The 288,358-nt window shown below is 46.7% G+C and overlaps 1 protein-coding gene, 1 long non-coding RNA gene and 1 pseudogene across 8 annotated transcripts; all 3 read right to left on the reverse strand.

Annotated features, from left to right (window-relative positions):
- Positions 1-2,978: 2,978 nt before the first annotated feature.
- LOC146175137 (uncharacterized) lies at positions 2,979-34,240 on the reverse strand. 7 transcript variants are annotated; one of them, XR_014701853.1, is made up of 7 exons: positions 34,111-34,235; positions 23,282-23,346; positions 22,382-22,465; positions 18,522-18,579; positions 13,849-13,924; positions 12,969-13,068; positions 2,979-3,225 (listed from the first exon to the last, which is right to left on the reverse strand). XR_014701853.1 is itself a non-coding variant. In XM_084583603.1 (7 exons), the coding sequence occupies exons 2-7, from the start codon at positions 18,522-18,524 to the stop codon at positions 3,208-3,210; spliced, it is 345 nt and encodes a 114-aa protein (XP_084439729.1). In that variant the 5' UTR covers positions 18,525-18,579; positions 34,111-34,240; the 3' UTR covers positions 2,979-3,207. The 7 variants fall into 7 exon arrangements, 1 of the variants encoding a protein (XP_084439729.1); XM_084583603.1 differs by lacking the exons at positions 22,382-22,465; positions 23,282-23,346 and adding exons at positions 4,399-4,490; positions 4,612-4,667 and having other exon boundaries at positions 34,111-34,240; XR_014701855.1 differs by lacking the exons at positions 22,382-22,465; positions 23,282-23,346 and adding an exon at positions 4,612-4,667 and having other exon boundaries at positions 34,111-34,239.
- A 72,248-nt stretch (positions 34,241-106,488) lies between these two features.
- LOC146175138 (uncharacterized) lies at positions 106,489-107,322 on the reverse strand (annotated as a pseudogene).
- Positions 107,323-110,934: 3,612 nt separating this feature from the next.
- LOC146175139 (uncharacterized) lies at positions 110,935-230,459 on the reverse strand. The gene is made up of 5 exons (XR_014701857.1): positions 230,414-230,459; positions 223,552-223,656; positions 169,522-169,610; positions 165,257-165,365; positions 110,935-111,065 (listed from the first exon to the last, which is right to left on the reverse strand). It is a non-coding gene; the product is annotated as an uncharacterized LOC146175139 (long non-coding RNA).
- Between the last annotated feature and the right edge of the window lie 57,899 nt (positions 230,460-288,358).

Consider the following 288,358-nt stretch of genomic DNA (forward strand, 5'->3'; position numbering starts at 1 on the left):
ATGGGGTAGAGTGTGCCATTGACCGTTTGCCTTCGAACTCTAGTCGCGGACCCGATGGAATTTCCACAAAACTGTTAAAACTAACCAAACATATCTCCGGACCACCGCTGTGCAGGCTGTTCCAGTACTCCCTTGACACAGGCAAATTGCCTAAGGATTGGAAAATTGCTCATGTTATCCCTGTCTTTAAGTCTGGAAACAAAAATTCACTTCACAATTACAGGCCTATTTCGCTCACTTGCGTTTCATGTAAACTCCTTGAGCACATTATACATCTCAAATCATGCAGTACCTTGTAAATTCTAAGCTCATCTTCTCTAATCAGCACGGGTTTCAACGTGGACGTTCCTGCGAATCGCAGCAGTTTGAGTTGGTCACTGATATTCACCATTCTGTTCATTCGACTCATCCCATTAATGTCATCTTTATTGATTTCGCTAAAGCCTTCGATCGCGTTCCTCACTTCCGCCTAATCCATAAACTTAATGCAATTAATTTATCCCCTGGGGTCATTGACTGGATCAAGGATTTTTTTAACTGATCGCTCTCAATCTGTCATCATTAACAAAAATGCCTCTGCTCCTGTCTCAGTGAAATCGGGTGTACCTCAGGGTTCTGTCTTAGGACCGATTCTTTTTCTCATGTACATAAATGACCTACATTATCACATTGCCTCTAGTATTCGTTTGTTTGCAGACGATTGTGTCATTTACCGTCCCATTAAAAGCCCTCGTCACCACATTATCTTACAGGATGACTTAAACGTTATTTCTGACTGGTGTACAACGTGGCTAATGCAAGTAAATACTAATAAACGTTTACTAAAAGGCGACGCGTTGTCATTCATACCTATTTCATTGGTAACGATGCCATTGAACATGTATCATCCATTAAATACCTAGGAGTACATTTATCTTCTTATCTTACTTGGCATACTCACATTGAAAACATCATCAACAAGGCCGCTAGAACATTAGGCTTTCTAAAACGCACTCTCTATCAAGCTAATGAAAAAACGAAACTCCTAGCCTATACAACACTGTCAGGTCTCAGCTTGAATATGCATCCATCATTTGGCACCCTCATCAAGTTTACTTAGCAAACTCCATTGAATCCCTACAGAGTAAAGCAGCCAGGTTTATTGCCCACGATTATTCCTACCCAACTAGCGTAAACAGTATCAAGCAACGATTAAATTTATTGCCCCTTGAGACTAGACGACGAAATGCCCGCCTATCTTTCATGCACAAACTATATTATGGTTCATCGGACTTTCGAAAAACGTTCCTTCGCCCTGCCCTCCACATATCTGCTCGAGTAGACCATCCATTCAAAATCAACCCCATACATGCGCGCACAAATCGGTTTAAATATTCACCACTGCTACTTGCTATTTCACAATGGAACAGTTGCCAGCAGATGTCGCTACCCTACCTGACCATAGTTCATTCCTGAAGGTTTTGGAGGGAATTGAATGTTAAACTGATTTAATAATATTTTGCAATGCTCATTACTTTTTTTCCTTGATGTGTAGTGCTGTGTTATTTCTTGTTCATTTCAGCCTACTGCTTGGTATTAAGCGCACGCATACCTCGTTTCTTCAGAGCATGTAAAATTGCTTAGGCAATATAACTACTGTATAAAAAAAAAGGAAAAATAGCGACCTGAATGATTGTTTTTTTTCCTCCTCTCTGATCCTTAAGTGCAATTGTTACTTATGTGCCTGTTATAAACAACTTTGTTCATGTGACTCCTCCCCCCCCCCCCCTATGTAATGCCTGAAAGGGCCTTTAGGGTATATAAATAAATAAATAAATAAAAATTTCAGCATTGTACTTTAGCCTATTCTATTAAAATTAACAATAAATGGCCACATTTTATTTCTCACCTGTATCTCTTTACTCTTAAATGTTTGTTAGGCTTCTGCTATGGATTTCTTTTAGAGGTCATTCAAATAATAAATGGGTCATGTTCTTATTCCCCCATTAGGGCGAAGGAAAACATTTCTTTCTAAGAAAACATTTAACGATGGTAGCCACAGTAAGGAGATGTTGCAGCATATAGCATTCTAAGACCCGTTTATCGTGCTCTATGCCTTTGCTCAATATTGCCAGTCTTCGTAAGACAAGGTACCAGCGACAGAAATTATCTCCATATAGAATATACAGCAGCAAAAATTGTAAAGCTAAAGAGGATCATCCAGGCGTTTTCTTCTATTATATCTGTAAATCATTATAACATCACTTTAGCCATTTAGAGGCACCCATTTCTCACAGTCATTCACTTCATTATTGCGGCCCAAGACAAGATATTTGTTGTCGGAAATATAAGTTGGAGTCAGAAAGCTCAGCTATTTACTCCTTTGTAATGTCCCTTACTCTCTCATGATCATTTTGATGCGAGCTTTTAACACCATTCACTCCAATGTCTGCCGATGACACTGGCGAAGACTTGGCCGGGCACAAAAGAGGCCACGCTAACAGTAATGATGGCGGGTGGCGCTGACCTTTCTTACTGCTGACCGAAAGCTGTGTCAATAATCGACGGTGGTCTCTGGATTAATCAACTTTCCTCATTCATCCTGACCGCCCATAAAAAAAGTGATATTGGATGAACCTTCATGATACTCGCGATGATCCACAATGTGAAATATGGTCTGCCTTCCTTGGCATGATTTAAAATTTTGCTTTAAATTCCTTCCTTGAATATAAAATAAGAAAACAAGCCTCAACTGAAACTAATGCACCTCCATTTAAAATATCATAATCGAGTAGCTAGTTTTTAGAGGGCGATTTATTAAAACAAAATTTTTCAGCAAAGGCATGATGGGTTGTGGAGACATGAAATGCACAAAGTGAAATGCACTTTTGTGCGAGCCCACTTCCACCGGTGCCGCTTTTGAATGATAAAGAGTACGGCGCACAAACGCCGCAGACAGGGCTTGGATTTAAGGCAGCACAACAGCATCCAAGGTCATATAGCTGTGACGCCAATTTTGCCTTTATAGGTACGGCTTTTAATCCGCGTATGTATGTACATACCACTGATTGTTTTCGTTTTTTTCTTAAATTACTTTATTTGGTGTCTCTTTCGCGGACACTTATAAAAATAATTGCAATAGAGATACTTTGGTATTAACTGCAGAACACTGGGCCATCACAGCAGGCAGGGAATGGACCGTTCCCAGGCTGGATTGTACAGAGTGGGTCATCGTGTTTCGGGCATCTGCAGAAATAAATATTGGGCATGGCATGTTAAATAAGTATGCAGTATTCGCTTATAAAAATTTTCAATTATTATAATAATGTGCATGCATAATTTACGAAACAAAGATTTTGCCCATGTCCGCGATATTTGTTGTGTGATGATAAAATCTTAAGGGACCAAATGGGGCAACGCCTAATTTTGAGTCGCCAGTTTCTGTAGACGCATCAATACTGCTGACTGTTTGCCCATAACATCCGCGTCAGTAACGCTATTGGGGACATTAGCATGCATAAGTAAAATCAGGAACCCTTTTTATGCATGCGTACCACAGCATACGCAAAGGTGGGCGGAAACGGGCTGGTGGTTTCTAGTTATTGACGGCATCAATTGGAAAACGCTAAGAGACGGCATTGAACAGAAGGCGCCAGTGTCGTCTATTCTCAAGTTCCGCGTGAGAGCGTTCTCCGGTCACTTCCAGTTATTGCACCTTCCGTAGGTCACATGATTTCATTTGTATACGGTGCGCTTGAAATGCTATATATAGTGCCCGTCTGTTGCTCTTGGATACCGACCCGCAAATCTGCTGACTCCCTGTAATACACGGAAAAACATGTGCTGGCCGCGTTTGACCCAAACATATATAAATTTCTACTGTAAGCATTTTATTAATTGCTGTGGAAAAATAATGTCATCTTTCAAATATTCTTGGTAGAGATTCATGAAATAAAAATCACAAGCGCTCATGTTTTTTTCAGCAGCATTTTTTGATGCGCAGTTTATGTGCTGATGCATTTGCAAAGCGCCATTTTTGATGCTCTGCGTTGAAGGTTATACGAACACAATAATTGAATTTCGTTCAATACAACATTATGCGAAATATATTAGATTTTTTAAAAATTATACTATACGTTACTTATTCTGTCTAAGGAAACATTAGGTACATTAGGTTCATATTACACGTAAATATTGCACCAAAATTATACCCTTCACTTAATCAAAAGTACGCAGCACTTGTTAAAATATCAAAAAACCTCTGAGATTATTTAAGAAATTACTGATCTTAAGTACAAGACATTTTAAAATATGCATCGCGGTCTGTTTGGTTTACAGCCGTATGTTCAAAACCAAGGCATCATGTGTAAAACACGAGGGTTTTAACACGAGGGAGGCCTTAGTTCATGCGGTATGTACCTTATTTAGTTTGTTGAGGCTTGCGCCGCAGCAAAACCTTGCTCTTGCTAATGGCTCGATTTTCACTGCCATGGAAGAAACAAGGTGTCCAACTAAAGAAAAACGATGCAATAAACTGAACAAGTAACCTACTTCAGTTGGTGGCAACTACTAAGTCAGTCACATCAAGATGTGGCGTCACGAGAAATATCACAGCCCCCTCTGGGCACCTACCAGAATCATATTTATTTTCCCTGGAGGCTGGGAGGCTCCATCCGGCGACAATGCCGCTGAAATAGTTTTGGACATTGTGGTATCATCGATGACGTGTTAATATACAAAGAAGGCTCGTGGAGACTAAAAGCTTTTGAAGTTACTCCTCGGCAGCTACCAGGGTAGAAATAGATTAAAATGTTATGGCAGCATATTCGGCACAAAACTTTCTTTATAGAGTGGTCCTTTGATTGCGAGCTGGCCAATAAAATGACCAGTACCACCTGGTCGCGCATTTCTGTCGCAGAGGCGTCGCCACATATTTGATGCAACTGAAGCAGGGCCTCCCTGTGCGGCGGGCACCTCACGTTCATTTATGAATCGGGGAGATAATAACTTTCGCTTTCCTGTGTGCAATGAAGGTGTGCGAAATCACAGAATAAAAAAGATCGACCAGTGCTAGTCATGCTACAAGCGATTGCCGAGTATTGCTTTATAGCTTGTCATCGGCCACGAAGCGATATACTGCGAGCTCTATGATAGAAAAAAGTTTACCAAACACAGCGTTCTTCGAGTTCTTAAGATAACTGGCTAAGTACTCCACTCCACATTAAAAAGAAGCATTCTCGATGAAAGTACAGTCTCCGACAAATAAAAAAAAATATTTCCTTACGTCTTTAGGCTCAGGGACATTATTAAAACATGCTTCAGATACGATTCCTGCTGTGCATACTGCACAAGCCAGTGTTCTAAAGGGGAGCACACTATTAAATACTTCCTCAAGTTTTAAGATGACGGCATTTTATTTCATTTATAAAGGTGGGCCCGGCAGCACACCAGCTATGGCATGCCTTTACCTCGTCGTTTCCGTGCACATCCTTTTTCTGACCCCTGTAACAGCCGGTGAACGCCCGGCCATCCTGCGCCGCCAGCTATTTGAGTGGCGTGGAAGCTGGCCTGCCACAGCCGAGTGAAACGTTCCCCGACATGTTCTACCAGGTGACGAGCGGATCAAGCTTCATCAAGGATTCGCACATGCTTCAACGCCAGTCTCCGTGCCTTCGGAGCCCGGCTGCCCTCTAATGCACGCATTCTCCAGAACGGCTTTTCGTTGTCTCCTCACTAACAGTTCTTTATGCGCTGCAAAAAAAAAAAACTGCTCACCACAAGCGGACCCTTCGAAGGGGATCGGCAGTACCCCAGCTATTGCATGTCTTCGCTGGGATCCCATCTTTTCCGTGTAGGTGACATTGCACCCTATTTGTATGGCCGATGAGCCACCGTGGTTTGCTAGTGCTGCCGAGCACACATAGTTGTTGTGTGATTCCTTTGGACTGTGGTCGCATTCTTTTCAATTTACTCATGCCATATGGCAATATTGAAGGCAACCCCGGAACAAATATCCGATTTAGTACAGCTAATGAGGCATCTACTGCACAATCATCTATTTCTGAAGGGTGTAGCCAACTGATCTAGCCCATGATAAGCTAAAGTTGGGTACACTTGCAGAGAACGATAAAAATGTCACAGATATGCAAGAAACTTTAACAAATTTTTAAGAAGAATGTAGCGTATTCAATCAATTCAAGGAAAGTTTCAACGTTGTCGAGCAGTTCTGTGCTAGCAACGCAGAACATATCGGAGCAGAGACAAGCCGCCTTGACCACGCCGCTGAAGATAGGGCGCGATGACAAAATCTGTTTTTTGGACTGACCGACGCTGAAGGCGACACAAGGACTCAGTCGGAAAAAATGTCATCGAGTTTTCCTCCACGCCGTTTAAAATCACCATCCAACCACGCGATATCGAAAGTGCACAGAGGCTAGAACAGCATCAAGATGACAGCAAAAGGCCTGTAATTGTCAAGTTTTCCAACTTTAAAGGTAAAGAAACGATTCTTGAGGTAGCCAAAAACTGGTAGGGATCTGATATTAGCATCATTAAATATTTCTGCCCTCGAACTTTCCTCGACCCAAAAACATCTTTTAAACTTTCAAAAGTCAGAAAATGCTACCAACAAACTCCGGCACTAAGTCATAAAATTAAGGACAAAGTCTATAAATTTGATTACGAAAACTAAAAATTGTTACAACATTAGCCATAGCATTCCGTATCACCTCAATTTCTGAACAGCAACCGCAATTATAGCTCATTCCTTTTTACTTACGTCAGAAGCCTCCTGTCGATGAGTGGTGCACTAACTGCCTTACTAACACATTCGACGGAAACTTAATAGTACTGACCGAGCCTGGTTGAACGCATCTAATAACTGTGATGTTGAATCCTGCTTGCTTGATTTCGACATTTTTCGATGCGACCGCTTGGACCGGATAGGCGATGGCGTCTTCATAGATGCTCATCTCACTCTGATATGCACTCATGTCCTAATTAATCCTCCCTACAAATCTTTTTTATTTATTTATTTGAAATACCTTACAGGCCCATTAGGCATTGTGTAAGGGGGACGGAGAAATCTATACAGTGCTGTAGTATGTATATATATATATATATATATATATATATATATATATATATATATATATATATATATATATATATATATATATATATATATATATATATATATATATATATATTGAAAGAAGGCTAGGTCGAAACGGCAAGGTCAGCGATGCCTTGTATAGCGTTTTATTCTTATTACGCACCCAGGCGCGTGCCTGAGCCGGCGCCGCGGGTCGAAGATGATGCTATGTGCAAATGAACAAGGAGATCATGGCATGTACAAATGAAAGAAGACCCACTGAAGGCTCGCCCATATTGCCCGGGGAGCCGGAAGCGGCCAGCCTGGCCGCTCCTAACTAACCGATGCACCGCGTCGCACAAACGGTTTCAAGCGAGATAAATAAAGAATTTCAGTTCCACGGTGGCGTCGATCGGCTGGGGGATCAACAGGCGTTACTTTGTAGTTAACTAGAGAAGTTTGGCGGATGACCTCGTAGGAACCTAGGTAGCGATGGTGGAATTTGTCACTAATACCAGGACGAAAAGAGACCACGCGATGCGTAAAATCGTAGCGACTCTTGCGGTTTTCCGGGCATGCTGCTGTGTTGAGGCGGGTAAGATGATGGCATCTGGCAACACGAGATAAAAACTAAGTAGGTACTGATGTGGAGTAGTCGGGCGTAGAGAAGAAGGAAGTGTCGAGAATTGTAGTGGGAGGACGGTCATAAACGAGGAAAATTGGGAACTAACCAGTCGTCCGCTGTACTGCTGTATGATAGGCAAATGTGACGAATGGTAGCATAGTTTCCTGATTTCAGTGATCAGGTGCGATGTACATGGAGATCATATCCTCTAAAGTGCGATGAAATCGCTCAGTCAGCCCGTTAGTCTGGGATGGTAGCTTGAGGTTGTCTTATGAAGGGTGGATGACGCGTGAAGGACTTCGGCAACGACTATCAATAAAAAAGCCGTCCCGCGGTCACGTAGGAAGACCCGAGGAGCGCCATAACGCAATACAATCGATCGCAAAAAGAAATTTGCTACTTCTTAAGCGGAACCAGTCGGTACAGGTGCTGTCACATCGTAGCGTATAAGTTGGTCGACAGCTCTTATAATCCAATGGTTACCTCCATCAGAGAGAGGTAGGGGAACATATAAGTCGATGCCGACTACGTAAGGGAAGAGGTTGTAGAAGGCCAGCGGGCGAAGAAGTCGGCCGTTTGCGACGTTGGCACAGAGGGCAGGATACGACGTATTTGGCGACGCTGAAAGATAGCGGAGGCCAAAAGTATCGTTTTTTCACGCATCCGTAGGTTTTGTCAAAACCAAGGTGACCTGCAGTAGCGTCATTGTGGTGAGCCGCCAGTATACGTGGGCGAAGCACATGCGGCACGACTGAGATCTAGCGAGTTTCACCAAGGCAATACGCGTAGCGGAATAGGATGCCATCTACGAGCTTGAAATTGTGAAGCTGTCGGCGAAGCCGAGCACTGGATGGGTCCGAAGCGCCGATAAGGCGGGTGATGGGACGGCAGTAGGCATCGGGTAATTGCTGTGAGCGGAGAGCGTGTTTGATTTCAGAGTCGTCCAAAAAAAAAACTGCTGTGATATACGTCGGGGAAAGAGACGGTCGGCTGTGGTCATGGGAGGAAATGCATTGAAGAAGAACAGCAAGCTGATTCCGAAAGTGGACAGCGAGACAAAGCGTCGGCGTCTTTGTGTTGGCGACCCGATTTATAAACGACGTCGAAATGGTATTCTTGCAGGCGTAGAATCCAACGGCCAAGTCAGCCTGTCTAATTTTTGAGCGAAGACAACCAGCAAAGGGCATGGTGATCGGTCAAAACTGTGAAGTGCCGACCGTATAGGTAGGGGCGATTTTTTTGGACAGCCCAGACGACGGCAAGACACTTCTGCTCGGTAATGGTGTAGTTTTTATCTGCTGGAGTCATAGTCCGACTGGCGAAGGCAATCACTTTCTCACGTGAAGTTGCATCGCGCTGCAGAAGTAAAGCGCTAAGACCATGACGACTGGCATCAGTGTGTAGGATGGTTCGAGCGCTGTCGCTGAAGTGGCCAACAACAGGATCTGATGTGAGGGCATGCTTTAGGTTGTTAAAAGCAGTTTCGCACTGTTCAGTCCACACGAAAGGGCGGCGTGCTTTAAGTAGTTCATGAAATGGAGCAGCAATAGTTGCAAAATGCCTTATAAAACGCCGGAAATAATACGCCAGGCCGAGACAACTGTGCAATTCTGTAGTTCGTTGCGGACGAGGAAAGTTAAAGACCGCGATGATTTGTTCAGGGTCTGGACGAATGCCGTCATGGCTGACCATGTGTCCCAATATTTTAATTTCCTTCTGTGCAAAGTGGTACTTCTTGGTGTTGAACTGACGGCCCGCTGAACCGAGACACGTGAGGACTTCATTCAGGCGCGTGAGATGGTCGTTAAACATTGACGAAAAGACACCAATGTCGTCCAAGTAACATAAAGAGGTTCTCCATTTTAGGCCACAAATTACAGTATCGATCATTCTTTTAAATGTCGCTGGTGCATTAAAAAGTTCGCGAGGTATGACAATAAATTCGTATATATATATATATATATATATAACAGACATGTTAGTTAAATCTAAAACGACCTAACCCCTGGTGTAAACTGTGCGGAAAACCACGCTGTAAAGTTTGCAATCATGTGCAGGCGACAAATATTGTAAAAGGCAACTTCTCTGATTTCACCTTTAAGGACAAAGAATCCTTGTACTGCGACCGTGCCAATGTGGTTACGTGCTAAGCTGCGGTGTGTGCGGCATGGAATACGTCGGCCAAACCGAAACACCATTCAGGTTTCGTTTCAATAACCACAAGGTCCACGTCCACACACTGCCAAATCTCCCTTTTTCTAAGCACCTGTGCTTTCCAAACTACACTTTCGAAAACATTCGGGTCATTCTCCTTCAATCAGGCTTCCAAACAAGTCGACAAAAGGGACAAAGAGAATCGTACTTCATACACAAATTTCAGACCCTAACGCATGGAATTAATGAAACATTGGGCAACTTTGCCTTTCTGAAAAGCCTACATAACTAATAGACGAGGCCTTTATCTCCATTTGCCCGCTCCTAAGAATTTCCTCCTTCTCACGCAAACTATACTGTTCGTTATTTATCTCCTTGGCCTCCCTCCTCTGGTCGGTTTTCTATCCCGCAACAAACGTCTTCACTTAGGACACGCTTGCGGGAACGACTTGGCGCGAATTCCCGGCTGCGGCATCGGGTTTCGGGTTTCGGGAGAGCGCGTCTGGCCGACGGCTCTTTCGTCGCCGCAGCAGCGCGCTGCCCTGGCTCCGATCGCTAGCGCGTCGCGGGGTGGAACAACTCCGTCTAGAACACATAACTCTTATCCCAACGGTTTTTTGAACACCGGCACCGATGGGGAACGGGCCGCCCTGGTTTGCATGCTCACGTTGTCTGTTTTCACTCTTTCACTTTTTCGTTTTTTTCCTTTTTTTATTATTCTGAACCTTTGCTCAATTTCTGGCTTCCTTCGAGGGAGACTTGTCTTGCTTTTAGTGTGGTCTTCGTGGAAGCACGGAGCGTATGTAACATTCGTCTGCTCTCCACTTTCTCTTTTTGCCCCTCTCCCCCCCCCTTTTGTTTTGTTTTGTTTCCTTCTCTCTCCCTCTTTGTTGCATTACCAGCCAATAATCAACTGGAGCTTTTCGCCCTTTCTATCTATTCAGTAATGTTTGCTTCTCCAAAGACGGAGAGCGAGAATTCCTTCTCCCTCTCCTAACAGTGGCGTAATGTGCGGACTTATTCTCCATTCTCAATTCTACCTTGAAGAAGGACGGTGCACCGTCCGAAACTGTTGGAATAAAATAGAAAATCGGGAAAGTTGTGTGACATCCTGTTAGAATTTACCTCAGGCCCATTTGTAGCAAACCATGTCTATATATATATATATATATATATATATATTGTGAGCCTTCTGTTTACCTTCTTTCATTTGTATATACCATCATCATCGTCCCGCGGCGCCGGCTCCGGCGCGCGCCTGGGTTCGTGATCGGATTAAAACGCTAGACAAGGCTTGGCTGTCCTTGCCGTCACGACCTCGCCGTCTCGACCTAGCCTTCTTTTACAATATATATATATATATATATATATATATATATATATATATATATATATATATATATATATATATATATATATATATATATATAATGTGAGTAAATAGGCAAAAATTAATATATGAACAAACAAAACATTACAGCAGAGCACATGAAACAACACGGAAATCTGCATCCACATTTAATGTTCGGTGTTTGCACCTCCATCCCCCCCCCCCCCCTTTGAAACAACTAATACTTTTGTTTCCGAGTTTCATGACACCCTCCATGATGTAACTTCTCAGTTTCCAAACCCAGCCATCCTCATGTTTGAAGACTTCAATTTCAGAAAGGCTGAGATCACACATTTCGCCACATTTCTCTCACAAACGTGTGTTCAAGAGCCATGCAAGACGTTATTTACTCTTATGTTGTCAGGTAGTTAAAATCAATCAAAGAACGGTTTTCAGAAAGGCCATTTATGTGACACCTAACTTGCATTGTTTCTAAACGTCAATAATTCTTGCTTAGACCTAGATATTCCTATTCATGCACTCTTGTTAGATTTCCAGAAGCTTTTGATAAGGTTTCCCGCAAGCGGCTATTATTAAAGCTTTCAAGAATTAACCTAAATTTTCTTACTACCCGCTGTCAGTTTGTTATCGCTAACGATTACACTTCCAGTTTCACCCCTTTTTTCCCCGGTGTACCCCAAGGTACCGTACTGGGCCCTCTTCTGTTCCTTGTATATATTGATGACCTACTCAGCTGCATTTCTTCTAATGTCCATCTTTCTGCCCATGATTGCGTTATTTACCGTCTCGTGCATAACACTAATGATATTTATTTCTTCAGGTCGATATGGAAAACGACGAGGAGTGCTGTCAAAATTTAATAATGGCCCTTATTGCTAACAAAACAAAACAGCACTAATTATCTTCTACAGAGAACAGCTTTATTCTTCTCACAAATACTTGCTAAACGGAACTAGTATCTCCTCAGTATTGTCTTTGAAATATTTGGGTGTTATAATTTCCAGAGATGATGGTATTCTCACATTACAACCGTTAATAACGACGGTAACCACACCCTTGGCTTTCTTCGAATTAACCTGGCTTTGTCACCTTCTTTCGTTAAGCATCTAGCTTATATAACTCTTGTAAGACCCAAATTGTAGTAGATTGGCGCATTTTGGGGCCCGTATCTTCAGACAATAATATCCACCATTGAATGAACCCAAAAACGTGCAGCTGCGCTTGTCCTCTCTTAGTAGTCTCGCGATTAACTCTACTAATCTTAAGGCTAATACCGGTCTCCGAAGCTTACAAGCGCGTCGTAAGATATCTAGGCTTTGTTTATTTCAAATATTTTCTCATGCCTTAGCACCTAGCACAGCATCACCACGTCATTCACCGGATATCCAGTCGCATCAGTGACGCCTTCGCCGTTTACCCGCCACATGCACCTCCCCTCTCCCGAACGACAACTCACCTCAATTCATTTTTTTGTAAGAACAGCCATCGACAGGATCATGCTTCCCGCTGAAATCGTCGTTCTTTCTAATCCAAGCCACTTCAAAACCGCCAATAAACAATTGTTCTGGTAAACGCGATAATCCTGTCAAGTTTACCCTCATTCAAAACTCTGAACTCCAGGGGCCTCTTAGGTATTGGAAATAAAATAAAAAATAAATAGGAAATAAATAAATTGAAGTAATTTGAAACACTGTGTTAATTTCATCAGAATAATGTTTCGTGTTTTTACGTCTGCTTCAAAGTTAAGAGCCTAAAAAGTCTCTTACTCCTCCACCGTCATGTTTCCTCCATAACAAGTGTACTTGACACAGGGTCCCGTAGAGTTTCTCGCCTCTGCCTCCTGTAGGACAGTTTCGTTGCATACACCTGCAAGCAGCGAACAGCAAAAAAATTGAAATCCACTATTTGGCGAAAAGCAACTGAGCCTGAGTCACGTCTTCACTCTGTAAACGCAGAAACCAGGACAATATTTATGTATTGAAGAACTACAAATGTTTATCTTCGAAAAGTCAGATAATCGGAACATAAATGTAAGCTAAAGAGTCGTAACGAAAATATATCTAACCCCTTAATTTCAAGACATATTCACTCTGACTTTCTTCTGAAGGAGGTTTCTACACTTCGTTTGAAAACCGGCAACTTTCTATATTTAACACAGCGAAATCATTGCTAGTTCCATCACGTTAAACCAGCCCGGTGTTGCTGGCTCTAGCTTCTGTACTCATGAAGATGGGTTGATGAAATTAAGATGAACATGCCGTTTGGCAGTTTGAGAGGAAACAAGACAGCTTTCAGCATCTCTCACCTCTTTGCTGTGGAAACACCCGAATATTGCCGGCCTATCACATTAGCGTGCGTAGATACATTTGCAGGTAACGATATATCCACATAGCCGAACGCTGGCGTACTTCCAGACATGACCATTCTTAAATGCTTCTACCGATTTTTCTGAATGTACAAGATTACTCCAACACAACACAATAATCGCAGAAGAATATTCTCAATAACATCGCAACACGCCGTCCCCTCAGGCTTTTCTTAGATCGATTTCATCTAAATAAAATGAGATTGAAATCTATTTTAGTCTTAACAACAACAAGGGGCCGAGGTGTTACAAATTTAGAACAATTTTAAGATGATGCTTACTTTCACTGCAGCAAAGAGTTGTGCAAATTGTTGCGACTGTAATGATGATCCACAGCATTTTCGTGCTTCGATGTTCCTGAAAAGCAGATATTCTTGATGATTAATGCTATTTGCGCTTTAGGCACCAGAAAAACGAAGAGTCGCAAAAACTTCAAATGTAAGCTTGTTTACACAATTTAGTTATTTATTTATTGTACCCTCAGGGCCAAAGGTATTACAGAGGGGAGTGGATTACATAGAATACAAAGGTAATAAAATACAGTGGATGTTATAAGAATGCGAAGTCAGTTTTCTTCAGAATAAACAAAATCAGCTAGTGCATCGCGAAAACTTTTATCTTCAACGGTTGCAATGTCGGAGGGAAGGCGGTTCCACTCGAAAGATTTCCGGGGAAGGTATGACTGAAAAAAGCTTTGGTGCGGCATTTAACGGCTTCGACCTTGTGACGATGGTCGATGCGTCGGGAAATGTATTCTGGTAGTGAGATGAAGTCATCGTGTAGTGTGTCGTGATAATATATCATGTGGAATAGAGTTAAGCGATTGATTTTCCTGCGAGATTGTAAGAATGGAAGGGAAAGATAGGCTTTCATGGCTGTGATGCTGGCAGTACGAATATAATTTGAGAGAATGAAGCGTACGGAATTATTTTGGACAAGTTCAAGACAATATGCTAAGTTATCATGCGTAGGGTCCTATAGTGATGTTGCATATTCAAGTTTTGGACGCATTAGTCTTTTATAAAGTAGAAGTTTTAGGGAGGATGGAGCAGCGAAAAAGTTGCGACGTAAATACGCTAACATGCGATTAGTGCTATTAACCACGTATTCGATATGGGTACGCCATGATATGTTTCGTGTGATATGGATACCTAGATACTTATATGAGTTAACTGAATCAAGAGGAATGACATTCAGGTAATATGAAGGAGAAGGATTTGAGGTGAGGGAAACGCGCATTAGCTTGCATTCACAAACGTTTAATTTCATTTTACACGTTCTGGGGGCACCAGTTGGAGACAAGATTGGACTTGGATGTGTTGTCGATTAGAAAAAGCAGACGCAAAATAAACGCCAACAAGTATAGCAAATGACATCATAAAATAACTGCTGGTACCTCTACCTGATTTTTTCGTCTATTAAGCATTCCAAAAATGTATTGATATAATGCATTTCTAATTTTCAATAAAGAAATCAAGCGTTGTGGAGAATTCCAGTTTCAATTGAAAGTTGTGTTGTTGTTTTATTTTTGTGACGATATTTATTGCTTCAGGGCATCAGTAGTGTACTAGATGAGGAATTAATAAATGAAAGGAAAAGGTTGGCTGATTTTCAGAAGGTAGAGGTGAGCGTAGAAGATGTAGAAGAAGATGTAGAATCGGCAATGCGAAAAGGAACGACGCAGTATACTGTACTAATGGGCGACTTCAATGCCAAGGTAAGGAAAAAACAGGCAGGAGACAAGGCAGTAGGTGACTATGGCATTGGCTCTAGAAATAGCAGGGGCGAGTTACTAGTTGAGTTTGCAGAGCGCAGTAACTTAGGAATCATGAATACCTTCTTCAGCAAACTCAAGAACCGGAAATGGACATGGAAAAGTCCAAACGGGGAGACTAAAAATGATATTGGCTTCATAATGTGTTCAACCCCCGCCCTTATACAAGATGTAGAGGTAACCGGAAAAGTGCGATGCAGTGACCACAGGATGGTGAGGTCCCGAATTAGCCTAAATCTGAAGAAGGAACGCTACAGATTAGTATAAAAGAAACCCATCGTTGAATTAGCGGCGAGGACGAGGGCAGAAGAGTTCAGGATCTCGCTACAGAATAGATATTCAGCTCTAACTGAGGATGGCGACATTACCCTAGAGGCAAGGAACAATAATTTTAGTGATATCGTTACTGAGTGCGCGGTAGAATTAGGCGGTAGGATAGTTAGAGAGGATACCGGTCCGCTGTCTAAGGAGACGAAAGATTTGATTAAGAAACGCCAGAGTATGAAAGCTTCCAATCCAACAGACTAGATCGAATTGGCCGAGATATCAAAGCTAATCAATAAGCGCTAGGTGGCCGATATAAGGAAGTATGACATGGAGAAAATTGAGCAAGCTGTAAAGAACGGGGGAAGCTTTCAAGCGGTAAAGAAGAAATTGGGCATAGGCAAAAGCCAGATGTATGCGATAAGGGACAAGGCGGGCAACGTCATCACCAATATGGACAAGATATATATATAGTCAAAGTAGCCGAGGAGTTCTATACAGATCTCTACAGTAGCCAAAGTAGTCAGGACCGTAATGATATTGGCGGTAGGGAAAAACAGTCAGAAGTTCCACCAGTGCCGAAGGACGAGGTCAAGAAAGCACTAGAAACTATGAAAAGGAGGAAATCAGCTGGAGAGGATCAGATAAGTACAGATTTGCATAAGGACGGGGTGGATATCGTGCTAGAAAAACTGGCGACCCTGTATACGCAGTGCCTGGTGTCATCGACGGTACTGGAACCATGGAAGAATGCAAACATTATCCTCATTCACAAGAAAGGGGACTCTAAGGACATTAAAAATTACAGACCAATCAGCTTACTGTCTCTTACGTATAAGGTATTTACTAAGCTAATGGCTAATAGAATCAGGACTACCTTAGACTGCAATCAAGCAAAGGATCAAGCAGGGTTTCGGAAAGGGTACTCTACTGTCGATCATATCCATACCAAAAACCTGGTGATAGAAAAATGCTCGGAATATAACCAGCACTTATACATAACATTCATTGATTACGAAAAAGCATTTGATTCGGTTGAAACCTCGGCGGTGATGCAGGCATTGCGAAATCAGGGGGTAGACGAGCCGTACGTGAAAGTGCTGGAAGATATATATAGTGGCTGCACAGTAACCATAGTTTTGGATAAAGAAAGTAACAAAATTCCCATCAAGAAATTTGTCAGGCAAGGAGACACAATCTCCCCAGTTCTATTCACAGCTTGTTTAGAGGAAGTATTCAGAGACTTGGAATGGGAGCTGTTAGGGATAAGGGTAGATGGAGAATACCTCAGTAATCTGCGATTTGCTGATGACATTGCCTTGCTAAGCAACTCGAGGGATGAACTGCAAATAATGATTGATGACCTAGACAGGAAAAGTAGAAAGGTAGACTTGAAAATCAATATGCAGAAGACTAAGGTAATGTTCAACAGCCTCGCGAAGGAACAGCAATTTACATTAGGCTGCGAAATACTGGAAGTATTAGGCGAATATGTCTACTTAGGACAGGTAGTAACCACAGATCAGGACCATGAAAAGTAAATAACAAGAAGAATAAGATTGGGTTGGAGCGCATTTGGCAAGCACTCGCAGATTATGACTAGCACCTTACCGGTAACGCTCAAGAGGAAATTATACAACAGTTGCATCTTGCCTGTACTCACCTATGGGGCTGAAACGTGAAGGCTAACCAAGAGAGTTCTATTTAAGTTGAGGACTACCCAGAGGGCTATGGAACGAAAAATGGTAGGGGTAACATTAAGAGAGAGAAAGCGTGCAGAGTGGGTCAGAGAAATAACTCAAGGTACCGACATTCTAGTGGAAATTAAGAAGAAGAAATGGACATGGGCAGGACATGTAGCACGAAGAGAGGATAACCGATGGTCGCTGAGGGTAACAAACTGGATTCCAAGGAAGGAAAGCGTAGCAGGGGCCGGCAGAAAGTTAGGTGGGCGGATAAGATTAAGAAGTTCGCAGGGGTCAAGTGGATGCAGCTAGTACACAACCGGATTAAGTGGAGAAACATGGGAGAGGCCTTCGCCCTGCGGAGGGTATAATCAGGCTAATGATGATGATGAGAGGTGAGCGATGATGTGGTTCCTCCGTCCAGGCAAGATACGAGGCAGGATTGCTTGCTGAAATGCCAGCTATGTTAAGTGCTAGAATCTTGTCGGTTTCAGTGCTGGCAGTCCCACAGCAAGTAGTCCGCTTCAACATGTTCGATTTTACACGTCAGACACACTGGGAGGGGATATACGTGTCTTAAGTGAGACCACGTTCTAATGACAGCTGGTTTGAGGGCAACAGCTACCCGGATAATCCTAAGCGCAACGTCTTATGCACGGGTGAGGCCGTGAGGGAGGGATACCGCCACGGAGGGATCAAAGCACTTGTGTGGCGCCGGAGATGTTCCTTTCATCATAATAGGAGGGAAGCTTCGTCCACTTCAAGGAGCCTTGGTATTGGTGAGACTTAGGTCACGAGATGGATCGCTAAATCTGCTTGACTTTGGGAAGCCAGAATGTCCTGTGGGACCCACTCAATATGTACTAACTGCGCGATGCGCCCCGCAAGTTGGTGGATGTTTCGACATATTTTGGGGCAACGGTTGAAACGTCCGAGCAAACGAACTGCTTGAAGTGTGTCAGTGCGGATGAAAACTTGGGCCGCAGGGAGCGTGGTTATGGTAGCCACGGAGCAAAGTCCCTCCTTAACTGAAGTTGTGTTTATTCAGTTCTAAATTAAGGTAGTGACTGTGCGGCAAAAAGCCCCAAAAATATCGGCTGCACGAAAACCGCGCTTTTGCTAAAATATTCAGTGGTGGCAGCAACGATACAGAATATCGTAGAACTGAAAACAAGATTAGTAATTGGAAAGAATAAGTTAATCACACACATAAAAATTGAAAGGGGCTCACCATATGGTAGGTTGCGATCACCTTTTACACGCTCGTTACTTGATGAAGGCTTTCCCTTCTGCCATACAGGGATCATGAAACATACAAAAAGACGCAAGGCACTAAAATGCAAGATAATTGAAATTGAAAGTTATCTGAGAAGACATTTTTGAAAAGGGTTGCAGCTTGGATTTTTCGGTTATAAGAGATTGATCATGAACATTTCGGGAATGTGGTTTCCTCGGCATGTAGGGTAGGTACTGGGAAGCCCTTTGCTTTTAACGATTGGAACAAGGCGGGATGCTCTACGAGCAGCCTCCTTTTTGCTATCAGTCTGAAGTTCGCAATGTCTTCTAAGCACATAGACACATGTGTTCACGAATGTAGACACCTCTATTTTGAAGGGTTTCTTTACAAAACGAGCGACACAAAATCAAATAGATCCAATAGATCCACTAGCTGGCACATTTCCTGGGTGGAAATGGAGGTCATGTACTTGTCACGTTTTTGCCATAAGCGGTGTATATAAACCGAAGATATCAAACCATGTTTCGGGTGATCTACGGTTAATATAGGCGGAACGGATGATGACTTCAACAGTTTCTCAAAGCGATGATCGACATACTTCACTTCTTCAAGACAAACAATATCATTACCATTACTTACAAGAGCGCAGCCAAACACGGACAGAGAGAGAAATAAATGAACCCAATTAGCGCTCACTTCAACGTTTACGGACACCAGGAAGAACACCGTATACATATAAGACCAGGAAAAAAGTAACATTACAAGTCAAGCATGTGGCGTAAAAATTACAGCATTCAAAATACAAAACTAAAATAAATAAAAGAACAAAAGACGACACCCCAAATTCACACACTCCTGTCCGCGCCTATTCCCATCGACAGCCCAAGTTCTAATTGAAGATAAAGTTCTTGATGTCGATGTAGAGAACCAGCAATAGCGGGCTATATATAGCGGGCCCGTCGATATCCCGCTATTCATGGTTTCACAATTCAAATTTTCCCTCTTCAAAGCATTCCTTGACAAGTGGCGTCAACCATTGGTAATTAAAGGAACCCATCTTTCACTTTTGCTCTTGGTTTTATTTTTTCCGCCGTGCAGCACCCGTCCAGGTGGTTTCTGGATTCAGGTGATCGGTGCTCCTTATTTACTTCATGCGTCAACGTCGCGCGTTCCTGCTCCGCGGAAAAAGCGCGGTTCCCCGGAAGTTGACGAATTGGAGACCTCGTTTTTGGATGCGAGCAGCAACAGTGACGACCCGGAAGACGAATTAAGCTCTTCAGACTTCAGCGCTGACAACGAAATTACGTTAAACAGACCCAGAACATCAACTGCCATGCCTCGATGAGTTTCGCCCGCTAGCGATGGTTCGCTATTCGAATTTTTGCGCTTTCGAAGAGCTTCTTGGCAAGTGGTGTCAAGTGGGAAATAGAGGAAGCGTTCTTTCAGTTTTGCTTTTGGTTTAATTTCTTTCTGAATTTTATTTATGGCAATTTATAACAAGGACGTGTTGCGATGACACGTTGATGACATATAAAGCGGACGTTACCGTAAAAAACGTTACAAAGAAGTGAAATTAAAGCGGCATGTTTTGGCAATTGAGCAACAATCGCATACTTCGTAATAGTGTTTCGGGCGTACTAGTAAGTGCGAAATGCGCACTGAGCTGACTTAATTGCCAGCAATTGGGGTCATCATGTAGCTAAGATGCGCGCGAATTGAAAAGGATAGTACTTTTGGACGAGAAGCCAAATTTATGTTAAGACCCAAAACTAATATGTTTGTTCTCGGTTCTTGTGAACTCATTGTTTTAGTTATTCCTCAATGCCAACTACAGTCGCCCATTTAAGAATTGAGCCGCTAGTCCTACAACAATTTATACATTGGCTGCCCAGAATATTTCGCGATAATTTCATAAAAGTTTGCAACAAATATTTAGGCCGGCACATGCACAATATACAGCTTTATGACCGTACTCGTATAAGAGGCTCCTGGCTTTCCATTGAGTATAAACTGGCTAGCGGAAATATGAATTACAAACGTTTATTGACATCATATTAATGATATGTTCTGTTTTTGTACGGCACAAGTTGGGGAAATTCGCCATTACGAATTCAAATTACCAAACACAGGTAATTTAGCAGGCACGTACTCAAAAAAATACCTGCAGCTATTCCACACACAGTAAGTCTTGCAATTGTCGGAGCTATTACGACGAAGGACATGCTCTGACAGAGTGGAGGTTCGAACTGAGACTTTTTATTGGGGCGGCTTGCGCGGCCGCCCATCGTGCCAACTTCTTCCTTGTCCGGCGCAGTGCCGTGGCTTGTGACTTTGCGGGGCGCGATGGTCGCTAGAGGACTCCTGCAATGCCCCCGCCCCTCCCCAATAGGGCGAGAGCCGCGCAGATCAGTAGCGAGCGTGCATAGTGTACATCCCAAAAGTGTCTAATACAAGGGCAAGGTCGGTGATTTAGTGGCGTGGCTGCCTGTGAGAGGGTCAATATTCTGGCGGCATATTAAGGCTGAAGTGCGGTAGCAGACGTGGAGGAACCTCAGAGAATGGAAAAAGGCATGATGAGGGTGTATTCTGTAAGCGCGTTGACTCTGAGGTAGTAGGTCCATCTATTGTGGGTCTGGTTGGTGACTTTGACCATGTTCGCGTCAGGGAGGATCGCCTGTTTTCTCAGAGCACTCCGCCCAAAGAGCGCCATAAGCAGGGGGCGCAGGCGTTTAGGGAACTGGTGGAGGAACTAGATCTAGTTGACCCCTAGAGCGTGCTCCGCTAGGGACAGTCAGTCCTGGCTTGAGCAGGGTGACACATATCGGGCAGGCTAGACTGCTTCTATGTCTCTCCGGCATTAGCTTCTGGCATCCACTCCGTGTGGTCTGTGCTCTGGTCTCTCGCGACAAGGGGACTTCGCGCCTCACCTCGCGGCTTCTAGAGGACCAGGAATTCGTTAAGGAAGTCTCCGGTATTCTCAGAAACATACTGAGTTCCAATTCGAATTTATTCGGTGCTGGATGGGAACGAATTAAGCTTAAGTGCGTGGCTTTTTCAGAGTGGCGGAAGTGAGGCGGACACGGAACGAGCGCCAGGAGTTTACAACAGTCTCTGACGTCATCCTCCTGCTTTAGAAGCCTCTTTCTGCTTGCCGAGAGGTCACTGAAGCACTTTCTTCGAAGCGCATCCGGCTCTGAAAATTGCTTCTACGTCGCTGGGATAGCCTTAGGGATATGGGGCGCGCTGAGCGGTGGAAAGGGAACATTAGTGCAGCAGGCGCCTCTTTCGACGCTTTATAGCGCGCACGGAACTTTCCTTAATAACTTGGTAGATCTAGTCACGGCCGCTCGATGGAAGCTTCCATTGAGCGGCCGTGATCTAGTTATGGGTTTCATCACAAACAAGCCGGATGATGTTCTTGAAGCACATGGAAGTTATTTTCCACTCTCTATCAGGCTCCAGCTTCAACCAGAGTTATTTTCCTTTCGAGAGAGAGATTTGAAACACTCCCCAATCTAGTCCCCCTAGCAGGAGCTACTATAGATGAGACTGAACTTTAATGGTAGCAGCGGTGGTGTAGATGTAGAACATACGCCTCTCATGCAAGAGGACCGTGGTTCAAATGCAAGTGTAACGCAATTATCCACCGATAAAAAAATATAAAAAAACGCGTGTCCATGGAATTGCATAAACAGGTTTGGAGTGCTACCTGATGCCGGTGAACACCTCCGGAAAACGCAGTCCCTCACCAGGAGAGGAATAGACCACCATTGTGCAGACAATGGCCGCAACCTCCCATCATTAGTCCTATAAAACCCCAGCCCTCAGTCACCAGCGGCTGCGGAGAAACTCACCACGGTTGCAGTCAGACCTGTGATGCAGCGGAGAGTGCTAGGAGTCTCTGGCTCCGCTTGTCAAGCCATCACTGGAAACTGGCACTGGAAACGTGTAACGCTAAACTAGTTACTGAAGCACAGTTTAGCAATGTTGTTAGATGGTCACGAGGGTATTAAATTAAATGTCATAGGGCTTAGTGAGGTTAGGAGGCCAAATGAGGCATATACTGTACTGAAGGATGGGCATGTACTGTGTTATCGAGGCTTACCAGGCTTATCAGAATGCCTGCATTACCTCGGCGGTGATGCAGGCATTGCGAAATCAGGGGGTAGACGAGCCGTACGTGAAAGCGCTGGAAGATATATATATAGTGGCTGCACAGCAACCATAGTTCTCCATAAAGAAAGCAACAAAATTCCCATAAAGAGAGGTGTTAGGCAAGGAGACACAATCTTCCCAGTACTATTCAAAGCTTGTTTAGAGGAAGTATTCAGAGACTTGGAATGGGAGCAGTTAGGGATAAGGGTAGATGGAGAATACCTCAGTAATCTGCGATTTGCTGATGACATTGCCTTGCTAAGCAACTCGGGGGATGAACTGCAAATAATGATTGATGATCTAGACAGAAAAAGTAGAAAGGTAGGCTTGAAAATCAATATGCAGAAGACTAAGGTAATGTTCAACAGCCTCGGGAAGGAACAGCAGTTTACATTAGGTAGCGAATTACTGGAAGTAGTAGGCGAATATGTCTACTTAGGGCAGGTAGTAACCGCAGATCCGGACCATGAAAAGGAAATAACAAGAAGAATAAGATTGGGATGGAGCGCATTTGGCAAGCACTCGCAGATTATGACTAGCAGCTTACTGGTATCACTCAAGGGGAAAGTATACAACAGTTGCATCTTGCCTGTACTCACCTGTGGGGCTGAAACGTGGAGGCTAACCAAGAGAGTTCTACTTAAGTTGAGGACAACCCAGAGGGCTATGGAAAGAAAAAAGGTAGGGGTAACATTAAGAGAGAGAAAGCGTGCAGAGTGGGTCAGAGAAATAACTCAAGGTACCGACATTCTAGTGGAAATTAAGAAGAAGAAATGGACATGGGCAGGACATGTAGCACGAAGAGAGGATAACCGATGGTCGCTGAGGGTAACAAACTGGATTCCAAGGAAGGAAAGCGTAGCAGGGGCCGGCAGAAAGTTAGGTGGGCGGATGAGATTAAGAAGTTCGCAGGGGTCAAGTGGATGCAGCTAGCACAGAACCGGTTAAGTGGAGAAATATGGAAGAGGCCTTCGCCCTGCAGTGGGTATAATCAGGCTGATGATGATGATGATGATGACCAGAGAGGCGAGAACTAGTAGTAGATTTATTTGTCAATAAGTATATAGCTGGTTTTATAGATGAATACTATAGCATTATTGGGAGAGTGTAAGGCCTTGTAATTAAGCTTAATAAGCAGTATAAACTAAAGGTTGTACAAGCCTACGCACACACATATAGTAATGATGACCAGGTGTCACGAAATGGGCGCACATTTTTATTAAGCCGGCGAGGCGCGATGCCGCATCGATGGTTCTACGACATTCCAGAAGTCTTCTTCAACACGCGAGAGAGCGAGTAGCGTTGTACGCGTCGCAGTTGTCATCTTTCCAATCACCCGGCGATGACAGTGATTCATCAGTCAGGAAGATGCCAGCCGTCTCCAGGACGTTCGACGGCATCTGACCAATGACGACGCGCGGCTCGACGGGAGGAAAAGGGAGCGCTTCAACCAGCGAAGCTAAGTGTGTGTGCGCGCTAGCCTTGGCGCGTCTTAACAGACAGACGCGGTGCGCCCTATTTATCGAGGCCACGACGCTTGTGTAGTCAGTCAGTCAGTCAGTCAGTCAGTCAGTCAGTCAGTCAGTCAGTCAGTCAGTCAGTCAGTCAGTCAGTCAGTCAGTCAGTCAGTCAGTCAGTCAGTCAGTCAGTCAGTCAGTCAGTCAGTCAGTCAGTCAGTGATTTCGGCGTGTTTGCAAGTGCGACAACTGGACTTCCGGGGATCACCCGCTGCTGGCAAGCCCACAAACTGCGAGGGAGCGGCGCACCTCTTGCATGGCGGCCAAATCGCAAATTTCGAGGCGTCGGACTGCAACAGTGCCCAGTGAACAATTTGGTGTTTGTTTACTTGAATCTCTCGTGTGTTGATCTGTATTGTAAACCTCTGTGTTATTGAATACTTCTTTAGTTGTATGCTTAGCGTTTGTTTTCTGTGAACCTTTCGTCTGTACATTTTAGTGTACTTGTGTGTTGCTCTGTATTGTCTTTTGCTGTGTATAAAGTGTGCTTAGTTTCTTACTTCTGACTCCAAACCTTACTCTGGCTTGAACCGGCAAAAGCTGGGCTACAAATGGCCACACCTTCTGTCACTACAAGGTAGTTGAATTCCGGCTGAGCTTCTCACGCAAGTCGAGGACATCTCCTTTGCGACCGGAACAGCTACCCCCACTCACTCTAAGGGTGTCTGGGAATGTGCGCACTGTTATGGGCGCATCCTTAATAATCCTCATAATTATTAACGGGTGACACCAGGCAGTTGGCAGTTTCTATGAAGCTGTTGAAATGGCATTTCGGAACGAAAAGACGCGGTATACTGTTGTAATGGGCGACTTCATTTCCCAGGTAGGGAAAAAGCAGCTAGGAGACCAGGCAGTGGGTAAATATGGCTTTCGTTCTAAGAATAGCATGGCGAGTCCCTAGCTGCGTTTGCAGAGCACAATAACGTAAGAATAATTACACCTACAGCAAACGGAAGAATCGGAAGTGGACATGGAAAACTATTAACGGGGAGACTGAAATTGAAATTGACTCCATAATGTGTTCTATCCCCACCAAAATGCACGATGCAGAGCTAATCGGAAAGAGCGATGCAGAGACCACAGGATGGTAAGGTCTCAAATCAGAATAATTCTGAAGAAGGAACAAAAAATGTTGTAAAAAAGAAGTTCATCGACAAATTGGCGGTGAGGAGGAAGGCCGAAGAGTTCAGGATCTCGCAACCGAATATATATTTAGCTCCGACCGAGGATGACGACATTAACCTAGAAGCAATGAACAATAATTTCAGAGATATCGTTGTTGAGTGCGCTGTAGAAGTAGGCGGTAGGATAGTTAGAGAGTATACCGGTAAGCTGTCTAAGGAGACGAATGGTTTGACTAAGAAACGCCAAAGCATAAAAGCTTCTGGTCCAACAGACGAGATAGAATTGGCAGAGATATCAAAGGTAATCAAAAAGCGCAAAGTGGCCGATATAAGGAAGTATAACAATGAGAAAATTGCGCATGTTGTAAAGAATCGGGGAAGCCTTAAAGAGGTGAAGAATAGATTGGACATAGGCGATAATAAGATATATGTGCTAAGATACAACACGGGCAATGTATCGCGGATATCGACAAGATAGTCAAAGTAGCCGAGGAGTTCTATACTTTCTACAGCAGCGCAAAAAAAAGTCAGGACAATAGTGAGATTGGAGGTAAGGAAAAGACGTTCCGCCAGTGACTTAAAGACGAAGTTAAGAAAGCAGTAGAAACTATGAAAAGGGGGAAAGTAGCTAGAGAGGATCAGGTAAATAGATATTTGTTGAAGGACGGTGGGATATCGTGCAAAAAAAATTGCCCACCTTGTATACGCAGTGCCTGGTGTCATCGATGGTACCGGAACCTTCGACGAACACAAATATTATCTTAATCCATAAGAAAGGGGACGCTATAGACTATAAACATTCAAGAGCAATCAGCTTACTGTCGGTTGCGTATCAGGTATTTACCAGCGTATTCGCTAATATAATCAGGACAACTTTAACTGCAACCAAGCAAACGACCAAACATGTTTTCGGTAAGGGTATACTCTACAATCGATCACGTCCATACCATCAACCATATGATAGAAAATGCTGAGAATATAACCAGCCCTCATACATATCATTCATTGATTACGAAAAAGCGTTGTACTCAGTAGAAACCCCGGCGGCCATGCAGGCATTGCGAAATTAGGGTGTAGGCGACCATACGTGAAAGGACTGGAAGATACATATAGGGGCTGCACAGAAACCATACTTCTGCAAAAGGAAAGCAACGAAATTGTTGTAAAGAGGTGTTAGGCAAGGAGACACGATCTCCTGAGTACTATTCAAAGCTTGCTGAGAAGAGGTATTCAGAGACTTTGAATGGGAGAAGTTAGGGATAAGGGTAGATAGAGAACACCTATGTAATCTACTGTTTGCTGAAGACATTGCCTTGTTAAGCAGCTCAGGTGATGAACTGCAAAGAACGATTGATGACTTAGAAATGAAAAGTGGAAAGGTGGGCTTTAAAATCCATATGCAGAAGACTAAGGTAATGGTCCACAGCCTCGGGAAGGAACAGCAGTTTAATATAGATAGGCAATCACTGGAAATAGTTGGCGAATATGTCTACTTGGGACAGGTAGTCTTCGCAGATCCGGACCATGAAAAAATAATAACTAGAAAAATAAGGTTGGAATGAACCTAATTTGGGAAGCAGTCCCAGACGATGACTAGTGGCTTACCGGTATCGCTCATGAGGAAAGCCTACAACACTTGCATCTTATCTGCACGCAACTACGGAGCTGAAACGTGTAGCCTAACAGAGGGTTTTACATAAGTTGAGAACAACGCAGATGGCAGCGAAATATGATAGGGGTAATATTAATAGATAGGATACGTGCAGAGTAGGTCAGAGAAATAGTTCAAGTTACTGACATTCTAGGGGAAATCAAGGAGAGGAAATGGACGTGGGCAGGACATGTATTACGAAGACAGGATAACCGATGGTCGTCTAGGGTAACAAACTGGATTCCACGGGAAGGAAAGCGTAGCAGAGGGTGGCAGAAAGGTATATGGCGGATGAGGTTAAGAAGTTTTTTTTTCCGTATCAAATTTTTTATTTATTTGAAGTGAATTTCATTTTTACACTTCAGGAAGGAGGCCAAAAGGCACGACGCCTGACGTGGGCCTTCCTCCCTGGGGGAAGGAAATTGCATTTGGCACTTGTATACAAAACAAGCAAGTACGATATGTGTAGCGGTCATCATGACATCAGTTTCCACAAGCACATGAAACGAAATCCATTACAAAAATAACTATACCTGAACCTAAGGTGTTCTGAATAAGTAAGAAAAAAAAAAACAACTACAACATGAAACCATCACAAGCCATGACTGCTGGTACAGCAATCTACGAGCAATCTACAGAGTATGTTACAGTAAATTACGATTTCTTGAAAAGAAGCAATGATGAAATACACGAAGTTATGAAAGGAAAGAAAGAAAAAGAATCATGTTCACTGATATGAATACACAGTATATCACAACATGTACCGAAACGTCATGCAGTCAGCAGTGCAATCACCTTTCTCTTGTAAATTTTCTTACTTTTACATTGGTACAAGATGTCATGGATATTTCTGTTTTCCCTTAAAAGGGCAGTCATTTGATATCTAATCGTTTACAACCCGTAATTCGTTCTTGCTTTTGGTGTTCTTATTTCCATATTCCAAAGATGATATGGATTTTGAGGTAGTTCTGGCGTTACAAAAAACTGAGGTTCAGAATGAATTGTAGTATAATTTTCAAGCGCTAGCCTAAGAGTTTTTAACTGAAAAATTGTTAATAGCCCTAAGCTGTTCCACCACTGGTCCGTGCTTTCGAAGTAAGCTAGGCTAGCAGTTGCTCTAATGGCCTTTTTCTGTAGCAGAAACAAAGCATTTAAATTAGCCTGTGTTGTATCGCTCCATACCAGCAGACAATAGTGAAAATGCGATTGAATTAACCTAAATAAAGTTGTTTTTTAGCCATATTGGTAATTGAAGCCTACATTTGTTTACAAGGCCCACAGATCGTGAAATCTTTTTTCTTACTTGATTAATATGGTCAGTCCACAGCAGGTATTCATTAAAAATAAGTCCAAGAAATTTTATTGACTTTACACGCTGTATAACGTTCGAATTGTATAGTATAGTTGGCTCATCTCCTATGACTTTATTTTAGCTCTGAATATTAAATACTTCGTCTTCGTGATGTTTAATTCTAACCTATTGGCCCGCAACCATAATGAGAGATTTTCTAACCACATATTTGCTTTAGTCTCTATAGTTTGTAAACTCGCGTCAGTAAAGAAAATATTTCTGTCGTCGGCGTATAAAACTGTTTCGGAGCGAGAAGGGATATTAATAATATCATTTATTTGAACTAGGAATAGAATGGAACCCACTATTGAGCCCTGTGGCACACCAGTGCGTATAAGGCCGTAACTGGAAGGTATGTCGTTGATCATTGTAAACTTCACTCTGGATGACAAGTAGCTCTCAAGAAGACTGAGGGCTGAGCCTCATATCCCGTAGAATTCTAGTTTGCGTAGTAAAATTTTGTGACAGACTAAGTCGAAGTCTTTTCTAAAGTCTAAAAATAGCCCAAGTGTAAACATTCTGTTTTCGATGATATAGATTATTTGGTCTTTTATGAGAAGTAAAGCTTTTTCCGTAGATTTGTCCTTCTGAAATTCAAACTGTTCTTTAGCAATAGCTCCGGTCTTAGCGAGGTGCGAAATAAGGCGGGTGTTGATAACTTGTTCGGCAATTTTCGCGAAGACAGGCAGAACGGTGATTGGGCGATAATTATTAGGATCGTTATAGCTTCCTGTCTTATGTATCACGCACTCTCGCAATCTTTAATTTCTCTGGAAACTTGCCTTCTTTGAGCATTTGGGTGCATATATGTGACTGCAAAGGTGCGATAATATCGGATACAGCTTTCACTACCTCACCCTTAATGTTATCAGCACCAACGGAACAATTATTTTTTAGACACATCATATACCTAGAAATTTTGGCTGTTGTTGTTGGGGAGAGAAACATTGAATATTTTGGACTGACTTGAAGAAATGACATTGGATCAGTGCACGTCGTTCGTGCGGCTGATTTTCACCAACCGTCAAGAAGTGTTTGTTGAACATGTCTGATAAGGGACGACCTCTGAGGTGGACGCCATCTACCACAATTTCTACTGGAGTTGGTTGAGATCGTTTAGATAATAAATTGTTGTATGACCTCCATATTTGATTTGGGGCATGTTTATTAGCAAACGCTTTTGCGTAATATTCCTGTTTTGCGGTTTTCAAATTGGTGTTGAGTTTATTCCTTACGGTTTTATACAGTTTAAGTATATTCATGTCCCTACACTTTAAAAAATCAGCAAAGAGATTGTGCTTGTGCCTTATTCTTTTGTACAGCTCTTTTTTGACCCACGGCTTTTTAGACTTTTTGTATTTAGAGCTGCGAACAAGGGGAAAGGCGGCATTATAGGCATTTTGAAAATTTTCTTCAAAGACATCGTAGGAGTGACTAGGATCCATTTCATTAAAAACATTTGACCAGTCCACTTCTGAGATCATGCGTCGAAAACAATTTATTGTTTCGCCATTAATTTTTCGTAAGTTTGTATTCTCAAGCGGATGCAGCTTGTACAGGACCGGGTTAATGGGAGGAATATGTGAGAGGCCTTCGCCCTGCGGTGGGTATAGTCAGGATGATGATGATCAACTTGAAGCGGCCCTTAGGTCCTTTCATAGACATCGCAGACAGGGTTCGGATGGCTTGACTACTGAGCTTAATGTCGAGTTTTTGGAGCAGCTCGGGAAGCCTTTTAACGCCCATTTCAACAGCATCTTGGGTTAGGGGACGTTTTCAGCTATTCAAAGAAAGAGCTGATTATTGTACTTTGTAAGAATCAGTCGAGATGCACTGACTAGCAAGCCTGAAGTCCCATCACGCTCCTGAATGTTGATTACAAGCTCCTAGCCAAATGCCTGCCCTCTCAACTAACTTCTTTCCATCAAGACATTATAGGTCCTTAAGAGGCTTGTTGGGTTCCAGGTCATCCTCCCCAACTCCACAGGTTTTCCTTTATAGATCTCTTCCTCTGGGCTCAGTAGAGAAATCTTTTGGTATTCTCTGCTCCTTTGATCAGAAAAGGCATTCTATTTTGTTAGTCATCCACAATTATTCAGGTCCTCGAAATTTTTTAGCTTCTTCTGATTTCTTCTGAGTTTAGCTTCTGATTTCTAGCGCATGGCCTGGGCTGTATATTCCAGGCAGGTTTGAACCTTCATTGTGTGATGTCGTGCGCAAGAGGCTTTAAGAATTGTGCTGTGGAGTCCGGCAGGGATGCCCCTATCCCCTGCTCTCTACGTGCTCGCGTTCGAATCAGTTTACAGTGGCTGTCTCGGAACAACACAATAACCCTATTTCCCTTCGAAACGGTTTTTCATCAGCCCCCATCATTGCCTATGTAGGCGGCCCAAACATTGTCGTCGCGAGTGAGGCTCTTATCGGCTCCGTTTCAGGCGTCATGGAGGTGTACTGTAAGGCGAGTGAGGCTAAGGTTAATGGGTTGAAGACCGGCATCCTCTGATTTGATTGCGCTCCATATATTCTGCAGTCTGGTCACGGTCTTCCTGTGAAGGCTGATGTCCACTTGCGATTACTATTTCAATTGGAAAAGTCTCTCAGGTCGAAATTGTTTCTTTTTCTCGATAGAAAATCTAATCTAGAACAAGAGATTACGAGAAGCTTTTGTGTCCGCTCAAGAATCGGGCTAATTCGGAAGTCTTCAGGCTAACTTCCGCCAGTATGATGTTGTTAATATTAGGTGCAGCTGGCGGTGCATCATGATGGACATTTCTGGAGCAAGCAGAGCATCCTTCATGTATCGCCTTGCTTTGGGAGTTCTCCCCCATTAAGGCTCCGGGCCAGCTTGCGACCAACTTGACATTTTTTATGGCGGTAGAGAGACCACTGCGCACATGTTTTCATGGTGTCTTCTTCCTGAAGTACTTATCGGTCCTGCAGCAGACCTCTTCCAGCTTCTGAGTAAACCGTATCAACGTCTGCGATACCTGGATCCTTTTCTAGGCGAAGACATTAACCAGTTCGTCCTCCTGCTCATGGAGTACACGTACAAAGTATATAGCTTGCTGTGTGTCCGCGTACTGTTACCGGGTTCCGGGCCTCAATGAAGTAACTGAAAAGTTATGGAAAGAGGTCTGGTTCCCCTTGCAGCGGGAACTTCGCATTCTCGGTGAGCGGAGGTGCTCCGAGATTTGGTGTTGACTGTGATTTTTCTATTTACTGCTGAAACAGTTTCTGTTTCGATATGATTCCATCTCAGGAAGCTGTCGTCCATAGTAGCACCTGTTGTGTGGGCATGAAGGTTCAATGCCTCTTTGGTTCGGCTCCTCGATGGCGCACTAGTCTTCTTTGCCTTTGATGCACCCCATTCCTATGCTGGCATTGCGCGGCGAAGCCCTTGTGCGGATAGAGCTCTCACCTCGAACCCAAAACGCTCCTCCAGACCTGGGGAGTGCTTCCGGAAGTGTTTTACGAGTAATGATGGGCTGAGGAGTTTTCTGAGACTACGGGTTATGACACTTTCGGCGTCAAGCCCCTCCTTTCACATGACAACGGTAGCGGGAGAGAGAGGACGGGCGTCTTAAATGGAACCCGATGATGGAGGAAAGCACAGCTACTGCGTGTCTATGGCTTCTGACAGTTGTTTCATCTGCCTCTGTTCTGTTTAGATGCTTGCAAAAGATCAGGGCAGGCGTGTCTACAATCCCAAGGAGCAGTAGAGACTTGTCAGGGTTGTCTCCGGTGTCGAGAAAGTTTGTATGTTCAGCATGCGAATTGGGCTCGGAACGCTAGGAAAATAATGAAGGGAGGTTGCAGGATGATGTGGTAGGGTGAACATATGGTGAGGCGGGGAGACAGCTGACCCAGTGTGAACGTTCGTTGTAGGCACGGCTTGGCAACTGAATGACGGCAGCAGTACCGCATGCGCTTGCTGTTGTGATGACGCGGCTCAATGCGGTGAAGTAGAGCGCCGTGGGTTGACTTTGGAACGTTCGGCACGGGCGTCCGTCCGATAACCTTTCAAGCTGTATATGCCTCAAGGACAGATGACAATAGCGTGGAAAGAGTGGTATTCAATATGAGGGCTGCTTGAAGTATGGGGGCCTGTATATTCAGGTTCCAGCATAAGTCGCAGGGAACGTACGGTCCATGGTTCAAGCGATGGAAAGGGAGTGTGAGGAGGACTAGGGGGTGTTGTCGTGGATTAAGCCTCTGTACTAGAACGTGGGTGATAGCTGATCCTATATTGGTTCAAGACGGCTGCCCGTAGGTCGTTGCACGGTGTCCAACTTGAGGAGGCTACGAAAAGTTATTCATGTAACTAGAGGGCAAGGGCGCCAAGTGGCAAGTCCCGCTGGACGGTTTGCTTGCTTATGCCGTGCTGGAACAAGGAACCCTCGAAATGTCACAACCGAGTGCCGACACTTGCGCGGAAGGAGGGTGATAGTGGTTTCGATGGAGGCTCCGGCCACTGTCGCAGCTACGGCAAGGAAGGACTAGCTCTTAAAGCGAACAGATTCGAAGTGACACGTTTATATTTCCGCCTCTCGCGCTGCCGCGCCTCGCGCCAACTTCTTCCTTGTCCAGCACCGTGTCGTGGCTTGTGACCAAGCATGGCGCCAGGGTAACTATGCAATATTATTGACTTGAGTTGAGTGGAGTTAAATTGTTGTATGCTACAGGTAGGATTAGCCTTGCATATTCTGCCGGTAATTGCTCCACCGTAGCTTCTCTTATGCGTTAAAAAATTCTAATATCTGTGCAATTTGCCCAGTGAATGCGTGCGTATATGGTGACTTCAGAAGTGGACTATGTTATACTCTGAGATAATGTGTATATGGATGGTAGCAGCTGGAATGGACAGTGTCTTACTGTGAGTGAATGAGTGTATAGATGGTGACTTCTGGAGTGGACTATGTTATACTGTTAGTGAATGTGTGCATAGAAGTCGACTCCTGGAGTGGAATATTCTCGACTATAGCAGTCTGATGACCCTTTCTAGAATGTTCCCGAATTTTTTTTTGCGCGCAGCGGTTGAAATAGATAAAAGCTTGAATACCGCACAGCTTGCACAAATGGTGTGGCGTGACGATAGGACAAACGAAATTTAAACCATCAACAGAAATTAGTCATTGAGCTCATTATTGGCCATGAACAACGTGTCTTATAATATTAGTTTCCCCAGCTGTTAATATTTCGAAATACAAATGTTGATTTTTACCACAAAGCGCACTTCAAATCTTTCCACACTGGATCTTTGATGCCGCGGGTTTAAATCTGCAGAGCATTTCTAACGTCTACAGACAATAAAATGCAATGGGGAGACGAAGGAAAATTTAACACTACCGCTCGAGTGCTTTCATAGCAGGCCAGCTATAAACTTCTGGCTCTGCATATGCTACCAGGAAATGTTTAGAATACAGTGCAGATCTACAGGGCTGTAACATGTAGACGGGAGTAACTAGCGCAAATTGCACTTTTCGTTTTCGTATTTTCTATGCATAAGAATGTTCGATTAACTAGAAAATATTCTCACAAAATGCGCGCAAACAAACTGCAAATCGGGAACTCCGTTACCATTTGTTTTTTTTCTGCTGTTAACTACTTAATTGTTGCAAAACACTGCAGTTATCAAGCTTTGTCTTTCTGAACAGTTTAAACCCTTCAACCTTTGATCACGACAGTAGATATTAGCAGTTAATTGTAATAAATGCTGACTTACTTACGCAAACAATACCTCATTCATTAGTGCCTGAAAATTTCAGCTTTAGTCTTAATGTCTCACCTTGCAATTGTGGACGTTAACTGCCGCAGGTTTTCAACTAACAGTAGATCAGCAATCACTGGGCTCCTTGTATTACCACCGCAAACAAACGTCAGCACTCGAAACGTGGCAATCCAGCTTTTTTATACTTTTCCAATTTTACATATGGGTTTGCAGCCACGCATATGTTGTTTCGTTTTTCGTATATATTATACCACGTATGCTTAAGAGAGCTCCCCCACAGAGTTATTGAAATATCTTAGCAATTATTCGTGTTATACCGCGCAGATGTGCTGAGAATGGTGAAAAGCCGCGAATATTTATGACATTTTCAAGTTATAACTATCGGCACTTCCGACAAGAAGGTGCAAATCATGCTTATGTGCTGTACCGCCACGAGAGGCTACTTCGATGCATCTGAACCTGATGTATTATTGACCTCATCGCTGGAAATTTCTCATAGTTTATAAATTTTCACCAATTTATTAATTCGATAAGCAAGAAAGAGATGAGTTCACTAGAACGCAATTGATAACATTACTTACTAGTGTATCTGAACAGCATTTCTATCGCCAAACTTAGATGCCTACGGGGACATATTTAATAAAAGCAAATGACGCGATAATATGATTGACTTTTTCTTCAAAGACATAATAGCGCCGTAATTAAAGCTACAAAATTACTAAAACACATTATTTAATGTCTTACCAGCTTCTACTATTTTACACTGCCAATAATAAACAGATGTTGGGAATTTTCTTAATCAAATATCATGCTTCGTCTTTTGCATTGCACTGACGCTTCACAATGTACTACTTACTCGAGTGAGGCCTACCTAATGCGATCCACAGTTCGAAAGTTTGCAATTAAAAATTGACGGTCATTACCTTATGCTCAGTATATATATATATTTCTACATTATATTAGATGAGCTCTGCGCCTGTGGCTTGCGTCCGATTCCTGCACAGCGACAAGTACCTGGTCACCCTCTTGGCCCAGGCTGGCTAATTCGTCGTCTGGAAGATGGTCCCCAACCGTGCCCTTGCCGAAGCTAACCGCGCCACGTGAACTCCTCATGCACTTGCTTCCCCCCAAAACACCGAGACATCCTCTTCATAACACTTACTGAAGACGGTGACTGCGTATTTACTGGAGGCGTGTCAACACTCAAGGGAGGAGGCGCCGACACAAAATCGCAGCCGGCACCATGCTGCTCGTCGACGCAAGGAACAAAGAACTGAGGTGGCGCCTGCGTCGTGGCGGCTTCTAGCATGAACGGAACCATCGAAGACGATGATGCGACAGAGTTCCCAGATCTCTCGCTGCCTACCACATTCTGCACATCTACATAACGTCTCCGTCGTTGCTTGTTCAGCTGGAAGCGGTTTTGCAGCGGATTCTGCGGGTGATCACCGAAGCTGGAGTCTGGGGGTGGTGCCGTTCTCCGGCTGCCCAGTTCTTCGGGCGCGGCGTTCTTGTCTACCCAGCACTTTTTCCGCTCGTCCCATACGATTCAGGGGTCCCTGTCGTCGGGTAGGATCATTTGGTTGGGGCCCTTGGGAACTAACTTTTCCAAAGCACCGATAATGCCATCGACTAGCCACCTCTTCTTGTGAACCATGTGGCCTTGGCCCTTTGCAGGTCCGGGATGATTGGAGTCCGCAGGTGAGTGCGGCGATGATTGAATTGAATGCCGATTGTCCCGCTGGTCCGAAGTATCCTTTTAGGCTTTTTAGGAGCTATAACAAAATAATTCTTGTATCCAAATGTAATAAAATATAAAGCACAATTTTAAACAAATTTCAAATTATTGGTTACGTTCCAACAAGTGCAAGTCCTAGATACATGAAAACGAATTGAGTGTGCAGTGGATCCATTTATTTAAGATATTTATTGGTAAGATTTGACATCTATCTAGGAAATCGTTAAAAAAATTATATTATCACTGTTGCCTTGGTTAAAATATAAAGAAGGGTGCAATTGGGTTTTCATGGGTTTATTTCAATGATCGCTTTTCAATTTTTGACAAAACGTAGAACATGAGCGCATTGGGGATTGAACGTAACTTCATAAAACAGTCAGCAAAGTGTATGCAAATGCTCTCTGCCACAGCAGGCAAAGAATACAGCAGAATTTTAAACAAATTTCAAATTATTGGTTACGTTCCAACAAGTGAAAGTCCTAGATACGTGAAAACGAATTGACTGTGCAGTGGATCCATTTAAGATATTTATTGGTAAGATTTGACATCATGTCTAGGAAATCGTTAAAAAAATTAATGTCCCTGTTGCCTTGGTTAAAAAATATAAAGAAGGGTGCAAATGGGTTTTCATGGTTTATTTCAATGATCGCTTTTCAATTTTTGACAAAACGTAGAACATGAGCACATTAGGGATTGAATGTAACTTCATAAAACAGTCAGCAAAGTGTATGCAAATGCTCTCTGCCACAGCAGACAAAGAATACAGTTCATAGTGCGTCCAAGCGGCTTTACAGAAAAGCGAGAGCGGGTTGAACCTATATTTTCAAACAGATCCAGAATGCGTATTTTCCTGCACAATTTCCATCATAGTCATCACCATCGTTATCATCATCAGCCTGACTATACCAACTTAAGGGCGAAGGCCTCTCCCATCTTCCTCCAATTAGCCCGGTCATGTGCTAGCTGCATCCACTTGACCCCTGTGAACTTGTTAACCTCACCCGCCCACCTAACTTTCAATGCCACCCCCTGCTACGCTTTCCTTCCCTTGGAATTCAGTTTGTTACCCTAAGCGACCATCGGTTATCCTCTCCGCGCACTACATGTCCTGCCGATGACCATTCCTTTTTTTCTGATTTCCACTAGACTGTTAGTAACTTGAGTTAATTCTCTGCCCACTCTGCACGCTTCCTATCTCTTAATGTTACCCCTACTATTTTTCGTTACATAGCCCTCTGCGTTGTTTTCAACTTATGCAGAACCCTTTTCGTTAGCTTCCACGTTTCAGCCTCAGAGGTGAGTACAGGTAAGATGCAACTGTTGTATACTTTCCTCTTGTGCTATACCGGTAAGCTGCCAGTCATAATCTGCGAGTGCTTCCAAGTTTAACTCCGTCCCAATTTTATTCTCCTTGTTATTTCCTTTTCATGGCCCGGATCTGCGATTACTACCTGTCGCAAGTAGACATATTTTTCTACTACTTCCAGTGCTTCCCAACTAACCTAAATAGCTGTTCCTTCCCGAGGGTGTTCAACATTACCTTAGTCTTATGCATATTGATTTTCAAGCCTACCTTTCTACTTTTCCTGTCTAGGTCATCAATCATTATTTGCAGTTCATCCCCCGAGTACCTTAGCAAGGCAATGCTATCAGCAAATCGCAGCTTACTTAGTTATTCTCCATTTACACTTATCCTTAACTGCTCCCATTCCAAATCTCTGAATACTTCCTCTAAGCAAGCTGTGAATAGCACTGGGGAGATTGTGTCTCCTTGCCTAACACCTTTCTTTATGGGAATTTTGTTACTTTCTTTTTGCAGAACTATGGTTGCTGTGCAGTCGCTATGTATATCTTCCAGCACTTCCGCACACGGGTCGTCTACACCTGATTTCGCAATTCCTGCATGACTGCCGTGGTTTGTACTGACTCAAATGTTTTTATTATCAGTTAATGCTATGGTATAAGGGCTGGTTATATTCTGAGAACTTTTGTATAACCTTGTTGATGGAATTGATATTATTGATAGTAGATTACCGTTTCCGAATACCTGCCTGACCTTTTCCTTGATTGCAGCGTAAACTTACCCTGCTTCTATTAGTGATTACCGATTAAATACCTTATGCGTAACGCACACTACGCTCATTGTACTGTAATTTTTCAGGTCCTTAGCGTCCCCGTTCTTATGAATTAAGATGTTTGCGTTCTTCCAGGATACCGGTACGTCGATTGACACCAGGCATTGCGTATGCAGGGTGGTCAGTTTTTTTTACCATGATATCCCCCCGTCCTTCAATAAATCATCTTCAATTGTTTTCCCCCTTTATATAGTTTCTAATGCTTTTTTAACCTCGTTCTTCATCACTGGCGGGACATCTGGCTGCTTTTCCATACCGCCAATTCCCTCATTGTCCTGAATACTTTGGCACTGTAAAGGTCAGCACAGAACACCTCGGCTGCTTTGACTATCTTCTCTATATTCGTAATGACTTTGGCCGCCTTAGCGCTGTATGGCTCCGCCGCCTCACAGCGGTTGTTTAAGGGAGACAACGCAGTGAACACAATTACATCACTTATAGCCGAGTCATTTAAGAGCGACGATAAGGTAATCTCTGCAAATCAGGAAGCAACACAAGGTAGCAGAATACAAAGCACCTTAGAACTGACCAATCTAAACTGGAAAAAGACAGAAAAAAATATTCCTAAAAACACATCTACAGGAATAGATGGAATTCCGATCAAGCTGAATAATGAACTTGGTTCAGAAAGTAATGTTGATAAAAGCTTTGGAAATAGTTATAACGAATAAGAAAATTCCGGACAGCTGGCGGCAGAGTAAAATGAATTTGATTTAAAAAGGGAAAGGCGAAAGGATGCACATAAAATCCTACAGGCCGATTACCATAACATCTGTTATGAACAGGCTGGCCATGCAGCGGTGAAATTAAAGATGCAGGCATGAGTAGAAAGTAACAAGATCCTCGGAGAACTTCAGAACGGCTTTAGAAATGGTGGGCGCTTAGGTGATAGCCTGTTCGTGCTTACCCAATGCATCGAAATATCTAGAGTGGAAAATAGACCTTTGTATTTGGCCTTCCTGGACATAAACGGGGCGTACGACAACGTAAGCAGGGAACTCCAGTGGAGTATATTTAAAGAAGAAGGTATCGGTTATGAGATAATAGAGTTCCTACAGGAAATATACCGGGATAACAAAGTAGAAATTACGTGGGAAGGGATAAGAAGTACGGAGGATGTCAAAGTATGCAAAGGATTAAGACAAGGCTGTCCTCTATCACCGGTGCTGTTCATGCTTTATATGATAAACCTGGAACGGAGGATACAAGACAGTAACCTAGGTTTTAACCTGTCATATAGATTAGGTGGAAAGGCGGTAGAGCAGTGCCTCCCCGGTTTGATGTACGCAGACGATATTGTGCTGCTAGCTGAGAGTCTGGAAGAATCGGAAACTCTAGTTAAGTATTGCGGAGACGAAGGGGACGCTCTAGGCTTCAGTTTCAGCGCAGTTAAGTCGGGTCTGATGATTTTTAACGGCTCAACTGATCAGGGTATCAAAATACAAGGCCATAAAATACCCAGAGTAGCAGAATATAAATATCTGGGGGTATGGGTAAACGAAGGATTGACATACATTGAAAAGCATGAGCAATCCCTTAAGGCCAAATGGCGAAGAAATGCCGGGATAATGAAGAATAGGGCATTGTGGGGATACAACAGGTATCAGGTTTTGAGGGGTATTTGGAAAGGAATTATGATGCCCGGGCTTACTTTCGGAAATGCGGGTTTGTGCATAAAATCAGAGGTGCAGTCGACATTAGAAATGAATCAGAGAGCCGTCGGACAAATAGCACTAGGGGCCCACGGCAAAACCACACATGAGGCGGTACAGAAAGATATGGGCTGGGCACCTTTCGAAGTACGGGAACCTCTGAGTAAAATTTTATATGAAGAACACCTCAAGAAATTGGACAGTAACAGATGGGCAGCTAAAGTATTTAGATATCCATACTTAAAAAGCGTTGACTCACAATGGAGGAAAAGAGCTAGGAAACTAACTAGTAAATATGCTAGTCATGAAGAGAAAGAAATAAAGAGCGTTAAGCAACAGGTGAAAAACACAGAATTTAAAAATTGGATAAATTCGACGGAAAAGGAACACAGTGTGGAATTATACCGAAAGTGGAAAATGCAGATCAGGAAGGAAGCTTTCTTTGATAACTACTTTTTGAAGCTAGATCAGGGTGCCTTAGAACGCGCAGCTACAACAAGAAATTTAACAATGAAGATGACGCATGTGCTGTATGTGGAAACTCCAGTGAAACAATTGACCATATTATACTCGAATGTAATGGTATCCATCCGGAAGTTTATGCAGGCGCAGTCACTGTTCCTGAAGCTCTGAGGTTTAGAGATGCCAGTGGCCGGGTGAATAAACCGGTGGTGGAAGCTAGCAAAAGACGACTGGAAGATTGGTGGCTTCCAAGCAGGGAAGTGACATAATGTTATTAATGTAGAAACAAAGATTTAATAAATAGAATGACGGTATACTTAACCAATCTAAATCAATAATTAAGATATAGGGACAAAAATAAGCACGATAGCTACTGCTACCACCCCGTTTCAAAGGGGAGGCTTCTATATTCCATCCATTCATCCAGCCCTTTTAGGTGTTTTAAACCAAGCGCGCGTTTTTCTATTTGTATTGTGTTTGAGCGGCCAGCGCGAGTGCGCATGAACGAGCAGCCAATCTTGTGGGTTCTGCATGTTAGTGGCGAAAAGAAAATGGAAGATGAGCGCGTCGGAAGCAAGGTATCAAAAAAGGATTGCGTCTACTCGCTTGTCCTATGTTTGTTGCGCTGTGTACCTTTATGGGTAATCAAGATGACAGCCGTCAACACAGCCACCGGCGCTGCTGCGCTGTCGACCGCAACCCCAGCTCAGGCCCGTTTAACTGTTAAGAAAGCCCGGAGGTGTTTCACAGCTGAGGAAAGCTTGTATCTTTTGCGTGAGGTGTCAGCGACGAGACCGTTTGGAGTTGGAGATGACCATATATGGATCGAAGTTGTGCCCATCGTGAACCATGTGGTGAACCGCAAACTTACGCTGCACGGAGCAAAAGACCGCGTGGTTTTACTAATCGGATGCTGGTGACAGCAGGATGTCGAGAACCTTAAAAAGTGAATTTTTGCACAACTAAAACGTGTAATGCCAGTGTTTAGAAATACAGTTGACGCGAAATGAGAGCGATTATGCAGTCTTTAAAGCTAGTCGATCACCGTCAGTGCCGCTTCGCGGCCGGCATCGATGAATGATAAAAAATATATATACATTTCTCGATGATACAGCAGCAGGAAAGAAAAGCTGCACTTACGCATTATAAAGCGTGAAAAGCGACTGCGGGCTGCTGTATACTGTGGTGTGGAAAGTGCCTTCGCTTTCTTTAGAACAAAGCAACCGTCGTCTGAGCTTTTTCATCGGCAAGCCCACCGCCAAACATTAAGCGCTGTGCATCTGTTCGGGATTCAGTCCCCGCTCGAAACAGACATTCGAAACCTCACAGCAACCACTGATTCGGGCGAGAGCTTTGTTTGCGCGCTCGTCGGGCCGCCGTGTCTGTTCCAAGATCGTTTTTCAACACACTTTAGCGCCTTCACCACAAGGACTGTGTACGCGGCTCGTACACCCACTGAAGTTTGAAGGCGCCTTGCGGATGCAGCCGAGATCGATTTTCCTTTTCTTTTTAGTCTCTATTGAAAGGCGCTGCGTTCAGCTGCGCACTCGATCAGTTAAATTGTGTTAATTAAAAAAAGCTGGAAATATTACCAAGTTTATCGGTCACATTACTCTAACATAACACCGATCACCAAACGCGCGTTTGTCCTTTTAGCCTCATTTTGGTCTTGACATGCTTGGTGGATAAAAAAAAAAGGAATCGTTATTGTCTCTCACACGGCCAAGAAACTTCTCTTTCCGCCTGTACTTTGCAATCTGGCATGTATAGGACCCTGAAAATCCACCGAAAGAAATGATGTCTTCATTAATATTCTGCCAATTAGTACGCAGGCTACATATGAAGAACTCTGTTAGATATAACAAAAATGGCACACAAGCAGAAACACAAGGGTCATAACTGTTTACTGTCCTCATAACAGTTCATTTTATTTTTGTACAACGTGTACATATTGTGGTACTCGTTCTGTATACAAAGTTCCGGTTACCCGCGAATGTCACATGTCAACTGACCGCGTCTGGTAGAAACATGTATTTGTGACTACCTTGCTCCAGTGGAGAAGCTCAACTGAATTTACGGTTGATATAAAGCTGTTCGTCTTTTTTTTGCGGGCACCCGAGGGTTACAGAGCATCGGGCTTCAGCTGATCACCATGCGAGAAAGAAACGACTATCAGCTACGCAGAAAAGCGCAAGAAATTGAAAAATAAAAAGTTGAAAATGAAGCGCGGCGTCTCGCTCTAGACGAGAGCAGGCTGGACTTGGAGGAGAGAAAGCATGAGTTTGAAGTAAGACGTTATAACAGAGAACCATGAGAAGCTGATAGAGAACGTGGAGAGGATGTTCAAAGAACAGACTCAAGCATTTTTTTATTTCTTCAGCGCAAACCGCGCATGACATGAATACCCAGAAAACTGTCCTGGTAAAATGTTGTACATCTTGTGCTTAAATAAAACACATTTCAGAAAGATTTGCGAGTGGTAAAACTACCGAGGAGTAAGGTAGGTTTCAAGATCTGGTGGATCAAGACCGAAGTAATGCGATACCTGGGCATCATACAAACATGTATGACAGTTCGCCAAAAGCGCACTAGCTTTATATATACGCGGCACGTTCTGTCGGTACAGCTTGATGGCATGAAACCGCTTGTGGCCACTAAAGCAAAGTTTCTGATTCCTTGATGGTCCGCATATTACCCTTGCTGTACCGTCGATGAAGCCCCAGTTATTTGTCATTGGGGCACCTTTGGCTGAACAGCCTCAAAAAGTAAATGAAATTTTAGGTTAAGAAATTTTTTTTTCACAACCTTGACATTGATTCTGCTGTAATAGCAACTTACCTGCGAGAATTGCTCCAGCGTGTCAAGACTGAGCAATTATTTACATCTTCGAACAAGTAAAAAACCGCTCGTCGATGTGGCGCAGAACTTCGTTCGTGAGTGATTATACCGTTCAACTGTGCCGCCCGAAACGATTTTCAAGACCACGCAGCCGTTTCGGATATGCCAGCCGTCGAATTGTAATAATGCAGAGGGCTTCAGCTGCGTTAACCGCAACCCTTTGCGCAGTTGCGGCCTTATCTGGTATGCACATCACCCGCTGAAGTCTGCGTCTATGCTCCTTCTCGAAACAAAAATACGTCCTAAAGACACCATCGTCTATCGTATCGTTCAAAAGTCCGCGCACTGAAAGTGGCACACGTCGTGTCCGCCAAATACCTCCAAGTCAGTTGCGACAGCAGCGGTTCCTGTAGTATACTCTTCGGCATGATTCAAGAAGCAGTTACAGCCGCCAATTCACGAATGCGCGAAAAAACAGCTCTTTTGTACATCTAAAACACAAAATATACCAAATAAATAACTAAAAACACAGAAAACTGCTCTTTTGTACATGTACATATTAAAACACAAAATAGGCCAGAAAATAACTAAAAACACAGAATATACATTTACTAAACAGTTTCAGCACATTATTAGCAGGCTTAATTGGTATTCGTTTCATTTTAACTCGAAATGTGACCGAGAGGCGGAGCAACAGAGCAAGCTACTTTAAGGCTCCTCTATTTTTAAAGGTAGCGACAAGTCTTGATTCAGCCGCCCCTCCCTCTGATAGGCCGGTTGGCTGCACGTGACCTCTTCGCCGCCAAGCTCCGCCCAAAGGATACAGCGGTGCTGGCTGCGCCGCTGAAATGCACTGCGATCTGCGCTTGTCAGCGTGATATTGGCCGATTACTTAAGCAAAAAGTACTTCAAACACCTCTATTGCATTTTAGGAGTGTATATGCAGTACTTAATGCTTAAGCTGACACAAGAATTACATCTCTGAACTCCAATTTTGAATCGCGCGCGTGACATGCGGCTGCACCGGGCTACTGTGCTTTCGGCTGCCGGAACTGCGCGGAAGACGCGAAAAAGTCATTTTACATTCATCGTGGTGACGATAATAGTAACAGAAGGAAGCTATGGCCTCATAGGATCGGTCGTAAGATTTTCATGGCCACAGAAAATACCCGACTAGAGAAGTGATTTCTGACTGTTTAAAAAGCCGTTCGCTTGCCCGGGATGACCCCTGTTTGGGCATATGCTATTTCATCAACAAAATATCAAGGACGCTATGACTATGTAGCCATTACTTGTAATGTGGATGTCTAGTGAAAACTCACTGCCATTTCGCGCCCCCTTACTTTACCCGAACAGATCAGAACTGCAATAACGCCTGGAATCAATGGTGTCAAAATGCTCAAAATGAAAAGGAAATGCTTGATAATGCTTGTTATGAAAATTTATTCCGCACAATTGATCAGTTAATTGATATAAATGAAAAATAAAACATTGAAAAAAATAAAGGAGCCTTATGCGACTCTACTCCGCTCGAGAAGATGGGCGATCGCGCGCCTCTCCGCTGGTGTATCCGCCCCGCTGGCCGTAAAAACGCTCAGCTAAAACTGTCTAATGTTAGGATGGCATGCAAAAAAAAAAGGTAATGCACAAAAACCCGGGATACTTGAAACTTAATTGTGTGTCGAGGACTGTCATCTGCGGCGAAAAAGCCAGCGGGCATTGCGCTTTACAAAAAGGCAATAGAAAAGGAAACGTCGAGGTGCTCCTTGTGGGCGATTTCTCTGCCCGAGGGATGCGCACGACAAATACACAGCAGGCCGTGTAACAAACATCTATAATCTCACAGGGGGTCGTCCAAGGCGGTGCGGGGTTGTTGTCCGGGGGGCTGCAGTCTGCAGGTCGTCTTCCGTGGGCAAGCGCCAGGAGCGAAGAGAGAGCGAGACGGCGGCGCGTGTTTTCTTTTGGCCGTCTTCAACGAGTCTGGATTGGAGCCCGCTGCCCAGGCCTGGAGTACGGGCCTCAGGAAGCCAGGTGTGCCCGGGGCGGAAACGCCTGCTGCAAAGGGGTCCCAGTGCATCCAGCACGGCGCCACGTGGAAAGGGGTCAGCAATGTAGAGTAGCAGCTCAGGGCCGCTGCCAGGCGTATCCGTGGCCGAGCCCAGCTGCGCTGTGACCCCGAGGATGTGGCCGCTGCCGGAGAGGGACAAGCCGAAACAGTCCCGCCATGCCTGCTGCTTCTCCCGTCCCATGGCCCAGCTGAGATGGCATCCCGCCAGAGTCAGGCGACAAGCCTTCATATTTTACGCCGACCCGGGCTCGGACCAGGATATGGCCCGGCTTTTGGCAGAGCCCGGGTCGGACGCTGACGGGGGGGGGGGGGGGGGGGGGGAAGATGTGGGGCCCGGCGCCACATATCTGTAGCGCCCGTGGCGCGCCGCGCATTCGAAGGCCGCGCCACTTCCCAATGCTCCCTGCGCGCTGCCTGTTTCCCTCTCCCCGCTCGTTCGGGGATAACCGGTTACGCGCGAGGGGGCTATAAAGGAAGGCACGCGCCGCCGTCTCGCTCTCTCTTCGCTCCTGCTCCTCGTTCCTGCTTCTTCGGTCCTTGCGCTTCTCCACGGAGACGACCCGCAGCCCCCCGGGCCACGACCCCGCACTGCTTCGACGACCTCCTGTGAGATTAAAGATGCTTTGTTACACGGCTCGCTGTATATTTGTTGTGCGCATCCCTCGGGCAGAGAAATCGCCCACATCCTAAACAGCTTGATACTAAAGAAATGGTACGCCAATAATTCTGTCCCTATCAGCTTCTGAAAACATGCATTCCACCCGCGCATTTATTTTCAGTGCTCCTAACGCGCACTGTGGACGTCTGGCTGGTAACCCCAGTATTATTGCCGCCCGCGTAACAGATATTTTTATCGAATGAAACACGTAGTAGGCTGTCAATGAAGCTTTAAAAACCAAAGACTAGCATCGGAACATGGACCAGTCCTTATAAATTACTAGTAGAGATCTTGGCCGCGTAGCTTGATTTGAGTATTTTACATCAGTACGGACGCAAGGTTCGATATATCATTGATCCTTTTCGCAACATTTTTCATTTACGCAATTTTCGCGTTTATTCTGTTTACACAGTTTCGGTAAAAGCTGTATCACAATGACAAATATTTCTACTGTACATTTTCCAGCTGATCCCAGGATTCGGCAGTCTCTGCTGTGTGCCCTGGTGAAACAATTGCAGCATACGTGCAAGAGGTCCGGACCAATATCCCGCATCCCACGAGTCAATAGGTCTGAGCTTTCCTTTTAGCCTTGCCATTTCACGTGACTTAATGTGCACATCAAGCCCGCCGGGATGGCGCAGTGGTTAGGTGCTCGACTACTGTTCCCAAGGACGCGGGATCGAATCCCGGCCTCGGCGGCCGCTTTTCGCCGGGGGCGAAAAGCAAGGCGCCCCTGTGCTGTGCGATGTCAGTGCACGTTAAAGAACTCCAGGTGGTAGAAATTTCCGCAATCCTCCACTACGGCGTCTCTCATAGCCTGAGTCGCTTTGGGACGTTAAACCCCCCAAACCAAACCAAACATACTGTGCACATCAGGCATATCTGCAACGATATAATTATTATTCAACATGAAAAATATGTTAATAGGCATGAAATAAATGTTGCAAATGTTTTCTGAGATATTAATATCAGTAGATATTTTCATATTCCAGCAAAGTGACCATGTGAGAACATTGCAAGCGAAGCTTGATTGGTTTCTATTTACCGTCCCAAAGAGACCCAGACGGTTACGACGCGCATAATAGAGCCATTTTATATAGACCTTGCTGTGGATTTTGGCTATGAATTTAACGAGTGCTAGTTACATTGTCATTGTAAATTGAATGCAAGGCACTTTGAAACATCAGTAAATGTTTTCCATCTCATTTCGGGCTTACAGAATATTAGTGTTTAGAAACGCTTCAAACTTTGGGAAAAACTTATTGCTGAGGATGAAAGACGGGACCGTCTGCTGAAAGTGTGCTGCCAAGGTCGTATCCAACAACACATGATGGTAAATGGAAGGGGTGAGCATTTAAGCTGAAAGCAATGTGTGTGTGTCATAATACCCAAGACACCTGGATGTATATTTACTTGAAATCTTGGTTCAAAATAAAATAAAGGGTATTCTGAAGGAGCCTAGAATGTATATTAAGCATAGTGTATGTCTATTTTCTTATGTATAATTTTCTATACTTCGTATATCTGCATGGAATGCTACAGTAGTCTATGTATTGATTCTTGCCTTTTGCATTTTTTCCCACTTTTTTTCTAATGTACACGTGGGCTGATATATCAAATTGTGACAGAATGGTATCTGTTTTGTTTTTGTATCAAGCAAAATAAATGATCATTTCACAGAGCGCCTGGCATCTTTCTTTCAATACTGATATTTGGCAAAGGCTTTGACGCAGCTGCGTTGATGCCCAGTCGGCAGTAATTGTGGCTTCTTTTATATTTCATTGCTAAAAATGAATAGAAAAATAATGCCACACCATACAAAACAGAAATAATGTGCCAACAGGGCGTGTCAGTACGGTAAGCGCTTGCCAGCATTCAAACTACGCGCCATGGCGCAGCGCATTTGAGCATTCAAACTGCGCGCCTTTAACCGATAGCGGGTGCTCGTCGACTCCCAGCCGCTTGGTGCGCTACAGTCAATTGGGCCACTGGGTCCTATAGAAGTGTCCGCTATTTACCCAATCCCTTTCGCTATGAGCAAGTCGCGGTTCCTTTTTGGCCCTGCAGGGATGCCAGCGCGGGGCGGCCAGCGAGCATCACGGGCAAGCGCAGTGCGCACGGACGACGGAAAGAAGACCGGCGACACAAAGATGGAAGAAGTGCCTGCACAAACGGCCTAGGCGTATTCGCGTGAGTGGCTGCTACGCTAGGAACATTGTCTCTTGTGCCGCAGCTAGTTCATTGGCCCTATTGCTCACCCTTTAAGCACCGCAGTGCGTTTTGTTTGCCGCGGTGAAGCCCTGATCCTCGTTCTGTTTTATCCTTCGTAGTTTATTGTCGTGCGCGTCGACAGCATGAATCCAGAGCAGTGGCGTTTTTGTTTGTTGTTCCTATTATTGAATGCTTTTGCGTTTATTTGGAAACAAAGCATAGTTTTTAACAGAGACTGGAATTAATTGTCACTCGTCGGGCGAGACCATGGCTCGCGGACCCCTTTGCTGTAGGCAAGGCTGTCAGCGCTTACATCTGACTTTTGCCTATAAGCAATTTGTTCTTCATGCCTTTAAGGCTTCCTCCGTTCTTTACAGCATGCTCAATTTGCTCCATGAAATACTTCCTTATATCGGCAACTTGCTCTTTTTGATCAGGTCAGATATCTGTGCCGATTCTATCTGATTTGTTTGAATGGAAACATTCATAGTTTAGCGTTTCCTAATCAAATATTTCATCTCCTTAGACAGCCTACCGGCATCCTCTCTAAATATCCTACCGCCTACGTCTACAGCGCACTAAGTAATGATATCTCTGAAAATATTGTTCATTGCTTCCATGCTAAGGTCGTCTTCATCGGTTAGAGCTGAATATCCATTCTGTAGCGTGATCCTGAACTATTCTGCCCTCCTCCTCACCACTAATTCTTTTATGGACCTAATCTGTTTAGTTCCTTCTTCAGATTTCCCCTAATTCGGGAACTTACCATCCTGTGGTCATTGAATCACACTTTCACAATTACCTCTACATTCTGCATAATGGCTTGGTTACAACACAGTATGAGGTCAATTTAAATTTTAGTCTCCCGTTAGGACTTCTCCAAGTGAACTTCCGGTTATTCCGTTTGCTGAAGGTGTTATTTATTCTTAAATTATTGCGCTCGGCAAAATCAACTGGTAACTCCCTCCAGCTATTCCTAGAACCAATTCCATATTCACCCACTGTCCGGGCTCCTTCCTGCTTTTTCCTTACCTTGATATTGAAGTCCAACATTAACCCAGCATATTGCCATTTTCCTTTCCGCATTGCCGATTCTTCATCTACGCAGAAGCTTCCAACTGCCTTGTCATCATGACTACATGTAGGTGCGTATACGTCTGTGCAAATTTACGTCGGATCCAAGGTCACCCTTTCAACATAACAGTTATCCAAGTCTATGCACCGACCACTGCTGCTGAAGAAGCTGACGTTGAGAGATTTTATGCGGACCTACAATGCCTTTTAGACCGCACCCCATCATCAGACGTCGTTTTTCTCATAGGAGACTGGAATGCTAAGGTCGGGAGTGAAGAAATATCCGGAATTACAGGCAAGTTCGGTCTTGGTGAGCCAAATGAAGCTGGGCAGAGGCTAGTAGAGTTCTGTCAAGAAAACAACCTGACCATAGCGAATACTCATTTTCAACAGCACAAGAGGCGCCTGTACACATGGATTTCACCGGACGGTCTGTACAGGAATCAGATCGATTATATTATTTGCCGGCAGAGATGGAGAAGCGCTATACAAGCAGTAAAAACAAGGCCTGGGGCCGATTGTGGCACCGATCATCAGCTTCTTGTTGCCAAAATTAAGCTTCGATTGAGGAAAACGCAGAAAACTAGAAGGCCTTTCAGGTATGATCTGGATCAGATTCCATTAGAATATGCTGTGGAAGTGAGGAATCGATTTCAAGAATTAGATCTAGAAGACAAAGAGCCCGAAGAGATGTGGACTGATGTTCGTGATATAATACAAGAAGTTGCTACTAAGGTAGTTCCAAAGCAAAAGAAATGCAAAAAAGCAAACTGGTTATCTGAAGAGGCTTTGCAAATAGCTGAGGAAAGGAGGATGGCAAAAGGTATGGGGGAAAGAGAAAAATACAAGGTTCTCAATGCGGATTTTCAGAAAGTAGCAAGGAGAGATAAGAATGCCTTCCTGAACATACAGTGTCAAGCAGTTGAGGACAACAGCCAATTAAGAAACACAAGAGCTCTGTATAAGACAATCAAAGATATCAAAGGAAGCTTCTGTGCTAAGCTGGGCGTGATAAAGGACAAACGAGGCAAGGACCTCACTGAAGCCTCAGAGATAAAGAAGAGGTGGCAGGAATACACAGAAGAACTGTACAAGAAGGACCCGGATGTGCAATCCCAACATAGGACGGTTGTGATTACTGATCTCGAGCCGGGCATCCTGAAGAGTGAAGTTGAATGGGCCTTAGCCAGCCTTGCTAAGAACAAAGCAAGCGGAATTGATGGTATTCCAGCTGAGTTGCTTCAAAACCTCAACCACGACGCTGTTAACACACTGCATACATTATGTCAAAAGATTTGGACAACCCTGCAGTGGCCACAGGATTGGAGGAGGTCAGTTTACATCCCCATTCCAAAGAAAGGCAGTGCCAAAGATTGTTCCAACTACCGCACGATCGCGCTTATTTCGCATGCTAGCAAGGTGATGTTAAAAATCCTGCAAGGTAGGCTGCAGCAGTATGTGGATCGGGAGCTTCCGGACGTGCAAGCTGGGTTTCGCAAGGGCAGAGGAACTAGAGACCAAATTGCCAACCTTCGCTGGATCATGGAAAAAGCAAGAGAGTTCCAGAAACCCATTTACTTCTGCTTTATTGATTATGCGAAAGCGTTTGACTGCGTAGATCACAGCAGATTGTGGCAAGCTCTCCGAGAGATGGGAGTTCCAATTCACCTCATCTGTCTCCTCAGGAACCTGTATGAAGGGCAAGAGGCCACAGTCAGAACTGGGCATGGTCTTACTGATTGGTTTCCGATTGAGAAAGGGGTGAGGCAAGGCTGCATACTGTCGCCCTGCCTATTTAACCTATATGCAGAGTGCATCATGAGGAAGGCCGGTCTGGACGAGTCTTCAGCTGGAGTGAAGATTGCTGGAAAACGTATCAACAACCTTAGATATGCGGATGATACCACTTTAATGGCAGAAAGTGAAGTGGAACTCAAGAGACTTCTGATGCGCGTACAAGAAGAGAGTGAGAAGTTTGGGCTTAAACTGAACATTAAAAAGACGAAGATCATGGCGTCTTGCCCTATCAAGTCCTGGAGCATCAATGGACAAGAAGTGGAAGCTGTGACAGATTTTCTGTTCTTGGGCGCCAAGATTACCTCGGAAGGAGACTGCAGCCATGAAATTAGGAGACGCCTGCTTCTGGGAAAGAGAGCAATGGTTAGCCTTGACCGCCTAGTAAAGAGCAGAGACATTAGTCTGCCAACCAAGATCCGTATAACCCGTGCTATGGTCTTTCCAGTTGTGATGTATGGATGCGAGAGTTGGACTGTGAAAAAGGCTGACCGCCGAAGAATTGACGCGTTTGAATTGTGGTGCTGGCGAAGACTCTTAAGAGTTCCTTGGACTGCCAGAAGATCAAATCAGTCGATATTGTCGACCATAAACCCTGACTGCTCATTGGAGGGTCAAATTCTAAAGTTAAAGCTCAGCTACTTTGGTCATCTGATGAGAAGAGAGGAGTCGCTGGAGAAAGATTTGATGTTGGGAAAGGTTGAGGGTCGCCGGAGAAGGGGTAGGCAGCGAACGCGATGGTTAGATGGCATTCTCGAGGCATTGCAGATGAAGCTATGTGATGTTAAGAAGATAGTGAGAGACCGGAAAGCGTGGCGTGACATGGTCCATAGGGTCACGAAAAGTCGGACACGACTGAACGCCTGAACTGAACTGAAATTTACGTTTATGCCGCTTATCAAGTTTAATTATGATGCCTGCCACCCTTTCGTTATTGCTATAGAAATCATCTATATTACCAGCTATATGCTCAAGAAGAAATTGTATTGTATTGTATTGTATTGTATTGTATTGTATTGTATTGTATTGTATTGTATTGTATTGGGGTTTTATGGCGCATAAGCAACTGAGGCTATCATGCGCCAAGAGCAAGGTTAAAATCTGTTCTTATTTGAAAAGGGGAAGAAGGTTCGTTTAAGTTTACAGTTTATTCAGAACGTCTGCTTCTTTTAAAAAACTAAGAACACATGTTAAGTTTATTATTGCCCTTTCTCCTAAAATTAATTTGGGATGGAAAGGGATGGCATGATCATAAAAAATAGTGAAATGCTTTCTCCGTAGTGTCTCTAGTTTTGGGCATGCAATCAGGATGTGGTTGACTGTGAGTACTTCTCCGCATTCTCCACACGTAGGCTTATCTTGTTTCATTAGTAAAAAATTATGTGTGAGATGTGTGTGCCCGATACGCAGACGGCATAGTGTAACCTCCATGAAGCGTTCCTGATGAGTGCTTGTTTCCCATTCTTCTATTATAGGCTTTACGAGGTGCAATTTATTACTTTCCTGGTTATTCCATATAGACTGCCATATATCCTTTTGTTTTCGTTTAATTAACTTTATGAAATCCTTATAAGGTATGTTTACTTTCTCTATTTCTTTCCTGCCTGCTTGAGCAGCACACACGTCCGCTCTCTCATTTCCTTCAATGCCCATGTGGCTTGGAACCCAACAGAATATTATGTTATGTCCTTGGGCTGATATCTTTATTACATCGTGTATTATGTTACCGAGTAATGGCATGACTGCATTTCTGGAGTTAAGAGCTGTGAGCACACTCAGTGAATCTGTATAGATAACACTGTTCTCAGTACCCTCGTACACAATTTTTGCTACAGCTACCCGGACAGCATAACACTCGGCTGCAAATACTGATGCACATTGAGGAAGTCGAATAATTTTTTCGGAGTTCCGATCCACTACAGCGCAGCCCACATAGGAGGCAGTTTTTGATCCGTCTGTGTAAAACTCTGTGCATTTGCTGTATTTCTCTTTTAGTGCGTGATATTCTTGTAATATATGTTCTGTAGGAGTTTCGCTCTTTTTGAACTGTGTAAGAGTGAGGTCACACCCTGTTGGAAAGTTGTACCATGGGGCCAGGGGCCTATTTTCTTGAGCGACGTCAGGCAAGGTGTCCAGAATATGGAGCTCACGGCAAATGTCTTCAAATCGCATTATCAATGGTCTTGTTGTCTGAGGCTTATTTGAGAATATTGTTCGGGAGGGGCAAGTTGTGACAATCGGGTAACAGATGTGTGTTTTCCATGTCCTTATTTTGAGGACATATGCGCATGTAAGTAAAGCTCGTCTATCTTTCAGAGAAGGCTCGTTAGTTTCAACATAGAGGCTATGCACAGGAGACGTTCTGTATGCACCACAAGCAAGGCGGAGGCCTAAGTTATGCACTGGGTCTAATTTCTTTAAATATGATTGCCTAGCTGCTCCATAAACTATGCTTCCATAGTCCAAGGAGGAGCGCACAACGGAGCGATATATATGCAAAAGGCATGCCCTATCAGATCCCCAATGTTTGCTTGAAAGGACTTTTAGGATGTTTAGGGATTTGGAGGCTTTCTTCTTTAGTGCTTGTATGTGAGGGAGAAAAATGAGTTTTTTGTAAAAAGTAATGCCCAAGAATTTATGGTTATTGTTTATGGGCAATTTGATTTCATTTAGGTGTAAGGTAGGATTGGGCTGTATGCCTCGTTTGAGCGAGAACATAACTGCCACTGTCTTCTGCGGGGAAAATTTAAACCCATTTTCACTGGCCCATTTTGTTAGCTTATTTATTGTTAATTGGATCTGTCTCTCACATGTGGACATGTTGCATGACGTGTAGGCTATTTGAAGGTCGTCCACATAGAGTGAATACATTATGGAATTTGGTATTACTTTACTAATCGAATTCATTTTTACCACGAAAAGTGTGGTGCTTAAAATGCACCCTTGGGGCACACCATTCTCCTGCAGGAAGGTTCTTGATAAAGTGGTCCCAAGACGTACTTGAAACGACCGATGTGACAAAAAGTCACTTAAAACCTTTAGCATCCTGCCACATATGCCTAGATCTGCTAGGTCGCGCAATATCCCATACCTCCAAGCCGTATCATATGCTTTCTCAAGGTCAAAGAAAACGGCAAGGCAATGCTGTCGGTGTATAAAAGCCTCTCTGATAGTGTTTTCAAGACGCACGAGATGGTCAGTTGTTGAGCATCCTTTTTTAAAACCGCACTGATGAATGTTTAAAAGTTGATGAGATTCTAAAACAAAAGTTAGTATGATGTTTAAAACACTTTCAAATGATTTTGCTAAACAGCTGGTGAGAGCAATGGGCCTATAACTACCAGGAGATGTCGGCTTCTTTCCGGGTTTTAAAAATGGTATGACAACAGCTTTTTTCCACGCCTCTGGCAATTTTCCTAGGACCCATATTTTGTTAAAAAAGTTTAATAGTGCCTCTATGGCGGGTTCGGATAAGTGGGCGAGCATTTTGTAGTGAATTTGGTCAGGACCAGGTGCAGTTTGTTTACCGGCAGCTAGGACATCTTTTATTTCTTGTAGTGTAATTAATCTATTATAGGGTTCTTTTGTACCACTACTTGTAGGGAGTTTTTGTTTCTCTGCTATGTTTTTGTGTTTTAGGAATGTTTGAGTGTAGTGTGTATGTGATGAACTGGAAACTTCAGAAAAGTATTCACCTAAAATGTCGGCCTGTTCTTGTATAGTTGTCTGTACTCCGGGGGCTGTTAGAAGGGGAATGGTAAATGGAGAGTAGCTGCCATTTAGCTTTCTAACCTGTTCCCACATTTGTTTTGTTGTTGTTGAGCTATTTATAGAAGTTACATATTTTTGCCAGGAGGCTTTTTCGGCGTGGCGGCGGATGTAGCGGGCTTTTGCTCTTGCTTTTTTAAACTTGACGAAATTGTCCTGTGTTGGGTATCTGCGAAAAATTCCCCATGCTTTGTTTTGTTCTTTTTTTGCTTGTTTACATTCTTTTGAATACCAGGTTTTGTGATTTTGTTTCACCACTCCTGAGGACTGAGGAATTGCTATATGTGCTGCATAAGGATACAATTTGTGTAAGCATCGTTTAGTTCATCTATATTATATTTATCTAGAGTAATTTTTTCTAGGCTGGCCTTCTCTCGGAACAGTGCCCAATCGGCTAAATGCAGCTTCCAGCGTCGCGGCTTGGATGGGATGATTTGTGGTGAAGATGTTAAGCTGATTAGTATAGGTAAGTGATCACTTCCGCGTGGATTATCTAAAACGTCCCATTTAAAATCTGTAAAAATTGATGGTGAGCTGAGGGATAAATCAATACAGCTCATTTTGCCTGAACTAGATGAACAGTAGGTTGGTTTTCCGGTGTTAAGAAGACAGATATTATTACATAGTATACAATCCTCGATGATTTCGCCTCTCGTATCTGTTTTTCTACTGCCCCAAAGGATGGAATGTGGATTAAAATCTCCTACTATTAAAAATGGCTCTGGAAGCTGCTTTAAAAGATCTTCTAATTCATAACTACTAAATTTAAGGTGCGGCTCTAAGTATATGCAGCACACAGTTATAGTTTTAAAAGCCTGTAAGGTTACCGCTATAGCTTCAAACTTAGTTTTTAGTTTGTGTTCTCGAACTGCTATTCCATTTTTTACTACTATGGCAACGCCACCTGAGAGCCTCAGAGCTTGCTCTCGGTCGCGACGGAAGACTGTATAGTTTTTGAGTATGTTCTTATGTTTGGGACCTAAATTTGTCTCTTGCAAACACAAGGCTAGTGGTGAGTGAGTGGCCAATAAGTGTTTTATGTCATTTATATTAGTTAAAAGTCCTCTGCAGTTCCATTGTAAAAAAGCCATTTTGTATTAAATAAGTAGAGCAAGTTAAGTTTTGTTTTCAGGCCCTCTGATTCGGGGCTTTTCTCGTTTTTGTCGATCCAAGGAGCTGCGCCGTCCGTCTGACGTCGACGGCACAGGACTGCCTTGGCTTGTGTCCATCGCGTCTTCTGACACGCTGGACGCCCGTGCGGACCGCACAGGTGCGTTTGTATTTCCCCTCACCGCATGGTGAGAGGCCTTGAGGCCGGCTGACCTGGGAGTCTGTGCAGCCTGTTTTTCTGGTGGTGGCGCAGCGCTGGCCGCAGCCACCAAGGGCACGGATGGCCCTGCTCCCGGTTCACTGTGTGAGACCTGGGCAGGTGCCAGAGTCTGTTGTGGCTCAGTGCCCTGTTGTGCCACAACAGAATAGGCCGGTTTTTTTGACAGAACACGATTTCGTGCTTCCCGGAAAGTTATGTTTTCTTTGACCTTGATAGTAATGATTTCCTTTTCCTGTTTCCATATTGGGCATGTGCGTGAATAGGCAGGATGACTACCCTCACAGTTGGCACACAAATGTGTCTGAACCTCACATTTTTGGGAATCGTGTTCATGGGAAGCACATTTTGCACATCTCGGCTGGCCGCGGCAGGTCTGGGAGCCGTGACCATAGCGTTGGCACTTGAAACATCGGCGAGGATTTGGAATATATTTCCTGAGTTGAAGTTTCACATAACCTATTTCGACTGATTCGGGGAGGATACTTTGTGCAAATGTCAGGACAAGGTGCTTGGTCGGAATCTCTTTGTCATCACGCCTCATTTTTATTCTGTAAACATCTGTTACGTTTTGGTCTTTGAGGCCTTCTAGAAGTTCCTCTTCGGTTAGGGATCTGAGGTCATCGTGAGAGATAACTCCGCGGACAGTGTTCAGAGAACGGTGTGGACTGATGGTCACTGGGATTTCTCCAAAAGACTTTAATGTGGACAGTTTATCATGTTGATGATTATAGAAGATTTCCAACAGAAGGTCTCCGTTCGGGAGTTTCTTTACGTTGTAACCCTGACCTATTACTTCTGTCAGTGTCTTGGTCACTATGAAAGGTGAGATTTGTCTAGCCGTTTTCTCAGCGTTGTCACTGTGTACTACATGAAATCGTGGGAACCTGTTTGGGTTTTTCAGGAAGAATTTAGAGGTTTCGTCGGTGCGACCCCTTTTTCGGGATCGATCATGTGAGAGTAAAGAAGCCATAAAATTATGTTGATGTTCGGCCAGGGTGGCGGCCGCCCACCACCGAGCCCAACAAGGGGACGGGACGGGAGCTTCCGAGAAAGTCCAGCCCACGCCAGCCTTACACCCTGACTATAACCAAATATGGCGTAACACAGGATGGTTAGCCACACAAGGTTAACCCTTGCCGCCTGGAAAATGAAAAATCCAAGAAAAGAGGAGGAGACAGGAAAGTTGTAAGCAAGAAGACAGGAAAGCAAAAGATGGAGGGGAGGACAGGAAAAGGCGACTGCCGATTTCCCACGGTCGGGTCAGGCCGGAGGTGCCGTCTATGGGAAGCGTGGGCCAAAGTGGTGTGTTGCCTCCGCCGAGGGGCCTTAAAGGTCCAAACACTCGGCATCGGCTCAACCACCAGGATCCCCTTTTCCCCAGACACGACTATGCCACGCACGGCTAAACGTGGGTGCTCGGGGTCCATGGTGTCGCACAAAACACACAAACACCTGCTTTAACAAGTGCGCCCTGCGGGAGCTCAAGAAGAAAGTATACAACAGTTGCATCTTACCTGTAGTCACCTATGGGGCTGAAACGTGGAGGCTAACCAAGAGGGTTCTACTTACGTTGAGGACAACGCAGAGGGCTAGAGAAAGAAAAATGGTAGAAGTAACATTAAGAGATAGGAAGCGCGCAGAGTGGGTCAGAGGAATAACTCCGTTTACTGACAATTCTAGCGGTAAGCAAGAAAACGAAATGGGCATGGGCAGGACATGTAGGGCGAAAAGAGGATAACCGATGGTCACGTAGGGTAACAAACTGGATTCCAAAGGAAGGAAAGCATAGCAGGAGTGAAAGTTAGGTGGGCGGATGAGGTTAAGAAGTTCGCAAGGGTCAGGTGGGTGCAGCTAGCACAGAACCAGGTTAATTGGAGGAATATGGGAGAGGCCTTCGCCCTGCATTGGGTATAGTCAGGCTAATGATGAGGATGATACTGATTAACAAAAAGACCTGCTCCTAGACCCCGCTTCTGGGTTAAACCTCGATAACACAGCACATGCCCGTCCTTATGTGCTGTATATGCCTCATTAAGCCGCTTGACGTTGCTAAGCACAGTGACATCCCATTTCATAGCCTCTAGTTCCTCTAACAGCCCTGCTAAACTAGTTTCACTAGCTATGGTTCCAACGTCATACGTTGCCAGGGTCAGTTTCCAAAGGAGGCGGAGTTAGGAATTTTTAGCACCCCCCGCAGCGTCAGAGGTCTGACCGCAGCCGTGGTCAGTTGCTCCACAGCCTGTGGTAGATGAGGGCAAGGGTTTTATACATTGATGAAGATAATAAAATTATTTGGTTTCCACATGAAGGACAAAAAGCTAATTGGCCTTACGAAATCCCAGGAGCTGTAGCAGTGGCAGCGGTGCGCAAACATGCAAAAAATGCATTAACATGATAATAATGTCAAAAAATATAAAAAAAGCTGGTGACAATTTTTACACAAACCCAGCTAAAAAAAGACACACACTATATATATATATATATATATATATATATATATATATATATATATATATATATATAACATACATGAAAATGTAATAGCATGAAAATGCAAGTAAATAAGCACTCATCCTCACTTGAACAGTAGATACGTAAAAGTTATAATATCGGGGTGATAACAATATACAAAGCGTGTGAAAAGGCACAGAAAACACAAATAATACAAACATTGAATGTTTACTAACGACTGACAACAGAAACGTAATAAAAAATGACATACAATAAACAAAAGGAGTAACAAATGTATGCTAAAAACACGAAAGCCTTACGCAACTGTTATGTTTGTAGTTGAGGTTGCGGCCAATTACTGCAACAGGTATCCAACTCCTGTTCCGGTGAGGGTGTTCGTTGCCGGATGTCGTCTCCGGCATCAGGGTGCACCACAATACAGTTTATGCAATTACTTCCACACGCTGATTTTTTCCTTGATCCGGTCGATATTTCCCCGGCATAGGAATTCGAACCACGGTCTTCTTAAATGCAAGTTTGATGTTCTACCTCTACTCCACCACAATCTTATAAGGAACCGAACCTCAAATCTGCATGCGCGGCTGCAACGCGCGTGGCATCCCAAGCGATGAAATTCAGCAGCGGCGCTCGTCGGGGGCAGCGCCGCTGTGGCGCCTTGAATGACTTTGCAACAGAAGCTGCGCGTGCTTTCCTCCTCCGCGGGCTGCTCACGCCCGTAGCGCTCGTGGCGCGTGCAGCAGACGCCCGGCGGCGGCACCGAGCTCTGATTATGTTCTTCATTCAAATTTCAGCAAGCCCATGCACAACCTTCAGTGATGGTTGATCACTGTAATCACGGTTGATCACTTATTTTGATCACCGTCAGTGATCGAAATTCTAATCTGAGTTCTACACAATGGAATCTCAGAAACTGTAATCACCACCTGGTCGTGGCCAATTCCCCTTCTGAGTGTGCGCCATTTTTACGACGATAACAACAAAATGCTCTTCCTTGGGCAGTTTACTGATGCTTGAAAAGGCGTGGCGGCTGCCTAAAAGCAGGGCCGCGTCTTGCTTGCTTCGCTTTCGTCTTGCTTTACTCAGATGACGCAATAGCCTAATGGTTTGTATGTCATGCCCTGAAACTCGAGGCATTTGGCACGAATTGTATATACAAGTAAAATATCAATGCAGTAGGTCACAACAGGACAGTTGTTACTGGGAAGTAACTGAAATGATACCTCCTCTGCAGCTACCAGAAAGAGCACGCACAACGGTCCCGCTTTGTGCGGTTTGCTGTAACACGGCACCGGTAAACCGGCAGCGTATACAATTTCGAAGGCTAAAATAGTAGGCGCCATATATGCATTATTTTGGCGTACACATGGGCTGGAGAGGATCAGATAACTACAGATTTGCTGAAGGACGGGGGGGATATCGTGCTAGAAAAACTGGCCACTTTGTATACGCAGGCCTGATGTCATCGACGGTGCCGGAACCATGGAAGAATCCAGACATTATCCTCATTCACAAGAAAGGGGACTCTAAGGACCTTAATTATTACAGACCAATCAGCTTACTGTCTCTTACGTATAAGGTATTTACTAAGGTAATCGCATATAGAATCAGGACAAACTTAGACTGCAATCAAGCAAAGGATCAAGCAGGGTTTCGGAAACGGTACTCCACTATCGATCATATCCATACCATCAATCAGGTGATAGAAAAATGCTCGGATTATAACCAGCCCTTATACATAGCATTCATTGATTAAGAAAAAGCATTTGACTCAGTTGAAACCTGGCCGGTGATGCAGGCATTGAGAAATAAGGGGGTAGACGAGCCGTACGTGAAAGTGCTGGAAGATATACCTATATAGTGGCAAGTAACAAGTAACAAAGAAAGTAACAAAATTCCCATAAAGAAATGTGTCAGGCAAGGAGACACAATCTCCCCAGTACTATTCACAGCTTGCTTAGAGAAAGTATTCAGAGACCTGGAATGGGAGCAGTTAGGGATAAGGGTAGATGGGGAATACCTCAGTAATCTGCGATTTGCTGATGACATTGCCTTGCTAAGCAACTCGGGGGATGAACTGCAAATAATGATTGATGACCTAGACAGGAAAAGTAGAAAGGTAGGCTTGAAAATCAATATGCAGAAGACTAAGGTAATGTTCAACAGCCTCGGGAAGGAACAGCAGTTTACATTAGGTAGCGAAATATTGGAAGTAGTAGGCGAATATGTCTACTTAGGATAGGTAGTAACCGCATATCTGGACCATGAAAAGGAAATAACAAGAAGAATAAGATTGGGATGGAGCGCATTTGGCAAGCACTCGCAGATTATGACTAGCAGCTTACCGGTATCGCTCAAGAGGAAAGTATACAACAGTTGCATCTTGCGTGTACTCACCTATGGGGCTGAAACGTGGAGGCTAACCAAGAGAGTTCTACTTAAGTTGAGGACAACCCAGAGGGCTATGGAACGAAAAATGGTAGGGGTAACATTAAGAGATAGAAAGCGTGCAGAGTGTGTCAGAGAAATAACTCAAGTTACCGACATTCTAGTGGAAATTAGGAAAGAAGAAATGGACTTGGGTAGGACATGTATTGCGAAGAGAGGATAACCGATGGTCGCTGAGGGTAGCAAAGTGGATTCCAAGGGAAGGAAAGCGTAGCAGGGGGCGGCAGAAAGTTAGGTTGGCGGATGAGATTAAGAAGTTCGCAGGGGTCTAGTGGATGCAGTTATCACAGCAACGGGTTAAGTGGAGAAATATGGGAGAGGCCTTCGCCCTGCAGTGGGTATAATCAGGTTGATGATGATGATGATGATGATGATGATGACACATGGGGTTGCAAGCAGCGCAACTCTGTAGTTTACCACCCTCGTACTTTATGTAATTCGACGTTACGGCTATAACGTGGTTCCGTATTTAAGATACAAAAACAATGCCATGGTAATAGTTTTCCAGAATAACCACCGAAAAGTGACTGTACCTGGCGGGAAAAGCGGCCTTGGACGACTCCAAATCAGTAAATATTGGATAAGCATCTCATCTCTCAAATACGCTAATAACGACTGCATCAACTAAGATTAAAAGGCAGCTAAGTGCTGAGTAAGTCACTCGGACTTATATAGGGTGGCGGTCGCCGAAGCAAAGATGGACCGGTATTTAGAGGGAACTAAAAAGATTTATGATGAGCATTGAAACAGCTTCGGCCTTTCCCTTAAAGTTGCTCATGTGCACGTGACTCTGCGTGGAGAATCTACTTTTAATATAATTCCTAATCAGTAGTGAGCTCGGTTTTACTTATGTGCGTGGCCTTAACTAAACGCCCATTAGACACATTATCGGCACATTTTCTCCTATTCCGATAAGATGCCAGCCTTGAAAGAGCAATGACAGACGCATAAATTAATATATATCTGTTAAAGGTCGGTTGAATTGCATCGCCCACGCGACTTAATCGTTCCGCAGGGATGCCGAGCAGGCGTCCAGGTGGCCTTTCAAATGCGGGAACCTGCTGGCTCCGTTGCGTGGGGTTGGAGAGATGCAGCGGCGCCGCGTCTTCGGTCTGTTAGCAAGCAGAATCGAGTCCGGGAAAATAAAAATGGGTACACTGTTGCACTTACGATCATCAACACGCGGCAACATGCTGCCGAGTCCTGGGTAATTCATGCAGCTCCAAATCACAGGCATTCAAAGTTTCCAGTCAATCTCTTCGAAGTCTTCCCCCGAGAACAACTGGGAAGATTTTTGCTGGCGCCTTAAGATTGTGACTTCACTTCCATAGTTGTTTATGCGCCTCGAACTCAGGTGGCCGTGTACATTGAATTATCCAAGGCCAGCAGACGTCCAACTCATCACCCTTTTCTTTATGTGCACAAACAGTAGAAATGTCAGTTCCAAATTTCAGCCGCCTATGTTCATTCACGTGCAGGAACATCACAAAATGCGTTTTCACATTTCGTCGACATCCGAAAGCGCCAAGAACCAATCAGTGACGTTCGGGTTAGCAGCCTGGAGCCAAAGCAAATAAAGCACCGAGGAATCAAAACAGCAAAACATGGCCGACATGTGCAACCATGACACGAGCACGGCGGAAGCAAGCACAGCGAGCCGTACAAGTATAAAGACATGAAAAATTGAAACACATTGTGAGCACAGATTCGTTTAAGGCAGCATTTTAATTTACACTTCGTGTTCCACGCTACAATTCTCTCGCGAATAAAGAACAGCTGGCGAGATAAACGCAGAATAACAATTCCTCGAACCACGAGAGCGCACATCACGTAAAACTTTCCCAGTGGCCTCGCAATACACACGAAAAAAAAGCCCTCGCGCGGCGGAAGTTCATTTCATGTGCGGACGGAGCAAACGCACGCAGTCAGTAGGAGAGCAAGTCGACCTCCCCGATAAGTTACGCGAAACCGTTCAGAGCTAGTGCTGCTCGCTTGCGCCCTCAATGACACGCTACAAAGCTTGAGTCTCTTAAAATGGTCGCAGATATGAGTTTAGAAATTGCTTATAATCGCAAGTTTTGAGACAATGTTTACCGTCAATTGCGCCATCTGTGGGCAACCTGAATGAAGCATTTAACTGCAATGTTTGCTGCAGGGAAGTGGCCAAAGTACAAATCAACTAATATCAGACGTATTTTATCTTGAAAGGAAAGCTAGACGTAGACTTTGAATTTCCTCTAGGGTTTGCATTTTCTATTTGCACCAATCTTCAAGTTACCACGCGCATGTCTCATAAATATCGCTAGCCAGCTTTCTTTCTAAGGGTACTGAGCAGCCGTATGACATCTTCTATGAATCAAATAAACAATATCATCACGTGGGGGTGACAAGGTCGATGACAACAAACACAGAGTCTGGGAGTCCGCTAAAGAAACTCTTTATAGGTCTGACGTGCGTCCCCAAAAGAGCAAGACGATTCGGTGGCGGCCATAACAGCAAACGTGTTCGCTGGTTATCTAACAGAGAATGCCTATTTCACTCGTCAGCGTTCAATTTAAAGGCGACGATTAAACATCTAGACAGATACGCGAACGGGGATTAGCATAACATAGAACTTTGTAGAAACACACGCGCGTGCCTGGAATTCTTCGAGACACATCTCGAACCATCTTCCGCACACAAAGGAAATGATGTAGCCCCGTCTCGCCACAACGAGCATGAAAAAAGACCGCAAAATCGATCCCCGCGATACAATCACAGTGGGCCAAATGCCGGGGGTTGTTAAAAAAAAAAGAAGTACAGATTTTAATCGTTCTTGGCAATTTTTAGGCAATAAAGAAACTAGATTTTGATTTGCTTAAATTCAATCAATACTCAATTCACCTATAAATATTTGGTTCACTGTTCACTTAAATAACGAGAGGACAATTTCTCTTCAAAAAACATGCTGAATGGCATCCATCGCATTCCAGAAATTTATTGCACATTTTGAGAAACGTCAATTATTAGGAAGCAATGAGCATACTTTACATTTAGTATGAAGTTTTAAACTGAACCCTCGAAATTATTATCATTATCACCTTTTCGTGTTAAAAACCTTTTTTTTTTCGTATGGGTATATTCATTTATCCTTGACAGGGGCTTATCGAGTGTTACGCTTCAGCAGTGCAGCGCTGGCCTATTTATACATCTTTTTTGTTTGTATTTTTCTATAGTGTGTGTGTGGTGCCTTCAAATATCTATAAGCTCTACGGTACCAATATTTTAGAAGATTAATCGGAACGGACAATGCGTTCCCATAAAATTGTTTTAAAACCTCCCATCCTGCCAGCGGCCTCTATATATCCGTAGGTACACTATAGATCCATCGGCAAATGTGCGGAAGCATACCTTTTAAGTCATATGCCTTCAGCTTTTCACCGATCCACTTATATTCTCGCAATTAAAGTGTATGAAAAATGCCCCGTGTGCTCAAGACATGACCATGAAGTAATAGGCTTTCTATTTTTGTGCGCAATGCCAGGTATTTTAGCACTTCTACCTATAGAAAGACTGTATGTAACTGACGATATACCGCATATAAGCAATATATTATTTAGACACAAGGTTCTACATTGAAAAAAAAAAACAGGTTCAAGTGCTTTCCACTCAGGCGTCTAGGTTGAAAATATTTTCTAGCATTATTTCCGGCTATAAATTGTTCTTTGTACCTTTTCGTCTGCGCAGTTTATGGTCGCAACACAAGAGAGACATCTGCAATTTCTCCACCTAAGATCTAATGCTTTGATTTGTTTTATAGGGTCTAATTTCCCAAAGTGACTGAGGCTATCAGAGACGCCTTACTGGACGACTCCGTAAATTTCTACCACCTGGGTTCTTTAGCGTGCAATTACATCGCAAAGTACACGGGCGCCTTGTTTTTTATTTAAATTTTATTCAAAAGTTGGTACAGTCTCCTAACGTGATATATATATATGTGGAAGCCTGGCCGGAATCTGAACGTGGCTAGAAAACGCTCCTTTTCTTACACCCCTTGTCATAAAACAGGAATCGTCAGCAGCAGATGTTAGCTGAAAATCTATTTTAAATTTATTGAACGCGACAGCTTCTCGTGCAAGAGCTAGGCTGAAGACCGTCGTCTGTCGGAGCAATCGAGTCAGCTTCCGAAGCAAGTAGGCAGCATCGTGGCGCACCCTCGGAGCTGTTGCTGCTGTCAGTGCTGCGGTAGCCCCACTTTGCTCATGCCAATACCCCTTAATTTCTAATACCTTATGAGGTGTCGGACAAAACCTCATTTTCTCGCGTCGCGCCATACCGGCAACGTTGTTTTCGCTTTCACAACTAAATATACAACCTGGCATACTTCAATCTTGTATTGTCGTCAAGTTGCTCCCCGATGTCGTCGACTGCCTGTTTCAGAAGGTCATATATCACCCAGTTGCTTCGCCCCATTTCCTAAAGACCGTACCTTTTTTTGTAGGATAGCTTGCGTGCAAAGGTCTGTCTGCCACAGCCTAATTTCACTAATGCATATCATTCTGAAAAGAAAGCACTTAAAAAGCGTCTTAAGAAAGCCTGACTGGTGAACCCTGTACGCCTACTCCGAAATTATATTTTGCTATATGTATTTACTATGATTACGACTAGCACAATATCGTCCTTCAAGAGCTGCTTGCGGGCTTACCTGCCGCTACAAGTACAGTTCGAGTAAAATATTTTGGAATTGTTCCAAATAACAGTCGCTCCGCATAGGAAAAAAAGATTATGATTTCAATCTTGGAACCATTTTAGAATCAGTCTCTTATTTTTTTTTTTTTTGTCAAAATGCTGGATAACAAAAATATATTACCCTACTTCTATCGGCTCAATTATTTTAAGTTTTGTAGTGAGCCTTTATCTGTTCCTGGGAATCTCGGAGTACCTGTTTTTATGAACCTTTGGGAGGTTTCTTTCATGACTGGCTCTCATTCGATCAAGAAAGAACCTTAAATATTGCGCGCGGAACATGATAACTTCTTCAAGTCATTAAGGGTCATAAACTTTGTTTATCACATTGTGTAATGTAAATATCTCTCTGTTTGAGAACTGATCCGGTGATCTCTAAAGCCAGCAGCTAAAAAACTATTTCAGTGTTGTAGGCAGATGTGAAAGGCGGCACTTTAGACGCGCTATGGCATTAGTTGCATCTTGATAGCAAACCTAAGCCTCAGTTCATGAGTAAATTTCCTGCTTCCTCTAAAACGAGTTAACGTTTTAAAATCCATGCCCCCGCAAAAGGACGGATCACAGAACACCACAGCAATGTCCTAAGGAATTCATCACTGTACTTCGACTTCTTTCTCATTGTTCAGTCGGAGTCTGACGTCAATACAAGGTTCTAACTCTGATCAAACTTTATTACGTGGTGTATAAAATATGGCAAGCGATTTCACTTAAATAAACATATGCCGATCAAGTACGAGATTCGAACGTCGGAAATATCGGTCGTGAGCCTCGGTTCGCTTCCTCTACGCTGCCAAAGGAAGCTCATTACGCGAGGGCGAAGGAAGTTCTTTAGCAATCACTTCGCTGCAGATGGTGAAGTTGGCGGGGACAAAAACGACCACGCCCGCCTGTAATGAGGAAACGTGGTGCAAGAGTGTCAAAAAAGCTTAGGATCAGTGCGTCAAAACACCAAGGGGACTGACAATAATAGAGAGGAAGCGCATCGGTCATAGTCTGGCAGAAAAAACGAAAAGAACGTGTATACCTTACGTGCAAAAGCGTTGTACAGTAAATAAATAATAAATTCAGCGGATTCTGCAAACTTGTGAACGACGATGGAAGCAAGACAAGAGGCTGCGACAAGAAGCACAAGAAGTTTGTCGACTGTTGTCTTGGTGTTGTCTACAAGATCCCGACGTCATGCTGTCCTTTTTGCATCGGCGAGACGGGATGCTGCGCTTGCGATCGACTACGTGAACATGCAAAAGGTATGCAAAACAAGTATTCCAGGAACTATCTTGCAATATATTGCGCAGTTTTAAAGACTGCGAAGTGCATCTTAATAATACAACTATCATCGCCTATTAAAGATGAAACCTCGTGGCTCATTTCTATGGCTTCGAACATCAAACGCTAAGACACCTGCATCAACAACAATTTAAGGCTATAGGCGTTAACGACTTATACTGTCGCCCACAATTCTTTCACACACTTCCGTCACACTACAGCTATTATGTCGTCACATCCCGTTAGGCGGCAGTTTCAAAAATTTAGTCTGCAAGAGTCTGGCCAACGAAATTGGTGAAGTAATCGACTTAACTCCTTCATTTAGTAGTGATGATATTGTGACATATATGCCCTGCATGGCTGGACGTTAAAGACGACAGCGGTCAGCAACAGTGACACAGAAGAAGAAAAAGTGGTAGCAACGTTTGGTGCTAGATGAAGGTTGACGCTGCTGTGCTTCTGTGCTTTGTGTGCTGTGTCATCCTGGACTAACCTTCGTGCACTAACCTTGCCACGTATCATCTTGGTGGAGGTGACTAAAGATCCCCGTGTGCACACATAAATCCATTTAAGCAGCCGAAAGCAGGATTTGCGCAGTGGCCGCCACCTACCTGGGATCACAAAGTCAACCACGGCCACTATGACCTCTGAAGCAGGTCCTACCACCGCAACAATATCGGCGCAGCCACTCGTCCTCCCAAAAATCCGCCACCCTCCCATCTTCAATGGCGAAGACAAGACAGATTTTGACGACTGGCTGGATAAATAAGAGCGATGCAGCAGGAACAATCACAGGGACGCGACCATCATGCTGGCCAATCTGATTTTCTATTTGGCGGGAAGCGGTCGCACGTGGTTCCAAAAACACGAGCACGAGCTGGTGACATGGTAAATTTGCAAGAAAAAGCTTCACGACTTGTTCGGGAAGCCCTTTGGACGGGCTCTCGCAGCAAAAACCGAACTTTCGTCTCGCGCCCAATCCACCACGGAGTTCTCTTTGGCCTACATTGAAGACGTGCTCACATTGTGTCGTAAGGCGAACAGCTCCATGCTGGAAAGTGAAAAGGTAGGGAACATCCTCAAGGGCATCGCAGATGACGCGTTAAACATCGTCTTCTGCATGGATTGCGCAACCGTCGAGTCGGTGCTTCAAGTTTGCCGAAGATTCGAACAGGCTAAACAACGACGCCTGGTATATCGCTTTAAGCGCCTTCTGAACGCGGCAGCTACATCATCCTGCGATGATCTGGCTCCTCTCTAACAGCCTTCTCAGTCCACAACATTGACTTTTATCGTCAGGTGAAAACTCGAGGCCTTAGCTTCTGCACCGCTCCCATCTCCAGTGCCCGACACCGTGGCCATCATACTGGCTGTTTTTCGCCAGGAACTTGCCAACGTCGGTCTTTCCTCCAACCCCGTACCGCCCTCGTCACCATCGCATCCTGTTCCTGTAGTGGCTGCTGCAACCACTAGCCAAGCTCCCCCACGCCGCTACGTTAGTCTCAATCCTGCAGAGTGGCGCACCTACGATGACAGGCCAATTTGTTTTATTTGCTGTCGAGCCGGTCACACTTCACGTTATTGCCGCAGTCGCACCTTCCCCAAACCTCGTTCTTCGGTCGTACAACGCTGACCGTCGGTGCTACTACGGACCTCGACGCTTCCCTGCCCAACCTGAACAGCTGCGCCCTGCATATGATGGACCTGGACACTTCCCCCCTCACCCAGATGAACCTCACACCGAAGCCGTCTCAAGTGTCCGTCACTCCAGCTGATCTCCATCTCCACGGTCTCGTCGATCGCGTTCACTGCTGCCTCGTCGCAACTCCTCCCCATCATAGGCCGGCACCTATTCGGGAAACTAGCGAGTGCAGCGCCCGGGAGTGACACTGCATTACCGACCAGGACTGTCAACTCGGAACTGACCCTCGCGCCCAGACGTAACCTCATTGACAGTTTTATGGACGGAGTCTCAGTTTCTGTCCTTACTGACACTGGTGCCCACATTTCCGTCCTCATTTCCTCGCTCTGTCAACGCCCCAACAGTCCTCACACCCGCTTCCTCATCTACCGTTCGTGTTGCTGATGGCAACACAGCTACTGTGATTGGTATGTGTACTGCGAGAATTACCATTGCCGACGGCCATATCACTGCTATTTACAGTCCTCACCACTTGCCCTCACGACGTTATATTGCCGCAATGTTATCGTACTGGCGCCGCCATGTGGCGAGCTCGGGAGACTGGCACGCGCTCGTCTTCTTCGCTCTCGGTGCTCGCCCGCCAGTCGGTTCCGTGCCTGATCTTGCCGGTGCTTTTACTTAGTCCTAGTAAACCTGCTGAACCAGTTTCACTGGCTTCTGTGACATTTTTGGTGGAGCTTCTGGGTAGATCCCATGTACGAAGACCCTCTGGTTGCCCCCTACGCCCATCTACACACCGTGGACACGAGACCTGTGCACAAGGCGAGCCGTCGCTTGAGAGGCTTAGCACCCGAGTGTGGTCCTCTTGTTTCCCCACCGCGAACCACGATGACTAAAGCGGCAATTCAGACCACTCAGCTTCCCCTGAGTGCCCAGCAGCTGATCTGCCATACTCCACGTATGCCCACGCCGTTTCATGGCGACAAGTTCGAAGACGTTGAGGACTGGCTGACCAGCTACGACCGGGTCGCTGTGTTTAATGCGTGGGACGAGGAGCGAAAATTGCACAATGTTTATTTCACACTAGTAGACGCCGCCAAGATGTGGTTCGAAAACCTTGAGGCTACCATTTCCACCTGGCAGGATTTCCGGCGGCAGCTGCTCGCAACATTCGGCAACGATACAAGAAAAGGGATGGCCGAACTCGCTCTACAGTCCCGAGCACAGCGGCCTAATGAAAGCGTCGCCATGTTTGTGGAAGAAATGACTCGCCTTTTCAACCGGGCGGATCCGTCCATGTCGGAGGTAAAGAAGGTGCGCTACCTTATGCAAGGCGTAAAGAAGCGGCTGTTCGTTGGCCTTGTACGTGACCCTCCACGTACTGTTGCTGATTTTACGAAAGAAGCAACAAGCATTTAACGTGCCTTGAATCAGCGATTTGTACATTTTGATCGCTCTGCGAACATCGCTGCGTAGACTTCCGCTTGCCAATGGTCGGAAACGACAGGGAAGCCCTTCGCGAACTTATCCGAAGCATCGTGCGCGAAGAGCTGCAAAAGCTGCCCTCTCTCACGTGTTGGGGGCATCTCGGATATTGTGCGCGAAGAGCTCCGCCAAGCAGTACCATCAGTACCGTCGCCCCAGCCGAGTGCGCCACAGATCATGACGTACAGCGACGTGTTGCGTACCCCTGCGCCTGAACCATTGGCACCCTGCAACCCTGCCCCTCTCGCTCGGCCTCCACCCCAATATCCAGTTTCGACTGGTGTGCCTGAAGCTCGACCACCCGTTCGCAAAGCACACGCGTGGCGCACGCCGAACAATCTGCCTTTGTGCTTTCACTGCGGCGAAGCCGGTCACGTTCTGCGCCACTGCCCGTATCGTCGGATGGGCTTGCGCGGATTTTCCCCGGATGCCTCTCGGCCGCGCTATGGCGAACGACCCCGGGACATCGATCAATCCCTCAGCGACCACGTCCCACCTGCGTCCCTCCAGCGACGCCAGTCCAGGTCACCACCGCCGAGACAGTTTTCCACCAGCCGCCGTTCTTTCCTCAGGCAGTCCCCAAGTCCGCACCGGGAAAACTGAAGACGGCGACCCTCGGGGGTAGGGCCGCCGTCGATGGACACTACGACCAACATCCTCCGCTCACCGATTCGATCACACAGACCGACCTCCGACCCTTCGCTCCGACGAACAATCCGAACACTTTTCGACGATCGCCGAAGCTTTCCTCCGACGCCCCCAATCGACGCACCGCACCACCAAGTCCGACGACCTTCCAACGATCACAGAAGCTTACCTTCGACGTCGTAATTCAATGCAACGAGTGACCCGTCAGTCCGACGATCTCTGACACGCCACACTTTGTCGACGGTGAGCTGCATTCCGCCGAGATACCGATCGTCGTTGATAACCAAAACACGACTGCCCTTGTAGATACCGGCGCTGGTTTTTGCGTTATGAGTCATGGCCTTGCTACTATTCTGCGAAAAGTCCTGACTCCTTGGCACGGAGCCCCGATAAGGACAGCCGGAGGGCATATGGTAACGCCGCTCGGAGTGTGCACCGCTCGCGTCGAGATTCACCACGTAACTTTCTCGCGTTGCTTTGTTGTGCTAGCAGACTGCTCCAAGGACCTGATTCTCGGCCTTGATTTTCTTAGAGAAAACGACGCAGTCATCGACCTCCGTGACTTCATGGTGACTTTCTCCACTCACCGCGCAATTTCCGACGAGTACAGACAGCACAGCGACGACTACACAGACAGGCCAATTTCCCGAGTGTGCGACGACCGTGTCACTCTACCTCCACGCACCAGCTTGTTTGTTACAGTGCAGTGCGACAACCCCCCCGCCTTGCAAGGCCTAGCGGAAACGAACGTGAATTTATTGTTGAGCCTACAAGTCTGCGTGGCTCGGGGAATCTTTGCCTTCAGAAATAAACGAACTGAACTACTTTTAACGAACTTTAGTGCCGATTACCGCCATTTGCCACAAGGTACAGCTATCGCTTATTTTGACGAAGTCAGTGCGCCATCCGCCCATTGCGCCCTTTCGCTGGCCAACAAGAACCCTCCCGAGAGCACTGGACATACTGTTCAAACTGACGTGAAACCAGCTTTGTCTCTTGCCCAGAAACGCCGCCTTCAAGCAATTCTGGACACTTACCGTGACTGCTTTGCCGTCACTTCCAAAGTGAAACAGACGTCAGTAACCAAACATCGAATTATAGTTGATCCCATCGAGCGCCCTATCCGCCAACACCCCTACCGAGTATCGCCGAAAGAACGAGAGGCTATTCGGGCGCAAGTTGATGAAATGCTCCACGATGATGTGATCCAGTCGGCCACAAGTCCATGGGCCTCACCAGTTGTGCTCGTCGCTAAAAAGGACGGAGCACTCAGATTCTGCATCGACTATAGGAGGCTTAACAAAATTACGAAAAAGGACGTCTATCCATTGCCTCGAATCGATGACTCGTTCGACCGACTTCGCCACGCCCGATACTTTTCATCGCTCGATCTACGCAGTGGGTACTGGCAGATCGAAGTCGATGAACGTGATCGAGAGAAAACCGCATTCATTACTCCTGACGGACTGTACGAATTTAAGCTGCTTCCCTTTGGTTTGTGTTCCGCTCCCGCAACCTTTCAAAGCATGATGGACACTGTCCTAGCCGGCCTGAAATGGCAGACGTGCCTCGTCTACCTTGACGACAATGTCATTTTCTCTGCGACCTACGAAGAGCACCTCAAACGATTGACGGCCGTGCTAAATGCCATCCGCGGGGCCGGACTCTCAATAAAACCAGAAAAATGCCACTTTGCATTCCAACAGCTCAAGTTCCTGGGTCACGTCGTGAGTGCTGAGGGAAGAGAAGATGGCTGCCGTAGCTGCTTTCTCGACTCCCACTGATAAAAGTTCCGTGCGTCGGTTTTTGGGCCTCTGTGCATATTACAGGAGATTTGTGCACGACTTCTCCCGAATAGCGGAACCATTGACTCCTCTAACAAAGGACGACCAGCCTTTCATCTGGGCCGACGAGCAGCAAAGGGCCTTCGAGGAGCTTCGCAAGCGCCTTCAAACAACGCCCGTACTTGGCCACTTCGACGAGGAGGCCGACACAGAATTGCATACCGACGCCAGTAACGTTGGCCTCGGTGCAGTTCTCTTTCAGTGGCAAGAAGGCGTTGAGCGGGTGATTGCTTACGCCAGCCGCACCCTGTCTCGTTCCGAAGCGAATTATTCTACTACCGAAAAGGAGTGCCTTGCAGTTGTGTGGGCGGTAACAAAATTTCGGCCGTATTTGTATGGTCGGCCGTGTAGAGTGGTCAGCGACCACCACTCACTCTGTTGGTTAGCGAACCTTAAAGATCCTTCAAGCAGGTTAGCCCGCTGGAGTCTCCACTTACAGGAGTTCGACGTCACTATTGTGTACAAGTCCGGCAAGAAACACAGTGACGCTGACTGCCTATCCCGAGACCCTATCCCGTGTTCTTCAAGTGAAACAGATGACTCCGTCTTTCTCGGCGCTCTCTCGACGCCAGATCTCGCTCAACAGCAGCGAGGCGACACCGAACTGCGGCCCCTCATCGATTACCTCGAAGGAACCGCCTCATCGCCGCCTCGACTTTTCACGCGTGGCCTGTCGTCGTTCTGCTTGCGTGACGGCGTCCTCTACAAGAAAAACTACGCTTTCACAGACATTCAGTATCTGCTGGTTGTCCCAACGCCGCTCCGTACTGACGTTTTGCAGGCATGCCACGGCGAGCTTTCTGCCGGACATCTCGGTTTTTCGCGCACCTTGGCACGAGTACGACATAATTACTACTGGCCCAAGCTTGCCGCTATGGTTCAGCGCTATGTTAGGACGTGCCGTGATTGCCAACGTCGGAAGATACCACCTGTCAAGCCGGCCGGCCTGCTGCAGCCTATTGTTCCTCCGCGAGTACCTTTTCACCAAGTCAGTATGGACTTGCTCGGGCCATTTCCTACGTCATCATTGTGCAACAGGTACATTATAGTTGCTAGAGATTATCTGACCCGCTATTGTGAGACGAAAGCTCTTCCCAGCGGCACGTCTACTGATATTGCGAACTTTTTCATCTTTAATCTGGTCCTTCGTCACGGTGCCCCTGCGATCGTTTTAACTGACAGAGGCACGGCATTTACTTCAGCTCTAACCCAGGAAGTGATGCGGCTCATTGGCACTTGTCATCGCAGAACAACAGCTTACCACCCTCAGACGAATGGCCTTACTGAGCGACTCAATAAGACGATCGCCGATATGCTTTCTATGTACGTCGACGAAGATCATAAGATCTGGGACCAGATACTACCGTGTGCAACATTTGCGTATAACACCGCAATCCAGGAAATGACCTGCTTTACACCGTTTCGTTTGGTGTACGGTCGCGAAGCTGTCACCATGCTGGATGCAATGCTACTGCCAGATGTTGCCCACCCATCGATTGCCGGTGCCGACCAATTCGTCCAGCATGCCGAGGCCGCTCGCCAGCTGGCTAGGCTAAGAGTCCGGACACAGCAAGTTAAAGATGCTCGACGGTATAACCTTCGTCACAGGGAGGTAATTTACAACCCTGGCGATCAGGTTTGGGTGTGGACACCTGTTCGCCAGCGGGGTCGCTCCGAGAAGCTTCTGCGCCGCTACTTCGGCCCGTACGAAGTGCAACGCAAACTGAGCGACGTCATCTACGAAGTGACCCCGCAAGGAACTGTTCGCTCATCCCGACGGCATGCACAATCGGAAGTTGTACATGTCGCCAGGATGAAGCCCTTCTACTCCCGCTAGGTCAAGCTACATGTGTTTTTTTTTCTTTGCTTCCTTTAACTACTTGATGTGAACGCGCATCCTCGCCGACTACGGTTATCCTCGACCTCACCATTCGGCATCGGGACGATGCCTTTTCCGCCGGGAGGGCAATGCCGCAATCTTATCGTACTGGCGCCGCCATGTGGCGAGCTCGGAAGACTGGCACGCGCTCGTCTTCGCTCTCGGTGTTCGCCCGCCGGTCGGTTCCGTGCCTGATCTTGCCGGTGCTTTTACTTAGTCCTATTAAACCTGCTGAACCAGTTTCACTGGCTCTTGTCACAATATTAGGACTCGACTTTTTAACTGCACATTCCGCGCTCATTCACCGTTCTTCTGGACTGCTCTATCTGGACCTCCCACACAGTCCTGACAAACACGCCTCTGATACTTCAACGCTCCGTCTCCGCTCCTCTGCATTTACTTGTCTGCCACCAGAAGCTGCAGTGTATGTGCTCATGTCGCCTTTCCCCTCCGTTCCTGATGGCGACTACGTTGTTTGCCCCATAACAGACGTGACACTGCAGCGTAGAATCGCTCTCCATCATAACATCGTGCATGTGGAAAATAACAACACTTATATTCCTGTCTTGAACTTCGGCCTTTTTGTGCACGTTCTTCCTGAGGGCATTACTCTTACCAAACTGACCCCACTGTCTGACGTCACAGTTGCCGCTCTTTTATCTGACCCTACTGCTAAAGTGTCAACACGACCTGCACCGTCCCCACATGCGGCGGCCCGCGTATCAGGAATGCTTGCACCTAACTTGCGCCCTGACCGTGCTATAACACTTACGAGTCTTCTGAATTCGTACAGCGATATTTTCGATTTTGGTGACCGCCCCTTGGAACAAAAATCCCTCGTTATACATCGTATCAATACCGGAGACGCTCGCCCAATTCACATACCTAATCGAGTCGCCATTTCTAAACGACGCGTCATGCAAGATGAAGTGGACAAGATGTTAGCAAAAAACATTATAGAGCCTTCGAGCAGTCCCTGGGCGTCACCTGTCGTGCTTGTTAAAAAGTAGGACAATGCCTGGATATTCTTAGTTGATTACTAACACCTCAACAAAATTACAAAAAAGACATTTACACGCTCCCCAGAATAGATGATGCCCTCGACTGCTTGCACGGTGCCAGCTATTTCTCTTCCATTGATCTTCGTTCCGGTTATTGGTAGATTGCAGTCGATGAGCGGGACCGAGAGAAGACCGCCTTCGTCACTCCCGATGGCCTGTATCCATTCAAGGTAATGCCTTTCAGCTTGTGTATTGCGCCCGCAACATTCGAGCGCATGATGGACTCTCCCCTGTGCGGCTTGAAATGGACGACGTGCTTGTGCTATCTCGATGTCGTCATTGTATTTTCATCTACATTCGAGAGCCATCTCCATCACCTTGATGCCATTCTTGGCGTCTTCCGAATAGCTGGCCTTCAGCTGAACTCGAAGAAATGTAGCTTCGGCCGACGTGAACTCAAGGTGCTCGGTCACGTGGTCGACGCTCGTGGCGTTCAACCCGATCCAGACAAAATACGTGCTGTAAGTGCATTTCACACCCCGTTGTACCAGTGACGTGCGTAGTTTTCTTGGGCTTTGCTCCTATTTTCGACGTTTTGTACCCAACTTTGCGGAGACTCACCAATCTTTTTAAGAACGACGCTCCATTTTGCTGGGACCTAGAACAATCCCAAGCCTTTTCTGCGCTCATTGCAGCCCTCACCAATTCGCCCGTCCTAGCACACTTCAATCCTTCGGCACCAACGGAGGTACGTACCGACGCCAGTGGTCACGGTGTTGCTGCCATACTCGCCCAACAGCAGATGGGTGGCACTCGCGTCATTGCTTATGCCAGTCGCCTCCTTTGTGCGGCTGCTATCGCTGGGGCAGCGGCTCGTCTGGCGTCGTCGCCGCCGCATAAGATGGGAACATTTGACTTCTTTTGATCGAATCAGGCAAGTACCCTAAACAAATTTGGTATTAAAAAATACTAGCGACAATGTGCCCTTCTTGTGCAAAATTTTAACTGCGAGGATTCCACGGTTTAGCTGGGCAAAGCATTCTACATCGCGCCTCTAATTGTGCAACGCGCTGTATATTCACCTCAGTACGCTGCAAACTAAAGATCCATAAGATCCAGGGCATTGATTTGTACGGTAGCGTCGCCTTTAAGAACTGGTTCAGCCTTACAGTGGAGGCTTTTTTAGAGTTACTTACGTTTTACCCTAATTCTACTGTTATTAGCTTTGAGAAAAAACGTTCTGTAAAAAACGAGGAATTTGTATCGGCTCGTGTGTAGCTCCTGTTTTGTGCGAAATTGGTCTAACAAAATTTGATCATGAGTTAAGTCAGAATGTAATGATTGTTTGGCTCATAGTTTTAGATTTTTTGACGATTTCCCGGTCTTTTTAAACTAAGAGATAATAACATTGATTTTGTTGCGGAGTGTTGCTGTCTGGGCAGTTTCTTGCCGTCACCAGTTCCCATCAATTTTCCCTTTTAACTGTAACGAAAAAACTCACTTCAAATTTTAGGTGTAAGGCTGTATTTTACCAGGATAAGCCACATTTTTTGGGCCTGCATACCCCGCACAAAAACGCGTCTACCATATAATTCCTTACATTACAATCTTGCGAAGCGTGGTACCGTCTCATTCCCTTATTGATTTACGCTGCCCAAGTTGTCTATTAACCAAGTGGAATCTAATTTCGCACTTCAGACCGAACGCCTCAAGGATGCTGGCTATTCTGTTTCTGTGCTGACGGCTGTCGCGGAAGACTTGCTTAATCAGCTACTGAAATATGAAAAGAGTGAACCTGTTCTAAGCACTGGCACTGATGCTAGACAGGAAAATAAATACCTGGTGGTGCCTTGCATTCACCGCGTATCGCATAACAAGAGAATAGCAAGAAAGTTGGTGTAGACATCGTTTATACGGCACCTCGAAAACTGTCGTCTTTGCGCACTGGTGAGCCAATGCAATACAAAACCAGCTTGTAGTGTCAAACATGCCACTAGGATTGTTTCTTGCAATATAGGTGTTGTATACGACGTCCCATTAAGCTCTAGCCGCGTCAGGCGAGACAGGCCGATATCCTAATTAGCGCCTAAAGGAACGCGCTGCATCCTTTTAATCATCCCAATCTAACAACCTGCCTAAGCATTGTTTGAGCTAAATATGCCATCTACGTTTGGGAAAAACAAATGTTATTTGCCGGTCTAAATGACAACTCGCGAGAGAGCTTCCTGAGGCATCATTTATTCACAGGTTATGAACTAAGAAGTGCGTAAGTGAAACTTTGGTTGTTTTGTTAAAAAAAGGAAGCTTTGTTTCTAAATGCTGTGGAATTTTTTCGTTGCTTCCGGTATTTTATCTTGTTGTTTCTGTCTTCGGGTGGCCCTAAATTATCTTGGTTCAATATGGCTTATCTATACCCTTCTTCCAAATTTACTGCATAGTTGAGGATGCGTACATATTTCCTCGAGCTCGTGCAATTTCGCTTCCAACTTTAGTTGTAAGTTAGCGCGTCCTTTGCGCCTCTCTTGTCCTTGTCTGTCTTGCTTGTCCTGTAAAACATAGTGTCACAGAAGCCAGTGAAACTGGTTCAGCAGGTTTACTTAGAACTAAGAAACTAAGTAAGAACTAAGACGTGCCGCTGGGAAGAGCTTTCGTCTCACAATAGCGGGTTAGATAATCTGTGGCGACTATAATGTACTTGTTGCCCAATGATGACTTAGCAAATGGCCCGAGCAAGTCCATACCGACTTGGTGAAAAGGTACTCGCGGAGGAACAATAGGCTGCAGCAGGCCGGCCGGCTTGACAGGTGGTATCTTCCGACGTTGGCAATCACGGCACGTCCTAACATAGCGCTGAACCATAGCGGCAAGCTTGGGCCAGTAGTACTTTTGTCGTACTCGTGTCAAGGTGCGCAAAAAACCGAGATTTCCGGGAGAAAGCTCGTCGTGGCATGCCTGCAAAACGTCGCTACGGAGCGGCGTTGGGACAGCCAGCAGATACTGAATATCTGTGGAAGCGTAGTTTTTCTTGTAGAGGACGCCGTCACGCAAGCAGAACGACGACAGGCCACGCGTGAAAAGGCGAGGCGGCGATGAGGTGGTTCCTTCAATGTAATCGATGAGGGGCCGCAGTTCGGTGTCGTCTCGCTGCTGTTGAGCGAGATCTGGCGTCGAGAGAGCGCCGAGAAAGACGGAGTCATCTGTTTCACTTGAAGAACAAGGGATAGGGTCTCGGGATAGGCAGTCAGCATCCCTGTGTTTCTTGCCGGACTTGTACACAATAGTGACGTCGAACTCCTGTAAGTGGAGACTTTAGCGGGCTAACCTGCTTGAAGGATCTTTAAGGTTCGCTAACCAACAGAGTGAGTGGTGGTCGCTGACCACTATAAACGGCCGACCATACAAATACGGCCGAAATTTTGTTACCGCCCACACAATTGGAAGGCACTCCTTTTCGGTAGTAGAATAACTCGCTTCGGAACGAGACAGGGTGCGGTGGGCGTAAGCAATAACCCGCTCAATGCCTTCTTGCCGCTGAACGAGAACTGCACCGAGGCCAACGTTACTGGCGTTGTATGCAATTCTGTGTCGGCCTCCTCGTCGAAGTGGCCAAGTACGGGCGTTGTTTGAAGGCGCTTGCGAAGCTCCTCGAAGGCCCTTTGCTGCTCGTCGGCCCAGATGAAAGGCTGGTCGTTCTTTGTTAGACGAGTCAGGTTCCGCTATTCGGGAGAAGTCGTGCACAGATCTCCTCTAATATGCACAGAGGCCAAAACACCGACGCATGGAACTTTTTATCAGTGGGGGTCTGGAAAGCAGCTACGGCAGCCGTCTTCTCTGGATCAGGGCTAATTCCCTCAGCACTCACGACGTGACCCAGGAACTTGAGCTGTTGGAATGCAAAGTGGCATTTTCCTGGTTTTAGTGAGAGTCCGGCCCCGCGGATGGCATTTAGCACGGCCGTCAATCGTTTGAGGTGCTCTTCGTAGGTCGCAGGGAAAATGACAACGTCGTCAAGGTAGACGAGGCACGTCTGCCATTTCAGGTCGGCTAGGACAGTGTCCATCATTCTTTGAAAGGTTGCGGGAGCGGAACACAAACCGAAGGGAAGCACCTTAAATTCGTAGAGTCCGTCAGGAGTTATGAATGCGGTTTTCTCTCGATCGCGTTCATCGACTTCTAACTGCCAGTACCCACTGCGTAGATCGAACGATGAAAAGTATCGGGCGTGGCGAAGTCGGTCGAACGAGTCATCGATTAGACACAACGAGTAGACATCCTTCTTCGTAATTTTGTTAAGCCTCCTATAGTCGGCGCAGAATCTGAGTGCTCCGTCCTTTTTAGCGAGCAGCACAACTGGTGAGGCCCATGGACTTGTGGACGGCTGGATCACATCATCGCGGAGCATTTCATCAACTTGCGCCCGAATAATCTCTCGTTCTTTCGGCGATACTCGGTAGGGGTCTTGGCGGATAGGGCGCTCGGTTTGGATCAACTATAATTTGATGTTTGGTTACTGACGTCTGTTTCACTTTGGAAGTGACGACAAAGCAGTCACGGTAAGTGTCTAGAATTGCTTGAAGGCAGCATTTCTGGGTAACAGACAAAGCTGGGTTCAGGTCAGTTTGAACAGTATGTCTAGTGCTCTCGGGAGGGTTCACGTTGGCCAGCGAAAGGGCGCAATGGGCGGATGGCGCACTGACTTTGTCCAAAATAAGCGATAGCTGTACCTTGCGGTAACTGGCGGTATTCGGCACTAAAGTTCGTTAAAAGTAGCTCAGTTCGTTTATTTCTCAAGGCAAATATCCCTCGAGCGACGCAGATTTGTAGACTCAACAATAAATTCACCTTCGTTTCCGCGAGGCCTTGCAAGGCGGGGGAGTTGTAGCAGAGCACTATAACAAACAAGCTGGTGCGTGGAGGTAGAGTGACATGGTCGTCACACACTCGGAAAACTGGACTGTCTGTGTAGTCGTCGCTGTGCTGTCTGTACTCGTCGGAAGTTGCGCGTTGAGTGGAAAAAGTCACAATGAAGTCACGGAGGTCGATGATTGCGTCATTCTCTCTAAGAAAATCAAGCCCGAGAATCAGGTCCTTGGAGCACTCTGCTAGCGCAACAAAGCAACACGAGAAAGTTACGTGGTGAATCTCGACGCGAGCGGTGCACACTTCGAGCGGCGTTTCCACATGCCCTCTGGCCGGCCTTATCGGGGCTCCATGCCAAGAAGTCAGGACTTTTCGCAGAATGGTAGCAAGGCCAGACTCATAACGCAAAAATTAGCGCCGGTATCTACAAGGGCAGTCGTGTTGTGGTTATCAACGACGATCGGTATCTCGGCGGAATGTACCACACCGTCGACAAAGTGCGGCGTGTCAGGAATCGTCGGGCTGACGGGTCGTTCGTTGCGTCGAATTACGGCGTCGAAGGTAAGCTTCTGTGATCGTCGAGAGGTTGTCGGACTCGTTGGTCGTGCGGTGCGTCGATTGGGGGCGTCGGAGGAAAGGTTCGGCGATAGTCGAAAAGTGGTCGGACTGTTGGTCGGAGCGAAGGGTCGGAGGTCGGTCTGTGTGATCGAATCGGTGAGCGGAGGATGTTGGTCGTAGTGTCTATCGACGGCGGCCCTACCCCGAGGGTCGCCGTCTTCAGTTTTCCCAGTGCGGACTTGGGGACTGCCTGAGGAAAGAAAGGCGGCTGGTTGAAAACTGTCTCGGTGGTGGTGACCTGGACTGGCGTCGCTGGAGGGACGCAGGTGGGACGTGGTCGCTAAGGTATTGGTCGATGTCCCGAGGTCGTTCGCCATAGCGCGGCCGAGGGGCATCCGGGAAAAATCCGTGCAAGCCCATCCGACGGTACGGGCAGTGGCGCAGAACTTGACCGGTTTCGCCGCAGTGAAAGCACAAAGGCAGATTGTTCTGCGTACGTTACGCGTGTGCTTTTCGAACGGGTGGTCTAGCTTCAGGCACACCAGTCGAAACTGGATATTGGGGTGGAGGACGAGCGGGAGGATCAGGGTTGCAGTGTGCCAATGGTTAAGGCGCAGGGATACGCTACACGTCGCTGTACGTCATGATCTGTGGCGTAGGCAGCTGGGGGGACGTTACTGATGGCACTGCTTGGAGGAGCTCTTCGCGCACAATATCCGAGATGCCCCCAACACGTGGATGTTGTTCGAGAGAGGGCAGCTTTTGCAGCTCTTCGCGCACGATGCTTCGGATAAGTTCGCGAAGGGCTTCCCTGTCGTTTCCGGCCATTGGCAAGCGAAAGTCTACGGCAGCGATGTTCGCAGAGCGATCAAAATGTACAAATCGCTGATTCAAGGCACGCTTGATGCTTCTTGCTTCTTTCGTAAAATCAGCAACAGTACGTGGAGGGTCACGTACAAGGCCAACGAACAGCTGCTCATTGACGCCTTGCATAAGGTAGCGCACCTTCTTTACCTCGGACATGGACGGATCCGCCCGGTTGAAAAGGCGAGTCATTTTTTCCACAAACATGGCGACGCTTTCATTAGGCCGCTGTTCGGGACTGTAGAGCGAGTTCGGCCATCTCTTTTCTTGCATCGTTGCCGAATGTTGCGAGCAGCTGCCGCCGGAAATCCTGCCAGGTGGAAATGGTAGCCTCTTGGTTCTCGAACCACATCTTGGCGGAGTCATATTGCGAAATAAACATTCTGCAATTTTCGCTCCTCGTCCCACGCATTAAACACAGCAACCCGGTCGTAGCTGGTCAGCCAGTCCTCAACGTCTTCGAACTTGTCGCCATGAAACGGCGTGGGCATACGTGGAGTATGGCAGATCAGCTGCTGGGCACTCACGGGAAGCTGAGTGGTGATCTGAATTGCCGCTGTATTCATCGTGGTTCGCGGTGGGGAAACAAGAGAAGCACACTCAGATGCTAAGCCTCTCAAGCGACGGCTCGCCTTGTGCACAGGTGTCGTGTCCAGGGTGTGTAGTGGGCGTAAGGGGCAGCCAGAGGCTCTTTGTACATGGAGTCTACCCAGCACCTTCACCAAAAATGTCACAGAAGCTAGTGAAACTGGTTCAGCGGGTTTACTTGGAAATAAATAAAAGCACCGGCAAGATCAGGCACGAAACCGACAGGCGGGCGAGCACCTAGAGCAAAGACGAGCGCGTGCCAGTCTCCCGAGCTCGCCACATGGCGGCGCCAGTAAGATAACATTGCGGCAATAGTGACAATGACACCGTATGCAAGGAAGCTATATTTGCTTTTCATTCCTGTCACTAATAGCTTCCACAAGATTTCGTCCAGCGGATTAGTGGATCCACCTGACAAGCACCACCATTAACAGGCTGGAGCTGGCCTCCGCCTCCGCATGGAAAAATGGCGCTCCTTATGTGGTAACAAAGAAAAAGCGAAGGCCGCGCTCAGCTGCTTCTCGCAAACTTCTCACTCATATCGCCTCCAGGTGCCTAGTCTGTCCAGTAAGAAGATATCGAATACTATTTTGGCAGGAGGTACTATTACTCATCTTCTATATTTAACCAAAACAGAATCTTGGCCGCTTCGCCGATCTGGTCAATTATATGCTTTTTGGAAAGCCAATATTATCAGGAATCATAACTTAGGAAAACAAAAGTTTCTTTAGTACGCTTTACGCTCTCCTCTGGAACCTTCAGCTGCTGCCAATGACCGAATTAGGGAACTTTCTTTTCCATATACATTGCTCCCACGTCAGGCAAATTATGGTCAAGTTTCCCTGATTCTGACTGCTGGCCGTGCTGAAGACAGGAGTTGCACAGTGCTATGTGTACGATGGTTGTCCACTTATCCACATTCCAAACACCATGCTAAATGTAATACATAGTGCGAAATCGACATTTTTGTATGTGTAAATCATAACAACCTGTTTCAGTCGGAATCTGTTGCATGTAAAATGATTTTAATACCACAATTTTCGCTGCACATGATCGGTGGCACCTGTGGTTCAAAGCTAGGGAGATAATAAATCTCCAGCTCTAAGAAACATCCTCTCTAAGGAACCATCGCCAGTATCAATATGTAAAATTGGATCAAACACCACGAGCAGAAACATTGAAATGGTTCTTCAGGGTGAGGTGATAATTGAAGGTTAGGAAGATTACATTGCAGATTCTGAGCAAGCATTGCGACGGCTTCTCAAAAGATTGATCGGATGAAATAAATTTTCAAATAGGCTGACCACAACTCCCAATCCTTTTTATAGCACGGTGCAACTTAAATGAGAACATAAGATCTCTGAAGGGGAAGACAGAGGGCACGTGCCTGGCTAGTTTCGCTGACCTGGGGCTGCAGATACGACTGCTTCAGTTCTTAGCCGTTCACAAATAAACTGCCACAAAACATTTGTTTGAAGGGTTGGGTACTATCGAATATCCCGCCCAGGAAATCTGTGGCTGAAAATTTCAATTGTTGCATGGGCCGGATACTTTCAAAAATCCCGCTCTGGTATTCTCATTCTGAAGACATCAAACACCAAGCAAGACAAGTGGACTTGGCTGTCGATTGTAATAAGTCCGTTCGAGAGCGAAACATCGACATACTTGGCGGAAGCGATGACCAAGGCGTTGAGGACCGGCTAAAATACTGTTAACGGGTGAGCGCTTACAACCACCTTCATAATGGCATGTTTTACGTGACTGGTGTAGCGAATCAATGGCATTGGCGTAATGTGGCGGACATTATAACATGGTCCGTTTTCAAGAAAGGTTTAGAAGTCAACCCTGCGGCTGCCCGGAACTCCGCGACGGAAAAGGTTTACGCGTGCTGTTACTGCCAACCTGTGAAAACGATTTACATTGCGAATATTATCGCCTGCCTGCCTGCCTGCCTGCCTGCCTGCCTGCCTGCCTGCCTGCCTGCCTGCCTGCCTGCCTGCCTGCCTGCCTGCCTGCCTGCCTGCCTGCCTGCCTGCCTGCCTGCCTGCCTGCCTGCCTGCCTGCCTGCCTGCCTGCCTGCCTGCCTGCCTGCCTGCCTGCCTGCCTGCCTGCCTGCCTGCCTGCCTGCCTGCCTGCCTGCCTGCCTGCCTGCCTGCCTGCCTGCCTGCCTGCCTGCCTGCCTGCCTGCCTGCCTGCCTGCCTGCCTGCCTGCCTGCCTGCCTGCCTGCCTGCCTGCCTGCCTGCCTGCCTGCCTGCCTGCCTGCCTGCCTGCCTGCCTGCCTGCCTGCCTGCCTGCCTGCCTGCCTGCCTGCCTGCCTGCCTGCCTGCCTGCCTGCCTGCCTGCCTGCCTGCCTGCCTGCCTGCCTGCCTGCCTGCCTGCCTGCCTGCCTGCCTGCCTGCCTGCCTGCCTGCCTGCCTGCCTGCCTGCCTGCCTGCCTGCCTGCCTGCCTGCCTGCCTGCCTGCCTGCCTGCCTGCCTGCCTGCCTGCCTGCCTGCCTGCCTGCCTGCCTGCCTGCCTGCCTGCCTGCCTGCCTGCCTGCCTGCCTGCCTGCCTGCCTGCCTGCCTGCCTGCCTGCCTGCCTGCCTGCCTGCCTGCCTGCCTGCCTGCCTGCCTGCCTGCCTGCCTGCCTGCCTGCCTGCCTGCCTGCCTGCCTGCCTGCCTGCCTGCCTGCCTGCCTGCCTGCCTGCCTGCCTGCCTGCCTGCCTGCCTGCCTGCCTGCCTGCCTGCCTGCCTGCCTGCCTGCCTGCCTGCCTGCCTGCCTGCCTGCCTGCCTGCCTGCCTGCCTGCCTGCCTGCCTGCCTGCCTGCCTGCCTGCCTGCCTGCCTGCCTGCCTGCCTGCCTGCCTGCCTGCCTGCCTGCCTGCCTGCCTGCCTGCCTGCCTGCCTGCCTGCCTGCCTGCCTGCCTGCCTGCCTGCCTGCCTGCCTGCCTGCCTGCCTGCCTGCCTGCCTGCCTGCCTGCCTGCCTGCCTGCCTGCCTGCCTGCCTGCCTGCCTGCCTGCCTGCCTGCCTGCCTGCCTGCCTGCCTGCCTGCCTGCCTGCCTGCCTGCCTGCCTGCCTGCCTGCCTGCCTGCCTGCCTGCCTGCCTGCCTGCCTGCCTGCCTGCCTGCCTGCCTGCCTGCCTGCCTGCCTGCCTGCCTGCCTGCCTGCCTGCCTGCCTGCCTGCCTGCCTGCCTGCCTGCCTGCCTGCCTGCCTGCCTGCCTGCCTGCCTGCCTGCCTGCCTGCCTGCCTGCCTGCCTGCCTGCCTGCCTGCCTGCCTGCCTGCCTGCCTGCCTGCCTGCCTGCCTGCCTGCCTGCCTGCCTGCCTGCCTGCCTGCCTGCCTGCCTGCCTGCCTGCCTGCCTGCCTGCCTGCCTGCCTGCCTGCCTGCCTGCCTGCCTGCCTGCCTGCCTGCCTGCCTGCCTGCCTGCCTGCCTGCCTGCCTGCCTGCCTGCCTGCCTGCCTGCCTGCCTGCCTGCCTGCCTGCCTGCCTGCCTGCCTGCCTGCCTGCCTGCCTGCCTGCCTGCCTGCCTGCCTGCCTGCCTGCCTGCCTGCCTGCCTGCCTGCCTGCCTGCCTGCCTGCCTGCCTGCCTGCCTGCCTGCCTGCCTGCCTGCCTGCCTGCCTGCCTGCCTGCCTGCCTGCCTGCCTGCCTGCCTGCCTGCCTGCCTGCCTGCCTGCCTGCCTGCCTGCCTGCCTGCCTGCCTGCCTGCCTGCCTGCCTGCCTGCCTGCCTGCCTGCCTGCCTGCCTGCCTGCCTGCCTGCCTGCCTGCCTGCCTGCCTGCCTGCCTGCCTGCCTGCCTGCCTGCCTGCCTGCCTGCCTGCCTGCCTGCCTGCCTGCCTGCCTGCCTGCCTGCCTGCCTGCCTGCCTGCCTGCCTGCCTGCCTGCCTGCCTGCCTGCCTGCCTGCCTGCCTGCCTGCCTGCCTGCCTGCCTGCCTGCCTGCCTGCCTGCCTGCCTGCCTGCCTGCCTGCCTGCCTGCCTGCCTGCCTGCCTGCCTGCCTGCCTGCCTGCCTGCCTGCCTGCCTGCCTGCCTGCCTGCCTGCCTGCCTGCCTGCCTGCCTGCCTGCCTGCCTGCCTGCCTGCCTGCCTGCCTGCCTGCCTGCCTGCCTGCCTGCCTGCCTGCCTGCCTGCCTGCCTGCCTGCCTGCCTGCCTGCCTGCCTGCCTGCCTGCCTGCCTGCCTGCCTGCCTGCCTGCCTGCCTGCCTGCCTGCCTGCCTGCCTGCCTGCCTGCCTGCCTGCCTGCCTGCCTGCCTGCCTGCCTGCCTGCCTGCCTGCCTGCCTGCCTGCCTGCCTGCCTGCCTGCCTGCCTGCCTGCCTGCCTGCCTGCCTGCCTGCCTGCCTGCCTGCCTGCCTGCCTGCCTGCCTGCCTGCCTGCCTGCCTGCCTGCCTGCCTGCCTGCCTGCCTGCCTGCCTGCCTGCCTGCCTGCCTGCCTGCCTGCCTGCCTGCCTGCCTGCCTGCCTGCCTGCCTGCCTGCCTGCCTGCCTGCCTGCCTGCCTGCCTGCCTGCCTGCCTGCCTGCCTGCCTGCCTGCCTGCCTGCCTGCCTGCCTGCCTGCCTGCCTGCCTGCCTGCCTGCCTGCCTGCCTGCCTGCCTGCCTGCCTGCCTGCCTGCCTGCCTGCCTGCCTGCCTGCCTGCCTGCCTGCCTGCCTGCCTGCCTGCCTGCCTGCCTGCCTGCCTGCCTGCCTGCCTGCCTGCCTGCCTGCCTGCCTGCCTGCCTGCCTGCCTGCCTGCCTGCCTGCCTGCCTGCCTGCCTGCCTGCCTGCCTGCCTGCCTGCCTGCCTGCCTGCCTGCCTGCCTGCCTGCCTGCCTGCCTGCCTGCCTGCCTGCCTGCCTGCCTGCCTGCCTGCCTGCCTGCCTGCCTGCCTGCCTGCCTGCCTGCCTGCCTGCCTGCCTGCCTGCCTGCCTGCCTGCCTGCCTGCCTGCCTGCCTGCCTGCCTGCCTGCCTGCCTGCCTGCCTGCCTGCCTGCCTGCCTGCCTGCCTGCCTGCCTGCCTGCCTGCCTGCCTGCCTGCCTGCCTGCCTGCCTGCCTGCCTGCCTGCCTGCCTGCCTGCCTGCCTGCCTGCCTGCCTGCCTGCCTGCCTGCCTGCCTGCCTGCCTGCCTGCCTGCCTGCCTGCCTGCCTGCCTGCCTGCCTGCCTGCCTGCCTGCCTGCCTGCCTGCCTGCCTGCCTGCCTGCCTGCCTGCCTGCCTGCCTGCCTGCCTGCCTGCCTGCCTGCCTGCCTGCCTGCCTGCCTGCCTGCCTGCCTGCCTGCCTGCCTGCCTGCCTGCCTGCCTGCCTGCCTGCCTGCCTGCCTGCCTGCCTGCCTGCCTGCCTGCCTGCCTGCCTGCCTGCCTGCCTGCCTGCCTGCCTGCCTGCCTGCCTGCCTGCCTGCCTGCCTGCCTGCCTGCCTGCCTGCCTGCCTGCCTGCCTGCCTGCCTGCCTGCCTGCCTGCCTGCCTGCCTGCCTGCCTGCCTGCCTGCCTGCCTGCCTGCCTGCCTGCCTGCCTGCCTGCCTGCCTGCCTGCCTGCCTGCCTGCCTGCCTGCCTGCCTGCCTGCCTGCCTGCCTGCCTGCCTGCCTGCCTGCCTGCCTGCCTGCCTGCCTGCCTGCCTGCCTGCCTGCCTGCCTGCCTGCCTGCCTGCCTGCCTGCCTGCCTGCCTGCCTGCCTGCCTGCCTGCCTGCCTGCCTGCCTGCCTGCCTGCCTGCCTGCCTGCCTGCCTGCCTGCCTGCCTGCCTGCCTGCCTGCCTGCCTGCCTGCCTGCCTGCCTGCCTGCCTGCCTGCCTGCCTGCCTGCCTGCCTGCCTGCCTGCCTGCCTGCCTGCCTGCCTTCTGTCACCACAAGGTAGTTGAATTCTGGCTGAGCTTGCCACGCAGGTCGAGGGCATCTCCTTTGCGACCAGAACAGCTACCCCCACTCACTCTAAGGGTGTCTGGGAGTGTGCGCACCGTTAAGGGCCCATCGTTAATAATACCCCCATAATTAATAACGGGTGACAATTATTCTGGCGTCCGCGACAGGACGTTTGGTGCACTCAAGCTCAGAGGACGGAGAACGAGTTGGAAGAGTTTACGAAGAGGTCGTAAACGGTGTAGCAGCAGGGCGATAGCAAGAGGTACCGCGCTGAAGCGGTTGTGTAAGGTCCATTGAGAATGCTATGTATTAGCATTCAGCAGTTCAGATTGGAGATGAATCTCAAAGAGATTATTGCGTTGGGCCTAGAGAAAGGTCTTAAAGGGGCTGAACTGCGTGAATGGGTGGACCGAAAAGAAACAGAGGTTAGAGAAGAGGCTGAGAAAGAAAGAGAGAGGCAAAGAGAAGAACGAGAGAAAGAATGGCAAAGGAAACAATCAGAGGCAAAGAGACAAGAAGACGAAAGAGAAAAAGAATGGCTCAGGAAGAGAGCCGAAAGAGAAAAAGAATGGCTGAGGAAGCAGGCAGAAAAAGAAAAAGAATTCTTAAAAGAGAGAGATATCCTTCTCAAAAAGCTGGCTGAAGTTCGGCGTTTGAAAGGTATTACCGAGCCTCCGGAGGTTACCTTTCCTTATATTAGAAAGTACAGCGAACCAAGTGATACATTGACAGCCACAGGTACTGTAGAAACTGGCTCCAACAGCCAGAATGAGGTTGTGGAACAGCGTGTTCATGCAACAGAAACTTCAGATGACCTAACTGGAGCTCAGAATTCTCACAAAAATGAGATTGTGCCCTCCGAGACGACAGGTTGCACAGAAGCTGCAACGGCAGCTATCGAGCCAGAAGGCTCATGCATGTACTCTTCACTTCAAGAGGAAGCGCAATATTCTAGCTCCACGTCTGGTCGCATGACTGACGGAAAGGAAGAGCTGTGGAGTAACATCGATGCCGCCGAAAGCTTAGATGGAGCTCATGCTGAGGACAGCATTCTTGCCGAAATGCAAGAACCGGTTTCCAGGAACGGTTCGACCGACGAGGAGGCTTTACACATTGAGGAGGACGAAATATTTCCCTCCGTTGGGAATGACAGGGCAGATAAGAAACGGAAACCGCCAGAAAGAGAAAACTGCACTGCGAGAAAAGAGTTTAACAAAAATTTTAAGGAACAAAATGTAACCAAAAGTGAGGATAATGAGTCTCTAGTTGAAAATGAGTCCTGCTTTCAGAAACTACGACTGAAGGTCGTAAAGGAAAGAAAGAAAATTAAAAGGATTAAGAGAGAACAAAGTTCTCAAAAAGACGCTCCTTACAGACAACAATGTTCTGATTATGCGGGTAAAACTGGATCAAACGTTCCTCGGCCAAAGGTGCGAATAAAAGTGAAAATGAAAAGAAACAACTTCAGACCTGCCAAGTCAGGTGAAATGGAGCCGGAAAAGTCAAGAAGAAAGAAAAGGAAGAAGTTACTGAAGGACTTGAAGCGCAAGGAGAACAGCTCAAACAGAGAAGAAACTGGGCGGCCGGCACGGAATAATATTAGGCCTGCAGGCAACATTTCTCTCCGCGAGCGTCCTGTTGGGAGCCTCAGATACAAGGGCCAAACTACTTCTGATCGGCAAACAGGCAATATAAGGGAGCTCAAAGCGCGAATGAGGAAGAACAGCAGGACACGCGTCAGAAAGAAGTACCAGTGCTTCGTAAGAAAGAGAACTGGCGCGCTAGGTAGTTTGAGAGGAGCTCACCTGTTCGAAGGAAGAGCCACAAGCCGTTTTTGGAAATATAGGCGAAAGCATGCCCTGGGTTTGTGCGCTTCACATTTGAATAGCTGTGCGTTTCTGTGTTGTTGATTCCTATGTATATCCGAGAACAGTGTGTTGCTACGTTTGTGAATTTCATGGCATTGATGTATGAATTTTGTAATGTGTTATTACAGTTTGTGAAATTTGTGCAATATGTGTGATGTTAACATTTGCCCCATACAATTGTGAGCGCATGCATGTGCGCGCGATGTTCGTGGTTGTTGTGAATATTGTGGGACAATATTCTTTAAGGGAGGGGCAGTGTCACGAAATCGGCGCCCATTTTCATCAAGCCGGTACGGCGCGAGGCCCGCACGGCGTCGCGTGGAAGGCATAGAGAGAAAAGCCCCTTCCCCGCGCGGGAGAGCGCGTAGCTTTGTACGCGTTGCCGTCACCCTCTTTCCCATTGCCCGGGGAGGACGGTGGTTCATCGGACTGGAATGAGCCAGAAAATTCCAGCATCTTCTATGGGACCTAGCCAATGACGACGCGCGGCTCGACGGGAGGAGAAGAGGGAGCTATAACCAGCGAAGCTATGTGTGTGTGCGCGCTAGCTTTGGCGCATGTTAACAAATAGACGCAGCGCGCCCTATTTAAAGCGACCGCGCCGCTTGTTGAGTCAGTCAGTCAGTCAGTTCGTCAGTGTTTTGCGACGTGTTCGCCTGTGCTTCGGCTGGACTCCCGGGGATCACCCGCTGCTGGCAAGCCCACGGACTTTCAAGGGAGCGGCGCTCGTCTCGTATGGCGGCCACATCGTGACTCTTGAGGCGTCGGACTGCAACAGTGCCCGGTGAACAATTTGGTGTGTGTTTATGTAACTCTCTCGTGTTTGATCTGTTGTAAAGCCTCTCTGTTATTGAATCATACTGTAGTTGCATGCTTAGCGTTTGTATTCTGTGAACCTCTCGTCTGTGTATTTCAAGCGATCTTGTGTATTCCTTTGTATCGTCTCTTGCTGTGCATAAATTGTGTTTTGTTTGTTACTTCTGACTCCGATCCTTTCTCTGGTTTGAACCGGCGACCGCTGGGCACCAAACGACCACCCCCTTCTGTCACTACAAGGTAGCTGAATTCCGGCTGAGCTTGCCACGCAGGTCGAGGGCATCTCCTTTGCGACCGGAACAGCTACCCCCACTCACTCTAAGGGTGTCTGGGAGTGTGCGCACCGTTAAGGGCGCATCGTTAATAATACCCCCATAATTATTAACGGGTGACACCATGGTGTTGGCATTTCTTTATACCGGCACCTCCCAGCTACTGCATCTGGTAAACGACGGGTTATAGTAGCCTGTCAACGCCATTATTGGTATTCAGAAACCATCCCACTACCTCCTGCGACCGCCCATATTATGGCATTTTTTTGTAGCGGTTCGTCCCTGGTCAAGGCGTCCCTCGTGAACTGCTCGTGAACCGCTGTGTTGTCTTGTCTAACACAACACACGCTAGGTCGCTGAGCTACAACACGGTATAAACCACCTGTCTTCGCCATGCAGGTTTTTTCTTCTGTGATCATCTGCGTCATGCTCCCTGAAGCCTATTGCGGTCCCTGGGTGACCGCGAGTGAACGGGCTCCCTTGCGCAGTGGAAATGGAGAGACATTTGGCGCAGCACCTACAAACACCCCCACCTGTGTACTACTGGCTCAAGAAAACTGTATCCTCAGTCCGGACTGGAGGGCGCCATCGGCATCCACAGCATTCAACCCGCAGTCAATGGGAGAAAAACCGACGTCAGCACTGTGTGGGTTCGGTGGCTGTGCTACAACACGGTCTAAACCAAACGTCTTCGCCATGCAGGTTTTTTCGCCTATGACCATCTGTGTCATACTCCCTGCAGCACTTTGCCGTCTCTGGGTGGTCGTGAGCGAACATGCGACCTTGCGAAGTGCAAATGTAGGGACATTCTGAGCTGGACCTACAAACTCACCCACGTCTGGGCTACTCGCTCAAGAAAACTGGATCCTCACTTCTGGTTGGAAGGCCCCATCATCAGTGACTGCATTCCACGGGCAGTCTATAAAAGAGCAACACCTGACGTCAGCACTCTGTGGGCTCGGTGGCTGTGCTACAACATGGTCTAAACCACCCGTCTTCGCCATATAGGTGGGTAAACATCACAGTTAATTCTCAAAGAAAAGCAGCAACTACTTTTGCTACAACTTCTGAGCCCTCAGTGTTGCTTTGGTATCACTGTCGAGTGCCTTGATGTTCGGTCTCTTCTACGGCTTTGCGGTGACGATGAGTGCAACCCTAGCCCCGATAAGCTCGACGCTATTCTTAGCGAACTAAAGAAGTTGTATTCTAGCCACGCAGAGTTAGTGAACGACATGCAGGGGCTTAAAGATGAATCTCTCTCAATAGACCAGAAATTTCTAATCTGACCATAAGTATCAGTGCTTTAGAAACCCACTGTGAAAATCTACCTACACTTCTTTCAGATCTAGAGTTAATCCAAACCAATACAACCGAAACGGCACTCCCAGTTTATGCACAAAAGAATCGCCTTGACGACGCGAAAAGTCGGTGCATTCGTAACACCTTGATCTTTTACGGTTTGCCTGAAACTAACCCTTCTGAAACATGCTCGCACTCCGAGGACCTGTTCTTTGTGGCTGCTCTTGAAATAGGAGGGGGAGTAATTCGTCACTGCTCAGAACATTTCGACACCCAGCTACGTCCAAATTACATAGAACGTGTCTATCGCCTCGGACGCCACTCTGAAGTCCAGCAACTCCCGGATATCGTTAAATTTACTGCCTTCAAAACTAAAGAATCATTCTTTCCAAAGGTTGAAAATTTAAGATAACGGGATATAGCGCCGGTGAAAATTTTTCACGTCGTTTCCACAATAGCCGGGAACATCTGCCATTTTTCCTAAGGCATGTATCAGTGTCCTTTTCCATGATGTTTAAAACGCTTCATATTGGCCCCGATCGCTACATTTTGATTAAACATCTCAGTCCGTACAAGTGATGTCAAAACAGCCAACTGAACCTTCCCTCTCATGGCGATCTTCCCAGCCTACTCCTCGTGCCAGTTTCCTTTATTGGTAGTATTTACAAGCATTCGCAGGTTCCCGCCGAAACGTGATGTCGGGTCAAATCTTGTAATATCATGAGACTGTAATCTACTTGTTCGAACCGAACCACGGTTGAATAACGACATCACTGATTCTGACCTTCTGTTCTACTTGCCTCCTTTTCGTGTCTTTCACGCGGATTGAAAAGATTTTTGAAGGAGATGAGGGGGGGGGGGCAGTTCTTATAGCCATCTGTTCAACCATTGATATTACATCACACTTGGAAATTTTATAGATCATGTGTTGTACATCCCCACTCACTATACTAATTGGTGTGTGTTATAGACCGCCTGGCAGCAGTCCTGATTTTCCCCGCAGACTTCGAAGTATTTTAAATAACTTAGTTTCCAAGCTTCCTAACGCCTACATTCTCCTATTTGGAGATTTCAACTATCCCAATATCGAATGGCACAATCAACCTCAGCCTATAGTCCGTCAGGAATAGTCGAAAGAACTTCTAGACGTTTGCCTAAATTTTAATTCACCCCAAATAATCTCCGAACCAACGCATGTCGCAGGGGACACGGACCACCCATCCAGACAGCCTAGAATTTATTTCGTGCCTCCGCAAGATCAGTGACCACAATGTAATTCATGCCGGTTTTAACTTCTCACCTGTAGTGGGATACACTCCTCACAAAACTATTACCCTCAATAATAAGGAAAAGTATGAAGCAGTTAACACTGAACTTTCTATTGATGTTTGAAACGGACACCGCCGGGGTGGCGCAGTGATTATGGCAATCGGCTACTGTTCCTAAGGAAGCAGGATCGAATCCCTGCCTCGGCGGCCACTTTTCGATGCAGGCGAAAGGCAGGCGCCCGTGTGCTTTGAGTTGTTAGTGCACGTTACAGAGTTCCAAGTGGTCGAAATTTCCTGAGTCCTCCACTATGGCGTCTCTTATAACCTGAATCGCTTTGAGACGTTAAACCCCACAAACTAAATCAAAGCATGTTTCAAACGGCTCTTCACGGTAGAAGCGTTAACGACAACTGGATGCTATCCAAACATAACTTTTCTGAACTGATCAATAAATAGATTCCAACACGAAGTTTCCGAAACAAATAATCGAAAGCACTGGTCAACAAAAGCTCTGCAAAACCTCGAAAATAAGAAAAAGTGCGCATTTCGTCCCGCTAAACGTCCAGCAAGCCCACAGGCATGGGAAAAATACTACTAAATTGAATACACGTACTTGGCCGCGAATAAAGGTGCGAAGCGTTCATTTTACTAAGTTGATCAGCCAAAAATGATAGCCGATAACTCCCAAGAAGTTCTGGAAGGTGATACACCCGAAGGAAACACGCCCTGCAACCCTCACTAACAACTCCAGTTAAAGAATGAGATATTGAATGCGCAAACACGTTTAAAATACAATTTCTTCTGTTTTACTAACTAATCCCACGCGCCATGTTTTAAATTACCTCTTATAATCACTAAAGCCATTGAAGCCATTGAAAAGTAATAAAATTTCGTGCATATTTGGTAAATTTGACAAATCCTCGGACGAAGGCATAGATGAAATGAATTCAAAGGTCTTTCAAACTTTAAATATAGAGTTCCAAAATTCTTTGTTCCTTGTCTAGCAATCACTCCCAGAAGGAATAATTCCCGACAACTGGAAAGTGGGGAAGGTCGTTCCTGTACACAAAACAGGTTGTACTGATTCACCTCTAATTATTGTCCTTCATTAACAAGTGTACCGTGCAAACTCATGCAGTATGCAAGTTTTATTCAAATAATTTCTTTCATCCATAACTGCATGGATTCCGCAAGGGTTCTCCTGTGAAACTCAACCAGCCATTTTTGCACATGATATTCTTTCCAACCTTGATATCGTTACGAGTGAAAATCACCCACCAATAGGCAACACTACTCTGGAATCGATGGTCACCACTTAGCTGCACAACTCAACACTCAACGTCGTCTTCGTCGACGCACACAGACACTTCGTTCTTCACTTGCTGAATACCAGCATGTACACTACATAACATTACCCCCGCCGCCGAAGCACAGTCCCGGTGCGTTCTAGGTACACGAAGCAGGGCGTGAATAATACGGCTTCAGTCGCAAATTAGGAAGCTGGTCGTGCAGAAGACTTCGGGTTCAGAGGTTCGATTTTGTATGTGACGTCGGTAACTCGGCGCAAGACACGGTAGCGGCCTGTGTACAATGGTAGAAGTTTTTCGCACAAGCCCACCCGGCGGGATAGGAGTCATAGCGGAACGAGAAAGCCTGGGGCGTAGTGAACGTCGCGGTGGCAACTATTTTAACGGGTTTGCTGGGGGCCCTGGATGCAAAGCGCCTGCTGCGAGCAATGTGGCGAGCATCATTAACGCGGGAGGGGGCATCACGAGCGTAAGTACACGGTGGCGGAGTCAGTAGCCGGTAGCGATGTATCAATGGAGATTAACGGGTGTAGGCCAAAAAGCAGTTAAAAGGGAGAGTAGCCATCCGTATGTTACAAAGAGTAGATTAATGTCCCAATCCCGGAAGTCGTCGGAGATATGTATTGATAACATGTATGTGAGCGTACAGTTGAGCCGTTCTGTGAGGCCATCGGTCTGAGGATGATAGGCGGTGGTAAATTTGTGGCGGACGGTGCACATACGAAGTACCTCGTCAACCACTCTGGAGAGGAAGCAGCGACCACGATCCGTGAGTAGTTCATTAGGGGCACCGCGTTGCAGTGTCACGTCGTGCAGGAGGAAATCAGCGGCGTCTTTAGCACAGCTAGTAGGGATCGCGCGGGTAATAGCGTATCGTATAGCATAGTCGGTCGCTACGGCGACCCATTTGTTGCCCAAGGCAGATATCGGGAAGAGTCCAAGAAAAAAAACGGGTCCGTCAGGATGGAGATAGGGTGCAGGCGTCCAGATGGCAATACGGATGGATTTTTCTGACGCTGGCACAGCCCAGATGCGGCCATATAGTGCTGAACTGAGCGATAGAGACCCGGCAAGTAAAACCGTCGGCGCACCTGTCATACGTGCGGGACACGTGGCAGCGTCATGAAATGTTTCCAGAATGATGGTGCCAGATGTTTCGGAACGATGAGCAAGAGCTCAGCGCCATCGGGTCGCATATTGCGGCGGTATAGTGCGTCCCATTGGAGTGCGAACATGGCGAGGGCAGGATGAGTTTGACCGGTAGTCAGACGGTTGATGATAGACCATAGAGCAGAGTAAAACCACTGTTCGTCAGCTATGTGGGGAAAGGCCGATAAAGACAGGACGCATGCGTCACTGTCACAGGCCGTAGAGCTGGGAAGATCGACAGGGTGACGGGACAAGCAGTCTGCATCTTGGTGAAGCCGACCAGACTTATACACCACGGAAAATGTGTAGTCTTGCAACCTTAACGCCCAGCGTCCCAAATGTCTAGTAGGGTATTTGAATGATTAAAGCCAGCACAAGACATGGTGGCCCGTGATAACAGTAAAGGGTCGCCCAAACAAATAAGGGCGGAATTTCGCAATAACCCAAACAAGAGCTAGGCACTCCTCTGTGATAGAGTAATTTTGTTCTGCTCTAGATAGTAGGCGGCCGGCATACGCAATCACTCTGGTGCGCCATGATGTAGCTGAGCGAGGATAGTTCCGATTGCGTGACAACTTGCGTCAGTGTGGAGTTCGGTAGGGGCGAAGGGTTGAAATGGGCCAAGATGGGTGGATTGGTGAGAGCAGGTAAAAGTTCGAAAAAGCTGCAGATCAGGCCCCAAGAAAAAGGTGCATTTTTTTTCTGTTGTGCGGTGAGAGGGAGAGCAAGGGCTGCGAAACTCTGGACGAAACGACGGATATACGAACACAAGCCGAGAAGACTTCGAACATCACTAGATGAACGTGGCATGGGAAAAGTACGAACGGCGCTAATCTTATCGGGGTCAGGCTGAATACCAGCAGCATTCAATAAGTTGCCAAGAACTTTGATTTCCAAATCGCCGAAATTGCATTTCTTGGAGTTGAGTTGAAGGCAGGCGCGGCGGAATAGCTCGAGATTGGCAGAAAGGCGAGAGCGGTGGCTGTCAAAAGTGGACGAGAAAAAAAAGGGCGTCATCTAAAAACACAGACAAGTCGTCCACTTGAAGCCACGCAGCAACGAGTCCATCGACCGTTCGAAAGTTGCAGAAGCGTTTCATAGGCAAAAGGCATGACTTTAAATTGGTTGAGATCGTCAGGAGTGAAAATGCTGTTTTTTCGCGGTCTCGTTCATCGACATAGATTTTCTACTAGCTAGAGCGAATGTCGATGGAGGAAAAGTAGCAGGCTCCATGTAAGCAATTAAATGCATCGTCAATGCCCGGAAGAGGGTAGACGTCTTTTTGGTCAACTTGTGTGGCGATAGGCGACGAAGAATCTCCAGCTCCGATCTTTCTTCTGTACTAGCAGAACAGGTGACGCCCAGGGAGTGTTTGAAGGCTCAATGATGTCGTTCGCCAGCATCTTGTCGACTTCACGTTGAATTACCTCGCGCTCGGAAATAGAGATGAATAGGAATAGGAGCAGTACCGCCGGTGTCGATGCGTTGGGCTTCAACAGGCGTTTGGCCAAAAGGGCGGGTCCCAAAATAAAAAAATATCGCTATATGAAAGCAACACCTTGTAGCGCGTGCCGACAGAATCGGGTTGCAGGTCGGCCGCAATCATGCTGGAAACAGGATTACGGTGGGAAGTAGACGACATAGGAGCATAAGGGTCTCTACGGGGAGCAGAGGGAGGGTCGGTAGCTAGGCCTGAAACTTAACAGCTGGTCAGTGGGGAGAGCTCAGCTAATGAAATTCCGTCGGGGAGGACTTGGGTCGTCAAACTGAAGTTGGGGACTGGGAGTGTGGTGCGATTTTGAAATACGTGTACGATGAGGTGTGAGAGGATAACGCGACGCTGCAGGACGACGTCTGTAATGGGGCACGCAAGGTAGTCTCCGTCTGGCACGGACGAGAGAGGGCACATAGGAATGTAAACAACAGCCTCAGGAGGAAAGCGGGAATATTTTGCAGATCGGAGGCGATATGGCGTGAAGAGGTCTTCAGAGCAGAGGGGAAGGTCCAGGCATAGAATGCCGGTTGAGCAGTCAATAAGGGTTGAGTGAGCGGTCAAGAAGTCAAGAACAACGATAAGATCATGGCGGATTCTTGAAACACAGAAAATAAGACTGGTGTGTGACGATCAGCAATGATTACGCGGGCGGTACAGATGCCAAGCATGGCGGCAGGGCTGCCATTGGCGACACGACGGTGTGTGAAACTGCTGGCGCCAGGACTTTCTTCAGGCGATAATGAAACGAGGAACTGAGAACAGAGACTTGGGAACCAGTGTCAATAAGGGCAGAGACAGGAACACCATCCACAATGACTTCGATGAGGTTAGATTGTTGAGCAATTGTCAACCGAAGGTTTTCAGTCTGGGTCGCGGATATAGGGTTACCTCCGGAAGCTGTATTGTCTAGTTTTCCCAGAAGCGGCCGGTATAAGACGGTGAAGGATCACGGCGAGCAAGAGGAGAGTGAGAAGATCGGGTTTTCGGGGACGGCGACCGGCTGAAAACACGAACAGGTGGAAAATGATCAGCACGGGGCGGATCAGGTTGGGGCGAGGAACAGTGCGCTCCAGAGACTGCACTGCGACTGATATAGTGGATTGGGCGTGACGGCAAGTACCAGCCGTTGCGGCAGTGACGGGAAATATGACCAACGCGGGAACAAGTGAAGCAAATTGGATATCGTCAGCGGTACGCCAGTCATTAGGATTTCGGTAGCGGTATCGAGGCATAAAGCTGGGGTTAGAGGAAGCGGCGATCACAGGAGGGGCTGAGTTGGAGTCGATGGTGTCCGGGACGTCGCCAGTAGAGATGCCTATATTAGCAACCTCCTGGCGAACAGCCTGGATGAAGGATACCGTAGGCAGGATGTTGTCCATCATTTGCGATGAGGAAACAGCGGGAGCCATGGCCTCGAGTTCGCGGCGCACGATACGGGTCACGTTAGTCTGGTTGGAAGGCTGGCAGACAGTAAGCAGGTCTGTACAGAACAAGCTAGCAGCTGTGTTCGGCAGGGGGTCAAAATGGTGGCATATGCGTTTTTGTTTCGCCTGCTCGAAGCGCCCGCACAACAGGAGAACAGAGTCCACAGTAGAACAGTCCTTGCACAAGAGGACAAGAGAAGGTAGGAAGCGTCGTCTACTATACCCTTTAATATGTGGCCCACTTTATCTTCCTCATCATGGCTGTGTCGACCTTTCGGCACAGGGATAGGACGTCTTGTATGAAGGAAATATAGGATTCGGACGAAGTTTGGGCGCGACATGCAAGCTCTTTCTTGGCAGCAAGGTGGCGTCCAATGGGTTTGCCGAAGAGGTGAAGCTTTTGTTTGCATACGTCCCAAGATGTCAGCTCGTCTTTGTGGGTTTCAAGCCAGATGCGCGCGATTCCGGTCAAATAAAATATGAGCTTTGGCAGCATGCGTGTTGCACCCCAGCGGTTGTGCTCGCTTACTCGCTCGTAGAGGGCCAACCATTCGTCCACATCAACGTCGTCTGTCCCACAAATGGTGCCCGGGTCCCGGGGTTGAGCCATTACGACCGCTGGGGCATGTTACGTTTCTCCACCGACAAGTGGGACAGCTGACGCGGCCACCGCATAGCAACAGGCAGACCCGCGAGCGGATCGGACATTTTGGCGCCGTTCATCGGCCGCGCAACGCTTCCTCCCGCGGGCAAGTCTCGGCGTGATCTTGCCACGCGCCAAATGTGTGTGCGTGCGTGTGTGTGCAAACGCCGGCCAAGCCTGGAGCTCGTGAGAGAGTGCGCCGCCCTCGCCCGTCTGCAGGAGGTGGAAGAGATGCGTTCGGACCACCTGCGATTAAGTCATCCCATCTTGCCCAGACTTGCTGGGCTCTCCATTTCCTGTGAGGGTTTCCCTTTCCCTGTGAACTGGAAAACCTATAAAAAGCAGCGGCCGACTCCGCTGAGATAGAGACTACTTTGACACGCCGTTGGCACGACGCTAGACACCAGCTGTGTGAGAGTGTCTGTATTCTCTCCAGGTCAGCTTCTCTGCCCGTTTATTTAGGATGTTGCAGTCAAGGTTGTTTCGTTAGAAGACGCCTCGTCTTTGCTGGGACCGTTGATGCCGTCCGCCATCCACGGAGCCGCCATGCCAACGCTACCGAGGGGCCGCGCGCCGCACGTAACAGTTGGTGGCAGCGGTGAGATGATGATGCCCAAGCCGTAAACGTGGTCGGAGGGACGAGTCAGACGAGATAGGCGATACCGTCGCCCAACAACTGGTGAACAGCGGAGGAACGAGAGCGACCAAGCAGTGACCGTAGTCGGTGAAACGAGCCAGGCCTGGCCGAGGTGCAACATCTGGTGGGAAGAGCGGAGATGTCCCAGGCGTGACCCGTGAAACAAGCAGTTCAGCGGAAAGCAGGGAACAGTGCAACGAGCCCTGTGTGATGACTGGTTGCCTGCAGCGGAACGACTGCGTTGGATTCTTGGCTGCGAGGTTTGGTGAGTGCGGGACTTTCTTCTACTGAGTTTTGCCAGGCTTTTGTTAAGTAGAGAACAGAGCTGGTAATTGTGTTCTCGTTGTTGCTGGCTTAATTGCAGCAAGGCAATAGTGGGCAGTAGAGAAGGCAGCACTCGGAACAGCCATGGGTTTGGATTTGAAGTCGTTGCGCAAACCGAAATTGCTGGAGTTTGCGTAGGAGTTGGGTCTGGATTTGTCAGACAAACTCAGAAAACCAGAAGTGTTAAAGGCTATTCTTGCGTTGGAAGCTGAAGATGACGAGCTTTCGGAATGTCTCGAGATCATTGACGAACGTCACGAGGAAGAGAAACGTGAACGTAGGGGACGTCGCGAGGAGAGAGAAAATCAGTCTACCCGCGTGATGAAACTGATACAGCTGGAGGTGTCAGCACATGGAATGAGCGCGGAAAAGCTTTGCAATGCCATTAACAATGTCATGCAGTGTAACGGTTCAATATCGCGAGATGGTCTACCACCGTTCCTCATCGCCGAGGATATGACAGAGTATTTGGCAGACTTTGAGAATGTCTGCAGAAGTAAACGTTTCGAGCGAGATAGTTGGGCGCAGATGTTGGTAGCCCTTCTCTCCGCTGAAGCGACGGAAGAAATCAAGCGGTTGGTTGGCGACCGCTTGAAAAATTACGATGAACTAAAAGAGTCATTGCTTATACGATATCGGATAACGCCTCAGGATCTTCGGAAAAGATATGTGAGCGACAAACATTGTAACGCGACGTACTTTGATTTGGCGTATCAGTTAAAAGCCGCTGTAAGCGAATGGCTAGACAGTGCGGAAGTTTCGGATCAAATCGAACTTGCACCGGAGTGTGAGAAACAGCATGGGGAAGCGGCCGAGCAACGTGACCGCAGTAGTGAGCCGACGGATCCTCGAACAGTAGAGCATCGTGTTACCTTGGTCGAGCCACTAGCTGAGACGGTTAGCACAGGCTTAATCGGCGAGAAGTCCGGAGTGACGCCGTTAAGCGAGGTGAACTGCACGCCGACCCAAGTAGCTGCAGGAGATGAAGTTCCATCAAATGAGAGTGGGGAACTGGCAATAACTGAGCCGCCTCTCGAGTCAGAAGCAGAAGCGTGTGTAGAGCGCGACGGAGATGGAAATGAGCTAGGAAAGGAGAAACTTTTAGTTTCTGAAATCGACTGTGTCGTAGAGCAGGGCACGCAGAAAAAAGAATTGCCGGTCAGGGAAACTGCGCAGCCCGCGAGTTGTGATCAGCCAGGGCAGACCGACGAGGAGTGCGCGTCCGCTGTAGAGAGCGAGACTTGCGAAGACAACAGCGAGCGACCAGAGCAGAGTCAGAATCGTTCGTGCCCTGATACCACGCTAAGCTGTATTCACGAGAAAAGCAACCCCAGTTCGAACGCGAACGAGGCACGCATGGCCCTCACACAATCCGAAGCGCCCCAGCTGTCGAAGGAGCTTGATCGTTGCGCTGAGCAAGACGACGCACTGAGTGGCGAGCCGCCAGACCAAATGCCTAGGAGTGGGACTGACGTCAGCCGTTGTTGTCGTTCGGACTTGACTGAAAGTGAGTCCTGCGCTGCTGGCCGCGACGCATACGCGGCACCACACTTTGACCACTCAGATGACACCGGTGCCCTACTAGATCAGGTTACCGCTAGAACATTGACCGCTAGCTGGTCAGAGATGGGCTAGAAAGAAAGCAGAAGGCTAGTATTCAAGTGCTGCCGACGAAAAACGCGGAAGGGCAGGCGCGAGAAAGATTGCTGCCATCGTAAGGAGAGGAAACGCAAACGATTGCGAAAAGAAAGCAAAACGCCTGTGTTCCAGTGCTACCATAGAAAATAAACGGAAAGGCAGGCACGAGAAAGAATGGAGCAAGTTCAGGCTATCGCGAAAAAGAAAGCGACTATCCCGAAGGCACAAATGCACCCGCGCAAAGAAAATGCGTGATTGGTGCGCCACACGTAAGGAGGGGGATAGGTTGTTTTTAAAAAATGAGTGATTAATGCCCATGTGTTTCATTGTACAAAAATAGGAAGGCAAGGTTGTTCCGTGAAATGGACAGCCGAAGCTTTAGTGAAAAGGGTGATCTCAACGGTAATGCCGATGGCTTAAGTCGAAGCCCATAACGTGAGAAGAAGCCTCAGTTTTCACTTCTTGGTGTTTTTCTTTCTGACATAGGATTTTGAACATTTGTATTGATTATCTTTGTTTGAAAGTGCTGTTTTTGAAAGCGCAATTTTCAAATTTGTGGACGCGTTCCAAGTGCTGCTGAGCTGCCCTTTAATATAGAGGGGGGCATAAGAGGGAAATAGTCTGGCATAACTTGGTGAAGATTGTGCCGTGCTTGCTGGCTGAACGGTTGAGTATTTAGCGTGGTTGTGACGTTGTGGGTTGTCAGAACTCTCTCCTGAAGACAAGTTGCAGAGTGCCTTGGAAACCCGGACTTGCCAAGGACTTCTTCAGGCTAACTGGCTCAAGAGAAACAGAGTCGGACGACACCGGCTAGCAGCAACATCCCGATCCCTCCGGACAGCGGATGCAGTCCCCTGCCCTTCGGGATCTCCCTTCCCCGGCGGGGAGTTTGTTACGTTTCTCCCGACAAGTGGGACAGCTGACGCGGCCACCGCATAGCAACAGGCAGAACCGCGAGCGGATCGGACATTTCGGCGCCGTTCATCGGCCGCGCAACGCTTCCTCCCGCGGGCAAGTCTCGCCGTAATCTTGCCACGCGCCAAATGTGTGTGCGTGCGTGTGTGTGCAAACGCCGGCCAAGCCTGGAGCTCGTGAGAGAAAGCGCCGCCCTCGCCCGTCTGCAGGAGGTGGAAGAGATGTGTTCGGACCACCTGCGATTGAGTCATCCCATCTTGCCCAGACTTGCCGGGCTCTCCATTTCCTGTGAGGGTTCCCTTTCCCTGTGAACTGGAAAGCCTATAAAAAGCAGCGGCCGACTCCGCTGAGATAGAGACTACTTTGACGCGCCGTTGGCACGACGCTAGACACCAGCTGTGTGAGAGTGTCTGTATTCTCTCCAGGTCAGCTTCTCTGCCCGTTTATTTATGATGTTGCAGTAAAGGTTGTTTCGTTAGAAGACGCCTCGTCTTTGCTGGGACCGTTGATGCCGTCCGCCGTCCACGGAGCCGCCAGGCCAACGCTACCGAGGGGCAGCGCGCCGCACGTAACAGGCGGCGGCCGTAGAGGTGGCATCTGTGGATATTGTGACGGTACCGACGTGGCATCCAGTGCAGAGATCCATCCTGCTGTACGGGATCGATTATTTTACCTCCACTAAAGATGGTACGAGTGGAAATCACGCACCAGTAGGCAACACCCCTCTGGAATCGATGGGCACCGCTTCTTCTTCTTCTTCTCCATCATTATACATGGCACATACCCTCAGTGGGGGATTGGGAAGAATTCATCGTAGGAGACATAATATAATTCATAATGTTAATTTGACTTTATGAAAGATAACCTATTAGTTAGGAGTTAGTGTTGCCGAAATAATTTGGAATTTTGAGTCGATAGTAATAGAAATCAATGAAAAAATAATTAAATTTGTAAAATAAATAAAATGATAATAAAAAGAAAAAAAAAGAGTACAATTCAGACAGATCAGCGCTAACATGCACCGCTTAACCGCACCACTCAACACTCAACGTTATCTTCTTCACTTGCTGAATGTCAGCATGGTACACCACATAACAATATTAACCTACAAACTTACTCAAGATTTCGCTAAGGCAATCGACAAGTACCTCATCAATGCTTGATTCTTAAGGTTTCCATGTTGAACCTACAGCCGAACATAATTTATGAAATAAAGCATTCCTCACCCTTCGCTCTCAGTTCGTAGCCCTTTGCGACACACATTAGGAAACACCCATCAAAAAAATTTCAAACTCCTCTGCATGCTCTTGACAACCAATATTTTACTAAAAAATCATAAACAGCACAATACCTTAAGCACTTTACAAATGAGGTCGCTTCCTGATATGTACACACTGTGACTCAATACAACTAAATCAGGCAAAAAGAACCGAAGGCTTTATTGTATAGAACTAATGGGATTTGAGCAATACACAATAGAATCTGTGGTCGTTAGTGGTATGGAAGACATTTTTGATAAGCCGACTTCCTTACTTGGTGTGGAATTGATAAAAACAATCATTAGTGGCGGACAGGCACAAGACAACTTCGGACTTCCTGCATCGCACTCGTGATTCGGAATTGCATCCAGGTTTCCTGCAATGCTGTGGGAATCTTGCTTCCACGTTTTGCGGCCAGTGCGCTTTAGCATCAAAACGAACAGAGTTTGTATGAAGGGGCCCACTATTGTGAGGTGCTTTCTGTACCTTCTCCAGACTTTCCGAACTTAGTCGCCCTCGCTTCTTCTCCAAAGGTTTATTGGAAATGAGCAGGCTCTCGGCAGTGTCAGTTTGAAGCTGCAGCATATCCATCGTGTTCTTTCGGACAAGACCTTCTGCAGAAGCGTCTCTTATTGGATTGGATTGGTAAAACGTTTATTCGGGGCCTGCAGTAGAACGCGCGCTCCGGACGGGGCCTACTTCGTCCTCTGGGCACCGGCCGCGCGGCCTGGGTCCCTGCTAGCCGTGGCCGCCTCGCTGGTTCCCTGCCTGGCCAGCGCCTTGATGATCTGCTGGACGGCCCAGAGTTGTTCCTCTTGATTGTCGCTCCCTGCGGCTGCTTCCAGTCATGGCGGGATCCTCCCAGACTTAGCTTTTTCCTGGTACTTGCTACATTTCCACAGCATGTGTGCGAAGTCGGCCGTCTCCGTTCGGCAGACTCTGCATTTGTCTGTCGGGTGCGTCTCGGGATGCATTCTATGCATCAGCGACGGGCTGGGGAGTGAGCCCGTCTGTAGCTGTCTGAATAAAACGGCTTGCTCTCGACTGAGCCCCGAGCAAGCGGGTGGAAGAGTTCTGCGAGCTAGGCGGAACACCTTGGTGGCGGAACACCTTGGTTATTTCATTGTAGTCGGTCACTCGGTCTTTGGTGCTGAACCACAGCGGCCAGTCGGCCGAGCCGCGGTCCGTTAGCGCGCGCGCCTCGGCGTGTGCCGTCTCGTTGTGGTCGGTGTTGGGGTCTGACGGCTCGCCCGCGTGCGCCAGGAACCACTTGATTCTGACTTGTCTGCTGCCATCGTCGTTCTTGGTTGCCTGCAGTATGCGCACAGCTTCTTTCGCTATCCTGCCTTTGTCGTAATTTCGTAAATACCGCAACCATGAGTGTGCAGGTGCGAAACGAGGTGAGGTGTGAAATGACCCCCACAGGTCATTTTTTGTTTTTGCTCTAATTTGATAGAGCTACATTATGAAATCCAACTTATCAGCCCAACCCATGTGACTATTGTACTCCAGAATAGCCTGTGCGCATTCCACCTCAATGCGCTCGTTTTTGGAAGAGCTCCATCTGCTCACAACCCCAGCCTCACCAGTGGAGACGTGTGTTGAGGCCACTGTCACCAGATTGTTGTTCTTCCATCGCACAAGGGCTACGTCCTCTTTTTAGTCACCTTGATATCGGAGCTCCCACGCTCCTCCTTTCGCATTGGTTTTTCGCCCTTCAGCTTGCAACCGAGCAGCCTGTTGCACCTGATTGTACCAGTGGCAAGGATACCAATACTTTTCAGCTCCTTCAGAAGCAACACAGATGTGAATTAATTGTCAAAAAATAACTTGAGGTTTCGGTGCTTTGGGAACGACTCCACAAGCCTCATTACTACACAGCCCCCTAGCCCAAGGTACGAGAACTCTCTGTCTATACCGGTGCCTTTGCCTTGATACAATTCAAAATCATGCGCCAGGCCATCGGTGCTGCACCGCACGATGATTTTGACTCCGACAGGATTTGGCCTGCTCTTCACCACTTGCTTCACTGGGACCCTACCAGTGAATGCCACCATCTACTCATCAATTCAGTTGTGTTCAAGCTCTTCATGTTGAAGGCATCGGAACCGAACCACATCAATAAGTGACCTCACCTTCCAGAACTTCTCCAGGCTAGATACATTCCTTGGTTCATTCTGGTCGCTTTTGTGCAGTGCGCTTCGCAGCCTAGAAACTCTATTTACCGGCATTGCATCTGCGATTGCAGGAATTCGGGTACCTTTTTGCCAATACATGCGGGCACGTGGGAATTTCAGGACTCGCATGTAAATCAAAATTCCAAAAACACTTTCATCTCTTCAAAGGAGCACGAAATTTCGGCTCCTGTGTTCTGCAAGGCATAAATGTTTGTGTGCTTCATGAAGCGCTCGAACACTTCGTCTGTGAAATACTTCATGCAATACTGTAGCGGTTCCTCCGGCGTTGACCCGCCAAGCGGCTGGTATGTGCAGCGCGTGTCCACTGGAGCGAAATGTTTGGCGCCCCACTTGATATGTTTCACTTTTTTTGCAGGCAGCTCTTCTCTGTCACTTTGATCATCGTCGGCGGCTGCCAGTTGCATTGCTGGGTCATGCTCGTCATCCGATGCAGTTTCCTATAAATGTGAAGGCAAATTTATGCAGCTGCTAACACGAGACTTCTCATCTTGCTACTTACCGCTTCAACTGATTGTAGATCGTCGACTTCGTCGTCAGAGAGATCCGCGTCTGACACAACTCTATTCATGATCGCATCAAAAAGCTGGTCAATGGACGAGTTCAGAGCCTTACGTGCTCATTCTAGCATGATTCTTGATGCCTATAATAAAAAAGGCTCAGGAATGCAGAAACCCTTCATTCGCAGCAGTTACACAAGGTTGAAGCAGCGGCAGCCAGAAGGGTGCATGTGACACGTTCTGTACAAATGAACACGCCATGGTAAACATGACCGCCGTTTCCTAACCAGAGGTACAATAAAAAATTATTTCACATTATTGTGATCTGTACCACTTATCTATTAAGACCACAGCTTTAGTTTTGCCTTAGTCAACGCTTTACCTACACAAAAAAAAGGTAAAAAAACAAGAGCACTTACTTGATCTGCCGTAGAACGTCGAGGCGTCCATTTTGTTCTCTTCTTTTGGTAACGCATTTGGCGCGGCAATAACGAGATGGCAGCACCATCCGGTAGAGCGGGAAATTCGAATGCGGCCTGTGCAGCTCAAGCGTTCAGAACGACTACAGGAACACTCAAAAAAGGTCGTAAAAACCGCGTGTACAATTTTGCACGCCGTGTCGCTTATTAATAAACAACTTTCCTGCCCGCTCAGTAACCTCCGACGTACTACAGGTTGCTGCTCTCGGTCCTTTTTTAGTCCTCATAAACATTAGCGATTTTCCACAGTATGTATTCTGTCACATCCGCTTGTTCGCCGATGATTGCGTCATTTATCGCTCAGTGTCTAACGATCGTGATCAAGAATCCCTTCAGGCAGATCGGCGCCAAGTGCAAAACTGGTGCTCCCAGTGGATGATGACGCTCAACTCTAACAAATGTAAGAGCACGTGCTTTCACCACCGTCGCAATACTCGTATTTTCCAAGTCACAGTCTCTAACTCCCCAGTACTTCGTCCAGTCATAAAAATACTTAGCTGTCACCATTTCTAATGATTCATCTTCGCGTTTGTATCTGACCAACCAGATACCATCGGCTAATAAAACAGTAAGTTTCTTAAAACGTCACCTGTGGGGCGCTTCACAACACGTAAGACTACAAGCGTAGATCTCTCTCGTTAGAACTAAACTGAAAACGCATCACCCATCTGGAACCATCATCAAGCATATTTAAGAAAAGTTGTGGCAGCTGTTCAAAACAGGGCAATCAGATTCATTCCCTCCTCGTACTCTTAAAAAGTTAGCACATCATCCCTAAAATCGCAAACAAGTCTACATGATCTTTCAACTAGCCGTCGTATGGCCACTCTTGTCTTGTTTCACAAGTTGTTTTATTCACCAATAAAACAAGAAACGTACATTTGCGCACTTCCACAACGCAGATCCCATCGCATCGGTCATCCTATTCAAATTTTGCATCCACGTGCCCGTACCATTGTTTTTGCCAGTACATTTTTTTCCTCGCTGCAGCTGACTGGGACGGCTTTCTCCACAATATTGCTGCCATAACATCTTCAGATAACAGCGTAAAAAATATGGACGAGACACAACAGCAGGAAACCAAAACGAGCGCTGACTTTCAAATAGTTTATTTTGAGGCATATGCTTTTTCCCGCATTGCCAAAAGGGCACATCCTGCCAAGATGGTCCTATTTTGGACAAATTCGGGCAGCCGCTTTGGATGAACATTTATTTTTTTTATTTCGGTTAGCCCATCAGATAATGACATAGGACCGATGCGGGCTCTATAGCGGAAACCGCACTTGGGCTTGCCCACATTATTCTCATAGGGGTCCGACGCAGGAAATTGATGGGAAGCCCTAGTCCAAGTTTTCCCAATCATTATTTTTGCACATACTTAAGTCATTATTTTATGCATATCTGCCCTTTCTAAAAAGCCACAATATTAAATTTTACAATAATTCTTAACATTAATCTAGCCGAAATGACTTCGTGTACATCTTATGAAGGATATAGAGGTGTGTGTTCTAAACAGCAATTTGGTGCCGGGTGTTGCAGGCTATCGACAGCAACCACATTAGCAGCAACAGTTAGCAATCACTATGTTTTAGTATTTTTAGCGCAATTTGCATGAGCGCTAGAACTAAAGTCACGTAATATTTCTAACCGACTAAATATGGCAATAACTGTTATACAAATTATCTCTAATAGTAATATAGGGCAGCATCTAATACAAATAAAGGTTGGAAAGAATCATTACACAATTGGACGCACGCCTTCTAGCCCCATTGCGGCCGATGTGGGACCTACAGCGGTTTTGTGTGGGCAGCCCCAATTGGGCTGGGTGTTGTTTTTGAACCTAGAGCCTACCTGCGGTTGCACGTGCCTTCAAATTTCCCACAAGGGATCAATTTTGGTACCATGCGGGAACGCTCGCCTTCCAGCCCCATAACAGCCTATGTGGGACCTGAAACGGTTTAGCTAAGGCTGCCTCATTTGGGCTTCACGAGGGTTTGCCCAAATTGAGCTCTTATTCATATTTCACCTGCTCTTAAGTAACCTACAAGGGGTTGATTGGGGCAGCATGTGGGCATGTCCATTTTTTTTTGCCCCACTACGGCCGATGTAGGTCCCACGAAGATTTTAAGGGGGTGGCCTCATTTCGGATCTATGAGGGCTTTCCCCTAAAGAGCCCACATTTAGGTTGGATTGCCCTTAAATATCCGACAAAGCACCCTTGCGGTCTGGCTTCAGGAATGTGCTCTGTATTAGCCTGAGCAACGCCGCTATGGGACCCATGTGGAAGGAACAGGGGCAATCCCAAATGGTGCTTGCCCACATTTGCCCCATCGGGGACCGATGCAGGTTATATGATGGTTGCCCTAGCCCCACTTGCCTACATCGGACCTACTGGAGCCCCACCATCTGTGCTACCTGGGTTTCTCCCTTCTTAACGGATCACATCCCTCGGTTCCACCGTTCCGTTTGATACTGCGCTGCACTACCATTCTCACAAAGCTGAGTGCACCGCTGTTTCATAAGATGCAATGCACACCGAAAACTTCTGCCAGTTCGGACGATCCCTCACAACCGATACCCAATGCCTACAAGGAGCTTCCTTGGAAGAACACCCAACTACCACGCATTTACCGTCTGGATCTCTTGTCTGGCTTTAAATTTATCAGTACGTCAGGCACTGGAGGAATTTTTGCAAAAAAAAAAAATAAAAATCCTCTATCATGTGTCTTTATCGAAATGAACGTCTGTTAATTATATCTTTGAGCCCCTCATGCAGTGTACCGACTGCCATGTAAGTAGCCACGAGATTATGAATGTCCAACACCTCAAGCCTTACAATGACTCCGCGGTCTTGTCCGCCCTTAAATAGCCAGGATGGTTCGCCATCCACTCGGGGCCCTATGTAATTAAAAATGTGGGTTTAAGCTCCAGCTGCATGATCATCGCCTATTGTACGCGCTTAGCTTACCTCGCTGATGCCGGACTGCTGTTACGCGTGGTTGGCTTCCGAAGCTTCGACAAATAAAACCCCCACCTTTCAGCAACAAAAATATTTGTGGTTCTCCGGTCTGCGTTTACGACGCTAACTGTGGCGCAGATTGAAATAAGGTTTTAAATGCAGGAGTTCACGCGCATAAAAAGCAGTGAAAAAGATTGAGCCTATAACTTCTAATAGTTTCACTTTCTTAGCGAAGAGGGAAAAAAGAAACTGACTGCGTTTTCTTCGCGAATGTATTCAGTGTTCACGTTATATGTTTGGGCAGAACTTGACTGCACGCAATTTTCATCATCATTCTGTTTCAAGTAAGAACATGCGTGTGAGGTGTCGATGACTAGTAGTATTTTGTTCAAAACAAAACCGACAAACGAAAGCAAGAGTTGACGATGGACGCTGCAACTACCACTTACTAACTTATCTTCAATGCCGCGGCCGCAAAACTGAGAACTACTAGGATGTGATAAGTAGCAGAAATGAAGATAACAGCTTTAGGGAGGAAACACCGACTACAGATATTCACACTGCACAAAAGAAAGAGCTATCTTGCCTTGTTTTACATGAGTCGGGCTCATTAAAACCACAGAGTCACGCCGTTAATTTTTATTATCTGAATTGTCTTGCATCACGAGCAAGCCACAGCGGCCCCACAGCATTTAGGGTACGGGCCGACTCCAGTAAACATTTGTTTACAAGAGGGGTCGTGAGACAGACGACATCTGGAAACAAGAACACATCTTATAAATTACCAAACGTACATCCTACCGTTTTACCCTTAGAAATCATATAACAGACGTAAAGCTTTAATTAAATTAATATCGTCTTCGCGCAGGAATGAAAATTTGTCGTGCGACACGACCATTTGGTTAACCCATTGCACTAGCTATATTCGTACTCGTAATTGCACACTCCAGCCCTTCTGAGAATATTGCTAACTGAAAAAATTGCATCGGGCCGTTTGGGGGAGCATTATGCTTAGCATTAGCAGGTTATTAGCAATGATGCTGTAACAAAAGTTATTCCGCTAGCACAAACATTCCTTGAGAAGGTAACACAACCTCTACTGAAAAGCTTTGCTTGCTGCTTGCTAGCTGCACTGAGTGCTGCGAAAAAGAATGGATCCCAAATTTATCCGGAAGCATATGAACCCTTCATGCTGCGTTCAGGCGTCAATTGGCGTCATTCGCGTTAAGCAAAGACATCCCTCTGAAGAACTTCGAACTCAACAAGACCGCGCAGATTCTTGTTGGGCCTAAAAGCCTTCAGCAGGAAATCTTTTTCTATTTATTTATTAGATACTGCAGACCTGGCTCAGGTTCAAGCAGGGTGGTAAAATATAATAATCAGTTCAGTTCAGTTCAGTCGTTCAGCCGTGCCCGACTCTGCGTGACCCTATGGACCACGTCACGACACGCTTTCCGGTCTCTCACTATCTTCCTAACATCGCATAACTTCATCTGCAGCGCCTCGAGGATGCCATCTAACCATCGCGTTCGCTGCTTATCTCTTCTACGGCGACCCTCAACCTTTCCCAACATCAAATCTTTCTCCAGCGACTCCTCTCTTCTCATCAGATGGCCAAAGTAGCTGAGCTTTAACTTAAGAATTTCACCCTCCAATGAGCAGTCATGGTTTATGGTCGACAATATCGACTGATTTAATCTTTTGGCCGTCCATGAAACTCTCAAGAGTCTCCGTCAGCACCACAATGCAAACGCGTCATTTCTTCGGCGGTTACCTTTCTTCACAGTCCGACTCTCGCATCCGTACATCACAACTGGAAAGACTCTAGCACGAATTATACGGGTCTTGGTTGGCAGTGTAAGGTCTCTGCTCTTTACTAGGCGGTCAAAGCTAGCCATGGTTCTCTTTACCAGAGGCAGGCGTCTCCTAATTTCATGGCTGCAGTCTCCTTCCGGGGTAATCTTGGAGCTCAAAAAGAGAAAATCTGTCACAGCTTCCACTTCTTGTCCCTTGATGCTCCAGGACTTGATAGGGCAAGACGCCATGATCTTCATCTTTTTAATGTTAAGTTTAAGCCCAAACTTCACTCTCGTTTTGTACGCGCATCAGAAGTCTCTTGAGTTGCACTTCACATTCTGCCACTAAAGTGGCATCATCTGCATATCTAAGGTTGTTGATACATTTCCCAGAAATCTTCACTTCAGCTGGACTCGTCCAGACAGGCCTTCCTCATAATGCACTCAGCATATCGGTTAAATAGGCAAGGCGACAGTATGAGCCTTGTCTCACTCCTTTCTTAATCGGAAACCAATCAGTAAGACAATGCTCAGTTCTGACTGTGGCCTCTTGCCCTTCATACAGGTTCCTGAGGAGACAGATGAGGAGAGCTTGCCACAATCTGCTGTTATCTACGCAGTCAAACGCTTTCGCATAATCAATAAAGCAGCAGTAGATGAGTTTCTGGAACTCTCTTGCTTTTTCCATGATCCAGCGAAGGTTGGCAATCTGGCCTCTAGCTCCTCTACCCTTGAGAGACCCAGCTTGCACGTCCGGAAGCTCCCGATCCACATACTGCTGCAGCCTAGCTTCGAGGATATTCACCACCACCTTTCTAGCATGCGAAATAAGCGTTATCGCGCGGTAGTTGGAACATTCTTTGGCACTGCCTTTCTTTGGAATGGGGATGTAAACTGACCTCCTCCAATCCTGTGGCCACTACAGGGTTGTCCAAATTTTCTGACATAATGTATACAGAACGTTAACAGCGTCTTCATGGTGGAGGTTTTGAAGCAACCAAGCTGGAATGCCATCAATTCCGCTAGCTTTGTTCTTAGCAAGGCTGGCTAAGGGCCATTCAACTTCACTCTTCAGGATGCCTGGCTCGAGATCAGTTCTCACAACCGTCGTATGTTGGGTTTGCATATCTGGGTCCTTCTTTTACAGTTCTGTGTATTCCGGCCACCTCTTCTTTATTTCTGAGGCTTAAGTGAGGTCCCTGCCCCGATTGTCTTTTATCACGCCCAGCTTAACACGGAAGCTTCATTTGATATCTTTGATTGTCTTATACAGAGCTCTTGTGTTCCTCAATTGGCTGTTGTCCTTAACTGCTTGCCACTGTATGTTCTGGAAGGCACTCTTATCTCTTCTTGCTATTTTCTGAATATCCGCATAGAGAACCTTGTATCTTTCTCTTTCTCCCATAACTTTTGCCATCCTCCTTTCCTCAGCTATTTGCAAAGCCTCTTCAGACAACCAGTTTTCTTTCTTGCTTGTCTTTTGCTTTGGAACTACCTTAGTAGCAACTTCTTGTGTTATATCACGAACATCAGTCCACATCTCTTCAGGCTCTTCTAGATCTACTTCTTGAAATCGATTCCTCACTTCCACAGCATATTCTGATGGAATTTGATTCAAATCATTCCTGAAAGGCCTTCTAGTTTTCAGCGGCTTCCTCAATCGAAGCTTAAAGTTGGCAACAAGAAGCTGATTATTGGCACTACAATCGGCCCCAGGCCTTGATTTTACTGCTTGTATAGCGCTTCTACATCTCTGCCGGCAAAGAACCTAATCAATCTGATTCCTGTACAGACCGTCCGGTGAAGTCCATGTGTACATGCGCCTCTCGTGCTGTTGAAAATGAGTATTCGCTATGGTCAGGTTGTTTTCTTGACAAAACTCTACTAGCCTGTGCCCAGCTTTATTTGGCTCACCAAGACCGAACTTACCTGTAATTCCGGATATTTCTTTACTCCCCGCTTATCATTACAGTCTCCTATAAGAAAAAGGACATCTGATGATGGAGTGTGGCCGGAAAGGCATTGCAGGTCAGCATGAAATCTCTCATCGTCAGCTTTTTCAGCAGTAGTGGTTGGTGCATAGACTTGGATAACTGGTATGCTGAAAAGGTGACCTTGTATCCGAAGTGAAATCATTCGGTGGTTTTTGGAGTTGTACCTTCGCACTGATTTGCCCATTCTTCTGTTTACTATGAGAGCGACCAAATTCCTTCTCCTGAATTCGTGCCCTCAATAAGAGACATAATGGTCGCCGGAAATAAATTCTCTCATTCCGGTCCATTTGGTCTCGCTAATAACCAAGATATCAATGTTCAATCTGCCCATTTCTCGCTTGATGACATCCAGTTTACCTTGCGTCATAGATCTTATATTCCATGTTGCTATGTGATATATCTCCTTGCAACATCGGACTTTCCTGTCACTTCCCGACACATCCACAACTGAGCGTCCTTTTGGCTTTAGCCCAGCAGCTTCATTCGTCCTGGAGCTACTAGGAATCGCGATTTCTTCATCCCCAGTAACATGTGGGACGCCTTCCAAGTTGGGGGGCTCCTCTTCCGGCGCCATATCATTAATGCTATTGTGACTGGTCATAGGGTTTTCTTGGCAGGAAATACTGGAGTGGGTTGCCATTGCCTTCTCCAGTGGATCCCATTTTGTCAGAACTCTCTGCCGTAACCTGTCTATCTTGGGTGGCCCTACAAAGCAGAGCTCACGACTTCATCGAGTTTCGCAAGCCCCTCCCCACGACAAGGCAGTGATCTATGAAGGAACAATAATATTACGAATGAACAATACATCAATCAATGGAAACAGGCAATAGCGAATCATTCCAATCTGCAATAGTTCGGGGAAAAAACGAAAACTTGAATACATCCGTTCATGCAAAATTAGGTGTCGAGTAAACCTATGTCGAGTAGATGGTGTCGAGTAAACCTAGATGCTGAAAGAGACAGATAAGATGAAGAGTCAAAGGCTAAATTTCTTTTAGAACGCTTGAAAAGTAATCGCAGTCGTAAGCTTTTCCTTCTATGTTTTAGAAGTTCAATGTCATTATCCCGCACTATTTCTGAGGGAGAGTCGTATCGTGAGAATTTGGAATAGGTGAATCGTACTGCTTTTCTCTGTACCCTTTCGAGACATTTAATATTTTGTTTATTAAACGAGTCCCAAACTTTGCATGCATATTCAAGTTTAGGTTTAATTAAGGAATAATAGGCAAGCAATTTTACGTTATGTGGAGCACGTTTAAGCTTGTGCAGCAAAAAATATAATTTACACAAGGCCGACGAACAGATATTATCAATGTGTAAATTCTATGATAAATTGCTAGCAGTTGTGACACCCAAGTATTTATAATTCGTTTGTTCCTGCAAAGACGACGAACCTAACGTTTAATTAAAGGATAATGGAGCTTTTTGACGAGAGAAGCGAAGAAATAGTTTTTTTCAGTTTTCAGCCGCATTCCCCTGATTTTGCACCAATAAAATATACCAGCAAGAGAAGCATTTAAATAAAGTTGATCAAATGATGAAGTAGTTTCGCGAAAGAGCACACAGTAGTCCGCAAACAAACCGATATTCACAGTGGAAATAATTGCAGTGGTGATGTCATTTATGCATATTAAAAAAGTAATGGCCCTAGGGCACTTCGTTGAGGGACTCCTGATGTTACCGGGAGACAGCCACATTGTTGCTCATTAATTGCTACGAATTGGCGGCGATTTGTTAAATAGTTCGTTATCCATACGATTAAAATATCTGAAAGCTGAGTATGTCGCAGTTATAGTATCAGTTTGTCATGTGGAACAGTATCGAAGCTTTGCTGAAATCAAGAAACAGAGCACCAATCTGACCATTTTTATCAAGGATTGAGGCGAGTGAATGTATTACGGTCACTAGTTGTGTAACTGTCGTATAGCCTTTTCTGAATCCTTGCTGAAAATGAGAAAGTATCGGGTGTTTATTCAGAAATTCATTGATCTCATTGGCAATAATATGTTCAATTAGCTTACAACATGAGAATGCCAGATTTACCGGACGATAATTTCCTAACAATCAACGGTCGCCTTTCTTGAAACAGGGCACAACTCTGGCTATATTCCAGTCATCCGGTAATTTTCCAGTGACTAATGAAGCACGAAATATAATAACAAGGAACTTTGCGATGGATTCAGCATATCGTTGCAGCGGTGGCAGTTGCAGCGGTGGGAGTTGCAGCGGTGGCGTAGCGGTAGAACATCCGCCTCGCATGCAAGAGGACCGAGGTCCAAACCTCGGTGCCGGGCAATTCTCCACCGGATGAAAAAAAAAAAAAATATCCGCGTGTCGATGGAATTGCATAAACAGGTTTGGGGTGCCACCTGATGCCGGTGAACACCTCCGGCAACGCACTCCCTCACCAGAACAGGAGCTGGCCACCCTGGTGCAGTAATTGGCCGCAACTTCCTAGGATAAGCACCATAAAATCCCGGCCCTCAGTCAGCAGCGGCTGCGGAACAAGTGACCATGGCGGCGGTCAGACCTGTGACGCAGCAGGGGGTGCTAAGGATACCTGGCTCCGCTGGACAGGCCGCCATTGGAAACTGACCCTGGAAACGTTTAACGCTAGAACCCTAGCTAGTGAAGCTAGTTTAGCAGTGCTATTAGAGGAACTAGAGGGTATGAAATGGGATATCATAGGGATTAGTGAGGTTAGGAGACCGATTAAGGCATATACTGTACTGAAGGATGGGCATGTACTGTGTTATCGAGGTTTACCAGAGAGGCGACATCTACGAATAGGTTTCCTTGTCAATAAGTCTATAGCGGGTAATATAGATGAATTCTATAGTATTAATGAGAGAGTGGCAGGCATCGTTTTTAGGCTTAAGAAGCGATATAAACAGAAGGTTGTAAAGGCCTATGCACCTACATGTAGTTATGATGACCATGCAGTTGAAAGCTTCTACGAAGATGTAGAATCGGCAATTAGAAAAGTAAAGACGCAGTATACGGTACAAATGGGCGACTTCAATGCCAAGGTAGGGAAAAAGCAGGCACGAGACCAGGCAGTAGGTGACTATGGCATTGGTTTTAGGAATAGCAGGGGGGAGTACTAGTTGAGTTTGCAGAGCGCAATAACTTAAGAATCGTGAATACCTTCTTCAGCAAACTGAGGAACCGGAAATGGACATGGAAAACTCCTAACGGGGAGACTAAAAATGAATTTGACTTCATAATGTGTTCAACCCCCGCCATTATGCAAGACGTAGAGGTAATCGGGAAAGTGCGATGCAGTGACCACAGGATGGTGAGGTCCCGAATTAGCCTAAATCTGAAGAAGGAACGCAACAAATTAGTAAGAAAGAAACCCATCAATGAATTAGTGGTGTGGGGGAGTGCAGAAGAGTTCAGGATCTCGCTGCAGAATAGATATTCAGCTCTAAACGAGAATGGCGACATTACCCTAGAAGCAGTGAACAATAATTTCAGAGATATCATTACTGAATGTGCGGTAGAAGTAGTCGGTAGGATAGTTAGAGAGGATACCGGTCAGCTGTCTAAGGACACGAAAGATTTGATTAAGAAAAGCCAGAGTATGAAAGCTTCCAATCCAACAGACCAGATTGAATTGGCCGAGATTTCAAAGCTAATCAATAAGCGCAAGGTGGCCGATATAAGGAAGTATAACATGGAGAAAATTGAGCATGCTGTAAAGAACGGGGGAGGCCTTAAAGCGGTAAATAAGAAGTTGGGCATAGGCAAAAACCAGATGTATGCGATAAAGGACAAGGCGAGCAACGTCATCACTAATATGTAAAAGATAGTCAAAGTAGCCGAGGAGTTCTATACAGATCTCTACAGTAGCCAAAGTAGTCAGGACCGTAATGAGATTGGCGGTAGGGGAAAACAGTCAGACTTCCACCAGTGACGAAGGACGAGATCAAGAAAGCACTAGAAACTATGAAAAGGGGGAAATCAGCTGGAGAGGATCAGATAACTACAGATTTGCTGAAGGACGGGGGGAATATCGTGCTAGAAAAACTGGCCACCCTGTATACGCAGTGCCTGCTGTCATCGACGGTACCGGAACCATGGAAGAATGCAAACATTATCCTCATTCACAAGAAAGGGGACTCTAAGGACCTTACTGTCTGTTACGTATAAGGTATTTACTAAGGTAATCGCTAATAGAGTCAGGACAACCTTAGACTGCAATCAAGCAAAGGATCAAGCAGGGTTTCGGAAACGGTACTCTACTATCGATCATATCCATACCATAAATCAGGTGATAGAAAATTCTCGGAATATAACCAGCCCTTATACATAGCATTCATTGATTACGAAAAAGCATTTGACTCTGTTGAAACCTCGGCGGTGATGCAGGCATTGTGAAATCAGGGGGTAGACGAGCCGTACGTGAAAGCGCTGGAAGATATATATAGTGGCTGCACAGCAACCATAGTTCTGCGTAAAGAAAGTAACAAAATTCCCATAAAGAAAGGTGTTAGGCAAGAAGACACAATCTCCCCAGTACTATTCACAGTTTGTTTAGAGGAAGTATTCAGAGACTTGGAATGGGAGCAGTTAGGGATAAGGGTAGATGGAGAATACCTCAGTAACCTGCGATTTGCTGATGACATTGTCTTGCTAAGCAACTCCGGGGAGGATCTGCAAATAATGATTGATGACCTAGACAGGAAAAGTAGAAAAGTAGGCTTGAAAATCAATATGCAGAAGACTAAGGTAATGTTCAACAGCCTCGGAAAGGAACAGCAGTTTACATTAGGTAGCGAAATACTGCAAGTAATAGGCAAATATGTCTACTTAGGACAGGTAGTAACCGCAGATCCGGACCATGAAAAGGAAATAACAAGAAGAATAAGATTGGGATGGAGCGCATTTGGCAAGCACTCGCAGGTTATGACTAGCAGTTTACCGGTATCGCTCAAGAGGAACATATACAATGGTTGCATCTTGCCTGTAATCACCTATGGGCGGAAACGTGGAGGCTAACCAAGAGCGTTCTACTTAAGTTGAGGACAACCCAGAGGGCTATGGAACGAAAAATGGTAGGGGTAACATTAGGAGATCTAAAGCGTGCAGAGTGGGTCAGACAAATAACTCAAGTTACCGATATTTTAGTAGAAATTAAGAAGAAGAAATGGACATGGGCAGGACATGTAGTGCGAAGAGAGGATAACCGATGGTCGCTGAGGATAACAAACTGGATTCCAAGGGAAGGAAAGCGTAGCAGGGGGCGGCAGAAAGTTTGGTGGGCGCATGAGATCAAGAAGTTCGCAGGGGTCAAGTGGATGCAGCTAGCACAAAACTGGGTTAAGTGGAGAAATATGGGAGAGGCTTTCGCCCTGCAGTGGGTATAATCAGGCTGATGTTGATGATGAGCATATCGTTTGAAAAAAAAATGTTTCCATGGTTTTCAGGACCACATGAAAATTTAGTTTTTAAATTTAATAGCGTCGAAACTATGCCAGGCTACGAAATAACACGTTTCATATAGGTGAAACGTTTTTTCATTGGATGAAGAAATGCCAGAATTAGAAAATACACTATGGAAATTACAATTGAAATGACTCGCAATATCCCGGTGATCGGCAATGATTGAACCATCAATGCAAATCTGGGATACTGGTTTTTTTTTTCGCTCATATGATATCAGAACTTTTCGGGCTGTTCAACAATAAAGTAAGGTAATACTGTACTGAAGTAGCGTTCTCTCGAGGTCTGTACTGCACGCGCAAGTTTTTACTTATTTTCTTTAACATGATTGAGTAGTAGAAATTTTTTCTTTAACCTTTTTTATCTTCCAGGTCATGTGAATAATGTTACGTGTCATCTACGGATTTTGCGAATTACTTTTTGCGAATTAACTTTTTGTCTGATAAGGCACAAAGTTATCAATACAGAGCTGACAAATGTCTTTAAAACGGCGCAAAAGTGTTGTCACGTCACTGTCGTTAAAGTCTGTGAGGCAGGTTTCCATATGCTCTATTATGACTGCATCATTAGCGCGTGAATAGTCCTTGAAGGATCGCTTTACAGGTTTTTCATATGAGGCGGAAATGACTATGGGTACACCGATACTGATAATTCTGCAGGCTTTTCACGACGAGCCGACTGCAGGACATCTCTGCATGGCACGCAAGTTGCGTCAAGTCCAAGAGAAGTATTATTAGTCGTGGTTATCGGCCAGCGCTGCACGTGCACCACGTCAAAACATACTGGTAGTGTCGGCACCGCAAGACGCATCCGATCAGACCTGCTGGGCTACTAAACCCGATACCACCCCCACCAAACCGTTCCATCAAATTAGAATGGACCTCTTCGGCCCCTTCCCGATTTCATCAACGGGTGACAAGTGGGTCATCGTGGCCATCGATTACCTTACTCGTTACGCCGAAGCAAACGCTCTGCTCAATGATACCACAGAAGAAATAGCCAAGTTTTGTGTCTAGCGCATTTTTCTGCTACATGCTGGAATAGGCAATTTTTTGCCCAGCGCCTTTTTCTACAGCATGGCACCATAGAAGTGCTCATCATGGACAAGGGAACAGTATTTACTGTAGAGATGACTCAAGCCATTCGGAGCTACAGCCAGACAAGGCACCGGAGGAAGAATGCCTACCATGCGCAGACAAGCGGACTTAGCGTTTGAATAAAACTGTCGCAGAGGTGCTCGCCATAAACGTCGACCCCTAACATAAGACCTGGGACACCATCCTGCCATACGTTATCTTTGCGTATAACACAGCCGTCCACGAGACAACCAGAGCGACCCCGTTCAAGCTTGTGTACGGCAGGGAGCCCATGACAACGCTCTGCGCTAGCTGCGGCACGTGCAGACGAAGACAACCTCGACGTCGCGGCCTGCCTGTAGCGTGCAGAAGAATAGCACGATCTGCCAGGCTAGTTGAGTGCAATCCATCTGCATCAGCAGCGCGCACAAAATTATGAAAAACGCAAATGAGATACTATTGAGCCCTGAAAGGTCAACTTTGTTTCCAGAAACTGAAACACCCCTTATATACTCATGCCGGGAAAAAGCCACCAGGAGAATATTCATTGTGCCGTGACAGTCAGGACTGTCATTCACACCAACACTTACGTTACATCAATTCCCCATCAACCACGAGGTTAAATCACTCTCCAAGATATATTGAAATATGCACTGAATGCAGTTATTACAGTGCTGTTTATTGTTGCCAATCCTGTTTTGTCTTCTATTATTTCGCCTTCTTCCTTTGGCGCTTTATATGTCTAATCATATGGAACCCTTCTTTATTACTAATTAATAAGTAGATAGATGGATTTGTTGCAATGAAAGGCAGAAATGTTGGCCGGAATGATTAAAATTTGGCCTGCTACTCTGCACTGGGGAAGGGGAGGAGAAAGAAGATCATGATGGGTGACGATGTAGAAAAAGCCATATGAAATATATTGTTACGACGTGGGTTTGACGTCGGAGCGCTGCACAGGTATAAGAGGCAGAGAACTCAGCTGGTGAACGGCTGCGAGTCTGGGCACGGGCACGAGAGTCTCCTCGTCTTTCTCAACTTCCTTTTTCCTTTCTTCATCTACGTGTTGTCCTCGTCTTCAGGATTGCTACATTTCCCCCCGGGACAGCCGAAGCCCTCCTGTGCGAGGGAGTTAGTCGTTCCCACGGGATTGGCACGGCTTCATCCGGGCGACATGAGTGAGTTCCGTTGTAGCTGAGCGACGGCCACTTGCGGTAATGCGTGCGATTTCGTAATTCAGGTAATGCACCAACATTTTCTGGGCTAAACCACGTTTTCGTAGAGGTCGCCAAAGCCACACTAAGTCTCCAGGTGCGTAAGACACATGGCGATGCCGTCTGTCGTAGCGAGCTTTGGAACGCTCTTGCGAAGCCAGAATCTGCAAACGGGCGAGATGGCGAGCTTCTTCGGCCCGACAAAAATTTCGGCGATACAAGGTTCGTCATGGACGGAATAGGGAAGAATGGTGTCGAGGGAATACCGAGGACCACGGGCATACAACAGAAAAAACGAGCTGTAGCCGGTCGTCTCATGCATTGCAGTGTTGAAGGCAAACGTTATAAACGGCAGTATTCTATCCCTGTTCTTGTGGTGCGATGCAATGTACATAGAGAGCATGTTCACGAGTCAGCGGTTGGTGCGCTCCGTCAAACCATTGGTTTGAGGGTGGTATGGTGTGGAGTGTCGAAAATGTGACGAGCATAAACGGAGAAGCTCTTCCACGAACCTGCAGTAAACTAGCGACCTCGATCACTGATTATCACTCGCGGAGGTCCATGGCGCAGGATGACGGAACGGAGCAAGAACACGGAACGTGGTGAGCGGTCGCTGAAGGAAGAGCGGCTGTTTCGCAGTAACGGGTAACATAGTCGGCACAAACCATGATCTAGCGATTTCCATCGGAAGATTTCGGGAAGCACATGGTGCCCTATCGCAAGTGCACCATGTGGTGGAGTCACAGGATGCAGCAGGCCCTGTGGCGTGGATGTAGGACGTTTGTGCCGCTGGCATTCAGTGCAGCTCGCCACATCTCGCTCAGTCGTCTGGCGCATCTTCGGCCAATAAAACTAGTCGCGGGCACGGTGGAGGGTTTGTATAGAGCCCAGGTGACCGGAAGTGGGGTCTTCGTGCATTGCACGCAGGATGCACGAGCGGTAACTCTCGGGAACCACAAGTAGAATTTTGTGCCGGTGCTGGAATAAGTCTTTTTGTACAGAAGGCCATCACGGAGACAGAATGGGCTGGGAGCTGTGGAATCACGCGCAGCCGCAAGCAGTGGCTCGAGGCTTATGTCGGTCTCTTGCGCAGTCCGCAGAGCCGAGGCGTCAGGAAACTCGGGAACAACGGAGGAGATGTAGTGATCGAAGTCAGCAGAGTCACATTCGGTCGTGTGAATGGGGAGACGTGATAGGCAGTCTGCGTCGGCATGTTTGCGACCACTCTTGGACGAGACAGTGAAGTCGTATGTCTGCAGCGTGCCAGACGACCCGATGGATCACGAAGGTTGACGAGCCAACACAGGGCATGATGGTCCGTCACTACTGTGAAATGGAATAGGTAGCACCGAAACCGCTGAACAGCGAAAACTGCAGCGAGGCACTCTTGCTCAGTAATAGTGTAGTTACGCTCAGGTTTGCTGAGTGAACGGCTTGCATACGCAACTACATGCTCTCCGGTTACCCACCGTTGCACAAGCACAGCACCAACACCAATCCCACTTGTATCAGTGCGCACTTCCGTCGGAGCGGAGGGGTTGAAGTGCCGTAGTATGGGATGTGGCGTGAGCAGCAACTTTAGCTGGTGGAAAGACGCGTCACAATCTGAGGTCCAGTCGAAAGGTACGCCCTTTTGTAGAAGGGACGTCAGAGGGTAAGCGACGCCGGCAAACTTTGGGATGAATCGTCGAAAGTAGGAGCACATCCCCAGAAACCTGTGGAGCTTCTTTTGGTTCTGGGGTCTTTCAAATGCTGCAACTGCTGCAGTCTTCTGTGGATCTGGCCGAACTCCATCGCGGTCGACGAGATGTCCGAGTACCAGCGCTTGACTCTCACCAAAACTGCACTTTTTCGAATTCAGGACAAGGCCAGCCTTCTGCAGGCAATCTAAAACAATAGCGAGTCGCTTGTTATGTTCACTAAAAGTCCGGCCAAAAATAACAACGTCGTCTGAATACCAAATGCAGGTTTCCCACTTGAGGCCATGCAGTACTGTGTCCATAAATCTCTCAAAAGTGGCCGGCGCATTACATAGGCCGAAGGGCATCACAATGAATTCAAATAGGCCATCTGGAGTAAGAAATGCAGTTTTTTCGTTGTCAGCGGGGTCCATCGGAGTCTGCCAATACCCCGATCGCAAACCAACCGAAGAGAAATAAGATGCAGAGAAAAGGCAATTTTAGGCATCGTCGATGCGCGGGAGAGGATACACATCCTTCTTAAGAATGGAGTTGAGGCGACGGTAGTCGATGCAGAACCTCCATGTTCCGTCCTTTTTTTGTCAATATCACGGGAGAAACCCAAGGACTGGAGGACTCCTAAATTACGCCCCTGCTTAACATGTCTTTAACTTGCTTGGTGATCACCTTGCGCTCTGACGGCGACACGCGGTACGGCTTTTGACGGATCGGAAGGGCAGATCCCGTGTTAATCTTGTGGCGTGCGCGCGACAGGAGAAAACGTCGAGAGCAGTCGGATTGCGCGAAATCAAAGACGGACATGTGCTGGGAGAATAGGTTCTTCAACATGTGTCGTTGTCACGAAATCGGCGCCCATTTTCATCAAGCCGGTACGGCGCGAGGCCCGCACGGCGTCGCGTGGAAGGCATGGAGAGCAAAGCCCCCTTCCCCGCGCGGGAGAGCGCGTAGCTTTGTACGCGTTGTTGTCACCCTCTTTCCCCTTGCCCGGGGAAGACAGTGGTTCATCGGCCTGGAATGCGCCAGAAAAATCGAGCATCTTCTATGGGACCTAGCCAATGATGACGCGCGGCTCGACGGGAGGAGAAGAGGGAGCTATAACCAGCGAAGTTATGTGCGTGTGCGCGCTAGCTTTGGCGCGTGTTAACAAACAGACGCGGCGCGCCCTATTTAAAGCGACCGCGCCGCTTGTTGAGTCAGTCAGTCAGTTCGTCAAGTGTTTTGCGACGTGCTCGCCTGTGTTTCGACTGGACTCCCGGGGATCACCCGCTGCTGGCAAGCCCACGGACTTTCAAGGGAGCGGCGCTCGTTTCGTATGGCGGCCACATCGTGACTCTTGAGGCGTCGGACTGCAACAGTGCCCGGTGAACAATTTGGTGTTTGTTTATGTCTCTCTCGTGTTTGATCTGTTGTAAAGCCTGTGTTATTGAATCATTCTGTAGTCGCATGCTTAGCGTTTGTATTCTGTGAATCTCTCGTCTGTGTATTTCAAGTGATCTTGTGTATTCCTCTGTATCGTCTCTTGCTGTACATAAATTGTGTTTTGTTTGTTACTTCTGACTCCGACCCTTACTCTGACTTGAACCGGCGACCGCTGGGCACCAAACGACCACCCCCTTCTGTCACTACAAGGTAGTTGAATTCCGACTGAGCTTGCCACGCAAGTCGAGGGCATCTCCTTTGCGACCGGAACAGCTACCCCCACTCACTCTAAGGGTGTCTGGGAGTGTGCGCACCGTTAAGGGCGCATCGTTAATAATACCCCCCATAATTATTAACGGGTGACAGTCGTTGTTAGGTGTTCAACGATGCGCTGATCATCGCAAGAAGCTTCTTGTCAGCAGGTGAGTTAGTGGCAGCTTTATCAAAGGAAGAGGTAAGATGAGTCGCATAATTCGGTACAGCTCCGCTACATGAAGCTAGTTTAGAGCCCGCTGGAAAAACAACCGGTTCCGGCGAGCAATATATAATTCACAGTCCGGTACGGCCCTCTTTCACGCAAACCAAACAATGCGGCACTAATACATTTTTGTTCACGCACTGTAAATTAAAAGGCGCCACAGCAACCTCAAAAGCGTCATTAATAGGACGGGAGCAGGACACCTGAACGCACACTGCAGAATGTGGCGGTATGACGATTTTATCGCATACACACAAAACTTCTTCATAATTTGACGTCTCTTCCAAAAGGTCACGAGGATGAAAACCACTAACACTTAGCTCTCCAGTTCGACAATCAACTGTAGCGCCGCACTTATGCAGGAAGTCAATTCCCAAGATTACATCGTGAGTTGATCGGGGCAGTACTGCACATTCCGCGGGAAATACTGTACCCCCAACGAAACTTTAACTCTGCATACCCCAGCCGGACACAATAATTCTCCACTTACTCCATAAAATTAGCATTTTCGTCCCAAACAGACATAACTTTGTTCTTCAAAAGGTTCTTAAAATCTAAACTCATTACCGAGAGAGTAGCACCAGTGTCTACCAACGCCATCGTAGATAAACCATCAACAAGCACATTAACCTTGTTCTTTAACATGCACACAGACGGAGGAATATAAGGTAGCAGCGCACATTGTCCAGCGACCTCACCTCCATTGGCCGCGCTGGCTAGTGTTCCTGCGTTGGTGGTGGAGATCGGTGCCGTGGTGAAGGGGAACGGCGCACACGAAATGACGGAGGCGGCTGACACTACGGTCAGACGATGGAGATTGGCAGCGGAGTCCTTCGTTTTTTTGAAAACGGCCCCTTCGGGATGGATGTCCGGGCCGATAGCCGTCGATCTAGGGCTGGACGGTTCGTCGGTTCGATGTCGTCGTAGGATTCCTGAACTGTGCGCGTCGATTGCAGTAGCGGGAAATGTGACCCGCGACACCACACCGGTAGAACACGGACATAGGGCGATCAAACAGCTGCGCTTGAGTGGACTCTTGCGAGGCAGGACGCGACAGATATTGAAATGTAGGTTCTGGGCCGAAGTAGCTTTCCCGCGGTAGGCTAAGTGTATGGATTGAGTAGGACCGAGTGTCTCTGCGCTGATGAGAGAATTGCCGGTAAATCTGGTTGGGCCTTGGTCGCGGGGTGTCCAGGTCTTTTCGGAAGGCGAAGTCGGTGTCATTGGCTGGTGTATAGCTAGACGTTGGTGGGCACGTACGTGCATAGGCTGGCAAAGCGTATGCTTCATCCGCGAAGCCAAAGGGCGGCCGGGCAAGCAGCTCACGTCGGGAAATTTTACCCTTTAAGATTTCACGAATGGCGCACAAGGGACTTGAGGATGGAGATTCTTCGGCGCTAGCCATGGTAGTGACATTTGCCAGTCGCCCAAACTTCGGTGTAATGCGGCGTGTCTTGAGGACCTCGAATGACCGGCAGTGTCGAATAACGTCGGTGACTGAACTCAAGTTATCGTTGGCAATGAGGAAGTGGTAGACGTCTTCAGCAATGCCCTTGAGCAGATAGCATACCTTGTCTTCCTTGGTCATCCGACTCTCGACGGTCTTGGATAATTTAAGCACTGCCTCGATGTACGTTGTGCAAGTCTCGCCTGCTGTCTCGGCTCTCTGAGAAAGTGTCTGCTCAGCCTGCCTCCTCTTTGCAGTCAGATCGCCAAAACATTCTTTGATAGCTTCCACAAAGCCCTCCCAAGTGGTCAGAGATTCTTCGTGGTTCTCGTACCTCATCAAGGTGGTCTGCGTTAAGAAGAATACCACATTCGCTAGTTTCGCCACCGAATCCCAGCGCTTGAAGCGGCTCACACGTTCAAAGTGAGTGAGCCAATCACCAACAACTTCCCCTGCTTGACCGGCAATAGAACGAGGCTCTCGAAGCGGTAGCGTCGCATTTGAGGCAGTGGGTGGTACATCACTAGATGGGGACAGAATGCTTCGCGATGTTCGAGACTGCTCAGTTGTCTGCTGCATTCTCAGAGGAATGAGAGGAAGACAGCGAGGCGACGGCTCTGGCGAGGCTCCAGCGATTGAGGATGCGTCATGAAGGTATTCGTACCCAGCGCCTGCCACCAAGTTGTTACGACGGGGGTTTGACGTTCGGAGCGCTGCACAGGTATAGGAGGCGGAGAACTCAGCTGGTGAACGGCTGCGAGTCTGTGCACGGGCACAAGAGTCTCCTAGTCTTTCTCAACTTCCTTTTTATTTTCTTCATCTACGTGTTTTCCTCGTCTTCAGGATTGCTACAATATATACAGGCACGGCAGCTAGCTTTACAAGTGCGAATCAAGTCTGATGGCGCACACATAACGGCACTGTCTGAGCACCCTTCTCCTTGTCCTGCCAAGCACCCAGCAGCAATTCCACCGACCGAGACCTCTTGGCCAATTGCTTCAAGGAAGCGGCTCGCACATTTATAGAGTCCACAGTCCAGGGATGCCACTAGTAGAGCATTCCGGGGAGTCGACCGGTCCAATTAAATGTAAATACCTGCGCGTGAAAGCCACGTTTAAACGAAGTTTATGTAGCAAGCATGCACGATGAAGCGGAATATGACGCTGAACATAAAATTTCAAATGTTCGATCTTGCCTTTTTAGACGGATGTGTCGGGCGTCTGGCTGGGCCCAGTAAGCTGCCGTAGCATTCTTTATACAGTTCGCAAGAAGACATGTTGTATCCGCTTTTGAAAATAGCATAGCTGTTTGGAAGCCTTTGCGGAGTGCACTTTTCGCTTCAACATCGGCGTGTTCATTTCCATGTAGCCCGCTGTGGGCAGGGATTCATTGAAACATTATCCTGCGGCCTTGCAATGTGGCAGGTGTGAGGAGCTCCATAATGTTTAGTGCCAGGCACTAGTAGGCAGTGTGGCGTAAGAAATTTTCTACAGTTTGCAATGCAGTTTTTGAGTCCGTGAATATACATCCTTTTTGAGGTGGTTGCCCACATATGTGGCGGTATAGATTCCCGAATGGCTACAAGTTCAGCAGCGGTTGATGGAGAAGTATGTCCCAAAAGGAAATGCAGTCGTTTTCTGATTTGTTATGACCACAGCTGAAGCGGATGCCTGTGCTAACGCAATCTATCGGTGTATACGTGAATATACTTGGGATATTCTGACGAGATGTCCGCCAAAGTAATTCGTTTGAGACCACTAAGTAGCAGCATTGATTTCGTTTGTAGCACGGGAACAACAAGGTGCCCCAAATATTTTTCCATCACCCATGGTGGTCGGGCGGAAAGATTTAAGAGAGCGTATCTTCTTGGTACTTCCGAATGATGGCAGCAGAGTGGACTTGTAAAACTGCAGTGCTCGTAAATATATACAAAGTGGTTCGTGTGACAAGAATATGAATAATGGGCGAGCATGTGCCCATTACATTGTGCCTTTGTTAGAGGTGCATCTGGGTAGTCCAAGGCATATTTTTAGGGACTACGCTAGCGCGCTCTTTAAAACCCGCAAGCAGAAAATGGTCATATTAGAGAGTACTGAGATGCTGTACCGGATGTAGCTAACAGCCTTGTAAAGCCGTAGTAATGAGCGCTCAGATGGACCCCATTTGATGACAGCTATGAAACATAATACATGGCAAAAATTGATTAGCCTTTTCTTCCCCGTATTAATATGTTTCGACCAAAATAGTCTGTGGTCAATAATTACTCCAAAGAATCTATGCCTGGAGACATAAGGTATTCCAACACCAGGAAGAGTACTCGGGTAACAGCTCACACATTTTCCTGTAAATGCGGTCACAGCATACTTTTCTGTCGGTAACAGCAAGCCTGGACGCCGTAAGTACATCGATGTCGCGCACTGCTGAAAGATAGCATCAAGAAGGCGAAAGCTCATTATCAAAATGTCTCTCTAAAAAATTTTCTGTGTTCGTCCCCAGGAAAGTTTTGGCGCCACATTGCACCAAAAAGGAAATCCTTGCAAAGCATGTGCTCGAACAATGTCGTCACTACTGACAAATGCGACATTGCAAAAGCCCTAAACAATTATGTTTAGGGCAGGTGTGATACACGTGATGACGACTTAGGACCCGATTTCAACCTCTATGATGAAGTCCCGGCTGTTGGTGATGTACACGCTAAAGATGAAGGTGTCCTTTTGATGTTACTCAACTTAGGCGCTAAGAAATCGTCTGGTGTAGGTGGAATACTGGACTGTTTTCTGATAAGGTATGCCGAATGGTGCGCAAAATACCTGACAGGAAGTATGCCAAAATCACCCCTATTCCAAAAACTTCCGCCAATCGCAACTCACAGTCGCAACCCCGACGCACTTGTCCGAAAACCCTGGAGCATATCATTTCCAAACACATCTCAGTTTTTCTTAACAATTACAAAATACTTGAAAAGCATCAGAACGGTTTTTGTAAAGGTCTTTCCACTGTAACTCAGCTACTTGCAACAATTCACAACTTCGCTGCAGCCTTAGATAATCATAATCAGATTGAAATTATTTTTTTAGACTTCGAAAAGGCTGTCGATCGCGTATCTCATTGTACACTACTATTGAATCAAACATTTTAAGCTAAAAATTATACCTTCCTTGCATGGATAGAAGCTTATCTGTCCTATCGTCATTAGAATGTTAAGGTTGGAAATGTATCCTCTATTCTTATTTTAATTGAGTCATGAATCTCTCAGGGATTGGTACTTGGACCACTCTGCTTTTTGATTTTCATTAATGACATTGGTGGTGAAATCCCTGTACAAATCAAACTTTTCACACATGATTCTGTGAGTTACCATGAAGTCTAGTTTTGTAGATCAGGTAAATTTAAACAATCTTTGGCCAAAATACAAGAATGGCACACTACATGGCAAATGGCTATAAATCACAAAAAAAACAGTCGCAATGACAGTCACTCGCAAAAAAAAAAATTTGCACTTTACATATTGTCTTGAAACCAACGACTTAGCTGCAGTGTCAAGTTATAAATATCTTGGATTAATAAATACAAGCGACCTCAAAAGAACGAACACGTAGGATACGTTAAAAAAAGGCAATGAAAGGGGTCTGTTATCTACGAAGAACACAGGCAAAATCAACACTTGACATATAACTTTTGCCTTACAAACGTACATCAGACCGATACTGGAATACGCTGCCGCTGTTTGGGACACGTACATATAAACTAACATCATTAAGCTGGAAAGAGTACAACATAAATCAGTAAGATTCATTTACAACGCATATAACTGGCGCACATCACCGACTCAATTCTTACTAGATGCCAACTTGGAACGCCTGACCTCAAGGCGCTACTGGGAAAGAATGATTCTTTTCTACTTCCTTTATCATGACCAATTGGGAATTGATGAAACGCTTTACATTGAAACCGCTAACCAACGCACAACACGTTCCTTCCAAGCTGTAGCGCACACAAGACGAGGGACTAAGAACGAGAGGACACACGCAGCGCCAACTTCCAACAACTTTATTTGGAAAAAGGGCACCTCTATATATGCACAGTACATCGTCGTGATATCACAAGTCATGTATGCAATCAGCAGGAACGAAGCTAATCTTTTTAATTTTTTGAAAGATTAACGGAGGGGGTACTCACGCATGACCTTTATAATCTGGCTATATTTTCCGCTTCAATTACTTCTCGGGTGCGCCTATCCTTACTTTTCCCGACAACAAAACACTTGTCAAGGAGCGGCATACAATCTTTTGCAGGTGTTACAATGTGCTTACTAGTTGTCCATCTCTACCATCTTTATTTTTAACATTGCGATTATGCTCACGAAGGCGATCATTCAGGCAGCGACCAGTTTGGCCTACATACTGTTGTCCGCGCGAGAGTGGAGTCTGTTAAACGACTCCTTCTTTGCAACCTACAAAAAGCACTTGATGTTTCTTTTTACATGCAACTGGCAGATTTTGTTTTCGACTGTTCAATTTGCATTGCCTGTCTAACTTCTTTGGGCTGAAAAAAGAACTCAGAACCTCTACCCGTTTTGCTATTCGTTTCAAATTATGAGACACAGTACGCATGTGAGAGATCACGGCCACTTTTATCTCTTATTCAAACGGCACTCGAGTACATTCTTTGCCTTGAGTATTCAATGAACAGGATAGCCTGCAAGCGACAACCTATTGCACTGTTGCTGGAAACTTTTGGACATCAAATATGGGCACGATTTCTGAAGGGCATTGTGAAGACAAAGATTCGCAATCGCTCTTTTGACCAGTTTGGAGTGGGGTGAATTGAAGGGTAACAGTGGCATATTATTGCGTGGTTCTTAGGTCCAACAGGTATCACCGGGATGAAAAATGAAACTAGTGTCCAGAAAGCTGAGCGTGTTGTTGGTAGTTCAAATGTTAAAACCAGCGGATTAAAGCTTTGTCTCAGCAATCGAAGTATATTAAAACTCTGGATTCAAAGGAATCCTGGTCATTGTCAATAAAAATCAAGAAATCGCCAACTTATGTAAAAACATTAGCTACCTGCATATTGTCTAAACTATCATTAACGAACTTGTCAAGCTTTGCTAAAAAGAGGCCCCTTGGTATGGGGCGATACAAGAGCCGATACATGTCCCCTCCTTTTGAAGGTGGGGCTTGTCATTCCACAGGACATAGGTAGACTTCAAGTAAAACGATAAACGGTTTTTTCCTGCTGAGCCGTTTTTCCTGCTGAGTTTTGAAAAGCTACATTTCCAAACAGGTCAATGCATTCTTCAATACAGTTTAGTATCAAGCCATGAGGCAGTAAATAGTGCAGGTCTTTGATGTCGGCCGAGAACGCGGGATGTCACTGCAGCCTGATTGCAAAAAACCAAGAACTTCACTGGCATTTCTCACTGTAAACGGATCATCTACTTTAAGCAGATTGAGGATGCTTTGCAAAAAAAGTGATATCTGTCTATGTCAGGTGCCTTTCTCCGGAATAATAGAAAGAAAGGTCTTTTCTGGTTTGTGGGTTTTAGCGCTGAAAAATACATCTAGAAAATATTTTTTGAATTCAGAAATGTGGTTCAATAAGCTATTGAGGTTAAGCTTGTTACATAATTTTTTGCTTGGCTCTTCACTTTTCCTACCTTATGTCTTCATGGCAAGGGAACACGAACGACACAGCGCTATCAGCTTTCCTCTTAAAAAGCTCAGATGTTAAAATAGCAAAGCCACCTTCTTTGTCGGCGGGAAGAAAAGTCAGGTCATGCTGCTCGAGAAAAGTCCAGACATGCTTGGGTGCCTGGATGGGGCTGGCTTTGAGCGGGAAAGGACGTCAACGCCCTCCGAGATGCCGCGCTATGCAGCGCTCGTGTTCACTGGTAAGTACATATCGCTAAACATGGTGCACAAATCAAAGGAGCTTCGGTGGTGAGCGTTAGGTTCAACTGCGAACATGGACCCAAGCGAAAGGACCCCATTTACAACGGGAGGGAGGTCCAGAGGCTCCAGGGCATGTACTTGATACTTTTCCGACTGTTTATTCAGCTTGACACCGTTCCGTAGATGATACAGCTGCGTGGTCCAGATGAATTCCGTAGTATGGGCAGAAATTCTCAGAAATTCCCGGAGGCGATGAGAAGCCTGCGATGCGTCATAGGAGTCATACAGCTGAGCAGCCAAGTGATGTCTGTAGAGCCTGGATTTTCTGTTGCACTCAGCCTTCAAAATCTTGCACACTCTAGTGATTTGACCAACTGAGGGAAGGAAGCGTTGTATCGCCCCTATACCTCTTTTTAGCACAACTTAACAAGTCCGTTAAGGATAGCTTACAGTATGCAGGTAGCTAAAGTATGCAGGTAGCTAAAGTGCAGCGGTGGCGTAGCGGTAGAACATCCGCCTCGCATGCAAGAGGACCGGGGCTCAAATCCCGGTGCCGCGCAATTCTCCACCGGATGAAAAAAAAAAAAAAATCCGCGTGTCCATGGAATTGCATAAACAGGTTTGTGGTGCGACCTGATGCCTGTGAACACCTCCGGCAACGCACTCCCTCACCAGAACAGGAGTTGGCCACCCTGGTGCAGTAATTGGCCACAACCTCCTATGATAAGCTCCATAAAACCCCGGCTCTCCCTCAGTCACCAGCGGCTGCGGAACAACTGACCACGGCGGCGGTCAGACCTGTGACGCAGTAGGGGGTGCTAAGGAAGCCTGGCTCCTCTGGACAGGCCGCCATTGGAAACTGACCCTGACAACGTTTAATGCTAGAACCCTAGCTAGTGAAGCTAGCTTAGCAGTGCTGTTAGAGGAACTAGAGGGCATGAAATGGGATGTCATAGGGCTTAGTGAGGTTAGGAGGCCGAATGAGGCATATACTGTACTGAAGGATGGGCATGTACTGTGTTATCGAGGCTTACCAGAGAGGCGACAACTAGGAGCAGGTTTCCTTGTGAATAAGTATATAACGGGTAATATAGATAAATTCTATAGTATTAATGAGAGGGTTGCAGGCACCGTAATTAGGCTTAATAAGCGGTATAAACTGAAGGTTGTACAGGCCTATGCACCTACATGTAGTTATGATGACCAGGCAGTTGAGAGCTTCTATGAAGATGTGGAATCGGCAATGCGAAAAGTAAAGACGCAGTATACTGTACTAATGGGCGATTTCAATGCCAAGGTAGGGAAAAAACAGGCAGGAGACAAGGCAGTAGGTGACTATGGCATTGGTTCTAGGAGTAGCAGGGGGGAGTTACTAGTTGAGTTTGCAGAGCGCAATAACTTGCGAATCATGAATACCTTCTTCAGCAAACGGAAGAAGCGGAAATGGACATGGAAAAGTCCGAACGGAAAGACTAAAAATAAAATCGACTTCATAATGTGTTCAACCCCTGCCATTATGCAAGATGTTGAGGTAATCGGGAAAGTGCTATGCAGTGACCACAGGATGGTGAGGTCCCGAATTAGTCTAAATCTGAAGATGGAACGCAACAGATTAGTAAGAAAGAGACCCATCAACGAATTAGCGGTGAGGGGGATGGCAGAAGAGTTCAGGATCTCGCTACAGAATAGGTTTTCAGCTCTAACTGAGGATGGCGACATTACCCTAGAGGCAAGGAACAATAATTTCAGAGATGTCATTACTGAGTGCGCGGTAGAAGTAGGCGGTAGGATAGTTAGAGAGGATACCGGCAAGCTGTCTAAGAAGACGAATTATTTGATTAAGAAACGCCAGAGTATGAAAGCTTCCAATCCAACAGACCAGATCGAATTGGCCGAGATATCAAAGCTAATCAATAAGCGCAAGGTGGCCGATATAAGGAAGTATAACATGGAGAAAATTGAGCATGCTGTAAAGAACGGGGGAAGCCTTAAAGCGGTAAAGAAGAAATTGGGCATAGGCAAAAACCAGATGTATGCGATAAGGGACAAGGCGGGCAATGTCATCACTAATATGGAAAAGATAGTCAAAGTAGCCGAGGAGTTCTATACAGCTCTCTACAGTAGCAATAGCAGTCAGGACCGTAATGAGATTGGCGGTAGGGAAAAACAATCAGACGTTCCACCAGTGACGAAGGACGAGGTCAAGAAAGCACTAGAAACTATGAAAAGGGGGAAATCAGCTGGAGAGGATCAGATAACTACAGATTTGCTGAAGGACGGGGGGATATCGTGCTAGAAATACTGGCCACCCTGTATACGCAGTGCCTGGTGTCATCGACGGTACCGGAACCATGGAAGAATGCAAACATTATCATCATTCACAAGAAAGAGGACTCTAAGGATCTTAAAAATTACAGACCAATCAGCTTACTGTCTGTTACGTATAAGGTATTTACTAAGGTAATCGCTAATAGAATCAGCACAACCTTAGACTGCAATCAAGCAAAGGATCAACCAGGGCTTCGGAAACGGTACTCTACTATCGATCATATCCATACCATCAATCAGGTGATAGAAAAATGCTCGGAATATAACCAGCCCTTATACATAGCATTCATTGATTACGAAAAAGCATTTGACTCAGTTGAAACCTCGGCGGTGATGCAGGCATTGCGAAATCAGGGGGTAGACGAGCCGTACGTGAAAGTGCTGGAAGATATATATAGTGGCTGCACAGCAACCATAGTTCTGCATAAAGAAAGTAACAAAATTCCCATAAAGAAAGGTGTTAGGCAAGGAGACACAATCTCCCCAGTACTATTCACAGCTTGTTTAGAGGAAGTGTTCAGAGACTTGGAATGGGAGCAGTTAGGGATAAGGGTAGATGGAGAACACCTCAGTAATCTGCGATTTGCTGATGACATTGCCTTGCTAAGCAACTCAGGGGATGAACTTCAAATAATGATTGATGACCTAGACAGGAAAAGTAGAAAGGTAGGCTTGAAAATCAATATGCAGAAGACTAAGGTAATGTTCAACAGCCTCGGGAAGGAACAGCAGTTTACATTAGGTAGCGAAATACTGGAAGTAGTAGGCGAATATGTCTACTTAGGACAGGTAGTAACCGCAGATCCGGACCACGAAAGGAAATAACAAGAAGAATACGATTGGGATGGAGCGCATTTGGCAAGCACTCGCAGATTAAGACTAGCAGCTTACCGGTATCGCTCAAGAGGAAAGTATACAACAGTTGCATCTTGCCTGTACTCACCTATGGGGCTGAAACGTGGAGGCTAACCAAGAGAGTTCTACCTAAGCTGAGGACAACCCAGAGGGCTTTGGAACGAAAAATAGTAGGGGTAACATTAAGAGATAGAAAGCGTGCAGAGTGGGTCAGAGAAATAACTCAAGTTACCGACATTCTTGTAGAAATTGAGAAGAAGAAATGGACATGGGCAGGACATGTAGTGCGAAGAGAGGATAACCGATGGTCGCTAAGGGTAACAAACTGGATTCCAAGGGAAGGAAAGCGTAGCAGGGGGCGGCAGAAAGTTAGGTGGGCGGATGAGATTAAGAAGTTCGCAGGGGTCAAGTGGATGCAGCTAGCACAGAAACGGGTTAAGTGGAGAAATATGGGAGAGGCCTTCGCCCTGCGGTGGGTATAATCAGGCTGATGAGGATGATGATGATTGGCATTCACCAGGATTCGTTCGAGACCAGAGCTTCTAATATACTTACATTGCCGAGACAAAGCTTTATTCCGCTCATTGTAACATTCGAACTACCTTCTAACAACAAGCTCAGCTTCCTGAACGCTAGTTTAATTTTTCATCCCGGTCATACCTGTTGAGATTACGAACCACGCAATAATAAGCCACTGTTACCCTTCAATTCAGCCGATTCGAAATTGGTCAATAGAGCGATTGTGATTGTTTGTCGTCACACTGCCTTTCAAATATCGTGTCCACATTTGATGTCCAAATGTTTCCAGCAACAGTGCAAGAGGTTATCGCTTGCAGGCTATCCTGTCCATCTACACGTATCTGTTGCTGAAGTATTGCTAAGAAAATTGAATACTGAAGACAAAGCCTGTACTATAGTGCCGTTTGAAAAAGAGAAAAAAAGTGGCCGTGATCTCTTACATGCATACTGTGTCTCATAATTTGAAACGAATAGCAAAGCGGGTTGACGTTTCAGTTGTTTTTCAGCCTCAGAGAAGTTAGACAGGCTGTGCAAATTGAACAGTCGAAAACAAAACCCGCCAGTTGCATGTAAAAAGAAACATCAAGTGCCTTTTGTAGATTGCGAAGAAGGAGTCGTTTGTCAGATTCCACTCACGTGCGGACTTAAGTATGTAGGCCAAACTGGTCTCTGCCTGAATGATCGCCTTCGTGAGTATAACCGCAATGTTTAAAATAAAGATCATAGAGATGGACAACTAGTAGCACAGTGTAACACCTGCAAAGTTTGTATGCCGCTCCTTGACAAGTGTTTTGTTGTCGGGAAAAGTAAGGATATGCGTGCCCGAGAAATAATCGAAGCGGAAAAGATAGCCAGGTTAGGAAGTGCATGCGTGAGTACTACCTCTGTTAATCTTTCAAAACAAAAGAAATAGATTACCTTCGTTCCTGCTGATTCCGTGCATGAGTTGTGAGATCACGACGATGTGCTGTGTATATATAGAGGTGCCGTTTTTCCAAATAAAGTTGTTGGAAGTTAGCGCTGTGTGTGTCCTCTCGTTCTCAGTCCCTCGTCTTGTGTGCGCTACAGCTTGGAAGTGTGAATCAATAAGCCCAAATTTCCACATTATTGAACACTCTCTATCACGCTATAAAAAGGTAAAGAATACTCATGGAAAACCAACATTTTTAAAGAATCATTCTATCCTAGAACGACTCACCAGTGGAATACCCTACCTGCTGATGTTGCCCAACGCACAAGAGTATCTTCATTTTGTCACGCGCTATTCTGAATACTTCAACGCGTTTGCTGCATTAAAATCGTGGCGCCTGGTTGGTAGCATTTGAGCTTTCTTGTTGCAATACGTTTCGCTTTACATTATTTTTCTATTTTCAGTTTGCCGGTGTAGCGTTACCTTGTATTCGTGATAATTAGTTATGGTTCTATGTATTTAATTGTTTTTATTCGTTTCTCCGATAGTATGTATGCGTTGTATGCCTCCTCCTGCCTAAAGCCTGACACTCAGGCTGACAGTATGTTTTAAAAAAACCACCCAGCTCGTTGCAATCTCGCCCCAGTTGTGGGTGGCGTCGAAAGAGAAGCCCAGATGAAGTGGCGTCAGCATATGCAATTATGTGGATGTTAGTTGGCAGTTCACTCCCGAGGACAATTAGCGCAACGTCAAATAAAGTTGCGCTGAAGACTCCTCCCTGTGAAACTCAACGACCAACCTGATAGCAGGTAGTATCTCTATCAGTCGTAGTCATGTAAACATAGAGGCCATTGAGATAGCTCACACTTCGAAAGTACAGCCGACCACCAACTCCCACGTCGTCAAGTCCATCAAGAATAGCATCATGAAGTACGTTGTCGTAAGTCCCTTTTATATTTAAAACAGTAGGAGCTACTTGTCGGCGGTGACGCTTTTCGTGTTTTACTGTCGCCACAAGTTCGATGACGCTGTCGATGGAAAAGCGTCCACGGCGAAATCAAGTCATGATGTTCGGATAAAGATTATAAATTTCTAGAAACGCCTCAAGTTTTGCCAGCATGGTTTGTTCGATAACTTTTTCATCACAGTTTGCTAGGGCAACTGACCAGTCTGAGTTAAGTTCGGGAGGGTGCTTTCCAGGCTTCAAAAGAGCAACCAGGCGGAAAATCTTCAAGTGTTAATGAACAGTACTAGAACCTCATATATCAATGAAGTAATTAAGTAGCGCAGTTTGATTATCCTTGCCTAGGTTTTATAAGGTTCCATAAATAATCGCGTCAGGACCAGGTGCAGATGAATGCCGACGAGAAGGAAGTGCGGCGTCTAATTCAGGCATTGAGAAGGGCAAGATTTGAAGTAAAACGTGTTGCTTGGCTAGTTGGTGCATGACAATTCATATGACTGTTCGGCAAAGGAGGCGAAAAAACCTCTGAAATTGGTGACTGTGTTTGGTTTGTGCCCACCACCATCTTGCAAGCATTTTCAGCTAGGTAAACGTTATTGCGCCGTTGATAAAAAGCCAGGGCACGGAATTGGTGCCTTCCTTGCAAAGGTGTGCACAACCCCCTCGTAACATGCTAGGTACGCGACAGTGTTTTACGGAGATCCATGTGATGAGCAGAACTTATCCAACTCAAGGTTGCACAAAACTTCTCGTTTAGCTCGGCGAGAAAGTGCGAGATCGTACGCGGATTTCATTCTTCTGTACATCCTTTCAGCCCGCCGACGGATCGCACAAAGCCGCTCGAATTCCACGCCGATGCTGGACACTGACGAAGGCACACAAACATAGCGAATGTTCTCATGAGAGAGAAAGTAATGAGGCTTTCTATTTGAGAGGGTGGCTGGAGGTCCACGCTGGAAGTCTCTACATACTCTGAAGGGGGGCCAGTCTGTGTATTGCACACAAGGCGAAGTGGTAGATGCGAACCACTTAATGCATACGTACGTTGGTATGTACTTCTTCTAAGCAAGTTGTGAATAGTACTGGGGAGATCGTGTCTCCCTGCCTAACACTTTTCTTTATAAGAATTTTGTTACTTTCTTTAATAACTATGGTTCCTTTGCACCCCCTACATGTATCTTCCACCACTTTTACGTACTGCTTGTCTACACCCTGATCACTACACTGTGGTGCAAGTGCATCGTCACAGAGGTGGCGAAAGTTTGTTGCGTCCTTGCGAATTCTTGCAATGCCGCGAAAACCGGCTCAAATGCGTCCAAAAACTGAACAGAAAATTTTCCTGTATGTGCTTTGATGTCAGAACGCAGCACCAGCATTGAACGAACAAGCTGTTTCAGCCTTATTTTACCTGCATTTTCAGCACGTGTGGCAACCAAACTGGGATTGGGCGTTGCGACTGTCTTTCATGGTAGAGCATTCCATTCAACATCAGGGGAGGCCGGTAATACGACAGCTTGTGGCTGATCGTTTGCCTGTGATATTTCATGTGACACTGCACCCAAATCATCCGTAGCAGGATTGGGCTCAAGCTGCTGTGGAACCTGAGCTGGCATTAACTGTAAGGTTGTCTTAGGCTAGTTGACGTAGGCTAAGGTTGCGTTCTGATTCCTTTTGTCGGCGCCGGGAACGGTGTTCGCGGCGACGAATAGACGCAGCTGCTTGATGATGAGCTGAATTATCTCTCACCATCTTCTTTAGTTTGTCTTTCGTTCCAAATTTTAGGACACTCATTAGCCGCCGTTTCGTGGACGCGCGAGCAGTTAGCACATTAGACAGTCTCGGTCTAAGATGTGTCATGAGGTGGGTACCACCGCGTCGACGGCAGAATACCTCGTTTCGATAAACGGCACTCACATGTCCGATCTTATTGCATTTGTGGCACTGAACAGGCCTTGGAACATATATCCGAACTGGAAGTCTCACATAGCCCACTTCAATGTGGTATGGGAGAGATTCAGTTTCAAAGACTAATTTAACACACTATAGAGCGGCCGAAACGGTGAACATATACCAAGCGCGCCGTTGATTTCATCGCCGTGTAGATATTGTTTTCACTTATCGCAGGGTCAACATCCGTCATTATACCTGCAGTAGGTTTTTTTTCCCATGTGGTAGAAAGGAACGGACTGGCATGTTGTCAAGCGCAACAATTCCTTTCAGCTTGTCCACTGCAGCCTGGTATTTGACATCCACGGTTAAGGCATTCTTCCAGGGAGTAATTCTGACCTCATAGACTTCACCGGGATCTAGTTGATCGAAAACTGAATCAGGCGCTGTCTGTTTATAACATTAAGATTAGCCGTCGTCACTGTTGGTACGAAGGCCACGGAAAAAATCCCTTGTTTGTCAGCATTCTTCTTTGGCGAATAACTCGTTGATGCTCGGCGCAGCTTTCTTTTCAGGCGGCACGACTGTATAGGTGTGTAGCTGCTGTCGAACTCCATCTCAATCACTGTGTATTCTTCCACCAAATCTGGAATCTCCACATCCGCGACGTTAAAGTGACAAGCAGCCAGTTCGACGGCGGCGGGTGGGCGCTGGGTCATGTGCCCGCCATCACCAAGGATGACGAGATCACAAATAGCTCACAGAGATAAAAAATCCAGAAAAGTATAAGAGCGCTAGCTTGAGACTTTTGGAAACCTCCACTTCTTCTCCCAACCTCATATTACTAAATACTAATATTACTCATATCATACAGTCTATAGTTAACATTCATACCCATCTGTCAATGCCACAACGCTTTGCCTCACTGAGCTATCCGCGGAAGTGTTATCTACATTTGGAAACGCAATGCCAGTGTATAAAATATGTCCAAATATAGTGTTTGCTTGTGGTAGATGAGGAATAAGAAGAGTGTTGTTTTCTTTATGTCACATTATTTGATTCAGATTTTTTGCTTCTGCTCGAGGCAGACCATATTGATCGAGTGCTACCGTTGAAATGTAACTGATGTGATCTGCTGCCTCTGGTTCCTTGCCTTATCGAATGCAACTCTTCATTCTTGACAGCGCCAAACATTTAGAGGTAGGCCTTGATGCGTGCTTTGTACATTACACATTCGTGGACCCGTTTTTTTTTTTACTTCCGGGGCGACCTTACCATTTAATTCCTTCAAATTAGTATATAAAGCATTCCTAAAGACCAGAGAATATACTTATTGAATATAGGTGCACCCATCTGAATTCAAATGATCAGTTTTCGTTTTTCTTGATGATTTTTTTCCTTAAAGTCTATGTCATAGTGTTATTTCCTGTCAAATAAAGATCCATATTTTTATTGCATTTTTCTTCTCATCTTCGCGCTGTCACATATTCTCTTATGTGTTTGTTTCGCCCCAAAGTGGTGTTATACTGTAAACTGCATTGTGTGTTGATATGTATCTTGTATATCTATTTTTTTTAATATGCTGTATTGTTAATCAGGACATTTCCCTTTGTATGCATCGTAACGTGTTGCCTGTTGCGAGCTCCACATGGGAGACGAGGCCTTGTCAGGTTACACGCCTTTTGCCTCGTCTTCCACTTTCACTTGAAAGGAAAAAATAAAGTGAACTCAACTAAAGGGAACCTTTTGCCTTCGGCTGTGTGTGGCTTGGGAACAAGCACAGCTCAATCGGCGTCCTTCCCAGTCAGAATGAAGAAATCAACGGGATTTGCCCATCCTCAGGTCTGTCTTGATGTTGAAACCTACAACGGCTGCTTGTAGCAGTGGTCCAGCCAAGTTCATTAAAAGCAATATCTTCTCTGCCTTGTTTGGCTTCCGGACGAAAACACTTCTGCAGCTTAAGTTGTCTGCCCATTTTGTTCAGATTCTCAATACATTTGACTGTCTTGAAACTGGCAGTAGTTCTGGCCTCACCGCACGCGTGGCTTGCGTGATAAGTGGATGTTGCTTTCTTGTGTAACGCAGAGGAAGATGCCGCGAAGATATCCTTTCCGACAGCGCGATTGTGTTATGTACCTTGTTTCTGCGGCCTTCTGGCCATTCTCCACACAGAAAGTGTGTTCGTTGCTAAATGAACTGGAAAGAGATCAAAGCCTCCCCTAATTCCCGTCAGGGAGCTCGTTCCATTCTTCGAGGCTCACCCTACTCTTCACGCGTGAGTGCTTCGCTTCAAGAGCTTGAATCGGTACTCAAAAATATACTTTTAATGGGAGACTAAATAGAACTGAACGCGGGAAAGCATGCGCTCGGCTTTGCTTCCTGTGAAATGCGCCGATGACAGATAATCATATTAGTTCCAAATTGTAGGCAATTTTAAGTGTGAATGTGTTTAAAGACATTTCGCGCTTCCAGTAGCTTACGCACTACCAGTAAAACTGGTTGTATCAAAGAATCTACCCTGGGGCACCGGACGTAAGAAATGCCTGCAAGCTACATCACTGCTCTGAAATTTCATTCGGAATCCGCCACCACTTCACTTTCCTTTTCCGATACCTTTATCCAATCTATAGGAAAAATTACAACAGTACTAACACACAACCACAAAAGAAGACGAACGACGAGACACGAGCGCTTCAGTCTCGTCGTTCATCTTCTTTTGTGATTGTATGTGTTAGCGCCTTTTCTTATAGTCAAAATGAACGAACTCGCCCAAAAAGAAGTGCTAATGAAGTATTCGTCCAATCTAAATACCGCTATTCACCGCAGTCTCCTTCTCTCCAAGCAGAGATGGCTGGGCGAACTCTTCAGCGCGTGCTGCTAGGTGACTTTCGGAACACTCAAAATATTAACTAGTATTTTGAAAAGGGCAGTTTTTAGTGTGACCTCAAAGTTTATGTGAGCCTCGTGTGTAATACGCACGAATAAGTTTTCCTGACAGCAACTCCTTCGCATATCTTGAGTATGATTCGCCGTCAAAGTAAAAGGTGTATGTTATGTAAAAGGGGAGTCTCATTCTGGGCTCGGTCGTTTCTTCAGTGTGTGTAATGCGGTTTCGGCCACAACATGCGCGCCTTCTACACATTGCTTGGTACAGGCTGTTGGTCCGGACGCAAGCAGATAATGCGATGGTACCTTACGAAAACTGATACAGAGAAGCGAATTGGGATAGTCAGCGCGTGTGTTTTTTCCCTTTCTCTCCCCGTCCTTTTGCACTGCTTTCCTTCCAGACTGACATGAATTTAAGGACGCCCTATAGAAAGCAAACAACCTTATACATGACACGCTGCCCTCTAAATTATGCGTACTGCACTGGGACAGCACCGCCTTGCTGCACTCTTGTATGCGTTTCACAAGAATCGGACAACAACCTTCAACGGGCTTCCGACAGTAATCCTGTAGTTGTGACAACAACAATTGCAGTATCGAATTTAGTTCCGTACTTCAAGCTTTCGTTTTCTTTCTGTGGATACCAGCACTGTGAATCGCGCATGGTGTCAGCGATATCAGCGGGTTCAGATCCAAACAACCGCTTTTTTTGCGCGGTAGCTCCCAAGTGCGCAACATGCACGGCTGGACCTGCAGCGCACCAGACCGTATTGTCAAAAAAACGCTACTGAATTCCGCTTGCCATTTCAGGTACTCTATTACAATAAACAAGTACACGAATCTGACGAAATTGACGTGTTGTATGACGTTCGGCTGACGCCCTGCCACGTTCCGTATAAACCTTGCAGTCGCGTCACCAGGGGTGAGTGGATCGCACGGGTGCAGCCTTTGGAATCGCGCAGCTGGGGAGTTGGGAATGGCTGGCAATTTGTGAAAAGATGAAAATGCATGTGATGCCTTTTTCTGACACCAATAGTAGTGGGCTGATACTGGGCTGACACTTGGCTGAAAAAAAAAAGTCTAGGAGGAGTAGTGAACAGAAAGTATAAGTAAGACAATTCACGTTCGAAAGTTCGGGGGTCTCGACTTCTTATCTCTCAAGAAAACACTGGTATAGATAAAATGAAAAACATCACTTAGTTTGAATATGCATTGCACCTGACAACGCCGGCCTCACTCAGCTTCAAATGGCCGTTTCGCAGCCCAATATATTCTCTTGATATGGTCTCGGCACGCGTGTTCAAAGTTTTGGTCCGGATGCAGGATACAGCTGGCGGCATGATGGCGAATGGAGATGTCTGGAGTTAAATGTAGAGGATGGAAATTTTATCTGTGCATGCCTATCACAGTTTGCCACCGGTATTCTTGGTAACGAATAATTTGATGCACTTGAACGGCCTGAGGGACTGAGTCCTATGAAAAGCTGTTTGCGATGTCCTGTTATGAGGCCGCGACTCCTCGACCGCCCTCCTGATACCAGCTAATCCGACCCAATGTCAAAAAACCGCGCTGCAACATTTATTTCTGATAATTACAACTTCCTTAGCAGTATTAATTTAAAAGAGATAACCTTGGTTTGAAATAATCAGCACATCGCCATTAAACTGCAAAATTAGAACTTTTTTTCTGAATTTACTCTGGTCTCACAGGAATAAAGAGGAACTTGTACATTTTCCTTCTCACTTCATCTCTAAACGACGTGATCATGACTTGAAATTTCTTGAAATGCGCTGTCGAACTGATGTCTACCGTAATTAATTTTTCGGTATGCTTCCGCCAACTGAAATAGGCTTTCCAAGGGCATTTGTGAATGTAAAACGTGTTCAGAGTTTAAGTCTTTATTGTCCCACAGTTGCCTAGATTGACATAATTCCGCTTACTTCGTACCTTTTGGCTGGCATTGCGTTTCATTTGATAGCGTAGCTTTCCCATTTACTGCGTTGTAAATTTTCACTGTGGTGCCCTGAGGACCGTCTGTCGTCGAGATGCCTTAGCGACATTACGTTTTTTGTTACTTTCTTGCTTTCTTAACTGTGCTTAGCTTTTTTAAAGTTCTTGTCACATGCGCATTTTGGACATTTCTTTTATCAAGCGTTGAGGTGCCGGCTAGTTGGTAATACATTTTGTAATAACAGCGCGAAGGACGAGGACGAAGATAGAAGGACACAAACACAGCGCTGACTGACAACTGATTTAATTCCAGAAGTTAGCAAGCATATATACATGCCTTGATGCGCGACAGAAAAACAGATAAAACAGATGCAATGCGCATGCCGAAACCAAAGCCAATTATCACTTTTTACTCATTGCCAGGAACGCAAGCTCTTTGTCCGATAACGCAAGGGAAGGAGTGCTAATGCATCGGTCCCCATGCTCCAAAATTCTTTCGGCTTCAATAATTTCTGCAAATCTTATCAGAAAAATAAAGACCGCACCACAAGAGAAATTATTGAAGCCGAAAGAATTTTGGAGCATGGGGACCGATGCATTAGCACTCCTTCCCTTGCGTTATCGGACAAAGAGCTTGCGTTCCTGGCAATGAGTAAAAAGTGATAATTGGCTTTGGTTTCGGCATGCGCATTGCATCTGTTTTATCTGTTTTTCTGTCGCGCATCAAGGCATGTATATATGCTTGCTAACTTCTGGAATTAAATCAGTTGTCAGTCAGCGCTGTGTTTGTGTCCTTCTATCTTCGTCCTCGTCCTTCGCGCTGTTATTCCAAAATTTCTTTTATTTCAATTGTCCCCCACTACATTAACGTCCTTGAGGTGCTGCAGGTTCTGGTATAAATAAAATTGCGCCTATCTTCTTGTCTTATTGTCCAAACGAAGCGATAGCATTTCCTTCTCTCTCAGCGCTACAAACCACTAACCAAGGACATGAATAAAAGCGTGCTGGCCCTGGAAAAAGACGATTTGAAAAGAGAGATTATTGAAGCATTTAATATGACGTTTTGTCAAAAAAAGGAATGCGTGAGTGCTCCATCTGTGGCGCTCAGCAGGAAGGAATTGCTACTGCTTCATTTGGACAGTACGATAAGAATATAGGTGCAATTTGTCACAATTGTTTTTTCCTTCATACTTTTCTAAAATTTTCCCGATTTTTAATTGTTCTTATTGTACCCTTACGTCTTTTTTGTCATGTTTTTTCATACCACCTATAATTGCCAGTTGGTAATGGGCGCTTTATCAGTGTGAATTTCTTGCTGTAATCTCGCGCGTGTGTGTGTGTGTGTGTGTGTGTGTGTGTGTGTGTGTGTGTGTGTGTGTGTGTGTGTGTGTGTGTGTGTGTGTGTGTGTGTGTGTGTGTGTGTGTGTGTGTGTGTGTGTGTGTGTGTGTGTGTGTGTGTGTGTGTGTGTGTGTGTGTGTGTGTGTGTGTGTGTGTGTGTGTGTGTGTGTGTGTGTGTGTGTGTGTGTGTGTGTGTGTGTGTGTGTGTGTGTGTGTGTGTGTGTGTGTGTGTGTGTGTGTGTGTGTGTGTGTGTGTGTGTGTGTGTGTGTGTGTGTGTGTGTGTGTGTGTGTGTGTGTGTGTGTGTGTGTGTGTGTGTGTGTGTGTGTGTGTGTGTGTGTGTGTGTGTGTGTGTGTGTGTGTGTGTGTGTGTGTGTGTGTGTGTGTGTGTGTGTGTGTGTGTGTGTGTGTGTGTGTGTGTGTGTGTGTGTGTGTGTGTGTGTGTGTGTGTGTGTGTGTGTGTGTGTGTGTGTGTGTGTGTGTGTGTGTGTGTGTGTGTGTGTGTGTGTGTGTGTGTGTGTGTGTGTGTGTGTGTGTGTGTGTGTGTGTGTGTGTGTGTGTGTGTGTGTGTGTGTGTGTGTGTGTGTGTGTGTGTGTGTGTGTGTGTGTGTGTTAAAGAGACTATGCAGTGCCAGAAGACTTCAGAGGCCATGCATTCCAGATAGTAGCAGCTGTCGTCTTCAAGAACTGCCTTTTGACACAAACACCCATTGTACTACGCTTAGCTGGAAAGAGATCCTAGGATATTATGGAAACTAAAACGTCTGCCACACTATTCTACATTTGCTTAAGGTATATTCTATTGCGATTGCTTTCAGAAGTTGTACTAGTTGGTACACATTTGTGGTTAGAGCATTCACTCTATTCTTGAGAACAAACGATAAGCTACGACGCAGCGTTTTTTTTGTGTCGTTGTCGTGTCCACTTTCATTTTATGTTGCTGCCCTTTAGCCATGTATACAATAATAGTTAGACATAATAGCGCCCGTGAGAAGCATCATATAGCTGAAATGTCTTTCAGTGAAATAAACAACCTACGCCGATCAAGCAACACTGCCACCGTGACCACTGGAGACATCGCGGTCGCCGAACGCCTCATTGAGGAATTCGCAGTCCCTCTTGGATCGCGGTCTTGGAATTTTGCAAAGACAGTAACCGCTTTCGGAATAGAAAAGCTGAGCTGCTCTAATGCGCTGCACTGAAAAGAAACGACAGTATTCCCTTCACGCGAAAGGATCGAAACGTTTTTCTTGGCTATCTAAAATTATTTGCAAAAATCCTGGCAAATAACGATACTAAAATAAACATCATGTCAGCTTGGTTAAAAAGCATTTCGGAGCACTGCTGAGGTCTGCATTGCAAAAATGCAAAAGCATGGGCTTTGACAGCTCTTCAGTAGCTCTTATACTGACAAGATTCTGCCCTATTGAGTGTCATGACTAGATGATAGTTATTGTCATGAATTTGACTTACACAAGCCATGGACTCCAAGTCATACACAATGAATCTGCAATATGACTGACTCATGACAATGTCTATGACTAATTACTTAATTGTAGTTAGTCACAAAATATGCTTTTAAATGGCATTTCTCATTACATGCACATTCATGACTACCAGCATCATCTTAATGTGATGTAATATCACATGCTGCATTTTGCTTCCATTTTCGCTTCTAGTTTTTGTTTCCACGTTTTCAGACACGTTTTCGAAAGCATAGCCATGTAAGGCCTCCTTAAAACAATTTCTTGCTGGTAATGGTAAAAACAATGCATTTTAATAGCGTCAGGGCAGCTTAGGTCATAGAGCGCAAACTCGTTTCCGTGCCGTGAACGCCATCATGGTTTCAGAGTGGTAGAAAAACCACACTCACAAAAACCTAATAAAAATGAAATGTGTTAGATTGATTGTTAACATTCTTCCTAACGAACACATTGTGCCTTTATATGCAGTACGTTCATCTGAATTTGTCTTATATTTTTTTTAATATTAACACAGCAGTCATCATCATCATCAGCCTGATTATACCCACTGCAGGGCGAAGGCCTCTGCCATATTTCTCCACTTAACCCGGTTCTGTGCTAGCTGCATCCACTTAACCCCTGCGAATTTCTTAATCTCGTCCGCCCACCTAACTTTCTGCCGCCCCCTGCTACGCTTTCCTTCCCTTGGAATCCAGTTTGTTACCCTCAGCGACCATCGGTTATCCTCTCTTCGCACTACATGTCCTGCCCATGTCCATTTCTTCTTAATTTTCACTAGAATGTCGGTAAATTGAGTTATTTCTCTGACCCACTCTGCACGCTTCCTATCTCTTAATGTTACCCCTACCATTTTTCGTTCAATAGCCCTCTGGGTTGTCCTCCACTTGAGTAGAACTCTCTTGGTTAGCCTCCACGTTTCAGCCCTATAGGTGAGTACAGGCAAGATGCAACTGTTGTTTACTTTCCTCTTGAGCGATACCGGTAAGCTGCTAGTCATAATCTGCGAGTGCTTTCCAAATGCGCTCCATCCCAATCTTATTCTTCTTACTATTTCCTTTTCATGGTCTAGATCTGCGGTTACTACCTGTCCTAAGTAGACATATTCGCCTACTACTTCCAGTATTTCGCTACCTAATGTAAACTGCTGTTCCTTCCCGAGGCTGCTGAACATTACCTTAGTCTTCTGCATATTGATTTTCAAGCCTACCTTTCTACTTTTTCTGTATAAGTCATCAATCATTATTTGCAGTTCATCCCTCGAGTTGCTTAGCAAGGCAATGTAATCAGCAAATCGCAGATTACTGAGGTATTCTCCATCTACCCTTATCCCTAACTGCTCCCATTCCAAGTCTCTGAATACTTCCTCCAAACAAGCTGTGAATAGTACTGGGGAGATTGTGTCTCCTTGCCTTACACCTTTCTTTATGGGAATTTTGTTACTTTCTTTACGCAGAACTATGGTTGCTGTGCAGCCACTATATATATCTTCCAGCACTTTCACGTACGGCTCGTCTACCCCCTGATTTCGCAATGCCTGCATCACCGCCGAGGTTTCAACTGAGTCAAATGCTTTTTCGTAATCAATGAATGCTATGTATAAAGGCTGGTTATATTCCGAGCATTTTTCTATCACCTGATTGATGGTATGGATATGATCGATAGTAGAGTACCGTTTCCGAAACCCTGCTTGATCCTTCACTTGATTGCAGTCTAAGGTTGTCCTAATTCTATTAGCGATTACCTTAGTAAATACCTTATACGTAACAGACAGTAAGCTTATTGGACTGTAATTTTTAAGGTCCTTAGAGTCCCCTTTCTTTTGAATGAGGGTAATGTTTGCATTCTTCCATGCTTCCGGTACCGTCCATGCCACCAGGCACTGCGTATACAGGGTGGCCAGTTTTTCTAGCACGATATCCCCCCCGTCCTTCAGCAAAGCTGTCGTTATCTGATCCTCTCCAGCTGATTTTCCCCTTTTCATAGTTTCTAGTGCTTTCTTGACCTCGTCCTTCGTCACTGGTGGAACGTCTAACTGTTTTTCCCTACCGCCAATCTCATTACGGTCCTGACTACTTTGGCTACTGTAGTGATCTGTATTGAACTCCTCGGCTATTTTGACCATCCTGTCCATATTAGTGATGACGTTGCCTGCTTTGTCCCTTATAGCATACATCTGGTTTTTGCCTATGCCCAATTTCTTCTTTACCGCTTTAAGGCTTCCCCCGTTCTTTACAGCATGCTCAATATTCTCCATGTTATACTTCCTTACATCGGTCACCTTGCGCTTATTGATTAGCTTTGATATCTCGGCCAATTCGATCTGGTCTGTTGGATTAGAAGCTTTCATACTCTGGCGTTTCTTAATCAAATCTTTCGTCTCCTTAGACAGCTTACCGGTATCCTCTCTAACTATCCTACCGCCTACTTCTACCGCGCACTCAGTAATGATATCTCTGAAATTATTGTTCCTTGCCTCTAGGGTAATGTCGCCATCCTCAGTTAGAGCTGAATACCTATTCTGTAGCGAGATCCTGAACTCTTCTGCCCTCCCTCTCACCGCTAATTCGTTGATGGGTTTCTTTCTTACTAATTTGTTGCGTTCCTTCTTCAGATTTAGGCTAATTCGGGACCTCACCATCCTGTGGTCACTGCATCGCACTTTCCCGATTACCTCTACATCCTGCACAATGGGGGGGTTGCACACATTATGAAGTCGATTTCATTTTTAGTCTCTCCGTTAGGACTTTTGCATGTCCATTTCCGGTTCTTCCGTTTGCTGAAGAAGGTATTCATGATTCGTAAGTTATTGCGCTCTGCAAACTCAACTAGTAACTCCCCCTGCTATTCCTAGAACCAATGCCATAGTCACCTACTGCCTTGTCTCCTGCCTGTTTTTTCCCTACCTTGGCATTGAAGTCGCCCATTAGTACAGTATACTGCGTCTTTACTTTTCGCATTGCCGATTCTACATCTTCATAGAAGCTTTCAACTGCCTGGTCATCATAACCACCTGTAGGTGCATAGGCATGTACAACCGTCAGTTTATACCGCTTATTAAGCCTAATTACGATGCCTGCAACCCTCTCATTAATACTATAGAATTCATCTATATTACCCGCTATATACATATTGACAAGGAAACCTACTCCTAGTTGTCGCCTCTCTGGTAAACCTCGATAACACAGTACATGCCCATCCTTCAGTACAGTATATGCCTCATTCGGCCTCCTAACCTCACTAAGCCCTATGATATCCCATTTCATGCCCTCTAGTTCCTCTAAAAGCACTGCTAAACTAGCTTCACTAGCTAGGGTTCTAGCATTAAACGCTGCCAGCGTCAGTTTCCAATGGCGGCCTGTCCAGCGGAGCCAGGCTTTCTTAACACAGCAGTACAAAACGATAAACATATTTTCCTCAAGACTGTTTTCACACAGGTTATTTGAACTATTTTCATAAGTTTTGGAAAAGTAAAAAGCTGGTAATATATGCGCCATAAAATCCTTCGTCCCGGTTTAAAATATTTATGTTCGGATTCTATTCAGCAGGTAATTGTGGCTTTCTATTGAGGATATGGCAGAGTCAAAGTATGCCAGTTAACACTGAATCGTATTTACTTCAGATAGATCGACCAGATCTTTATTAACGGAGATATTTATGTTACAGTTTCAGTTCATTGGTTATCCGTGACATCGCTCCCGCCTTGCTCTGCACTTCAGGAAACAGTAGAGCCGACGTCAGCTCAAACCTGATTCGATACTTCTCGATTTCCTCTCCTTCCACTGAGTGATGGGAACCTTGATTTAGAGCAGTCTCGTTCCGTGTCTGTGGCTACCGGGCGCACCAATGCTTGATGTGCGCACGCTTCAGCAGATTTCTGTACAACCGAAGCTGGCGGTGTCCATGTCGAACGCACCATTACTTTCGAGCCCTGGAACGCTAATTCTGTGCATAGTTTCCGCGGGTTGGAAGTGTCGTGAGTGCCGAGCAAGCACAGAGCAGCGCCAAAGATGAACGCAAGGACGCAACTTTCTAAGTGCCGCTGGGACGACCATCCTACAGAGTTGACTGCTTATATGCCTAAAAATTCTCAAGGTAAGGTTTTCTCTGCCCACACATTTTGAGCTGGTTACACAATGACTTATTTATAGGCCACCTTTACTTCCGATCAACTTACAAAAGCGGTTCAGCTCATTACGATACGAATATAAAAACTGATGAAATAATTCCACTTTTGTGTACGTTCTTCTCTGGCTCAGTTTACCAAGAACAAAACGACGGTTTACTGATTATGAAAGCGCGGCTGATGGGAAAAACATTTATTATTGGCGAAAAAATAAATTGCTTTTTTTAACCTTTTTGTTCACCTTTGTTTGAGCCACTATGATTTGCAGCGGCGTCTAAGTTTACATAGGTGGCCACGTCAGGAAACAGTTTGAATTCGCTAACGACAACCTCAAATATTGATACTTTGCTTTCGGTGGACTGGCAGTGCTTCTTGACAATGTGCTTCTGGAATTCTGAGTCTTTTGATGCGTTTTTAGGCATTGCGCAGTTCTCTGTTTGCTTTAGAACATGCCACATGACGTTCCACAGTACATGGGACCACTTCAGATGTCGTTCATAAGGAAAATGTGCTTTTATTAAATTAGTGTTTTCCAGCAGCTGCAAAAATTTCCAGCTAGCATGATCATGCTTTCTCTTCGGTCATGCTTTTTGGCAAGCTACAGTTTCTGGTGATCAGACTCAGGCTGACGCCTCTGCCAACTTTTTTACGCACTCAGACTGGCAGCTCTTCATCCTTTCAATACAGAGCAGTAAAACTTCGCCGGAATATCATAGTCACATAGGATCACAGCTGGGGGCTTGGGAGTCCATTATCGGGACGATCGCTCAATAGCCCTGGGTAGCGCTGCTCATGCGGAAGGCGATGAAGCGGGAAGTTGGGTGGGAAAAAGCGCGCTAACCCACTCCCGCGGCTCAGTTTCAGTCGCGCTACTGAATAATTTTAGCAGTTGTAGTGGAAAGAGTAGGGCGCTTTAAAAGGAACCTACAAAAAAACAATAACTTTTAAGGCTCCTGACAGAAGAAGATGGCAATACGGGATCAAAATATATTCAGAAACAGCGAAATAAGTTCTAAGTTCCAAATGTTTCGATATGTGCGAAATCGTAAATCGTTAGCTTTTTAAGGAAAAGGAACCATTCAATGTTTTTTTTCTGTCATGTGTAACGGCTGCAATGGCACTTCGGTTCGGAAATAGCGTATTTTGAATTTTAAAAAAAATTAAATTGCGATGCACTATGTAAGCTCCCAAAAGATGGTATCAGTAGAAGTAGCTTACAATTCTATGAGTTAAGATAATAGGACAAGGACTGCGATGTCATTTGATGAGTACTATTCTCCCCATTCTGCTAACTGCAACAAAACGTGGATCGGTTTACTTCAATCTGTTGGATGGTCTTTTCTTATCATTGCCAGCAGTATGACTCTTCTGTTTGATAAATTCCGAGAACCTAAAGATGACAGTGTGTTATGGTCATCACTGTATTTAAATTCTTTGATATTAAAATACAGTCACCAGTAATATGTCGCGAAATAGCGTTATGTGTCTAGAGATGTCTAGTAACTTTATCTGTGCATATGATTTCTGTTCAAATACTACACTGCATACATGCTCTACGTATTTTTATTTTATGTATCCTGCAGCGTTGTAACATCTTTCTGCTGTATATCGAAAAAAAAATCGCATTTTATGTATGAAGTGCACCTCATACTTTAAACGATGAATGCTCTAAAAAATAATCGGGAACAAGGCCTCGTCAGGCAATATAACCATTTACCCCTTGTCACCGCAGCAAATTTCCTTTGATAAATATTTTTAAATTTTTCAATTGTTAAACTGATTTTTGAGATTAGTTTTTTTTTATTTAAGGCTAAGCTGTTTTGTTGGAAGCCGTATTCTGAATACATAATAGCAAGTTGGCGTTGCTAGCATGCGGTAATCAAGGGCTTTTATTTATATTGTCAGGTGCTTTGCGGCATCATGAGAAGGCTCGAGACGCAGATAAAAAGTGAAAAAGAAGCCTTCGAGAGTGCGGTAGAATAAAATTTTACGCCCCCCTTACGTACTGAGTACATAACAGTTGTGGTGGAGCTTGCTGGCTAGCTCAATACGGCTTCCCGTGGTCTTTGACGGAGCCTACGACTCGCAGGTTTACGGTCACTACCGTTTAATATGGCTCAAGATGATGACGCCGGCCGGGCAACACCTGTGATCGGAACTGGCTGCCATATCGCGATCCGCGCACTTTTGATGCGAAAACTGATGAGGACGTCGACGAGTTGGTTAACCAACTACTAACGGATGAGCCGGTACTATCGCTGAGATTCAACCGTCAAACCAGCGAACGTAGTGTTCTTGGAAGGCAAGGCGCTAATTTGGTTTGACAATTATGAGGACTCGCCAGCTAGGATCGTTTCACAGAAGAAATCCAGATGTGATTGGTCGACGGATCTCCCCAAAAAACGCGCGAAGCAAGCTTTACTGCAGGGAGCCCAGCTACCCGGGGAGGCATGCACAACATATATAGAGGACATTGTGAAGTTGTGCAAGATTGTAAACCCACGGATGTCCGACAAAACTAAAGTGGGACAGTTACGGAAAGGGATCACTGTAAAAATATAGACGTTCCTTGTCAGCAAAGATAATTTGAACTACAGTGCTGACGTCACCAGACATTACCGAAGTTTCGAAACCTTGAAGTTGCGTTGCATGAGACCTAATTTGGGCAACTGGCTAGAGTCACATCCGTGAAGTGCATATGATGTAGGTGCTTTGTATTCGATGGCTGATCTCGTATGCCAGATCGTTCGAGAACTGCTGCTTAACAAAGGTTCTTCGCACCAATATGACGCTTGCGTGCTGCAAGAAGTACCCGCGAACCCATTAGCTTACTGGACTCCGGCTCGACATGCGCCATGCTTTGGCGACCGCAGACAATACGACGATTTATTATCTTCCCAGCAGAGAATGGCACGAAGAACTGCCCACACAGGTGTGTGGTTCGACAGCAACGCAGGCCAGAATACAATTGCCATCCAGAACAAGTTTGCACACACTTTTATTATAGCCGGTGGCACCCACACCATTTCTGTTACAGCTGTGGCATCACAGGAACCATCTTCCTGTAATACCGTCGACGAGGCCTGCTGCCACAAAACCATCGCCCGTTGCCCAACGCTTCGATCGTCTCAATAGAGAATTTTATCCGCCGCCGTCTACACCGACTTTGGATACCTACCGCTGGCACAGATGTGAAATGCCTCGCCTGCCTCCGTCCCCAGCCGGACGCCACCAAACCAAAGACAGCGACGCTCGCCATCGCCTCAGCCCGGTCTTCCATTTCGGGAAATGAGAAGGCGCGGCCGATGGAGGTGAGGTGCGCGATGAATAAAGGTTTACTATAACTCTGCCTGTATTTAGGTTATAGAACAAACTAGAAGTATTCATTGACGGCATACGCACCATGGAATTAATGACACTGGAGCAACAATCACTGTTGTGAGATTAGGATTCAATAATCGTTGGGGACGCAAAGTAATGTTCAGCATAAATCAAGCTGTTGCATTCTGTGGTGTTAGCGGTGAATAATTGGTGAATCTGGAGGTGTGCTGCGCGAATTTATAGTTTGGCGACTAAATGATTTGGACCGTATTCAATGTGCTGCCTTGTACCACACGTAAGGTATTTCTGGATGTAGCTTTTTTGCAACAGTGTGGTGCAATGTTAGAATACCTGAGTGGACTGAATACTACGCTGATGTAAGCTTTTGCAACAACCTCGTCTCTCGATTTGGAAGCATTTTCTGTTTCGGAAGATAGTTGTACCTGATATGTCTAGAATTTTTCGAAGTTGTTTCATCGACAAATTTGGACGAGGATTTCGATGCCTCACTGGAACCTGAAGGACCTACCTGTGCACAGAGTGTCATGGTGCCGCGTTGCATAGTTTCAGTGACCACAGGTCACACCTTGTTGTAGAATGTAAACTATTCGGGCGAACAAGCCAGGGCCGGGGTACTTCGTGAAGTAAAACTCGCCAGTTTTCGTGGCAGCACTAAGTGACTCTCCTCTAGAAGAGAAAATACCCTTTTGCAGCGTCTAGAATTCAAACGCACGTTTGTCAACAAAGGAGCACCAAATTTTGACTCAATTGGTTTCCAAGCATGTTTCTGTTTTCGACATCGCCAGGGATCATCCGCCATCGATTCCAACTTCTTGCATTCGTCATTTGATATTAGAAAATGGAACCACTCGCCCGATCAGACAGAAGCCCTACCAAGTGTCGCCGAGCGAACATTAGCTTATTGGCGAAGAAGTTCATGCTCCAACATGGCGTCATCCTGGAATCTTCCGGTCCTTGGGCTGCTCCACTTTTCCTCGTTGAAACGAAAGACAATATATAGCGAGAATAGCAGCTTGGGCATGTTGGTTATGCATCTTGAGGATAACAGCGCGGAACACAGGACGCGCTCGTTGTGTCGTCCTCTAATCTTGTGCTCCCGTCCTGTGTTCCGCGCTGTTATCCTCAAAATGTATAGCGCTTCGCGGCGGACTATCGTCGGCCTAATGCTGTAACCAAAAAGGTGTGTATGTGCTTCAAAGGTTTGTAGATTGAAACTACTTTCTTCACTCAGCTTCATACTTCTCAGTAGACATGTGATCAGCGTAGTGGCAGATACCAACGCACCCGAGCGACACAGAAAAGACGTATTTTGGGACACCCGATGGTCTTTGTGAGTTTAGCATAATGCTTTTTAAATTGAGCAATGCGCCTGCAACGTTTGAATAATTCATGGACACAATTCTGCATGGATTCAAATTAAAAACGTTTTTGTGCTATTTTGACGACGTTGTGAATTTAGCAATACCTTTCAGGAACGTTACAGACGCCACGGTATCGTTTTTGACTGCATTGAAAGAGAGGTCTCGTTGTCAACTCCAAGAAATGACACTTTGGCAAACGCCAGCCAATCGACCTTGGTCACATGGTCCACAAGGATGATGTTCGGATGGATATTCAGACGATTGAGGTGTAGTGAACTCTGCGAAGATATTATGAAGACGAGGATGAACTAGGCGAGGATATCACAAAGACGAGGAGAAGAACGACGAAGTGCCGCTGCGCTGCTCGAGCTCACTTGTGGAGGCCTAGACTGTCTGTGCTCTTGTGTGGTTCTCTGTGCAACTTGGAGAGGGCTATTATTCTTGTTAAAGGACAGTAAACACCCCCTTTCACTTGGTAGAGGTCAGGATTTCCTGCCGTCCTGGAGCTTCGAAGCCGCACACTTCCGACAACAGTCATGACCGATGCTACCACTCCTAGTCCAACCGCCTCCTCGTCCCCCGACTTCTGCGCTGGAGCTTTGCGCCAAAGGGACCTCCTATCTTATTTATTTTTATTTATTTATTTCAGGAATACTGCCAGCCTTCACAGAAGGCCTTAGGCTGGAGTGGGATTACATGCATTGTTAAAATACACAGCAGAAAAGAAAAACCAGCTTAACAAGAGGAAAAACCTAAGAAATAAAAAAATCATCCCAGTGTCGACCAGCCACCAAAAAATGGATTAAAATACTAACACATAAACACGCTGTTCGTACAGTGAAATTGACCACAAAAAAAAAGATACATTAAAAGCAGACATTGAAACCACATGCGCAAGGAATTGGTAGGAGCAATACAGGAGCAAAATACCCGAAAAGATAACCAATGGCAAACCACATGTACTAAAAACGCCAACAGTAATAAAGAAGCACTACACGTGAATATATCAAGAACAATTTTTCAATTTTGAGAACATAGACTCGACGGTCGGGCATTCTGCAATATCAGCAGGAAGTGCGTTCCACTCGCTGACTGTTCTAGGGAAGAAAAAATTTTTAAACACGTTGGTTCTGCAGGTGTACTCTTTCATTTTTTTAGAGTGATGTGCACGCGTATTGCGCCGAATAACAGGTTCGATATATAGCTTCTGGTTTATTCCTAGCTTAGAATGGTAGAGAAGATACATGTACTTCAGTCATTCATGAAAGCAACGTAACTGCAGAGGATGTAAATTAGCTTTTTGCACTAGAGCGGTTGCTAAAGTGTGCCAACTGTACGAACTATAAACAAACCTTGCTGATTTTTTTTTGGATGTTTTCGAGTTCAGCGGAACCGGCGACCACGACGTAGAAGATTGGCTGTCATCATATGAGCGGGTCAGTACGCACAACAAATGGGACGACGGTCTCAAATTAAATAACGTGATATTCTACCTAACGGACGTTGCCAACCTGTGGTTCCGCAACCACGAGGCCGATATCTCCTCGTGGTCTGCTTTCAAGACCACTTTTTCCGATATCTTCGGCAGGCCTGCAGTGCGCAAGCTGCGCGCTGAGCAACGCTTGCGCCGCCGGGCACAGCTACCCGGCGAAAATTTTACGAGTTATTTTGAAGATGTTGTAGACCTGTCAAGCGCGTGGACGCATCAATGACAGAACATGCCAAGGTTGGTCATATTTTACAAGGAATCGACGATGACGCGTGCCAGATGCTTCTGGCCAGAAACCCAACAACCGTGATCGACGTCATCAATGCATGCCAAAACTTTTAGGAATTACGCAAGCGCCGTCAAATCACTCGTTCTTCGCTCTCACACCAGGAGCCTCTTGCAACTTTAACAGCTGACGCAGAACAGTCCCCCTTGCTGCAACAAATCAAGCAGTTCGTTCGAGAAGAAGTTGCCCGTCACCTCTCCCTCGTTCCCCATCGTCCTGACGCTTCCCCTCCTTTGGCGCCAAAGTTGCAGCAAGTCATCCGTGAACAAGTCGCAGAAGCACTTCCCACGCTTCCTAAAGCTCCTGCCATCGCTCCCTTGACATACGTCGGAGCACCACTACAATATAGCCAACCATCTGTCCCAGCCCCTTTGTCCTACGTGGCAGTGGCTGCGCCGCCTCCGCCTGAGCCGTTACCACCCGTGCAGCCTGTCCTACGCCATGCACCGCTTCCTCAAACGGCTCCGCTTCATCCTGCGACTCCGCGCTATTACAACCCGTGGCGAACTTCTGACAATCGCCCAGTTTGTTACTACTGTGGTTGCCCTGGACACGTGGCCCGTCGGTGCCGTCGCCGCATGGCTGCGCGTCCCGAGCCTGCGTCTAAGGAGTACTCCCCACCGCTGTTTCGTTCTGCTCCGTCTTCGCCTGCATACGCCGCCGAACAGCGTTCGTACACGACCCATCGTTCTCCTTCTCCACGTCGCAGGTCACTGTCACCAATGCGTCGGCGACCACCCCTGCTGATGAGGGAAACTAAGTTCCGCGGTTCATGAGGCGAGAACTGCGTGCTCTGCGAAAAGCTCAAGGCCTCATATTTTGCCCACGAACGTTATAGTAATCTCTATCGATGGTCTGTCTGTACATGCGCTGGTCGATAAAGGTGCTGCAGTGTCTGCGATTCATGAGCGGCTTTGCCGACGATTACGAAAAGTTACAACGCCATTTAACGGATTGTCGCTCCGCACTACCAGCGAAGTGAGGATTGCAACTTTAGCAGCATGTACAGCGCGTGTCGTCATTGAAGGTTTTTTATACAGTGTAGATTTCGTAGTTTTGTCGTCTTGTTCTCACGATGTGATCCTTGGATGGGACTTCTTGTCTAAAAATAACGCCGTGATCGATTGCGCCCGAGCTGAAGTGGAAGTTTCTGCACTGTGCGACGTACTGCACGACGACAATCGTTCAGTGTGTCCTCAAAAGCTCACCATCACTGAAGATGTCGACGTAGCCCCAGAAGCTTGTGCCCTTGTGCCTCTTTCGTGTCCTGCCGTGTCAGCCGTTAGTGTTCTATTTACGCCGTCTGCATCCTTCATCCACCGAAAGCACCTGCCGCTGCCGTCTGCTGTTCTCGATGTTCACGGTGGCTTCACGAAGCTGCTCATCTACAATCCGTCTCCGCGCCCGATTACTTTACTACGTGGGGAATCTCCCAGTTCCATTGAACCAGCCCACCTTCTCTCTGACCTGGGTGCCTCCGAGACCAACTGTGGTAACTACATCGATGCTCTGCAGTCCGATCCGACGCCTGATTCTTTGCCAGAAAACTTTTTCCGAACCGCCATCGATGACGCCCTTCCTTCCACTTACCGGACGCAGCTTGTGGCCCTTTTACAAACGTTTCGCTCTGCGGTCGACGCCGCCCAAACACATCTCGGCCGCACTTCCACAGTCGCGCATCCCATTTCTCTAACACGCCTTTTCGACAGCGACCTTATCGTGTGTAAGCGGCAGAGCGTCGCGTGATCAATGAGCAAGTTGAGGACATGCTAAAACGTGGTGTGATCCGTCCAATCTCAAAGCACCTGGTCTTCACCAGTGGTGCTAGTAAAGAAGAAAGATGGCTCAGTTCGTTTTTGTGTTGATTACCGGCGCCTGAACAAAATTACCCACAAGGACAATTACCCCCTTAGACGACGCTCATGATTGCCTTCAAGGTGCCGAGTACTTTTCGTCTCTTGATTTACTTTCCGGTTACTGGCAAGTACCAATGGCCGCCTGTGACAGAGAGAAGACCGCATTTGTGACCCAGGATGGCCTCTATGAATTTAATGTAATGCCCTTCAGTTCGTGCAACGCGCCCGCCACATTCGAGAGGATGATGGATAACATCTTGCTGAAGTTCAAGTGGCACATCTGCCTCTGCTACCTAGACGACATTGTTGTCTTTTCCACCGACTTCGCCACGCACCTAGAGCGCTTGCAGCAGGTTTTGGTTTGTCTTACTGACGCCGGCCTACAACTAAATCTCAAGAAGTGTCACTTCGGTGCCCGGGAGTTTACCATTTTGGGGCACATCGTCTCTAAGGAAGGTGGTCGCCCTGATCCGGCCAAGCTGCGCGCAGTGGCGGAGTTTCCTAAGCCGGTCTCGCTCAAGCAACTTCGAAGCTTCATTGGTCTATGCTCCTATTTTCGGCGCTTCGTGCGGAATTTCGCTTCTATAATTGCACCCCTTACGAAGCTACTCGGGGGAAACAGTGACTTAACTGCGTGGTCGGTCGAGTGCGACGAGCGTTCACCGCATTGCGCCGTCTTTTGACTTCGCCGCCAATCCTTCGCCACTACGACCCCACAGCACCTACAGAGGTCCATACTAATGCGAGTGGCGTTGGCCTCGGAGCGGTATTGGCTCAACGGAAAAATGGCTTTAAGAATACGTCGTCGCGTACGCGAGTCGCGTCCTCTACAAAGCTGAATGCAAGTACTCAGTTACGGAAAAGGAGTGTTTGGCCATTGTGTGGGCACTAACGAAATTCCGACCCTACCTGTATGGTCGCCAGTTTGAAGTCGTCACGGACCACCACGCGTTATGTTGGATGTCCTCTCTTAAAGACTCGTCCGGCCGCCTCGCACGATTGGCGAATTTGACATCCGTGTTACAAATTCCTGACAGCCTTCAGGAATTTGACATCCGCGTTATATATCGGTCTGGCCGTAAACACATAGACGCCGACGCTCTGTCTCGTTCTCCCCTATCCATCGCATCTGTTTGCTCCTCGGCGGCTGATCCCGTCCTCTCGTCTCTAACAATCGCTGATATGCCTGCGGAGCAGCGACAAGACCCGTGGCTCGCATCTCTTATCGACATCGTGTCCACTTCTCCAAACGCTGCGCCTTCTCGGACTTTACGCCGTCAAGCACCACACTTTGCCCTACGAGACGGTCTTCTCTACCGCCGCAATTATATGCCTGATGGTCGACGGTGGCTTCTCGTCATTCCCCGCCATTTACGACAAGAAATTTGCGCCTCTTTCCATACCGACCCTCAGTGTGCCCATCCTGGTGTAGTCAAGACGTTTAGAGAATTTCTCAGCGCTACTATTGGCGCGGCATGTACGGCTATATTCCCAAATACGTCCGCTCCTGCATCGCCTGTCAGCGCCGCAAGTCACCCACACCTCGTGCTTCTGGCCCCTTACAACCACTTCCATGCCCGGCCCGCCCTTTTGACCGCGTTGGCGTTGACCTTTACGGGCCACTTCCCTGCACGGCCTCTAGGAACCGGTGGATTATCGTCGGCATTGACCACCTCACCCGGTATGCCGAGACCGCCGCTTTACCCGCCGCTACTGCCCGTGAAGTTGCCCTGTTCTTGCTACATCATTTTGTTCTTCGCCACGGCGCGCCACGAGAGCTGCTGAGTGACCGAGGACGCGTCTTCCTTTCCAACGTCGTTGAAGCTCTACTGGCCGAATGCCGCATCATACATCGGACCACAACAGCCTACCACCCTCAAACTAACGGGCTGACTGAGCACTTCAATCGTACTCTTGGAGATGTGCTCACAATGTACGTTGCCGCTGATCAGACCAACTGGGACGCTGTTCTTCCTTTCGTGACGTACGCATACAATACCGCCACGCAGTCAACCACTGGATTTAGCCCTTTCTTCCTGCTTTATGGGCATGAGGCATCGTCCACGATGGACACTATTTTACCTTATCGTCCTGACTCCTCCGAGTGGACTCTCCTTTCAGACGTTGCCAAACATGCGGAAGAATGCCGCCAGTAAGCCCGCAGTTTAACATCGGAATCGCAAGGCCGCCAAAAGTATCGTCACGTCAAAGATCAGACGCCACACGTTTTCCCTACAGGATCCCTTGATGGGCACCCCACCGGGATAGTCATCAAAATTTCGAACCGAGTACCACGGCCCCTACCGCATTGTCCGCCAAACCTCCCTGTGAATTACATCGTGGAGCCACTCACTCCCTCTTCGGACATGCGTCATCGCGGCCGCGAAACTGTGCACGTGAGCCGCCTTATTGCCCTTTCAGAGGCAATAACCAACTTTACATCATCAGCATCATCATCAGCCTGATTATACCCACTGCAGGGCGAAGGCCTCTCCCATATTTCTCCACTTAACCCGGTTCTGTGCTAGCTGCATCCACTTGACCCCTGCGAACTTCTTAATCTCATCCGCCCACCTAACTTTCTGCCACCCCCTGCTACGCTTTCCTTCCCTTGGAATCCAGTTTGTTACCCTCAGCGACCACCGGTTATCCTCTCTTCGCACTACATGTCCTGCCCATGTCCATTTCTTCTTCTTAATTTCTACTAGAATGTCGGTAACGAGTTATTTCTCTGACCCACTCTGCACGCTTTCTATCTCTTAATGTTACCCCTACCATTTTTCGTTCCATAGCCCTCTTACTTTACATAGCCGAAATCAGTGAAAGAGCTAGGAGCTGTTTAGGACTGTGCTTCTATTTTCACCATGTTTTCTGCCTAGATTCGCGGACATCACCTACCCACTGACGTGCCTTTTGCACAAAAATGCACGAATAAATTGGACTGCTGACATTGATTCTGCCTTCCTCAATCTCAAATTTATTCTGACTTCGAAGCCTAGTCTTGGCCATTTCGGCTCTACTGCCTATATCGAAGTTTATACCGAAGCTAGCGGCATAAGCGTTGGTGTTGTGCTGATAAAGCGCCATAGCTGCAATAAGCATGTGACAGCTTATGCTACACGTTCGTTGAGGGAGTCGGAACGTAACTACACCGTTACTGAACAAGAGCCTCTCGAGTTCGTTTTCGCAGTGAGACAATTTCATTCCTATCTTCATGGAAATAATTTACCATCTTCACCGACAATCATTCGCTCTGTTGGCCTGTAGATCTCCGGGTCGGCTTGCCCGATGGGCTTTGCGTTTGCAAGTGTCTAACTTCCCGGTGGCATACAAACCTTCATGCTCATTGCTGACAGTCTTTCACGTTTGCCGATTTTGTCAACTGGTAGTGACAGTGACAACTTTGATTACTCCCTGGCGTCTATATCAGCAACGTTTCATGAGCCTCCACTGTTCCAGACCAAGACACTGTTCCAGACCACTGTTCCAGACCAGACTATCAGAATTTAGCGACGCCTCTTCGCTGCCACTCATGCTTGAAGCGGTGCTCATTTCTGCTATCGTGCCGGCCTACTTTACAAGAATATAATCCACGGAGGTGTGCACTTCCTTTAAGTAGTGCAGGAAAATCTCAGAGTTCCCGTTCTCGAAATGACGCAGAACGGTGCCACATCTGGCCACTTCGGTTTTGCCCGTACCTTTTACCGCACACATTAACAATTTTGTTGGCTAGGAATGCATCAGACCATTCAGCGCTATGCAGCCAGTTGTGCCAAGCGCCAGTGGTACAAGCTCCCTACATTCCGTCCGCCAGGATTGCTGCACCCTATTGCGTGCATCCACCGCTCGGGTTCCTTACCGCGGTCGTTGAGAATTACCTGGATTATAATGGTACATGTTCACCCTTTCACTTGATATTCAGGAACAGCCACAACACCCTCAGCAGCTGCTTCTGAAGTATCCATCTTTTGCGATTTCGCATCCTGCGTCATGGCCCCTCTCGAGTTCTGATCAGTGACTGAGGGCGCCAATTTACAGCTGATGTTATTGAAGAGGTGCTTTGTCTCTGAGCCTGCAATTACTGTAATTCGACGCCGAAACACCGTAAAATGTGTGGGCTTGTTGAGCGCACCTTGACCGCTATGTTGGCGATGCATGTCGATTTGGATCACACGAAGTGGAATCACGTCATGCTTTTCGTAATATACGCGTATAGTAGTGCGGAGCATGAGACGGCTGGCCAAAGTCCATTTTACGTCCTTTATGCTGGAGTTCCCAGTAGCTGTCTCAATGGTAACGTTTATTTCTTCCTGCAGAACGAGCCTTCTATCGCCGCAACTATATGTCAAGCCGAAGAAGGACGCCCTATTGCCGGCCTATGAATACTACACTCGCAGGAGCATTTGAAGGAGTTACGACAACTGACGCTCACATGTTTGCTATGTTCCCGGCGATTTAGTTTTTGTGCGACGCAGCTGCATAAACGTGGTTTATCTCAGAATTAGAGTTTCACTATAGCGGCCCTTTTGTTATTCTGCAGCGCCTGGGGACGTGAACTGTGTGATATAATTCCGCACTGAAAGTGGCCGATGCACTGAGGCTGAGTGATGCATGTCAATCAGCTAACAAGGTTCCATCGGCAACTTACTTAAACTGCCTGCCCTGAAAGTACACTTCCCATTCGTCTGCAAAGGGGAAGTGTCACGTGCTTTGGGGCGTCATGAGAAGGCAGAAGCTGAAGAGTGAAAAAGAGGAAGCAGAAGCTGGCGTGCCCAAGGGACTTGCAGCACCTAGTCCAAGCACTCCCTTACTCAGTACGTAACAATATACCTTGGCCATCCTACACAGAAAAAAGAACGCAAATCACGCACCAGTATTTTTCAAAAAAAATAGGTATCTCACCCTTTTGTGCTGAGATCTCCGTCCCTGCATGAATATTGTACGCATGGACTTGACACGTTCACAGTCATTTCATTAGCCAAGACGGCACCATCTGGTAGCTTGCAAGTTACTGGAAAGAAGAGTAAGCACCGCCATATGTATTTTCAAACGCAACAAGGAAGCTGGCATGCAAAGTGTATAAAGAAATTTTCCTGAAATGATAATTTCTGTTGAGACACCTTATTGTATGCATGTACAGCCGTCATGATTTTTATTTATATGTATAGCGCGAGCATCGATCAATATGTTGGTCAGCGCCTTTAACAGCAATAAGTGTGCAACAGTGGTGCAAGTCGCGCAAGAGCACGAAGAGATAGCGTCGTCTACTACGATGTACTGACCACGAGGACACACGCCCTGGTAGAATACCTGCTCTCGAAAACTTGACGGGCTGCAGAGCGCATGCACATGACTAAAATGTGACAGACGTATCAGTCCTTTTTTCCCTATTAGGAGGTTGCTCTGGAGGAACAGATTTAGGATGCCAATAATAAAAGAAAGGAAATACCGCAGCACACAGAACGCATTGCTTGGAATGCGAACCTTCAGATTAGAGCACCCTCTCTGACGTGGGAACACGATCACAGGCACCAAGCGAAGCACGTCTACTGTACTGACCGGCGTTTTTTTCTGCTTTTTTTTTCGAGCAAATATTGTTGCAGGGCGTGTGGTGCCCTCGTGATCGGAAAAGTAAAGCAGACGATGCTCTCTCTTGGGCGTTCGCGAACTATCGCGATGTTGCATTTGGTCGACGCTCGCGCTATATATTTCAAACTATTGATGGCTGCACGTCCAACAACTGAACGATTAAATATAAAACCGCGCGTCATGACGAGATATGAGTCTTGAAAAACTTCATCATCATCATCACCATCCTCACCCTGACTATCAAATCAAATCAAATCAGATTTGTTTTCCAACAAGTGGATGGTCGCATAGGCTAAAAGCTGTACAAAGAGCTTGACAGAGGCCCAGGAAACCGGTACAAAACAGAGCAGGAGCAAACAGCAGATTCAAAAAGTTCGTTAACAATATGACCATGACATCAAAAGTATTATACAATGTATATCTCTGCAGCACGATATGAAAACAAAACAAAAACATTGATCAAGGATGAAAACAATGGAACAAGCTGAATGCAGAAAGTTTGTAAAGGTGAGTATGATATTTAAAGAACACATGCATGAATAGATTATATATGCACGAAGTAGGTTCTTAACTACTTAGGACTAAAACCAACTGTGTTTTTATGTTATATCCACAGAAGGGCGAAGGCCTCTCCCATAATCATCCAATTAACCCGGTCCTATGCGAGCTGCATCCACTTGACCCATGCGAACTTCTTAACCTCATCTGCCCACCTAATTCTGTGCCGCCCCCTGCTACGCTTTTCTTCCCTTGGAATCTAGTTTGTTACCCTAAGCTACTATCGGTTATCCTCTCTTCGCACTACATGTCCTGCCCATGCCCATTTCTTCTTCTTAATTTCCACTGAAATGTCAGTGACCTGAGTTATTTCTCTGACCCACTCAGCACGTTTCTTATCTCTTAACATTATCCCTACCATTTTGCTTCCATAGCCCTCTGCCTTGTGCTCAACTTAAGTAGAGCCCTATTTGTTAGCTTCCCCGTTTTAGCCACGTAGGTAAGTCCAGGTAAGATGAAACTATTGTTTATTTTCCTCTTGAGCGATACCGGTAACTACTAGTCTCAGTCTGGGAGTGCTTGCCAAATGCGCTCCATTCTAATCTTATTCTCCTTGCTATTTCCCTTTCATGGTCTAGATCAGCGGTTACTACCTGTCCTAAATACATATATGCGCCTACGACTTCCAGTGCTTCGCTACCTAACATAAACTGCTGTTTATTCCCTGGGCTTTTTAACATTACCTTGGTCTTCTGCATATTTATTTTCAAGCCTACCTTTTTACTTTTCCTGTCTAGCTCATCAATCATTTTTTGCAATTCATCCCCTGAGTTACTTAGCAGGGCGATGCCATCAGCCAATCGCAGATTACTGAGGTATTCTCCATCTACTCTTATCCCTAACTGCTGCCATTCCAAGTCTCTGTAAACCTCTTTTAAGCGAGCTGTGAATAGTACTGAAAATATCGTGCCGCCTTGCCTAACACCTTTCTTTATAGCAATTATTTTACTTTAATTATGTAGAACTATGGTTGCTGTGCACCCTCTGTATATATCTTCCAGCACTTTCACGTACGGCTCGCCTGCACCCTGTTTTCGCAATGCCTATACGACCGCCGAGGTTTCTACTGAGTCAAATGCTTTTTCGGAATCAATGAGTGCCATGTATAAGGGCTGGTTATATACCGAGCATGTTTCTATCACCTGGTTGATGGTATCGATGTGATCAATAGTAGAGTAACCTTTCCGAAAATCTGCTTGGTCGTTTGCTTGGTTGCAGTCTAATGTTGCCCTGATTCTATTAGCGATTACTTTGGTAAATACCTTATACGTAACAGACAGTAAGCTTATTGGTCTGTAATTCTTCAAGTCCTTCGCGTCCCTTTTTCTTATGAAATAAGATAATGTTTGTGTTCTGCTATTGTTCCGGTATCGTCGATGACAGACGACATTGCGTATAGATGGTGGGCAATTTTTCTAGCACGATATCCCCCCATCCTTCAAGAAATCTATAGTTACCTGCACCCCTACAGCTGCTTTCCCCCTTTTTATATATTCTAATGCTTTCTGAACTTCATCCTTCGTTACTAGCGGAACGTCTGACTGCATTTCCCTACCCCAATCTCACTATTTTTGTCACTTCGTTGGTTGCTGTAGAGATCAGTATGGAACTCCTCGGCTACTTTGACTATCTTATCCATATTCGTGATGACATTACCCGCCTTGTCCCTTAGCGCATACGTCTAATTTATGCTTATGCCCAATTTCTTCTTCATAGCTTTAAGGCTTCCCCCGTTCTTTACAGTATACTCCCTTTTCTCCATGTTATACTTTTATTATATTTTTTTATTATACCTCAAAGGCCCAATTGAAGGGGTCTTTCGGCCACCTATATCGGCCACTTTGCACTTATTGATTAGCTTTTTATATCTCTGCCAATTCTATCTGGTCTGTTGGATTGGAACCTTTCAAACTTTGGCTTTTCCTAATCAAATCCTTCGTCTCTTTATCTTACCGGTATCCTCTCTAACCATCCTACCACCTACGTTTACAGCACACTCAGTAATGATATCTCTGAAATTATTGTTCATTTCTTCTAGGCTAATGTCGTCATTCTCGGTTAGAGCTAAATAGCGATATCCTGAACTCTTTCTTACTACTCTATTTCGTTCCCTTTTCAGATTTAGACTAATTCGAGACCTTACCATCATGTGGTCACCGCATCACACTTTCCCGATTACCTCTACGTCCTGCATAATGGCGGGGTTAGAACATATTATCAAGTCAATTTCATTTTTAGTCTCCCCTTAAGACTTTTCCATCAACACTTCCGGTTCTTCTCTTTGTTGAAGAAGATGTTCATCATTTTAAGTTGTTGCGCTCTGCAAACTCAACTAGTAACTCCTCCCTGCTATTCCTAGGAGCAATTCCGTAATCACCCAGTGCATGATTTCCTGCCTGCTTTTTCCCTACCTTGGCATTGGAGTCGCCCATTAGTACAGTATACTGTGTCTTTCTTTTCCGCATTGCCAATTCTTCATCTTGATATAAGTTGCCTGGTAATCATAACTAGATGTAGGTGCATAGGCCTGTACTACCTCCATTTTTTACCGCTTATTAAGCCTAATTACGATGCCTGCCACCTTCTCACAAATACTATAAAATTCATCTATATTGCCCGCTATATACTTACTGACAAGGAAGCCTTACTGACAAGTTATCGGTTCTCCGGTAAACCTAGAGAACACAGTCATGCCCATCCTTCAGTACAGTATATGCCTCATTCGGTGTCCTAACCTCCTAAACCCTCTAGTTCCACTAACAGCACTGCTAAACTAGCTTCACTAGCTAGCGCTTTTAGCGTTAAACGTTGCCAGGGCCAGTTTCCAATGGCGGATTGTGCAGAGGAGCCAAAGATTCTTAGCACCTCCGCTGCATCACAGGTCTGACTGCCTCAACACACTAAACTTATTGGGCGGTACATGCTTTGCCGCTGCTCATTCTTAAACTAAGTGCGCATATTTCATATAATAGTGAAGATAAGCTTCTTTACTTCAGTCATATTAAGAAAAATGTACTTACATGAACGACAGAATACAGCAGCACATAACTGAAAACTCAGGAAGAAAGTGAAAATCATTTTTTCGTCTTTCATTCTGGCCCTGCGTAACCTGAAATTATAACGAAAGCATTATTGTCAGTAGCGCCTACTTCTCTTCTGAATAACGCGCACGTCATTAAGTGCCGAAACATGCCGAAACTTGTGAATTGTGTGAGAGGCTTGCTCTATAAAATATCCTTCAGGTGTGGACGCGTGTATCATGGCCAGGCAGGGCGGAGGTGTTAAATAAAACATCCTTATATTTTGCTTCCTTGTGGCTTGCTTGTGTTAATTTCAATCAAAATATTGCAAAGCTCCTAAATCTTTCCGTTCGCTTTGCTTTGAAGCTGTGTGATAACATTACTGAAAGAAAATAGCAACAAACTACCTCGTTCACGGTCAAAGCCCAACCCACTCCCAAGAAAGTTTAAAGAAGCTGTCCTGATAGAGTTCATATAGGCCGAGGAATACGCGAGGTCGAGTTTTCGCTATGGGGAAGGCGAGACATTCGCATGAGCTCTCATTGTGAGCATGCGATAATTGCTGTCATTGCAAGCTGCAATGTGCTTATAATCGCGCTGGCAGTAAATTATGCGCCCATTTATGACGCCCAGAGGAAGTTTACCATGAAAGGACGAGAAGATTGCGTAGTGCATAATACCGGGGCTAGCAGGACAAATTGGAGCGCTTTACAAGGTCCTGGACATCCATAACGGGAATGAAATAGTTAGTGTCGAGGACAAAAACGGAGAAAAACCGGGGTGGTGCAGTGGTAAGATGCACGACTACTGTGCCGGATTCCCGGGTTCGAACCAGAAAACGGCGGCTGCGTTTCTACGGAGGCGGAACGAAGTGGCGTCCGTGTGCTGTGCGATGTGTGCGCACGTTCAAGATCCACAAGTGGTCGAACTTACTCCGTAGCCCTCCACTGCGGCTCACCTCCCTCTCTTCCTTTACGGCGCGGTTAAGGTGTACACCTAGCAAGTTTAAGATGTACCGCGCCTTTCTCTTCCGGTGAACCACGTGCCGGAAGCGTTCGTTTGAGCAGCTGGCGTGGGCGTTTGAGTGATGAAGCCACAGCCCGCCGATTCCACGATAGCCACGATAGTTTGTTTAGAGGTACCGGATCACTATTCACTTGAGCTGTCTTCCATCAAGGCAAGTTACAATCGGGTCTTGGTATTCAAACAGTTGTTCATACTCGCTTTCTGCATTGTCTTCTGGTACAAATGGTTCGATTTCACTGTCGATGGTCTGAAGCTGTTGTTGCAGATTGCTGAGCCTAGCGTGCAACAACTTTGCGCCATTACTTGCAAGTGTCGCTTGCCGCTCGGTCACTTTGTTAATCAGCTTCGTAACTTGCGAACGCAAAACTGTTTCTTTTAAAGGCGTGTCATTTTCTTCGCAATTAGTTAGCCAATAATTAAGCTCACCGGATCGATCACATTAGTAGCTGTGACGACATCATTGTCAAGACGTACCTGGCGTGGATGCGTTGACGTGATCATTGAACTGAAACAAATATCTCGCAACTCCACGGCAGATCGAGTCCCGGGTTTCGGAACACAATTTTTTGTCGTTGTCGTTTCTATCGCATGTATGCATTGGAGCATTTGGTCACAGAATAAAACTCCGGGAAAACTTTACAACTGATTTAATGGCTACAAGGATGAAGAAAACTACAGCCATTTATACCGACGACCGTTCCGTTCGGCGTCTTGTAACTTGTAAGCCAATGGTCCACCGGCCAGCAGTAGCAAGCAGTAGTCGAGCCAGAAACGCTACACCAGCCGCTGAAGAGCACCGCGGCGCGCATACATACGCGCACACACGCGCGCGCCCAAACACACACACCCGCGAGTGGCGGTGTTGGTTGGTTGGGCTACGACACCTGGGCAGCACACATCAGAGGCTCGAGACGCTGGGACAAAGGCTGGAATCCTAGAGCTATAGTGAACTACAATACTAATCTAGTGGCGCAAACGGAGATGCTCGCCAGCGGAACGGCTTAAGCAAACGAATCGCCTCCCGCAAGGGGCGCTGCCGAGCCTTTTACTAGCCCTACACCGCTGTCTCCGTGCTGCTGAGGGCAGTCCGAACGGCTCTCGTGCCATGTCCCCCGGACGGTCACTCTGCGTTTTGGTGTGGCTAGACGCGGCCTCCTTACGAGCTCAGCCGGTGTACAAGGCCTGTGGACGCGTTCTGCGGACAGAAAGCTGTGATCATAGCGAAGTAATGCTTTCACATTAACAAATCCTCTCTTGTGTGCTGTCGGTCTGATTGTAGTGCCATGTAATCCGTACTGAGTGGGACGGGCGCTCCTGAGGCGTCTTTGTTCGCAGCTCAAGATACGATGACACCTGGAAAAGGTGGAAATGCAATCTTCATAGGGAGGACAAACCACTGACAGAAACTGCAGCGTCTGCGAGTGCCACTTTGAGCCCGAATGCATATTGCGGGTCTACTTGCACGTGATAAGCGGCTCCGAAGTGAGACTTCCTCGTGGAAAACCGCCTCTGGCACCTGGTGCGGTGCCTACACTACTGCATATCTGCCCCTCCTACGTTTCTGTGCGAAGCGTTAAACAGAGACTCGAAAGAAAAAGGCCAGCAAAAGCAAGCTTGTCGGTGACCTGCAAAAAGTCACGACAAGGCACACATATCAAAACTGATGAGGTTTGTCTGCCTCGAAGAAATATTTCTGTTTCTGAGCTGAACGTTTTAAACGAATCTGAAGCTGCAGGCTTCACTGAGAGTGAGCTCTTCACAGTTATAGTGCTTCAACGAGTGACGCTTCCTTAAAAGCTCTGGTGTCGGCTGAATTGCAACAGTGACGTCAGTATGCTTTTCGCAACTACTATACAAAGAGACACGGGACTTCAATTTCTCCATAAGAAATGCTTGCTCTTCAGTGCGAATGAAGACAAAACATCCAGCAACAAATCAAGCATTTCGCACCGCCCTTTAATGGTAGCAGACAACACAGAAAGTCGCAATTTTTCACCACATCTGAACTACTCAGAAAGCCAAGATACGAAAACAAAATGCCTAGATAATTACACTGAAGCTAGTTAAAGCAGCGGCTTACAGGAGTATTTACTAAAAAGCATAAATGCATCACAATGGGGCAACGACACAGAAACGGACAAGTGTCTGAAGCGGCAGCAATGCCGCTGCTAGAAGACGTTGCAGTGGCGCCACCTCGTGGTTTCTATGCCAAGGTGTACGCCTGCGCCTTTTCGTTCACTCCACTAGGAGAATATTCTAGTTCACTATACCTAGAGCTCGATGATCTTCCGATAGTGCAAAGAGCGACGCCACTTGACATGCTTTTGGACTTTAGCCGAAAGTGCATTGTGGACACAGACAGCCTGCCTGAGAACATTCTCCCTCTCCGATGCGTCGTCACAGCAACGAACGAAAGCGGCAGATGTACTGTTTTTAAAATCTCTCTTTTAAAGCTACTCTCCTTTCTGAAAGTACAGGTCGAAAGTCGGGAGAATTTGACTGTATTGCAAAGCATGGACCTCAAACAACAACCTAGAGAAGGCTTTAAGGACAATTTGAAGTTGCATGGGAAAACACATGAAAAACATGTATGATCGGCCGTGATGCTGCATCAAAACGCTACCCCGTTGACTTACTTTTCTGCGGTTCCAACAAGCACTAAACGGCGAGCTGCGACGCCGCAAAATCTTTACAAGAAACGAAACGACTGCTGCGGTCGTCCGGCCAATGTTTCAAATCACGAAATCTTGTAATCAGTCACGAGCATGCCGCGTAAGACTGCAGTGCAACAAATATCACCAGAAGCTTTTCAGCACAATGTGCGACCCATCGTACACCGGTAACAGACCACGTGAACCCAACCGAATTGTGACGAACGCGCAAGTAAGCCTTGAATCTACAACGGGAAACGTCTGTACTCCTACAAGAGCCGTTTTACTGCATACCGCAACTGCATTATGTGGTGGACAAACTTGCAAGGCTCAGGTACGCGCTCTGTTCGACGGAGGAAGTCAGCGCTGTTATATCACTGCTGACACCTGGCGGAAATTGGAAGTCATGCTCCCCGGGTATGAGAGGTTTGCTGCCGGTGTGTTCGGAGGCCCCCAAGACGAACGCGATTTCACAAAGGTCGAGAACAACAAAATGTGTGAAGCTTTAGAGTTCTTTGAGAACAACATCAAGCGAGTCGGTACCCTCTATGAGGTTGCGTTGCCTTGGAAAGTCGCGATTTTTCTCGAGGATAACCGAGAAATTGCTCTGAAGCACCTCAATCGATTGGCGAACCGATTGAGAAGGGATCCTTACGTTCTCGAAGAATAGGATGCGGCGATTAGGCAGTACCGTATTCTGGACATGTCAGATTGGTTAGAAGAAAAGGCCAACGCCAACCACGGCGTTTACCACATGCCTCATCAAGCAGTGCTGCGCGACTTAAGGAAATTGGGATTTGTATTTGACGCTTCTACCCACGCCAAAAGTACAGAGTCTTAAGGACAACCTTGAAACAGGAACCAACTTACCGGCAGACCTCATCGGGCATTTGCTTAATTTCCGCAAGTATCGAGTTGCGCTTGTCGCGGACATTAGGCAGGTCCTTCTACCAACTGGAGTGGCAGAGCAAGACAGAGACGCTCTGCGATATTTTTGGTGCCGAGTGACGCCTCAGGCCGGTACTTCGTTGCCTCCCATTGAAACGACGCATGAAGTGAGTGCCGTTTGGAACCGCCGCAAGCCCGTCTCTGCTCTCCGCTATCCGTTGGCACCACTTCACTTGAAAGCCTGCGAGGAAGAGCTTCGCCACAGTGCCAGCTAGATGCAGCAAAGCCTTTATGTAGATGACCTACTAACCGGTGCAGAGGAAGAAGAGGAAGCTCTGAAGCTCTATAACAAAGCCAACCCGATCTTCCGCTCCACCTCGATAAAGTTGCACAAGTGGTCGTCGAAAAACGAAAGGCTACGCCGGCTATTCGGGCAAGACGGCAGCGAAAATAAGTCTCTAGGAATCACCTCCGGGGCGCTGAAGGTGTTAAAACTGACCTGGGACCCCATTACCGATCGCCTCACCTTTGCGCCATGTGTCGCAAACTCCAACACAATGGAGACAGACATCAAACGTTCCATGCTGCAAACTACTGCAGGGATCTGTGACCCACTGGAATGGCTGTCACCCTTTGCTGTGCGGCTAAGATACTTCTTCAGCAGCTGTGGAGCCAGAACGTCGAAGGGGAAGATGCCCTACCAAACGACATGGCAGAATGCTGGAAAACCTGGTACTGTGAATTATAACATCTTCCAGAGATACAGGTACCACAGTACCACGGAGCGGACTTCAGCGGGTCGGCTACAAAAACGCACCTGCACATCTTCACAGACGCCATTATAGCTTCGCTTCTACTCAGCAGGGGCCATGTCTCAACATGCTCGATATATATCCAAGGCTTTGTTGACATGTTCTTACCAAGTGCCAGAATATATACGCTTCGTGTACTTGGTGGCTCCAAAGGCTATTTCCATGACAACAAAAAAGCAGCACTCAATCTATAGTGCCTAGTAGGCACTATACTCAATCTGTGCAGGTGCCGCAGGTACCTTCGCAGACGCCATTCCGGCGGCCTATAGGGCAGTCGCCTACCTCACTATCACTTCTGAAGGCAGCCTAACTTCAAATATTGTAATGAGCAAATCGAGGGTGGCTCCACTTTCACGCTAGCAAGGCTGGAGCTAGTGGCATGTTTGTTTGCAGCTCGACTGTGCAGGTACATAGTAAAGACGCTCGGGAAGCACCCCGATTGCGTTATTCTTTGCACCGATTCCGCGAACGTTTTTCATTGGAATCGGAGTAACCCGGTGCAAGATCACCTTATAAACGCGCGTGTTCAATAAAAATTCATTGTAAAACGCGGACCATGGTGGGGCGGCTTCTATGAGCGTCTTGTCGGACGAACGAAGCAAGCCTTAAATTTAGCAGACGTTGGAACGAGCTACTTGACGTTTGAGTAAATCTCAACTACGCTGGCCGAAGTGGAAGCGGTACTGAACTCCCGTCCACTTACTCATGTTTACACAGAGCCGAAGGAACCTGAACCGCTCTGCTCCGCTATATTTCTTACCGGAAGGCGACTTACCTTCCTTCCGAAGCTGCAAAGAAAGGAAATCTTTGCCTTGTCCTGTAACCTCCTCTGACAAATGATTTCAACTCGCAGCAAAGCATTGCAAAGGGTCTGGAGATGCTGGTGCAGAGTACTTAAAGGAACTAGAGCTGACCTGTTCCAAAGGCGCTCAACGAGGAAAGCAAGTTAAAATTGGAGCCGTGGTCCTCCTGAAAGATGCTCTGTAGCCACGGCAATTGTAGAAGCTGGGACTAATCGAAAAAGCTTTCGCGGGGAGACAACCGGACAAGAGCTTTTGCAGTCCGACTGCCAGGGGGGACCAGACTTCGCGGTCCAATTCAGTTACGTTACTCTCTGGAATGAATCCATTGGTTCACAGGAAGGAAAAGGCGCAGTAACTGACACACTTGCTCTGTGGACACCCGAACCGCGCCGTAAAGGAAGGGAGAAAGGTGGGAATGAAAGTGGAAAGAGACAAAGAGGAGCAGTAGTGGAGGGCTACGGAGTAATTTCGACCACCTAGCGATCTTTTACATGCGCTGACATCGCACAGCACACGGACGCCTCTTCGTTTCGCCTCCATCGAAACGCAGCCGCCGCGGTCGGGTTCGAACCCGGGAACTCCAACACAGAGAAAACTTTAATTCCACCGAAAAGGAGCCCCTCATCTCCCGCGCCGGCACGCAGGCCGGGGAGCGGGTCAGCGAGGGCCCCGCAGGCTGAGGTCAGGTGAGGTTACAAGCACTCTTCATGGCCTCAGCCGCCAGGCGGGTCGCGTGCCGCTGAACGGTGGGATCTCCGCTCCGCAGCCAAACCTCCCAGGCTTCTCTACTATCAATGTTAATGCCGGCGCCTGGGGAATCGGCGCATTGCCATATTATATGATCTAGCGTGCCTTTTTGTCCGCAATTTTTACATTTAGAATCTTCTTCCTCCCCGGTCTGTGTTAAGAAAACCCAGACAGGGCAGATGTAGTTATCGGCTTGTAATCGCCTCCAGATGCGTGCTTCATTGTTAGTGAGAGACCGATCTGGGGGAGGGTATACTTTTCGATCTAATTTGTAAGATTATGTGATCTCATTGTATGTGATAGCGCAATCTTTAACTCCCTTGCATTCGGGCTGTTCTACCACTGCCCGGTGGCAGAGATCTCGGGCCAGCACGTACGCAGCTTCGTTGCCAGGGACAGACTCGTGTGCTGGTATCCATATGATGGATATGGTTCTAGTAATAGGATTTGTGAGAAGAATCTTTTTGGCCTCCTCTGAGATCCGTCCTTTTGCAAAATTCCAGACAGCCGTTTCGCTGTCGCTGATTATAGTTTTGGCCTGTGCACCAGTGCATGCGAGCGCTATTGCGACCTCTTCAGCTGTACTATGGTCACGGGTGCGTGTTGAGGCCGCAATTTTAGGTGCATCTTCTCCATTTACTACTGCCGAGACAGCTGCTCCGTGTCGTCCGCATGATGCGTCTACATAAGCAACTTCATCGACTGCTTTGCGTTTCATCCTTCTGGCGATGACTTTGGCTCTGTGTTCTCTGCGTTCTTTGTTGTAGTCTGGGTGCATGTTTCGAGGTAAAGGTGGTACCAGTATGTGTTCCCTTAGGTTGGGTGGAATAGATGTTTTCGTCTGTGGGCCTCTGTCTGATTGGAGTCCGACCCAGTCTAGGATGGCTCTGCGTGTCTCCGCTTGACTTAGTCTTTCCAGTTGAGAAATTCGGACAGCTTCAGTGAGCTTGCCATGTATTATGATCTCTCCGACTAACCAATGACGTCGTCATTTCGGGGAGGGGGGATATGTAGGGGACAAAACTGACAATGGCCGGAGTGGTGCAGGGGTAAGATGCACGACTACTGTGTCGGGGTGCCCGGTTTCGAACCCGACCAAGGGGGCTGGGTTTTGTGAAGGCGAAACGAAGTGGCATCAGTGTGCTGTGCGATGTGTGCGCATGTAAAAGATCCACAAGTGGTCGAAATTACTTCTCAGCCCTCCACCACAACTCACCTTCTTCCCTTCCCCTACGGCGCGATTCAGGTGCCACCGAGTAGGTATAAGAGATACTGTGCCTTTCCCTTCCGGTGAACCGCACCAACCAACCCAGCGGCCACTCGCGTGTGGTGTGTTTGTGCGCGCGCGTGTCTGCGCGTATGTGTATGCGCCGCGGTGGTTTTCAGCGGCTGGTGTAGCGTTTCTTGCTCGACTGCTGCTTGCTATTGCCGGCCGGTGGACCAGTGGCTTGCAAGACGCCGAGCGAAACGACCTCGGAGGCTGCGTTTCGATGGAGGCGAAACGAAGAGGCGTCCTTGTGCTGTGCGATGTCAGCGCACGTTGGATGGATGGAAAAACTTAATTTTCGTCAGAGAGCATGTATGGATGGTTCCGTGTTAGATGGCCATCAACCCATGGCTGAGGGCGACCTGAGTGGCCCACTCCACGGCCCTGGTCTGGACGACCGGGTCTGAGCTGGCCAACACGGCCTCCCACTGCTCAAGGGAAGGATCACGCATAATATCCGCCGGTGGCGGTGCTATGCTACAGCTCCATAATATGTGGTCATAGGTTGCCAATTCCAGACACCATTTGCACTCCGGTTGTATGTCCGGGTAGATTTTGCTCAACACGTATGGGTTGAAGAAACATCTAGTCTGCAATTGTTGCCAGACGCATTCCTGCGCCTTCACCAATTGCTTGTCCGGGGTGGGTAAATCCTCCGCTCAAGTTTGAAATGATTAGTAATGTCATGAAACGATACCAGCCCATCTCTCGTGGACCTTCCCGGAACGTCCGGCTCACCTACTCGGCTGACGAAACCTCGAGCATTCATGTGAGCCGCCTCGTTCCCAGGATTCCCAGAGTGTACTGGTACCCAGACAATTTCCGCCTCCGTAGTCCCTCGCCCCGTGGCCCGATTCAGCAATCGCGCCGCTGTGTAGATATTCTGCCCCTCGCCAAATTTCGGATGACTGTTTTGGAATCGCTGAAGATCAAGTCAGCATTACTACTAGTAATAGCTAGTGCTATCGCCGCTTCCTCTGCAGTTTCTGGGGAGCGGGTTTTGACTGATCCGGAGGCGATCAAGCGTTCCCGCCCGTCCACCACTGCAATTGCAAATGCGTCCTTGTCCCTATACTCGGCGACATCTGCATATACTGCCCCATTGTACTTCCCGTACTTAACATGTAAAGCTTTGGCTCTTGCCTTCCTGCGGTCCTCGTGATGTATTGGATGCATGTTCTTGGGCAAAGGTTTTATGTACAAGCCCTTGTGCATTTCCCGCCTAATCTGAATTTTAGTGTCACCAGCTGGAGCGTCAACTCCAATGCCGATCCTTTCCAATATGTCCCTTCCTGCTTTTGTTTTTGAAAGCCTACCGAGCTGCATCACCAAGTGCGCCTCCCGTAGTTCTTCTAGGGTGTTGTGCACCCCTAATCTCAGCAGCCTTTCGGTAGACGCATTGTGAGGCAACCCAAGGGCCGCTTTATATGCCTGCCTAATCATAGCCTCCACCTTGCCTTTTTCTGTCGCGTCCAACTTCAAATAAGGCGTCGCATACACTATTCTACTGAGCACAAACGCCTGCACCAGCTTACACAAGTCCTTCTCCTTAACACCTCTCTTACGATTAGTGATTCTCCTGATTAGCCTCACGGTAGCATTGACCGTATTTTTAAGCCTTTTCAAGGACTCGCTATTTTTCCTGTTAGTCTGCAGATACATACACAGGATCCTGATCGTTTGGACCTCAGCGACCGGTACGCCCCCACTTTGACCTCTAAAGGCGGTGGCGGCACATAGTGCCTCGCATGTATCCCTCTTGGCTTGTCCCTCAGCACAAAAAGCTCGGACATGGGCTGAGAGCACGAGAGTCCTGCTTCCCCTGCTAGCTCCTCAACAATATCCACCGCGTGCTGTAGAGTTTCTTCCAAATGTGCGTCACTGCCTCTTGTTACCCAAAGAGTAATGTCATCCGCATAAAATGTATGTTTAATTTCCGATATCCCTTGCAGCCTGGGTGGCATCTTGATCAATGCGAGATTAAATAGGAACGGCGATAATACCGACCTTTGCGGTGTCCTCTTGCCCCCCAATGGGAAGGGATCCGATTTCATTTCTCCGACTATAATATCCGCAGTCCTACCCTCCAGAAACGATCTGATGTACCGGAAGGTTCTACCCCCCGGTCTTATGTCCGATAGGTTCCTCAATATTGCCTCATGGGTAACATTGTCAAAGACCTTAGGTGCCGTACCCAGGGTCAACCACGTCTTTTTTTATCTGGATCATGACGTCTTGCGTTGATAAATTAGCCCTGAAACCAATCATTGTTTCAGGTATCAACTCCTTGTCCTCTACATAACCCTGAAGCCTGTTCAGGACCACATGCTCCATCAATTTGGCTAAACACGACGTTAGCGAGATGGGACGCAGATTCTCAATGCAGAGCTTCTTCCCTGCTTTAGGAATAAACGTAATCCTAGCATGCTTCCACTCTGGCGTAATCTCCCCGGCCACCCAAAATTTATTCATCAAATTTGTTAGGGCCCCTACTGACTTGAAATCCAGGTTCCTCAGCATCTTATTAGTAACCCCGTCCGGACCCGCTGCTGACGTGGTACGAAGCTGACCCATTGCAAACTCCACCTCCGCCAACGTAGTCTGCATCTAATTCAAGGTTTTCTTCTCCTGAGTAATCCGGCAAGCAGCCGCCCGCCTCTGCGTTTATGTAACGTCTTCGGAGTTCATGTGTAAACTCCCTAGTTGTGCCTTGATACCGATGCACTAACCTAGCCATTTGCCCCTTCTGCGCAGATTTGGTTGCCGTCGGGTATTAAAGGTGCCTCAACAACTGCCATGTTTTTTTGCATCCAAATTGCTCATTCATCCGGTCACAAATCTGCCCCCACTGTTTGCACTGTAACTCCAATGTGTACGTTTCGATTTCTCGTTCTAACTTGGCCATCTTTCTACGGAGCACACCATTATGCCTTTGTTTCCTCCACCTCCGAAGGAGACTCGCATGTGCTTCCCACATGTGTAACAATCTGGAGTCAGCCGTAGAGCCCTCCTCCCCCGCTGGAACCTCTCTTGTGGTACTCTTCACAGCCTGCTTGAGTGCCTCAACCCAGGCTCCTAAGTCCTCGATTTCCCCAGTCACTGTATCATTCCTGACTTCCCGAAATCGGTCCCAGTCCGTCACTCGAGTTCCTTTCACCTTGTCTTTGTGCTTAGCAGCACTAAATATCGTGGAAAGGATATAGTGATCACTTCCCAGTGGCTGTCCCGTGTTTACCCACTTTGCATCCCTGATACCATTCACAAATGTGGGATCTAGAGAGGTGTCTATGTTCACGCTGTTGCTTATCCTCGTATGATCTAGCGGGTTGTTCAAGACCGTCCATCACAGGTCCTGGGCAACCTGCCAAAGTTTATTTCCCTTCGGGGTGGCTCGGATGTAGCCCCACTCCGGATGAGGCGCATTGAAATCCCCCAACACGATGAGTTGAGACCTAGCCGCTAGCCGTTGCGTCTTTATCAGGAGGTCTGGCAAGCCCACCCCCTTATCTTTTGGAGAAGAGTATACATTAAGAGCAAAGAGACTCTTATCACCTTTTCTTTTGGGTAAAATCTCCAGCAGGACGTAGTCCTCCCTGCTACTATCAATGGTATGCTGAATCACTGTGGTGTTACGATGGACTAGCATGGCTGTAAAGACGCTCGATACGCCCCCTTGATCAATCTCTGGTGGTGTAAATGTCTTAAATCCCGGTAATTTAACCGAGCCGCTAGCCTCCTGCAAAGCTATATTGTCCGGCTTACTATCTAGATTTTGTATGTGCAACTGCAGGTTCCCCCGCTTGCGACGGAAGCCCCTGCAGTTCCACTGCCAAACCTCAATTTGCTGGCGAGGGGCAATGGTGAGGCACTAGGTTCACTAACATCGGCTCCTGGCCGACTACGGGAGGCAATCTAGCCTCTAGCATAGAATTTAGGTGTTTAAACATACCCATTACTTGGGTCTGGAAACCCCTTAAGTCATTGGTGAAGGCGTCAAGACGCTCCTCAATCTTGCCTAGTCTGGCTTCGATCTTGTCGACCCGACCTTCCAACCTATCCTGTCTTTCTTCCAGTTTTCCTACTCTCTCCGCAAGGGTAAGCATGTCCCTCCTAAGACTAGTGACTTTAACTACTGGCTGCGGTGTGTCCGCCGCCGAAGTTTCTGCTATTCTCTTTGCATGAGCTCCCTCATCTGCCGGCGGCGGCCTTTTGACCGTCCCCCGATTCTCAACTTCCATAGCTGTACAGTTATCGTCCACGCTAGAAGCGTTCGCCTGCGCCGCTTTCTGTGGGGCGTCCACGCTAGAAGCATTCGCCTGCGCCGCTTTCTGTGGGGCCTGGGCCAGCGGCGTCTGTACCCTTTCTACTCTGCCGGTTTTAAGCGCGCGTTCCATCTCTGCCATCCTAGCTTCCATCTTTTTGATAGTTTCGGCTTGCTGCAACACCTGCCTTTGTAGCTCCTTCTCTCGAGCAGTCTCATTTTGGGAGCCCGCGTTTGGCCAGCTCACCTTTTTCCTTGTGGCACTTGGACTTCTTCCATGACCGGAACCTTGCCCTCCTCCTTTGCCAGGCTCGGGTCCGGGCAGTGACGGGAAGGAAGCTGACCGGTCCCTTCTCTTGCTATCGCCTCTCGCACCGCTAGATGACCGCTTCCTGGGCCTCGAATGCCGCTCTTCCTTGCCAGTTTGGCTCTTGTCCTCGTTGCTGTGCTGCGAACGCCGCTCTTCCTTGCCAGTTTGGCTCTTGTCCTCGTTGCTGTGCTGCAGACCCGTCGGCTGCTGACGGGCTAGACAAAACTTGCAGTTGCGGCTTCCCGTGCTGTGCGCCCCATGGCACACGATGCAGTCCGGCGTGCAGGTCAGCGACTCTCCGTCCGGTGGTGCAGGATGTTCCTTCCCGCAACGGCGACACAGATTAGCCTTCGGACGATAGCAAACGTCCGCCCGATGTCCCACTCGTCTGCAGTTATAGCAGGTCTCGACTAACTCTCTATACTGGATCACAGCGTACAGACAGTTCCAATAAACAACTTGCCGGGGAACGCGCTTCCCGCCGAAAGTGATCTGAATCGCCTTTGACTTGCCCAAAGGTCTGGCATCCAAAATGTCCATGTCTTCTTTCTTCTCCAAGAATCCTGCGCGAACTTCTGCCAATGGGCATCCGTTGTACGCATTGTAAATTACTCCGCGCACAGAGTTCTCCGGCGCCGCCACGTATGCCGAAACCTCAAGGTCACGTCCGCCCAGCTTGAGCGTCTTTACATTCGCATATGCCCCACTAGGATTCATACACGGCGTGCTCACCGTCATCGTGTTGTTTGTCTCATTGACCCGCACCAGGTCTTCTTCCACCGCAGTCGCGTTCGTCAGCTCCGCTGCCGCTCTCAAGGCAACCCGAGCTCCCTCGGCGTCACTATACTCAAGTCCCAATTCTTGGGCCGGCACACAACCTTGAAATCCTTGGCTGGCATCTTCAGAAACGGTCCCCGTTTCTTCCACACCGGCGCTTTCCCCCGCTTGACTTGGGCTGCTCCGTGCGTCTGGCGCCCGTCGCTGCCCGCCTGTTTCTCGGTAGGCCTACTCTCGGAGTGATCCCCGTACACAGACTTCTTGAATCGATCTTGCGCCTTCAAAACCCAGGTCCATTCTCCCGCCTCGAACTCTTCGGGCGTTATAGATTCTCCCTCAACGGAGTACTCCATTGTCTTCAGCCTCGCAAAGGCCCACAACCACAAGTCACAGCCCCGGAGCCGGGTGCCGCAGGCGTCGGCTCGGTCTAATGATTAGGCCTGATTTGCCGCACCGTGGTCGAGTACAAATCGTGAAAAAAACCCCTAAAAGGGGGGAACACTTGCCAAAATATGGTGTCCACAGGTACAGGGCAACTGCCTGCAGACGATTCCACAAAAAAGCAAGTCCAAGGCACAGCGCGTTCCGCCGAAAATCGGTCTCAAGGCGGGAGCTCATGCGGAACACGTCCGCACAGCGTCCGCTCTACAACAGATCCACGGCCAGACAAAGATCCCCAGGTGGTCGAAAATACTCCGTAGCCCTCCACTACGGCCCCTCTTTCTCTATTTCCACTTTAACTCCCACCTTCCTCCCTTCCTTCACGGCGCGGTTCAGGTGTCCACAGAAAACGAGTGAGACAGTTTCCGCGCCTTTCCCTTCCAGTGAACCAATTATTATTATTATTAACGGTCGTCGGTATGAATTCCTGTAGTTTTCTTCTTTCATGTAGCCATTAAATCAGTTAAGTTTCGCTGGAGTTTTTATTCTGTGACCAAAATACTCCAACGCAGGCACGCAACAGCAACGACGACTGTTATAGCTAGAAAAGGCTGTTAAGAGTCGCGGTGTATAGCGGAGATTACATGTAATGGGTGGTGGTAGATTAATAATAACGGCATCTATTATAGGTGGATGAGTGACAGAATACCAATAAAAGAAGCTGCAAACATTCATACTCTCGCAAGCCGCAGGAGGCTACCACGTTTATGTCTTTTTCACAAACCATTAAAGATACGTTAAATAACTCTGTAAGCTATTTCTGACTCTCGTCACTGCTGTTCGCTTTCTTGGTGTGCTTAGTCCCATTTTCCTGCCCTTTTATCAATTTGTTGTTCAATGTTTTTTTTAGGCTTTGCGTTTTTTCCATCAATAAATAGATCCAATGTTACATACTTTATTTTGCTTCGTGCATTTACTAACCTATATTTTAAATTGCACCCCTGGTATTATTACTATGCTTGTGATTTGTTTTAGTTTTGTAATGTCATATTTCAAGAGTTATTGCACTGAAGAAGTACTGCAGTGACTGAACGTGGCCACCGAGAGAACTGAATAAGGGAACCAGGGCACCAGAAAAGGGCCTACTTTTCAGTGTCCTCTCCTTCTACCGACTGCACTCCTTTTTCCTCTACTCTAATAACCGTTTGCCTGCCCCTCCCCCCCCCCCTGTGAAGCATCGCCCCGATATGTTGTTACCACCAGACAGAACAGTGTGAAGAAAAAGCGGCCATGATTTCCACCACGAGTCTGACATCACGGAATAGACTACATGCATCCTGAAAGTCAGTCAGGGGGTCTTAGTATGGTTTCATTTGCACCACATGCATAACATCCTGCGCTTGCTGTTTGTTGTGCGATGCACGACCTGGCGAGGATGGTGCTACTTCCTAAATTACGCCGCCAAGGTGGGGGTGGTGGTGACAAACGTTTATTCATTTAAAAGGGGTGGATGTATGCATGAGCCGGATCATTGACTATCAGCCCTTACAGATACTGGGTGGGGTCCCTAGTACGGGACCCCAGTGGCGCCGGCCGCTGCCCGGGCGCGCTCGACCAACGCCTTTTGGACCTGCAGGTCATACAGCCGAGCATGGTCGCCTCCCAGTCCTCCCGAGTGGGGTTGGGGTGAGGAGGAATAGCTGGGTTGGATGGGCAAGCCCACACCATGTGGTAGCTGTCCGAAAACTTCTCCGCACAGCGCGGACACCTGCCCGTGAAGGAGGGATTAAAATGTTTTAGTGCTGCCGGGCACAGCAGAGTGTTGGTATACAGACGGAGTAGAAGCCGCTCCTTCGTCTTAGATAGACCTTTACTCGGGCGAGGGTAAAGACTATGACAAGATTGATGGTAAAGAACAATGTCTTTAAAAGAACACGCGGGTTCGAATTCGAGATCCTGATCTAGGAGGTCGAGATGGGAAGCCCGGAAAGAGAGTGCGCGGGCGGCGGCGTCGGCTGCCTCATTCCCTTCGAGACCCATATGAGCAGGAGCCCATACTATTTTCCGGTAAGTGGGGTCCCCGGTATAGGGGCAATTTTGAAGTAGTCGGTAGGCTAAGTATGGTGCCCAGCCTTGCTCGACATTCCGACAGGCCCCTCGCGAGTCGGAGATAATTGTTTTAGAATCAGTGTGAGTGGCTGCCAGCGCAATGGCAACCTCCTCCGCGTGGGTTATGTCACGGGCGCGAAATGCAAGCCCGTTAACAGTTTTGGACTGGTGGACCACTGCAGCCGTGTACCATCCCCCATGGTGGGGGCCGGAGGCGTCCATGTAGTAAATGTCGGGTTTCGACCCATAATGGCGGCCCAGGGCTTCCGCCCAAGCCAGGCGCTGGCCATTGGGGTCTTCACGTGTCATGTTTTAGGAAGAGGGCGTACGTGCAGGGCGCATTTCCACTCGAAAGGGAGGCGTACACGATCTTCCATAAAAGTGGTATGTTGGATGTGTAGCCGGGCAAGGAGGCGGCGACCCGACAGTGTTTTAAAAAGACGTGTGTATTGGTTGGCTAAGTGAGCCTCTCGGATCTTCCGGAACGTATTCACCATGTCCAGGCCCAGTAGACGTTGGTTGGAGGTGTTCACGGGGAGATCGAGGGCTCTCTTAAAAATTTTGCGCAGGACGACTTCGAGTGCATCCTCGTCTTGTTTCCGAAGGTGGAGGTAAGGAGTCGAATACAAGATTCGACTGGTCACAAATGCATTCGTCAGCCGCAAGGCGTCTTTGCACCGCAACCCCCCCCCGCCCGTTTGTTAGAAACCCGGCGGACCATGCAGCCCACCTGGTCCCCCACCTTGCGGAGTTTCGCCAAGGTAGTGTCCGACCGTCTATGTTGATGAATGAAGAGTCCCAGTAGCCGGACTTCTGTTCGTCCAGGAATTGATCCTGTCTCTAAAAAAGCTCACTTTGGTGAGTGGCGTATGTGTACAAATTCAGATTTTTGAGGGGAGCATTGAAGGCCGCAGCGGCGAGCATAACGGTCCACTATGGTTGCCGCTTGCTGCAGGTTGGCCTCAATATCTCCAAGAGAACCTTGCGTGGCCCACAGGTTTATGTCATCGGCATACAGCACATGCTGCACACCGGTGACAGCACCCAACTGGGCCGGCAGGTGCATCATAGCCAGATTGAATAAGAGAGGAGACAGCACTGCAACCTGTAATGTTCCTCTGGTTCCAAGTAGAAACGGGCCATGTTCGGTGTCCTGGATTTCAATGTAGAATTGGCGATCTGTCAAAAATTGCCAAATGTATCTGAACGCGTTACGTCCGCAACCGCTTTGTGAAAGATGAGTGAGTATTACCTCATGAGTAACGTTGTCAAATGCTCCTTTCAAGTCTATGGCGAGGATGACATTGTCGTTGTGAGGGCATTCGACCGGGTCAAGAACGTCCCGATTAAGTTGTAGCAATACATCCTGTGCGGACTTGTACGGGCGAAATCCGAACATGGAGTCTGCGAAGATGTGTTGATTTTCCATGAACTCGGACAACCTGTCACGCACCATCGTCTCCATTAGTTTGCCCGCACACGAGGTTAGAGAGATGGGGCGAAGGTTGTCCGTGTTGATAGCCTTGCCAGCTTTTGGAATGAAAGTGACCAGAGCAGTCTTCCAATCGATGGGGAGTGGCGCGTCCCCAAGCCAAATTGAATTGATGTAATCCAATAAAGACTGGTAGGCCAGGTCGGGTAAGTTAGCTAGTAATTTGACTGTAGTTTTGTCCCGACCCGGGGCTGTGCCACATTTCATTTTCGCCAGGGCCGCCCATAGATCGTGGAGCTGAAACGGCTGATCCAGCCCAGCGTTCTCCGAACCTGCATAAGAGTGCGCCGGTCCGCGTGGGTCCTGGATAGTGCTCAAGTATTGGTCCCGCAGCTTGTGCGCTAGCTGAGTTGTGTTGCCCTGAAAGCTGTGTACGGCACGTTGTAGATGTTTCTGAGTTTCTGTGTGCGTCTGCGTTGGGTCGATAAGAGCGCGGAAGAGCCGCTAGGTGTTCCTGCTAGACATCTCCCGCGCCGCCGTGTTGCAACAATCCACCCAGTAGGCGTCTGCGAGCTGGGCTGCATACTCGGCCGCCTGCTGGGTGAGCTCTTAAATTCGAGCCTTAAGTTTACGGTTATGTTTTTGTCGGCGCCACCGGCGGACAAGGCAATGCCGCGCTTCCCAGAGGTGGAGGAGGTGGTTATCTACGTCTGATACCGCCTCGGAAAGCTGAATTTGGTTTCGGTGGAGCGAATGCTAAAACCAGTTGTTCGGACCATGACTGGTAGCTTTGCTCGAATATAGATGTAGTTGTGTTGTAATTTTTCCTACATTTGGACCAGTCTGGCAGTCGAGCCTGTGTTGTGGGTTTTGCTAATGGTCTGTTCCAAATTGTAGTGTTTAGTATACAGTGGTCGCTACCGAGGGTTTCCTCAGTGGCGACCCAGTCAGCATACTGAATGTTGCGGGTAAAGGTTAAATCCGGACACGTATCCCGAGTCACGGAGTTACCTATACGTGTTCGGTGGACGGGGTCTGTGTGAACAGTGAGGCCCAATGTAGACGCAAGCTCCGCCAACTTGCGTCCCCGTTTCACTTCACGGCGGTACCCCCCGCCTCGACTGCGGGCGTTAAAATCGCCCACAATCAAGAGGGGGTCCCGACCCGCAGCTTTCAGCGCACGGCTGAAAAGGTCCGAGAATGATACATTCGGCAATTTTGGGTGGGCAGTAGACATTTAGAATGTGCAGTGGTGGGTCCTGCTTGCGGAGGGGGAGGAGAGTCACCATTACATGGGAATAGCCAAGTTGAAGGTTCAAGTCGACCATATTTGCTGTGTAATTTTTATGAACGCATAGACAAGACGAAGGGTCGTGCTGAAACATCGTAAAGTTTGTTAGGGTGGCACCTCTTCCTGGCTCCTGAAGGGCCACCACGGCGGGCATATGCTCGAAAGTTGAGCGGAAAAGCCGAAGGTCGGCCCGCTTAGTGCGAGACCGTAGCCCTCGGCAATTCCATTGAGTTACAGTGATGGGGGAGGCCAATTTAGATAAGGGGGAATGCCTATACCGAGGTTGTCCCGCCATGTTCAGGTTTTGGGGTTAGAGGAGGGAAGGTAGAGGCCCGGAGCCATCAACCCGGGGCTGAAATTCAGCTCCTGGGAGGGGGCAGCTATCTTCCTCATTTTCGATGTCAATTTCTTGACGCGAAAATTTTGAGGGCCGGCTGGATACGTTTTTAAGAGGGGCGGCCCGGCGAGACGTGTGGGGGGGATTCGCGACCTGTTGAGCGATCATGGTAGGAAGGGCCTCCATGACTTTAGCAATGATACGCTCCATTGCCGTCCCGATAAGGATTTCGAATTTGGCGTTAAGGCGGGCCTCAAGAATGACCACGGAGGAGTCCGAGGTCACCGGTGCCGCCGCATCGCCCTCCAGGGCTTCTGCTTGGGGGCAGGTTGTGGGGGAGGAGCAGTTTTAGTTTCAAGGGCTTCAATTTTGGCAAGTAGAATCTCGTTTTGGACCCGGAGAGAAGCTACCAGGTTATGAAGCTCGGCGTCGGCCGCCGAGCGAGCCTGAGGAGAAGGGGGGTGGGAGGAGGAGGCAACCCTACCCGAGCCGCTCACTTGCTTTCCTTTTTTGACCGCATTTGCCCAGGCACCGCTTTCGCCTTGCTTGAGTTGGGAGTAGGCTTGCTTCCCCGAACCGCCGTGTGGGGGTGGTGGTGGCGCTTGGTCGCCTTTGATGTCACGTCCGCTTGAAGGTGCTTGCTTCTTGGAATTGGTGGCGTCACCGCCGGTGACGTGATCCTGTTGACGTGGCTTCTTGCCCGTTGCGCCAGTTTTGCGGCCCTTTTGGGCAATCGTATTGGTGTTGAGGCGGTACTTGGCGGTCAGTCTCTGGAGTTTGTGGCATGGCCTCCACCACAAACAGCACATTTCAGCTTAAAATCATGAGGGGCCCGCACTCCCTCGACGAAAGGAGCCTGTAGTCCACACAGGCCGCACTTATCTTGCAGTGGATTTGGGCATGTGTCTACCCTGTGGCCCACGGTGCCACACACACCGCAGGCTGGGATAGTGCGCAGGTAGGGCTGCACTTGGACAATTTCCGAGTTGTAGGTCACCATCCGCGGCTTCACTTTTCCGGCAAAAGTAAGACGAGCCTGATTGGAGGTTCCAAAATTGCAAATTTCCAAGATAGTGCCATGCCTCCACTGGACACCATCTTTCAGGGTTTCCGCTGTTTTGTGATTTGCCACAGTGATGACGCCGTAGCAAATTTCTTCGCCATTTTGCTTGAGATGACCTCGCAGTGGCACATCACTCTGATCTGATTTGATCGCGAAATCACCAAGCAGACGGTCCGCCACGTATTCGTTTTTCGTGCTCGCAATGAGATTTTGCTCGCGGGAAACAACGAAGCTGAGTTCGGACGCCATTTGCACGCCGAGATAGGCACGCAAGGCTAAGCCCAGCTCACCACGTTGGAAGACAGTCCCGATGGCCACAGCGGTTCGGGGCTTGATGATCACGACGAAATCGTCGGGGCGGAATTTGTGGAGAGGTCTGGGCCTCAACGATGACTTGGGTTGGCGATCCTTGGCCGCGTGCGAGACGCGGTCGTGCTGAGGTGGGGTTGACTTACCGGATGCCAACCTGACGTCTGCCGTCATCTTCGCTTTCCGGCGCTGAGAGCGGCTCTCAACGAGACGGAGGAGATTTGAGTCCCGGAGCTGGTCCGATGGTGCCGAATTGGGTTATCCTGCTTGAGGAACTGTCGACCAGGTCATGGCGTCCGGGTCGTAGCTGCGTTGAGGCAGGGCGTTCGCCATGTTGATGCGGAGCGTGGCTTCCTCGCCGCCGGACGCCGGCGCAGCCGTTAGGCTTAGCGGCGGTGCTACCGAGCGCGAGTGAAAGTCCGCTCTAAAGTGGTGAAAAATTTGCCCGCCGGGATTGAAGTGGTGTCCCTGTGTTCCGGGCAACTTTCTGCGTCTGATGGATGCCAAATTTGCTGGGTTTGGCAAATTGGTCGGCGGCGACGGCGTTTCGATGGAAGCGAAAGGGAGAGGCGGCCGCGTACTGTGCGATGTTGTTGTGTTGTTCCCGCCGAGGAGGCCGACAACAAGCTAAGGGCCGACGTAGATGCGCAGTAATTTTTCGGACAGCCCGCGATGACAACAGGCGCCCAGATTACACATAGTTGTCTGTGTTGTAGGCAACCTAGCAGCGTCCAAGATAGTAGCGGTCGGCATCAATCTGCTGCTGACAGGGAATACGTTGTCAGAGCGGTAGCACAGCGTCCAGCATGGTAATAACCTGGCGACTGAAGACTAATTCGAACGGAGTAAGCCTCCTGGTTTCTTGCTGCGCGGTATTATACGCTAATGTTGCGTATGGAAAAATTTCCTCCCATGTTTCGCGCTCGCTAGATATCAACATGAATGGAAAGTATGTCGGCCAAGCTTCAGTTGAGGTTTTGCATCAAGCAATTTCCCTGCAGTCGTGGCCGTTTTACGCCAATGGCTGGTGTGCGTAAGTTTCAGCACAGCCTGAGTGAAGCGGGCCGTAAATGTATCTCCTCAGTTGGTAATGATAGCAGCAGGAGCGCCATTACGCAGAACAGACAAAGCATTCGACTACTTCAGCAGCAGCACCGCTGGCAAATCCCGTGGTCGCAGCGTACCGTGTCAAGCAATCGGTCGCGACCACAATGTACCGTTTCCCACTGGACGATTTTGGAAAGGGTCGTGCAGTTTCACGCCAAGTTAGTGGGAAGGGGCCTTTAGGGGTGTTATGGGCTGCAGAACGCCTGCTAGTTTCAGAGAAGGAAATTTGTGGCATTGTCAATTGCGGCATGTTGTTACGTATTTACGCAGTGATGGTAGTAAATTAGGCCCCTAATACATCAGCCGAATCTTTGCCAGTGTGCGACTGGCCCCCAATTGGCCGGCAGATTGTTTCTTTTGACAAGCGCTTAAGATTTTGGACCTTAACTGCAATACCACAACAATCAGAAACGTCTCCTTGTTGCTGTGAAAGTAGCGCTTGTAGAGGACTCCACGCCACAGAATGAAGAACTGTAGTACACGGCGAAACACACGCGGCACGCTAGCATTACAACTTTCCAAGTAATGAATGAGTGGCGCCAACTCAAAGACTACAAGCTGCGCCATACCAGAGACGCTAATGGCCCAAATAATAGGGAAATCTTCGGTGATGTCTTCCGTAGCCGGTTTCGCGGGCGCTAGTGATAACATTCCGTGTCTTGGCGTTGCCAACCCGACTTACTGACGACCGTCACGTCGTACTCCTGCAGCAGGAGGCGCCATCTCGTCAAGTGGTCAGAATGGTCTTTATTGCTGTCTAGCCAGAATAGCGAGTGCTGATCACTGACAACACGACGCGGTCGTTCGTAGATGTATGGTCAGAACTTATTCAGAGCCCAAATGACGGCAAGACACTTTTTCCGGTGTCGAATAGTTTGTTTCTGATCGAGAAAGCTTATGGCTCGCGTGTACGTGATGACTCGTTCTGCACCTTCCTGACACTATATGAGGATCGCTGCCAGTCCGACATTGCTGGCGTCAGTGTGGACATCAGTGTCTGCATTCTCGTCAAAATGAGCTACTAATGGTGGACTTTAAAGGCGGCGGCGGAGTTCCTTGGAGGCTTCGTCTTCGGCACTCTCCCATATTAAAAGAAGTGTCATCTCGGGTCAACGCTATCAATGGCCCAGCAATTGACAGGATGAATCCCTACAATGCATTTGATGTTCGTGCTTTAATTTCGCGCAAATTATTATAACCTGTCTTGAAACTGAAAGGGCCGCAATTGGACGAAGGACTGCAAAACTAATTTCTGTTGTTTTCACGAACTCTTATGTTAGCTAGTGAGAACAGATCCGTCCTTGAACCAACTCCCCTCAAAACGTACACTTATGTGGCAGAACAAATGCTGTTATGAATTCTTTGATGAGCGTATGGGAACTGCATGCCACGAAATACTTTGTCAAGTGTTTGATGCTTAATAATAAAGCACAAAAGTGTCAAAGAAATCGTATTTATTCGTCTATTTTGTGGGAAATAGTTCGAGGTATTGCAGCCCAATATTTGGGTTTAATTCAGTCCGCGTCCTCTTAGCGCCAGCGGTCCACCTGTCCACCTTTTTTAATAAAATAATTTATCTCTCTCTCTCTATCTCTTTCGACTCTACATTGTGGGGAAGTCGCATGACAGTTTTACAAAGCTCAGAAATGAACTTCCATCAGCCGTGTACTGCGGAGTGCCCGGCTTGTAACTAAAAAGGCGGCTCTTCGACTCCATCTGAACACTTTTTCTTTTTGCCAGAAATGTTCTTATGCAGCATATTCAGTGATATGCCTATATAGTTCGATTTCAACAATATTATGGCGATAGCGCTATAGCTCTTGTCTTACAGAAAACCTTGAGTCAGCGTAAAATTTCAACTGGTCGACAGGAGACAGGACCTCTCTACCAAATTAATTCACGCGGGGATATCCAACTCTCGAAAACGCTCGGGTAAACATACCGCTGCGCGTTTAATAGAAGTGAATAAAAATACATTGCAACGTTATTGCGGCCGATTGTCTGAAATACATTTTACTAAAAATTCATTCCACCTAACAATATTTTCAGCGCCATTCTTGCTCACTATGCTTTAGTTCTCGAAGAGAAACGCTGTCTTCGGCTACTCTCACGAGCGCTTCGGCGGTTAGGCAGAAAGCGGCTTTTTATATATATGACATGTGTGCTTTCATAAAATGTGCTAGCTTACGACTGCGTTTTTAAAATCGTTTGTTTAGAGGGAGGCGGCTCAGGTCATCAGGCCGCCGTAGTTGACGGCCCTTCAATTTTCACCAGCGTTGAGGTCTTGCTTTTCGTCTTCATCTAAATACGCCCTCCGCGGCCTGGTTCAACAGTACAAAGCCTTGACAAGTGATGTACTGCGGCAGGGCGCTTGGTTATGAGTATATGTTCAAGAAGCAGCCAACAGGTACAGAACTAGAATATAGGCGAGCAGCACACTGGATATTTTTGAGTGTCACAAATTCGGTGCTCAAAGCAAATATTGGCGCTAGTTCCGAATTGGCAAAGGAATTCCTAGATGTAATGCACATGCAGCTGTATTATACGGTATGTGCAGTGTAAACATCTCGTTATATTTGATTCATTTATTAGTGCTTAATTTGCGTCAGGAAATGACGCAACTTTGAGCTTCAGCAGTCTTCGTTCGATGCCGGCTTCGTAGACTGCTCACACGTATTTATGTGTATTTGTTAAGCCAGATCTGTTACGGCACGTTTCGGCAATGTTTTCGAATGAGACAATCTGACCTTGATATTAAAAATTCCAGTTTGGTTTAAATTTCAGTAAGCCACATATATTGCCTTGACGAATTATCCTAACAACCTTAATCTGTCACGTTTGAGTTTGACCTTTGACATGAATTGCTTAACACGATCAATCAATCAACTAAGCTCTGACTCTGTATCTAGTGGTAAAGGTGTTAAACCTAGATAGGTTTCTTTCAAATGCAGAAACACTACAGGGAACGGCATGACGTTATTGCTTCGCACCGTTAAGTCCGTTATGTGTTCCCCCAATTTTTGAAATACGAAAGAGGGCATTCTGTGGAAATATTTTTTCTGAGGAGATTATTCGGAGTTCAATCAGCTCACTACTTGTTGGATATTTTGTTTATTCGATAATGTAAAAAATCAAAGATATATACCTACTGGCATGAGGCTTTCACTCCCCGAGCCAACAATAAAAACAGGGGTGCGATAAACGTGGTTATCGTTTTGAAAACGTCAGCGAAAGACTGAGCTGACCCCGTTTTTGTGTCCTTTCGCATATTTCAAAATTCACTGAACTCAGAACTACATAAATGTCATATATTGGGACCTCATTGCTTTTTTAGCGCTATTTCTTTTGATAAGTGCCAACAAAACAAATTAACTTCAGCAGAAATGACGCCTGCTTTTAATTACCCCCAACAGAAACCTCGGCGGTGATGCAGGCATTGCGAAATCAGGGGGTAGACGAGCCGTACGTGAAAGTGCTGGAAGATATATATAGTGGCTGCACAGCAACCATAGTTCTGCATAAAGAAAGTAACAAAATTCCCATAAAGAAAGGTGTTAGGCAAGGAGACACAATCTCCCCAGTACTATTCACAGCTTGTTTAGAGGAAGTATTCAGAGACTTGGAATGGGAGCAGTTAGGGATAAGGGTAGATGGAGAATACCTCAGTAATCTGCGATTTGCGGATGACATTGCCTTGCTAAGCAACTAGGGGGATGAACTGCAAATAATGATTGATGACCTAGACAGAAAAAGTAGAAAGGTAGGCTTGAAAATCAATATGCAGAAGACTGAGGTAACGTTCAACAGGCTCGGGAAGGAACAGCAGTTTACATTAGGTAGCGAAATACTGGAAGTAGTAGGCGAATATGTCTACTTAGCACAAATAGTAACCGCAGATCCGGACCATGAAAATGAAATAACAAGAAGAATAAGATTGGGATGGAGCGCATTTGGCAAGCACTCGCAGATTATGACTAGCAGCTTACCGGTATCGCTCAAGAGGAAAGTATACAACAGTTGCATCTTGCCCTTACTCACCTATAGGGCTGAAACGTGGAGGCTAACCAAGAGAGTTCTACTTAAGTTGAGGACAACCCAGAGGACTATAGAACGAAAAATGGTAGGGGTAACATTAAGAGATAGAAAGCGTGCAGAGTGGGTCAGAGAAATAACTCAAGTTACCGACATTCTAGTGGAAATTAAGAAGAAGAAATGAACATGGGCAGGACATGTAGTGCTAAGAGAGGATAACCGATGGTCGCTGAAGGTAACAAACTGGATTCCAAGGGAAGGAAAGCGTAGCAGGGGGCGGCAGAAACTTAGGTGGGCGGATGAGATTAAGAAGTTCGCAAGGGTCAAGTGGATGCAGCTAGCACAGAACCGGGTTAAGTGGAGAAATATGGGAGAGGGCTTCACCCTGCAGTGGGTATAATCAGGCTGATGATGATGATGATGATATAAAATGTATATATTTAACTACCTGACACATGGCGACAAATTCTTCAAACAACTGTACGACCTCGTCAAAGATGCATTCAAAAAACGTAGTGTACTGTTTATCTTCCCATGCCTTATGTAACCTCTTCAAGTAGCATATGTCTGAAATTTTACATATTGCCTTTAGTATATGCAGAAGATGCTAGGGGCACTAAAATTATTTTCAAGATCAAAGGATAACGTCTGCTCCCCACTCACGCTACATTTATTTCTTTTTATACACACTGCAGCCCCTGCTGGAGCTGTTGTGGAGTTAAAAGAATACAAACAAAAATAGCAGGTTACAAGGACACCAACAGGATTGAGTAAATAACCTATTCAATATCAGAGCTAGCAGGCGGTAGTTGTGTTGTGTCAACCCTGTATTCCGGCACCGCTATAACGTTTTGCGGCTCAAAACTAAAAGCACAGAGCAAAACAAAGTTTCCAAAATGTCGGCGCCTGTCTGCCGGCCGTTGTGAGTTTCGAGAAATCCGACTCGCTTTTTTGTCCAATTCGTCCGACATCCGAACCGCCTCCCGTAAAATCCAGAGCTAGGATTTCATCGATGCATGCATCAAAAAACGCCGTCAGTACATTCTTTCTCTCTCTCTGACGTTACATGATATTGTTAGCACTTAAGAGTACACTTATCTGTTCATATTAAGTTATGCTTACGTTATGCATCTTATGCTATTGAGTAATGCTTTCCTCATAAGCCTTTTAAAACAACTGCCTTGCGAGATTACAGGCACGGTATTTCCTAAGTCTCGGGTTTTTACTCCTCATATATATCTCAAGTGATAATTCTGCATACATTGCTGGTTTAGATGGATCTTTGAGAACAGACTGTTGTTGTGTAAAGATGATTATTTAGACACGTTTCTTGTGGCGCTAGGCAAGAAGGCGGGAAATGTCGTCAGTAATATGGAACACATAGCCAAAGTACCCGAGGAGCTTTATACTCAGCCAAGTGGTGACGACAATAATGAGAATGACCGCATTGAAAAGCAGTCAGAAGGTCTATCAGTGAAGAAGTACTAGGTTAAGAAATCTCTAGGAACTATGCAAAGGAAGAAGGTAGCCGGGGAGGATCAGGTAACTACAGATTTGCTGAAGGATGAGGGGATATCGTGCTAGGAAAACTGGCCACCAGAATAGGCAATGCCTCGTGACGTCGGCGCTACCGGAATCATGGAAGAACGCTAAAATTTTTTGAATTCATAAGAAAGGGAGCGTAAAGGGCTTAAAAAGTGCAGAAACATCAGCTCACTATTCGTTACGAACTTTACGTTATTTATTAAGGTAATCGCCAATGCAATCAACACACCCTAAATTCCAACCAATCAAAGGATCACGAAAGTAGTGTTGGAAAGGGTACTCGACTATTGATCATATCCATACCACCAATCAAGTGGTACAAAAATGCTCAGAGTATAAGCAGCTCTTATATAGCATCCATTGAATACGAAAAAACGTTTGACTCAGGGAATCCTCGGACGTCACGCACGCATTGCTAAATCGTAATATAGATGAGCCGTTCGTGAAAGTACTGTAAATATAAATAGAGCATGTTTGGCTTGTGGAGTTATAACCGCCCAAAGCGACGCAGGCTATGAGAGACGCCATAGTGGAGGACTCGGAACATTCGACCACCTGTGGTTTTTTAACGTGCACTGATGTCACACAGCACACGGGCGCCTTGCTTTTCGCCTATGGTGAAAAGCGACCGCCGCGACCGGGATTCGATCCCGCTTTTTTCGGAACAGTAGTCGAGTGCCGTAGCTATTGCGCCACACCGGCGGGGCGATAAATATAGTGGCAGCACAGGTAGGACATGTAGTAGCCGCAGGTACGGACCATGAAATAGAAATAGCCAGGATAATAAGACTAGGCTGGAGCGCATTTGGCAAGTACCCACCGATTATGACTAGCAGCTTACCGGTATCGCTCAATAAGGAAGCATATAACAGCTGCATGTTACCTGTGGAGGCTAAAAGGTGGATGCTAATGAACAGGGCTAGCATCGATGTGGAACTCGAGGGGGCACCTTCATTCAGTTGGCGCGCTCAAACGAAGTCCGGAAGAAATCCGTGTACGATTTCGCCCTTTCTCGCCAAGCTCAACAAGTTTCATGCCACCGTGAGAGGTTATGACGACAACACTGGAGACAGTTCTGCTCTTCACTGGATTTCCGTATAATTGTGATTGTGAGGTACGTATCCTAACAGCCACTTTGTTTACATGACTACGCCTGATAGAGATACTACCGCTGTCAGAGCAATCGTTCATTTCTACGTGTAGAAGACCTGGGCTTAACTTTATTTAACGTTGCGCTATTTGGCCTAGTGAGTTAACTGCCAGCTAAGAACCGCATCAGTGCATATGCTGACAACATCTGCATCTGGGCTTTTGGTTCAATGCGCTCACAACTATGAGCGAGACAGGAACGAGCTCTGTCATCAACACTGATGTACTTACGGCGTCAAGGTTTGCTTTTATCGGCGAAAAAGTTCACAATGCTCGCACCTGCTGGAAAATGTAGCTGCTACCCGATTACCCTTCATGATGTTGTGGTACCATATATCTGCAACAACAGATTCTTGTGAGTAATGATTGACCGCGGGCTATTGGGCGAAACATATCAATACGGTCAGGAAAAGTTTCAATTTTTTCCATGTTTTTCGCTTCATATGAGACATCAAATGGAGCCCAAGTGAGCGCTTCTTAATAGAGCTTTACGACACTGTTTGCAGGCTACATCCGCTTAAGTCTGCCAGTACTCTCTAATATAAGCATTTCCTGCTTGCGGAATTTAGAGAGAGTGCAAGCGTATGCGCTGAAGATATGCCTTGGATTGCCTAGAGTCACCTCTAACAAAGACACAATTGAAAACGCACAAGCTGGCTCATTATCAATGCACATGACACATGAATCACTTTGTGTGTATTTACGAGCACTAGCGCAACACCATTTTCACCCATGGCGGAAGATTCTGGATGAACGGCCCGACAGCAGTTTTACAAGTACATCATGTAGACACGCTGAACTTTAACTCGACACAATTCACTAAAACAAGACAAGACTGGTGCGTGCACGAACTTTCAGCTGTTACGTCTCTCCTTATATGCACACATACAAAGGCAACATGTACAAACACGTGTCAGAAACAAGTGCTTAAGTGCAATTCATCAACCACCTGAAGCACCGCTTTCCATCACGCTGCCTGTTAACAATTGAATCCAATTGTTAACAGGCAGCGTGATGGAAAGCAGTGCTTCAGGTGTTACGGGTTTTGAATTGGACTTATAAACTTGTTTCTGGCATGTGTTTGTACATGTTTTCTTTGTATGTGTGCATATAAGGAGAGAAGTACTTGTAATAAACAGTTGAAAGTTCGCGCACGTATGAGTCTTGTCTTGTGTTAGAAAATTTTCTCGAGTTAAAATTGAGCGCACCTACATGATGATGGAAAACTAACAAGCCGCCATTACAGCATTGCTTACAAGTGCAGTTCGCTGCCATCAGTCGCAGGTACCAGTGGGCTATACCCTTTCATATCGGGAGCCCAACCACCGTGGGAGATGAATACATCTTCAGTGCGACTTCATGATCCCGATATAGTAAATAAATGGGGCCACTTAGTAGGCCCAAACAACTTACTCTGGCGTACATCTGGTCAGAATGTCATAGTTATATTTACATATACACTGACGAATCTGTGCCAGCCCAGGCACCTGCTGCCGTTTTAGTGGCACCCGCTCAGAAAACGCCTGTCCTTTTTTTTATCATAGTTCGACATCAACCGCTGCTGAACTTGTAGCCCTTCGGGCATCGCTACATACGTCAAGAACCAGCTCAAAATTGGTGTATATTCGCGGACCTAAAGACTGCATTGCAAAATATGAAAAATTTCTTCCGCCACACCTCCTACAAGCCTCTGCCACTCAACATCGTAGAGCTCCTTACATCTACCTGAGTGCAAGGCTATAGGTTAATGTAGATGTCAATCCCTGGCCACTGCGGGCTCCTTGAATATGAAGAGGCCGATGCAGAAGCAAAATGTGCCCTCAGCAGTGCCTTCAAAATTGTGCCTTTTTCAAGAGCCTTTGTCTTCGCGGGAGCTGTATGACTAACGTAACGACAGCTTACTGGGCCCAGCTAGACGCCCGATATGTCCGTCTAAGAAGACTCGATGGAACACAGGCATTTTATGCTCCGCGTGAATTCCACTACATCATGCATGTTTGCTACATAAACTTTGTTGAAACGCGGCTTTCACGCACAGCTACTTCATAATCCCGGTAATATAATTGCACAAGCGGACTCCCCGGAATGTTAAATCTGTGGCTTAACAGAGATCATACATATTGGTGGAGTGGCGTCGCCAGGCGGGTTTCAGGGCTGCGGTCCGCACTGGGTGCAACTGGGCAGTAGAGGGAGGAAGGGGGGGGGGAGGGAGCAAAATATATTATTGTCTAAAAAACCCGAAAAGTGACGCATTGGTGCCGCTGCGACACTGACTGGCAAGTGTGATCTTCTAGCAGAGCGAATTATTCTGTTGTGAGGAGTGCATAAAAACACGTCTTAGTTTGTACGACAGACTTCACGCCATTTTAACGTTGGATCGGGCCCGTGTACATGTGTAACCTGGAACCACCAGAATTACCTCAATACTGATCCGAAAATCCTGCGCAGGAGCGTGTTAGACGACACCCGTCGGCGGCCGCGCTGCCTCATCGCATCTTTTTGTGCATTGCAGTTTTTTTTAGTCGATATTTATTGCCTCAGGGCATCAGTAGGTTATGAGATGAAGGTTGAATAAATGATAAAATGAATGGAAAAAGGTTGGCTGATTTTATGAAGTCCAGAAGTGAGCGATGATGAGGTCCCTGCGTCCAAGTGACGTATGAGGCAGGATTGGTTGCCGAAAGGCCAGCTATGCTCAGGTGCCGGATTCGTGTTGGCTAGAGTGCTGGGCAGTCCCACAGAAAGTGGTGGATGTCGGCCTCGACATCTTCGTTGTTACAGATCGGGCATCCTGGGTGAGGATATAAGTGTTGGAAGTATGACCACGTCCTAGTTACAGCTGGTTGAAGGGCAACACCGACCCGGATCCTCCTAAGCGCAACCTCCTCTGCACGGGTGAGACCGCATTGCAGTTCACTCTCATTTTCCAAGCGACAATCGCTGGTTATATCTCTCCGGCAGTATTTGTCTTGTTTATTTATCTCCTGTGCCATTCTCGTTCCTCGGCAAAGTCACACATACGTCTGCCTCACACCTTCAAAACGCTGAAAGGCACAAAATGCGTTTTGCTCAGTGAAATGGCTAGTCTGATCACTACGTGCTGACTAGAAAAAAAAGATGAGAAGGGAAAGAGGACACCTTTAGCAAAGCCAGGTGCTTTAAAACGGCAATTAAGAGTGAATCTACCAAAGGGTGCTCACGTGGTGCATTATGGCGTTCCTACCTATTTTTGCTGAAAAAGGCGAAGTGATCGTTAAAATCAGAAACGCCACTGAAAGCATTAAAATAATGAGCCTGGAGACGCCTACCATCTCTAACCTCTAAAGAGCTGTTTCTAGCTGGATATTTTCTGTTGGTCATCAATGCGCGTTGGTAACTTTGCAATCTGGATGTGGGAGTGAGCTTGCACCTTCTGGAGAAAAAGGGAGGAGTAAAGTTAAATGTAAAGAAAGTAGAAGGCTTTCACCTATGGATGTGGCATGTGAAGGGCTCTGCTTGGGACCTAACTAAAATGGCATTGAAAGTTTTGAGGAAAGGATTCGATTACAGAGTGTGCTCAAAGCGTGTGTTTCTCTGTGAACTCCCATTATGTGACCTCACTTACAACCACCGTCTTCATGGGGCTAAGCATGCAGCCGAACACTCCAAGACCGATAGCTTTAGCATGATTAAGACTTCCGGTTGCAACATTTCAGGGGCGCCTTCATTGCGTAGTTCATGAGGCCCCTTTGCCCTTATGGTCTCATACTGGGCAGTCACCTGTCTTGAGCCACTTGCTCAGTGAATTCCCTCATATCTTACACGTGCTAGTGTCTCTGCATTTTTTGTTAATGTGTGTTTTTGATGTGATATTTTGCTTAATTATCAGTCTTGGGGTCAAAAAGTGTCAAAAAAAAAGTATGCCGCTTCAGGCGTAATGCTTGGTTGGTGCTGAGCAAACCACGAGGGCAGAAGAGGTAGGAAGGGAGTTGCGATTCAATGTTTAAAACGGGGGGGAGGGGGAAGTGGGGTGCCGCGCCGCGCTTCCGCACCGGGTGCAGGTGACCCTAGCGACGCCACTGATAGGTGGGCACAGCGTATGCGCGTGAACGAGACGTGCTAGCCGCTTCCTCGAAGCGTTTGGAGAAGAGTTCTCTATCGGAGAAGTTGCTGCTGGTCGCTTGGCAGGACAAGGGGAAAGGTGTCCAGGCAGTGCTTGCTCTTTGCCGTTTTTTGTGCGGGACGGGACTTCACTCGCGCTTGTATTTGACGTTGCCGTGCATGAAAACAAGGTTTCCAAGTTGAGTTTAGGCAAAAAAGAACAAATGAAAAATTTGAGGTTGGCCAGAGAAACCAATTTTGTACTGCTGCTAGTCATCCGGCGCACCACACAGAATGTTTTATTTTGCAATTAAGTGATTAGTTATTACCCTTTGTTGCATGCTGTCTACTACTATGGACAAATTTCTAAGATTTTTGGAGAAAGTTTAGCGCATTACAGATACCCGTGTGCATACTCGTAACAAAAGTGGAGAGAAAAGCTTTGTTTCAGCCGCTCAATAGGTCGCCGCAATACCGCCAATTTTTCAAAAGTTGGTTCTAATAATAGATGCATCCTACTCGAACGGATAAATGACGTCAATCTCGAATACTTTTCTTATAACTCACCTTTAAATATAATTTGAAGCATATAATTATATGAAAGCAATACCTAGCAATGCAATGCAATGCAAGAGGCACTTTTATAAGATGCAAGGGCTATAAATACTGTGGCTGAGTAAAGCGCAGATATTTTTTTATAACAACTTTTGTAAAATGTCCACTACAGTGGACACCATGCATGTCGGGATAAACCGCCTGTACAGAACATGGCCCGTATTCCGAGTTTGCGTCGTTATCGAAAGTGTCGTTATCTTAGTGACTACGAGTAATTCGAGCGGATGAAGCGCCAGAACCGGATGTTTACACTACAAAACCGGAAATGGTGTCAACATCCTGTTCCGGCATTTCAACCAATAAGATGACTGGATGTCGGGGAGATTTTCAGAAGATACGTGAGGCCTTTTACAGTTCGCTCGTTGCGCAGTTCTCGCCTCAGGAACTCCGGCATTCAGTTTTCCTCTTGCGCAAATGGATTTGTTTAGTTGGAGAGCACATTCTGACACCATCATTCCATTTATTTCCTACGAAGAAAGCCTCACGTGTATCGTTTTTCCAAGCTGTAATGAGAGCCCGCGAAATACAAACAAAAATATCTCGTGCCTGGAGCGTATTTGCACCAGGATTGTGCTGCTGCTATCAACCTGTTTTTCAGTGAACGAAATCAGCTACGGCCTTGCCTCCATGACCCCGTTGTAGCGGCAGGCCGATTAGTCTGTCGTATCTTTTGCTTCATCCGCTTCAGGCAGTCGGCGCACGTGACGGTGCAAGTTGCAGCGACCTCACCGCCACGCCACGCTTGCCCCGCTGGCTACAACCATCGTCAACATACCAGCCCACCGCTGGGACAGGGCTGTCGGTTCACGGCCGCGCCTAATTTCGTCCACCAAGAGCACGATTGAGGGCACGTTATTGCGTTAGTCACGTGACATTTTTTATGCATTTTGCGGCTTTTTTTAGAGCTTACAAAAATGATAGAACTGAGAATATTTTTGGGCCCCGCCGGGGTGGTGCAGTGGTAAGACGCCCGACTACTGTGCCGGAGTTCCCGGGTTCGAACCCGACCGCGGCGGCTGCGTTTCGATGGAGGCGAAACGAAGAGGCGTCCGTGTGCTGTGCGATGTCAGCGCACGTTAAAGATCCCCAGGTGGTCGAAATTACTCCGTAGCCCTCCACTACGGCTCCTCTTTCTCTCTTTCCACTTTCATTCCCACCTTCCTCCCTTCCCTTACGGCGCGGTCGGGTGTCCACAGAGCAAGTGTGACAGTTACTGCGCCTTTCCCTTCCTGTGAACCAATTTAACTTTATTTTAATATTTTTGGTTGGTTGGTTGGTTTGTGGGGTTTAGCGTCCCAAAGCAACTCAGGCTATGAGAGACGCCGTAGTGGAGGACTCCGGAAATTTCGACCACCTGGGGTTCTTTAACGTGCACTGACATCGCACAGCACACGGGCGCCTTGCTTTTCGCCTCCATCGAAAAGCTGCCGCCGAGGCCGGGATTCGATCCCGCGTCCTTGGGAACAGTAGTCGAGCGCCGTAACCACTGCGCCACCCCGGCGGGGTTATCGGAAATAAATGTTATAGGGATTTCAGAAGGTCTTCAGCTATGCGAATCCCATTTCTAATAGGAATACTTAGTAAATTAGAAAAATTATCTTAATTACAAATTAGGTGATTGCAAAACAATAAATTGCGCGTGGTGCGCCAGATGCTTGCATCTGTGTACAAGTGGTTCCTCCGCCTAACTCAACTGTTTTATTTTTTAACCTGTGTCTCAGTTTATCCATCATGGTCCTCTTTCCTCTCCCCTTCTCTTTCCCAAATGCAGAGCAGCAGGCGAAGGTTTACCCATTCCGGCCAACCTCTCTCCCTTTCCTATCAATAAACCCGTCTATCTATGCGCTTAAAGAGCAGGTGCATTACTTTTCGAGAATTTAGCGATATTGCGAATTCAAATCGGCAAAGGCTGTAGGTAACGCATGCAAAGTGTTTATGCGTTAGCATTCAAACTGATGACATAATTGATGATTAAACCTCGAGCTTCTCCTCACAGTAATGAAGATCTGCGGAGAAGCTCTGTTATGACGTCACGGACGGTAATATTTCTGATGTTCGTTGCCTTCGGCCACGTCTTGCTGGGCCTTTTCTGAAGATAATAATTAATATTTCTGGACCTTTGCATTCGGTACCATTGTTTTTATTTCTTTAAACCAAGTGTGTCTATGTAGGAAACATACCGGTACTGTCAAAGACGTCATCATGCGTCCCCCACCCGTCGCTATGCAATGCGGTTAAGCCTGATAGCCATCGTGGCTTTAAACGCTAATTGCGCGATTATTTTAAATGCTAAAGCCAAGATATTTCGCATGCTTTATGTGCAAGCCATACTTATTCAACCGACGGAACCTCATCGAAATCTAAAACCGTTGCAGCTTCCCTTTAGGATGGGGACAACGTACCGGGCTATGCAACGTAAAATGGCAGGTGTATGGTTGAGATAGGAAGCGTTAGAGAAAAAATTCGCGTTAATGACAATCTTCTCGACCCAGAAGGAACAGGTCTATCCAGTGCATGTGGCGCAAAAAAAAGGATATCCGCTGGTGGAAAGGGGTATCAATTAGATTCCAAGGGAAGGAAAGAGGGGATGCCGGCGGCAAAAGTTTGATGGGTAATGAGGTTAAAAATTTCAGTGGGATGAAGTGGATGTAGCTCTAGCTTGGAGCAGCATGTTAGAAGCCTTCGCCATGCAGTGGGTATAATCTGGTTGATGATGATTCGTTAGGGAGGTTATCTTATATGGAGAAGTTATTTTATAAATAAATAACCAAACCAACCATTTTTTTATATTCTGGTGGCCACTTTGTGCCAAAGAACGCACGGTTGCAACGCAGCATAGTGAGTAAAGCGACGCAATATACCTGCAAAACCGCCTCAATTCAGATTCATTCAAGGTTCTGTTGAGAGAACTTGATGAACGAAATCATTTAATTTTTATCTGTAGTTTTGTATTGGGCTCCAGGTTTAAGGCGAACGATAATATATCTAGTAACACTACAGAACCATGGTACTGTCAGCTCATCGTCAACAAATTCTATCTCACAGATTTCATGACAAGACAATTTAAACTCAATATGTACCGTTGTAATGTCTTGATTTGGTTTATAGTGTTTACATCCAAAAGCGACTCAGTCTATGAGAGACACCGCAGTGAAGGGCTCCGAAAATTCGACCACATTGGGTTCTTCACCGTTCACTTAAATTACACGGCACACTGGCGCCTTGCATTTTGCGTCCATTGAAAAGCGGCTGCTGCAATTGATATTCAATCCTGCTTTATTTGGCTCCGCATCGGAGAGGCCCATCCACTGCGCTACTGCGGCTGTACGTGCGTTTTTAAGGGTGGGATAAGGTTGCCTCCTTGAGTTTGTTTAGCATGGACTGACAGCGCTCAGTTCAAGAGAGCCTGTGGTTTCAACTCAATCTACATCAAGCTAAACAGGCTCCTGCGGTTAAGGATTCGTACGTGCTCATATTGCAGAACCGCAAAATTACTAAGAATTTACGAAAGTTGCCAGCTATATGTTTTCTCACAGCAGAAATAAATTATCACCATATAGATAAGCTGAAGTTAGTTCTTACGAAAACATTTTTATTTAGTCATTCATTATTTATTTTACAAAATACAAACAAGCACTTACGAACCCATAGTCATTGGCTACAAAAAGGTCCATAATTAGGATAGGTGCAAAATAAACGGAGCACACGAACAAATTAAACAAGCAAACAATCCATAACACAAAACCGTCAACGTGCATTTTTATACAAGAAATGAATATAAAGTCTATTATTCAAAATATTTCTGCAAAAAAAAATCTTTTTTAAAGGCGCAGTAAAGTTAGTTGCTTGTTTATACTTAGTGGCATAGAAGTTTAGATAAGACAGTCTTTAAAGTATACGAGCATTTCTCCGTACATGTTTTGACATGGAGGTAGAAAAAAATTTTGGTTTGTGCCAGCTCTTGTGATTAGTAACGAAATTTTAAACAAAGTGATTGGAAGTGGATATTAGGATACTAAGATTTGTGAATGATCTGAGCAATTTTTAATTCACGCAGTTCATTTAGTTGTAGAACATGAAGAGCATCGTACAGGTATATGCTACATCGAGAGCTCCTTGAAAAGGAATTAATTGTTAATACGCTTTTTTGCAGATGGAATACAGGATCCAGGTAAGTAATAAAGGTGTTTCCCATGACTCAATGCAATAACTGAGCTGTCATCACAATGAAGGAAAAGTAAAGAATGCGTAGGATGGGGTATTCGAAGCATTCAGGGACATTGGGTAATGTGTGTTTTCTTATGCATGTCAGATTCACAAAATACACCTAAATACTTGTAGAAGGCAACTTGTTGAAAATTTGTTCCTCGGAGCGAATTAATGTTGCCTACTTTGTCTTATTAGGATTTAAGATCAGTTGATTACATGCGAACCACATCAAAATATTTTCTATCGCAGCAGAGTTAGAAAGCTAGAAAGCAGAGGTTGTATTGAATTTTACCCAAATTCTGCCCAGTAAACTCAAGAGCGGTGTCTTTGGCATACAATAACGATTGACTGTACTTTAACAGTGCAGTGCAATCATTTATGTAAAACAAGAACAGTACGGGCCGTCGACCTGAACACCGTACCACGTAGTTAAAACAGTTTGTATCGCGGAGGGATACATTTAATAATGTATACTGCTGCCCGTTGACTGTCACTGAGGTCAGTTCAGTTCAGTTCAGTTCAGTCGTTCAGTCGTGTCCGACTCTTCGTGACCCTATTGACCATGTCACGCCACGCTTTCCGGTCTCTCACTATCTTCCTAACTACACATAACTTCATCTGCAGTGCCTCGAGGATGCCATCTAACCATTGCATTCGCTGCCTACCCCTTCTCCGGCGACCCTCAATCTTTCCCAACATCAAATCTTTCTCCAGCGACTCCTCTCTTCTCATCAGATGACCAAAGTAGCTGAGCTTTAACTTTAGAATTTGACCCTCAATGAGCAGTCAGGGTTTATGGTCGACAATATTGACTGATTTGATCTTCTGGCAGTCCAAGGAACTCTTAAGAGTCTTCGCCAGCACCACAATGCAAACGCGTCAATTCTTCGGTGGTCAGCCTTTTTCACAGTCCAACTCTCGCATCCATACATCACAACTGGAAAGACCATAGCACGAGTTATACGGATCTTGGTTGGCAGTCATTGAGGTAGCTTTGAAATAAAAGTACATACACGGCCCAAATGAACCGGCCAAATCACAGAAATAAACACTGACAAGGCGCTACTGCAGCTGGAGTTTAACGCGCAAACTCGCCTTTAATAGCAAGGTGCAAACTTATAACAGCGCAAACAAAACAATTTGCATGATTCTGAGGCGACATGCTTGTCAAATCAATGTGTACGCTCGGTCTGGAACAAAATGTGTTTTCCCGTCAGTAAATTGCAAGGCGTGCTAACACAATCTTCACCCGCTTTTGGATTATACCTGCCGCGATGAGCTCTCTGGTAACTGTATCTTTGTGCTTACTGATGACAAGTGCGTCAGAAAACATGGCGGCACTATCCTTGCACCCTCTGCAAAACGCAGCAAAGTACCCTTTTATGGCCACTCTCCCATCATCGTGATGATGCTCACGCAACCGCTCATTAAAATACCTTCCAGTTTGTCCGATGTATTGCTTGCTGCAAGATAGTAGAATACATTAAAACAATCCCCCTCAGGTTCACGATCTTTTATGTGGCAGCCCCTATGTGACACCTTTTCAGAATTTACCTTTGCGCATAGTCTACCAAGCTTTACAGGTGCTGAGAAGACAACTCTGACGCCAATCCTGCTTGCAATATTTTTCAAGTTATGGCTGGTACTATGCATGTACGGATTGATGACCGTCTCTCCGTTTTCTTGTGGATCGGTTCCAATATTGTGGCGCTTCTTCTTTGTCATACTACCGGCCATGGAGTCTAGCAACTGTCACTCGTAACTGTCAGCTACAAGGTGCGAGACTTGGCTGTCGAAACTGTTTGTTTGAAGTAATGGCATGACTTCTGAATGGCATCCCTGAAACACAGGCTTATAATACCTCTTGCTACTACTATGAAATTTGCAGAGGTCTTGGGAAAGAGGGGTTTATTGACCGTGGGCGCATAGCACCAGCAGACATGATGCAAACAGAAACGGGGGGTGAGGTCAAGAAATCATAACCTGTTCTTTTCTGGAATTTCAAATGTCAAAACTAGAGGTTGCGGGCACTCCCTAACCGCAGAAAAAGCAGTGGCAATGCAAGAAGAACAGTGCTTGTGAGAATCAAGAAATACCGGTAATCATCCAATATATCTAAGCATTATTGGGAAGCCCATTCCTGCTAGGCTGGTGGAAAATCTCCGGTTGCAAAAACGAAGAAACATGTTGCTCAAATCTGGTGCTAAGCACGAGCCAGTGAACACACCACTTTTTGTAAATAAGCGGAGCCTTTCCACTGTGCGTATGTAGATGTGAGATAAAACGCTAACAATTCTAAAGAATTTTTAACCTTGATGGCAGCTTCGTTCTGAAAACCTTCAACAACGTAGTTGTCAATGGCATCTTATACACAAGTTAGAAATAATTTGTGCGGAAGACAGTAGTAGAAATCCTTAATGCAAAATAAAAAGCTGTGAAAGCCTCGATTATAGTTGTCATTCAAAAATGTTGGTTGGTTGGTTTGTGGGGTTTAACGTCCAAAAGCGAGTCAGGCTATGAGGGACGCTGTAGTGGAGGACTCTGGAAATTTCAACCACCTGGGGTTCCTTTTGTGCTTTCATTAAAAAATGTGATCTGCTGTTTAGAGCTCCTAATCACGTAAGGATCGCCGATTGGTAAAGCCATTAGTTTCGACTGTAGGTAGAAAGCGGCCGATTTTTGCCAGCATCTATGTTCTGACACGATGTCTTAAGGCACACCTTGATTTATGCGTTTTTGCGAAAAAAAAACATGTTCAAGCTTAGCTTTTTACACGAGTCGATAATTTGGCACAGGCAGCACAACTCTACATTTTTGCAAATACTCAGGGCTTTTATTTTAACCTGAGGCGGGGAAACAAACTTACATCAATTCTCCCCGCGACATAAAATAGAACACCCCTTCTTCATATGACGGTAGTAATGGCAGCGAGTTATTTAGGAGGTAATCGAAGCGCCATTCAATGCTTTGTGATTAGCGCGCGATGAGGGCCGTTTCAACAGGTCCGAACCTTCCGGCACGCACCCTCGCTTCCCGGGTTGCGCTGGGCGAGCCTTCTCACCAAAGAAAGTAGTTCAGGCGCCGAGCTCTTAGGTGCAAGTGCCAACTTTTATCCCTGGCTTTGGACCTTCCTTATGCGTTCAGGTTGCTGCACGTTGCCCACGCAGTGAACGGTGTCCTGGGAGAAGGAGGCGGTAGGTTTCTTCGGAGGCAGTCACGCAGTCGTCGGAGAGCTACCTGTCCTAGCGATTCAGACACGTTGTCCATGAGATGTGCGTACATAGAACACTCACCACAGGCTCAGCTTGGGATTACCTCCTCTTGACGCCAACATACAGGCACTGCCGGTAAAAGCGAGCTTGTCGTTGGAATTCATTCTTGAGGATCTTGTTAACCCTTTTTCTGTGACTGAGAGATGGATTATGGCTACCAAACAGAAATAGCACGTCAAGTGGAATATACTTATGGCGGAGGTGGAAGGAAATGGACAGAGAGTGGCACACGGTCACAGCTGCTGAAGTCACTATAGTAGGAATACTGGCAGAGGAACACACAAATGGGCCCAATATTTTTGTAATGAAGTTCAGAAGAACCGACAGTTGGCCTAATTGGTACGTTATAAATGTAGATACTGATAAATGTAGATACACGGCGCAATATGTGCAGGACGAAGCAAAGAATAAATACGCACTAGGCGCTACTGTAACCGAAGCTTATTGCATGCCACGCCTTTTATAGCACTGTGCGAGCTGAGAAGCGCACAATCAAAACAATTGGCACGACTCTGTGGTGACAAGCTTGTGAAATCAATGTGTACGCTCGGTCAGGAACAAAATTTATTTTTCCGTCAGTGAAATGGAAGGCCTACTGATACAATCTTCACCTGCTTTTTTGATTAGACATGCAACAATTATGTCTTTGGTATCTTTGATCACTGTAAAAACTGTGAATTGTGTAAAACAATCACCTTGAGCAAGTTTATTTCCGAAAAACACACAAATTACGATGTCCTTCGAGAGACATCGTTTCAGAAAATGGTCTACCAAAAATAGGTTTCTAACTTCCTGCGGCAAAAACTAAAGATTGTATCAAATGGCAATTCTTAAATGATTATCAGCTCCAACCAACTGATCACTTTTTTGAATGACTGCACTGACAGGGATTTTCATGGTATCTCACTAGATATTAAGGACCTATAATGCTCTCTTCTCCCCATCTGACTACTAACCTGTGTAGAGGATGACATTGACTACTGCAGTAATGTAGGCTTTCAGAACGAAGCTGCATCATGGTTAAATATTTTTGAGAATTGTTATCGCTTTATCTGTCGTCTACGTAAACAGAGTGGGGAGGCTTCGCTTATTTACAAAAAAAGTTGTGTGTGCATTGGCTCGTGCTTAGCACCAGTTTGAAAAACACCTTTCTTTTTTCTACCGGAAAATCTACACCAGCCTATCAGGTATGGGTGCCGAAGGAATACGTATTATGTTGACTATTATCCGCTGTTACTTCATTCTCGCAATCACTGTCATGCTTGCACTGCCACTGTTGTTTCTGTTGTTCTTCGTTTTGACACTTGAAGTTCCAGAAAATGACACCATAAGGTGTCTTGACCTCACCCTGCATTTGTCAACGCACCTTGTCTACTAGTGCTATGAGCCCAGGGCCAAGAAGCCCCTTCTACCCATTACCTCTGCTCATGCCAAAATAGTAATAGGGGTTACCATAAGCTTGTGCTTTAAGAATTCCATTGAAAAGTCATGCTATCACCTTACACCCACAGCTTTCACTGCAGCGTCTCGCTCCTTGTTTCTGCAGGTTACGAGCGATAATTTCTGGCCTCTGTGGCTGGTAGAAGGATAAAGAAGAAGCGCCACAATAGTGGAATCGAACAGCGAGAAAACAAAAAGACTTTCGTCGTTCCGTACATGCACAGTACCAGCTATAACCAGAAAACGATTGCAAGCAGGATTGGCGTTAGAATTGTTTTCTCAGCACCTGTAAATCTTGCTAGACTATGCGGAAAGGGAACTTCTCAAAATGTGTCACCGAAGGGCTGCCACATAAAACGCCGTGAACCATTTGTACCATGTGAGATGGGAGTCGTTTATAGTATTTACTATCTTGCGGCAATCAACACATCGGAAAACCTGCAAGGTGTTTTGTTGAGCGGTGTCTTGGGCATCACAACGATGTGGAGAAAGTTGCCATAAAAGGGCACGTTGTTGCGCTTTGCAGATAGTGTAAAGATTGCGCTCCCATAATGTTTGATGCACGTGTGATCAGTAAGCACAAAGATAAAGATACCAGAGAGAGCATTGTCGATTGTGTAATCGAAAAAGCAGGTGAATATTGTGTCAGCACGCCTTCCATTTCACTGACGAAAAAAGAAAATGTGTTCCTGACCGAGCGTACAAATTGACTTCGCAAGTGTGTCGCCACAGTTATGCAAGTTGTTTTGTCTTTGCTCTTCTGAGCTCGCACCTTGATATAAGATGCAAGTTCGCGCAATTCACTTCAGCTGCAGTAGCGCTGTGTCCGTGTTTATTTTTCTGTTTTGTCCTGTTCATTTTGCGCCGTGTATCTACTCTTACGATGTACAAACTAGACCAACAGTCAACTTTTTGGAATAAGCTCAGGATTTTACCTCTAAACCCAAAGTTATTAATCTTGCTCAGCAATATCTGGTGGTTAACTGTGTCGAATGTCTTTTTTATATCGAGATACACCACGAAAGCAATTTTACTGTGGTGGAGAGCTGTATTATGATTTGTATAAGAGCGAGAGTAGAGGTGGCGGTAGATTTATTACGTCATAAACTGCGTTGATAAGGGCTCAGGATGTTGTATTTGAATAGGAATTTATTTATGTGCACACAGATAAACTTTTCAAAAATTGTGTTAACTACACTAATAATTGATATCGGTCTATATAGGTTGTAACTTTAGTTCAAAAGGATACATTTTGCATTCAAGGGAGCGAATAAACAGATGAAGGAGAGGGACCGTAATATATCATTATTGTGCTTAATCGATTTAACCAAAATTTGATTGAACCGTGTTGCCTTGTTGGTTCTTAACTGTATAACGGCTGCTATTATTTCATCTATTGTAATATCCTCAATAACAATACTAGCATGCAATAAGATAATAAAGACGATAAAATTATTTCGTAGGCATGTAGCTCCCGAACCTCCAAGTAAAAAGAAAAAAATTATTGTCCTACACTAGGTTCACCAGTTCTTCTGTCGTTTAAAGCTGGTAGGCCACATATATGGTTGTAAAGAACCTGTGTTAGAGAAACTAAGGAAACACGAAGAAAAGAAAACCATGCTTGGAGAAAAGAAGAAAGAGGATGAGAACGTGGAGGGTGGACCCAGAAGCGCGAGGCACGTGGAGAGGAGAACAGGCGAGCAGCAGAGCCGATCTGTTCACGGAGCTTGGAGCGGTGCGAGTTCTGCCAGGCCTGGCCCGGGGATCCAGACCTGGGGCCTGCCGGCCGTATCCTGTCCTGTTCTTCCTGCTCTCCCAGGTGATCGGACCCGGGAGTAGCACAGATTCATCTCGTCACCGCTGCTGTAACGGCAGCTCTTCACTGGCAAGAGCGTTCGGCGCCGTGCTGAACCCAGACACGTCAGGGAGACCTGACTCATCGACCGTTGTAAGACAACCCGAGGCCTCGTACCTCCAATGTGCCCCGCTCGGTGGCCTAACCTTTCGCTGAGGCCCTACGTCAGCAACACTACAAAGCTTGACGAACCAGAGATTCTACACCGACTTCCACACCTACCCCTCTTATTAAATTTCGTGTTAAGTCTTCGTCATACTCTTGTCCCGTCCATGTGCGCAGATAGTTATTCGTTGCCAAAGTGGTCGTTCTGGTCGTATTTCGATTGGTATCATTGAATAGGCCACGGAACAAGGCGGCCCGTATATTCTAAAGAAAGAACCTCACAATGGTGTTGATGTACTCTTTTCTGCCCCTAATCAGCTAGGCAATATTTGTGCCATCGTGGATAGGATGTCCAAGGAAGAAAAAGAACGAAGACAAAAAAAAAAGGAAAACAAAGAAAGCACACCAGATAAATCGTGACATGAAGTTTGTCCCTTGTGCCACAAGCCCGGTGCATGATGTTCCCTTCATCTGTGGACGATATATAGGACAGACGTGCAAGTGCGTCCGTCAATACCCGCGTACGTGAGAACAATACTTCTTTGAATGGGGCCCCTTCCTCGAACGTGGCCATGGTTCTAACGCAGAACCATGCACTTTGCTCTTTAGAGATACTAAGACTTTGTACAAGCACCGTGATAAACTAACCAGTGAAATCAGCGAGACATTTAACATACATGAAAACCGTCACACATAATATCTGTTCTCGTTCATGACTATAAACTGTAGTAGCTTGATCATTCAAGTTATCAGTTATCGGTGCTATTAGTATACCGCTCATGCTTGCTCTTGTTTGTAAGTGAACGATATATTTGTGTTCTTTCCAATAATATCTTCAGTTACTACTAAGCGCTGGTCCCGCATTCTCTCTTGTCACCATAGTTGCACTGTTTTTGTTTTGTTTATTTATGTACCAACTCACTCAACTCACCGTTTTACTGAAAGTTCCATATTTTATTTGTGATACCATCGGCGCTATGCATAATAGATGAATATATTGTTGTGACCGTGCATGGTCCGCGTTTGCGCGCACTATTGTGCGCCTGTGGGCATGGTAATGATATGTGCTGTTTGTACAAAACCTCTAAGTGAGCGTGTTGACATGAACCTTTTTGTGTGAGCATGCGTTGCTTTGTCGTGACCCTACAGCTGCCAAGTTGGTCCTGTCAAGGGAACGTCAAGAAAAATACAGAGAAACAGCCGTGAGAAATAGCCGAAAATGCTTTTGTTCCACTGTTCACCCTTCCCGTCGAGAGGCGCTATCGTCAAGTCAGGAATGCCTATTGTCCAAAGGAGACGATCGGAGTGACACGTCCGCTGACGTACAGGAGAAGAAAGGAGCATGAGGATTACGGTCATTAGAGGATTTCCCGTGAATGCAGGAAAGAGTTGCAATTGCCGGAAAGGGACAATGCTGGGAGCAGTACTCGTGGCGCGCACGCACACTTGGGTTTCTGAGAAGGAAATCCACTTGCCGGAACCAACATAGCGGATCTTCGCAGAAGAATCGAAATTTACCTCTTCGCCGTTTTCAAGCTCTACCCGACAACAAGTGACCACGCCCGACTAAACAATACTGGACCAGTCACTGCACAAGACCATGAGTGCAGTAATGTGTTCGATTGGTTGCCGATATCTCAGGGGTGTGCCCTGGAACTGATTTGTCAGCATCTTCAGAGAGGGGCTGGACATAGGGGGATTTAAAGACGTTGCAGAGCACAAAATGAGGCTCTGAGCCCTGGGTAAACGGCTCACCCAGACGCTTCTCGCTATGAACTTTTAACGCTTGCCATTTTGCTGATATACCCTTTTTTCATGTAAATGAGTTTTCTCAAAGTGCAATTAAACCTGTTTGTATATATTTTACCAACTCGAAGATTAAATCCTTCATCAAACCGCAGTCTTTGCACGCTACCAAGTGAAGGCCGGGTCGCATTAGTGCCAGCGTCACGACAACTGATGACCAGCGTTGGGATCTGAATCTACAAGCCATAAAATCTGGTGATCGGAGGTGGCATCTGAAGCTATAAGACACAACATCTGGTGATCGGAGGTGGCATCTCAATCAACAAGCAGCAGCAACAATCGGCCAACAAGAGAGCAGCTCGGAACATCGATCGCATGTGTGGGTGAATGCTTGGCTTTTCTTCTGATGTGGACTAGGTTCTAGAACAGGGTTAGATTTTAGAACTGGTAAAGAGTGTTGAAACGCCTTTAGGTTTGGTAGTTTGCACAGTTGTTTTGGAAGTAGCCGACACTCGGAGCGATCATGGACGTACAAAAGCTGCAGAAACCGGAACTGTTGCTATTGTGTAAGGAATTGGGAATTGATACAAGTGGTCTGGAACGAAAACCCTTGCTTTTAAAGGCAATCACTGATTTGGGAACCGATGATGAGCTCAGTGAAGCATGGAACCTCATCGGACAAAAAAAAGAGGAGCAGCTCAGACAGCAGAAAGAGCGGGAAAAAGAGGAAAAGAGACGTGAGCGTGAAATTGAGAGAGAACGAAAAAGGCTGAAGCAAGAAATTGATCTCCGGAAATTCGAAGTAGAGTTCAGCAAGAGGTCGCGCAATTGTCCCCAGCTAGCGGTACCTCTTCTCAACAAGGAGCAGATTTCAAGATGTCAAAGTACATGCAGCCATATGTGATATCAGGGGGTATCGGTCTGTATCTGGCTAACTTTGAGCGAACCTGCGAAAAACTGTCCTTCCAGCGAGACACTTGGTCTCAGAGATTATTGACGGTTCTGCCCTGCGAGGCAGCGGAGGTTCTCGCGCGGCTAAGCAAGGAGGACGCGGACAGCTACGAGAAGGTCAAGGCTTGTCTTCTGAGAAAGAATAGGCGTAGCGCCGAGGCGTTCAGACAACGTTTTCGAAACACTGCTAAGTCCAGGGACGAGACTTACTCTAAATTCCTGTACAATTCCTGTACAAAAGTCAATTTGGGCGAGTTGCTAAAGAGCACTGATTCCTACAGTGATAGAAACGCTGTAGTCGAGCGAATTCTTTTGGCGGAGTTTTATAACTGCTTCCCAGAAAAAGAAATTGGTTACAGGACCGAGGCGACATTAAGTCGGCAACTGAAGCTGCCGAACTCATTGAGGAGTACGCTTCGCGCCGACAATTTGGATAGGCCCAGATATCCCAAGTTGAGTGTGAATAATCGTCAAGAAAGGCACTTTGCTAGAGTTGCAAACGAAGAAAGGAAGGCTCCTTCAGTCAAACTCCCTAGAAAGGACGGCAGTGAGAAAAGTGGGGAAGTGACCAACGCGCAGAACACAAAAAACAAGCTTGAGGCTAAGAAGCCGCTCACATGCTTTAGGTGTTATGAGCAGGGTCACATTGCCGTCAACTGCCGAAAAAAAAAAGATTGCTTTCTCGTATGTCAGTGACTGCGATGAAAACATGAAGCTTTTGGAACCCTACATGCATGACCTAGTAGTCAACGGGAAACCTTGCAAGATACTGCGTGATTCGGCCGCAACGATGGATGTTGTCTATCCGGCGTATGTGTCGCCTTCCGACTATACAAGACAGTGTGCATGGATCCGCCAGGTAGTGGAGGAACAGAGTGTGTGCTTGCCAACCGCGAACGTGGTCATCGAGGGCCCTTTCGGCGAGTTAACAACCGAGGCTGCCGTTTCAGGAAAGCTTCCTAAGTGCTATCCGCATTTGTTTTCCAACAAATCGGACATGCTGCTGCGAAAGAGGGGCATCCTTTTCGGAGACATAGTTGTGCAAGCCTTAACACGTTCAAAGGGGCGAGAACTAGCTACACTGCTCATTCCAGAAAATTCCACAGCGGAGGAAACGGCAGTTAAAACAGTGGTCGATGCGGAAGATAGCGGGTCAGAAAACTATGAGAGCGAGGCATCTCAGATAAGTCAACTTGAAAGTCAGCTTGATGAGACGCGGAATGAGGACGTTCTTGAGAGTAACCTCTTGCCGCAAATGTCTAGCAATCTCACGAGACTTCTAAGTGGAACCCGAGAGGACTTAGCTATAGAGCAAGCCAATGATTACAAGATACAGGAGTAAAGGTAGCGCCACCGCGCTACTAATACAGCAAATATTATTTCTTTCGAGATGAGAAAAGGAATACTGTATCGCTTATTCAAGGATAAGCGCGGAGTAGAGCGGGACCAATTAGTCGTTCCCCAAAAGTACCGCGAAGACTTACTGCGACTTTCCCATGGCAGCTCGTGGTCATGTAACCTTGGAATAAGGAAAACAAAGCAGAGGCTGTTGCAAGAATACTATTGGCCTGGATGTTTTAAGGACACGGAAAATTTTGTACGGTCATGCGACACGTGCCAGCGGGTTGGAAAGGCGCAAGATAAGTCGGAAGCTCCGGTGGTGTTAGTACCAATCATTACCGAGCCGTTTCACCGGTTAGTAATAGATGTAGCTGGGCCACTCCCTGTGACAGAGTCAGGGTACCGTTGTATCCTCACTATGTTATGCCCAGCCACAAAGTTTCCAGAGGCTGTTCCGCTGCGCTAGGTGACGTCCGAGTGTGTAGTGGATTCGCTGCTGTCAGTGTTTGCACGAGTTGGATTCCCTTCCGAGGTCCAAAGTGATCAGGGTAGCGTTTTCACAAGTGTCCTCACCACCTCATTTCTCAAGCGATGCGGCATTAAAGTAGTGCACAGCTCGATCCACCATCCGCAGACCAACAGCGTAGAAATATGGCATTCTGTTCTCAAACGCGTCCTGAGGGGACTGTGCTATGAAAACAAGTGCGAAAGGGATACCTGGCTGCCTGCAGCACTTTTCGCTTCGCGGTCATTGCCGCTCGAATCCACTGGGTTTAGCCCAGCCGAGTTGGAGTACGCGAATGGTGCGCGAAGCCTGGGAGGGGCGCGGAGAAGACCCAACAGTAGTAGATTTCATTCTGAAGCTGAATCGCTTACATAACACTAAGGAACCCGTTGAGGCCAGCACGAAGTCAGCCCAGGCTCGTTCCTAAGTGTACTGTGATAAGTCAGCCCGTCAAAGGATGTTTCGTATCGGGGACCAGGTGATGTTGCTGAGAGGTTCAAGGCAGAATAAGCTCGAAGTACAGTGGGAAGGACCTGCTGAAGTCGTTGCAAAGCTTTCTAACACTAACTACGCAGTGAAAGTCCCCGGTAGGCGTAAAGAAGTGCGCATTTATCATTGCAATCTCACGAAGCCTTATGTGCAGAGGGAAGCTGTGGTAAATCTAACTTTAAACCTTCCCGAGGAGATGGGTGACAAATTGATTTGCCTCAACGGAGAAGAAAGCAATGCTCAGGATCTTCTCAAAAAGACGGAGCAGAGAGGAGAACTAAAGAAATCTCAGCTGTCCGATCTGGGCGAGCAAATAACAGAGTTTGAGGCCTGCTTCGTGGACAGGCCAGGCAGGACTGATTTGACTGAGCACGATATTGAGCTGACTGTACACGTGCCAGTGCGATCAAGGTGCTACCGATTTTCTCCAAGGCAAAGAGAAATTCTGGATAGGGAAGTAACTCGCATGCTGGAATTGAAAGTACTAAAACCCTCCGAAAGCGATTATGCTTCGCCTATGATCTTGGTACAAGCTCCAGGTAAAGACCTTAGGCCTGTGCTAGACTACCGAAAGCTAAATTCTCTCACCAGGGATCAAATGTATCCTATTCCGAATATCAAGGAGAGAGTCGAACAGGTCAGTAGAGCGGCCTATGTGACTACGCTGGACCTTACTAGAGGATACTGGCACGTACCGCTCACTGAACGCGCCAGCAGATACGCGGCTTTCGTCACTCCGACGGGCAGCTACCAGCCAACAATGATGAGTTTCGGGCTCAAAAATGCTCCATTTTGTTTTTCCCGACTCATGAATAGGGTTTTAACGGGGTGAGAAACATTCGCGGTGCCCTATTTAGATGAAATTGTGGTTTTTTCCGACTCACGGGCGGACCATATGGTACATCTAAGAGCTGTACTGAGCCTTTTGCGTCAACCTGGCTAATCGTAAACGCCGAGAAATGTTACCTGGCAAGGGCGACCGTGGACTACTTGCGTCAAGGTTTCAGGAAACCCCGCGAGATTTAGATTTCTGCGGTAGCAGACTACCCGCGGCCGAGCACGAAGACGAAAATTCGGGCATTCTTGGGGCTGACGGGATACTAAAATCACTACATCACTAACTATTCAGCTTTGGCTAGCCCCCTGACCGACGCTCTCCGCAGGACAGAACCGACAAATGTAGTATGGGACAAACAAAAGGAAGCCTCCTTCTTATACCTGAAGGCTGTGCTGATTAGACGTCCGGTATTGCGAGCTCCAGACTACGACCAAGAATTCACGGCCCAGTGTGATGCAAGTGATCGAGGGCTAGGTGCTGTTCTCTGCCAGAGGGATGACGACGGTAATGAGCACCCCGTGCTCTACCTGAGCAGGAAACTGAGCTCTAGAGACAGAGCCTAGTGCGCGCCAGAGAAAGAGTGCGCTTGCATTGTATGGGCAAAAATTTCAGTGCTACCTTGGAGGGGCCAAATTCACCGTAGAGACGGACCATTGTGCCCTGGCTTGGCTGCAAACTGCGACATCGAAGAACTGTCGCCTTCTGGGGTTGGAGCCTGATTTTACAGCTGTACAATTTTGAAATAATGTACAAAAAGGGAAAGTTAAATGGGAATGCGGACGCGCTTAGCAAATGTTTCTAAGTGGTCCGAGGTACTCCTCACCATGTATCCAAATTGATACTCAGGTTCCTTTTTTCGTGCGCTTGTATATATGTGACTATGTAAAGCAGCACATTTGGTTTTCTAGGCATACGGGGGTCCTGAGCGCCTTGAGAGTGGGCTTTTCTCGGACAACGATGACAGTTTTATTTTGACCTGGTCTCTTATGACGGGAGCCGAGTGCTTGCTTAGACATGTGGTTGAGTTTCAGAGACAGCTCAAGCAATTTGGCCTGCGACAATCAAGACAACGCGACAAGCGACAGCGAGCTTCAAGCGTTCATGTGCAGGCCATTAAGTCGTCTCTTCATGCAGCAGCTGCGACTGCTGCCCTCCGTGATTCTTATGGCGGGGGAGCAGGCTGTTGTGACCGTGCATGATCCGCGTTTGCGCGCACTATTTTGCGCCTGTGGGCACGGTATTGATTAGGGCTCTACGTGAGCGTGTTCACATGAATCTTTTTGTGTGAGCATGTTTCGCTTTGTCGTGACCCTGACAAGAAAAATACAAAGAAACGTCGCCCTGTGAGAAAGCCGGAAGTGCTTTTGTTCAACTGTTCACCCTTCCCGTCGAGAGGCGCTATTGTCAAGTGAGGAATGCCTATTGTCCAAAGGAGACGATCGGAGTGACACGTCCGCTGACGTACAGGAGAAGAAAGGAGCATGAGGATTACGGCCATTAGAGGATTTCCCGTTAATGCAGGCATGAGTTGCAATTTCCGGAAAGGGACAATGCTGGCAGCAGTATTCGTTGCGCGCACGTACACTTGGGTTTCTGAGAAGGAAATCTACTTGCCGGAACCAGCATAGGGGATCTTTGCAGAAGAATCAAAATTTACCTCCTCGAAGTTCCCAAGCTCTACTGGACAAGAAGTGGCCACTCCCGACGAAACAATACTGGACCAGTCAGTGCATCAGACCATAAGTGCAGTGATGTGTTCGATTGGATGTGGCCGATATCTGAGGGGTGTGCCCTGGAACTGATTGGTCAGCATCTTCAAAGAGGGGCTGGACATAGGGGGATTTAAGGGCGTTGCAGAGCACGAAATGAGGCTCTGAGCCTTGGGTAAACGGCTCATCCAGATGCTTCTCGCTATGAAATCTTAACGCTTACCATTTTGCTGACATACCCTTTTTTCATGTAAATAAATTTTCTCAAAGTGCCATTAAACCTGCTTGTATGTATTTTACCAACTCCGAAGAATCAATCTTTCATCAACCCGGAGTCTCTGCACGCTACCAAGTGAAGGCCGGGTCGACTTAGTCCCAGCGTCACGACAATATTATCGATTTTTTTCTCAAAATAGAGATACTGGCAGGTTTACACATTTCCATTTACCATGGCATTTTTCTTTCTCCTTTAGTGCGCCCCATTATTTCGCTAGGCATCCTCGAGCATATGGGTGTAATATATTGCCACACCGCTGTTGATCTTTTGGCGCCACGAAGTGGCCGAATGTCTCGCAGCGCGAAGTAAACATTAGGTTGCGCTTGTCGTCCCATTTGTTGAATGTTGTCACACGGTCAAAACTGGCCAACCATTCTTCGACATCCTTGAGCCGGTCACCGTGGAATGATGGCGGTGATCGAGGTGCGAGAAGGACGTACGGTGGGGCATTGCTATAAAACTGACTTGTCGTAGATGTCATGGCTCGAAGAGGTATGGTAAGTGGTTCGAACTTAGGTTGTAGGCCTCGGAGGCGACGACTCGCTTTATAGACGGGAGTGGCGTCCGCGTGTCGATAAGCCACGTCATTGACATCTTCGGGGGCAACGTACCTCTCGTCTCTCGTCCACGTGCCCGTACCGTAACCTTTCCCTCTTCCTTTTTTCCACGAGCCGCGTCAGACTGGAACGACCTATCCCACTCTGTCGCTGCCATCACCTACACATCATCCTTCAACGCCAACATTGAAATGTATATATCATGTGAAAATATCTGAAAAGTGTAACATTCGATGTTTTTTTACCCCACCCCCTATTTAATACCCCGAAAGGGGCCTTTACAGTTAATGAATGAAATGAAATGAATTGAAAACGTGGTATCATGTCCAGCACCTCCACAAAATGTCACCAGAACACGTAGTAAGCAGAACAACCGAGCTGGCCCTTTTAATAAAGCGAATATCGAAACAAACAATGACGACGCTCAACCACGAGCTCATTGCGCATTTGTGGCGCACGTCCATCAGACTCTGTTATCACTGCGGCGAAACTGGCTCCATTCTTCGCAATTGCCCATACCGGAGAATAGCTTTAAGAAGATTTCCACAAACCGCGCCTCGAGCCCGCTGTGACGAAAGACAACAGGAGATTGAGGAATACCTGGCTGCTAACGAGATGCACCCGACGTCACTGCAACGGCCGTCGCGATCAGCGTCCCCGAGGCGTTTTGCGTCACACAGTCGATACTCCTCTTCTAGGCAATTCATAGGAAAACTAAACACGGTGACCTCCGGGGGTGAGGCCGCCGCAACGTCTTAGATTAAACAGCCTCCAACCAACCATTTCACGCGACGGACCGAGCAGCGACGACCCGATCCGACGAACTTACCGACGTGCTGGGAACGCATTGTTTCCGGAGAAATGTTTGTAACCGCCAACAGTTGTGATTTGACCGCACTTTTGGATACCGGCGCCGATTTTTCCGTCATGAGCAGCCAGGCAGCCACGGCACTCCGTAAGGTTCTGACGCCTTCGTCTGGGCCAATGATGCGCATTGCCGGTGGCCATGTGATGACGCCGATTGGCATGTGCACTGGCCGCATAGAGAACTGCGGGTTTACTTTCACTGGCAGTTTTGCTGTATTACAAGAGTGCTGCAAAAGTCTGATTCGCAGCATGGATTTTTTTCCAGAGTATGGTTTTGTTTAGACCTTCGGGAGCAGCTCATGGTATCGTTTTCAACCAAGCGAGCCCTTGATATTAACACAGACTTTCGGAAAACGATGTTACGCATCTGTGACGACCACATAACAATCCCTCCGGGGGCGAGCTAGTTCGTCACAGTCAAATGCGATCCCAGCACCGGCACGAGTGGCATTGCTGAACCGAACATGTCACTGTTTTTCACTCGAGAAGTTTGCGCAGCTCGGTGCATTGTCGAACTTTCCCGAGGGCGAACCGAAGTGCTAGTGACAAACTTCACGTGTGAACCTCAACATTTGACGGTGAAAACAACGGTTGCTTATTTTGAAGAATTTGAAGAATGTACAGGCCAGTACGCTTTATCCAACACGTTAGACCGCGACAATGCCACGTGTACAGCCATTCAGACCGACGTGAACCCGCACCTCTTGCCCAGTCGGAAACGCGCGTTTCTGACTTGGCAAGAGGTGCGCTGCATAGAGATCTTGTCAATTCGTTCCTAATTTTTTTTGCATCAACCTTGAAGGTCCAACAGACGCCTATAACAAAACACCGAATTATAGTTGCCGACGACCAACGTCCGCTATGTCAGTGTACTTACCGAGTGTCTTCAAAAGAATGTGACGCCTTACGCCGCCAAGTAACAAAATTGCTCCAGGACGATGTTATCCAACCGTCGGCGAGCCTTTGGGTTTCGCCTGTTGTCCTGGTTGTGAAGAAGAATGGAACCTTGAGGTTCTGCGTGGATTATAGACGTCTCAACAACGTCACAAAAGGATGTGTACCCCCTGCCGCGCATAGACAAATCCCTCGATCGCCTTCGTCATTCCACTTACTTTTCGTCACTTGACCTCCGCAGTGGATATTGGCAAATAGAGGTTGACGAGCGACACCGTGAGAAGACCGCTTTTATTACGCCATACGGTTTGTATGAGATCAAAGTGCTGCCGTGTGGCCTATGCTCGGCCCCTGCTACATTTAAATGAATGATGGACACCGTACTCTCTGACCTGAAGTGGCAGTTATGCCTAGTATATCTCGACGACGTTGTGATTTTCTCAGACACGTTCGACGAGCACCTGAAACATTTGCGCGCTGTTTTCGAGGCCATCCAATGTGCTGGTCTCTCTTAAAAGCCCGACAAATGCCAATTTGCTTTTAATGAGTTGAAATTTCTCGGCCACATTTTAGCGCTCATGGTGTTAGCCCAGACCCAGGAAGAACAGCCGCTGTCTCTTCATTTCCAAAACTAGCAGAGAAATGTATCTTGCGTCGATTTCTCGGCCTCTGCGCGTACTATTGTCGTGCTGTTAATAATTTCTCTAAGATGGCTGAGTCTCTGACTCGTCTGACAAAAGACGACGAACCGTTCGTTTCGGACCCCAACCAAGAAAAAGCCTTCACGGAGCTCAAGTCCCGTCTCCAATGTACGCCTTTACTTGGCCACTGTGACGAAGAGGTTGACACGGAGCTGCAGACGGATGCCAGTAACGTTGGCCTCGGTGCGGTCCTTTTTCAGTGGCAAGACGTTGCAGAACGCGTCATTGCTTACGCCAGTCGCAGTTTATCCCGTTCCGAAGCTAATTATTCCACTAAGGAAAAGGAGTGCCTCGCTGTTGTGTGGGCAGTCATGAAATTTCGCCCGTACTTGTACGGTCGTCCGTTTCGTGTCGTGAGCGACCATCACTCACTGTGTTGGCTGGCAAACCTGAAAGATCCACCGGGTTGGCTCGCTCGATGGAGCCTTCGGTTGTAAGAATTTGACGTTACTATCGTGCACAAGTACGGCAAGAAACACAGTGATGCTGACTGCTGGTCCCGCGCCCCTACTCTTTGCAACACGGACGGCTGCGACGACGATTCCGCTTTCCTCGATGTTATAACGATGTCCACCTTAGCCCAAAAGCAGCGGGCCGACTCTGAACTTTTGCCCCTCATCGAATACCTCGAATGAACCGTGCCATCTCCTTACCAGCTCCTCAGGCGCGGATTGTAGTCATTTTGCTTGCGCGATGGTGTGCTCTACAAGAAGAACTATGGTCCAACAGAAACTGCTTATCTGCTTGTAGTAGCCACAACACATATGACGAAGTTCGTCGTGCGTGCCACGATGACCTTTCTTCCGGCCATCACAGTTTTTCTCGCACATTGGCACGGATATGCCGAAAGTACTACTGGCCCAGGCTAGCTGCCGTTCTGCACCGCCACGTCCGTACCTGCCGTGAGTGCCAGCGGTGGAAGACACCGCCCATTAAACCAGCTGGGCTCCTGCAGCCTATTGATTCCCTGAAATTCCCATTTCAAAAGGTCGGCATGGACTTACTAGGCCCATTCCAGAAGTCCTCCATGGGTAACAGGTATATAGCAGTTGCCATTATCTCAGCAGCTACTGTGAGATCAAGGTGATTCCCTGTGGTACCGCAGAGGAAGTTGCGCATTTCTTCATTCACAACATCGTACTCCGTCACGATTCCGCTACAGTCGCCTTAACTGACAGGGGAGCCTCTTTTATGTCTGCACTCACGAGCGAGTTCCTTCGACTCAGTGGCACAAACTACCGCAAGACAACTGCCTATCTTCCTCAAACTAATGGACTAACTGAGCGGCCTAACAAAGCAATTGCCGATATGATTTCTATTCATGTAGACTGCGATCTTGAGAACTAGGACCGAATTCTGCCGTACATCACGTTCGCATACAACACTGCGCTCCAGGAAACTACACGCTTCACTCCATTTCATTTGGTCCATGGACGCGAACCTTTGAATATGTTGGATGCCATGCTTCATCCGGATTCAGCTCTCTCCACTGTCGTGGGGGCTGACTATTTTATTCTTAACGCAGAAGCCGCACGCCAACTTGCCCGACAGTGAATTCGGCACCAACAAGTACACGACGCCCAGCGTTACAACCTGCGACACCGAGAGGTGACTTACACACCCGGCGACCAAATCTGGGTATGGAGCCCAATACGGTAGCGAGGGCGCTCTGACAAGCTTCTGCGGCGTTACTTTGGACCCTACGAGTTGCTCCGCCGCCTCAGTGCGGTGAACTACGGGGTGCTACCACAGGGAAATGTCCGCTCCTCCCGGCATCCGAAGTCTAAAATAGTTCACGTCGCCAGAATGACGACATATTAAAATCATTAAACCGTTTTAGGGTGCAAACCACAGCCAGAGCCTACCGCCTAACTTGCCCCGCTTTTCTACTGTTCCCCTACGTTTGCGGCATCGCGTCGATACCTCTCTTAAGGGGGGCAATGCCCCACCGCTATCCATCTTCTGGCGCCACCAAGTGGCCGAATGTCTTGGCGCGTGGCTGAGCGTCGTCCTCTTCTCTCTCAAGCTTCGCTTCATTAAAGGGCCAGCGCTGTATTTCTGCTTCCACGTGTATTGGTGACAATATTTAGCCGAGACATACCGTTTCGTACTCCGCGCAATTGCATCCTCGATAATGGTGAAGGGGTTGTGTATTGATTATTTATGTCACTCTCGTAGGTATCTAAGAAGCTTGTTTGCTGTAGGAGCTAGCGGAGTAATCAATAGTTCATCTTTTTATGTGGTTCGTGGCCATTAGTTTTCGGGCTTATGTTTTCTAGGCTTTTAATAAAAATATAGGTATATGATCAGCTATTGGAACTATATAAGTTAATGTCTATATATAAGTTAATATAAGTTACAGGTGATGTTACTAAGCGCATGGCCCAATAATGTACTTGAAGTGCTGGTTATACATGTAGACTTTGTTATAAGATTGCATATATTATGCGACTGTAATATTGAGGTGCAATTATTATCTTCTCTAGGAAGATTATAATAAAGTATCCCACAAATATAACATGATTACTTTTTTAGACGTCAAGGGTGCTATCACTGATTGAAGTTATTCAAGAAAACTCCAATTCGGAGAACCAGGAGGGGGGTATACCACGCCGACAATTGTAACACACATTATGCAGAGCGTGAACGTTTGGGCGAGTTGGTCGGACATACTTGACATGAATGGCGTGGCAGGGAGAGACGAAGACAGAGGACACACTAGAACGAGCGCCAACTTTGAACTTTATTTAGAGGCTGCCATAACGCTGCATTTACGCAAAGCAACACGCCCCTAAAAATCAAGAACACATTTTGTGGCAGCACGTGGAGGCTAGGTGCGATAAGAAACAAGATCTCGCGCTTGAGCACTACATCTGCCATCAAGTAAAGAGCGGATTACCGTACCTGGGATAACCTTTAGTGTAAAATTAACACCTGAACAAAACTAAATGCATTGACAACAAGATGCAAGCCAGCAAGGCGATAAGAAATGGAGAAGCAAAAACAAAACAAAAAAACAAAACGACACTTCCTTTTAAACCTAATACGAGCTTACCACCGAAAAAAAAACGACTTAAATAACAAAAACATGTAAACCGGCATTGAAAGAAGAAGGAATCGTGACGAGATAAACATACCATAACACGAAATTAACAGCCAACAATAACAGGGCAATACGTGTGGGCAACATGAGCAACAATACCAGGCAACAAAGACGAGACACAGATAAGGTACAGCACCGGAACAAGAGAAATAACTCAGGTTACCGACATTCTAGTGGAAATTAAGAAGAAGAAATGGACATGGGCAGGACATGTAGTGCGAAGAGAGGATAACCGATGGTCGCTGAGGGTAACAAACTGGATTCCAAGGGAAGGAAAGCGTAGCAGGTGGCGGCAGAAAGTTAGGTGGGCGGATGAGATTAGGAAGTTCGCAGGGGTCAAGTGGATGCAGCTAGCACAGAACCGGGTTAAATGGAGAAATATGGGAGAGGCCTTCGCCCTGCAGTGGGCATAATCAGGCTGATGATGATGATGATGATGATGATGATGATGATGATGATGATGAACGGAACAAGAATGACAAGAGAACGAGAAGTGAACCACCAACAGTAAGAGGGAAGAAAGCGAACAAGGAAATTTAAATTCACCGTTTAGTAGCGTGTCAAATAAAACCAAAACCAGACAGTAAAAACAAGGCAGACACAAAACATTTAACATGTGAGCAACGAACCCTAGCGCTAGTGCACAAGGAAGCTAACCCCTAATGACGACTGTTACCTCGAGACCCATCACCTTCAGCCAAAAAACTTAATTCTCTCTTCGAAACAAATATCGAAGCAACAGTGACACATTGTTTGTCTGCTCCTATTATTTCCTGTGCTTCTACTTTTTCCCGGGTTACCTGACCATGGGGCCTGTGCATGATAGATAATTTGTAGAGTAGCGCTCTGCAATTGCTATTCCTGCAGTGCATGGAATATTTTCCATTAATTGCTAATGGCCTCAACTTCCTGTGCTGTTCACTCAGGCGCCTTCCTGCTTGGCCTACATAGAATGCAACCCACTAGCGGGATATTGTAGACAGCGCCTTCAGAGCAGGCTAGAAATCTGTTGACGTGTTTGCTGGCACATCGCGGCTTATCTTTCTTAGCGGATCCGAAGACCATGCCACTCTGATGTTCTCGCGTGCTCCGATCTTCTTTAGGTTGTGACAAACCGCATGTATCTACGGTACTACTGCCACCTTAGTTTTCTTAAGATAGTCGTGTCTCTTCGCCTTGAGTTGATCCCTGGCTTCGGTGCTCTAGCGTGCCTCAGTTTTCTATTCAGGCTTTCGGCTACTGAAACTAACAGACGACCCAGGTAGCCCGCGGACATGAGAGGCATTTTTTAAATTTTATTTCATGTTCTCATATGCTTATCTCGTCGCTGTGCCTTCTTTCTTTCCATCCAGGTTTACATGATCTTGTTTTATAAGTCTTTTTTTTTCGGTGGTATGCTCGTGTTAGGTTGAGAAGGAAGTGTCATTTTGTTTTCTTTTTTTTTGTTCATATTTCTTATCGCCTTCCTCTCCTTGCTTGCATGAAGTTTGTGCGTTTTTTGTTCTTTCGGGTGTTATTTTTGCACTCAAAGGTTTCGCAGATGCGGTAATCCGTTCTTTGCTTGATAGCAGATCTAGTGCTGATGCGCGAGATTTTTTTTATTGCCCCTAGCTTCCGGGTGCTACCGCGAAATGTGTTCTGCATTTTCAGGGTGCGTGCTGCTTTGTATAACTTCGGCGTTATGTCAGCTTCTTTAGGGTTGAAAGTTGGCGCTCGTCATTTTATGTTCTCTGTCCTCGTCTGTCCCAGCCGCGTAGATCATGCCATGTTTGTTCAAAGCGCCTCCATTTTACAATCCCTGATGATAGGGTAGAAAGAACATCATAAACTATGCTCTCCTTTAGAAGGAAAGCAGCAACACCACCTAGTGCGTGTGTTGCCCTTGGTAAAGAGAAACATTTTTCACCAGGAATGAAGGGCGATTCGTTATCGTCAGGCCACATTTCACTAACAGCGATCACATAATGCAGAAAAGTGGGCTGGGAAAGGTAAGCAATGAGTGAGTTGAGCTTTTTCGTGCATTACAGTGAAAATACTGAGACCACGTCTTCTTTAGCTAACTAATCAATTTGTTCAAAGCTGAAAGCCGCGATGAAACACATGTGCAACAAAACAAAGAAAAGAGTCACCAGCCAGGTCACTCGGCCACTCGATTCTTAATACACTTGAAATTTGATTTTCTCACCAGGATCTTTCCCTGCGAAATCCAATTAAACTTCAATTTTTTTCTCTTAACACAATTGACGTGCTTTCCTCAGCAGGATCTTGTTTCCGGTACAAATCTGTTCATTGATATAAAACGGGTTGCTATCCTCTAAGCCATGACCAGTAGTGTTGATTCTTGTCATTCTAGCCGCAAAGAATAAGTTATCCCGCACAGCAGGGGTGGAAAATCACAACGCAACATTTGGCCAGTCCTTCTCCTTTAACGTCCATAGCGGTAGCAATTTTTCTCACTCACATGCGCAGATCCTCGCCCTTTACCAGCCGTATGCCTTTAATCTCTACCTTCTGACTCCTGCTGTATTGCTATAGCTCGATTATCTCTTTCTTAGCTTCCACAATTTATTTCATATGCTCGTCTTCCCCATGAAATTGAACATTTTTCGCTTTCTCTTCAGCCACCTCTCGACGGAACTATTTGATGAGTTTCTTGAAGTCCTCGAAACGCTCATTCATGAAGCCGATTGCATCTCGCATACCCTAACTTCTAAATTAATCTGACTGTTAGATGTGCGCACCGCTGTTGTTTCACTCTTCGCATTGGCTGCGAACATGTCAAGCTTTGTCAAGACGTCGGATAATTATTTCAAAACTTCGTTTATGCTGTTCGGCTGTGTATCGTCAAACATTTCGACAAAATACGTCTCATCGATAGCACCAGAGTTTGCCATAATTCAAAGTACCACGAACAGGAACGAGCCCGCAATTTATTGCTATCACTGTGAGGCAAAAAACAGGCAGCCGGCAGCATACTCTTAGCAACAACAGCGACGGCGCCGTGCAGTATTTTTATCAGAAGAGATGAAATCAGCACTAACCTGCAAAGTTAGGGAATGCGCTGTACGTACGCGGTGGCTGCCGCGGCCAAAGCGATTGCCACACGACGGAAATGCCGCCCCCTTTATGAAGACGATAAGCCAAGAAACGGCTCCAGCTCTCGAAAATAGATGGCAGCAGATGTCATTCCAGTCGAAACTTGAAGACGGGTTCTTGTTGACGCTGGGCAGCGCGACGTAGCCGATGAGGGGTTCCGGGGCCGCTTTTAACACGTTGGCGGATCTGTAAAGTTAATAGATTCCGGAGTGGACTGTCCCTACACGGTCGCTGCAGCTACCAAAGTGGGCTCTTTTTAGAATTCCCAGTTATTTTATTACCTGTAGAATTAAAACAACTGCCAGGTTGTTGCGCTATAATTTCTTCAACTTGTTTCTGCACGCAGCAGTACAACTACTGGTAATAATTCTGTCAGTGAACGAGCCGTTCAAAAAACTCTATTCAGTTCACTTATTAGAAGCCATGAAGGAGTCAGCAATAAAACAATTACAAAATATAGCTTTATTAATTTTACATGAGCTGCACGGATGAATAACTGTCCAATTTTCTGCTAGCACGACCCAGCACATACTTCCATCAATGTGAACATCAAATCCAATAATATTTTTTCGCATTTGCCAATACCACCCGAAACAATATGGGATAAATTCCTAATAGATTTATTATGCAGTATTTTTAAGCACTTAGTTTTCTGCGACATAAATATAATGAAATGTAAGAAGATGACCACTGCCCCTTAAGCTGCTGTTAAGATTTCATAGATAAATTTTGGTAAAATAAAAATTATTTGAATGCAGTATTTGCACAAAAACCCTCTTTCGGCCATTTGCCAAACCTTTAAATGGTTTTGATGGAGATACTCTAACCTAAGACAACAACAAATGAAATGCTTATCGGTATTAGACGAGAATATAAAAGATGTCTAGAACTTGCCCTTTGGAATTCATTTCTTTTCGTACCTCGTCGGAACTGATGCAGGTAGCATCTTTCCCCACGTTTTTAAATGTACCGGTTCCTTTGAAGTATAGTAGCAAATATGGATAATGACACTCCAAGACTGGGCCCAATTGATGTACAAGGAGCAGGGCACTCATGGGAGCCGGCGTAACCTTTACATATAGTTTTGGTTAACTGTGTTGTACATGCTAGGAGGTCGCGGACAATGATTATATTCGACTGCCATTATTTCGGCTGCTAGTATTGCACAAGCATCTTCGTGGTGAGGTTACTATTTGTCAAGCTCGTTTAGTTTACACTTTCTCGACTCATAGCAAACAACGTTTACTCTTTAAAAAGTCATAAACTTGAAAACGAGCGTTTTATCAGTTGATTTATGCTTCAGAAGTCCGTGCAGGCACAAAACCAAAATTAACGAAGCCGAGGCTATGTGGTTTCTAATGAATGAGGCCCGAAATATCTTCAACTACTAATCAACTTATCGACATCGGTATGATTCCGTGTTATATTTCAATATGAGCTCTATCTTCTGTTACCAGAAAAGCCGATATACAATGGACTGGCATTTAAGTAACTGTAAGACCACTTGCCTCTGTATAGACTTTTAAAGAGGTCACACTGAAAGGTTCTTGCTTTTAGGCGACTTCACCGTTTCATACATTAATGAAACATTGCTATGGTTATCACACATCACCGGTAGTCTACTAAATCTGGTAAAATACGCCTCATAGCTTAAATTTAAGGCAAAGCGGGCCGATAAAGACTGCGCGATGCAGCAGCAATCTTTTGAATAGTAATGTCTTACCGTCAGAAATGAATACGACGGCGAGACGCAAAGACCCTGGTCTTGCAGGTGCGTATTTTCTGAAGATACCAGCATGCGCCGCCGCGTCTCCGAGAAGGCAGGCGAGAAAGGCGCGCGCTGTTCTTCACCTAGTAGAACACTCCTCTAGCGGGCGTACGACGAAAAACATCTTAAGGACTTGGTGCTTTAGATCTCCCGCAGTCGTGAGGAGAACATCTTTTGTGGGCTGCAGTTGAAAGACGTTCTGGCTTAGCCTAGCCGGAGAATAGGCGCCTGCCCAAAGCCCGCATACTTTCTGCTGTGGAAATGATCTGTTTTTCTGCGTGGCTGAAAGACTGTTGCGTTCATGTCCACGCCTCTTAGCGTAGGTACGTTCATGCAGGAACTACGCGTGAATCTTGGTTGCCCTTAAACTGGCACCTATATTTATTACCGCACTTCAACGCCTCAGTAATTCAAGCAGCGTTCTTGGAAGAACACGTGGAGAGCAATCCTTTCTCAATTTCGCGTTAACTGTTCACAAAGCAAAACGAAATACAACGAGGTAGAATCAGGCGCACCACATTATTGCAAAGCCTCTTTTTTTAACTCCTACACTTTGCCTTTCAGGATAGCCAGTTTGCTCTAATCAGCACAGTGAATTACGAAACTATTTCACTTATAATAGCCTCGCTGTGTGCGGACAGCTGTAAATAGTAAAATAGACTACGCACAAGTGGTGCGGCTTCCTGCTCAGAGGACAACGTCTTTCCGTCTGGGCCTTGCACATTCGCATTAGAATTGGTGAGAGCTTGCGGATTAACGTGACAATGCGAATTAGATTGAGGCAAGCTATTGCGCTCTTTTTGAAATTTCGACTACACGAACTTCATTCATACTCCCTGCGTTGAAAAAACTCAGCGCTTCAATTTTTACTTTCATTAAAAAGCTGTCGCATAACGGGGATCAAAAGCAATCTCCTTAAGATCAGCACCGATGCGTCCTAAAAACGGATCCACCGCGTGCAAGCAGACGAAATCTTACGCCAGACAGACGCCTATTTGATATTCCACTTGGATTCACGTAACTACCAGAACTGTTCTCACTCAACATGACAATCATTGGGTCAACCGAGAAGACAGCCGACCAAACATACCTCTGCCGACCGACATCGAAAAAGGTATAAATGCAAGTTTCTCTTTCGCTCTTTTTGCGGACGTCGGTAATGTGCAATATAATGCTTGCTGAGTCAATCCAGCATCTAGTTAGTCAACCACCTATTTCAAGTCGTAGGGAAATATCCATATCATGCTTACTAAAAAGGTCTTCGAATATATTTTCACAATACCTCCGCAAGCCACTGTTTCAGATAGCGAACTCGATGACTTCAATCAATCAATCAGCCTTTTATTTTCTCTATAATATGAAGGAGACAGGACTAAAAATTCGGAAGCTTGATAGAGGCCCTGCCTCCTTTATTCACATTGGCATTGCATCAGACAAGCGGTAATAAATTCTCTGCCACAAAAGAACATAACACACCTTGGAAAAAGAAGCAAAAAGTACCAACACAAAAATACACGCAGTGTCATCACACATAATTGTTCAGAAAGAATTTCTTAATAACTGTATTTGATTGCCGGAAAGGATCAAACATTTCTTTGTCTAACTTATTTAATAATACTGACAGCGTATCAGAGATGTATTGGTCTGAGTAATATGCTCTAGTTGTAGGACTTCAGAATAACTGCCTGGGGGGCGAGTTGGTGCATGATGGAATTGAACGGCGGCGCAACACGGAAACGGATTGTCTGATTTCCTGTTGGTGCTGCTCGGAGTTCACGTGTTGGGTTTGGAGCGGACTGTGGCGATGAGTGTGATGCTTGAGATGGACGTATAAATATGCCACCTTTCCGTTTAATAAATAGTTGGTAGTGTGCGCATGTGGTGTCCCCTTCTTGTCTGTGTCCGTTTCCGTGTTGCGCCGCCGTTCAATTCCATTCTAGTTGTAGGAACTAACCACACTTCTTTATTTCTGGTTAGTGGAATATGGGTGTTTTTTGCAAGTTCTGCCAAACTACCAACGTAATTTTCATTGCTCTGCGAAGCACTTTTGAAGCTCATTAAAAGTCTGTATTCGTGTAAAGTGAAGGCTGGCAGGATTTCGTATTTTAAAAACGGGTCAGTCGTAGGGAAACAATAAGGAACACCAAAAATGCATCTCCCAGCTCTTTATTGGAGAAGATGCAACTTGGTCATGTTCGTGATACCAGTGGTACCCCGAACAATAATACAGTATTGTAAAAAAGTAACATAAAAGTAATATACTTACTTAGTATAGAGAGTAAGTAATATAGCTACATTGCTGAGACAAAGCTTTAATCCGCTGGTTTTAACATTCAAACTACCGTCTAACAACAAGCACAGCTTTCTGGACTCTAGTTTAATTTTTCAGCGCGGTCCTACCTGTTGGGTCTACGAACCACGCAATAATAAGCCACGGTTATCCTTCAATTCAGCCCATTCCAAACAGGTCAAAAGAGCGATTGCGAATCTTTATCTTCACTATGCCCTTCAGAAATCGTGTCCACATTCGCTGTTCAAAAGTTTCCAGCAGCGGTGCAATAGGTTATCGCTTGCAGGCTATCCTGTCCATCTGCAGGTATCTGTTGCTGAAGTATTGCTAAGAAAATTGAGTACTCAAGACAAAGCATGTACTCGAGTGCAGTTTTAAAAACAGAAATATGTGGCCGTGATCATTTACATGCATACTGTGTCTCATAATTTGAAAATAATAGCAAAACGGGTAGATTTTATTTGTTTTTTTTTTCAGCCCCAGAGAAGTTAGACAGGCTATGCAAATTGAGCAGTCGAAAACAAAACCCGCCAATTGCATGCAAAAAGAAACATCAAGTGCCTTTTGTAGATTGCAAAGAAAGAGTCGTTTATCAGATTACACTATCATGCGGACAACAGTGTGTAGGCCAAACGGGTCGCCGTTTGCATGATCGCCTTCATGAGCATATTCGCAATGTTAAAAATAGAGCGGATAGAGATGCACAACTAGTAGCACATTGTAACACCTGCAAAGATTGTATGCCGCTCCTTGAGAAGTGTTTTGTTATCGGGAAAAGTGAGAATAGGCGCACCAGAAAAATAATCGAAGCGGAAAAGATCGCCAGATTAGGATGTACATGCGTGAGTACCCCTCTGATGTCTTTCAACTAAAGCAATAGATTACCTTCGTTCCTGCTGATTTCGGGCATGACTTGTGAGATCACGACGATGTACTGTGTATATACAGAGGTGCCCTTTTTCCAAATAAAGTTGTTGGAAGTTAGCGCTATGTGTGTCCTCTCGTTCTCAGTCCCTCGTCTTGTGTGCGCTACAGCTTGGAAACACATCTCGACGCTGCGATTCCAGAATGTTTTATTCAGAGGCGCGAAATTGCACCCCGGACAGATTCCTGCACTCCGTTCGGTTTTGTGCGCGTCCATGCATTCCGCGTATATGTATTTCGTTTACGCGCTGACACTATGGCGTTTCGCGATTCTGTTGTCCAATACACATTATCTGGTTAAGGACGTGTTTTATTATCCATGCATGACGACGAATTTTTTATCAGTATTCTAAGAAGGATATTTTGTTACTGGTAGACTCCATTTAAGCTGTGAGGCCTGGCATATAGGCTCGTTGCACAATTGCCGGTGTCCTGTAGGATGCTTCTCCCGTCAAAGCTGCGGAATCCTCGCCGCTCAAACATCGCACAGAAATGGCATTATGTCGTTAGTATCTTTTATTATCTAATTTGTTCCGGGTGCTTGCCTGGTTTGATCAGAACAGTCGGATGTTCCCATCGCATACGAAGATGTTCAGCACGGTACAGGACTACCCTCTACCTCCAACAGGTTGTTGGAGGTGGAGGATAGCCTTGGACTGTGCTGAAAATCGATAATCAGATGTTTGGCCGTATCTAATAGCCATGTCGAACAACGAAACAGAACATCAATCTTCGCGCACAACGGGAAAGGCTTCCAACTCAGGCCGCGAAAATAAAATATACTTCATTTCCTGCTGCATCAAGTTCAGCCCAGAACATTTTCTGGTCTCACCGAGGATGTAGAGGTTTGGCTGACGCACTTCCAATTGCGAAGCAAATATAATAACTGGTACTCGGCCATGCGACGCGCAGACATAGTCTTCTTTCTGTGCGGCATAAGGCTGTTGCGGTTCGAGAACCACAAAGGCAACCTCTCTGCATGGGATAACGTTTTAAAGATATAACTGCTTTGGAGACTCCACAACTAAACAACGCAAGACTCTTTCCAAGCAAAGCAAGAAACGTTGCTTGGAGACACCTACACCACTTTCATCGAGTAAATGCTGAAACTCCGCCGCATTGTGAATTGACTCATGTCTGATGGAGACAAGGTTCGCCATCCTCCAAAGCTGTTCGGGTGGATGTTTAACATTTTCAGATTACAAATTAATCCTTCACCAGTACCTTGGATGTTATTCAGTACTGCCACACGATTGAAGCGTTACAATTGCTTCTTAATTTCGTGATTGCAGTTTTAGGCCTAAGGCAGATGGAAATAAATTAGAGAGTTGTGGGTTAATTAGCGCTAGGTTCTCACGGCAAATGAACACACGAGACGATACAGAATGACATGACATCTTTCAAAGAATATATTGTTATGGGGGAAAAGGGTTTATTATTTACAAAATATTTGGGGAATGCATGAAAGCTACGTACAGTCTCAAGCACAGTCTCAGCAAAGCTTGTCCCCGAACGAGTCTACGCGCCACGACTTCGTTCTCCTTTTTCCACAAGCGCAGCCGTCCACTTTGTCCTTCTCTTGCACATGCGCAACACCGCGCGGCGCAGCGTAATTGACGTAACAGTTTCCTCCTGGACAGATGAAGCTCATCTTCGAGCGAGTCAACCAGGTAAAGAATAGCAGCGTTTCATTCGTGCCACATGAGACAGCTAAGTCGTCCTCGAGCATCGATTTCTCGATGTTACATTAACGATAGAGTAAGTTAATTCACCTAAACGACTTGCAACAACGAAGGGTCCGGCGTAATGCTACAAGACTTCTGGTACAGTCCGCGGTGTCGCAATGGCGTCAAAAGCCAAGCCAAATCTCCACGTTCATAAGTTACTGCAGAATGACCGGCATCATACCGAACATTCTTGTGGTCTTGGGAGGCGATAGTTCGCAAACGAGCAAGACGACGCGCTTCTTCCGTACGACAAAGATGTTGCGACATGGATGGGTCATCGTGCAGCGAGAATGGAGGAATGCTGTCCAGGAAGGTTGATGGTGAGCGCACGTAAAAAGGAAAAAATGAGAATATCTGGTCACTTCAAGCTTAGCTGTTTTACAAGCGTGACAGCCTTTCTACCTGGGACAAGTTTGTGGAAGAGATAATCAACTGTTTCGGAGACTGCACATCAAAGAGACGCAAGGCTGAGAAAACCCTTTCCCAGCGAGCACAGTTACCTGGAGCGACTTGCACGACATACATAGAGGAAGTCCTGAAGCTCTGCCGAATTGTTAATAGACGCAAGCGCGAAGACGACACGGTTGACCATCTCTTAAAACGATTCGCCGTAGATGTTTATAATTGCCTTATCACAAAAGAAACCCTATCCCATACTTCGGACGTTATCCACTACTGCCGTATATTTGAATCTTTAAAAATGCGGCGTATTGTGCCCAAATTTGGACGCCTCCCCAACGTCCCAACAGTTGCCAGCGTTGACTATACTGTCCACGATGATTTCGCCTCTCTGATCCGCAGAGTTGTGAGTGAAGAGCTGGCCAAGCACCTGTAACGCGCCGACGCGCGACCTTTGTACTCGCAATGCGCAGTTCAGCCCCAGCACGCTGAACATCCAGCCTCGTGGGTGTGTGACCCAGAACTTCTGCCCTACTCCTACTCGCCTCTGACCAGCCGCTTTCTTCCACATTCAAACGTGCGTCATGCAGCTTCCATCGTCTCGCAACCACCGTCGAATTTCTCCGGATCTAGCGCCTACGCTTTTTGTGAGTCGCCCCTTTGTTAAAACTGCGGCCGCCGCGGGGACATAGCCCGGTATTGTCAACGCCGGCGACAGCAATCCTCCCTCTCTTGGACCTACCCTTGGGCAGGTTTGAGTGATCACGACAACATTGAGTGGCATCAACGTCATTCACTACAACCTCGCCCGGCCGTCTTTCGCAGTGCCTCTCCCGCTTCTGATCGCAGCTTCACACCACCACCCCCGCGCAGAGTACGGTCCCCGTCCCCACGTCCACACTCGCCTACGCCACCATCGGGAAACTAGCAGGAGCGGCCGATGGAGGGCAGTCGCGAAACGGTCATCTTCGCCAATTCCTCTGCCTACTGTGATGTTGAAGAACAAAGTGCATGTTACTGTAAATGGTGTAAATACATTAGCTTTAGTGGATACTGGTGCCACAATTTTTGTGATGAGTCTCAGTTTCAAAATTGCCTTGGACCGACAATAATGTTCGCTTGGGACCGAAGTGCCTGCTTTCGTGGTGTTGGGGGAGAACATTTGCATACAGTGGGCCTCTGCTGCGTGTCAGTGGTCATTGCTAGGGAGACGTTTCGAGTTGAATTTGTAGTTTTAGCAAGAGCCACACAAGATGTTATTCTCTGAATTGATTTTCTGCTCGACTGTGGAGCAATGGTAGATTGCGCAGCCGTCGAAATTTCTCTGCGCCGCAATATTCTGTCTGCTTTTGTAGAGGAGACACCTAGCTGTAGTGACGGCTCATTTTATGTCTCCGACGATGTAGTGTTACCGCCTATGGCTGGAACGTTCGTGCCGGTTAACAGCTGTGCCGAGCGAGTACGCACCCACTCGGTTTGTTGAAGCTGACATGAACAATGCCCTGAAGTAAAATTTACTAATTCCCTGTGCCGTCGTCGACGTCGTATAAGATTGTGCCCTCTTGTGGACTGTGAACATTTCATCAGAACCCGTTTGTTTACAATCCCGCCACAGCTTGGCTACACTTGACGGCTACAAGGTCCTTTCTATTTGTTTGCTCTGTGCCTCCTCATCCGCACCATCGCGTGGATCCTGATTACAGCGCGAATATAACTCGGATGATAAACAAATCGCTTTCGTCATCCGACCAGCAAGCGTTATATAAAATTCTGGCATCTTACCCGGAAATGTGGCGCAACAATTACAATCACAAGCGAAGAGACACAACAGGGGTATTATGCAGCACCAACTAGCTCCTCAAGCTGTTATTCTAGCACCTTACGCCTCTGTGTGTGACTTTGCTCAAGAAGCCGATTTTTCTGTGCCGCCAAATTTACGTATGTCATCCAAGATAAACACTGGTGATGCGATCCCTATCAGACAGAAGCCCTACCGAGTATCACCAGTCGAGTGCAGAACAATTAACGAACAAGTCCAGGACATTTTGAAGACAGGTGTTATACGGAAGTTTTCCATTCCTTGGGCAGCCCATGTCATCTTTGTGAAGAAGGACAACTCGTGAGATTTTGTGTGGACTATCGTCAGTAAAACGCAGTTACAAAAAAGGACGGTTATCTTCTTCCACGTATTGACAATGCCTTAGATCGTCTTCAATCCGCATCATATTTTTTGTCAGTAGATCATCGGTCTGACAATTGGCTGATCCAGATACATCCGTCGGACCGAGAAAGGACAGCCTTCGTGACATCTTACGGACTTTATGAATTTAACGTGATGCCCTTTGGACTGTGCAATGCATCATCGACATTCGAACGATTTATGGACACCATTATGCGTGGTTAAAAATGGGAGGTATGCATGTGCTACTTAGACGACGTCATCATCTATGGAAGGACATTTCGGGAGCATAATCACCGACTTAGTCTTGTGCTGGACTGTATCCGAAAGGCCGGACTAATTTTGAACTCTAAAAAGTGTCACTTCTGTGAACGGCAGACATTGGCGCATGAATTTTCAATCGATCAGGAAGGTATTCTGCCCGACCCCCCCCCCCCAAAAAAAAAAAAAAAAAGATTGCTGCTGTGCGAGACTATGCAAAACCTCACAACGTGAAGCATTTGAGAAGCTTTCTGGGGCTATGTTCATATTTTCGCCGTTTCATTCACTGGTTCGCCCAAATCGCCCATCCGCTCACTTCGCTTCTGAAAAAAAGATGCTCCGTTTGTTTATTCCTTGGAATGCGAGTCATCGTTCCGACGACTGAAATTTCTGCTCACATCTAATCCTGCTTTAAGCCATTTCGATCCGACTGCTACCACCGAGGTTGACACCGATACGAGCGGCGTCGGCGTTGGTGCGGTTCTCATCCAGCTCCAGAACGGTGCCCAGCATGTCATCGCATATGCAAGCCGCACTATAAAAGCAGAACGCGGCTACACAGAGACAAAAATGGAATGTCTCGCCGTCATCTTCGCCGTTACCAAGTTCCGCCCATATTTGTACGGCCGTCACTTCAACGTAATTACCAAACATCACTCCCTGTGTTGGCTTCTTGGCCTGTGCGACCCCTCCGGTCGATTAGAGACCACTCCCATAAGAGTGGTCGCCGCCACGCCGAAGCTGACTGTGTGTCCCGATTTCCTCTTCCATGCACGGCAGACGGTGAGATGATCTGAACGACTGCCTGGCGCCTATGAGCGAAACATTATCAGACCTCGTAAAGTTCCGGCAGGGGCAAAGTCAAGACCATGAACTTACTCCGTTGTTTGATAAGGCGCGCAATTATGCATCTACATCTTTTTTTATTTAAGATGGTCCACTCCTCAAAATGCAAACAAGCAAAGGATCAAGCAGGGTTTCGGAAACGGTGCTCTACTATTGATCATATCCATACCATCAATCAGGTGATAGAAAAATGCTCGGAATATAACCAGCCCTTATACATAGCATTCATTGATTACGAAAAAGCATTTGACTCAGTTGAAACTTCGGCGGTGATGCAGGAATTGAAAATCAGGTTGTAGACGAGCCGTACGTGAAAGAGCTGGAAGATATATATAGTGGCTGCACAGCAACCATAGTTCTGCATAAAGAAAGTAACAAAATTCCCATAAAGAAAGGTGTCAGGCAAGGAGACACCATCTCCCCAGTACTATTCACAGTTTGTTTAGAGGAAGTATTCAGAGACTTGGAATGGGAGCAGTTAGAGATAAGAGTAGATGGAGAATACCTCAGTAATCTGCGATTTTCTGATGACATTGCCTTGCTAAGCAACTCGGGTTATGAACAGCAAATAACGATTGATGACCTAGACAGAACAAGTAGAAAGGTAGGCTTGAAAATCAATATGCAGAAGACTAAGGTAATGTTCAACAGCCTCGGGAAGGAACAGTAGTTTACATTAGGTAGCGAAATACTGGAAGTAGTAGGCGAATATGTCTACTTAGGACAGGTAGTAACCGCAGGTCCGGACCACGTAAAGGAAATAACAGGAAGAATAAGATTGGGATGGAGCACATTTAGCAAGCACTCGCAGATTATGACTAGCAGCTTACCAGTATCGCTCAAGAGGAAAGTATACAACAGTTGCATCTTGCCTGTACTCACCTATGGGGCTGAAACGTGGAGGCTAACCAAGAGAATTCTACTAAGTTGAGGACAACCCAGAGAGCTATGGAACGAAAAATGGTAGGGGTAACATTAGGAGATAGAAAGCGAGCAGAGTGGGTCAGAGAAATAACTCAAGTTAACGACATTCTAGTGTAAATTAAGAAGAAGAAATGGACATGGGCAGGACATGTAGTCCGAAGAGAGGATAACCGATGGTCGCTGAGGGTAACAAACTGGATTCCAAGGGAAGGAAAGCGTAGCAGGGGGCGGCAGAAAGTTAGGTGGGCGATGAGATTAAGAAGGGGTCAAGTGGACGCACCAGGGTGGCCAACTCCTGTTCTGGTGAGGGAGTGCGTTGCCGGAGGTGTTCACCGGCATCAGGTCGCACCCCAAACCTGTTTATGCAATTCCATCGACACGCGGATTTTTATTTATTTTTTTTTTTTCATCCGGTGGAGAATTGCGCGGCACCGGGATTTGAACCCCGGTCCTCTTGCATGCGAGGCGGATGTTCTACCGCTACGCCACCGCACCTATGTGGCAAATACTGCACCGCACCGCACCCTGGTGCAGTAATTTGCCACAACCTCCTATGATAAGCTCCATAAAACCCCGGCCCTCAGTCACCAGCGGCTGCAAAACAACTGACCACGGCGGCGGTCAGACCTGTGACGCAGCAGGGGGTGCTAAGAAAGCCTGGCTTCGCTGGACAGGCCGCCATTGGAAACTGACCCTGGCAACGTTTAATGCTAGAACCCTAGCTAGTGAAGCTAGCTTAGCAGTGCTGTTAGAGGAACTAGAGGGCATGAAATGGGATATCATAGGGCTTAGTGAGGTTAGGAGGCCGAATGAGACATATACTGTACTGAAGGATGGGCATGTACTGTGTTATCGAGGCTTACCAGAGAGGCGACAACTAGGAGTAGGTTTCCTTGTCAATAAGTATATAGCGGGCAATATAGATGAATTCTATAGTATTAATGAGAGGGTTGCAGGCATAGTAATTAGGCTTAATAAGCGGTATAAACTGAAGGTTGTACAGGCCTATGCACCTACATGTAGTTATGATGACCAGGCAGTTGAGAGCTTCTATGAAGATGTGGAATCGGCAATGCGAAAAGTAAAGACGCAGTATACTGTACTAATGGGCGATTTCAATGCCAAGGTAGGCAAAAAACAGGCAGGAGACGAGGCAGTAGGTGACTATGGCATTGGTTCTAGGAATAGCAGGGGGGAGTTACTAGTTGAGTTTGCTGAGCGCAATTACCCACGAATCATGAATACCTTCTTCAGCAAACGGAAGAACCGGAAATGGACATGGAAAAGTCCTAACGGAGAGACTAAAAATGAAATCGACTTCATAATGTGTTCAACCCCCTCCATTATGCAAGATGTAGAGGTAATCGAGAAAGTGCGATGCAGTGACCACAGGATGGTGAGGTCCCGAATTAGCCTAAATCTGAAGAAGGAACGCAACAGATTAGTAAGAAACAAACCCATCAACGAATTAGCGGTGAGAGGGGTGGCAGAAGAGTTCAGGATCTCGCTACAGAATAGGTTTTCAGCTCTAACTGAGGAGGACGACATTACCCTAGAGGCAAGGAACAATAATTTCAGAGATGTCATTACTGAGTGCGCGGTAGAAGTAGGCGGTAGGATAGTTAGAGAGGATACCGGCAAGCTGTCTAAGGAGACGAAAGATTTGATTAAGAAACGCCAGAGTATGAAAGCTTCCAATCCAACAGACCAGATCGAATTGGCCGAGATATCAAAGCTAATCAATAAGCGCAAGGTGGCCGATATAAGGAAGTAAAACATGGAGAAAATTGAGCATGCTGTAAAGAACGGGTGAAGCCTTAAAGCGGTAAAGATGAAATTGGGCATAGGCAAAAACCAGATGTATGCGATAAGGGACAAGTCGGGCAACGTCATCACTAATATGGAAAAGATAGTCAAAGTAGCCGAGGAGTTCTATACAGCTCTCTACAGTAGCAATAGTAGTCAGGACCGTTATGAGATTGGCGGTAGGGAAAAACAATCAGACGTTCCACCAGTGACGAAGGACGAGGTCAAGAAAGCACTAGAAACTATGAAAAAGGGGAAATCAGCTGGAGAGGATCAGATAACTACATATTTGCTGAAGGACGGGGGGGGGGGGGGGGGATATCGTGCTAGAAAAACTGGCCACCCTGTATACGCAGTGCCTGGTGTCATCGACGGTACCGGAACCATGGAAGAATGCAAACATTATCCTCATTCACAAGAAAGGGGACTCTAAGGACCTTAAAAATTACAGACCAATCAGCTTACTGTCTGTTACGTATAAGGTATTTACTAAGGTAATCGCTAATAGAATCAGGACAACCTTAGACTGCAATCAAGCAAAGGATCAAGCAGGGTTTCGGAAACGGTACTCTACTATCGATCATATCCATACCATCAATCAGGTGATAGAAAAATGCTCGGAATATAACCAGCCCTTATACATAGCATTCATTGATTACGAAAAAGCATTTGACTCAGTTGAAACCTCGGCGGTGATGCAGGCATTGCGAAATCAGGGGGTAGACGAGCCGTACGTGAAAGTGCTGGAAGATATATATAGTGGCTGCACAGCAACCATAGTTCTGCATAAAGAAAGTAACAAAATTCCCAGAAAGAAAGGTGTTAGGCAAGGAGACAAAATCTCCCCAGTACTATTCACAGCTTGTTTAGAGGAAGTATTCAGAGACTTGGAATGGGAGCAGTTAGGGATAAGGGTAGATGGAGAATACCTCAGTAATCTGCGATTTGCTGATGACATTGCCTTGCTAAGCAACTCAGGGGATGAACTGCAAATAATGATTGATGACCTAGACAGGAAAAGTAGAAAGGTAGGCTTGAAAATCAATATGCAGAAGACTAAGGTAATGTTCAACAGCCTCGGGAAGGAACAGCAGTTTACATTAGGTAGCGAAATACTGGAAGTAGTAGGCAAATATGTCTACTTAGGACAGGTAGTAACCGCAGATCCGGACCACGAAAAGGAAATAACAAGAAGAATACGATTGGGATGGAGCGCATTTGGCAAGAACTCGCAGATTATGACTGGCAGCTTACCGGTATCGCTCAAGAGGAAAGTATACAACAGTTGCATCCTGCCTGTACTCACCTATGGGGCTGAAACGTGGAGGCTAACCAAGAGAGTTCTACTTAAGTTGAGGACAACCCAGAGGGCTATGGAACGAAAAATGGTAGGGGTAACATTAAGAGATAGAAAGCGTGCAGAGTGGGTCAGAGAAATAACTCAAGTTACCGACATTCTAGTAGAAATTAAGAAGAAGAAATGGACATGGGCAGGACATGTAGTGCGAAGAGAGGATAACCGATGGTCGCTAAGGGTAACAAACTGGATTCCAAGGGAAGGAAAGCGTAGCAGGGGGCGGCAGAAAGTTAGGCGGGTGGATGAGATTAAGAAGTCGGCAGGGGTCAAGTGGATGCAGCTAGCACAGAACCGGGTAAAGTGGAGAAATATGGGAGAGGCCTTCGCCCTGCTGTGGGTATAATCAGGCTGATGATGATGATGATGATGATGAAGTGGATGCAGCTAGCACAAAACCGGGTTAAGTGGAGAAATATGGGAGAGGCCTTCGCCCTGCAGTGGGTATAATCAGGCTGATTATGATGATGATGATGACTCCTCAAAAAGAACTACTCAACTGATGGTGCCCGTCTTCTGCTTGTGGTCCCGGCTTCTCTCTGCAATGCTGTCCTACGTGCGATGCATGACGAGATCACTTCAGGTCATCTTGGTTTTGCGCGCACTCTCGCGAGGGTCCGAGAAAGATTTTATTGGCCAAGGTTATACACGACAACGAAGCGCTATCTAGAAAGTTTTATCTTTTACCAACGTCTAAAACGAAGCACCACGCCACCTGCAGGCCTTCTTCAACCTGTCAAGCCCCTAGGTTGCCTTTAGAGAAAATTGCGATTGATCTGATTGGTCTTTTCCCCAAATCGTCTGACGGCCGCCGCTGGATTATCGTAGCTATTGACTATTTGACCCGGTATTTGGAGACGTCTGCACTCGTTTCTGCCAAAGCAACCTGATGTGTGGAACTTTTTATTACGCCGAATCGTACTTCGCCACGGCGCCCCCGAGTGATCATCAGTGATGGCCGTTGGCAGTTCACTGCAGATATCGTGAAAGAACTTTTACGGCCCTCTGGCTCCGAATACCGTCATTCTACTCCCTACCACCTTCAGACAAACGGCCTTACCGAGTGTCTAAACCGGACTCTCATTAACGTGATGTCAATGTAGGTAACATCAAATCACAAGAACTGGGACGCCGTCTTGCCTTTTGTAACTATGTAAAAAACGCATGAGGTAAATGGATAGTAACAGATGGGCAGCTAAAGTATAGAAATACCTATACCTAAAAGGCATTTAATCAGAATGGAGGAAACAAACAAGGACACTAATTCGTAACTACACAGGGGACACGGACTGAGAAATAAAGAGCGTTAAACATAACCTAATAGTTCCACAACATCAAAATTCCTTATATTCTATTGAATAAAAGCAGAGAGTAGCAATATTTTGAAAGACGGATCGGCAAAGAATATTTTTTGATAACTAGCAGTCAGTCGCCTATTTTTGAAGCTATGTCTGGCCTCTTTAGAACACGCAGCTGCAAAATGAAATTTAATCAAGAAGGGGACGCATAAGCAGTGTGTGGTAAATCTGTAGAAGCATTTTCATCATCATCATCATCAGCCTGATTATACCCACTGCAGGGCGAAGACCTCTCCCATATCTCTCCACTTAACCCGGTTCTGTGCTAGCTGCATCCACTTGACCCCTGCGAACTTCTTAATCTCATCCGCCCACCTAACTTTCTGTCGCCCCCTGCTACGCTTTCCTTCCCTTGGAATCCAGTTTGTTACCCTTAGCGACCATCGGTTATCCTCTCTTCGCACTACATGTCCTGCCCATGTCCATTTATTCTTCTTAATTTCTACTAGAATGTCGGTAACTTGAGTTATTTCTCTCACCCACTCTGCACGCTTTCTATCTCTTAATGTTACCCCTACCATTTTTCGTTCCATAGCCCTCTGGGTTGTCCTCAACTTAAGCAGAACTCTCTTGGTTAGCCTCCACGTTTCAGCCCCATAGGTGAGTGCAGGCAAGATGCAACTGTTGTATACTTTCCTCTTGAGCGATACCGGTAAGCTGCTAGTCATAATCTGCGAGTGCTTGCCAAATGCGCTCCATCCCAATCTTATTCTTCTTGTTATTTCCTTTTCATGGTCCGGATCTGCGGTTACTACCTGTCCTAAGTAGATATATTCGCCTACTACTTCCAGTATTTCGCTACCTAATGTAAGCTCCTGTTCCTTCCGGAGGCTGTTGAACATTACCTTAGTCTTCTGCATATTGATTTTCAAGCCTACCTTTCTACTTTTCCTGTCTAGGTCATCAATCATTATTTGCAGTTCATCTCCCGAGTTGCTTAGCAAGGCAATGTCATCAGCAAATCGCAGATTACTGAGGTATTCTCCATCTAGCCTTATCTCCATCTAGAAGCATTTTAATACGTCCTAATTGGATCTTATGGTATCCACTCGGATGTCGATACCGACGCAGTTCCTTTCCCGGAGGCCCTGTGGCTTACGTAAGCCATTGGTCAGGTAATATATATTTGCTGTGCAAAAACGAAAAAAGCTATTGGAAGATTGGAGGGTGAAAAGCAGCAAGATAACATAAGGATACAAAGGTAGAAATATAAAATCACTCACTGAAATGGTGAAATAGTTGATGCATATGTAGCCACATTCGTGCTGTTACAAAGAAAGGAAGCAAGCAGGTTGTAAACTGCCAAAACCCCGTTTCATAGGCGTGTTGGCACCACACATGCATCGAGGAGATGGTTTTTTGAACGGTGCCGCGCGTGACGTCAGAAAGGCAGTTGTTGGTTGCCACTCTCGTAAACATTAGTGGTCGTAGCATCTTCCGCATTTGTCTGTGGGTCCAGTTTCCTGGTGCAGTTCCAGCAGTCCTATTTAAGCACAAAGAAATTGCATGGCAAGCATTAAGCTGCCTGCCTAACGCGCCACCATCGGCTCTACCGAATGTTTCATGTGTGGGCGAAATGGCCGATGGTTTGCGGGATTCGACCTGCAAGTCGGTCTTAACGCCTTCAAAGCTGCTATATTTCTATGCAATTATAAAAAAAACATTCTTCGTACTATAATAGTATGTGTGTTCAGCTCGTGTGCGGAGGCATGGTGGAGCGTGTCCCGGTCTGAACAACCAACATTTTTCTTCCTTTTTTTACTTTTTGATTTGTTTCTAATCTAGCTATGCTATATTATACATTCGAAACATCTTTTTACTCTCGTGTTGCGCTGTATTCCAGAAACCAGGGATGCCGATTACAACCTGGCCTACAGTCAATGTACCTCGTCTGCAATCTCCAATAACCCGGTAAGAATAAGTCCTATTCCTTCATATATATATATATATATATATATTACACCCCGCACCTGCACCACTTGTGAAAGAAGGCCAGGTCCAGACGGCAAGGTCGTGAAGGCAGGCAAGGCATGCCGCGTCAGCGTTTTAATCTGATGGAGAAAACCCAAGCGCGCGCCGGAGCCGGCGTCGCGGGACGATGATGATGGTATATACAAGAGGAAGAAGATCATGGTATGTACAAATCAAAGATCCGTGGAGGGCTCACAATATATATGTGTGTCTGTAGTGGGTTTGGTTCCCACCATCGGCACGTTCTTTTCCTTCTACTTCGTGTTTATATTTCCCCTAAATAGGTTACTTTACTAATTTATGTGATTACCGAAATTAAAGTTCAAAAACAAACAAAGAAAAAAGGCAAAGTACCATCCCCAATGCTTTCCTTGGCCTCGCACATATATTCTTTCCTTCACACACACACACATATATATATATATATATATATATATATGAAGGAAAGAATCGATATATATACAAACTTGAAGTAGGTGACACACGGTGGAAAAAACAACACTTTAATCCGACGTTTCGGCCGGGGTGCGGCCTTTGTCAAGGAATGTAGAAAGAAGCTGTCGGTTCCCATTTCTTATATACATGCACAATCGAAGACCACGTGACCAGCCACTGTCAACAAATAAACACCAAAATATCAAAAACAAGATTTCACGCGCGTGATGTAATGGCGGTGCAAGGTATATAGACCGAATGACACGTGTTGCGCTTAGGTCATGCATCTTAATATGTTTCACAAAGAAAGGAAGATATATAACTAAAGAGATTGTTGTCACTATCAGCGCACAAAACAAAATATAGCGAGGCTATATTTAGGTGGAGTACATGTCACATTTAATCCTGAAATATTCAGGAGAGGGAGGGGGGGATTGATCTACTGAAATATTCTCACTGGTAGGCGACAGTAGCAGATAACACGTCAGTAGAATTTAACAGTGAAATGTAACTGTGATTTAGCGCGGTACACACACACAAAAAAGTAAACAGTCAGTCAAATCGCGGCATGGTGACAAAACTCGATTTTCTGCTCAATGCTATGGGGACAAAAAGAAGCAGTTAAAGATAACTGTTCGTAACAGTGTTGATAACAAAAGGAATCGTGGGCAAGGTTATTGGATAAGTTGTAATGATCAGTGCATGTTACGGCGGGAAGCAATATGATCGTGAGAAACTGGCAAACATGAAAACGATCAGTGAAAGTAAAGCATGACATCCTGCGAGGGGCTTTTGGCTGTGACCGTAAAAGCGCAAGCGAAGAGGCAAAATGTGCAAAATGGAGCCAATGTCGATTAAACATAATATCTTTTAAGAAGCTGCCTAATGTGCTACCATTTAGTTAAATTGCTACGACGAGAGACAAGATAGCTTGCCAATGTTTTCATTCAGACCACTAGAAACCGTGTTAAACTTATGTATTAAAAATGATTCGCGAACTTGGCGTTCATGGTGGGTTCTGAAACCTGATTCCAGTAAAGTTACTTGCGTTTTTTCAAAGGGGTGCTTGGTAATGTTTACATGCTTAGAGATAGGAAGGTTAGGCAGTGTATTACAATGAGCTTTATGATTATTAAATCGGTATCTGAAGGGTGTTTCGGTTTGGCCAATGTACTGAATTTTGCAGATAGAACATTCAAGCATGTAAATCACGTTGTCCGTACCACATGAAAAGTTGCCTCGAATCTTTACATTAAAGTTCGATGCAGTGCTGGAAGCTTTCACTGATGTAGTCATTTGTGCACAAACATTGCAGCGTTACTTGTTGCAAGGATGGCAGCCGATTGGTGCAGTGGGGCTAGTTAGACAAAGTTAAAATATCACTGAGGTTCTTGTTACGGCGATAGACAACACGGGGGGCTTGCTGATAAATTTCTTTTAGACGATCACTTTGCATGAGAATACTATGATGTTTCTTTAATATGCTTGCAACGTTGGGGACCGAAGCTGAATGCGTTAGCACGAGATTGATTCGTGATTGGCCGGATGGTTCCTTTTTCGCTTTGAGGAGTGCTTTGCGATCAAGAAGGGTTGCTCGTTCCACTGCAACATTTATTAGGCGCTCTGGATATTTGCGTTCCATTTGGGTGTTACGAAGGTTGGCACAGCGAAATTCAAAGTCGCGATCGTCCGGACATATCCGTTTAAAGCGGACGACTTGTCCATATGGGATGCTAGTCTTCCAGTATTTAAGATGCTGCTGTCGAAGTGCAGGTACTGAGGTCTGTCATTGGGTTTCCGGTATAGATCAGTGATTAGTTTGCCATTCTTTATTGACACTGTCATGTCTAGAAAAGTAATAGTGGTTCGAGAATAAGAATGAGAAAAGTTTATGACCTGATGCACATTATTAAAACTAGAGATGAATGATAGAAGTTATGCCTCACCATGTTGCCAAATAAAAAAACATGTCGTCTGTGAATCTCTTGTAGTAAAAAGGCTTTAGCGGGTAGTCTTCGAGAAACCGGTCTTCTAATAAGCCCATGAATATGTTGGCGTAGTTGGGACCAATACGTGTACCCATCGATGTTCCTTTAATCTGGACATAATGTCTGCCATCAAATTCAAAGTTGTTAAGTTCAAGTATCAATTTAAGAAGGATAGCCAATGTAGAACCGTCAATGTTACTGCACAAGGTTTGATCTTCAAAAGCCTTTACAACTGACCGAATACCATCGGAGTGGGGAACATTGGTATAAAGTGACGCAACATCCAGAGTTACGAGCAAGACGCCTTGAAGGATGGTGATATCAGCTATATCTGCTAGAAAATCAGTTGTATCCTTTATGTAGGACTAGAATGTGGCTGGAATCTTATTGATTAGAGTGTCAACATAGCGTGACAGGCTTTCCGTTACGGTTCCTATACCGGAAATGATGGGTCGTCCAGGGTTGTTAGGTTTATGAATTTTGGGCAATAAGTAAAATCGGCCTGGTACAGGGCTGAGGGGAATTATTGACTTTGCAGTGCTTTTGTCAGTTGTTGCAGCGGTGCAGCGGTGCAACAGGTGGTGCAGCGGTGGCGTAGCGGTAGAACATCCGCCTCGCATGCAAGAGGACCGGGGTTCAAATCCCGGTGCCGCGCAATTCTCCACCGGGTGAACAAAAAAATAAAAAATCTGCGTGTCGATGGAATTGCATAAACAGGTTTGGGGTGCAACCTGATGCCGGTGAACACCTCCGGCAACGCACTCCCTCACCAGAACAGGAGTTGGCCACCCTGGTGCAGTAATTGGACGCAACCTCCTATGATAAGCTCCATAAAACTCCGGCCCTCAGTCACCAGCGGCTGCGGAACAACTGACCACGGCGGCGGTCAGACCTGTGACGCAGCAGGGGGTGCTAACAAAGCCTGGCTCCGCTGGACAGGCCGCCATTGGAAACTGACCCTGGCAACGTTTAATGCTAGAACCCTAGCTAGTGAAGCTAGCTTAGCAGTGCTGTTAGAGGAACTAGAGGGCATGAAATGGGATGTCATAGGGCTTAGTGAGGTTAGGAGGCCGAATGAGGCATATACTGTACTGAAGGATGGGCATGTGTTATCGAGGCTTACCAGAGAGGCGACAACTAGGAAACAAGGTAGGTTTCCTTGTCAATAAGCATATAGCGGGTTATATAAATGAATTCTATAGTATTAATGAGAGGGTTGCAGGCATCGTAATTTGCTTAATAAGCGGTATAAACTGAGGGTTGTACAGGCCTATGCACCTACATGTAGTTATGATGACCAGGCAGTTTAAAGCTTCTATGAAGATGTAGAATCGGCAATGCGAAAAGTGAAGACGCAGCATACTGTACTAATGGGCGATTTCAATGCCAAGGTAGGGAAAAAACAGGCAGGAGATAAGGCAGTAGGTGACTATGGCATTGGTTCTAGGAATAGCAGGGGGGAGTTACTAGTTGAGTTTGCAGAGCGCAATAACTTACGAATCATGAATACCTTCTTCAGCAAACGGAAGAACCGGAAATGGACATGGAAAAGTCCTAACGGAGAGACTAAAAATGAAATCGACTTCATAATGTGTTCAACCCCCGCCATTATGCAAGATGTAGAGGTAATCGGGAAACTGCGATGCAGTGACCACAGTATGGTGAGGTCCCGAATTAGCCTAAATCTGAAGAAGGAACGCAACAGATTAGTAAGAAAGAAACCCATCAACGAATTAGCGGTGAGGGGGAGGGCAGAAGAGTTCAAGATCTCGCTACAGAATAGGTTTTCAGATCTAACTGAGGATGGCGACATTACCCTAGAGGCAAGGAACAATAATTTCAGAGATATCATTACTGAGTGCGCGGTAGAAGTAGGCGGTAGGATAGGTAGAGAGGATACCGGCAAGCTGTCTAAGGAGACAAAACATTTGATTAAGAAACGCCAGAGTATGAAAGCTTCCCATTCAACAGACCAGATCGAATTGGCCGAGATATACAAAGCTAATCAATAAGCGCAAGGTGGCCGATATACGGAAGTATAACATGGAGAAAATTGAGCATGCTGTAAAGAACGGGGGAAGCCTTAAAGCGGGAAAGAAGAAATTGGGCATAGGCAAAATCAGATGTATGCGATAAGGGACAAGGCGGGCAACGTCATCACAAATATGGAAAAGATAGTCAAAGTGGCCGAGGAGTTCTATACAGATCTCTACAGTAGCCAAAGTAGTCAGGACCGTAATGAGATGGGCGTAGGGAAAAACAGTCAGACGTTCCACCAGTGACGAAGGACGAGGTCAAGAGAGGACTAGAAACTATGAAAAGGGGGAAATCAGCTGGAGAGGATCAGATAACTACAGGTTTGCTAAAGGACGGGGGGATATCGTGCTAGAAAAACTGGCCACCCTGTATGCGCAGTTACTGGTGCCATCGACGGTACCGGAACCATGGAAGAATGCAAACATTATCCTCATTCACAAGAAAGGGGACTCTAAGGACCTTAAAAATTACAGACCAATCAGCTTACTGTCTGTTACGTATAAGGTATTTACTAAGGCAATCGCTAATAGAATCAGGACAACCTTAGACTGCAATCAAGCAAAGGACCAAGCAGGGTTTTGGAAACGGTACACTACTATCGATCATATCCATACCATCAATCAGGTGATAGAAAAATGCTCGGAATATAACCAGCCCTTATACATAGCATTCACTGATTACGAAAAAGCATTTGACTCAGTTGAAACCTCGGCGGTGATGCAGGCATTGCGAAATCAGGGGGTAGACGAGCCGTACGTGAAAGTGCTGGAAGATATATATAGTGGCTGCACAGCAACCATAGTTCTGCATAAAGAAAGTAACAAAATTCCCAGAAAGAAAGGTGTTAGGCAAGGAGACAAAATCTCCCCAGTACTATTCACAGCTTGTTTAGAGGAAGTATTCAGAGACTTGGAATGGGAGCAGTTAGGGATAAGGGTAGATGGAGAATACCTCAGTAATCTGCGATTTGCTGATGACATTGCCTTGCTAAGCAACTCAGGGGATGAACTGCAAATAATGATTGATGACCTAGACAGGAAAAGTAGAAAGGTAGGCTTGAAAATCAATATGCAGAAGACTAAGGTAATGTTCAACAGCCTCGGGAAGGAACAGCAGTTTACATTAGGTAGCGAAATACTGGAAGTAGTAGGCAAATATGTCTACTTAGGACAGGTAGTAACCGCAGATCCGGACCACGAAAAGGAAATAACAAGAAGAATACGATTGGGATGGAGCGCATTTGGCAAGCACTCGCAGATTATGACTAGCAGCTTACCGGTATCGCTCAAGAGGAAAATATACAACAGCTGCATCTTGCCTGTACTCACCTATGGGGCTGGAACGCGGAGGCTAACCAAGAGAGTTCTACTTAAGTTGAGGACAACCCAGAGGGCTATGGAACGAAAAATGGTAGGGGTAACATTAAGAGATAGAAAGCGTGCAGAGTGGGTCAGAGAAATAACTCAAGTTACCGACATTCTAGTAGAAATTAAGAAGAAGAAATGGACATGGGCAGGACATGTAGTGCGAAGAGAGGATAACCGATGGTCGCTGAGGGTAACAAACTGGATTCCAAGGGAAGGAAAGCTTAGCAGGGGTCGGCAGAAAGTTAGGTGGGCGGATGAGATTAAGAAGTTCGCAGGGGTCAAGTGGATGCAGCTAGCACAGAACCGGGTTAAGTGGAGAAATATGGAAGAGGCCTTCGCCCTGCAGTGGGTATAATCAGGCTGATGATGATGATGATGTCAATTGTTTCACTTAGCTAAGACTGGATAAGGTTTCTTCCAAGACAGTTGTAAACTCATCAGTCGGATCGCTTTCTAGCAGGCGGTAAAAGGAACTATCCGCCAGTTGCCTTTCGGCTTCCGCGATGTAGTCACTTCTGTTCATGACTACGATGGCACAACCTTTGTCAGCGGGCTTTATGACAATATCAGTTTGTGATGCGAGTTGTTTTAATGATGCGGTTTCTTTGCCAGAAAGGTTACGATAAAATTTCTTTTGGGTATTGTAAGCTTTCATTACATCATTTTGGACTGCCTTACTATAAATGTTGAGGCAGTTTTCTTTTTGAGTCGGAGGAGTCCAGTGATTTTGAGAGAGCAATTTACCATCTTGTACGGGATCTTGTGGCCGGCCAGGAAGTAGTCCTTAAGTCTCATATTGCGGGCAAAATTTTCCAAGTCTTTTAACAATTGAAACTCATTGAACCCACCTGATGCTGGGCAAAAATTTAGGCCGTGTGCCAGGGCACTCTCGTCGTCATTAGTCAGGGTGAAGTTTGAAAGATTTACAATTGAGGCTTGAGCCTGAGATGGCAGTGGCAACGGAGGCTGGGACTGCGCGGGCCGGGAGATTTTGTCGCGCAAAAGCTTTTTGGGTTTCACGCAGTTAATCTCTTCCCATTTTTTCTTTTTGTACGCGTCAAGAGCAACAAGTTCTTCGCAAGAGAGGTTAAGATGATTAAGCAATTGTTTTTCTGTATTAGCTAATGACTTTAGGGCAGATTGGTGGTGATCCGAAATAATGCGCGTAAATTCCAAAGCAGCCGTTGCCGATACCCAGGCAGCACATTTCATCGGCCCAATAATGGGGATTGATTGGGGATTACTGGCCCACAAGTGGCCCAATGGTGCCATTGAGCTACCAATAATGTGCAGCCACGCTATACCATAATCATTATTGGCCCAGTGAACTTCACCCATATCCGTTATTGGCATTCAACCGTCTAAGAGCGGTCAATAATGCCCATTCATATTGAACAGTTTGCCATTATTGTATAAACAATGAGGCAACCTGGTCATTATTGGCCAACCAGCTGCAATTGTTTGCCAATATCTTCCACACCATGGTATAACCTGGTAAATATTGTCAGGTCAATAACAACGGCTTCTCAATATTGAATATATCTAGGCATACAGTGGTCAATAATGTCCAACCAACTTTGGCGGCTTCCTAACATTGTAATATCTTGGTTTCTGGTGGTCGATATTGTCTAATGAGCCTTGATGGCTGACCAGCATTGCACATATTATGGCATAGCTTGGCTAATATTGTCCGGCCATTATGGTTGCCTCGTCAACATTGAATATATCTTGGCATACATTGGTCAATATTGCCCCACCAGCTTTGGTGGCATCCTAACATTGTATATATCTTTGATTATAGCGGTCAATATTGCCTAATGAGGTCTGATGGCTGGCCAGCATCGCACATATAATGGCATAAATAGTTAATATTGTCCGGCCGTTATGGTTGTCTTGTCAGCAATAAATAAATCATGGCATATATTGGTCAATAGTGACCCGCCTGTCATGGCGGCCTGCCAACAGTGTATACATATGCATTATATTGTTCAATATTGTTCGATGGACTGTGATGGCTAGCCAGCATTGCACCCTAATGGCATAGGTTGGGCAATAATGTTCTGCCGATATGGATGGCTTGTCAACATTGCATATATCTTGACATAGATTGGTCAATATTGTCCCATCAGCTTTGATGGCATCCCAACATTGTATATATCATGGTTTCTAGTGGTCGATATTGTCTAACGAGCTTTGATGGCTGGCCACCTTTGCACATTTCAGGCTGCGGCGGCGCTAAAAAAACAGTAAAAGCAGCTCTGACCGACAGAGACATTTCTAATGCTTGCATCTCAATATGACAGTGTGTTGGGGCTAATTTCGTCGCAACTAAATTTTTCGCTGGCCCGGACGTCAGTTTACGTTCAACTGTAGAAGATATTCATACGCCATACGTAATTTGGGACACCATATATATAATGTTTATTGGGATTAATGTATAGATTGTCCTAAAATTGTTTGACTGAGCTGACCAGCCAAAATGAACAGAAGTGCCCATCACGGAAAATGTAGAATATATTTTTCTGAATACATTTTTCGTGATTCGCTAATTGTTGTGGATGACCTGCGATTATACTTGACAATTTTGGTAGAGAACTCTTTTATTTACGACTTTAGGCACGAGTATTTGTTATGTAAAATTCTGCATATAATATCTTCGAGACAATTCCTGCAGACTAGAGGCCCGGATGTCGATCACGCGTGGACGTAGCTAACACAGATAGTGTTCCAAACTTTAGCCAAGTGTTGAAAAAATTCTGGCAGCACGTGGAATCTACGCTGCAGAAATTAGCGAAGCCGAGATTAATGCTTCTGCATACGGTGCATTACGTATCATTATCGTTATCAACTAAACGCAGCGTCATTACCATTGATACTGTCATCATTGTCATTATCACTAATTGCAGCGTCCTTCTCGTCGCTATCCTCACGGTAGACAATGAGAATTACGTATGCTGCTAGTTTCGCGATCCAGGGTTTAGCGCAGTTGGTTAAAGGGTTAACTAGGCTAGGAATTTGATTCCCGGTGGAGGCGATTTGTTTTTCTGATCTCATAAAATCAGGATGATTGAAAGTGATTGACACGTCAATTCACAGATCCGATGCACAGATATATCCATGCACAGATCTCTAACACATCTCGCGCACAACTCTCGCGCACGGGATTTCGTTCCATGGGCCTATTTATACGCATACGAGTACAAGCATACGCGCACGCCCGAGCACAGATCTGATCTGACAAGCAAATGTTTAATAGATGCGTGTCCGCGAAAAAAATCCTGCGCAGTCAAGAAACGCAAGGTACTCAAATGCAAGGAACACAACATAACGTGTGTCGCTTGAAAAAACACCAGGGGTTACGTTTGGATAGTAAACGCAGAAACGATCGAATATATCCGGTGAATCCACATACTGTAAACGTTTGTCCATGATTGGAAACACGCACGCGTAGCATCATTATTTCCGCCTTTTTTTACGTGATGGAAAGAAACCGAACATGTTCAAGCTAAGCAGAGGTGGGAGAGATCGATCGCGCTAGCCAATCAAACACGCACTGCATGATTCGCCATTACCCTAGCTGTTTCCGGCATTCAGCATAAGCACCGACTATACCACGCCTCAGTACTAGCTGTTCTTATAGACAGATATGTTGGGCTGCTTTCAGGGCCTTCGAGTTCTAATATATACTAAACACAAATTTGTGCTGTACTCTTTTGCGCTCTGCTGTGGGCTTCAGCAACAGACAAAGACTGAACGACTTTGGCCATCGGTGCAGCAGCGCATAAAATATTTCAGCTCAAAGAAAAAATACAAGCAACATATATTCTACGTTATGTCTAGTTAATTCACTTGACAAGAAAACAAATCTGAACTGTCCTGGAATGGTTCGTATTTTAATGCGACGTAAATCGCACACTGCCAAAAAGTAGTGTACAAGTAAAAGATAGTAAAAAAAATCAACAGCACTGCATGGGGCAAGGCAAACGAAAAAAAATAAACATTTAAAACAATTACCTACAGTGTAATGAATGCGCGCACATGTGTCGCCATCATATATGGTAACAAAATTGAAATTGCATAATAACGATGTTCTTTACGGAAGTTATTTTTGTTCGAAAGCTGTAATATATGGCTCATAATGATGCATTTGACCAGCGTTTGACAGCGCTCTCCTAAGCATTGTTCAGAAACTATTCTTCAAACATTCATTGCCTTATTATCCAACCATATAATCATCGCACCGAAGGCGTTTTCCTTCAGAGAACTAAATAATTCTACCCCATCATGTCAACCAGGTAGCTAATTGCAATTCGTATATATTAAAAGTAATGCGAGTGCGTTACTTTAGCAGTTTTGAGGCATTTTTAGAAAACACCACTCTCGAAGAATTTAACACATGACTGAGAATTAGGGTTCCTTTGTGAAAAATTCTGCCGCTTTCACAAGCGCTGCTTCCGCGGGCTGAAAGATGATTATACCGCGCTTCTTTCTGAGGACAACCTTGTCCCAAGTTCGTAGATATAGTTTCAATGTTGACCCTTGTTTTTTTTTCTATTTTTTCTTTACTGCAAATTTAGTTCTTCAAATCTTAGCTCGTCGAGTATTTTGTATTTCTTGATATGCCCACGCTTAGTTCTACGCGGATTTTTTCTTGCCCTAAATGTCCATCTGATTTGAAAAAAAAAATAAATAAAAATGAATAACATGGGAATTTTTAACCTTGATGTACTCGTAGTTATGGTCGTTTTCGCTTTTCTTTTCCTTAATAGGAATACAGCAAGTATACGGGCTGTTGCATCGCTCAGTTGCGCGTGATGACGTTTCAAGAGCACTCCGTCATGAACAGCGGCCTGTGTGCAATCTTTAATAAAAAAAATATGTCTATTTGTTCGTACCGAGGACGATTCCGTGAAAACTGAAGATTGTTTTACGTATGTGGTTATTATTTGAAACTGTGAGGTAAAACGCATTTTGCATTAACAAAAAAATATAGCGAAATTATCATTCCACTGAAAATCTTACCGAGCCAACAGTCGAGGCGACCAAAGAGCTCCGAACGCACTCCTCGTTGTTTTAGCGAAGCCAAGGGCAAAACTCTGCGCATTCCGCCTCTCAAGCTTGGCGCAAAGAACATATGGTTTCCATTCTCTCGTCCTTTTGTCGCCTCTCCGCCCGAGGGTCTTGACTAAAGCAATTCTCCAAACCGCTTTCAACTTCCCGTCTTGTAGACTTTTCTCCCCGTAAAGCAGCAGTCATCGCGGAAGGCCAGCGACCTTCACTGCCATCTCTTTCCTCCCGGCTAGGCAGGCGTTGCTCACAATGCCCCCCACTCTACTCCCCCTCACTCTTCCCTTCCTTCCCGCCAACTTTCCTGGCCGGCAGCCTTCTGGGCTCACGTGGTCCTGCGGGACCTCTTTCATTTCTCTCACCCCCTTTCGAGCTTTATGCCTACTCTTTCGACAGATCTCAAGCAAAAAAAAAAAAAAGAGGGAGAGAAAACACAACCATCCTTCTGCCCCCTTCCAACCGCGTCTCAAAACTCGACACAAGCCGCTGATTCAGAGGCGTCTGGTCGGCCACACAATCCCCACCCGCTCGAGCTGCTCGAGCCCCCGCAGCTTTGGACAGCAGAACCGAAAAACCAAGCCTTGTGAAAGTTCCGATTCGTTTTAATGGCCATGCCTGAAAGAGGATATTTGTGAGTACCACCAGCATTTTAAGTTGTTTGTTCATAACTGAGCTCTCTGAGATTATTGCTTGCTTTGTCTCCTGGTAAGATCGCTACTTTTTCTTACCAGGTGTATAAAGCATCAGATTCCTGGGATGTACTTTGCGTGGCAGCATTCATTTTCGATTGTTGCAACTGAGGTCTGCAAATCTGCGCTAGCCGTATGGTAAGATACTTTTTTTTGCATTATTTGGTGCAGTATGTTGTCAGCCTTGATCATCATGTCAATAACCGATTGCTTGCGAGAACGGAAAGTCATTTATTTCGACCGCACCACGCCAGTCAGTTCTGAACTGTATTTTCAGCGCACTATTTTGTATGCATAAACACTGGTCATAATGACAAAATTTACGGCGCATAGGTAGCCAATTTGTATTGCAAAAGAAAAACGTGGTCCTGTAAAACATGACGCGTGTTTTGTGTGATTTTCAGGTTAGAATTTCATCGCGCGTGTGTTGTGTGTCTGAAGTGGTCAGTTTCTTTTACAAACTATATTCAAAACTCAGAGTTAAGTCTAGCTTTCTGGGACATGATTTTTCGTTGCGAGCGAATATTTAATATTGTAATATGCCGTTATGAATGCGCTATTGGATTTTTCTAAACGACGCGTAGCTTATTCACGTGTTTGATCTTTCTCTTGCGCTAATTCCGAGTAGTAGAAGTGTCATAAAATAGCCACTTAAAATAGGTTATTTACAGTTGCTACCATAGTTCTTATACTTTACCACACGTACAAACTTGTTCCCACAACAAAGGTGATGCTAAGTTACAGATTTCTTTATTTTTTCAGTTCGAGTGCATCATACAAACCCCAAAGCATCTGTGTCGTACATTGGTTTGGCTGCAGCTTTGACAACTTTTAAAACGTTCTGTTTGCAGTAATGATGCGGTGCACACTAAATTTAGTAGCCGCGGTTGGAGGGCGACTGCCTTTTCTTGTGTCTGTTTTTTCCTATGTAGTTTCTTTTTAGTTCTTGCGGCAATATATTCAAAGGAAAGCTATTGATTTGAAGCTTCCAGTTATGACGACGTCTTTCTTCTACAGGTGTTCGATCACAAAGGCACTACGAGTATAAGGGGGCAAGCACTGACTACCGTTTAACGAATAGATAACGGCAAATATCATTTTGTTTTATGTTTCCAGCGTCAACAACACATCCACATGGGAAGCCGTGCGCTGCCAGATGTCGCAACCAATGTAACGAAGTTAATATGGCCGGCCTCACTGAGCATGCAGCTTATTTCAACCTGAGTAAATCAGACAAGAAAGTTGCCTGAGGGCCAACATGTAGTGCTTTATTTTGCATTTTTACTCCACGGTCTAGCTGCACTTCCACTTTCCAAAAGTTTTCTGTCTTAATAGGATTTATGAATGTTGCTTTTATTTCCAGGTGCCATCTGCGAAAGGAAATACATTGTTATGTACGCTGCTCAAGTCCATATCTTTAAAGGCTGCATGGAGCTGCTGCCCCTACAACCGACTACAAAAGAAGCTGCGATGAACGCAGCGCCTTCCTCCAACCTGGGACCTGAGAACACCTTGCCAAGGGACGCAAAGACAGGAGAAGCACTGAAGTCTAAGAGTTCTGCCTAAATGTTTCCATGCCCTGTAACACGTGCACACCTAATAAATCACCATGCAGTGAACCTTTCAGCTGTATTATTTTCTGTGCATGGATATCCTCAGCATGCTTTATTTAAATAAAAAGCTGCATGAAAAATATCTGCACTGCATAAGTAGGGGATGGCTTTGTAGGTGCCTATTAGTCATAGCACGAAAAAGCAACTAGCCGGATTGCCAATTGCTATGCCTGGATGCCAATAATGCAAAACCACTGGGCAAGATCGGATTGGAAATATTGGGTAGCCGATAAATCTGGCTGGATGCCAGTTGTGAATATCCAGTGAATAAGCATGGATACAAGGTATTGGATGGCCAGTGAGCTTGGTGGGATGGCCGTGATATAACAACCAGTGAGTGAGCTTGGGTGGAAGATATTGAGTAGCCATTGAGTGCCGTTGAATGCCAGTAAACAAGGTAGTATGCCAATACTGGTTTTGATTGGAGAGCCGATTAAATTGGTTGGCATATATCTTGGCTCTTTGTGCGCCCCAATCAGACGCCAATATTGACCAATATTGGGACCAATATATCCCAATATTGGACCATTGGCGGTCCATTGACGGCCTGCTGCTTGGGTATGCTGTCCCATTTTGCACTGTTGCTCTTAGACAGTTTGGATGTTGCTGGTTTTACATTAACGCGGGGCAGTGCAGCATGCTAGATAAGCTTTTATAGTCATAACATGCAGTTCTGCACGAATGCGCTTTTCTACTTTTCTAACGCGTAGAAATTCGTTGGAGTATTTGAGGCTGGGCTTTTTCTTAGGAACCGATTTTTTAGGTCATAAGGGTTTTCTTACAGTGTTCGGGAGTTTTTTTCGAAGGTTGTATTGGCGTTCCTCGGTCAAGGCACGGTTAGCTGAAGACGGAGCAGACCTAGCATGGGCTTTGCAAAAGTTCGACTTAGAAGTGGAAGTTCCGGAGCCTCGAGCCCTATAAACACGACTGTTTAAAAACTGAGTATTGCACGTCTGAGGGCAAAGATCTCGAGAGTAGGAAACAGCGGGGCAATGAAGGCTGGAGCTCTAGGCGTTGGAAGCTGAACGGTCGGCATCATGAGGACCTCTAGATGATACGCTGGGAGCGGGAAGGGCTCCTTCAGCGGGAGCGTCAGAATCAGCATCATCGAGACCAGGCGAGGCTGGAGCAGATTTGGTGTGAGTGAAAATGTCTCTAGTGGAAGAGCCAAGGGCCGGGGCGTCGGGATTAGCCTGAGCGGGAGCCGCAACCACAGAAGTACCGGAAGCAGAAGCGTCAGCAACAGGCGCATCGGCGGGGGCAGGCTGGGGTGTCCAGGTGGTCGAGGAGCGGACGTGCCTTTCATGGGCTCCGCCAATTTCGGTTATTTTGGGCAATTCATCGGCTCGGCGTTTTTGAATTTTGTGTCGAATCGACGGAACGCATCAAGAGGACCACAGGAATACCAGTTTTTCCGAGGTGGGACTTTGTTTCCGATTTTTTCGGACTTTGTTCGGTGGACTACGTGCTGAAGCTAGGCCTAACGTGGCCTAGCGTCTCGCGGCGCCCTGGGATCGCGGCGGCCCCGTCGGGGACCCACCCCTAGCCTCGTGAAGCTGACTAAAGCTTAAAAAAATGGAAATTGTCGAAGGAACGCCGGTAGATCCGGAGGAATTTCAAGTGCCTGGCCAATGGTATACCACCAAGAAGAAGAAATGTGTGCCGCTCGAGAAGACCGTGTAACAAGTTGAGAAGCAGCGAGCTGCTGAGAAGAATGCTGGAAGAAAAATGGCTGCGAAATCGGTGGAAAAGCAGCATGCTCGCCTACCCGATGGCGCCGAGAAAATCATTTTGAGGCCACGTGGCGGCCTCGTGCGTCTGCTCAAGTTTGGCAACGCAATCTTGGCTGACGCAATAATCATGGCAGCTGGTATCCACCCAGGCGAGGCCCGGGAGGACGTCATCTCGACGAATATTAAGCAGCACTCGATCCTCGTGGCAACTACAAGCGCCGAAAGGAAGCGACGCTACGCGAGCCTAACCCACCTCGTGTTCGAGGGGGAGAAGATTGAATTGACTGCCTACGTGGCGACGCCGGAAGATTGCGGCAAGGGCGTGGTACATGACGTGCCACTTACTTATACTGACGAGATCATCATGGAGAGGCTGAGAATCCACGGCAACCCGCCAGTTTTGGGTGTGCGGAGACTCGGCAAAAATTCCAGAACTGTACTAATTCTCTTTGAAGAGATAGAAGTACCACGATGGGTTCGCCTGACTCCGATGGCGCAGCGGTGTCAACTTTACCGCAAAAAATATCAGGTTTGCAATGCCTGCGGAAGACTCGGTCACAGGGAGGACGTCTGTCCGGACCCGAGCAACCTCAAGTGCAGAAGCTGCGGAATGGAGAGGCCACCGCAAGGTCACCAATGCGAGACAAAATGCCAGTAATGCGGCAAGGGCCACCTGCTTGGTGACCGAAAATGTAAGGAAATGTTCAGGACTCCGTACGAGGTGAAGAAGAAGCAATGGGAGCGAAAAGTCAAGGATAAGCCAGCGCACAACGACAACAGAGGGCGACCGAAAGCCAAGCAAGAAGGAGGAGGAGACTTCCGCGTTAGAGAAGACTCCTTCCCAAGGTTGGAATCTACCACCAACGAGACGCCACCGCAGCAGCGAGGGCGTTCCAGTTCTCGCTCCATGGGACGCTCCAGGTCTGGGTCCAGGAGACGGTCGAGTTCGAGGGACGCGGCCAACCCATGGACCAAGCGGAACGCCAGCGGAGACCAGAAAAATGTCAGCTTCAACAGCGGGGCCTCCCAGGCTAAACCAAGGAAAGATAAGAAAGGCGAGGAAGTCGAAATTCTTAAAAAAGAAATTGAGGAGCTTAAGGGGGTGATTAAAAAGCTAACGCAAAATCAAAATTCGAAACAGCATGCGGAAAAGCAAGGGCCTCCCACTCCCGCGAAGCAGCTGCCACCTGCTCAGCCAATCGCCCCGCCACAAGCGGCGCCACCGGCGAAAGGGGATGAGCAAATGGCGACTGAGGCGTCTCGCCCGCCCCCGGTGAAGCGCAAAATTAATGAAACCGACCCGTTCCAAGCCCTCGAAAATAAGCTTGACGAAAAATTGAATTCATTCATGAGCCAAATGACCCAATTCATGAACCAAATTCAGAGCCAGGTACAGGCACTTGCAGGGGAAGTGCAAAGAGTTCGAACTGAACTCGTAGCCGTCAACACGTGGCAGCAGAATGTCGAGCAAACGCTAACCCAGCTGCAAAATGGCCAGGCGCGTAAATGAAAACCAAATTTGGCAGTGGAACTGTCGCGGCTTCCAGCGCAAGAGAGCGCTACTGCAGCAATACCTTCCACTCATAACTGAGACCCCCCTCGCAATCGCCCTTCAGGAAACAGGGAAGGGAGCCAAACTAATGGGATACCAGGTGTTCAACAGCGATAGAGGCGTGAAATCGACGGTGGCGACCTTTGTCAAGCGCAATGTAGCGGTGATAGAACACGATTTGAATTCGAGAGATATCGAGAACGTATTTCTCGAGATATTAACGGGACGAAAGAAGGATCCCAGTCTATTCCTTCTTAACCTTTATAGCTCACCCAAGCAAAAGAAAATTAGATTTAGGGCCCTTATGCGCAAAGCCATCAAGGCGGCCGGGAATAATCCCTTGCTGATTGTTGGTGACTTTAACGCCAGACATCAAGAATGGGGCTATGCTTTACAGGACACCAAAGGTAGGCAGCTATGGGAGGACACGCACGAGCTAGGTCTCACCCTCCATACGGATCCCGATCATCCAACGAGGACGGGTAACAGCGTATGTGCGGACACATCCCCAGACCTGACATTTTCAAAAAACTTACAGGGTTTAGACTGGCAAAATTCTGAGCAAAATTTTGGCAGTGACCATTTCATTATCGTTTCGGTCCTCAAAGAGGGCGTCAAGACGCACAGGGCGTGCCAACCGGCCGTTACAGAATGGGATCAATTTAGAGAAATCAGGGCAACCGCGCAATTAGAACGAATTGAGAACATTGAGGAATGGACGGAGGCACTCAAACGCCACGTTGGTGAGGCGACAAAGACGCTGGTAGGAGACGACGCTCCTGGTATATCAGATAGCAGACTGCTCCACATGTGGGACGCTAAACAAAGCATGGAACGCAGGCTGAAGAAACAAAAGTGGAACAAGAATCTTAGAAGACGAATCGCGAGGCATAACAAGGAAATTGAAAACTACGCGATCAAATTGTGCGAACAAAACTGGCTCAGCAGATGCGACGAAATGGAGGGAGGCATGAATCTCTCCAAAACGTGGGGCATGCTCCGGCATCTGCTGGACCCAACAAATTCAAAAACTCAATCGGGAATAAGATCGGCAAAAGTCAGGCACGCCTTTGAAGGTGACGATGCGGCGTTTATGAATAAGTTAGTAAAAACGTACGTTGCAGACAAACAGCGTTCCCCACTCCCGAGCTACGGTGGCACGCCCAATGAGGCGCTTGACGCCCCCATCACGGAGGCAGAGGTAAGGGCGGAAATTGTAAGACTAAAAACTAAATCAGCCCCGGGCCCCGATGGGATCACCAATAAAATGCTAAGGAATCTAGACGATGACTCTATTAGTCTACTAACGGAATTCATTGGAAAAGTTTGGGAAACGAGCCAGTTGCCAGATCAGTGGAAAACGGCAAACATAATACTCATACCCAAACCGGGGAAACCCCCGCAATTGGAAAATTTGAGACCGATTTCCCTAACCTCATGCGTAGGGAAGTTGCTGGAGCACGTAATACAGACGAGATTAACGTGCTTCATGGAGCAAAACAACCTGTGGCCGCATGAAATGGTCGGTTTCCGACCACACTTGTGCACGCAGGACGTAATGCTCCGACTAAAGCATGATATCATAGACTCGCGATCGAGAGACGCCAAAGTGATCCTGGGCCTAGACCTCACCAAGGCCTTCGACAATGTCAAGCACGAGGCTATTCTCGAAGGGCTCGAAGTGCTCGGAGTAGGGGAGAGAACGTACTACTACATAAAAGACTTCTTATCGGGCAGAAAAGCCTGCGTGATATTTCAAAATTTAGAATCTCCTACGATAGAGTTAGGAAGCAAAGGCACACCGCAGGGCTCAGTGCTATCGCCTTTTCTATTCAACGTGGCAATGAGAGGCCTCCCGGGTAAACTTAACCAAATCAAGGGGCTAAATTTTAGCATGTATGCGGACGATATTAACCTCTGGATTAACCATGGGAGCGATGCGAGTACGGAGGAACGCCTGCAAGCAGCGACCGACATCATTGTCGATTACGCGGCTAAAAGGGGACTTTCGTGCTCCCCGCATAAATCTGAGTTGTTCGTTTATAACCCAAAGTACCTCCGCTGCAAGAATAGCGGGGAGTTTCATATTCAGGTGGAGGGCAAACAGGTGCCAAAAGTAGATCAGATCAGGATTTTGGGGATGGTCATTCAATCCCACGGTCACAACGGAGAGGTCCTGAAAAAATTAGAAAGTTACGCGATGCAAACCCTCGGGCTCTTGAGGAGGGTCGCCACTAAAGGAAGAGGCCTCAAGGAGAGAAATTTACTAAAACTAATCCAGGCATACGTAATAAGCAGAATCAGTTACGCCACGCCCTACCTGGACATCAAGGCCGGCGAAAAAGAGAAGTTAGACTGCCTGATTCGAAGATGCGTTAAGAAGGCGCTAGGACTGCCCATGAGTACCTCGAGCGAACGACTGCTCGAACTCGGGGTGCATAACACGTGGGCAGAATTGGCGGAGGCAGTGCGAGTCTCCCAATTAGAGAGACTAAGCACGACCGAGACGGGCAGGGTAATCCTTGCAAAAGTAGGCCTCAACCCAGACAGGGGAGTTCAAAAAAAGTCACAATTAATAGTGAAATCAGGAATGCCTTGGTAGTCCCCCCCTTCCCTAGGAATATGCATCCAGAATTTAATGTCGAAAGAAGGGCCAAACGAGCTGAGGCTCTAGAGCGACGGTTCAAGAACATGGGAACAAAGGAAGTAGTCTATGTTGATGCGGCAAGTGGCAGAACAGGTGCGGCGGTAGCTTCGGTAGTCGATGGCCGAGGGGCACCGGTATCCGCGGCAGCCATCAGAGGCCGCAACATAGAGACTGCGGAGGAAGTTGCGATAGCGCTAGCTTGCGTAGGAACAGAAGCCAAGTTCATAATTAGCGACAGCAAAACTGCCATTCAAAATTTTAGGAAGGGGAGGATATCGCCGGAGGCGGCCAAAATCCTCACCCAAAGAACAATAAATAGGAAAATTCAGTTAATTTGGACACCCGCTCACGCTGCCGTCCATGGTAACGAGGCGGCTCACGAGCTAGCCCGAGCTCTCTACTTCCGGGTAGCCGTCGAGCCCCCCGAACACTGGGCATACGACGAGCGTCTGCAAAATTATGGGGAAATCATCGACCATTATAAATTGGGACGTAGACTGGTACCCTCGCCAGATGTCAGACTAAATAATAGAGAAGCTGTCGCGTGGAGGCGGCTACAAACTAATACGTTCATGAACCCGGTCTGGGCGTTTCACGCGCTACCAGACTTTAGGGACAATGATCTCTGCAAACACTGTGGGGCGAGAGGGACCCTCGATCACATAATTTGGGAGTGCCCACAATCTCCAGGGATAGGGCAAAATATTACAAGTAGAGAAGCCTGGGATACCCTGCTGCGAAGCGCGGACCCTGCGATCCAGCACCGCACCGTCCATCTGGCGGAAGAGGCCGGATGGACGGGCGCACGACTCCCCGTTTCCGATGGAAATAAAAGTTGTACAACCAACCAACCAATCGGCGGGGGCAGCCTCATCGGGGACAGCTGCGCCAGGAACAGCAGTGTCAGCAGTATTTGCAGCAAGGACACCATCAGGACAGACGCCGGTAGTAATAACGTTGGCGGCACTAGAGCTTGAAGTAATGGCACCAGTAGTGGAATCGCCTCTAAGTGCGTCGACGGGAGCAGCCTCGTCGGGGACAGCTGTGTCGGGAACAGCAGTAGTTGCATTAAGGACACCACCAGGACAGACGCCGGTAGCAAAAGTGTTGACTGTAGTGGGGCTTGAAGTAATGTAATAGGGCATGCACCTACAGACAGTCCCACTACTGATGCCATTTCTAGGTGTTGGTCGAAGGTAATCGAGTTTGGCAGCAGTGCGTTCGGGTTTCACAACGCTCACCCAAGTTCTTTCTCGTACAGGTGAGGACCATTCTTCCTCATATTTTATTATCTTACTGTTTTTGCGCGCACTGCTGCCAAAGAACAGTCCTAGTGTTTTCAATTTGTTGTTTGTGATGTCAAACGTGAAGGAGCTTAGTAAGACGCTTGATGATTTCAAACGGGAGATTGGCGCTGAACTTCGTTCCTTCAAACAGAGTGTAGAATATTGCAGTGAATCTTGTGACAGTGTCAACACACTCTCCGCAGAAATAAAGGCTCTACGTGAGGAACTTGCCGCAACGCGCAACTGCAACCAAGAACTCGCTGCAGAAAATCAGAAACTACACATGCGAATTACAGAATTGGAACAGTACTCACGCGCTAATAACCTCGAAATTAAGGGTGTGCCTGATAGCGGAGATGTTTTCGACATTGTGCAGAAGATTTGTCAAAAGGTAGGGGAGCAGGTAACGCAGGAAGATGTTGACCTTTGCCACAGAGTACCAACTAACAAATCTAATGAAAAGAACATTGTTGTACGCTTTGTGCTACGTGACAAGCGAAATGCTGTATTAGCTAAAGCCAGGAAAGCACGTTTTTCCACTACAGACATCGGTTTCGAAACAGATGCTTCTGTTTTTGTCAATGAGCACCTGACTAGGCAACTCAAACCGCTTTTGGGAGCCGCAGTAGCACAGAAACGAAAGGCAGGATGGAAATTTGTTTGGACACAGGGCGGAAAAATTGGCACAAGGAAGACAGATTCATCAGATATGGTAAGAATCACCTGCCAGGAAGATTTGAGCAAAATGCAATAGGATTGAAACGCTTTTTAAACTCCCTTTCGCGCAAACAGCGTAATGGCTACCGCACCAGAGTGTAAATACTACGAACCTGGCAATTTCAACAAAGCACTGAAAGTGCCGTCCCACTACTTCAGGGCATTTCACCTAAATTCTCGAAGCATTAAAAATAAAATGGACGATCTGCGCATGTTCTTTGATAACCTACGGGATAAATTTGATGCGATATTATTCACAGAATCCTGGCTTTCTGTTACTGATAGTCCACCGACAATACCAGATTATGTTTATTACGGCATCGTGCGGCCCGCAAGCAGAGGTGGTGGAATTGCTATGTTCATCAAAGCCACAGTTGCTTGTGAAGTTGTCAGCGAATTGACATGTATTACACCAAATTTTGAGTGCTTTGTGGTACAGTTAAAAAATATTCTTATAGCAGCTGTCTATAGGCCCCCATTAGGATATAAGTCCCAATTTTTTGAATTCATGGAAACTTTGCTGTCAAGCCTCCATTCAATGCAAGGAGCCTTGTTAGTTATGGGCGATGTGAATATCAATATGCTTGGCGAAGATTCACCTTCTGAACGCCTAGAAACGATACTTCGCACTCTCGCTTGATCAAATATAATTTCTTTGCCTACCCGTGTTACCGATACCAGCGCCACACTTCTAGACATCTGCATCTCCAATGTACCTTGTGACCAGTGCTGATCAGGTGTGCTTTCCCTTGATATCAGTGACCACCTCCCGATTTTTACATGTTTGCCGACAGTGATCGTCAAGCAGAAAGTCACTTGTAGCTCTACTTATCGGGACATTAGCGCTGCTTCGCTCGAGAAATTTTACACTGAAATAGAAAATATTCAGTGGGAAGGTGTCTACGCCAAATGCGATCCTAGTCAAGCATACAGTCTTTTCCTGGGTATATTCAAGGCCAGCTATGAGAAACATTTTCCCTTGGTGCACAAGTCTAACCGAAGAAAAAAATACGCAAGCCTTGGATTACGACCACCCTCCATAAGAGAATAAAAGTAAAAAACAAAATGTACCATTCTTTCCTCCGATCACGTGACACTATCCTACTAAAACAATACAAGACATTCCGTAATAAATTGAATGCTGATTTAAGGACTGCAAAAACGTACTACTATCAGTGTCTGTTTGCTGAGATATACAACAACCCAAGAAAGCTATGGCAGGAAGTCAGTAATTTCACCAATAACCTTAAAGCTAAGTGTCCTCTTAATATTGCAGCTTTTGCTGATGGGAAGACTGATATAGAGGCATTGGACACAATGAATGAGTTTTTTGCTAATGTTAGCGAATACGCTTCCCCAAACAGAGACTGTACTAATTCGTTTTCAAGACTTCGCCCAAGGCTTGAAAATTCAGTTATGCTCTCCCCAGTTACTTCCCAAGAAGTCATCAGCTTCATGGCCAGAATTCGAAAGAATGTCGCGGCTGGACTAGATGGCCTGAGCAGTCTCCCTATTAAACATGTAGCACCTATTATAGCCAAACCACTAGCATTTATAATCAATCAAATGATTGAAACTGGTATATTTTCTTCTGACCTTAAACAAGCGCGTATAACCCCGGTCCACAAAGGTGGAAGTGTTAGTGATATATCAAACTATCGCCCAATATCCGTTTTGCCTATTTTTTCTAAGGTTTTTGAGAATGTTATTAATGCTCAACTTACAAATTTTCTTACTAAACACCATGCTATCAGTGAATTGCAGTACGGCTTCCAGAAAGGAAAATCAGTTGAAATTGCCTTATTACAAATCAAAGATGAAATACTTAAAAATGTGGATAGCAAAAAATTCACTGTAGGTTTATTCATTGACCTCAGAAAAGCATTTGACTGTGTGAACCATAATATATTACTTTAAAGTTGCAAGATTATGGCATACGTGGTGTTGCTCTTGATCTTGTGATATCACAAGTTATCTCTCAGACAGAAAACAGTGTGTAAAAGTTAATGACCTGACTTCTTCGATTACAACAGTAAGACATAGTGTACCTCAGGGATCGATCCTGGGACCTTTGTTGTTCATTTTGTATATTAATGATATGTGCAATTTGCCTCTTTCACCGAAACTGGTCATGTACGCTGATGACACAAATATTTTTTCCTCCGTACAAACCGTAACCCAATTGAACACTGTCATAAATAGTTATTTTATCAAACTTGAAGAGTGGTTGCATAAAAACAGATTAACCTTGAATGTTAAAAAGACTAAATATATTATTTTCAAGCCTTATAACAAAGCTTGTGACACTGAGCTAGTCCTAAACTTTCAAGGTACAGCGTTGCAGCGTGCAACTTCAGAAAAATTTTTAGGCGTCTGGTTTGAAGAAACCATGTCGTGGAACACACATGTTAGCAAGCTGGCGATAGAATTAAGCAAAACAGTTGGCTGTCTCTATACGCTGAGAGAATTACTTCCAGTGAGGCTCAAAAAAGCAATATATTTTGCTAATTTCTACTCTCGTCTTTCATATTGCATTTTAGGTTGGGGAGTTACAACCATCCATAACTATAATAAACTTGAGCGGCTACAAAAAAAAGGTGCTACGAATTCTTGAAAATTTTTATGGAAACCCTAGCCAGCTATCTACTGATCCCTTGTTTACTAAACATAGTATGCTTAAAGCAACTAAATTATATGATTACAAACTGTCTCTCTATATGCATAAACGTAACCTTCCCAATGATGCGCACCGTCCCTTGCATGCTTACAGCTTACGCAGGGAACTAACGGCAGTGCCGCATACACGAACAAATTATGGCCGGGCCACTCTTGACTACCGCATACCATCACTTTACAATAAACTTAAAGCCCACATAGACTTTACTGCCCCGCTTAACACATTTAGACACGAATTAACAAATTTTATGATGAGGCAATGAATAAATACTGCGATGTTCATATTCATTTCTGATATCTGATGTGTGTATAATTCTTTTGATTTTGATCTCATGTACATATCCATTTTTTTACTGTGTTGTGAAATCCTCTGCGAGATGCTGCCTGTAGGCCGCCAGGGCCCAGTCAAGCTGTCTGTGACAGCTTTTTCCCTGGGGGCCCCCAACTTGTAGGTTGGAAATAAAGTGGATTTGGATATGGATTACTTAGAGCCCTACTGCAGTCAACACTTTTGCTACCGGCGTCTGTCCTTGTGGTGTCCCTAATGCAACTACTGCTGTTCCCGACACAGCTGTCCCCGACGAGGGTGCTCCCGTCGACGCACTTACAGGCGATTCCACTACTGGTGCCATTACTTCAAGCCCTAGTGCCGCCAACGTTATTACTACCGGCGTCTGTCCTGATGGTGTCCTTGCTGCAAATACTGCTGACACTGCTGTTCCTGGCGCAGCTGTCCCCGATGAGGCTGCCCCCGTCGATGCTCCTGTTGCTGACGCTTCTGCTTTCGGCACTTCTGTTGCTGCGGCTCCCGCTCAGGCTATTCCCGGCGCCCCGACCCTTGGCTCTTCCACTACCGACATTTTCACTCACACCAAATCTGCTCCAGTCTCGCCTGGTCTCGATGCTGCTGATTCTGACGCTCCCGCTGAAAGAGCCCTTCCTGCTCCCAGCGTATCATCTGGAGGTCCTCATGATGCCGACCCTTCAGCTTCCAACGCCCAGAGCTCCAGCCTTCATTGCCCCGCTGTTTCCGACTCTCGAGATCTTTGCCCTCAGAAGTGTAATACTCAGTTTTTAAACAGTCGGGTTTATAGGGCTCGAGACTCCGGAACTTCCACTTCTAAGTCGAACTTTTGCAAAGCCCATGCACGTCTGCTCCGTCTTCAGCTAACCATGCCTCGACCGAGGAACGCCAGTACAACCTTCGAAAAAAACTCCCGAACACTGTAAGAAAACCCTTATGACCTAAAAACTCGGTTCCTAAGAAAAAGCCCAGCCTCAAATACTCCAACGAATTTCTACGGGTTAGAAAAGTAGTAGAAAAGCGCATTCGTGCAGAACTGCATGTTATGACTTTAAAGGCTTATCTAGCATGCTCCACTGCCCCGCGTTAATGTAAAACCAGCAACATCCAAACTGTCTAAGAGGAACAGTGCAAAATGGGACAACATATCTGCAACGGCTGTTACGGAATTTACGCGCATTACTTTGGATCACCACCAATCTGCCCTAAAGTCATTAGCTAATACTGAAAAACAATTGCTCAATCATCTTAACCTCTCTTGCGAAGAACTTGCTGCTCTTGACGCGTACAAAAAGAAAAAATGGGAAGAGATTAACTCCGCGAAATTCAAAAAGCTTTTGCGCGACAAAATCTCCCGGCCAACGCAGTCCCAGCCTCCGTTGCCACTGCCATCTCAGGTTCAAAACTCAATTGTAAATCTTTCAAACTTCACCCTGACTAATGACGACGAGAGTGCCCTGGCACACGGCTTAAATTTTTGCCCTGCATCAGGTGGGTTCAATGAGTTTCAATTGTTAAAAGACTTGGAGAATTTTGCCCTCAATATCTGACTTAAGGAGTACTTCCATTGCCGGCCAGAAGATCCCGTACAAGATGGTAAATTGCCCTCTCAAAATCACTGGACTCCTCCGACTCAGAGAAAACTGCCTCGACATTTATAGCAAGGCAGTCCAAAATGATGTGCTGAAAGCTTACAATACCCAAAAGAAATTTTGTCGTAACCTTTCTGGAAAAGAAACGGCATCAATAAAACGACTCGCGTCACAAACTGATATTGTCATAAAGCCCGCTAACAAAGGTGGTCCATCGTAGTCATGAACAGTAGTGACTACATCGCGGAAGCCGAAAGGCAACTAGGGGATGGTTCCTTTTACCGCCTGTTAGAAAGCGATCCGACTGAGGACTTTAAAACTGTCTTGGAAGAAACCTTATCCAGTCTTAGCTTGAGTGAAATAATTGAAATAATCACTGCAAAGTCAGTAATTCCTCTCAGCCCTGTACCAGGCCGATTTTATTTATTGCCCAAAATTCATAAACCTAACAACCCCTGACGACCCATCATTTCCGGTATATGAATAGTAACGGAAAACCTATCACGCTATATTGACACTGTAATCAATAAGATTCCAGCCACATTCCAGTCTTACATAAAGGATACAACTGACTTCCTAGCAGATATAGCTGACATCACCATCCCTCAAGGCGTCTTGCTCGTAACTCTGGATGTTGCGTCACTTTATACCAATATTCCCCCTCCGATGGTATTCGGTCACTTGTAAAGGCTTTTGGAGATCGAACTTTGTGCAGTAACATTGACGGTTCTACATTTGGCTATCCTTCTTAAATTGATACTTGAACTTAACAACTTTGAATTTGATGGCAGACATTATGTCCAGATTAACGGAACATCGATGGGTACACGTATTTGTCCCAACTACGCCAACATATTCATGGGCATATTAGAAGACCGGTTTCTCGAAGACTACCCGCTAAAGCCTTTTGTACTTGTTTTGACTGTGCATGGTCCACACTTGCGCGCACTATTGTTCGCCTGTGTGCATGGATATGTGCTGTGGATATGTGCTGTTGGTGCAAGGGCTCTAAGTGAGCCTGTTTCCATGAACTTTTTGTGTGAGCCTGCTTTGCTTTTACGAGACCCTGCAAATGCTAAATTGGCTCTGTCAAGGGAACGTGAAGAAAAATACAAAGAAACGTCGCCCTGTGAGAAATAGTCGGATGTGCTTTTGTTCAATTGTTCACCCTTCCCGTTGAGAAGCGCTATTGTCAAGTGAGGAATGCCTATTGTCCAAAGGTGACGACAGAGTGGCACGTCCGCTGACGTACAGGACAAGAAAGGAGCATGACGAATACGACCATTAGAGGAATTCCCGGGAATGCGGGAAAGATTTGCAATGGCCGGAAAGGGACAATGCTGGGAGCAGTATGTGGCGCGCACGTGCCCTTGGGTTTCTGCGAAGGAAATCCACTTGCCGGAACCACCATATCGGATCTTTGCAGAAGAATAGAAGTGTACCTCCTCGCCGTTCCCAAGCTCTACCCGCCAACAAGTGACCACGCCCAACGAAACAATACCGGACCAGTCAGTGCATCAGACCTTAAGTGCAGTGATGTATTTGATTGGATGCCGATATCTGAGGGGTGTGCCCTGGAACTGGTTGGTCAGCAACTTCAGAGAGGGGCTGGACATAAGGGGCTTTAAAGACGTTGCAGTGCACGAAATGACGCTCTGAGCCCTGGATAAACGGCTCATCCAGACGCTTCTCGCTATGAACTCTTAACGCTTGCCATTTTGCTGATAAACCCTTTTTTCATGTAAATAAGTTTTCTCAAAGTGCCACTAAACATGCTCGTATACATTTTACCAACTTCGAAGATTCAATCCTTCATCAACCCGGAGTCGCTGCACGCTACCAAGTGAAGGCCGGGTCGACTTATTTCCAGCGTCACGACAACTGGTGACCAGCGTTGGGATCTGAATCTACAAGCCACAACATCAGGTGATTGGAGGTGGATCAGAATCTACAAGCCACAACATCTGGTGGTCGGAGGTGGCATCTGAAGCTACAAGCCACAGCATCTGGTGATCGAAGGTGGCATCTCAAGCAACAAGCAGGAGCAACATTCGGCCAACAAGAAAGCAGCTCGGAACATCGATCGCATGTGTGGGTGAGTGCTTGGCTTTTCTTCGGATGTGGACCAGGTTCTAGAACAGGGTTAGATTTTAGAACTGGTAAAGAGTGTTGAAACGCCTTTAGGTTTGGTAGTTTGCACAGTTGTTTTGGAAGTAGCCGACACTCGGAGCGATCATGGACCTGCAAAAGCTGAGAGACCGGAACTGTTGCTATTTTGTGAGGAATTGGGAATTGATACAAGTGGTTTGGCACGAAATTCCTTGATTTTGAAGGCAATCACTGATTTGGGAGCCGATGATGAGGAGCTCAGTAAAGCATGGAACCTCATCGGACAAAGAAAGGAGGAGCAACTCAGACAGCAGAAATAACGGGAAAAAGAGGAAAAGAGGCGTGAGCTTGAACTTGAGAAGGAAAAAGAGAAAAAGAGGCGTGAAATTGAGAGAGAAGCAAAAAGGCTGGAGCAAGAAACTGAGCTCCGGAAATTAGAGCTAGAGGTGAGCAAGAGGTCGGGCAATTGTCCCCAGCTAGCGGTACCTCTTCTCAACAAGGAGGCAGATTTCAAGATGCAAAAAGTACATGCAGCCATATGTGATATCAGGGGATATTGGTCTGTATCTGGCTAACTTTGAGCGAACCTGCGAAAAACTGTCCTTCCAGCGAGACACTTGGTCTCAGAAATTATTGACGGTTCTGCCCTGCGAGGCAGCGGAGGTTGTCGCGTGGCTAAGCAAGGAGGACGCGGACAACTACGAGAAGGTCAAGGCTTGCCCTCTGAGAAAGTATAGGCTTAGCGCCGAGGAGCTCAGACAACGTTTTTGGAACGCTACTAAGTCCAGCGACGAGAGTTACCCTGAATTCCTGTGCAATTTAAGAGTCAACTTGGGCGAGTGGCTAAAGAGCACTGATTCCTACAGCGATAGGGACGCTGTATTCGAGAGAATTCTTTTGGAGCAGTTTTATAACTTCCTCCCAGAAAAAGAAGGAAATTGGCTACAGGGCCGAGGCGACATTAAGTCGGCAACTGAAGCTGCCAAACTCATTGAGGAGTACGCTTCGCGCCGACAATTCAGCACCCCAGCAGTGGATAGGCCCCGCAATCCCAAGTTAAGTGTGAATAACCGTCAGGAAAGGCACTTTGCTAGAGTTGCAAACGAAGAAAGGAAGGCTTCTTCAGGCAAACTCCCTAGAAAGGACGGCAGTAAGAAAAGTGGGGAAGTGACCAACGCGCAGAACACAAAGAATAAGCTTGAGGCTAGGAAGCCGCTCACATGCTTTAAGTGTAATGAGCAGGGTCACATTGCCGTCAACTGCCGGAAAGAAAAGATTGCTTTCTCGTATGTCAGTGACTGCGATGAAAATATGCAGCTTTTGGAACCCTACCTGCATGACCTAGTAGTCAACGCGAAAACTTGCAAAGTTTGAAGTTTGAAGTTTGAAGTTTATTGTATTTCAAAGGTTAACAAAAGATGAATATAGAAGGAGGTCCCAAAGTCAAAGACTGCGGAACGGGACCTCCTATAATGATTATTGAAAAGAAATACATATTGAGCAGTTGCAGAAATTATACAATATTTCGCATCAGTGGGTTGGGGCGAATGAAACATGAATTAGTACAGGCACTATTGATGTAATAACAAAGAATAAACACTTAATCACATAAAGAAAACATAGGACACAATTCATAACAAGATATAAAGGATAACACTGGTACAGATTACCTTGAAAATTAAGATAAGTGTGATAACAAAAACTAACGAAGAGCGGATTTAAAGGTAAAAATAGTTATTGATTGTTTGATAGTTGTAGGTAATGAATTTCAAAGAGTGGTAGCAGAGAATCGGACTGAGTGCTTCCCATAATTAGTGTTTGGTTTAGGCAGCAAGAAGTTGTTGTTGTTGGCGAAACGTGTGTCCGTACGACGCGGAATTTGATCATTGGTGGTTAGTGAGAATGTAAGTAGCTCTCTAACATATTTGTACATTGGGATACATACACTGTAGTCGATAATTTCTTCACAGAAAGAATATTGTGTGATTGGAGCAAACGAAGGGCATTTTCTTAGCGGTGACTACAAGTAATATTGCGTATAGCTTGATTTTGGATAATTTGCAGGGAAGATAAGTGCGAAGGGTACGTGTTTCCCCAAGATGAAATGCAGTACTGAATGTGAGTGTGGATGAACGAGTAATATAGAGAAATGAGCGTGAGAATATCAAAATACGGCCGAACTTTAATTAGCACTCTAATGCCATAAGCCATTTTACGAGAAATAGATGTGATGTGAGTCCGAAATTTTAGATGTTTTCAAGTTCCACACCTAAAAATGACACATGATCAGATGACACAAGGTACTGCGCGATTCGGCCGCAACGATGGATGTTGTCCATCCGGCGTATGTGCCGCCTTCCGACTATACAGGCCAGTGTGCGTGGATCCGCCAGGTAGTGGAGGAACAGAGTGTGGGCTTGCCAATTGCGAACGTGGTCATCGAGGGCCCTTCCGGCGAGTTAACAACCGAGGCTGCCGTTTCAGGAAAGCTTCCTAAGTGCTATCCGTATTTGTTTTCCAACAAATCGGACATGCTACTGCGAAAGAGTGGCATCCTTTTCGGAGACAGAGTTGTGCAAGCCTTAACACGTTCAAAGGCGCGAGAACTAGCTACACTGCGCATTCCAGAAACGTCCACAGCGAAGGAAACGGCAATTAAAACTGTGGTCGATGCGGAAGATAGCGGGTCAGAAAACTTTGAGAGCGAGGCATCTCAGATAAGGCAACATGACAGTGAGCTTGATCAGACGCAGAATGAAGACGTTCTTGAGAGTAACCTCTTGCCGCCAGTGTCTAGTAATCTCACGAGACTTTTAAGTGGAACCCGAGATGACTTAGCTATGGAGCAAGCCAATGATCCTAAGATACAGGAGATAAGGGAGCGCCACCGCGCCACTAAGAAAGCAAAGAATATTTCTTTCGAGATGAAAAAGGGAGTGCTGTATCGCTTATTTAAGGATAAGCGCGGAGTAGAGCTGGACCAATTAGTCTTTCCCCAAAGTACCGCGAAGGCTTACTGCGACTTTCCCATGGCAGCTCGTGATCATGTCACCTTGGAATAAGGAAAACAAAACAGAGGCTGTTGCAAGATTACTATTGGCCTCGATGTTTTAAGGACACGGAAAATTTTGTACGGTCATGCGACACGTGACAGCGGGTTGTAAAGACGCAAGATGAGTGGAAAGCTCCGATGGTGTTAGTACCAATCATTACCGAGCCGTTTCACCGGTTAGTAATAGATGTGGTTGGGCCACTTCCTGTGACAGAGCCAGGGTACCGTTACATCCTCTCTATGTTATGCCAAGCCACAAAGTTTCCAGAAGCTGTTCCGCTGCGCGAGGTGACGTCCGAGAGTGTAGTGGATTCGCTGCTGTCAGTGTTTGCACGAGTTGGATTCCCTTCCGAGGTTCAAAGTGAGCAGGGAGCGTTTTCACAAGTATCCTCACCACCTCATTTCTCGAGCGATGCGGCATTAAGGTAGTGCATAGCTCGATCCACCATCCGCAGAGCAACAGCGCAGAAAAATGGCATTCTGTTCTCAAACCAGTCCTGAGAGGACTGTGCTATGAAAACAAGCGCGAATGGGATACCTGCCTGCCTGCAGCACTTTTCGCTTTGCGGTCAGTGCCGCACGAATCCACTGGATTTAGCCCAGCCGAGTTTGCGAATGGTGCGCGAAGCCTGGGAGGGGCGCGGAGAAGACCCAACAGTAGTAGAATTCATTCTGAACCTCTTTAATCGCTTACATAACACTAAGGAACTTGTTGAGGCCAGCATGAAGTCAGCCCAGGCTCGTTCCAAAGTGTACTATGATAAGTCAGCCCGTCAAAGGACGTTTCGTATCGCGGACCAGGTGATGTTGCTGAGAAGTTCAAGGCAGAATAAGCTGGAAGTACAGTAAGAAGGTCTGGGAAAGAGAGCAATGGTTAGCCTTGACCGCCTAGTAAAGAGCAGAGACATTCGTCTGCCAACCAAGATCCGTATAACCCGTGCTATGGTCTTTCCAGTTGTGATGTATGGATGCGAGAGTTGGACTGTGAAAAAGGCTGACCGCCGAAGAATTGACGCGTTTGAATTGTGGTGCTGGCGAAGACTCTTAAGAGTTCCTTGGACTGCCAGAAGATCAGATCAGTCAATATTGCCGACCATAAACCCTGACTGCTCATTGGAGGGTCAAATTCTAAAGTTAAAGCTCAGCTACTTTGGTCATCTGATGAGAAGAGAGGAGTCGCTGGAGAAAGATTTGATGTTGGGAAAGGTTGAGGGTCGCCGGAGAAGGGGTAGGCAGCGAACGCGATGGTTAGATGGCATTCTCGAGGCATTGCAGATGAAGCTATGTAATGTTAAGAAGATAGTGAGAGACTGGAAAGCGTGGCGTGACATGGTCCATAGGGTCACGAAGAGTCGGACACGATTGAACGCCTGAACTGAACTGACAGTAAGAAGGACCTGCTGGAGTCGTTGCAAAGCTTTCTAACACTAACTACGCTGTGAAAATCCCCGGTAGGCGTAAAGAAGTGAGCAATTATCATTGCAATCTTATGAAGCCTTATGTGCAGATGGAAGCCGTGGTAAATCTAACGTTAAACCTTCCCGAGGAGATGGGGGACAACTTGCTTTGCCTAAGCGGAAAAGAAAGCAACGCTCAGGAGCTTCTCAAAAAGACGGAGCAGAGAGGAGAACTAAAGAAATCCCAGCTGTCCGATCTGGGCGAGATAATAACAGAGTTTGAGGCCTGCTTCATGGACAGGCCAGGCAAGACTGATTTGACTGAGCACGATATTGAGCTGACTTCAGACGTGCCAGTACGATCAAGGTGCCACAGATTTTCTCCAAGGCAAAGAGAAATTCTGGATAGGGAAGTAACTCGCATGCTGGAATTGGGAGTAATAAAACCCTCGGAAAGCGATTATGCTTCGCCTACCATCTTCGTAGAAGCTCCAGGTAAAGACCCTAGGCCTGTGGTAGACTACCGAAAGCTAAATTCTCTCACCAGGGATCAAGTATATCCTATTCCGAATATCGAGGAGAGAGTAGAAGAGGCCAGTAGAGCGGCATATGTAACTACGCTGGACCTTACTCGAGGATACTGGCAAGTACCGCTCACTGAACGCGCCAGCAGATACGCGGCTTTCGTCACTCCGACGGGCAGCTACCAGCCAACAATGATAAGTTTCGGGCTCAAAAATGCTCCATTTTGTTTTTCCCGACTCATGGATAGGGTTCTAAAGGGGTGTGAAACATTCGCGGTGCCTTATTTAGATGACATTGCGGTCTTTTCCGACTCATGGCCGGACCATATTGTACATCTAAGAGCTGTACTGAGCCTTTCGCGTCACGCTGGGCTAACCGTAAAGGCCGAGAAATGTTGCCTGGCAAGGGCGACCGTGGACTACTTGGGTCACAATGTAGGTCAATGTTTCAGGAAACCCAGCGAGATTAAGATTTATGCGGTAACAGACTACCCGCGGCCAAAGAACGAAGACGGAAATTCGGGCATTCTTGGGGCTGACGGGATAATACAATCATTACATCCCAACTATTCAGCTTTGGCTAGCCCTCTGACCGATGCTCTCCGCAAGGCAGAACCGACAAATGTAGTCTGGGACGAACAAAAGGAAGCCCCCTTCGTAAACCTGAAGGCTGTGCTGATTAGCCGTCCGGTATTGCGAGCTCCAGACTATGACCGAGAATTCACGGTCCAGTGTGATGCAAGTGATCGAGGGCTAGGTGCTGTTCTCTGCCAGAGAGATGACGACGGTAATGAGCACCCCGTGCTCTACTTGAGCAGAAAACTGGGTTCTAGAGAGAGGGCTTATTGCGCGTCAGAGAAAGAGCGCGCTTTCATTGTATCGGCCATTCAAAAATTGCAGTACTATCTTGGAGGGGCCAAATTCACCGTAGAGAGGGACCATTGTCCCCTGGCTTGGCTGCAGACTGCAACATCGAAGAACAGTCGCCTTCTGAGGGGGAGCTTGATTTTACAGCAGTACAATTTTGAAATAACATAGAAAAAGGGGAAGTTAAATGGAAATTCGGACGCGCTTAGTCGCTGTTTCTAAGCGGTCTGAGGTGCTCCTCACCATGTATCTAAATTGATACTCAGGTTCTTTTTTTTTCGTGCGCTTGTATATGTGTGACTATGTAAAGCAGCACATTTGGTTTTCTAGGCATACGTGGGTCGTGAACGTCTTGAGTGTGGGCTTTTCTCGGACAACGATGGCAGTTTTCTTTTCACCTGGTCTCTTCAGACGGGAGCCGAGTGCTTGCTTAGACATGTGGTTGAGTTTCAGAGACAGCTCAAGCAATTTGGCCTACGACAATTAAGACAACGCGACAAGCAACAGCGAGCTTCAAGCGTTCATGTGCAGGCCATTAAGTCGTCTCTTCATGCAGCAGCTGCGACTGCTGCCCTCCGTGACTCTTCTGGCGGGGGAGGAGGCTGTTATGACCGTGCATGGTCCACACTTGCGCGCACTATTGTTCGCCTGTGGGCATGGATATGTGCTGTAGATATGTGCTGTTGGTGCAAGGGCTCTAAGTGAGCCTGTTTCTATGAATCTTTTTGTGTGAGCCTGCTTTGCTTTGTCGAGACCCTGCAAATGCCAAATTGGCCCTGTCAAGGGAACGTCAAGAAAAGTGCAAAGAAACGTCAACCTGTGAGAAATAGTCGGATGTACTTTTGTTCAATTGTTCACCCTTCCCGTCGAGAAGCGCTATTGTCAAGTGAGGAATGCCTATTGTCCAAAGGATACGACAGAGTGACACGTCCGCTGACGTACAGGACAAGAAAGGAGCATGACGAATACGACCATTAGAGGAATTCCCGGGAATGCAGGAAAGATTTGCAATTGCCGGAAAGGGACAATGCTGGGAGCAGTATGTGGCGCGCACGTGCACTTGGATTTCTGCGAAGGAAATCCACTTGCCGGAACCACCATATCGGATCTTCGCAGAAGAATAGAAATGTACCTCCTCGCAGTTCCCAAGCTCTACCCGCCAACAAGGGACCACGCCCAACGAAACAATACCGGACCAGTCAGTGCATCAGACCATCAGTGCAGTGATGTGTTCGATTGGATGCCGATATCTGAGGGGCGTGCCCTGGAACTGGTTGGTCAGCATCTTCAGAGAGGGGCTGGACATTGGGAGTTTTAAGGACGTTGCAGAGCACGAAATGACGCTCTGAGCCCTGGGTACACGGCTCATCCAGACGCTTCTCGCTATGAACTCTTAACGCTTGCCATTTTGCTGATATACCCTTTCTTTATGTAAATAAGTTTTTTCAAAGTGCCATAAACATGCTTGTATATAGTTAACCAACTTCGAAGATTCAATCCTTCATCAACCCGGAGTCTCTGTATGCTTCCAAGTGAAAGCCGGGTCGACTTAGTCCTAGCGTCACAATAACTACAAGAGATTCATAGACGACATTTTTTTTTATTTGGCAACATGGTGAGGCAGAACTTCTATCATTCATCTCTAGTTCTAATAATGTGCATGAGGCCATAAACTTTTCTCATTCTTATTCTCGAACCACTGTTGCTTTTCTAGACGTGACAGTGTCAATAAAGAATGGCAAACTAATCACCTATCTATACCGCAAACCCAATGACAGACCTCAGTATCTGCACTTCGACAGCAGCCATCCTAAATACTGGAAGACAAGCATCCCATATGGACAAGCCGTCCGCTTTAAACGGATATGTTCAGACGATCGCGACTTTGAATTTCACTGTGCCAACCTTCGTAACACCCTAATGGAACGCAAATATCCAGAGCGCCTAATAAATGATGCAGTGGAGCGAGCAACCCTTCTTGATCGCAAAAAACTCCTCAAAGCGGAAAAGGAACTATCCGGCCAATCACGAATCAATCTCGTTCTAACGCATTCAGCTTCGGTCCCCAACGTTGCAGGCATATTAAAGAAACATCACAGTATTCTCATCCAAAGTGATCTTCTAAAAGAAATTTATCAGCAAGCCCCCCGTGTTGTCTATCACCGTAACAAGAACCTCAGTGATATTTTAACTTTTCTAAAACTAGCCCCACTGCGCCAATCGGCTGCCATCCTTGCAACAAGTCACGCTGCAAAGTTTGTGCACAAATGACTACATCAGTGAAAGCTTCCAGCACTGCATCGAACTTTAATGTAAAGATTCGAGGCAACTTTTCATGTGATACGGACAACGTGATTTACATGCTTGAATGTTCTATCTGCAAAATTCAGTAGATTGGCCAAACCGAAACACCCTTCAGATACCGATTTAATAATCATAAAGCTCATTGTAATACACTGCCTAACCTTCCTATCTGTAAGCATGTAAACATTACCAAGCACCCCTTTGAAAAATACAAGTAACTTTACTGGAATCAGGTTTCAGAACCCACCATAAACGCGAAGTTTGCGAATCATTTTTAATACATAAGTTTAACACGGTTTCTAGTGGTCTGAATAAAAACATTGGCAAACTATCTTGTCTCTCGTCGTAGCAATTTAACTAAATGGTAGAACCTTTGGCAGCTTCTTAAAATATATTATGTTTATACCACATTGGTTCCAGTTTGCACATTTTGCCTCTTCGCTTACGCTTTTACGGTCACAGCCCAAAGCCCCTCACAGGATGTCATGCTTTACTTGCACTGATCGCTTTCTTGTTTGCCAGTTTCTCACGATCATATTGCTTCCCGCCGTAACATGCACTGATCATTACAACTTATTCAATAACCTTGCCCACGATTTCTTTTGTTATCAACACTGTTACGAACAGTTAACTTTAATTGCTTCTTTTTGTCAACATAGCATTGAGCAGAAAATCGAGTTTTGTCACCATGCCGCAATTTGAGTGACTGTTTACTTTTTTGTGTGTGTGTACCGCGCTAAATCACAGTCATATTTCTCTGTTAAATTTACTGACTTGTTATCTGCTACTGTCGCCTACCGATGAGAATGATATTTCAGTAGATCAATCCCCCCCTCCCCCTCCTGAATATTGCAGGATTTAATGTGACATGTACTCCACCCATTATAGCCTCGCGATATTTTGTTTTGTGCGCTGACAGTGACAACAATCTCTTTGGTGATATATCTTCTTTTCTTTGTGCAACATATTAAGATGCATGACCTAAGCGCAACACGTGTCATTCGGTCTATATACCTTGCCCCGCCATTACATCATGAGTGTGAAATCTTGTTTTTGATATTTTGGTGCTTATTTGTTGACAGTGGCTGGTCACGTGTTCTTCGATTGTGCATGTATATACGAAATGGGAACCGACAGCTTCTTTCTACATTCCTTGACAAAGGCCGGACCCCGGCCTAAACGTCGGATTAAAGTGTTCTTTCCACCGTGTGTCACCTACTTCAAGTTTATGACATACCGGACACATTCGAGCTTCAACCCCCTCCCTATATATATATATATATATATATATATATATATATATATATATATATATATATATATATATATAGTGAAGAGGAAGAGCTACACGAGGAACATTCTAGGCAGTGACATCGTGATCGCTGCGCGTGTTGGACCTGACGGTGTTCGCTGTCGCTGTGCTCGCCGCTGATCTGCCCAGTCCTGCTGATCGAGTCCTGCTGATCTGCTCAACAAACCCCCATCTTACATTTGGTGGAGCTGTCGGTCAAGAACTATCCTCTCGCCCTGGAACTCCGCAGCCTCACATTACCACCACAGGCGATGCCTGAGGATGTTAACCACCAAGCCGTACAAGATGGTTCTGTCATCATCTGTCCCGGCTCCCTCCGCCAGCGGGACCCCGCCATCCTCAGCGGCACTGACTACCATGACGTCGAGGACTGGCTCACATCCTATGAGCGAGTGAGCGCTTATAACAAATGGGACGCGGAAACGAAGTTAAGCAACATGATTTTCTATCTTACCGGCGTTGCAATTCTAGGGTTCCAGAACCATGAAGCGGACATTCCATCATGGTCCGTGTTCAAAGCTAGCTTCGCTGAAGTTTTCGGCCGTCCGGCTGTAAGGAAACTCCGCGCTGAACAGCGCTTGCGTGCGCGGTCGCAGCAGGTTGATGAAAATTTCACAAGTTATATCGAGGACGTCATCGACTTGTGCAAGCGCGTGAACGCACAGATGTCAGAGGCCGACAAAATCAAGCACATTCTGTAAGGCACCGATGACGACGCCTTTCAGATGCTGTCGGCTCGAGACATCCGCACCGTCGTGGAAGTGGTGACACTGTGTGAAAGTTATCATAAAGTGAGCAAATCACCATCATCATCATCAGCCTGACTATACCCACTGCAGGGCGAAGGTCTCTCCCATATTTCTCCACTTAACCCGGTTCTGTGCTAGCACGATCCACTTGACCCCTGGACCTACTTTACTTCATCCAACTTTCTGCCCCCCCCCCCCCTGCTACGCTTTTCTTCCATTGGAATCCAGTTTGTTACCCTAAGCGACCATCGGTTATCCTCTCTTCGCACTACATGTCCCGCCCATGCCCATTTCTTCTTAATTTCCACTGGTATGTCGGTAACCTGAGTTATTTCTCTGACCCACTCTGCACGCTTCCTATCTCTTAATGTTACCCCTACCATTTTTCGTTCCATAGCCCTCTGGGTTGTCCTCAACTTAAGTAGAACTTTCTTGGTTAGCCTCCACGTTTCAGCTCCATAGGTGAGTACAGGTAAGATGCAACTGTTATATCATCATCATCATCATCATCATCATCATCAGCCTGATTATACCCACTGCAGGGCGAAGGCCTCTCCCATATTTCTCCACTTAACCCGGTTCTGTGCTAGCTGCATCCACTTGACCCCTGCGAACTTCTTAATCTCATCCGCCCACCTAACTTTCTGCCGCCGCCTGCTACGCTTTCCTTCCCTTGGAATCCAGTTTGTTACCCTCAGCTACCATCGGTTATCCTCTCTTCGCACTACATGTCCTGCCCATGTCCATTTCTGCTTCTTAATTTCCACTAGAATGTCGGTAACCTGAGTTATTTCTCTTCTTCCGGTGCTGTGCCTTATCTGTGCCTTATCCGGCGCTGTGCCTAAGACCAATACCACTGGCGTCTGTGTGGACCTACGTCCACACAGACGCCAGTGGTATTGGTCTTGGCGCTGTGCTCGCTCAGCGCAAAGCAGGTTGTACTGAATACGTGGTCGCCTATGCTAGCCGTACACTCACGAAGGCTGAATCCAATTACTCTGTCACTGAAAAAGAATGCTTAGCGATTATTTGGCCTCTTACTAAATTCCGCCCTTACCTCTATGGTCTATGGTCGCCCTTTTGACGTAGTGACGGACCACCATGCGCTTTGCTGGCTTTCCTCACTGAAAGACCCGTCCGGCAGACTGGCAAGATGGGCTCTTCGCCTTCAGGAATATGATGTCCGCGTTGTTTACCGCTCTGGCCGCAAACATCACGATACCGATGCACTTTCCCGCTGCCCCCTTACAGCTGAGGTCGCCAGCATTTCCTCTTCCGACATTTCCTCGCCATCGCTTCACATCAATGACATGCTGTCAACGCAGCGGCAAGATCCTTGGATAAATTCTCTCCTAGATTTTATCTCCAATCCCACAGCTGCTTCTCCATCGCGTGCACTCCGCCGCAATGCTTTCCACTTCGCCATTCGTGATAACCTCCTCTACCGCCGCAACTACTGCGCAGATGGCCGCAAGTGGTTGCTAGTTATTCCCCAGCAGCTACGTTCGCAAATTTGTGACTATTTCCACGCTGACCCACAATCCGGTCACGCGGGAGTCTTCAAGACATACACTCGTCTCCGGCTCCGTTACTACTGGCGGGGTATGTACACCTTCGTAGTCAAGTACGTTCGCTCATGCCTCACCTGTCAACGTCGCAAGCCATCTCCTCAACTTTCCGCTGTCGAGTTGCTACCGTTACCAAACCCACCACGCCCTTTCGACCGCGTCGGCATTGATTTGTACGGGCCGCTTCCCTACAATGCAGTCGGCAACCGCTGGGCTATTGAAGCCGTTGATCATCTTACGAAGTATGCAGAAACCGCACCACTTCTATCTGCCACAGCGTCAGAAGTAGATTCCTCCATTTTGCAGCTATTTCTTCTTCGCCACGGCGCACCTCGAGAGCTGCACAGCGACAGAGAACGCGCTTTCTTGAGTGACGTTGTGAAAGCCTTGCTCACCAAGTGCAACATTATTCATAGAACCACCTCCACCTATCATCCCCAGACTAATGGCCTCACTGAGCGTTTCGATCGTACCCTTGGCGACATGCTATCCATTTAC

The sequence above is a fragment of the Amblyomma maculatum genome, chromosome 11 (genome assembly GCF_055883805.1).
Source record: "Amblyomma maculatum isolate TAMU_Amacu chromosome 11, ASM5588380v1, whole genome shotgun sequence".
NCBI classification, from domain to species: domain Eukaryota; kingdom Metazoa; phylum Arthropoda; class Arachnida; order Ixodida; family Ixodidae; genus Amblyomma; species Amblyomma maculatum.

What these genes read in the sequence shown, in the direction of transcription:
- LOC146175137 (XM_084583603.1), bottom strand. An exon ending in AACTCTTTGCTGCAGTGAAA is followed by an intron (nt 13,069 to 13,848) that starts GTAAGCATCATC and finishes CGCTGCTTGCAG; the next exon opens with GTGTATGCAACGAAACTGTC. An exon ending in GGAAAATAAATATGATTCTG is followed by an intron (nt 4,491 to 4,611) that starts GTAGGTGCCCAG and finishes GTTTTTCTTTAG; the next exon opens with TTGGACACCTTGTTTCTTCC.